We start from the raw sequence: 288,358 nt of genomic DNA, 5'->3' as shown, positions 1-288,358 counted from the left end.
CTGTTACTGTGGTTCATGCTCCTAAGAGCTGGCTGTCTATGTTATAGCCCCATTATCCCCCGTGAGTTAGACCACGCACTGCTGGGAGGGCGATTACAGTGTGGCCGTTGGATCTTTCTGATATCTGTTTCTTTTCTTATACCTCGAAGCTTTGGACTTTCTCTACCCTTTCGTGTCTCTCTAAACAGCTACGACAGGGCATTCTTTTAGAATGCAAAAATTTCCACTTACAACCAAATTCTTAAAACCTTTTCCTTCTTTTCTTATCTTTCCCTCACATTAACCTGGCGCGGCAGTATATGCATATGTAGGTATATAAATTGTGTGAGCAGTGGTGGAGGTTGCATAATGGTGGTGGGGGATGTGGTATTGCAAGGGGTGTGTGTGTGTGTGTGGCGGACCCCACGCAGGAAGTCACAGTTACCATTATTACTACTATTCCTCATAGGTTAATGGGAGTAGTGCTTTCCCCTGGGGCACCACCTCCGCCTCCTCCTCCTGCCACAGCTTATAAAGCTACCCCGGGTGTGTGTGTGTGTGTGTGTGTGAGTGTGTGTGATTAATGCACTCCTCACAGTTAGGCCAAACAGTAAAGATATTGATGAATTGTGTTTACAATATATATATATATATATATATATATATATATATATATATATATATATATATATATATATATATATATATATATACATATATATATATATATATACCCTGAACGGCGCAGTGGCATTGTTTTGTGGTATAAACACTCACTCCTGCTATTTTCCTCTTCATAACTCCCATGTTGCTGGTATAACCTTCCCGCTCAACTATATAATGATATGATATTTTCCCTAAGAATACGTCACTCCAGCAATTTCTATCCTGCCAAGGAAATGGATAAATTATTGGCAACTGAGCATTGATGTTAGTAGTCTTACGTCCGGCAACTCCCTCGGCGTATGGCGTATCTACAGACTGGGGGACGGACAGCAGATATATATATATATATATATATATATATATATATATATATATATATATATATATATATATATATATATATATATATATATATATATAATGTTTAGTGTGGACATCATCTTGAAATTTCACATCCAAATCATCAAATCATTGCAAGTTTATATATATTCTTTTATATTATTATTATACTTTGACACTGTGTCCTGCTTTAGCGAGTTAGCGCAAGAAAACAGACGAAAAAATGGCACAACCTACCCACATACATATGCATATACATAAACGCCCACACACGCACATATACATACCTATACATTCAACGTATACATACATATACATACACAGACATATACATATATATACATGTACATATTCATACATGCTGCCTTCATCCATTCTCGCCGCCACCCCGCCACACATGAAATGAAAAGATTTTATATATATATACATATATATATATAAAAGTTTTTATCGAGGATGTAAGGCATGTGTACGTGTAGGAAGAGAGGAAAGTGATTGGTTCTCAGTGAATGTAGGTTTGCGGCAGGGGTGTGTGATGTCTCCATGGTTGTTTAATTTGTTTATGGATGGGGTTGTTAGGGAGGTAAATGCAAGAGTTTTGGAAAGAGGGGCAAGTATGAAGTCTGTTGGGGATGAGAGAGCTTCGGAAGTGAGTCAGTTGTTGTTCGCTGATGATACAGCGCTGGTGGCTGATTCATGTGAGAAACTGCAGAAGCTGGTGACTGAGTTTGGTAAAGTGTGTGGAAGAAGAAAGTTAAGAGTAAATGTGAATAAGAGCAAGGTTATTAGGTACAGTAGGGTTGAGGGTCAAGTCAGTTGGGAGGTGAGTTTGAATGGAGAAAAACTGGAGGAAGTGAAGTGTTTTAGATACCTGGGAGTGGATCTGGCAGCGGATGGAACCATGGAAGCGGAAGTGGATCATAGGGTGGGGGAGGGGGCGAAAATTCTGGGGGCCTTGAAGAATGTGTGGAAGTCGAGAACATTATCTCGGAAAGCAAAAATGGGTATGTTTGAAGGAATAGTGGTTCCAACAATGTTGTATGGTTGCGAGGCGTGGGCTATGGATAGAGTTGTGCGCAGGAGGATGGATGTGCTGGAAATGAGATGTTTGAGAACAATGTGTGGTGTGAGGTGGTTTGATCGAGTGAGTAACGTAAGGGTAAGAGAGATGTGTGGAAATAAAAAGAGCGTGGTTGAGAGAGCAGAAGAGGGTGTTTTGAAGTGGTTTGGGTACATGGAGAGAATGAGTGAGGAAAGATTGACCAAGAGGATATATGTGTCGGAGGTGGAGGGAACGAGGAGAAGAGGGAGACCAAATTGGAGGTGGAAAGATGGAGTGAAAAAGATTTTGTGTGATCGGGGCCTGAACATGCAGGAGGGTGAAAGGAGGGCAAGGAATAGAGTGAATTGGAGCGATGTGGTATACCGGGGTTGACGTGCTGTCAGTGGATTGAATCAAGGCATGTGAAGCGTCTGGGGTAAACCATGGAAAGCTGTGTAGGTATGTATATTTGCGTGTGTGGACGTATGTATATACATGTGTATGGGGGGGGGGGGTTGGGCCATTTCTTTCGTCTGTTTCCTTGCGCTACCTCGCAAACGCGGGAGACAGCGACAAAGTATAATAAAAAAAGAAATAAAAATAATATATATATATATATATATATATATATATATATATATATATATATATATATATATATATATATATATATATTGTAATAGACGATACTTCTGAGTAAACGCCAGGTAGTCATAACAGGTTCCTTGTAAACAAAGTGTGAGATCCTGTGGTTACATCTGGAGACAAGTGACACGTCCGCTTGTAAACACCAGGTTGGGCGCCTTCACTTTGGCAGTAGAGATCCCGTGATGAGGGTTATTTCCTTGGGAAATTCGCGCCCGATTCACTTTAGGCTTCCTGTGGTACCTGCCTCGTCACGTGTCCCCCGTCACCGCTATCACTGTCATCGGGGAAGTGTCCGTCCTCATCCTGGAACCCATGTTGAGGAGCGAAACGTTTCTTGACCACGACATGCGCCTGCGTATGTCCAAGAGATAGCGTATCTTGAAGACAGAGAAATCTAAAGTGTCTTTCGAAAGAACGGAATGAAATTCATGACAAGAGATTGCGTATGTTGAAGACAGAGAAATCTAAAGTGTCTTTCGAAAGAACGGAATGAAATTCATGACAAGAGATTGCGTATGTTGAAGACAGAGAAATCTAAAGTGTCTTTCGAAAGAACGGAATGAAATTCATGACAAGAGATTGCGTATGTTGAAGACAGAGAAATCTAAAGTGTCTTTCGAAAGAACGGAATGAAATTCATGACAAGAGATAGCGTATGTTGAAGACAGAGAAATCTAAAGTGTCTTTCGAATGAACGGCTTGAAATTCATGACTTTATCCGAAGCACTGTAACCCGGACGTTAACTTAGATTGTTATACGATATTGAATGAGGAGCCCATTGAGTTATCCTCGAGTGTTTCATGAGGTATCCCTCATTGCCTTGTGTGGTGTTTTGGAGTAGGACTTGCAGTGGCGCTGTGAAATTAACCAGGCGGATGGTCACGCTGTGTACATGTATGTGCAATCCCTGTCCATTCGTATACTCCCTCACACCAGTCTATATAGTGACCGTCTATCAGCGCGCCCCCCTCCCACATGTTTATACAGTCACAGTCTATCAATACGCTCCCTCACACATGTCTGTACAGTCACCCCTCTATTAGCACGCTCCCTTACACATGTCTATTCAGTCACCGTCTACCAATACGCCCACTCATACATGTCTGTACAGTCACAATCTATCATTGCACCTCTTCACACATATCTATGCAGTCGCCATATATATATATATATATATATATATATATATATATATATATATATATATATATATATATATATATATATATATATTCGGTATTGGTGATTTTTGAACGTTTATAGTGGTGATAACCAAGGGTAAGAAATGGCCGGTGTTGCGTGGCAGGATTCCTGGTGTGAGTTGTATCTTCGTGCCAGGTTGACATGTGTCAGGAGAAGTAAGTTCACCTCGTATAAGCTGCATGAGCAGGAAGCGATGGCAAGGGTTGCGTCTTCTTCTACAAGTTTAGACGATGCCACACCGGCTGTACTCTAGCCACACTCCCTCAAGATTATTAACGGTACAGATGCCAGTAACTGAACGTCTTCGTTCTTCTGCACTGTACCAAGCACCCCTACTGATTCAGAGCCACTGTTTCCCTCCGTCAGACTTATCATCTATCGTCGAGCATGCTAATGTTCCCTTCTGATGGTGGGTGTTCGCTAGAGGTCCTCTCAGCGGATCTGACATTCATTATAACTGTTGCTTTTAAAGCTTGGGAGCACGCACTTTAGCTCCAAGTGTAGTGGGGTCGGGAGGAAGTTGAAGCTTTAGTCTTCGGCTCTAAGGACTGGGGTTAGGAGGATGTCGAAGCCTCGCAATTCATCTCCATGGGTTGGGTTTGGAGAACATCGAAGCTTCACACTTCAGCTTCAAGGGTTAAGGGAGACGTCGAGGCCTCACGCTTCAGCTTCAAATTCATGGGGACATCGAAGCCTCACGCTTCAGCTTCAAGGGTTCAGGGGGACATCGAAGCTTCACGCTTCAGCTTCAAGGGTTGAGGGGGACGTCGAAGCTTCACGCTTCAACCACAGGGGTTGAGGTTGAGGGGAGGATGTCGAAGCTTTGTGTCTCTGCTCCTCAATTAAGATTTTACTGGTCACCAGGTATTGTCACGGAGACACGGTCGCTGATTGCACCCCCCTCACAAAAAGTGGCTTGCATGTCAATAATGGGCGAAATGTGTGCGGCCTGAGTGAGGTCTTTTAAAAGTTCATTACTGGGTATTACGGTGGTGGTGGGGAGAGCGCCGGGAAAGTTCATACGCATGAAGACAGTATGGCCAGACTGAGAATTGTGGGGTAGATGAAACTGTATTCATTGGGACAATAGACATGAATACATGAAAGACAAGAAACTGGGACAAACTATGCATCATAGCTCTTTTTTTTTGGGGGGGGGGGGGGACTCGAACAATTTGTCAATATCAAGACAGCAGATGATTTCAGAAAAAAAGGAAAACAAAATGTGAAATGAAATACGATAAAATCTGAACATATCTGTGAATTTTCATATCCATTCAAACTGTGGCTAGATCTCCGTCAGTCTTATGTCTCCTTATTATTCTACACACAGCACCACTGAATGGCTTGTTGCTGCTCCACTTAAACTGGGATGCACACGACTAGAGGCATTTTGGCATGATTATGGCTGATGGTTCACACTCTCTTGTCACACACACATTTATCAAGGGTAATGCATGAAGTGTGGCCCCCAAACCCCTTGGTTACCACGACCAGTGTGCATATATATATATATATATATATATATATATATATATATATATATATATATATATATATATATATATATATATATATATATCACTTACATTAAGTGCAGGACCATTGTGTGTGTGTGTGTCTCACTTATATCAGATGTGTTACCTGCATTTGTCTCAGTTATGCTAGATAGATGACTTCTGTCTGTCTCAGTTATACTAGGTGCTAAATGATCAGTGATTGTCTCATTTGCACAGGGTACTGGACGACTAGTGTTCGTACGACCAGTGTTCGTCTCAGTTACACTAGGTACTGGACGACCAGTGTTTGTCTCACGCTAGGTACTGGACGACCAGTGTTTGCCTCAGTTACACTAGGTACTGGACGACCAGTGTTTGCCTCAGTTACACTAGGTACTGGACGACCAGTGTTCGTCTTGGTTACATTAGGTTCCCAAACAGTGTTCGTCTCGGTTACACTAGGTGTTGGAAGACCACTCATTGTCTCACGCAAGGTACACACTGCAGAGGAAGCTGCCAGTTTCTTCTTCATTCCCACATTTAGACGGGAATGACTCGCACATTCTCCTCCTCATTTTGGCCACGGGAGTTTCTGTCGCGTGGGTGGGTGGCGGATATATTTATCACGTGATACTCCCGCCACTTACTGCCACTAACTTCCAACGCTTCCCATGGTCACTGCACAAGCACATGAGCCAGCAAGGAGTGAAGAACTCCCTTTCAGTGTTTTCCCGTCAGGCTACAGTTTGCTCAGCACACCACACACACACACACACACACACACACACACACACACACACACACACACACACCACTCGCCTCCTCTCCTCTCTCTCTTCTCCGAACGTGCTCGCGCTCACCACACATATTGAGGGTCTGCCGAAGGAATGATATTACACGCGTCATCACTTCTCCGTAAACACTGCTGGGAAATGTGGTTCGACGAGGCAGACTAAGCCGATACCTTGTGATACATTTCCTTCTTGTGGTGGATTGGATCTTCACATCAAAATGCCAACGAAGCTATGGGGAAAAATCCATCTGGCTGGGTATATTGTAGGACAGGCACAAGAGACAAATAGTGAGGAACACTTCGGAAAGATTTCGTCTCCTCTAACGAGATGAGTAGCCGCGAGAAGACTTGATCTTAGGGCGAGGCAGAAAAAGGGCCGCGAAGTTGAAGTAAGATGTCCTCAAGTACTTGATGGATGCGTTGTTGTTGTGGAACGCTGAGACTAACGTGATGGTACATTTTACCCCGCTCCCTCCGCAACCACCGCACTACCATCCCACCACACTAGCCAAACTCGCCCTTCTCGAAAGCCAATTAAAACCATGAAGCTACCACGGTACTAGGTAGCTACGAGGTCGAGGGAGATTTTTTTTCTTTTTTTGTGCCAGTTATCGTGACACTGGCATTTCTGTGCAAACGCTTGGCCAAGAACAGAGCAAATATTAGCATGAATATGACCTAAAAAGCCACCTTGATAAGTCCGGATTGTACGTCCCATGGCGAACTTTACCTACAACTACTTTAGGCGTGATAAACAGTAGATACGAATAGTGTTAGTTCATCTTTTCCTCTACAGATTCTTAGATTGCTGTCGCTCCATGATCTAACGAGACTATATGAGCAGAAAATAGCTGCTGTGATAAATTCCCATCGTGATACATTAGCATTACTCGAAGATCTCAACTACTATTTCTGGCGGAGCGACACTCATTTCTGGGCCGAAGATTCCATACAGTCGCCCCTGCAGTGTTATAGTCACGTCGTATGAGGCTTCACTGTGTCCCAGTTACGTAAGCAAATCAACAGGCGCCAGACCGACTCACAGAACGAAATCGAGCCAGCACGAAGCTCTTCCCAGTTGCTCTGTCTGGAAGGGAACACCTTCTTGGAGCCGGAAGGACGATGCATGTGCCCTTTCCCTTACTTACTCCTACGTTAACCTCCTCCTATGTGCGTGTGTGTTGAAAGGCGTACAGTCCTTACTGTCCTTACTATCTACCGCTGACGAGGCTGGTGTGTGCTGGTGTGGAGGAGTCAGCATCTGCCGCAGATTATGCTGGTGTGGACTGGAGATTGTAGCATCTCCTACTGACTATGCTGGTGTGGACTGGAGATTGTAGCATCTCCTACTGACTATGCTAGTATATGTAGGATGTCGGCATATACCACCGAATATGCTGGTGTATGTAGGGTGCCAGTATATACCATTGAATATGCTAGCATGTGTAGGGTGTCAGCATATACCACCAAATATGCTGGTGTATGTAGGGTGCCAGTATATACCACTGAATATGCTAGCGTGTGTAGGGTGTCAGCATATACCACCAAATATGCTAGTGTATGTGGGGTTCAGCATATACCTCTGACTATGCTAGTATATGTAGGGTGCCAGGATATACGACTGAATATGCTGATGTATGTGGGGTGTCAGCATATACCGCTGACTATGCTAGTGTTTGTGGAGTGTCAACATTTACCACCGACCAACCTAATCATACTAAATCACATATCATTTACAATCTCACGACATCAACTGTCGAAGACATTAACGCAAAACACCTACAAAGTACTGGTTAATTCGATTTATGACATCCTATTTTCAAAACTCGGATACATGTCTTTTCCCTTACTAGTCAGACGTATTTTGTATGTTTTTTCCAAGCCCCAAATATCACTTTAGGAGAACAGTAGATCACAGAACTTATACAATACTGTTCTGCTTGAAATTACTGAGAGCAAACTCACCTCTACACCCTTCTCCTCTTCTACGGCTGCGGGGAAAAGCCAGTTCTCCTTCCTACAACCTTCCGAGACGTCGCCGCCACAATCCGGGTTGTGGAACACATAAGGAGTGAGTTACCACTAGTGCCCCTCCGAGCGCCAGCAGCCGTCACCTCTGCTTGCCTCCCACTATGGAGATCTTCATTGTTTCCAGACATGATGAACACCATCGTTTAATGCTCCGCGTGGGGCATATGGTCCCGGGAAGCCGACGTGACGTGTCTTTACCTCTGCCACATGGGAGGGGCACCGCAAAGACTCACCGAGGAGCCACCCCTATACCTTTGCCGCCCTCCAGATCACATCTTATTTCCAATTACGTTCCCTACCCCTCCCCCAAAGATCGTAAATCTCGTTAGGACCGTAATGATCAAGACGAAGCTTTTTAATAATGGTTTCATTAGACCCCTGCTTCGCTCCATTACCACATACGTCCAAAGGAGACAGACAGACAGACACAGACACACACATACACAAAAAAAGGTGACCTATTTCTCCTTGCGCGGAACCGAGACTATGAATCCCAGACTTATGGTAAAAGCAGAGGGATGTGTTGGTGGTGTACCAGGGTCGGAAACAGATGCGCCATCATGCACGAAGTTGACGGGCATGAAAAGAATGGTATGTCAGGGGATCTTAATATCCACCTGCTCCATATGGTAGACGGTGGGACTGTATTAACACAGTCACATTTCCATTTCTATCCAGGAAGGTCCATTCTGTTGAAAGTTGGTGGAACATTGGCTACCCTAGGATATCACGAGGGAAGATACTAATGAAAGAGTCTGAACTGATGAGAGCATTACGGAAAGAAAGAAGAAATAAGAGGGATGTTAAAACGTGTGAAGATAACGTCCATTTGACCGATATAGTCTCTCCCGTTACGTATCATAACACGGAGAGAAAGGGATATAGGTCTTACGCCCGCTCAGGTGGGGGTGGGTGAACGACGAAGGCACATTGGTGGGAAGACATTATATGATTTACTTGCCCAACATTGTAAATCGTAAGGATAATCCCCTTAAGAAGAAACTGCTGTACCATAAGGGTGGTTGCAGCGTGAGGGGATGATGTGGGGTAGATGGTTGATGCAGAGAGTCTTATATCCGGGAGACGGCGGGGTGAGGTTTAAAAGAAGTACGGCAGAGACATGATATGCGGTGAATGTTGCTCTCTCTCTCTCTCTCTCTCTCTCTCTCTCTCTCTCTCTCTCTCTCTCTCTCTCTCTCTCTCTCTCTGGCCGCGCGCGGGAGGGGGTTGTGAGAAGCACCACGCATGATCGGGCAGCGATGGACCACTGGTCATACCTACCCACGGTCAACAGCCAGACGTGACAAAAGTCTGAGCTGGCGGTATTGACTCGGCAGATGAGATCTGGACTTGCATTTCCTTCGGCGTCTGTGGCCCCTGCGCGCTCTCTTGTCTCCCTCCCTCCCTCCACCACACCCTCCCCAACACCCTCCCTCCAACACACCTTCCCCCACACCCTCCCTCCCAGCCTCGCAGGTGCAGTGAGGGAGGCGGGAGCGGGGAGAGAGCAGGGCCTCCGTTGAGGGAATGCTGAGGAATGTTTACATGATGGTAGAATAAACATGTAATGGAGAAAATGGCGCCTCGAGCCTCTTTCCAGTTTGATATTCGGGATGAAAGGCTTTGTCTTCTATTTTTTTTTTTTTCCTTAACACATAGTAAGTATATAACAAGTCCCACGGTATTTGATTTTCATTTCAAATAAGGAAAAAATGATGGACTGTCCAGAGGAGGAGGGAGGGAGGATGTGTGTGTGTGTGTGTGTGTGTGTGTGTGTGTGTGTGTGTGTGTGTGTGTGTCTGTGTTTGTTTGGGTGAGCAAACACGAATCTTGGGAGCCCGTGTTGGAGAGGTGGCAGGAGGCTGCTTCTTCCACCACCTTCCTCTCCTCCTGGCACCTCACTCATGTGTCTGTATCCCCCGTGCGATGTCGTATGCCATCTACAGTTCGGGTAACTGAAACCTTTATCATAAGAGCAGTATTGCTGTAAGACGGTGACAGATTACTTTCCTCTGTTGCTGAAGTCTGGAAGCTGCTATCGAGATAAACATTCTCTCTCAGGGCATGATAATTCTATGCGTCACTCCTCCTCACAGTCCACAGCGCTTGACGCTGGCTGGCTGGAGAACGGGACCCACCTCGGATGTGTAAGGCCTGGCACTTATACATGCAAAAAGATCATCATCATCTAGTTATTACTGACGCGGTACAAGAGTTTGGATTCCGGAAGGACGTCTTGATGCCTTCTCAAATCGTCTCTCCACTTTCCACCTCCGTCTTTTGTTTCCCGCGTCTCCTACCAGTGTTGACTATCGCAATCAGTCAACAGAACGTTTCTGAATATCTTTGCGGCAGTGATCTTGACCACACTCCTGGAATGGACACATCCAGAGCCCTGTCTGTCTTCCAGCTATCGCACTGATAGTGTTGCTACTCTGGAAAGGGAGGGAGATCACCCTTGTCTGGAGTCCCAAACTGGAATGACCCCGGCCTTCTTCGTCTTCCTGACGTCAAATCCAGTCATTCATGTGAGCCTGGATTCTGAAGACTTCAGACTTGTAAGACAGGACAAACAACCTGGAAGTTCTTGATCTGGCATATATGGAGCATCCTTCCCATGTCTTCCACAGCAGGTACTGAGCCATCTGAACCATGCTGCCTTGTGCATGATGTATAGCCGACTTAAACACACACACACACACACACACACACACACACACACACACACACACGGGAAGACTATGTCAAAAAAAAACACATGTTGAAAATTGAATAAACATTGGTCGACAGTTCAGTGTGTGGCTTTCTGGTCCCTCACTCCCCGTCGAGCAAATACTAGCTTCAATGAAACTTCATGAAGTGATATATATATATATATATATATATATATATATATATATATATATATATATATATATATATATATATAGCGACAGAAATGAATATGCACATGTGTATGTATGAAATGTCAGCGTATGTGCGTGTATATATATATATATATATATATATATATATATATATATATATATATATATATATGCGTATGTGGGCGTTTATGTGCATATATATGTGTAGATGAGTGGATGGGCCTTTCTTCGTCTGTTTCCTAGGGCTACCTCGCTGACGCGGGAAACAGTGATTATGTGAAATAAATATATAATAGGTATACATTAAGCATAGTCCTAAGTTGCTATCAACAACGAACACGAGCCTAGGAAATAAGAATGATGGGAGTGCAGCACGTGTTTTGGACTGCCAGAGGCCATATGACGCTCTTACTCACGAAAGAAAGACTGGTAGAAAGACATGAGCGTAGGAGGTCTACCCCAGGCTCAGGTCGAAGGTGCCCTCCCCATATGCACGTAAGGGAAAAGAAGTGGCGTTCCGAAGGACATGGACTTGGGAGGACTCTCTCTCTCTCTCTCTCTCTCTCTCTCTCTCTCTCTCTCTCTCTCTCTCTCTCTCTCTCTCTCTCTCTCTCTCTCTCTCTCTCTCTCTCTCTCTCCCCTGTGATATCTCTGTGTCTGACTTGCCAGAATGACTCAAGACACGTCTAGATGTTTGAGAGAAACGTTAAGAAACACTCAGGATTTCATCAGTCGTCAAGGAGACTTAAAAAGGCTCCATTCTTCATCAGTTACGTGGTGGACGTAACTCAGCAGCAATGATTTATCTTGCAAGGAGACAAATTGCAGCAATTTACCGGCAAGTGGGGGGTTAGAGGTTGCAATAACACCTAGTCTGTCACCAGAAAACCCACGCCAGGGAGATCATAAAGGAGGGCAAACACTATACTTGCAAATGCTAAAATTGCTCGAAAGTAAATGGAAAAAAAAGAGGTGCTGCAGAATGTATATAGAATTCGTATCACATCCTGGATAGAGTTGACATCCCCGTTTGGTCGTCCCGACATCATCGGGCATACGTATGTGTTGAAGCATTATAGGCTTGATAGAACCACAGACAGGCGAGTCCTGGTTCCATTCCTAAAGATGATTAGCGTTAAGATCACTGGTTAGAAAAAGGTTCTGATCCTAAGAATACAAATAGTTATGACACTTGATGCAATATTTATGGACTCTTGAATCCCCCCAGGATGTTTATTGTTGTTGTTTTAGTTTCAAGTTTTATAAATCTTCACTTGAGTGAGATGTTCGCTAAGGATCTCGAGATTAATGAAGCCAACGCCGAGGATCATCATTAATCCTAGTAAAACCGGTGATCTATTAATCAAGGAGGATTGCAAATGATGGTGATTCATCCATCTTTCTGCCTGTCCGCAACAGCGCCTTCAGAAGCTATATCATCACCAACACCTTCTCCCATGCTGAGGGAATCCTGCTGTCACATCTTAGGACGAAAAGTTCCTCACATGAGCGTACGAGGTCTACCCCAGGCTCAGGTCGGAGGTGCCCTCCCCATATGCACGTAAGGGAAAAGAAGTGGCGTTCCGAAGGACATGGACTCGGGAGGACACTCTCTCTCTCTCTCTCTCTCTCTCTCTCTCTCTCTCTCTCTCTCTCTCTCTCTCTCTCTCTCTCTCTCTCTCTCTCTCTCTCTCTCCTCTCCTCAACCTTCACCACTTCAGCCTAAGAACGGGAGGTAGTTCACCTCGATCATTTTTTTCTTTTCTTTTTTTTTTTCCACGCTTGTCATTAAGCTCACGCTAGACCGAAGGTATCTGGGAGCTTGAGGATCTCTTAGACATATTAGTCTTCTGTACATATATCACCAGGGTACATGATGATAGATGCCCTTACTGTCACATACATATATCACCAGGGTACATGATGATAGATGCCCTTACTGTCACTTACATATATCACCAGGGTACATGATGATAGATGCCCTTACTGTCACATACATATATCACCAGGGTACATGATGATAGATGCCCTTACTGTCACATACATATATCACCAGGGTACATGATGATAGATGCCCTTACTGTCACATACATCATGAACCGGATCCACCCACACATTCGCCTGCTGATATAGTAAATGAGTTAATTAGGGGTCGTCATTGCCAAGATAGGCTTTCATTAAGTTAAAATCCTACAGCAGAATTGTTATGATTAATCGGTTCCTCTTTTTACTGAGGTTTCCTGGTCATCGTTAGCCAATGGGTGAGCTGGAAGGCGTTTGTTTTTATGTACGGATAAATGAATGAATTAATGACAGTTTATTGAATTTAAGTTGCCATTCGGCGGAAAATCCAAAGTTGAGATGTTACAGAACTGGGTGGTCATAGAAGTAACTATTGAAGTAAATATTAAAGAGCTTAAGATGTAAGCTGTGTGTGTGTGTGTGTGTGTGTGTGTGTGTGTGTGTGTGTGGAAGTGGGTGGTGATCCCCTGTTTCCCGTCAGTGTGCTGTGTTACCACTTTAACAGATTTCATATACTAGCAGTCGACACGGTCTCATCACCCAAGTGTACATGGCCTCCCATATATGTCGGCGCGGGCCGCAGGCGCGGAAAGTAGTACTATTAAGCCTTTTAGACACCAGGTGGATTCGGAGTGATGGGTCCTTTACCCCTAAAACGATGAGGGGGATCTTTACGTCATCTTTTATCACGTTTTCCTGAAAGTCTTCCACTACGTTGTCGCCTCTTCAGCCATCAGAAGCAGCGCGTCGTTTGTTGTCGACGCTTTGTCATTTCCTCTCTTTCCAGAGAGCCTCTCCACCCTCGCCTCCAGCAGGTAACAATCATCAACATCCGACCACCTTCGCATCCGCATATTTCACCCGAAAAGTGAATTCGAGGCACGCCGGGGTGGCGCCCAGTGAGGCAGAAGCAATCAGGGATAAAACCAGTCATCAGTTATCATCGACAGCTCTCCCGGTCATCATTTACCATCGAGAGCTCTTAGCTGCACGCAGGCACGAGCGGTGAACTGCATTTTAACAATAGGGGTTTGGCTATCAGTTGGTGCGAAGCAGCCCGTCGGTATATCATGGTTGCTGGGAATGACGGACCATGACTATGGCCCTTAGGAACACTCATTTTTTTCTTCTTCCTATTGTTTATAGCATAACTACAGCTGCTGTGAGTGGATGTTATGGGTAGCTCAAGGTATGGTGTTGGCTGGTATTACAGGCGCTTCACACCGAGGAGGGAAGGATGATATCATCCACCTGCAGCGTTGGATGACGTCCTCCAGAGCAAGACGCTGTGGCGAGTTCGATGTGGAATCCTTTTGAGTCTCGACTTTGTGAGCATCATCATCATCGTCCATAGGGAGGGAGGGAGGGAAAGTTCGATGACGTTGGTCTGTTGATATTGGTCACTGAAGTCATTCTTGGGCTAGATCAGCGTGGTCATTCGATGACGATAGCTCTGTTGTCCCGCTTTCAAATGCTCCGGCTATAGACTCAAGGGAGAAGATCGGTACGTGAAGAAAAGGTTCCTGACGAAGAAGTGATGATGGCCGCCACGATGCTTTACGTTGGGTTGGATAAGAAATTATCAGATTGATCAACTAATGCTCTTGGGAGGTTCTTCGCATCGTAACTCGGGCGATTACTCTGCTTGATGTATGTTAACCAAATTCGAGAGAATCAGTACGGAACAAAGACACGTAAATACAGACAGGGCAACACGAGTGTAAAACTCTCTCCCTGCAACACGAAAATAGTAATCTCACGTACACACACACACACACACACACACACACACACACACAAGGGGAGAGAGAGAGAGAGAGAGAGAGAGAGAGAGAGAGAGAGAGAGAGAGAGAGAGAGAGAGAAAGAGAGAGAGAGAGATTTAATAGTATATTTCATGTCAAATGCAAAATAGTTTTGGGATATATAGAGGGTATACTGTGTGTGTGTGTGTGTGTGTGTATATATATATATATATATATATATATATATATATATATATATATATATATATATATATAGGCAGCAAAACAGTCGGCAAGCAATTCTAAAATCATGATAGAGGAAGAGATGTGTGCAGGAAGATAAAGAATGGAGAACAGAGCCACTTTGAAACGATGTAATTTAGACAAGGCAGAAATGTGATCCAAAGCCTTTTTCATAAATTCCTCAGGAGTGAAACTGTCAGTAAGAGAGCAGCGAGTCAGTGTTAAGGGATTCAGTGGGCAGAGTCGTAGAGGACGATGCAACACTTTGCGCGGAAGTGAATGACATAGTGTTCTTTAATCCGCAAGAACATCATAGCCTCAACGCCAGCCAGCGTAATGAAATGGCCAGATCTTGGGAAGCACTGACATTCCTGAAGGAAGACCTAAGTGGACAACTCAAGGGCCTTGATCCACGTAAGGCTCACGGTCTCTGGTGAATTTTCGCCACATGCGCCGAAGATGTGCGCAGATGCACTTGGCTCAAAAATAGCTTCACAGGCGTCGAGAGTCACATGAGTGCAGGCAGCCTAAGAGTCATTGAGTCTCATGTGAGTGCAGATATAGTCTCACAGTCATCGAACGTCTTACGAGTGCAGATAGCCTACGAAGAGTCATTGAGAGTTACATGAGTGCAGGCAGCCTAAGAGTCATCGAGTCTCACGTGAGTGCAGATAGCCTAAGAGTCATCGAGTCTCACATGAGTGCAGGCAGCCTAAGAGTCATCGAGTCTCACGTGAGTGCAGGCAGCCTAAGAGTCATCAAGTCTCACGTGAGTGCAGATAACCTAAGAGTCATCGAGTCTCACGTGAGTGCAGATAATCTAAGAGTCATCAAGTCTCACGTGAGTGCAGATAGCCTAAGAGGCATCGAGTCTCACGTGAGTGCAGATAACCTAAGAGTCATCGAGTCTCACGTGAGTGCAGATTGCCCTAAGAGTCATCGAGTCTCACGTGAGTGCAGGCAGCCTAAGAGTCATCAAGTCTCACGTGAGTGCAGATAACCTAAGAGTCATCGAGTCTCACGTGAGTGCAGATAACCTAAGAGTCACTGAGTCTCACGTGAGTGCAGATAGCCTAAGAGTCATCGAGTCTCACGTGAGTGCAGATAACCTAAGAGTCATCGAGTCTCACGTGAGTGCAGATAGCCTAAGAGTCACTGAGTCTCACGTGAGTGCAGATAGCCCTAAGAGTCATCGAGTCTCACGTGAGTGCAGATAACCTAAGAGTCATCGAGTCTCACGTGAGTGCAGATAGCCTAAGAGTCACTGAGTCTCACATCCAATCATCGAGACACCGATGAACAAGGACCAGTCATGTTCGTGTGTACTTAGTCGAGCACCAGTGCCTGCTGGATGACTGATAATGGGTGCCGTTGACTACCTCAGCATTCTCTCTCTCTCTCTCTCTCTTTCTCTCTCTCTCTCTCTCTCTCTCTCTCTCTCTCTCTCTCTCTCTCTCTCTCTCTCTCTCTCTCTCTCTCTCTGCCGGAATCATCAGCTGTTGCCCAAAATCGCCGGAAGTTGTCAAATTTACTTTTAGATCTCGCATCGAACCATCGCTCGTCCGAGACTCGCAGCCATTCCTGATGCAGTCGATTAAATGCTACGACTGAAGGCTCAAATACGCAGGAAGAAGAGTATATATATATATATATATATATATATATATATATATATATATATATATATATATAGATAGATAGATAGATAGATAGATAGATAGATAGATAGATAGATAGATAGATAGACAGCTAGATAGATAGATAGATAGTTAGATAGATAAATAAATAGATAGATAGATGTGCATTACACATGACAGCGAGAGAATAGTTGTGAGCGGATGGGGCCTTTCTTCGTCTGATCCTGGCGCTACCTCGCTAACACGGGAAATGGCGATCAAGTCATGAAGGGATAGGGGGGGAAGGGGGGGATACAAAGAGCCCCTGAGGCAAAACTTGCAAGGTAAACATGCAAGGCGGAGACGAGAAACACTTGGGTGCGTTCGGCGAAAGTGGACTGTACCTTGGCTGCTGCAGCAACACCCTCACACGGGCCACACACGACATATAATTGCATGCCTGAGATCGAGACTCATTATCATCAGCTATAAACCCTGATGATCCCCCTCCGATGGACGCTGGGGCTCATCCTGGGGCTGCAGGAGCTGTGGTGTTACGACGGTTCCCTCAAGACGTAAATTTAAGATAACCTTACGCCATAACCCGAGAGTGAATCCGTGACACATTACCTGAGAGAAATTAATTATCGTACCAGATTTATTCTTCCGACCTAGGTGGTCCCCCTCCCCCCATGGGTAAGTCCTGCAGAAGTGAGGCAGTTAGCAACGCATCTCTCTGGCGATCTCAGTCATCAAACGCATCTTTCTGGCGATCGCAGTCATCAAACGCATCTCTCTGGCGATCTCAGTCACCAAACGCATCTTTCTGGTGATCTCAGTCATCAAACGCATCTCTCTGGCGATCTCAGTTAGCAAACGCATCTTTCTGGCGATCGCAGTCATCAAACGCATCTCTCTGGCGATCTCAGTCACCAAACGCATCTTTCTGACGATCTCAGTCATCAAACGCATCTCTCTGGCGATCTGAGTTGGCAAATGCATCTCTGGCGTTCTTTACTCACAGCGACCCACATTCGGGAGAGCTGTATATAATGTCCATTCTCATGTGACGGTGTAGCCTCTTTTCTTTTCTTTCTTTCTTATTAACCCAGTCGTTGATTCTCTCCCACCTGCCAAATCCATATGGAGAGCAGCCTGGATGTAAAGGGAGTTCCAGGCTTATCCACAAGGAGGGTGGACAACGCTCTGCCCTGGGTCGGGGGTACGTAATCCAACCCACCAACTTTCATTGCACCGTCAGTAGCATGGGTGGGCCACACACACCTACGGAGGTTGTATCCATGGAAGAAACAATGGCTGTCCCACCAGCCCAGGTCTCCTTATCATTCACTTATTTATAATACTCTGCCTAACGTATGTAGTGTGAAGTATAAACGCAAGTCGACTCTTCCCTCCACATTCTCTTTCTCCCTCCGTTTCTCAAGGTCAATCCATCAAGGTTTCCTTGTGGCTCATAATTGTCTTTACTAAACCAAAACTAACTGGTATAATCTTCGTGAAATAAGATTACCTGTTATTACTTCCTTAGTGTAATTCTTAGTAGTGGTTGGTGGGTGGGAGGGTGTTTACCACGCCCGCATCCAACACTACCAACCACTACCTCTGCCACACTAACACGCACCACCACACTATCATTACAACCATCATCACCACCACTACCACACTGTTAACACCGTCTCGACCATTATACCAATCAACCAACCACTACCACTACCATAACCAGCAACGTCTCTACCACCAACACCTCACCATCGCCACCACCAGGGGTGGAGGTGGAGGTGTGGAGGGAAGGACTGAATTGACAAAATGAAAACAATAGATAAAAAGATACTTAGTGGTTGTCCCTGTTTCTCCCTGGCCCGACCCTGTCTTACCTGTGCCGACACAAACACCCCTGCCAACCGGCCCGACCCTGTTTCGTGTGTGCCAACACCATCATCCCTTCCAAATGGCCCGACCCTCACCAATCCCTCTCTACTGAGAGACCCAACACACACACATACATACACAGCCGGATATCTGGGGATGCTACTTCGATGTATGTTTACCAATCATCTCACTACATCTAGCATGGAATGCCGTTATGTAGCGTTGACATCGCTACCTCGAGCACAGTATGCTATTATGTGCCAGTGAGAGACAGAAGAGAGAGAGAAAGTAGAGACCAGAGAGAGAAAGAGAGAGAGAGAGAGAGAGAAATATAGATAAAGGTAAATAGGTGCATGATCACTTAATAGTTCTTGTAGATATTTCTCAAGAAATAAGCAGGTTTATATAAATACTGACACAAATATACAGTTAGAGCTGTTCAGAGAGTAAATTGGAGCACACACACACAAACACACACACAGAATTATGTTCACTTGTGAGTCACCATCAAACTCACCTTCACTACACCCTCGATAACCCTGAAATTACTTAATCCTGAATAATAAAGAGATCTACTCTCTTATTAAGTCAGTCTTCATATTGCCCTCGTCTTCACTACATCTGTATTTTCACAACGAATCTATTCTCCCAGAACCATCTTCAGCAGTCTCTTATCTTTCCTACACTTTCATCTTCACTAATTCCACATCTCCACTAATCCCTCATCTTTGCTACACCCTCATCTTTACTACAGCCTTGACAACACCCTCATCTTTGTCTTGCTCTCATCTTCACTACAACCTCATCCTCACTATAGTCTCATCTTCACTACAGCCTCTTCAAGGACAAGTCAAACACATCATTGCGGGAAGGATAATATACAGGAAACAGCAAACAAAAGTCATCTATTTTCTTAAGATTTAGTGAAGATGGTGATGACTAGGCACACACACACGCAGAAACACACACACACACACACACACACACACATACACAAACACACATACACAATTACATCACAGTTGCAGGTCTTACTTGATCCCAAGCCACCTTGGCTTACCAAGTTGGGAATGTTCAAGAGACAATTAAGAACTATTAAGGCATTCCAAAACCATTCTTCCCCCTTACACTTGAGCTTTGTTTCACCTAAAACTAGAACATCCAGGTTACGTACCTCAAACATACTGCCTATATCTCCCTCTTCTCATCTTGCCTACATCCACACACGTTCAGACACCTTAGCCTTACCGCTTGAGGAAGATGGTCATGTTGACGGTGCATTTTATGTTACGACAGGAGGTCATAGGTCATGTTAATGGTGCGTTTCTAGTTGCGACAGAAGATCAAAAGGTCACATTGATAAGATGTAAAGACATTTCAATCAACTTTCATTCATCCTCATGTATCTCAGCTAGTCATAATGATCTCCTCCAGCTCACTCCTGAAGATGGGCAAAGAGCAATTGCCTTCACCTCCTCCTCCGCCACCACCCTACAGACCCTACAGGTCACATTGATAAGATGTAAAGACATTTCAATCAACTTTCATTCATCCTCATGTATCTCAGTTAGTCATAATGATCTCCTCCAGCTCACTCCTGAAGATGGGCAAAGAGCAATTGCCTTCACCTCCTCCTCCGCCACCACCCTACAGACCAAATTTCTGGCCCGTCTGCAACCCACTCTTTCCTTCCGAACCTTTTAGTTTTTCTCCCTCTTATTGGAATGATATATTTAATTATAATTGAAAATGTAGATTATTAAAAGATATTGTTGTGTAGTAGCTTTGTGCCTCGTACTGCTCCTGACAGGGTTCGGGATCCTCATCAGCGCCCTCCTGAGGAAGGAGGCACAGCTTCTCTTCACCCTGGAGGAGAGACACATCCAGGCGCACACCCTCCACCTCCCTGTCTTCGGACTGGTGCAGGTGCAGGCCTTCACCCCACCGGTGGAGGCGGCGGCAAACATGCCTGTGACCGACATATGGAGGTTTATCTTCCTTGTCAAGAACTTGCTAACTCTTGGGGAGCTCGTGGCCCAGCCTGTGGAGAAGGTGACATACCTCAGCCTCCTCCAGGCCTTCTACATGTAACTCACTTGCGTGGTCCTAGTGACCGTGGTGGTTATCTGTTTAATAGGTAAGATAGTGCGGCGTGTTCATGCTAGTCGGGCAACTGCACCTCCACCCCTTGTAGCTAGGGAGGGTATAGCCAAGAAGAAGAAAGAGAGACAAATAAAGGCTGACCGGCCAGCCCAGGTGCCTACGGAGGCTGTATCCATGGAAGAAAGAAAGGTTGTCCCACCAGCCCAGGTGGCTAAGGATGGTGTAGCCAAGGAGAAGAAAAAGAAGCAACCGAAGGGTGACCGGCTAGCCCAAGTGGCTACGGAGGTTGTACCCATCGAAACGAAGGCTACTCCACCAGCCCAGGTTGTATCCATGGAAGAAACAATGGCCGTCCCACCAGCCCAGGTGGCTACGGATGGTGTAGCCAAGAAGAAGAAAAAGAAGCGATCGAAGGCTGACCGGCTAGCCCAAGTGGCTACCGAGGTTGTATCCATCGAAACGAAGGCTACTCCACCAGACCAGGTTGTGTCCATGGAAGAAACAATGGCTGTCCCACCAGCCCAGGTGGCTAAGGATGGTGTAGCCAAGAAGAAGAAAAAGAAGAAGCAACCGAAGGCTGACCGGCCAGCCCAACAGGCTACGGAGTTTGTATCCATGGAAACGAAGGCTGACCCACCAGCCCAGGTGGCTACAGAGGTTGTATCCATGAACGAAACGGACCCACCAGCAGACCAATTCGGTTGGCAGGTTGTGTCCAAGAAGAGAAAAAAGAATGCTGCCCTACCAGCCCAGGTGTCTAGGAAGGATATAGCAAAGAAACCAAAGAAGGCTGCCCAACCAACCTTTGTGGTAGTAAGGAAGGCTGCTCCACAACCCCGGGTCGTTAGGCAGGCTGTAGCCATGGAAGAAACGAAGGCTGCTCCACCACCAGCCCAGGTACCGAGGTAGAGTGTAGCTATGCTGGCTGACCCACCAGCCCAGGTAGTTAGCTACGCCCATATGGCTATGTCGGGTGCAGCAAAGAAACAAACCCCACAACTAGTCCACGAGGTTTGGAAGCCTGCACCCAAGAAGGTGAAGAAAAATAAGAAGGCTGCCACACTACCCAATGTACCACCACATGTCCAGAGAGGAAAAAGATGGACAGAATGGCTGGAGGTGCCACTCAAACAACAAAATCACCTTAGGAGCCAAGTTTCATCCATACAGAGCGAATTCAGTGTCAATATTACGTACCCCAGTGACAAGTATATCGTCATAACAGGGGACCGTGAAAAGGTCACTCTCGCCTGTTTCAAAATACAGACAGTGGTCGACCTATCTCAAGTCACTGATGTGGACCTTGTCTCGCTCTCCTCCAAGGTCAACCACAAGGATCGTCCCTCTAGATTATGGTCATCTGGACATGTACTGGATAGGGTGTACGTGGACACAAGTTTGCACGGCAAAATTATTGGTCAGGCAGGAGACACAGTTGACGGTATAAGAAAGAAATATGGTGTCACCATCCACATCCCTCACAAAACCGAAGAGTATAAGGTTATAGACGTTCTTGGACACCAACGAGACGTCAAGAGGGCTGTGGATCATATACAGCAGCTCGTTAGACCCAGATCATATCCTCCCCCCACTGACACCCGCCGATATAGTAACGCACAACGACCAGCTAACATCCCCGGATTAAATCTTCCCCCCAAATCAAACCTTCCCCCTAGATCAAACCGCCCCCCCAGATCAAATCGTACCCCGAACATTAACCGATACAGCAACGTACAATGAGCAGCTAACATCCCTACACCAGCATGAACATGATGACTGAGGTCTGAGGCTGATTCTGGTGACCCCTGCCACCAATGAGGGTAGCGTTTTTCTCCTTATCATTCACTTATTTATAATACTCTGCCTAACGTATATAGTGTGAAGTATAAACGCAAGTCGACTCTTCCCTCCACATTCTCTTTCTCCCTCCGTTTCTCAAGGTCAATCCATCAAGGGTTCCTTGTGGCTCATAATTGTCTTTACTAAACCAAAGCTAACTGGTATAATCTTCGTGAAATAAGATTACCTGTTATTACTTCCTTAGTGTAATTCTTAGTAGTGGTTGGTGGGTGGGAGGGTGTTTACCACGCCCGCATCCAACACTACCAACCACTACCTCTACCACACTAACACGCACCACCACACTATCATTACAACCATCATCACCACCACTACCACACTGTTATCACCGTCTCGACCGTCAATACCAATCAACCAACCACTACCACTACCATAACTAGCAACGTCTCTACCACCAACACCTCACCATCGCCACCACCAGGGGTGGAGGTGGAGGTGTGGAGGGAAGGACTGAATTGACAAAATGAAAACAATAGATAAAAAGATACTTAGTGGTTGTCCCTGTTTCTCCCTGGCCCGACCCTATCTTACCTGTGCCGACACAAACACCCCTGCCAACCGGCCCGACCCTGTTTCGTGTGTGCCAACACCATCATCCCTACCAAATGGCCCGACCCTCACCAATCCCTCTCTACTGAGAGACCCAACACACACACATACATACACAGCCGGATATCTGGGGATGCTACTTCGATGTATGTTTACCAATCATCTCACTACATCTAGCATGGAATGCCGTTATGTAGCGTTGACATCGCTACCTCGAGCACAGTATGCTGTTATGTGCCAGTGAGAGACAGAAGAGAGAGAGAAAGTAGAGACCAGAGAGAGAAAGAGAGAGAGAGAGAGAAATATAGATAAAGGTAAATAGGTGCATGATCACTTAATGGTTCTTGTAGATATTTCACAAGAAATAAGCAGGTTTATATAAATACTGACACAAATATACAGTTAGAATTGTTCAGAGAGTAAATTGGAGCACACACACACACAAACACACACACAGAATTATGTTCACTTGTGAGTCACCATCAAACTCACCTTCACTACACCCTCGACAACCCTGAATTACTTAATCCTGAATAATAAAGAGATCTACTCTCTTATTAAGTCAGTCTTCATATTGCCCTCGTCTTCACTACATCTGTATTTTCACAACGAATCTATTCTCCCAGAACCATCTTCAGCAGTCTCTTATCTTTCCTACACTTTCATCTTCACTAATTCCACATCTCCACTAATCCCTCATCTTTGCTACACCCTCATCTTTACTACAGCCTTGACAACACCCTCATCTTTGTCTTGCTCTCATCTTCACTACAACCTCATCCTCACTATAGTCTCATCTTCACTACAGCCTCTTCAAGGACAAGTCAAACACATCATTGCGGGAAGGATAATATACAGGAAACAGTAAACAAAAGTCATCTATTTTCTTAAGATTTAGTGAAGATGGTGATGACTAGGCACACACACACGCAGAAACACACACACACACACACATACACAAACACACATACACAATTACATCACAGTTGCAGGTCTTACTTGATCCCAAGCCACCTTGGCTTACCAAGTTGGGAATGTTCAAGAGACAATTAAGAACTATTAAGGCATTCCAAAACCATTCTTCCCCCTTACACTTGAGCTTTGTTTCACCTAAAACTAGAACATCCAGGTTACGTACCTCAAACATACTGCCTATATCTCCCTCTTCTCATCTTGCCTACATCCACACACGTTCAGACACCTTAGCCTTACCGCTTGAGGAAGATGGTCATGTTGACGGTGCATTTTATGTTACGACAGGAGGTCATAGGTCATGTTAATGGTGCGTTTCTAGTTGCGACAGAAGATCAAAAGGTCACATTGATAAGATGTAAAGACATTTCAATCGACTTTCATTCATCCTCATGTATCTCAGCTAGTCATAATGATCTCCTCCAGCTCACTCCTGAAGATGGGCAAAGAGCAATTGCCTTCACCTCCTCCTCCGCCACCACCCTACAGACCAAATTTCTGGCCCGTCTGCAACCCACTCTTTCCTTCCGAACCTTTTAGTTTTTCTCCCTCTTATTGGAATGATATATTTAATTATAATTGAAAATGTAGATTATTAAAAGATATTGTTGTGTAGTAGCTTTGTGCCTCGTACTGCTCCTGACAGGGTTCGGGATCCTCATCAGCGCCCTCCTGAGGAAGGAGGCATAGCTTCTCTTCACCCTGGAGGAGAGACACATCCAGGCGCACACCCTCCACCTCCCTGTCTTCGGACTGGTGCAGGTGCAGGCCTTCACCCCACCGGTGGAGGCGGCGGCAAACATGCCTGTGACCGACATATGGAGGTTTATCTTCCTTGTCAAGAACTTGCTAACTCTTGGGGAGCTCGTGGCCCAGCCTGTGGAGAAGGTGACATACCTCAGCCTCCTCCAGGCCTTCTACATGTAACTCACTTGCGTGGTCCTAGTGACCGTGGTGGTTATCTGTTTAATAGGTAAGATAGTGCGGCGTGTTCATGCTAGTCGGGCAACTGCACCTCCACCCCTTGTAGCTAGGGAGGGTATAGCCAAGAAGAAGAAAGAGAGACAAATAAAGGCTGACCGGCCAGCCCAGGTGCCTACGGAGGCTGTATCCATGGAAGAAAGAAAGGTTGTCCCACCAGCCCAGGTGGCTAAGGATGGTGTAGCCAAGGAGAAGAAAAAGAAGCAACCGAAGGGTGACCGGCTAGCCCAAGTGGCTACGGAGGTTGTACCCATCGAAACGAAGGCTACTCCACCAGCCCAGGTTGTATCCATGGAAGAAACAATGGCCGTCCCACCAGCCCAGGTGGCTACGGATGGTGTAGCCAAGAAGAAGAAAAAGAAGCGATCGAAGGCTGACCGGCTAGCCCAAGTGGCTACCGAGGTTGTATCCATCGAAACGAAGGCTACTCCACCAGACCAGGTTGTGTCCATGGAAGAAACAATGGCTGTCCCACCAGCCCAGGTGGCTAAGGATGGTGTAGCCAAGAAGAAGAAAAAGAAGAAGCAACCGAAGGCTGACCCACCAGCCCAGGTGGCTACAGAGGTTGTATCCATGAACGAAACGGACCCACCAGCAGACCAATTCGGTTGGCAGGTTGTGTCCAAGAAGAGAAAAAAGAATGCTGCCCTACCAGCCCAGGTGTCTAGGAAGGATATAGCAAAGAAACCAAAGAAGGCTGCCCAACCAACCTTTGTGGTAGTAAGGAAGGCTGCTCCACAACCCCGGATCGTTAGGCAGGCTGTAGCCATGGAAGAAACGAAGGCTGCTCCACCACCAGCCCAGGTACCGAGGTAGAGTGTAGCTATGCTGGCTGACCCACCAGCCCAGGTAGTTAGCTACGCCCATATGGCTATGTCGGGTGCAGCAAAGAAACAAACCCCACAACTAGTCCACGAGGTTTGGAAGCCTGCACCCAAGAAGGTGAAGAAAAATAAGAAGGCTGCCACACTACCCAATGTACCACCACATGTCCAGAGAGGAAAAAGATGGACAGAATGGCTGGAGGTGCCACTCAAACAACAAAATCACCTTAGGAGCCAAGTTTCATCCATACAGAGCGAATTCAGTGTCAATATTACGTACCCCAGTGACAAGTATATCGTCATAACAGGGGACCGTGAAAAGGTCACTCTCGCCTGTTTCAAAATACAGACAGTGGTCGACCTATCTCAAGTCACTGATGTGGACCTTGTCTCGCTCTCCTCCAAGGTCAACCACAAGGATCGTCCCTCTAGATTATGGTCATCTGGACATGTACTGGATAGGGTGTACGTGGACACAAGTTTGCACGGCAAAGTTATTGGTCAGGCAGGAGACACAGTTGACGGTATAAGAAAGAAGTATGGTGTCGCCATCCACATCCCTCACAAAACCGAAGAATATAAGGTTATAGACGTTCTTGGACACCAACGAGACGTCAAGAGGGCTGTGGATCATATACAGCAGCTCGTTAGACCCAGATCATATCCTCCCCCCACTGACACCCGCCGATATAGTAACGCACAACGACCAGCTAACATCCCCGGATTAAATCTTCCCCCCAAATCAAACCTTCCCCCTAGATCAAACCGCCCCCCCAGATCAAATCGTACCCCGAACATTAACCGATACAGCAACGTACAGTGAGCAGCTAACATCCCTACACCAGCATGAACATGATGACTGAGGTCTGAGGCTGATTCTGGTGACCCCTGCCACCAATGAGGGTAGCGTTTTTCTACTTATCATTCACTTATTTATAATACTCTGCCTAACGTATGTAGTGTGAAGTATAAACGCAAGTCGACTCTTCCCTCCACATTCTCTTTCTCCCTCCGTTCCTCAAGGTCAATCCATCAAGGGTTCCTTGTGGCTCATAATTGTCTTTACTAAACCAAAGCTAACTGGTATAATCTTCGTGAAATAAGATTACCTGTTATTACTTCCTTAGTGTAATTCTTAGTAGTGGTTGGTGGGTGGGAGGGTGTTTACCACGCCCGCATCCAACACTACCAACCACTACCTCTGCCACACTAACACGCACCACCACACTATCATTACAACCATCATCACCACCACTACCACACTGTTATCACCGTCTCGACCGTTTATACCAATCAACCAACCACTACCACTACCATAACCAGCAACGTCTCTACCACCAACACCTCACCATCGCCACCACCAGGGGTGGAGGTGGAGGTGTGGAGGGAAGGACTGAATTGACAAAATGAAAACAATAGATAAAAAGATACTTAGTGGTTGTCCCTGTTTCTCCCTGGCCCGACCCTGTCTTACCTGTGCCGACACAAACACCCCTGCCAACCGGCCCGACCCTGTTTCGTGTGTGCCAACACCATCATCCCTGCCAAATGGCCCGACCCTCACCAATCCCTCTCTACTGAGAGACCCAACACACACACATACATACACAGTCGGATATCTGGGGATGCTACTTCGATGTATGTTTACCAATCATCTCACTACATCTAGCATAGAATGCCGTTATGTAGCGTTGACATCGCTACCTCGAGCACAGTATGCCTTTATGTGCCAGTGAGAGAGAGAGAGAGAGAGAGTAGAGACCAGAGAGAGAGAAAGAAATATAGATAAAGGTAAATAGGTGCATGACCAGTTAATGGTTCTTAGAGATATTTCACAAGAAATAAGCAGGTTTATACAAAATACTGACACTAATATACAGTTAGAGTTGTTCAGAGAGTAAATTGGAGCACACACACACACAAACACACACACAGAATTATGTTCACTTGTGAGTCACCATCAAACTCACCTTCACTACACCCTCGATAACCCTGAATTTACTTAATCCTGAAAAATAAAGTGATCTACTCTCTTAAGTCAGTTTTCATATTGCCCTCATCATCACTACATTTGTATTTTCACAACGAATCTATGTACCCAGAACCATCTTTAGCAGTCTCTTATCTTTCCTACACTTTCATCTTCACTAATTCCACATCTCCACTAATCCCTCATCTTTGCTACACCCTCATCTTTACTACAGCCTTGACAACACCCTCATCTTTGTCTTGCTCTCATCTTCACTACAACCTCATCCTCACTATATTCTCATCTTCACTACAGCCTCTTCAAGGACAAGTCAAACACATCATTGCGGGAAGGATAATATACAAGAAACAGCAAACAAAAGTCATCTATTTTCTTAAGATTTAGTGAAGATGGTGATGACTAGGCACACACACACACACACACACACACACACACAAACACACATACACAATTACATCACAGTTGCAAGTCTTACTTGATCCCCAACCACCTGGTGGGGGGAGGATTCATCTGACCGAGAGAGACCATGTGGCATTATGATCTTGAGGAGCCGAGCACATCTCTGATGGAGGGGAGTGCTCCTCCTGAAAGACCAACTCATGCTCTGGTCATCACCAGTACTGACGGAGGGGAGTGCTCCTCCTGAAGGACCAGCTCATGCTCGGGTCATCACCAGTGCTGACTGAGGGGAGTGCTCCTCCTGAAGGACCAGCTCATGCTCGGGTCATCACCAGTGCTGACGGAGGGGAGTGCTCCTCCTGAAGGACCAGCTCATGCTAGGGTCATCACCAGTACTGACGGAGGGGAGTGCTCCTCCTGAAGGACCAGCACATGCTCGGGTCATCACCAGTACTGACGGAGGGGAGTGCTCCTCCTGAAGGACCAGCTCATGCTCGGGTCATCACCAGTACTGAGGGAGGGGAGTGCTCCTCCTGAAGGACCAGCTCTTGCTCGGGTCATCACCAGTACTGACGGAGGGGAGTGCTCCTCCTGAAGGACCAGCTCTTGCTCGGGTCATCACCAGTACTGACGGAGGGGAGTGCTCCTCCTGAAGGACTAGCTCGGGTCATCACCAGTAAAGCCGCGGACCAAGAATGTTAGGGATAGTCAGATCGTATATGGGGTCAAAGCCAAAATAGCCTTGAACCAAGAAGACCACGGACGGTCCGGTCACACCTGAAGTGAAAACCAGAAAGGCCACGGACCAAGAAGACCACGGACGATCAGATCACATTTGAATCAGCACCGAAAAACCCCGTGGACCAGGAAGACCACAGATGGTCTGATCTCACCTTGGGTCAGCACCAGAAAAAGCCACAGACCAAGAAGACCACGGACGATCCGGTCACACCTAAGACCGAAAAAAATAGCCACGGACCCAAGAAAACCACGGACGATCTGGATCCTCATGGTGAGAGGCAACGCCAGCAGAAACACTGCTGACCGGAACTCAAACTGTATTTACATATCCAGTTAATGATTTGCAAATAGAATCCTATGATATATGCTCAGTTGCCTTTGGAAAAAAAAAAATGCTAACACAAAAAATTGGACGCAGAGAAAAAAAAGTACTTAAACAGTCCTCTCTTTAGCAGCGTGTTTACGAGGAGGTAATTTGAAGAGGAAGCGGCAGACGGAGGAGATGGTTGCTCGCTAAGAATATTGCTTTATGACGCATTTTTTGGGGGGGCAATGAGATGGAGATATGTTTATGTACCGAAACGATGACTATATTCATAGTACTACCGGACTCCATCTGCATGTTGTTAAGCCGCAGGCGAAGATACATTCTTCGATGAGGTTGTACCACCGAAGGACCATCTCGGCCTTCCAAAGGAGTCCATGCTTTCGCCGCAGCTTGACTTTATGAAGAAGCCGTCAAGCCGCAGGCGCCACCACCGGGAGAAGGGGGGATCCTGGAGTGCAATATATCAAGATAATGGATGCTCATCAGCCAGATAGGGTGTGCGACTGGGGGCGCTGTTGTGAAGTCATCACCGCTCGTGTGCGTGTGTGTGCAGACTGCTCTGAGGCGCATGGGTTAAGTATATGGGCAAGTGCTTGTATACCAGATGAGTTTTGTTTCAATGACTCAAATGGAAGATCGGTACAAGGGCGGAGTGTGTGTTTAACTCATTTTTGGGCGATTTTCCTCCACCTAAGAGGGGAAAATGTCACAAGGAGAGAGCTCATGGATGTAGTTTTTCCCCATTATAAATGGTTGAAAGAGGAAGAAGAGGAATTACCTTCTCTCGACTTCGTGTATATGGAGCACCATCTCCCCCGGGTTCCACAGAGCCAGGATCCCCGCCCATATCGCTGCCGACCGCGTTGCGCGGCTGCGCGTCGCCCATTCGGGAAAATTAAGCAATTAGGTTTAAATTTCACTGTGGGGGTCATCCAAAGCAAATGGACTCAGCCATGCTGATGCGAGTATCTTCAGGGCTTTATTACCTGCATGACAAGCATGCAATTACGACAGTCATGCACGAGAGTTATGGAGACAATAAAACGACAATTATCTTTAATGGTTCCTATGTGAACCACCTTAGCATGAGGTTTGCTGCTACACACACACACACACACACCGGATGGTTAACTGGCCGCTCTAATTGTGAGTCGCTGAAAATAAACGCACGCTAGCATACACACGCACGCTAATACGCAACATATGCACATAAGGGCAAACACATGCACTAACGAACACACACACGCACACACACACACACACACACATATATATATATATATATATATATATATATATATATATATTTTTTTTTTTTTTTCATACGATTCGCCATTTCCCGCGTTAGCGAGGTAGCGTTAAGAACAGAGGACTGGGCCTTAGAGGGAAAATCCTAACCTGGCCCCCTTCTCTGTTCCTTCTTTTGGAAAATTAAAAAAAAAACAAAAAAAAAAACGAGAGGGGAGGATTTCCAGCCACCCGCTCCCTCCCCTTTTAGTCGCCTTCTACGACACGCAGGGAATACGTGGGAAGTATTCTTTCTCCCCTATCCCCAGGGATATATATATATATATATATATATATATATATATATATATATATATATATATATATATATATATATACATAACCCGAGAGTGAATCCGTGACACATTACCTGAGAGAAATTAATTATCGTACCAGATTTATTCTTCCGACGTAGGTGGTCCCCCTCCCCCCATGGGTAAGTCCTGCAGAAGTGAGGCAGTTAGCAACGCATCTCTCTGGCGATCTCAGTCATCAAACGCATCTTTCTGGCGATCGCAGTCATCAAACGCATCTCTCTGGCGATCTCAGTCACCAAACGCATCTTTCTGGCGATCGCAGTTATCAAACGCATCTCTCTGGCGATCTCAGTCACCAAACGCATCTTTCTGACGATCTCAGTCATCAAATGCATCTCTCTGGCGATCTGAGTTGGCAAATGCATCTCTGGCGTTCTTTACTCACAGCGACCCACATTCGGGAGAGCTGTATATAATGTCCATTCTCATGTGACGGTGTAGCCTCTTTTCTTTTCTTTCTTTCTTATTAACCCAGTCGTTGATTCTCTCCCACCTGCCAAATCCATATGGAGAGCAGCCTGGATGTAAAGGGAGTTCCAGGCTTATCCACAAGGAGGGTGGACAACGCTCTGCCCTGGGTCGGGGGTACGTAATCCAACCCACCAACTTTCATTGCACCGTCAGTAGCATGGGTGGGCCACACACACCTACGGAGGTTGTATCCATGGAAGAAACAATGGCTGTCCCACCAGCCCAGGTCTCCTTATCATTCACTTATTTATAATACTCTGCCTAACGTATGTAGTGTGAAGTATAAACGCAAGTCGACTCTTCCCTCCACATTCTCTTTCTCCCTCCGTTTCTCAAGGTCAATCCATCAAGGTTTCCTTGTGGCTCATAATTGTCTTTACTAAACCAAAACTAACTGGTATAATCTTCGTGAAATAAAATTACCTGTTATTACTTCCTTAGTGTAATTCTTAGTAGTGGTTGGTGGGTTGGAGGGTGTTTACCACGCCCGCATCCAACACTACCAACCACTACCTCTGCCACACTAACACGCACCACCACACTATCATTACAACCATCATCACCACCACTACCACACTGTTATCACCGTCTCGACCGTTTATACCAATCAACCAACCACTACCACTACCATAACTAGCAACGTCTCTACCACCAACACCTCACCATCGCCACCACCAGGGGTGGAGGTGGAGGTGTGGAGGGAAGGACTGAATTGACAAAATGAAAACAATAGATAAAAAGATACTTAGTGGTTGTCCCTGTTTCTCCCTGGCCCGACCCTATCTTACCTGTGCCGACACAAACACCCCTGCCAACCGGCCCGACCCTGTTTCGTGTGTGCCAACACCATCATCCCTACCAAATGGCCCGACCCTCACCAATCCCTCTCTACTGAGAGACCCAACACAAACACATACATACACAGCCGGATATCTGGGGATGCTACTTCGATGTATGTTTACCAATCATCTCACTACATCTAGCATGGAATGCCGTTATGTAGCGTTGACATCGCTACCTCGAGCACAGTATGCTGTTATGTGCCAGTGAGAGACAGAAGAGAGAGAGAAAGTAGAGACCAGAGAGAGAAAGAGAGAGAGAGAGAGAAATATAGATAAAGGTAAATAGGTGCATGATCACTTAATGGTTCTTGTAGATATTTCACAAGAAATAAGCAGGTTTATATAAATACTGACACAAATATACAGTTAGAATTGTTCAGAGAGTAAATTGGAGCACACACACACACAAACACACACACAGAATTATGTTCACTTGTGAGTCACCATCAAACTCACCTTCACTACACCCTCGACAACCCTGAATTACTTAATCCTGAATAATAAAGAGATCTACTCTCTTATTAAGTCAGTCTTCATATTGCCCTCGTCTTCACTACATCTGTATTTTCACAACGAATCTATTCTCCCAGAACCATCTTCAGCAGTCTCTTATCTTTCCTACACTTTCATCTTCACTAATTCCACATCTCCACTAATCCCTCATCTTTGCTACACCCTCATCTTTACTACAGCCTTGACAACACCCTCATCTTTGTCTTGCTCTCATCTTCACTACAACCTCATCCTCACTATAGTCTCATCTTCACTACAGCCTCTTCAAGAACAAGTCAAACACATCATTGCGGGAAGGATAATATACAGGAAACAGTAAACAAAAGTCATCTATTTTCTTAAGATTTAGTGAAGATGGTGATGACTAGGCACACACACACGCAGAAACACACACACACACACACATACACAAACACACATACACAATTACATCACAGTTGCAGGTCTTACTTGATCCCAAGCCACCTTGGCTTACCAAGTTGGGAATGTTCAAGAGACAATTAAGAACTATTAAGGCATTCCAAAACCATTCTTCCCCCTTACACTTGAGCTTTGTTTCACCTAAAACTAGAACATCCAGGTTACGTACCTCAAACATACTGCCTATATCTCCCTCTTCTCATCTTGCCTACATCCACACACGTTCAGACACCTTAGCCTTACCGCTTGAGGAAGATGGTCATGTTGACGGTGCATTTTATGTTACGACAGGAGGTCATAGGTCATGTTAATGGTGCGTTTCTAGTTGCGACAGAAGATCAAAAGGTCACATTGATAAGATGTAAAGACATTTCAATCGACTTTCATTCATCCTCATGTATCTCAGCTAGTCATAATGATCTCCTCCAGCTCACTCCTGAAGATGGGCAAAGAGCAATTGCCTTCACCTCCTCCTCCGCCACCACCCTACAGACCAAATTTCTGGCCCGTCTGCAACCCACTCTTTCCTTCCGAACCTTTTAGTTTTTCTCCCTCTTATTGGAATGATATATTTAATTATAATTGAAAATGTAGATTATTAAAAGATATTGTTGTGTAGTAGCTTTGTGCCTCGTACTGCTCCTGACAGGGTTCGGGATCCTCATCAGCGCCCTCCTGAGGAAGGAGGCACAGCTTCTCTTCACCCTGGAGGAGAGACACATCCAGGCGCACACCCTCCACCTCCCTGTCTTCGGACTGGTGCAGGTGCAGGCCTTCACCCCACCGGTGGAGGCGGCGGCAAACATGCCTGTGACCGACATATGGAGGTTTATCTTCCTTGTCAAGAACTTGCTAACTCTTGGGGAGCTCGTGGCCCAGCCTGTGGAGAAGGTGACATACCTCAGCCTCCTCCAGGCCTTCTACATGTAACTCACTTGCGTGGTCCTAGTGACCGTGGTGGTTATCTGTTTAATAGGTAAGATAGTGCGGCGTGTTCATGCTAGTCGGGCAACTGCACCTCCACCCCTTGTAGCTAGGGAGGGTATAGCCAAGAAGAAGAAAGAGAGACAAATAAAGGCTGACCGGCCAGCCCAGGTGCCTACGGAGGCTGTATCCATGGAAGAAAGAAAGGTTGTCCCACCAGCCCAGGTGGCTAAGGATGGTGTAGCCAAGGAGAAGAAAAAGAAGCAACCGAAGGGTGACCGGCTAGCCCAAGTGGCTACGGAGGTTGTACCCATCGAAACGAAGGCTACTCCACCAGCCCAGGTTGTATCCATGGAAGAAACAATGGCCGTCCCACCAGCCCAGGTGGCTACGGATGGTGTAGCCAAGAAGAAGAAAAAGAAGCGATCGAAGGCTGACCGGCTAGCCCAAGTGGCTACCGAGGTTGTATCCATCGAAACGAAGGCTACTCCACCAGACCAGGTTGTGTCCATGGAAGAAACAATGGCTGTCCCACCAGCCCAGGTGGCTAAGGATGGTGTAGCCAAGAAGAAGAAAAAGAAGAAGCAACCGAAGGCTGACCGGCCAGCCCAACAGGCTACGGAGTTTGTATCCATGGAAACGAAGGCTGACCCACCAGCCCAGGTGGCTACAGAGGTTGTATCCATGAACGAAACGGACCCACCAGCAGACCAATTCGGTTGGCAGGTTGTGTCCAAGAAGAGAAAAAAGAATGCTGCCCTACCAGCCCAGGTGTCTAGGAAGGATATAGCAAAGAAACCAAAGAAGGCTGCCCAACCAACCTTTGTGGTAGTAAGGAAGGCTGCTCCACAACCCCGGGTCGTTAGGCAGGCTGTAGCCATGGAAGAAACGAAGGCTGCTCCACCACCAGCCCAGGTACCGAGGTAGAGTGTAGCTATGCTGGCTGACCCACCAGCCCAGGTAGTTAGCTACGCCCATATGGCTATGTCGGGTGCAGCAAAGAAACAAACCCCACAACTAGTCCACGAGGTTTGGAAGCCTGCACCCAAGAAGGTGAAGAAAAATAAGAAGGCTGCCACACTACCCAATGTACCACCACATGTCCAGAGAGGAAAAAGATGGACAGAATGGCTGGAGGTGCCACTCAAACAACAAAATCACCTTAGGAGCCAAGTTTCATCCATACAGAGCGAATTCAGTGTCAGTATTACGTACCCCAGTGACAAGTATATCGTCATAACAGGGGACCGTGAAAAGGTCACTCTCGCCTGTTTCAAAATACAGACAGTGGTCGACCTATCTCAAGTCACTGATGTGGACCTTGTCTCGCTCTCCTCCAAGGTCAACCACAAGGATCGTCCCTCTAGATTATGGTCATCTGGACATGTACTGGATAGGGTGTACGTGGACACAAGTTTGCACGGCAAAGTTATTGGTCAGGCAGGAGACACAGTTGACGGTATAAGAAAGAAGTATGGTGTCGCCATCCACATCCCTCACAAAACCGAAGAATATAAGGTTATAGACGTTCTTGGACACCAACGAGACGTCAAGAGGGCTGTGGATCATATACAGCAGCTCGTTAGACCCAGATCATATCCTCCCCCCACTGACACCCGCCGATATAGTAACGCACAACGACCAGCTAACATCCCCGGATTAAATCTTCCCCCCAAATCAAACCTTCCCCCTAGATCAAACCGCCCCCCCAGATCAAATCGTACCCCGAACATTAACCGATACAGCAACGTACAGTGAGCAGCTAACATCCCTACACCAGCATGAACATGATGACTGAGGTCTGAGGCTGATTCTGGTGACCCCTGCCACCAATGAGGGTAGCGTTTTTCTACTTATCATTCACTTATTTATAATACTCTGCCTAACGTATGTAGTGTGAAGTATAAACGCAAGTCGACTCTTCCCTCCACATTCTCTTTCTCCCTCCGTTTCTCAAGGTCAATCCATCAAGGGTTCCTTGTGGCTCATAATTGTCTTTACTAAACCAAAGCTAACTGGTATAATCTTCGTGAAATAAGATTACCTGTTATTACTTCCTTAGTGTAATTCTTAGTAGTGGTTGGTGGGTGGGAGGGTGTTTACCACGCCCGCATCCAACACTACCAACCACTACCTCTGCCACACTAACACGCACCACCACACTATCATTACAACCATCATCACCACCACTACCACACTGTTATCACCGTCTCGACCGTTTATACCAATCAACCAACCACTACCACTACCATAACCAGCAACGTCTCTACCACCAACACCTCACCATCGCCACCACCAGGGGTGGTGGTGGAGGTGTGGAGGGAAGGACTGAATTGACAAAATGAAAACAATAGATAAAAAGATACTTAGTGGTTGTCCCTGTTTCTCCCTGGCCCGACCCTGTCTTACCTGTGCCGACACAAACACCCCTGCCAACCGGCCCGACCCTGTTTCGTGTGTGCCAACACCATCATCCCTACCAAATGGCCCGACCCTCACCAATCCCTCTCTACTGAGAGACCCAACACACACACATACATACACAGCCGGATATCTGGGGATGCTACTTCGATGTATGTTTACCAATCATCTCACTACATCTAGCATAGAATGCCGTTATGTAGCGTTGACATCGCTACCTCGAGCACAGTATGCTATTATGTGCCAGTGAGAGAGAGAGAGAGAGAGTAGAGACCAGAGAGAGAGAAAGAAATATAGATAAAGGTAAATAGGTGCATGATCAGTTAATGGTTCTTAGAGATATTTCACAAGGAATAAGCAGGTTTATACAAAATACTGACACTAATATACAGTTAGAGTTGTTCAGAGAGTAAATTGGAGCACACACACACACAAACACACACACAGAATTATGTTCACTTGTGAGTCACCATCAAACTCACCTTCACTACACCCTCGATAACCCTGAATTTACTTAATCCTGAAAAATAAAATGATCTACTCTCTTAAGTCAGTTTTCATATTGCCCTCATCATCACTACATTTGTATTTTCACAACGAATCTATGTACCCAGAACCATCTTCAGCAGTCTCTTATCTTTCCTACACTTTCATCTTCACTAATTCCACATCTCCACTAATCCCTCATCTTTGCTACACCCTCATCTTTGCTACAGCCTTGACAACACCCTCATCTTTGTCTTGCTCTCATCTTCACTACAACCTCATCCTCACTATATTCTCATCTTCACTACAGCCTCTTCAAGGACAAGTCAAACACATCATTGCGGGAAGGATAATATACAAGAAACAGCAAAGAAAAGTCATCTATTTTCTTAAGATTTAGTGAAGATGGTGATGACTAGGCACACGCACACACACACATACACACACACACACACAAACACACATACACAATTACATCACAGTTGCAAGTCTTACTTGATCCCCAACCACCTGGTGGGGGGAGGATTCATCTGACCGAGAGAGACCATGTGGCATTATGATCTTGAGGAGCCGAGCACATCTCTGATGGAGGGGAGTGCTCCTCCTGAAAGACCAACTCATGCTCTGGTCATCACCAGTACTGACGGAGGGGAGTGCTCCTCCTGAAGGACCAGCTCATGCTCGGGTCATCACCAGTGCTGACTGAGGGGAGTGCTCCTCCTGAAGGACCAGCTCATGCTCGGGTCATCACCAGTGCTGACGGAGGGGAGTGCTCCTCCTGAAGGACCAGCTCAAGCTAGGGTCATCACCAGTACTGACGGAGGGGAGTGCTCCTCCTGAAGGACCAGCTCATGCTCGGGTCATCACCAGTACTGACGGAGGGGAGTGCTCCTCCTGAAGGACCAGCTCTTGCTCGGGTCATCACCAGTACTGACGGAGGGGAGTGCTCCTCCTGAAGGACTAGCTCGGGTCATCACCAGTAAAGCCGCGGACCAAGAATGTTAGGGATAGTCAGATCGTATATGGGGTCAAAGCCAAAATAGCCTTGAACCAAGAAGACCACGGACGGTCCGGTCACACCTGAAGTGAAAACCAGAAAGGCCACGGACCAAGAAGACCACGGACGATCAGATCACATTTGAATCAGCACCGAAAAACCCCGTGGACCAGGAAGACCACAGATGGTCTGATCTCACCTTGGGTCAGCACCAGAAAAAGCCACAGACCAAGAAGACCACGGACGATCCGTTCACACCTAAGACCGAAAAAAATAGCCACGGACCCAAGAAAACCACGGACGATCTGGTTCCTCATGGTGAGAGGCAACGCCAGCAGAAACATTGCTGACCGGAACTCAAACTGTATTTACATATCCAGTTAATGATTTGCAAATAGAATCCTATGATATATGCTCAGTTGCCTTTGGAAAAAAAAAAAATGCTAACACAAAAAATTGGACGCAGAGAAAAAAAAGTACTTAAACAGTCCTCTCTTTAGCAGCGTGTTTACGAGGAGGTAATTTGAAGAGGAAGCGGCAGACGGAGGAGATGGTTGCTCGCTAAGAATATTGCTTTATGACGCATTTTTTGGGGGGGCAATGAGATGGAGATATGTTTATGTACCGAAACGATGACTATATTCATAGTACTTACCGGACTCCATCTGCATGTTGTTAAGCCGCAGGTGAAGATACATTCTTCGATGAGGTTGTACCACCGAAGGACCATCTCGGCCTTCCAAAGGAGTCCATGCTTTCGCCGCAGCTTGACTTTATGAAGAAGCCGTCAAGCCGCAGGCGCCACCACCGGGAGAAGGGGGGATCCTGGAGTGCAATATATCAAGATAATGGATGCTCATCAGCCAGATAGGGTGTGCGACTGGGGGCGCTGTTGTGAAGTCATCACCGCTCGTGTGCGTGTGTGTGCAGACTGCTCTGAGGCGCATGGGTTAAGTGTATGGGCAAGTGCTTGTATACCAGATGAGTTTTGTTTCAATGACAAATGGAAGATCGGTACAAGGGCGGAGTGTGTGTTTAACTCATTTTTGGGCGATTTTCCTCCACCTAAGAGGGGAAAATGTCACAAGGAGAGAGCTCATGGATGTAGTTTTTCCCCATTATAAATGGTTGAAAGAGGAAGAGGAGGAATTACCTTCTCTCGACTTCGTGTATATGGAGCACCATCTCCCCCGGGTTCCACATAGCCAGGATCCCCGCCCATATCGCTGCCGACCGCGTTGCGCGGCTGCGCGTCGCCCATTCGGGAAAATTAAGCAATTAGGTTTAAATTTCACTGTGGGGGTCATCCAAAGCAAATGGACTCAGCCATGCTGATGCGAGTATCTTCAGGGCTTTATTACCTGCATGACAAGCATGCAATTACGACAGTCATGCACGAGAGTTATGGAGACAATAAAACGACAATTATCTTTAATGGTTCCTATGTGAACCACCTTAGCATGAGGTTTGCTGCTACACACACACACACACACACACCGGATGGTTAACTGGCCGCTCTAATTGTGAGTCGCTGAAAATAAACGCACGCTAGCATACACACGCACGCTAATACGCAACATATGCACATAAGGGCAAACACATGCACTAACGAACACACACACGCACACACACACACACACACACACACACACACATATATATATATATATATATATATATATATATATATATATATATATATATATATATATATATTATCCCTGGGGATAGGGGATTAAGAATACTTCCCACGTATTCCCTGCGTGTCGTAGAAGGCGACTAAAAGGGGAGGGAGCGGGGGGCTGGAAATCCTCCCCTCTCGTTTTTTTTTTTTTTTTTTTTTTTTAATTTTCCAAAAGAAGGAACAGAGGGGGCCAGTTGAGGATATTCCAAAAAAGGCCCAGTCCTCTGTTCTTAGCGCTACCTCGCTAACGCGGGAAATGGCGAATAGTTTAAAAGAAAGAAAGAAAGATATATATATATATATATATATATATATATATATATATATATATATATATATATATATATATATATATACATATATCCTAATCTGAGCCATATACCTGTTTTATCAACTAACCCTTAAGGGTGGATGAACAGCTGGGTTGACTGTGGACAGACTGCCACAACCAGGATTCGAACTTGTGCGCTCGACCCTGTGCACAAAGCCCAAGGCTTCTAGAGACCTTAAGAGCATGGCTTGCATTAATCACATCAGGTAATTATCCGCCTATCCACCAGTGGATGATGCCCGTCAAGCATGTTTTTTCCTAAGCGCAGAGATGTTACCTTTTCGAAGAGGTATTAGATGGCGAAGAATATCACGGCGGAGGATGAGACAGCAGGAGGACGTTCGACTTGTGAGCATTGTTTTGTGTTGCCATAAAAGAACAGCAGGTTGACTGTCGCGGCCCCTGGTGTATGAGGAACGCGCCCTCGTCATAGGACTCGCCATGGTCGTCGAGGCACACGTCCTTGTCAAGGGACACATATCCTCGTCGAGAGACGCGACCCTGTCGAGGGGCACGTCCTTGCTGTGGGACGCGTCCACGTACGCGCCATGGTCGTCGAGGCACACGTCCTTGTCAAGGGACACATATCCTCGTCGAGAGACGCGACCCTGTCGAGGGGCACGTCCTTGCTGTGGAACGCGTCCACGTCGAGGGTCACCCTATTGCCGAAGTCGCCCCAGTTGACGGCCTCTCCACAACTGAAGGTTCAGCCACATACACCTTCGATATACAGCACTGCTAATATATCGTCCGGCAATTGACGCTAACGGGAGTCACTCGCACCGTGGAATTCGTTGGCCTGGAAACACTTACGTCAAAGTTAATTGATTTATGATGCACAGCAGGGAGAAGCAACGCTCGGGGCCACAGTCATAAATCTGAGGCAATTTTCTGAGCCACAGAAGTTTACAGAGAAAGGTTTGTTAATATCCTCTCACACTGTATTTCTCTTCCCTACTTTCTATTTCGTGAAGAAAAAAAAAAAGAGAATGCGTGTCGTGCGAGACGAATGGGTAACGAAGAGTCATCTGTGGTGGATGTGCTCCTTTGGCAAACTCAGAGATACCGTACTAACATCCCTTACCACCAGAGACTCCGATGGAGTTAGGATTAAACAGAACTTATGACCACAATCCACTTGGAATATTCCGTGAAGGTGCAATGGCCGTCAGCACTCTCGAGAAGCCGGGCTGAGAGCGGGTAGTCGGCACCGAACGCGGCGCTGCCATCACCAACAAATTATAGATTTCCGCCCAGAAGGCCCATGTGTTTTGGGAGATTATAGACAGTTATAGGGTATATATGACACTATCGTGCTCCTAGAAGACGGCGAGCCGAGGGGAGCGATACGTTCCTGCAGCATTGAAGGGAAGCCGGTGTCTCTGTACCCATCAGTCATAGTCATACACGAACAGGGGGGTGGATATCAACACCACAGGTATGTTAACTGGTGTACCCAGAATATATATATATATATATATATATATATATATATTTTGCTTTGTCGCTGTCTCCCGCGTTTGCGAGGTAGCGCAAGGAAACAGACGAAAGAAATGGCCCAACCCACCCCCATACACATGTATATACATACACGTCCACACACGCAAATATACATACCTATACATCTCATGTACACATATATATACACACACAGACACATACATATATACACATGTACATAATTCATACTGTCTGCCTTTATTCATTCCCATCGCCACCTCGCCACACATGAAATGACAACCCCCTCGCCCCTCATGTGTGCGAGGTAGCGCTAGGAAAAGACAACAAAGGCCACATTCGTTCACACTCAGTATCTAGCTGTCATGTATTAATGCACTGAAACCACAGCTCCCTTTCCACATCCAGGCCCCACAGAACTTTCCGTGGTTTACCCCAGACGCTTCACATGCCCTGCTTCAATCCATTGACAGCATGTCGATCCCGGTATACCACATCGTTCCAATTCACACTATTCCTTGCACGCCTTTCACCCTCCTGCATGTTCAGGCCCCGATCACTCAAAATCTTTTTCACTCCATCTTTCCACCTCCAATTTGGTCTCCCACTTCTCGTTCCCTCCACCTCTGACACATATATCCTCTTGGTCAATCTTTCGTCACTCATTCTCTCCATGTGACCAAACCATTTCAAAACACCCTCTTCTGCTCTCTCAACCACACTCTTTTTATCACCACACATCTCTCTTACCCTATCATTACTTACTCGATCAAACCACCTCACACCACATATTGTCCTCAAACATCTCATTTCCAGCTCATCCACCCTCCTCCACACAACTCTATCCATAGCCCACGCCTCGCAACCATATAACATTGTTGGAACCACTATTCCTTCAAACATACCTATTTTTGCTTTCCGTGATAATGTTCTCCACTTCCATACATTCTTCAAGGCTCCCAGGATTTTCGCCCCCTCCTCCACCCTATGATTCCATGGTTCCATCCGCTGCCAAATCCACTCCCAGATATCTAAAACACTTCACTTCCTCCAGTTTTTCTCCATCTAAACTTACCTCTCAATTAACTTGACCCTCAACCCTACTGTACCTAATAACCTTGCTCTTATTCACATTTACTCTCAATTTCTTCTCTCACACACTTTACCAAACTCAGTCATCAGCTTCTGCAGTTTCTCACATGAATCAGCCACCAGTGCTGTATTATCAGCGAACAACAACTGACTCACTTCCCACGCTCTCTCATCCTCAACAGACTGCATACTTCCCCTCTTTCCAAAACTCTTGCGTTCACCTCCCTAACATCCCCATCCATAAACAAATTAAACAACCATGGAGACATCACACACCCTTGCCGCAAATCTACATTCACTGAGAACCAATCACTTTCCTCTCTTCCTACACGTACACATGCCTTACATCCTCGATAAAAACTTTTCACTGCTTCTAACAACTTGCTTCCCACACCATATATTCTTAATACCTTCCACAGAGCATCTCTATCAACTCTATCATATGCCTTCTCCAGATCCATAGATGCTACATACAAATCCATTTGCTTTTCTAAGTATTTCTCACATACATTCTTCAAAGCAAACACTTGATCCACACATCCTCTACCACTTCTGAAACCACACTGCTCTTCCCCAATCTGATGCTCTGTGCATGCCTTCACCCTCTCAATCAATACCCTCCCATATGATTTACGAGGAATACTCAACAAACTTATACCTCTGTAATTTGAGCACTCACTCTTATCCCCTTTGCCTTTGTACAATGGCACTATGCAAGCATTCCGCCAATCCTCAGGCACCTCACCATGAATTATACATACATTAAATAACCTTACCAACCAGTCAACAATACAGTCACCCCCTTTTTTTTATAAATTCCACTGCAATACCATCCAAACCTGCTGCCTTGCCGGCTTTCATCTTCCGCAAAGCTTTTACTACCTCTTCTCTGTTTATCAAATCATTTTCCCTAACCCTCTCACTTTGCACACCACCTCGACCAAAACACCCTATATCTGCCACTCTATCATCAAACACATTCAACAAACCTTCAAAATACTCACTCCATCTCCTTCTCACATCACCACTGCTTGTTATCACCTCCCCATTAGCCCCCTTCATTGAAGTTCCCATTTATTCCTTTGTCTTACGCACTTTATTTACCTCCTTCCAAAAAATCTTTTTATTCTCCCTAAAATTTAATGATACTCTCTCACCCCAACTCTCATTTGCCCTCTTTTTCACCTCTTGCAACTTTCTCTTGAACTCCTGTCTCTTTCTTTTATACATCTCCCACTCATTTGCATTATTTCCCTCTAAAAATCGTCCACATGCCTCTCTCTTCTCTTTCACTAATAATCTTACTTCTTCATCCCACCAGACCACACAGAGTTACACAGAGTTACACAGACCACACAGACCACACAGACTCAAGGTCCTAGCGAAGGTACCATTCATTGATACTAACAGTGAAGTACTTTGTATACTTAATACAAATGTGCAAAAATAATCGACCAAATTATAGAAATCTTCCGATTCGCGTGAGTCGGCGCGTCGTAATTATTGCTCCTCTGGGCTAAATCACACATATTCGGCGGAGACAGACCGGGAAAAAGGTAGATAACGAAAAAAAAGAAAATGAGAACGAACCAACATCAAAACACACAAGTCAGTAATGACAAAGAGAGTGCTGTTACCATCGTCGTAACGGGACTCCTCTGGCAGTGCCTGGGTGGCGCGCAGCGCGAAATCCTCCCTCCTCCCGGAGGCTGCCAGGTAACAAGACACATCTCGAGGACGTCCGTTGTTGGCGGGAGTACTGGACGCCAGCCGCCCTTCCCAGCGTTCAACCTTACCAACCAACCAGCCAACCAACGCGTTCTCCAATCTTTCTCTTTTCACTCCACGAACTTAAGAGTCTCCTGTTTATCCACGTATACTTCTAACTCACCGTAAAGGATGCCTGACGTCAACTTGGAGAAGATATCTTGAAAAGCTCAGCCATCTGCATTACACGGCGTAGTCCCTAAGCATAACACTGGTCACAGGTAAAGCTGTGTTGAGAGGAGAATACGTTCTTTCTGTAAGCAGATGCCAGATGGTATAGTAGTCATAAGGGCCATTTCATTTCTAAAGATACGAGAAATTCGACTCTTTTTTTTCCTCTCAAAGTGAATGATTGAAGCACTGATGTGATATGAAGTGATATGCTCATTCCCTTTAGATAGTGTTAGGGTGTCCATAAACTGACATACGTGACTAGTGACAACAGAGCCTCTTCAGAAAGTCGATGGCGCCAGAGGAGGAACAGAAGCGACCAGGAAACAGTAAACGGTGAATGAACGGTTGAAGTTATGATGACTGACTCTCTCTCTCTCTCTCTCTCTCTCTCTCTCTCTCTCTCTCTCTCTCTCTCTCTCTCTCTCTCTCTCTCTCTCTCTCTCTCTCTCTCTCTCGTCGTAACTAGCTACCCGAGGCATGACAGCAGCGAAATGCTGAAGGCCAAGACAAAGACGCCACCTGCCGCATGCGAGGCCCCTTGTGACCTACGGTAGTAATTAACTCTCACCTGGAGAGTCCAGGTGGTGCTGGATGCTGCCAGGTAGGTAGCAGGGATATCTGGGGAGGCAGATGGTGGCGAGGGCAGGGAGTGTGTGACGGGCGTGTGGTCTCTGGTGGACGTCAGAACCCTTCGCCTCCAAGTCAACGTCAGCTTGTGGTAAAGTCCATGACTTCTACTAGTCATTGCTCAGAGTGTTCATTGGAGTTCAGGTTTCTCTCTCTCTCTCTCTCTCTCTCTCTCTCTCTCTCTCTCTCTCTCTCTCTCTCTCTCTCTCTCTCTCTCTCTCTCTCTCTCTCTCTCTCTCTCTCTCTCTCCCCGTCATCTGTGCAAAGTTCTTCTGCACCCCCATGATGACAACATGAGGGAATGTCTGTTTCTAACTTCGGAAGATTATTCCCGATGACATTTAGATAAAAAAGAGATCGACTGCAATATTTGGAGTTTCACTGCAACACTAGAAAATGGTCCAGTGCCTTAGTGTAATTACACTGTATTACCATCACCCCGAAGAGAATGACTCATTAGAAAACAACTACGTCAGATAGTCATATACATTCAGATAATATTTCCGTTTCTCTTACTCAATTCATCTAAATCTTGCCTTATTGGTTTCTGTTGATAAGAGACTCTTTAGATTGTCTTATAGAAAGACTATATCCTTAAGGTTTAATATGGATAAAGGGGGAAAGAGATGCTGAGAAGTTTTATGGAATCACTGGTTTAGAATATAAAACACTTAGCGACACGTTAGTGTAAGGAAGCAGTGTGCGTGTGTATGTGAGGAATGGTCACCTACACAGTTGCTAGAACTTCTTAGCATTTTCCTAGCTACTTACAAGCCACCAAGTCGCCCACACTGATGCTAGGACTCCTCAGCATTCTCCTGGCTGCTCACAAGCCACCCAGAAGACGCAAGAGAATCACATTATGCCCAATTATAAAGTAACTATTTTTGGTGGTCTCTGTGAGGGAGGTGACATTTGCCATGTTTTGTTCTGCTACGCTATCACAGCCCATTCGACGCTCGCACGCTGCTCTGGATTAAGAATTATGAACCTCTTAGCTGTCGATAACCATATGTAATTCGGGGAAGTCAGGCAACCGCACGAGCGCAACTACGACGGATTAATTGCTCAAAGTAGAGCCTGTGGCCTCTTTATCCACCCATCACCGTGGCTCGTTAGCAAACTGGCTTCCAGCCTCACCGAGAGAGGAGGAAGTTCCAGGGTCTGTTCTCGGGCCACAGTTTCATCCAGGAAGGCAAGGCCGGAAGTCCCTAACGGGAGGATGTCACTCGCGTCTTCCAAAGACCAAAAAATGGAGCCACTGTCCTATCTTACACAGCCAAGATCAGATTGGAGAACAGCTAAACCTGACAGGTGAAACTTACTTCTAAAAGGGTATATTGCGGTGGAATCTACGTCATATATCGTATAAGCACACACTGCAACACTACTCTAAGAACGCTTTAGTACCCCAGGTCTCGTGTCTTATAAGTTTTCAAAGTGCTTATTGACACTGAAGTACTTAGAAATCCTCTACTCCTTAAACCTAAAAATTTGCAAGCTCGTGATCCTTATGGATGTGATTAATGAAATAAGCTGTTCCTGTAATACTTTGTAGCCTGCCATGTGTACAGCCTCCTGTATTACATCCATATACCCTGCACTGTCAGCTGCTACGTGTACAGCCTCCTGTATTGTATTCATGTACCCTGCGCTGGAGTAGTGGGGCCTCAAGACCATATATGCTCATCAAATCATCTGTGTTACTGATTACAAAGGGGGCCCCTCATCCCATCCCTGACACAAGGCCCAAACTCACATGTTGCTCTACTGTCTACCGACCTACCCTGTATCGTGTGTACCTGTATCCACGGACTAGATACATGAAACCTTGAGCCCACCTTTGTAACTTGACGTGTATATCATTCCGCTGATCATACATGTACAAATTCAGTCAGTGATTCATGTGTGTGCGTACTGATTACAGAGGGACCCAAAGACCGCCCTTATGACTTGCCTGATACTTATCCCTTGTTATGTAACTTTATACCAATGGTTCCTAACGTGTTTTGACCCCGTCTCCAACCTTGGGGAACCTTCAAGATATGGATCTCCACTTATCTTGCTGTGGGAGTCCTTGGGAGTCCTTTGGCTCCACGTTGGGAACTATAATGTATACTCAAGCTTCTTGAGTGCTGTAAAGTAGGGTAGTCACTATCAGATTAGATGAAAATATACCTACTGTCCAGGATCTCTCTCTCTCTCTCTCTCTCTCTCTCTCTCTCTCTCTCTCTCTCTCTCTCTCTCTCTCTCTCTCTCTCTCTCTCTCTCTCTCTGGCTCACTATATTGGCGCTTCACAGGCTCACTGTCCAGGTTCAGTGGCCAGGCTTCACGTCCTGGGTCAACGTCAAACCTCCGTGCCTGAGGTCTGTGTCCAGGCGCAAGCCTCCACGATCAGTACCAGCCAGCCTCACCTTGAGTCTGTCGTCCTCTTCACCACCCGCAGCCTGATATGCGATTTTCCTTTTTCTTTTGTCGTTGGCGGCAGCCAGTGCATTGAGGTAATGCACGAGATGACGCGCGATTTTTCAACATGCACGTGGATTAAAACACGGGAGGTTGTTACCTCCACGGCGTACACGGGGAAATAACGGGGGGAGGTGGACGAGTCATTCCCTCCGTGTGGCCCCCAAAGGTGCAGATGATAAAGGAGATGATACAGTAGTTGCCAGGCGCACACCTGCAGATGACGCAAGGAGCGTCGAGTCAGTCCCCCTGGTGCACACACACCTGCAAATGACACGAGTCAGTTCTCTGGTGCAAATACACCTGCAGATGACACAAGGAGCGACGAGTCAGTTCCCTGATGCACACACGCCTGCAGATAACACAAGGAGCGACGAGTCAGTCCCCCTGGTACACACACCTGCAAATGACACAAGGAGCGTCGAGTCAGTCCCCTGGTGCACACACCTGCAAATGACACGAGTCAGTTCTCTGGTGCAAACACCTGCAGATGACACAAGGAGCGACGAGTCAGCTCCCTGGTGCACACACACACCTGCAGATGACACAAGGAGCGACGAGTCAGTTCCCTGGTGCACACACACACCTGCAGATGACACAAGGAGCGACGAGTCAGTTCCCTGGTGCACACACACACACCTGCAGATGACACAAGGAGCGACGAGTCAGCTCCCCTGGTGCACACACACCTGCAGATGACACAAGGAGCGACGAGTCAGCTCCCCTGGTGCACACACACACCTGCAGATGACACAAGGAGCGACGAGTCAGCTCCCCTGGTGCACACACACACACACACACACACACACACACACACACACACACCTGCAGATAACACAAGGATGATGAGTGTTTTCCCCCGACTGTGGCCAGAGTGGGGGCAGCAGCACTTACCTGGCTCAGCCGACCGTGCACCTCAGACACGGCCTGAACGAAACCTTCACACACACACACACACACACACACAAAACAAACTCATAAATTATGGTGACGATTGCGAAATCTATCGTTCCTCTAATCAATACCCCACAAAGAAATTACATATGTTGTACATAGGTTATGCACAGTGTGTATGTACATATATAATTCATGGGTTATGCACAGTGTGTATGTACATATATCCCACATGGGTTATGCACTGTGTGTATGTACATATATTCTGCATAGGTTATGCACAGTGTGTATGTACATATGCATATACATATACATATGTATTCTACGTGGGTTATACACAGTGTTTATGTACATATATTCTACATGGGTTATTCACAGTTTGCATGTATATATATTCCATAAGGGTTATGTACAGTGTGTATGAATATATATTTTACGTGGGTTATGCACAGTGTGTATGTGAATATATTCTACATGGGTTATGCACAGTGTGTATGTACATATATCCTACATGGGTTATGCACAGTGTGTATGTACATATATCATCTACATGGGTTATGCACAGTGTGTATGTACATATATTCTACATGGGTTATGCACAGTGGGTATGTATATGAGAATAGACATCATTACTAGTGACTCCCACTGTCAGTGTCTGAAGCCATATTTTTCTCTAAATACGACTTTGTTTGCACGAGTGACCAAGTGTTTGTTTGTCAAGGAATTTCTTTGTCCGCTGGCAGTGTACGCGTGTGTGCTTAAGTAAATCTGCTGGCTCTTAGAGTGTTATCTTTACCTAATGGTGCGTACATGTGTGTGTGTGTGTGTGTGTGTGTGTGTGTGTGTGTGTGTGTGTGTGTGTGTGTGTGTGTGTTTACCTACTTGTACATACGGGAACAAGTTCTACAATGGCAGAGCCCCATCTCTTACAATCCCTTTTCTATCATTCAGTCTTTAAACATCCTTAACATTCACTGCATTCAATTTCTTTACACCTTCTTCCACCCATTTCACCACCCTCTTCACTGAGAAGCATTCCTTCGTACCATCTTCGGACCTCTCTGTTGCTTAAGTTCTCTTCAGACCTTGGAGGTGATTGATTCAAACATTTTCTTCATCAATAGCTGAGGAACTTGCAAAGGTACAATCCACCCATCTCTTTTCCTTCTTTCTTCTCATATAGATAAATTTGTGACTGCTCTCCTCTCTCCAAGCAACTTCAGCTCCCTTACTTTGAGTACAGTTCGTCCTGTACGTTGCTGAAAGCTTGCTTGTGTCTTCACTGGCATACCAGTTTTGAACGGTAAGGTCGACCCCCCTCCACGTTCTCTTCAGTAAGATCATCCGCTCCGCCCTAAAACACGCTTCACCTGCTTGGCCGTCCACCCATTCAATAGCAAAATGATTCTGTAATCTCAGATTTAGGCTGCGCATCTCTGTAATCTCAGATTTAGGCTTAGCATCTCTGTAATCTCAGATTTAGGCTTAGCATCTCTGTAATCTCAGATTTAGGCTGAGCATCTCTGTAATCTCAGATTTAGGCTGAGCATCTCGGTAATCTCAGATTTAGGCTGAGCATCTCTGTAATCTCAGATTTAGGCTTAGCATCTCGGTAATCTCAGATTTAGGCTGAGCATCTCGGTAATCTCAGATTTAGGCTGAGCATCTCTGTAATCTCAGATTTAGGCTGAGCATCTCTGTAATCTCAGATTTAGGATGAGAATCTCTGTAATCTTAGATTTAGGCTTAGCATCTCTGTAATCTCAGATTTAGACTTAGCATCTCTGTAATCTCAGATTTAGGCTTAGCATCTCGGTAATCTCAGATTTAGGCTGAGCATCTCTGTAATCTCAGATTTAGGCTGAGCATATTCTGTAAGTATGTTCTTGAGCATCTCCTTATCCATGTACACTGAAGCAGTTCAGGCGATGAACAGTTCCCAATTCATTTCTTTGATCATTCTCACATCACAGTTTTATAGTAACCTCTCATAGAAATATATTATGCACTATACCTACACACACACACACACACACACACACACACACACACACACACACACACACACACACACACACACACACACCTCCCCCCAGCATGACAGAAATCATACCTGGGTCCATTTATCAGTATCCAGTTTCAATTTGCATTTGGTCGAGTTTTAATTTAGGTGTGCTTGAATCTAACCAAAAGCTGGGGCTAAGTCTATTCTCTTCATAGGTAGTCGCAGTCATGAATAATGTTCACATTTCTCGTGAGTTTAGCATCATCCAAGAGATATACGCGGGTACGATACTACTACTACTTCAGGTAAATCATTGACAGGCATGGGAAATAACAGTGGCCAGAAGACTTAGCCCTTGCGTGACCGCAGGTACAGTGTGCAGTCTGGAAAAAGCCTCTCTCTCCTGTGCGAGTGTGCCTGTCTTTCTAGTTTCCTCTTCAGTCTCTCTCTCCCTCCACGAACCTCTCATGCCCAAGATGTAACGTCTCCAGACCCAAGACTCTGACTACTTTCTCCAACAATCGCCCTGCACTCGCCTCACAAAGACGTAACCGCAATACCACCATGATTCTCGGCGGTGTTATCCCGTCCGATGAACGTGGCTGGTTTCCCAATGACAACGGGGAGTCCAGGAGAAGGGGGATCCTGTGTGCACGTCGGTAAGGCGAGGTAGGATCCTCCTGAGCAAGCAAGAAGACTCTCGACGATGCTCTTCGCTTTTCTGACCACGAAAATTGATAATTCATGGCTTTAATCAAGTCCATCTCATTAACCCTCTCTCTCTCTCTCTCTCTCTCTCTCTCTCTATATATATATATATATATATATATATATATATATATATATATATATATATATATATATATATATATATATATATATACATATATATATATATTTATATATATATACCTTGGCTTGAGCCGAGCCAGGTGCCCTTTTTATCGACCACCCCTTGGGGGTGGACGAACAGTTGGGCTGACTATGGACCGGCTGCCGCGACTAGGAGTCGAACCTATGTGCTAGCGACCCTGGACGGCCCGTGAATGCGTAAAAACGTCATGCTTGGTTTGTATCCTCGCACGTACGACATGAGCGTGCCACGTGGCACAGACAGCGCCAGTGCGGGGCCACGAGCGCACGACCAGTCTCCGTGTGTTCCAGAGCTACGTGGATCCTGCGACGGTATTGGAGAGGACAACAGCAACAACATTGACGTCGATCGCTTGGTACGTGGCAAGGACTGTGGTGGCTTGAGTCTAACGGTGTGGTGAGCAAGACCCCAAGAGTGTGGTACATCCGCTGGCTGACCAGCACCATGACGGACAGAGTCCACCACTGAAGGCTACTGGGTCCGCTGTTAAGGCCAGTAATCTCAAGCAAGAGACACGCACGCCCACGTGTGTCTGCCTCCGGTGCGCCGCTGCGTACGATGTCTCTCTCTCTCTCTCTCTCTCTCTCTCTCTCTCTCTCTCTCTCTCTCTCTCTCTCTCTCTCTCTCTCTCTCTCTCTCTCTCTGTATATATTTCTGATTCTTTTTCTGGTTCATGCCCTTGAGATCTTTGAATTCGCGATCCTTCTACGCTTGATTCTCTATCCTCTTCACTTTCCTTTTTCTTTTTTTCTTTTCGTGAACCTTGAGTAGCCTTTCACTCTCCGTCACTCTCTCCACCCTTAGAATAAGTCTCAATTCCCCCTCATCTTTAGTCACATTCTCTCTCTCTCTCTCTCTCTCTCTCTCTCTCTCTCTCTCTCTCTCTCTCTCTCTCTCTCTCTCTCTCTCTCTCTCTCTCTCTCTCTCTCAGCGTCTTTTTCTTCTTTGCGTTGCATGCGATCTCTTTCTTGCCTTTGGAGATATTTTTCCCAACGCATCTTTTCAGAAATGAGGTTTTGAAGTCAATTTCGGCTGAATATTGAGACGCGGGGATGCAGGAATCATTCCGTTGAACTGCTGGTGGTTGAATTGACGGCAGATCGTAAACAAATTGATGGAATCTTATTTTCAAATTGGTCAAATTGGGTAGACAGAGTAATTTGACAATTTGTGGACGGAAATAGGTTGTTTTAAATCATATCTCGCTGTGTTCACCACAGACTTCTGTTGAATATTTTTCTGGAAAAAAAAAAAATACGTTTCTGGGCCAAAATTTTCTAAAAGACTGAACTGAGCATCAGCTTCAGACTCTTAAGAGGGATATAACATGTTAGTAAAAGAACCAAATCTAACTTCCTTTGCGACACAATGAACGTTTTTTGTTTTTTTGTTTTTTGACGAATTTCCTGAATGTCCCACAATTGGAGTTGCCTCCATCAGAGGACAAAATTCACGTCTGCCACGCATTGTCTTTTCCACTGAGAGAGAGAGAGAGAGAGAGAGAGAGAGAGAGAGAGAGAGAGAGAGAGAGAGAGAGAGAGAGAGATAGGGGGGAGGGTTGGAGTGGGGGGGTTGATTTGAAGGCGACGATCACGCCATTTGCTGAGAGCATCGGATCTCCCTCATTACGTCAAACACTGAATGTTGAGATGTTCGACCCATGGAGAGAGAGACATTAGTGGCCACTTGGGACATTCGTAGACGACGTCGCCTCCTCCTTCCCACTACCCTCGGCCCCACACCGCCCAGGAAGTCGTTACCCAACAATATCCTCGGCTATAAACTGCCGCAAGAGTCTCCTCCTCCTCCTCCTCCTCCTCCGTCGTCAGTAACGGGAATGAAAAATACGACCAGAAAATTGCCCGGTTGGCAAGTACCTTCTGGAGCCTAACTCAGCCAAGTTCATATCACACCCTCCTCCATCTTCTTCATCGTGATTTATTCTTCACGAGTGAAAACTGGAGACTCGATATATTCTTTATCCTTTGTTTATCAACGTTTTCTCTTTTTTTTTCCCCCGTTCTAAGTATTAACAATGGATATGCGCGGCAATCTTCTCCTCCTCCTCCACCCTGCATCATTTTGGCTTGTGTTCTTGTGTGTGTGTGTGTGTGTGTGTGTGTGTGGGAGGGGGGTTGTTATAACACGTTGCACAACAGCTTATGACGTTCAGTGAATGATCACTGGCGAGTTTTTCTATCAGACGATCAAGTTATCAGAGAGAACGTTGACGAGGAGTGAGTAAACGCCGAAACAAAAGAGGAGTTCGAAGAGCCAAGTGACACTCTTTGCTCTTTAGCTGTCGTCAACGTGTCTTCTTCCTTCGTTATTTTTGGACTATTCCCCACAAAGGCCGCCTCACGCTCCACACCCCTCATCCCTCCCGGCCAACGGGTTCACCCCACTCCCGCAAGGGAAGGCGCCACACACTTTGGAAACCACTGGCTAAGGGTATGGATTAGTCCACCACAGTGGACTGGTGTTTCCGGATTCTTCCACTCCTATTCACTGGTTAAGGGTATGCATTAGTGCATTACAGTGATCATCTGGTGTATCTGGATTCCTCCAGTCCAGCAGAAGTTAGAAAGTTCGTCTTTCGGATATGATATTCCAGCGTACATCACTGCTACTGGACTCGGTAAGCACTGGGAGGGATCTTCGATGGCGCAGTAGGCAGCGCGCGGCGGCGCACAAATCAACTCCCTGAAGCAGGTCAGGTCGAACTCGACCTTGTTGTCTCGTAAAATCGCCTCCTTTCGCTGATGGGGAAAACTTACTCCCTTCGCCATCTGGGGACGTGTTTGGTACACATATCCAGACGTCGATTTCCAGTTTGATAGTTGTAGCATCAGTCCTTGGCCTTTGTGGAGGTTGCTGGTCCCCGGTCGCTCTGGTCATAGAACCGTCTTCAGCTAAGTAGTCGGTGTCTTCAACCTCCGTCCAGACTGGAGAAACATGAAACCAGGCATACCAGCAAACCTGATCATACCAGACGTAACCTGGTATACCACATCAGGTATACCGTGTCACCTGGCGCAACATCCAGCCACACCTAGTAACCATCATCAGGCGTACCTAGTAACCTAGTACCCTAACCAGGTATGCCGTTTTAACTGGCACCACAATCGGGCAAAACTGGTAACCTGGTATACCAACTTCAAGCATACCAAGTTACCTGGTATCCCCATCAGTTAAACCTGTAATTTTCTTGCTCGTGTGATATTCATACGCTTAGCAAGACTCACAGAGTATTCACATTTATATACACATGTATGCAGTGTGCATATATCCAAAGCATTGAAAGACATGGTACATTTATATGGTACACGTAGGCAAGGTAAGGAGACCGGGCAACACGAGTGTAAAACTGTCTCCCCGTAACACACGAATGGTAATCACACACACACACACACACACACACACACACACACACACACACACACACACATCCGTACTCGCTATTGTAAGACAATTACCTGCAGTTCTCATATGTTCAAGCACTGGTGCAAAAAGAAGGTGTAAGCAAAAACGCAACGAATTTGTGTGGAAACCTAAAATCTCTTAAGAAACTGCATACGACCAAAAACTAATTTCCAAAGATATTAGAAATATGAAATGTTTTCTCTCTCTCTAAATACGACCATTAAAAAGACTTTAGCAGTAAATTGTCTTGTAAGTAATATTATTATTTTTTATTACCCATCATCTTCACTCACGGATCACCACTAGGATGAACTCAACCGGCCCCAGAATTCACGTAGTAGTATTAGTGGTGGTAGTAATAGCAGTAACAGTAGTAGTAGTAGTAGTAGTAGTAGTAGTAGTGGTAGTAGTAGTGGTAGCGGTGCGGTATAGGGAAACAGAGATCAGGCCCCACAAGAATTAAAGAAGTAACAAGTCAGACATTGGAGCAGCCTAGAGGGTCAGGAATATCAGGATTTTCATCAGAAAAGCGTCGCACCAAGAGCGAAACCAGAGCCTCACCGTGTGTATGGTAACTACACAGTGTTGTGTCGCAGGACGGTTCAGTGTATAGCACCTCCACAGTGTTGTGAGGCAGGACGGTTGAGTGTGGCACCTCCACAGTGTTGTGAGGCAGGACGGTCCAGTGTACAGCACCTCCACAGTGTTGTTATGCAGGACGGTCCAGTGTATAGCACCTCCACAGTGTTGTGAGGCAGGACGGTCGAATGTGGTACCTCCACAGTGTTGTGAGGCAGGACGGTCGAGTGTGGTACCTCCACAGTGTTGTGAGGCAGGACGGTCCAGTGTACAGCACCTCTACAGTGTTATGATGCAGGACGGTCCAGTGTATAGCACCTCCACAGTGTTGTGAGGCAGGACGGTCGAGTGTGGCACCTCCACAGTGTTGTGAGGCAGGACGGTCCAGTGTATAGCACCTCCACAATGTTGTGAGGCAGGACGGTCCAGTGTACAGCACCTCCACAGTGTTGTTATGATGCAGGACGGTCCAGTGTATAGCACCTCCACAATGTTGTGAGGCAGGACGGTCGAATATGGCACCTCCACAGTGTTGTGAGGCAGGACGATCCGGCGTCTAGCACCTCCACAGTGTTGTGAGGCAGGCCTACCGCTGGCGTCGGCCAGGATGAGCGTCCCATTGGGTCCCCGTTCCTTCATCCTTTACTGAGGTCATTCCCCTACGGCAGTAGTTCCGGCAATAGACAACATACTCAAAGACTCTCGATATCTGAGGCAGCTCCTGACTGAATCGTGCCAGCATGTCGTCTTCCTTCTTGATAATCCAGTTAAGGTTCCCCAGCAGGATGCGCCCTCCAGGCTCACAAGAGAAGGTCTTCGGTGAATGATAAAAAGAAATTAGATTCCAGGTGTCGCATTCTGGAACGCAACAGGTTTAAGAGTAATGGAAAAGAAATTGGATGATCTATTTTGGAAGAAGAACCACTTGGCAAGATTTGCTTTTTTTTCCATTCTATTCGTGCTAGCGTTGAGGTTAATCATATTCTTAATATTCTTCATTTTTTCTTGGACCAAAGTAAGTGGAAGGAAGAAAATCCTATTTGCAGTTGTTCCCTCGAAGGGGCCGCCATACATGACGTTCCAGGGAGGGTCTCCAAAGCCACTTGCAATCGCACTTACGAAGGAAAGACATGAAGAGGCAGATGAGGAGGAGGAGGAGGAGGAGGAGGAGGAGAAGGAGGATAGTGCTGATGATGATAGTGGTGGATGCGTCATACTCAGTCGCTCAGTCATACTGAGGAGATATGGGAGAGAAAAGATGTGCTAAACATAGACGTATATTGATAGATAAATAGATAGATAGATGGATAGATAGACAGATGCATACATATATACTTACATATATACATACATACATGTATACCAGCATGGAAAATTTTTCACCAGCACCCGGACGCACGGAAGACTTTCAAGCAGTCTTAGATATCAGTGGTTGCCGTGCATAAGATGGCCGCATATAAAGCTACGAAGGATAACAGAAGCTTACATGCTCAATGATCTTCTGAGGCCGTGGAATCACGCGTCCTGCATTTCTCCATCCCACATTACCACAACCTGGCAGTAACCGACCGCACCACACGCTCCTGAAGACGTTCTTACCCATCATCACCGACTGATGAAGACTGTCTTCACTCAACGTTACCGTACCGTAAAGAACCCGACATTAATGATGCCTGCAGTTTGCGGCGCGCGAGACAAGAGTGGATCTGTCCTGTAGGCGGGTGAGACCGAGCGTGACAGACGGCGCTGTTCGTGGTACCGGCGGTGGTGACTTGTGGTGAGGATGAGAAAGTGGTCCGGGTGCGTGAACTAGTCTCATCACCAGCTCTCCTTCATCTCCCCATCAACTGCTTCTGTCTCCACACGCTCACCCACACGTAATGGGTCTTGATTCTCCCCGATATCTGTGCAGCTCCACTACAGGAACGCCTCTCATGGTCGATGTGGTCTGTCTAAACGCCCCCCTTGAGAAAGACAAAGGCTTTAATTCCTCCCTGAAGGATCTCTCGTTGCTGTCTGTCGGTGGACGCGTTACCTTCACCGCTGAGGAATTTGATTTTCACTCGTGTGTTCCTCGTCTGCTTTCACTCCCTCGCTGGGATGACCATGAATGCTTTCTCTATTTCAGTGTATGTGGTGCTTTTCCTGCTGTCCAGCAAATCATAGGCTTATCTTTTCTCAAAATCTAACAAACTTATGAAACTACCAAATTTGGAATTTTTCATCCTGGGTGAAGGTGGAGAGTCAGCAGCTGCTGAACTGGGGTGAAGGTGGAGTCAGCAGCTGCTGAGCTGGGGTGAAGGTGGAGTCAATAGCAGCTGAGCTGGGGTGAAGGTGGAGAGTCAGCAGCAGCTGAGCTAGGGTGAAGGTGGAGTCAGCAGCTGCTGAGCTAGGGTGAAGGTGGAGTCAGCAGCTGCTGAGCTAGGGTGAAGGTGGAGTCCGCAGCTGCTGAGCTGGGGTGAAGGTGGAGAGTCAGCAGCAGCTGAGCTGGGGTGAAGGTGGAGAGTCAGCAGCAGCTGAGCTGGGGTGAAGGTGGAGAGTCAGCAGCAGCTGAGCTGGGGTGAAGGTGGAGTCAGCAGCTGCTGAGCTGAGGTGAAGGTGAAGTCAGTAGCTGCTGAGCTAGGATGAAGGTGGAGTCAGCAGCTGCTGAGCTGATTTTCATACCAAATTGTTACTTGAAAGTCGAAATCTTTTGGTGAGAAATTTGATCAGTTCTCTTCTCTCTTCTGTGGCCGTAGTGTGTCAGTGGCCACTTATGTGAGTCATAAAACGGCCACAGCACCGAAGCAAATTAACGTCGGCGTCTCATTATAATACCGTCTCCTTTGACACGCTCTGGCAAGAAGGTGTGAGGCACAAACTAAGTACACAACTTGAGCTTCCTCATCCTTCCTCTCTCACCTAAAAGAAAAATCCTAGTTAAGTAAACGAACGATGCGAATCAAATACAAAAGTTCTTATTCAAACTGCCGAAATTATTCTGTTAGAGATGTTAAGTCCGACCGCTTTTGACTCAACTCTCTCAAGTAAGGATGCAGAACTAAAACCACTCCAGATGTGAGAGCAGCACTACATTACAAGAACGGATCAATCTTTTGTATAAACGGAGCGACAGTTCGGAGGAAAAGAAATTTCGACATCTTAACAGGACTCTCGGTTTCTTAGAGGCAGATTTAGCTGTGGAGGAATGTAGTGTATGAGTGCATTTGGTTACTTGCAAAAGAAAGGAAATTGTTGATGAAAATGAGGGGACTGGACAGAACCTTGAGGGACATTGCTTTTATTGGAGAATGGGGAAGAGGTTGATCTATCATCAACCACGGAGAAAGATCAACCTGAGAGAAAGCTATGCAAGGGGTAACTAAGTGAGGGACGGAAGCCAGAAGATGGGAGCTTAGAGATGAGAGCCCGTTGCCACACCCTGTCAGAAGCTTTAGATGTATCAAGGGCACCTACATAGAAGCCATATTAAAGATTGGAGAGAAGAGTGTGAGATTCAATGACGATTTGGGAATTGAGGAGGGATTCAAAGACTTTGGAAATGTGGAAGTCAAAGCAACAGGACGATAGAGAATTGTGACTCGCCATTCTCAGGGATGCGATGTACCAACCCAAGTTTCCAAAAAGGGAAAGTTCTGTTTTTTAAAGAAAAAGGAAACAGATGAGCGAGCACAGGTGCAACTTCAGAGGCACACTCTTTCAGAACACGGAATGGATACCATCAGGACCATAAACCTTTGCTAGTGTCCAGAGAGAGAAGCGCTTTTCGGACACTTCGAGAAAGATTACAGGAAGGGGCATGGGATTGGTAAGAGGAGCGTCAAAGGATGAAGGAATGTTAGAGTCATCCAGGGGTAGAGTGAGAGGAGAAGCGAAAACCAAAAAGAGACGGCTATAGTACCTTCAGAGCGGAAAAGTGAAGGATAGGCAAAGCGACAGTAGTTAGAGATGCCCTTAGATAAAGACCAGAAAGACTTATCAGTGGAAGACGAGGACAGGTCATCACACTTCTTTGGAATAAAGGAACGCTTTGCCTCACGGATAACGTACTTGCAGCGATTACGGGCAGTGATAGATGCTTGGACTGGAAGAAGAGGTCGTCTTGGGGGAAGAAGGGATAAATGCTCCCATTCCCGCTACAGTAACCTCTGCTTTCGTCTGACGGACACGGAAGCATCACCAAATAAGAGACAATGAATTACCCAGAGAAAGACAAGAAAGTTTGATCATAAGTTGTTCCAGTCAGCTTTGTTAAGGTGCCAATATTTACGTTTAGAAGTGGGTGCTGGATAGGACGGTGCCGTTAAAGTAGATACATTTGTGAGAGTGTGATCAAAATAACCAATTGGGGGCGAGTTTGTGTAGCGACAGCGCGAGGGATCAGAGGGGGGAAAATAGATCCAGAGTATTAGGAGAATGGTTACAGCAATCAGGAATATGAGTGGGCTACGAGATGATTTGCTCTAGATCATTGAGACTGGAGAACGTGAGGGCTTGCTTCACTCCGCTCGCCGTCTATATAGGAGGAATTCAACCATTCCATGTGGTGAACGTTGAAATCCCCTAGGTAGAGGATATCGGCTTGCGGGTGAGAGAATGACGAGGCCTCATGACAGTCTACATAGCCGAAAAAAGATATAAGATTTGTAGAATTAGGAAAGGCGGTAGGCGAAACAGAGTAAAAAAAAAAGTGGTAGTTGGGAAGATAGACCTTGAGCCAAGTAGAATCAAAGTTTGGGGACTCATGGTCCTCGAAGCGTGCAAGCAGGTGCGATGATGTGAATAAGCACAGACGCCATCCTCGAACTGGAATCGTGAATGGACTTTATAGTCGGATGTGAGGAAGGAACTATTGAGAGCATCGGAATGAACCTGATCGAACCAGATTAATCCAGAAGAAACCAAGTCAAACTAACTAGATTTAATCTGGCTTAATCGGATTCAACTCCCTTCACTTTCACGAGAGCAGTCACTTGGAACCTCCCACAAGGCATTTAGACTATGACCAAGCAATCTATCCGCTTGCAACGGAACACCACCGCTACCAGTCTCCAGTGCTTGTGGGAAGAACTTTTCGTCAGACATGACGCCAGAGCTGATGTACCGATAACCACAGTGTGTTCGTGGCCGACGACAACTGTGAATACCTGACCATTGAGGAATTACGTGAGGTGACACCCAGTCATTTTGAAAGGGTCGTTCGTGAATTACCTGAGTGACCCCAATCTGAAGTGGCGTTGGAATTACGTGAGGTGACACCCAGTCATTTTGAAAGGGTCGTTCGTGAATTACGTGAGGTGACATCCAATCATTTTGAAAGTGGTCGTTCGTGAATTACGTGAGATGACACCCAGTCATTTTGAAAGGGCCGTTCGTGAATTACTTGAGGTGACATCCAATCATTTTGAAAGTGGTCGTTCGTGAATTACGTGAGATGACACCCAGTCATTTTGAAAGGGCCGTTCGTGAATTACTTGAGGTGACATCCAATCATATTCTGAAAGTGGTCGTTCGTGAATTACGTGAGGTGACACCCAGTCATTTTGAAAGAGTCGTTCGTGTTGTATGGCAGGAAGATCTTAACGATACCATCAGAGGTGGAGGAAAGCCGTGAACTATTCATTCCCTTCTTATCCACCAGGCGCGGTGTCTTCACCCAGTGGGTGCATCAACTATCGCCTCGAGAGGCAAGGGATCACGGGAGATAGTATCACATCATTAGACATACCACTCCAACATCCTACACCCGTGACTTGTGCTAACCATGCCCAAATATAAGTGTCATAATGTGGTAAGTTCACGTGTGATCCAAAACGCATGGCACTAGCTCTCTCCCTTTCTGAGAAGGATGGGAACCAACCCGGATATCACCGCTGTATGTTTTGCAAAGCTTTTGCTAAAGGAACTCGAAAGTGACATAGACTTATGGATAACGAACTATAGACAGACCCATCATGTACGGAAGCATGGAAGAGGCCATTGACAACACATCAATAAAGCAGGTCCTCCAGCGGGCAATAAGATAACTTCCCTCTTCATTAGACGGATCATCGGTTAATGATATCCCTCTCTGTGAAGTTCTCTATAAGTATGTATAACAGCTTTCATCTTCTATAGGAAATGTGAGGAGTAAGAAGGTTGGATGGGAGGACCTTAAGACCACTGGTTCATGTTAGCACTACTTCCCTAACTACTACTGTTTCCTCACTCACTCCCTTAGCTTCATTCTGCTACCCAGTCCTGATCCACTCCCTTGGTCTCATTTAGTCTCACAACATTTTGCCGCTCTGCACTGAATCTCTCATGTTATCTCTTTACACAACTCTCTTTTTCCGAGCTCACCCACTTTCACCAAACCTCTTCTCACCTCTTCCCACCCATATCATTTCCTCTTCTCCGAAAACCTTTCATAACCCTTCACCATAGACTCTGCTGAGTAATGATCCAACATCTCACCAGCTGCCCCTCTCAGCACACCACAGCACAGTCAGCGTAGTATATATATATATATATATATATATATATATATATATATATATATATATATATATATATATATATATACATATAATCCAGTAAGGTCCGCTTGCCACCTACCCTACTCACCCACCTATACTTAAGAATGTCCTTTATTTTTGAAGCCAGGTATTCCCAATCACTAGTCCTTTCTAGCACACGACTCCACAAACAGTTTACCACCTTCATCCATATCAGTGGGTACCACACGTTCCCCAGTTATAACCTCAGCTCGCACCACGATCGTCATCATCATCATCTCTCCTACCTCCACAATCACCATCACATCACCATCCCCCCTACTCGCCTCACCCTCATCGTAAATCCCTACTCGAACCGCCATCACCATTACTCATCTGTACTTCCGCCACCGTCATCACCATTCCCCTATTCTCGCACCACCATCATCACCATCCCTAGCGGCACCAACACCATCATTGTCGACGGTAATTAGGCGCGTCAGAATGACACACAGGCCCCTTGCGTCAGCCCTACGTCCACACTGAACAGTTTCCTGAGATGGATGACTTTTCCTTCGCATCTGGGGCGACCCCTGGCGCTCGGGATGACGAGATCTCTTCTCACTGACGTGGGGAGTTATGGAGTTGTCTTCTCCTCTGATGTGTTATTTTCGCCAGCGGCACCGGTGTACACCGCAACCAGCCAGCCAGCCAGCCAGAGTCGATAAACAAAAGGAATGAGATGTCAAAGTTCTGCGATCATCGTATCCGTAAACTCTGATCTCTCTCTCTCTCTCTCTCTCTCTCTCTCTCTCTCTCTCTCTCTCTCTCTCTCTCTCTCTCTCTCTCTCTCTCTCTCGATATTGTTCTTAAAGACGCAACTCTTATGAGAATGAAACGTGTTAGATCGCTGCTCAGTGCCCCTGTGCTGTGTGTGTGTGTGTGTGTGTGTGTGTGTGTTCTTTCGTTGTGTCAGTAAGGTCTTGGACTGATCTATGACTGAGTCCCATTCCACTAGGAGGTGCTAGCGGTACTACATGAGCAGCAATCGAGACGAAACGTTGCTTTACTCAGGCTCAACAGCGGCTCTCGCCAGCCAGCTACCCACCTCCACCTCCTGGCGAACGACGCTCAGGGGTCTAAGGTTAGCACAGGTGGAGGAGGAGGAGAAAAAAAAATAGCCATCATCATCACTGCAGTTGGCAAAGACATGATGCGTGATTTAAATCATACTTGTTGTCTAGTTACAACGGGATTACATCCGCTCGAACGGTCGTCTTCGAAGATCTTATTGTTCATAAATCTCACCTCCTGGGTAAATATTTCCTCGTATCCATGACGCTACAGTTTTGATCCCTGATGGGAAGACGACGCCAGAGCTTAAAACGACCAACTCAGAAGAGTCTCACAGTTCCGTTCCGTGCCGCGTCTCACCTCTGCTTGCCCTCCAGTTTCTTTGGACTCGTCCCGTTCTCTGTGAGAGGATTAATCTCTTTTTACCTACCCTCTTGCCGCTTAGAACCGTTGGTATTCGGACGGGTATACTAATCTTTCTGGTTCCTTCTTCGTCTCTGAAGCAATGTATTCTTTATCTTTCTCGCAGGTCTGTGACATCTAGCACAAAGATTTTATATTTTTCCTCCCTTTTTCAGTGTTCCCTTTTTTCAGTATTTTCCTTCTGAATTTGATTGCTTATGGCTGTTCATCCACTTTCACTCCGTTTTCCTTTTTCCTCTGCAGCTTCCACCATCTTTTCTATTGACTCCCGAGCGGGTGATGCATAACTCATTTACATTTAATGTCCGAGCTTCTGTTTGCCTCACTCATCACCTGGGTTAGTGTATCTCCCCCACTGTTTGGTGATCGTAATGATGGGGACTCGATCGCGGGGATCTTTATTGGATGTGGGAGAGGGGGAGAGATGATCAACGCTTCTAGCTGGTGTCTAGCCCGTCAGTCCGTGTCTCCTTCCTAACTCAACCATCCACCAACATCCACCTGTGACTGTGAGGCGATTCCTTCTACCCTCAGCAATTTGCGATCCTCTCTACAGGCAGCCTACGTTCGAGAAGACTTTGGTAACCATGTCCAGTTACAGAAAAGGGATTTAGTTAAGTTGGAGTTAAGTATACTTAGATAAGGTACACTTATGTTGATTTTGGATGAAGTATCGTGCATAGAGATGAGATGTTATTTGATATTGACGTAGTACATTGTACACAAGGGATGTCACTTATTGGGCAAGACCAGGAAATCTTTCTCGAATGGACCTAGACAGCAAGGTGATCCTACAACCAAAACAAGGAAGATTTTTGAGGAGAATGTCCATGAAGACATAAATGAGGATACGGGTGAATAATGAATGATGATCTGATAAATGAAATGACCGATCGACTTTTTTTTTTTATATTGAAATGTCTGATGCAAGTGACGAATTAACGGAAATGTCAGTGAACTGTGTCTCGCTTTACAACTCAATTGGAATGATATGTGTACCTGTCCATGTGTCTATAATCATATATTCCATTCCAGATTCCATGGGAATATACACAGCCCTGTGGCTTAAAGTGGAACATGAACTCCCACACTTATAGAAGTTTCACTTTTTTGTTTTGTTTTACTTTTTACTTCACACAGAGGTTCGTTCACACTACCTCTCTACACTAAATACTTCAGTCGATCCTAAGAAAGATTCCATTGGCATCCATCATCTGCAATATCCCAAGCCTTCTTCATCGACTCTCGATTCCGCTGTACATAATCCCCTTCACATTCATGTCTGAAACTGTGCCAGACCCAAATGAGACACAACAGAGTCATCTATGTTTGAGATCTCCAACTACATTCCTCATCTCCCATATGTGACTACACGAGTGAGTGTGAATGCATATGACAACGTATCCTGTGTAATATTTCCTCGGCTCATGCTATTATAACGGGTAGGGACACCCAGTTTATGGAGGTAGATTGGACACCCTGTTAGCCCCGGGATGAAGCGTCAACTGAATATGATAGAAATGACCAAAAGGGCAATGAGGAGGTGTGGCTATAGAGATGGAAGACATGATTGTGGTCATGACATAAGGGACCAGCGATGGAGGTGATGACGGACCCGTGGGTTTTGCAGGTGAGGGAGATGTGATGATGGTGCCGGAGGAGCTACGATTTTAGAAATGATGAGGGAAGATGATACGATGTTGACGTTTGGCCAGCTGAGGTGGTGGTGACCGTAAGTGAGAATGGAGGAGACGCACTGTGTTCGCTGTGAAACTTGTGTTCAGGACGTGGTCGCATGATGGAATTTTGTTTCACCCTCTTAATTGAGCTGTTAGGGTGGGAAGGGGAAGGGGAAGGGGTTGGAAATGGGGAAGGTGTAGTTGAGAAATGGAGCATAGTTATAGGGGGGGTACAGAAGAATGATGTAGGGTTTTTTGTTTTTTATTTGAGGCTTGTGTGGTTTGCTGGATACGTGTTTTCTGTGCCTGACCAGCACCCATCCCTCGAGAGCGAAGCGGTCGCCGTGAGTTCAGTGTTTACTAAGAGTCATGAATGGTTCCCAGCTCTTACAGAAATCCTTGGTGAAATAAGGTCCTCATTTTCTGTCCAAAATGCGATAATGCGTGTGAAAGCCGCGGGTGAGGGTGGAGTCGCAGTGTTAGCTTTTCAAAGAGTAATTGGCAGTATTGGTATAGGAAGTGGGTGACCAGTTAATGGCCTCGTCCCTCTGTGGTGTTCATATCAGGACCTCTGTATCAGCGGGTATTCGGCATACGTAACTGTGTTGGCCATGCAGGAGTGGATAGTGAGGCTGGCGCCCTTGGGTACGAGGGGCACTTCGCAGGAAGAGCTCTGGCCCTTCAGGAGGTAGCAAAGTGTATTTCTTCCATGTCTGGAGCGAGAGCGTAAGCGGTCGTGGAATTATCTCCGACACTCAAGACGTGTTCGAGACCCTAATGGCTCTAGCACTCGGTAGGCCTAAGGCCCAAATACGTAACGAACCAACCATCATATTTCACCTTAATGTTGGTCCTCAGTGCAGATACTAATCTCCTCTGAATGATCACCCGGATGAAGGGAAAAGAAATAGTTACTCTTGTTAACTCCTTCAGTAAACAGAGCGCCCTCAGGCTCTGGCAGTCCAACACTAGCAATTTACTGGACGCTACGGGAAGGTACTCCGAACCCCTATCATTGCACCTACTTCGAGCGGGCGCACTGAGGCCTTAGTCTGGTGCCGGTGTGGGAAGCGGCCCGGCGACGCCCAACTGGGTTAGTCTTACCAGTACTACCAAGTTGACTTGAAGACTTCCGCTTCCCCCAACGCCACCCTCAGCAAGAGGCAAGTGCTGTCCTCACGCAGTGGGCTACAGCAGCTGCCCACAGCCTCGAGTTTTTCCAAATTCAAATACAAGTGTAAGTGTCATCTACATATGAAGCCAAACCACTTCAATGTAAACCGAAAGCGGGAGGTTGTTGCCTCACGAGCCAATTCACAGGTCTGTGGACTGGGGTGCCATAAAGAGATGCTCCTACACTCTCTCCCTCTCCACTTCATCGTCACACTCTGCCACCAGATGGACATACTAGTCGTGTATGTATGTATGCGACAGCTTGGGGATCATTCTGAGCTAGACGACGTCTCTTGCCCTTGCAGAATCAGCCAAACGCTCTGTCGTCAGCCTCTTTCTGTGTTTTCCGTCCACACTCGTTCCTCTTAGAAACAGCATTATGGCATGAGTAGGACCAGCTTCTAGGACTACAACCAAGTCCCCAGAACGCTACAAGAGGATATAGGACGTCAGTACGAAGACAACGGCCCATGCTAGGGCACAAGAGCTGACGAGTCTAACAGAACACCAACATGGTGTGAATCGGTCCCATACAGTAGTGTGTTCTATAGCACAGACTTCCCAAGGCCTGCGCCAGTGATCGTGCACATTCATACTGAAGTATGAAAAAAGAATCAGTCAAACGATTCACATCACATCAGTATTTCTATCATCTAAGTCTTGCACATATGCTAGACTTAGCAGACTTTCCCTACTCTTTCTCACCACATTCCCGCTCACTACACACAGCCAGCCATTTCCTATCGTATTTCACCTTCATACCTCTAATTCATCCATTTTGCTTTTCCCCTCTTCCCTCTTCCCATCTTCATAATTGCCTTCTTTGTCCTTCCTCTACCCCCAGGTTCATGAGAAGGGTAAGCTGGGAAGAAGTGGAGGCATAGGGTGTGTGTGTGTGTGTGTGTGTGTGTGTGTGGGGGGGGGGGGGGGGTTTCCTCATGGCAGTATGTGAGTGTTATAGATGACTCAAACTTTCCTCACAACCACTCACAGTTTACTTCTTCGTGTGACGTCATTGATCTCAAACCTGTTCTCGTCTGAAGTGCTCCGGTTCACATAACTCTCATGACACAGGCTGTTCATGTTCATTTTGACGATGCTCTGAAATTTTAAGTATTGTTCATTCATACCACCAGATTTTAAGGCTCACATCCAAGAAATCAGAATTTTTCCCTTGCGTTTACAGTCTTCCATTAATATATATACAAGTCCTTAACGTGTTCAGTCTCGTGGACAAGATGGAACAGATGAAAAACACATGACGTCACTCTCCTTATCTCGCTGTAATCTCCTTTGAGATGTTCTGACAAGATGATCCTCTCGAGGAATGTACCGTCATCGCCCACGGGGCGTATCAGCCCTAAATGACCCTTTAATTCCTCGTTCTGTTTGGCCCTGTGTCTCACACCCACACCCGCCCTACCTCGTTACGCTGGTGGCATTTGTATCACACTCCAATGCCTCTCCCTTCCTCGTCCTGTTGGTCCTGGTGTCGCGCACCTACACTCACACGTCCTCGTTTTTCCGCAGGCGCTGTGTCGCACACCTACACTCACACTTCCTCGTCCTGTCGCACACCTACACTCACACGTCCTCGTTTTTCCGCAGGCGCTGTGTCGCACACCTACACTCACACTTCCTCGTCCTGTCGCACACCTACACTCACACGTCCTCGTTCCGCAGGCGCTGTGTCGCACACCTACACTCACACTTCCTCGTCCTGTCGCACACCTACACTCACACGTCCTCGTTTTTCCGCAGGCGCTGTGTCGCACACCTGCACTCACACTTCCTCGTCCTGTCGCACACCCACACTCACACGTCCTCGTCCTGTCGCACACCTGCACTCACACTTCCTCGTCCTGTCGCACACCCACACTCACACGTCCTCGTCCTGTCGCACACCTACATCCCTCACCTCCTCTTTCTATTCGCCTCAGATCTTTACAGGGAACAGTGGGTGAAGGAGAGAGGAAAATGAAATGCAAAATCAGTTCCTGGACGCGAGCCGACGGGGTTGTTTGTTATCAGAGGCTCGGAGGGCAGAGCCCACAGCTTGACAAGTGTGGTGACAAAGTCACAGCTTAGGGGTCAGCTGCCACCCTGGGCTATAATCACCATCACCGCCATATGTTGCCACTGCTCAGTACTTTGTGTTTTTGAAGTGCACCTCTAGACTCGTTAGGGAGAGATCTTGTACCACACACACACACACACACACACACACACACACACACACACACACACACACACGCTGTCGGTAGGGAGGGAGAATAGAAGAAATTTATCGGGCTGTTCAATAGACTCAGCGCATATACTTATCAACATATACATATATACGTACACATACACAAACATATACATATATACATATGTACGTATTCATACTTGCTTGCCTTCATCCATTTCTGACGCCACCTCGCCCCATAGGAAACAGCATCGCGCGCTATCCCCTGGCTCCGCGAGGTAGCGCCAGGAAAACAGACCAAAAGAAAAGGGCCACATTCGTTCACACTCATACTCTAGCTATCATGTGTAATGCACCGAAACCACAGCTCCCTATCCACATCCAGGCCCGACAGACCTTTCCATGGTTTACCCCAGACGTATATATCTATATATACTATCAGACTTGATCGCCGTTTCTCGCATTAGCGAGGTAGCACCCGGAACCAACGAAAAAAAAAAGACTACATCTGTCTGTCATGTTTACAAGACTTGAGACCCCAAAACAAATACTTTCCTCAGGAGTTAACAGTGAATCGACAAACGTTAACTTCACCTGGCACGTTGAGTCTGGCCCTGACTCAGCACATCCCTCACTCCCGCGTATGAGGAAAGATGTTGTACTCCTCCTATCACTGCCAGGGAGCCAGGCCATTAGCTGCTGCTGCTGCCGCAAAGCGCGAGATCATAACAGTAAGCAGTGGTGATCGGTCAGAAGGTGCTGTCTTAAAGCTCTCGACCTACTCCTCCTCCTCCTCCTCCTCCTCTCCAGCCCTGTCTGCTCTGTTCTGTAGCCGGGTTGGGCAGTGTATGTGCTATTCTTGTCGCTGGGGCTATCATTCACGCTCACCATTCTCTCTCTCTCTCTCTCTCTCTCTCTCTCTCTCTCTCTCTCTCTCTCTCTCTCTCTCTCTCTCTCTCTCTCTCTCTCTCTCCCCGCCGTGACTTACAGCAATGATCTGACAACCCAAATGACCGATTATATATATATATATATGTCTGTGTGTGTGTGTGTGTGTGTGTGTGTGTGTGTGTGTGTGTGTGTGTGTGTGCCAACAAGGAAACATAGCAGGCCCAGTTTATGATTCAGGTTTCAGCTGGGAGTGACCTGCAGCGATGACTCAGTACTGCTCTCAAGGTGGACGACGTCTGACTGTGTTTTGTCCCCAGTTAAGTGGCTTAATTCGCAGAGCAGAAGAAGCCTTTGTGGTGGGCCCCCCTAATGATTGGTAACGGCTTTAGATCATTCTCTGCGGGTAATTGGTCCAACCGAATTACATTTTAGAGCACTAGATTGATTTACGCTGAATGTGCAGTGTCTGCCGTGAGAGAACGCTTTGGTCGATCTCAACTTCCCCGCTAGCGATGCGCGGTTCTACGGGAGTGTGTGTGGTTCTACGGGAGTGTGTGTGTGTGTGTGTGAAAGGCGATTCCGGGGCACAACACTTATGCGTCGTCGGCGTAGGTTGTGTCAGGCGCTCTAAGCCTAGTAAGACGGATGGGGTTTTTACCCCCCCAGCTCTGTAACCCAACACCCCGATCTATCTCTCACCATCTTTCGTCATTACTACATTTATCATTGTCTCTTTTGGTGCGGTCGTGTGATCTGTGGTCTTAATTCTTCATACGATGATTCGTGAATGAAGAGTCTGAGGTAGGAGGGAGTGTTAAGCGGAGGGAGTGAGGGTGTTTGACACTGATCCTGACCCACCAAGACACGACAAGGAACATGTCCTCTGCAAACTCACTGTTTCTCTAGCCAACGTCCGTATGTTTGCTTGATCTTGATCCAGGTTTGTATCTCTTTGAGAGAAGAAATTATATATACACACACATATGTTTACCAAATGGCCTCCTAGCTTCGTCTTTTCGTTGTAAATCAACCAACTGTTATATTTCTCTCTTGTGTCTCCCCTGATGATGTGATTATTACACGAAAGTGCACTTGGGAACCTATCGTGTTTCATTTTCCCCGTGGACTCTTAGGGGTATATATATATATATATATATATATATATATATATATATATATATATATATATATATATATATATATATATATATATCCCTCAAAAGGAAGACTAAGATGTTTATCTAACTATGGGGACATCAGATTCACTGTCACAGCAGCTCTGGATATTAAGATATCTCGCTGATACCCCCAGCAGCGGTGATGTGAGTGCTGCCGCTCTGCCAGCAGTGTGACATTTTGCGCAGGGAGCTGCTTCTGCTGCTGTTATTGCCCAAGCTAACAGCATGTGTAGCTGTTTCTGCTTCCCCAAGCAATGACGAAGTGAGACTTACTCCCTAATGTGACGGCGTGAGTGAGTGCATTCGACCTCCCATTAGCGGCAATGCGAAGAAGCGGCGCTTCTCTTAACAGTGAGAGTCTGAGGGACTGCAACAGTTCCAGTGGACACTGTGTGAGGGGAGGGAATGCGACCGGTGTTACAGCAGAGGGACCTCATCAAGGACTGTCTGTCGTTGCTCTTACTCCCTTACTCTCTTACATTGTGAGGCGCGGCTGTTGCTGTGTAGAGTAGCGGTGTGAGGGGGGGGACACCGTTGGTATTGCCCTGATGGCACAATTTAACAGGCACTGTTGCTGCTCCCTCAGCATCAGTGATGTAAAGGACTACCCCTGTTGTGCCAACAGAGACTGTTGTTGCTCAACAGTAACGGGATAAGGGACTATCGTCCCTGTCCCAACAGTAATAACCGTTGTTTCTCATTCCTGAAAAAGAAGAAAAGATATGACAGTGTAATTGACCGTTGCTGTGAGTTACCTCAGCAGTGATGGTAACGGGTGATGAGGTATTTGCTAGTGGTAATGGCCAGCTGTTGGTGTGGTGGGGATGTGGTTCATGGTGTGGTTGGTAGTGTCGTGTCGCGGTTGACACTCTGATCATTTCCAATGTTTATATTCGTATTCATTTATTTCGACATAGCGTGCTGGAGGATCATGTCGGTGGTTATTGAAGGGACACTACTGAGTACGGCCGCACTGTATCTGTATGGCCTTTTCAGCCTTATAGCCGCCCCCATCTCTCTCTCTCTCTCTCTCTCTCTCTCTCTCTCTCTCTCTCTCTCTCTCTCTCTCTCTCTCTCTCTCTCTCTCTCTCTCTCTCACACACACACACACACACACTGCCTTTCTATACCCTCACACCCAAAGCGGTGGCATATTCACCTGACCTGTGAACAATAAATGAGTGACCAGGAATTGTGAATAACGAGAAAAGAAAACGTGTCTCTTGCGATTCTTCCACAGCGAGGCCGAGTGGTTAGAGAAGCGACTATTTGATCCGAAGCCCTCGGACTCGAGCCCCGTCATCATGGTATCCACACACAGACTACAAGCCAGGTGGATTATACCGAGTATACAGCAAGCGAGGAGTGAGGGATGAACCGCTGGGTTTGGCCGGACCCCATCCAGTGTTAGCCCCAGAGACAGAGAGATGAACTAGCCGCCTACATGCCAGGGCATATGGCCTTTAGCAGTATTGTTTGCCTTCTTTCCTCTTTATTACGAAGCTAAGCGTTGCCCTGGGGTTAACACCAACACCTTCCCTCCTCCCCAGGCCACTTGGCTACCGTCTGGGTCCGGCATGAGGGATGATGGCTCCGTTAAGCCTCCGTAATGGACAAATCATTCCATTGTGTTCCATACACGCCTCAGGACAAGTACCCAGACCACCACACGGCCAGGCCGTGTTCAAGGAAGTCCTATGTCCAGGTCCTGCTGGGTCCCCAATACGCCTCTGGCAGCCCCTGGTGATATATATGAATATATATATATATATATATATATATATATATATATATATATATAGAGAGAGAGAGAGAGAGAGAGAGAGAGAGAGAGAGAGAGAGAGAGAGAGAGCTCTTGACTCTTAGAGGCGATAAGACTCTTATACGGGGCACGTTTTATAGACTTATAGAGCTTAGCTCTTCAAGGGAGCGAGGTTTATAGAGCTTACCTCTTAAAGGTGGCAAGGTTTACAGAACATGGTTCTTAAAGTTGGCAAGGTTTATAAAGCCTAACTCTTAAAGGGAACAAGGTTTATAGAGTTTGGCTCTTAAGTATGAATGGCTATGGGAATAAGGAAGAAGGGAAAAGAAAAGAAGGAAGAGAATTCCACAGCTTCGCTTTTGAAGAATAGAAAATAGGTCTCATAACGGTCAATGCTCATGTGACTGGTCTCCCCGTAGAAACTATGGGAAGCAGCAACCAGTCATATGATGCGAGTCCAGGCCTGAGTTGCGAGAAGAAACACAGACAGGTCACGCGAGCGGCAGCAAGAAGCAATACCCGTAGAAGAGAGAGAGGGATGGCTATCTATGTTATATCTGTGACTTAACATCATCACTAATCTTGTAACTTATACCATCCTCACCTTACTCTCTTTATAACTGTCATCATCATCACCACCGTCATCATTATCCCTCACGTGGATGAAAAGTCCTACGATGGGGTCGTCGTGTTTATGGGGAGATGTGAGTCACAGTGACACTTGCTGGTCTTCCATGGCACGTTTACCCACACCAAAGGACCTCCGCCACTCCCATCAAACACCATAACACTGTGGTGTCTACTGGACAACGTTTGACAGAGAATCGTGTTTCTGGGAGACTTGAGAGCCTGTGTGGCACACGACACCAGCCGACAAGATGCCATCTCATTTGCTAGGAGGCGGGTGACAGCAGGTTTTATTGCTCAGGAGGATCTGATGAGGGGGATATGTGACAATTTGACCGATTCCACTGCAGATACAGATGGTTTCTATTCCACTGATTTCTCGAGTCTGGTCTGTTGACTATACTGAAAATGGCGAAACGTGCCTTTCTTTTGCATGTGCCAAGTTTATTGAACTCCCAAATTTGCTGTGAATTTACTTATGATAATTCGATAAATCATGGAAATCTGACGAGGTTCCAACGTGCATCTCAAAGATAAGAAGAATGTAGTGTTCGCTTCTCACGTCTGTATGAACAGCATTCCAAAGCAGTTTCTGTGACTTGTGCTCGCACTGGGTTTCTTGCGTCTGGAAGAACGAAGACTTGAAGAAATCAAAGACAAATGGAGAGCTTCTGGAACGTCCCAGTAAAGTCAGGTGATAAAGACACTTGTGGTTGGTGAAGAGTCACCTCGAACCTGTGAAGTGTTGTAGAATTTAACAGTTTTGCCTTCAGGGTCATCCCGCATTTCCAAAGTCATTCGGTTCATTCCAGGATGTAACAAGCGTGGAACCAGATTCAGCGAAATTGCCCTTAGGAACGCCAGTCAGCCTTTGTGCAGAGTTGGGCTTTGTTGCAATGTTCGAAGACTTCCTTATTCCGAAGGTCACAGCTTTCGCCTCTGGTCCCAGAGCAATCAACCTAAACCCTTTGCAAGGCGACGGTCGAGTTGGTGAACTGTGGTGCTGGCTCATTCCGGGAGACAGGTGGAGCACCACCCTCTGAACAGGAGAGTCATATAGCACAGAAACGTATTGTGATGTGCGCTCTTGAATATCCTTTAGCGACAGAGACCCTACGGTACACGCTAGAGTCATGGGGGCGTTCCAGTGTCCTCAGAATGCCGGGGTCTAAACACGTCTTGCCCAGCTCCGGGTTATCCTTGAGTGATGAGTGTCACTGGTAGTACCCTTACACCAAGCTAGCATAACAGTCTGTGTGTGTGTGTGTGTGTGTGTGTGTGTGTGTGTGCGTGTGTGTGTGTTAATGACCTTGAAATTCACCACGAGTCATCCTCCCTGTGCAGGGGAAGAGCCTCATCACCAAACAGCACTTGGCTGTCGGCTGGAGTGGCGGCTGTCAGTATGACGCGTGCCCACTCCTAAGGTGGCGTCCACTTCACCTGCCTCCAGATATTGTATCTTGAAAGACAGTTCTTTTATTTCGTATCACAATATCTGAATTACGTTTCCTTTGCTTCATCTTTGAGGGGAAAAGTTCTTTCTTTGGGAACCTCATCTCATATCTCAACGATGCATTTATTTCTCTCTCTCTCTCTCCGAACACTCCGGTGAATCTTATCCGTTACAGGCTTAGGATATTCCTGACTTCTACGAGAAGTGGTTCCGTGTGTAGAGACCTCGATTATGTAATGGGGTGTTCTTCAGAACAGCCTCGTTACTGGAGGCAGTTTAGTTTCGGTGGTCATTAGCCGCAGACAACTCATTATGAAGTGCTTTGAGAGAATGAGGCACTTTAGATGACATCCAGTGAAGGGACCAAATCAGAGTGCTTGTCGTCCTGAAGGTGCTTGACTTTACGAAGAGCAGTTTACGGTGATCCTGACCAGAGATCACGGTAGAATGAGATTCATGAGAAGGGAAGAGTCTCGTGGCCCCCTACCTTCTGTCCCTAATAGGGCAGGCATCAGAGCAAGAGCTATGAAAGGATAATTATAGGGATAAAGATCATTAAGAAAAAAAAATACTGAGCTTCTTTACAGCCAAGATGACCTCCGGTACATGGTCAGCACAGCTGGATTTATCCTGCCTGGGAAGGCAGTGCTGGTTTCATGGAAAGTCGCTATGAAAGATGCACAGGGAAGACTTCTGAGTCATCCAAAGGTGTGAAAGTCTACGTTTTGAGAAGGGAGTAGCGAGTGGTTTCCCCCAACTGGAGGCGGAGGAGATAAGGGTGTGACCGAAAGATACTGCATCAACAGTGAGATGATTCACAATGAAAATTAAGTCAATCATATTGGAAGATAGGTCGTGGCGTTAAGGAGGTCATGTTGAATTTTTAATTACTTGTTCCGCATTGAAAAGGGGAGGAAAAAGGACGGCCCTCAACTCCACTGGGATCGTCCATTTTAAAGCCAATTCAATATTTGTGATTTACAGTTAAATTCTCTCTATAGAGGATTTCATAGTGTGTGTGAAAAGAGCAGAGCCTCGTGTTAGGAGATCAAGTAATTTAAGGGCTATATATAGTTACGGGAAAATACACTAAACATAAGAACAAAGTTATAGAGCGTAAAAAAGCAAGTTTCGAGTCAGATGGCCTCAGAGCTTAGAGACTGAAGATCCTTGAGGAGGAGCAATAGGTGTTTTTGGAATACACTTAGCACAAACACTGCCCTGGGAGTGGAAACAACGATACAAATTATAGTTAGAGAATTGACGGTGAAGAGGAGCGGCAACCTTGAATGCGTGGGTTTTTAAGAAAAGAGCAAGTGAGGAAGAAGACGGATGGTATTAGAGGGGAGGCTGGTTTTGAGACCGTGAACGATTTCAGGAATGGACAGAGAGATAGCCAAGTGGATGAGGTGTGTCGGTAGATGGGCTCCCACTCAGCCTAGGGGGCTCTGGGAACAGTGCAGTCCGCCTCGACCGATGACGCCTTTCCAAGTCAGTGAGAACAGAGGGACATTATACCGCTGTACTGTAGTATCCTATGCGAAGCTTAGGCCAAGAACCTTTTTGAATAACGCGTCGTGTGAGTTATATGTCATCCAGTGTCATTGCTGATCTAGAGAGAAAGAGTGCGTGAGTGTGTTTGTGGATCGCATTTCAGCAACCTACGTTTAGTCGAGGCTTGAAGAAAAGTGAGCGACTTGGGCCAAGGAGGAGAGCTTGAAAGCCATTCCAGTGCTAGGTCACTCCGCCGCCGTCATTAACGCTCCCAACACCCTGGCGGTTGTAGTGCCCTGGTTACCTGCCACCTACCGTACTACCTGCCTTCGAATAAGCCATTCATATCACAGCAATGATCCAGTTTCAGCTGACTGCCAGTGAAAACTTTGGCCATTATGACAGGTTAATCCAAGCGTCTGTTGGTCACAGATTATAGACCCAAAATGATATTCGATTCATGTAAAAGACATGGAGTGGGTTGTTCTGCAGTCGGCCCTCATGTCCTGGACATACCCGTTGCCAAATGTGGAGAAGGTATGTCAGAATACCGCTACACCTGGCACTTACCTTTGTGTACACCCTCTAGCCTCAGATATCAACTCTCACATCCTTCAGAAATCCTCTTCCCTTTTGAAGAGATGGAATGCCACTGCATCAACTGATGTCTCGAGAGGTCAAGGCGCAGCTGCATGAATGGAAGGCATGCCACTGGGGAAGGGGGCAGCAGTCAGGCCACAAGTCCTGATGGTCGAGTGTGTTTGCTAGGCACTCTTGCTCGACACGAACACCAGCTTCAGGAGTGTGAAGCAAGGCCGACGAATGGTCACCGCAGTCATACGCCTTTACTTACAGTACCGTTGCTGTCGTCCAGGTAGTAATCTTCTGAAACATAAGAGCGTGTATCATGATCTACCTCAACTACAAGAGAAGATCGGGGAAGCTAGTACAACGGACGCCACAACGCGCGGTTCAGCTGCAACTAGAAATCGATTGATCAGAGAACCATATCACAATGTCCAAAAATAGATGCTGAACACCGATGGTCAGACAGAATGAGACAGAGAAGATGTGTGCAAGCGAGCTCAGTTCTGGGTGCTGGGAAAGGAGTAGGAGGGAGTGGGTGTAAGGAATAGAAGGTTGGGTATGGGTTAGGGAATAATGCCTTGGGGTAGATGGTTGAGAATGCAGGGTAGAAATCCTTTGTTAAGTAGTAATAAGGGATAGAGGGTAGTTGGCGGACGGAAGTAATCCACAGTGGATGGGGATAGGGGCGTGTGGCAGTGCATGGGGAGGTGGAAGTCCTTGCGTAAGGAGGTTTTAGGCAATGGACAAGAGTCCTAAAACAGAGAAAGATATGGTATTAATGATATGGGGTACAAGTTATACGTACTTATGTGTTTGTGGCGAGAGATGAAGCTGTTAAGCATAGGTAGGATGCAGTGCAAAAGACATTGCTGTACGTAATGTCTAGCTGTAGAGTTATGACAGTGTGTGAGGGCTGGAGTAATGAGTGAACCTGTGAAAACGCGGGTCTAAGAGTAGTTGGTTGACTGGGACGGGGAGAGGCACCAAGCGACAAGTACAGATTACTGGGTGAGTGTGTGGTAGGTAAGTGCGTGGGACACTGTGGAATGGACTGGGACAGCAACTGGGAGCGCGGGACAGTACACGCGAGTTGTGTGGCAAAGAAGGGGTATATGTGTGTGTGTGTGTGTGAGAGAGAGAGAGAGAGCTAGTGTCCATGAGAATGAGGAGAGGCGAGCGGAAGAATGAGTCGTGGATGGTGATGAGTGAGGCGAGATGGATGGGGGGTGGAGGAACGGCAGGGTGTGTGATCCTGGGCGGCGGCCAGTGTGGGCCTCCAGCCGCAAATAACAGTCACGTCGCCTGGAGCCACCTACCGGAGAGGTCATTCATTAGACTCAGAGCGTCACATTACACGTTAATTGATACTCTGGACCTACAAGGGGGAGAACTTGGCCGCCGCCCATGTAACGATCCTTCTCACTGTGCCGATGGCGTCTGTCGTGTCATCAGTGCAACATTGGATTTAAAGGATATCATCCCAGGTATTAGGGTTATCGCATACTTAAAACCCTCACCAGCACGGGTTACCACAAGGTAGACGTTTCTCTCGGAAAGCTCAGCGTTAGATGGCGTCGTGCATTTCTGTTCAAAACGCCTCAGCCCAAACTGTCATATAACCATTGCTGGGTCGAAGGCAACAGTACATGCTTCCGTCATATGACCTATCAGGTAAAAACCTTGACCAACTTTCCTCATACGTCATTCGCTCAGTCATATTATTATTCTCATCAGAAATGTATGTCTCACTCCTCTTTAACCCAGGGGTCCGCAACTTACATGAACTAGTCGTTTTCTTTACTAGCAAGTAATCACTGATCAGCCTCAACTGCTTCATGTGGTAATCACGCCATCAGAAACTACTTCGCTGGAATAAAACATGAAATGAACACTTAGAAACGCAGAACTATGTGGCCACCGTAAAACCGCAATGCGAGTCTTCCAAGACCACTCGCCCATAGGCTCTTTTCTTCCCTGTGCTACGGGTCGCCTTCGGGTGTGTACGTGGCCACCACGACCATGAGTCGTCCCAGACCCCTGGAGAGTAGTGTCTGTCGCCAGCAGTACTAACACAGTAACTCTCTATGTCCAGGCACGTACCACTAAAAACTCCCTCATGGTCAGCCTACTGCCACTATAACTTATCAAAGTGAATTACATCCTATTTACGAAATAGATTAAACAGTTCTTCTCAAGGTTACGGTACAGTGACTTCGCTGTCAGTAGATTTCCCAACAATAGATATACACCTGTCACAGGGGCTTCTCATCTCCTCACAAGCATAGGAAGTGTTCGCCGCCGAAAGCTCTCCATGTTGCGAGAGTTCAGGTGGTCTCGTTGTGAAAACCCCTGAGGTGTGGTGTTGCACGGCTCGGTGTTGGTGATATTCGGAGAGATGGAAAGATATGATCCCTCAACTTCCATTCTCTACAGGGATACAGACCTGATAGAAGCAGTTGTGAGGCCTTAGAGAGACCCCCAACCACCAAGGGTGGTTTATCAACGTATATGTTACTCATGAAGGCAAAACCCATATAACTGATCGAATGTACGTAAGAAAGATCCTGAGGGCCTCTATATTTATGATAGTCTGTTCCAGGCTTTGACAACTGGTGGATCTATACTTAGGATGTTTCTCGAAACGATAACCAAACAGAAATATAGTACTTATTGTCCTTAAGTTACGTAAAATATGTGAGAATTTACGAGGTCTGTGTGATAGTCATTTGTATAACAGAAGACCTGTTCTGATAATCTTTGTATATACTGTCGTAGACTCTGCCTGGCCGCTCCACCTCTACGTTGCTTTCTTAAATGCATTGCGGATAACGGAGCTCGTATTTTCAAAGGTGTGTGTGATTCTCTCTTATGACAAAGGGATAAGACACGAGGGTTAAGTGAATTATCATCTCCATGATCCACCAACTCTCTCATCTGGACACATGATCAGATCTCCAGCGGCGACTGGGGAATCCACGCATCATCATGAAGAAGTGGACGACCTTTTGTTCTTTATCTCTTTTGTCCTTCAACAGTGGTGGAGACTCTTCAGCAATGGCGATCACCCTCGGGTTTTTTTTTCTAAGATAAGGATCCGTTAATGGTTCCTCATCACAGACTAGTACAGTGGCGGGCTACTACCCCCTCACTCCTGAGGATCGTAAATAAACATGACAGTATAAAGTTGCGATCATCATGAGAGGAAGATTTAGAGACGTTGCCAAGACATTCTTTGTTATCCCTACCAGGTGTGGGCGGGACGTGGTCGTGTCCTTATACGGGTGATGGGACTGACATGTGTCAGACTAGACGAGAGCCCAAGGTGGAAACAGACTCAGAGTACAGGACAGAGCTCCAAGGGCCTCCACAATACTTCATCCACGACCACATCATATGACCGAAATCTTAAACATGAATTAGCCTGAATGTGTGGCTTATCTATGGTGTGGCAAGCTCCCATATCTTGTACCAAATTTGATTTGATTGTTATTCATTATTCAGTTTACAGCGCAAACTAAAAGATGAATAGATATATATATATATATATATATATATATATATATATATATATATATATATATATATATATATATATATATATATATATATATATATATATATACATATATATATATTTATATATATATTTAATTTTCCAAAAGAAGGAACAGAGAAGGGGGCCAGGTGAGAATATTCCCTCAAAGGCCCAGTCCTCTGTTCTTAACGCTACCTCGCTAATGAAGGAAATGGCGAATAGTATGAAAGAGAAAAGATATATATATATATATATATATATATATATATATATATATATATATATATATATATATATATATATATATATATATATATATATATTGGCCAAGGCAGAATCTAAATGAACACACAGACACCAGCTGGAAAGTGACTAGATCAGATGAAGTGTTGAGCCGACGGAAGTAATATTTTTCATGGGTTGTTGCCATTACGATATCATACATGGACATAGAGAGAAAGATAAGAACATTCCAGTGCAGAAAACACGTCAGAAATATGAGTAAACAGGATACAAGAGAAGTGTTGGAGAATAGAGATGATGCGGTATCTAAATTGGTGCACAAAATGGGTTTTGGTTGTAAAGTGCAAGGGTACCAGAGGAGGAGAGACTGCCTTTTTTGTACTAAGATAAGGGTGGTATGGATGAGCATAAAAAAGATATAGAGGAATCAGTTTAGTTAAAACATAGTAGGGAAGGCGTACGGAAGAACTGCTATTGAAAGTGTGAGGGAGGCAACAGAGTGCAGGGTGCATGAAGACTTAGAGGGAAGAAGAATTTTAGGGGATGGTAACAGAGATAATATTATAGGAGGTACAAGTGACAGTCGATTGGGTGTTGCTGGTGGAGAGTGAAAAGAGTATACAGTGGGTGATGAATGATAAATACCAGAAAGAAGAAGATGGATTGGTTTCTGAAAGGAGGGACGAGTGAAATGGTTGACGTTGTAGTGACGCACGGAATTAATGAAGACAGTGAACCTAGATGACAAGTTTAAGGAAGGTGAATGAACTGGTGGAAGAAGTGAAGGAACTCAGTTGTCGGGATTCAGCATGTGCGAACATGATACTTTGGAAGATTAGATGATTGCGACATGAAGGAGAAATGAATAAAGGATCTGCTCTAAAGAGAAGGATGTGATTTGATCCTTGGAAGGACCAAGTGACAGAGAAGATGGTTCTACCATCCCCCCCTGACCCAGAGGCGTATAACATGGACAGAGAATGGATTTAGGCTGGTACCACGAACAACTTCGAGAATGCCTTCTATGTCAGCAGATGGAATAGAGCCAGTGAATTGTGGATGTGTGGGATGTCAAGGAAGGGAAAAAGGCATAGGATTCAGCGTCAAAGGGTGGAATTCCTTTGTCTGGTTATGGCAAAAGGATGCGTGACTGTCAATTGGTAGAGATGATATATATATATATATATATATATATATATATATATATATATATATATATATATATATATATATATATATATATATATATATATACATATATATATATTATATATATATATTTTATCCCTGGGGATAGGGGAGAAAGAATACTTCCCACGTATTCCCTGCGTGTCGTAGAAGGCGACTAAAAGGGAAGGGAGCGGGGGGCTGGAAATCCTCCCCTCTCAATTTTTTTTTTTTTTAATTTTCCAAAAGAAGGAACAGAGAAGGGGGCCAGGTGAGGATATTCCCTCAATGGCCCAGTTCTCTGTTCTTAACGCTACCTCGCTAACGCGGGAAATGGCGAATAGTTTGAAAAAAAAAAAAAAAAAAATATATATATATATATATATATATATATATATATATATATATATATATATATATATATATATATATATATATATATATAAAGAACGAGGTAGAAGGACGAAGAGTGAGAGGAAGACTGCATAAAGGCCTGGGAGGGGAAGTGAGTGCGGGGTTGTTATTAAGGAAGAGGACCCTGGAAGGTATGAGGAGACTGGACGATGCTAGGGTGTGTCGATATGGATAGAGCAGTCTGGAGACTTATCGTAGCCTCCTCCTCCTTCTGAGGGGCAGAAGACGAAACGGCAGAAATAGAAAGAGTTCCCGGAGGAGACGAATGGTCAGAGATATAGAATGAGTTCCCGGGGTAGGACGAGGCGTCAGGAATACAGAAGGAGTTCCCGGGGTAGGACGAGTTGTCAGAGATACAGAAGGAGTTCCCGGGGTAGGACGAAGTGTCAGAGAAATAGATGGAGTTCCCTGCAAGGACAAGGTGTCAGAATCTTGTGGGTCACTGGAAATTTCTCGAAGGAAAGAATATGAAGTCAGAATCTTGTGGGGTCAGTAGAAATTTCTCGAAGGGAAGGATACGAAGTCAAATTCAGTAATGCCAACAGAGGCAAAGGGAATGGTGTGTGAGACGCTCCGCCATAACGGGACTCGATGGGTCTCAACGTGATGGTGAAAACTTTACAATATGTAGCAAACTTATGGCTATTAGTAACTGTTATGACGGATATTGAAGTTTTTCCAGTAAGTCTGTACAGAAGAACATGGTTCATTCTGAAGTAACTTCGTCCAGACTAATATAATGTGCATTGTAATAGTGAGGTGAATTTTCAATGGAGTTCTACCTTTATCTTCATTTTCTGTGAGTAGTTATGTCCTCGTTTTCTATAGCCTTAATCATGATTCGCACGACAACTGTTATATTTTCTTGCTGTGGCTACGCCGCACAGTATCGGCAAGCCTCAAAGACGATGCTGCTTCATCAGCGTGTCAAAGCTTCAGAGACAATGACCCAGATGTATCTGCTGTGTTGCCTCTAGTGATAATGAAGTAGCGGTGAGGTAATGAGTGTGCTTCGGTGGAGGTGTTCTTCTCTGCTCTGCCGTCTACACTTTAAAATTTTCGAATCAGAAAGCATCATTTTCCTATTCGTCTGGAGATTAACGTAAGATCAAAATATAAATACGTCAGACAGAAAGTGAACCATAAAATCTGACTTACAATGTTATTTTCTTATCGATACTCATTATTCAATTTAGTCTTTGATCTCTGTATGTGATTATCATTCTTTTCTTTTGTGGACACAAAGAGGAATTCGCAGATTGCTTTCTCCTCATCTTGCATTCATCTCTCTACATTTATTCATATATTCCTATGAGTCCACAGGGAAATGAAACACGATAAGTTCCTAGGTGCACTTTCGTGTAGTAATCACATCACCAGGGGAGATACAAGAAAGAGATGTAACAGTCAGTTGATATACAACGAAGAGACGTAGCTAGGACACCATTTGGTAAACAAGTGACTACCCGAATTCAAATATGTATGCAGTCATTATATATATATGTGTGTGTGTATATATATATATATATATATATATATATATATATATATATATATATATATATATATTGCAGAGCGCTCACATCAAGTGACCACGATCTTAGTGTGTTGTGAAAAAATATAATCTTTGAGAGAGAGAGAGAGAGAGAGGATGGGTGTAACGCAGCGTTGCTATACGATAAGATGAACGCCTTCGCTGGCTGGATGGGATGTCCGGTGTGGGGCTGGCCTGATGCTGCCACCTTGGCCGGTCCTCCTCTATCGTGCATACAGGCTCGGCTTGCTGCCTCCCATCCACCATGACTCTGGTGACAACTGGTGTGAAATATTTCTCTCGTACGACCACGGTCACACTGGTCCATCCCTCTTGTGATCGCTCTTCTATGGTAGACACACTCTTTGACTTACGTTGTCCTCTGGTGGCTCCCGTTGTGCTGCTCTGGTGTGTCGAGTCTTTCAGTGCCACTCCCTATGTGACGGATATGGTGTAGGAGTCAATGACACCTCTCTTGTCACAGCTGCGGTGTGATGAAGCTTCTGGTGTCACTGTTCTGCCGCGACTTCCAGCAAAGCTCCACCACAGTGTCTACAAGAAGCTGATTCTCATCACGAAGTTCCTCTGCTGACAAGACAATTCCGAATGCTTGTTTACAAATCGCAAACGTAGGAAAGATCATATATATATATATATATATATATATATATATATATATATATATATATACATATACGAACAAAGTGCATATGAACGCACACCTCCATAGAACGTACAAAGCTCCAACAGCCAGGATCAAACCCGGGACCCTTGTGCAACAGGTGGGAGCGCTACCCCTAGGCTATGATTGCCCCTAATAGGTAAATGACTATTCGAATACTATGTACTCGAATACTCTTCGTCTCACGTTGGTGAGCAACGGGGTGTACACCGGTCATTTCCCATCAGACTCACACAGCCAGCAGACAGCATTCTACCGAACCTAACTGTACAACGCGGTGGTATATGAATACGAACAGAGTGCATATGAACGCGCACCTTCATAGAACATACAAACCTCCAACAGCCAGGATCAAACCCGGGACCCTTGTGCAACAGGTGGGAGCGCTACCCCTAGGCTATGATCGCCCCTGATAGGTAAATGACTATTCGAATACTATGTACTCGAATACCCTTCGTCTCACGTTGGTGAGAAACGGGGTCTACATAGAATTCGTATAATCATTTCCCTATTAGAGGCGATCATAGCCTAGGGGTAGCGCTCCCACCTGTTGCACAGGGGTCCCGGATTCGATCCTGGCTGTTGGAGGTTTGTATGTTCTATGAAGGTGCGCGTTCATATGCACTTTGTTCGTATTCATATACCACCGCGTTGTACAGTTAGGTTCGGTAGAATGCTATCTGCTGGCTGTGTGAGTCTGATGGGAAATGACCGGTGTACACCCCGTTGCTCACCAACGTGAGACGAAGAGTATTCGAGTACATAGTATTCGAACAGTCATTTACCTATTAGGGGCAATCATAGGCTAGCGGTAACGCTCCCACCTGTTGCACAAGGGTCCCGTGTTCGATTCTGGCTGTTGGAAGTTTGTATGATATATATGTATATATAATTAATTGCATCTTTTAAGACACTTGCTTAGCCGGGTACGTTAATGATGGTTAATTTGTAATCATAATGGCTCCATTTTTTTTCCTGAACATTATTGATTGAATATACCAGACTGACCCCATCATTTCAAGAGGAGATTACCAGTTTTTTTTTTTTTTTTTCGACGAAGCTTTACTGCCACAGAAGATATACGAACTATGTCATCCTTATCCAAAGGGGAGCCAGTGAGGGGCATCTCCTTGCGCACAGGTCTTCTTCCTCCGCCACTTGCTTGATGGAAGGAAGGTAAGCCAGCGTAAGACTTCCCTCCTTGATTGTTCAGCTAGTCGGTAACAGTCAGCTCCCCCAGTCACGTAGTGCTGTTGAAAACAGCGGAGAACTATTGCCAGAGGACTGTCTGCTAAGCTTAAACCTCGACGTTATAGAGACACGATTGTGAAATGCGAGATCTATCCTAGTCCCTCGATGTGTGCAAGATCTATCGTAGTCCCTCGATGTATGCGAGATGTATCGTAGTCCCTCGATGTGTGCGAGATCTATCCTCGTCTTTCAATGGGTCAAGCGAAATTCAAACTCACCCTGACTTACATCAAACTCTGTAATCCAGAGATGGTAGTTAAGTCGGGGTTCATCTCTCTCTCTCTCTCTCTCTCTCTCTCTCTCTCTCTCTCTCTCTCTCTCTCTCTCTCTCTCTCTCTCTCTCTCTCTCTCTCTCCAAACCCAGGCTGACGGCAGCGTTGTTATCTCCATGATTGCTTCCTGTCCATGTATTCCGAATGTCTCAGGTATTTAGAATTACTAACAATATTTCTCCCGGGAAGACGGTGCAAAACGCTTCAACTCCCGTTTGGGATTCGTGGAGGAGGAGTATGCGGGATGTTCGGCCATTTGCTTCATGCTTGGTGCAGGCCTGTAGCACGCGTCTCTCTGTCGTATCCCTGAAGAGATGATGGCATCCTTGGTGGTCACGTCATGATAACCAAAGTCTATGTGTATATATATGTTCGTCCGATGAGCGGCGCGGTCAGACGCATCATTGCTGCCCCTCGCCGTGGTGTTCTGTCTCCGACGTAGACCATCTCTCGCTCCCTGTAAAAGGACGGTCTGTGGCTCTCATCCACCTCCTGCAAGTGGATAACGTTGGTTGGTCCTGTTACCCCCACCGTGTTGACGAGGATGACTGCTGGGGTGAAGATGGCACTGCAGGTGGCGGCCTTGGCCGTCGCCCTGACGCTGGTCACGCCTGCTCTCTGGTATGAAGAAGTTACTGACCCTGGTGAGAATAATCCCGCGCACCTACCTACCTACCTACCTATCTATCTATCTATGTATGTATGTATGATTTTACCTATCTATCTATCTATTTGTGTGTGTGTGTGTGTGTGAGAGAGAGAGAGAGAGAGAGAGAGAGAGAGAGAGAGAGAGAGAGAGAGAGAGAGAGAGAGAGAGAGAGAGGCCCCTCCCATTATCACAGTAAGTCTTGTAATCCGTCAGTGTTTCTCCCATTTACTCTCCTCCTCGCTTGCCTTGGCATGTGCCCATTACTCTGTTGTTGAATCAGTGGTTCCTCAAGTCCCTCTTGACAGTGGTCTTGCTTCAGCTTCTCAAATAATTTCTCTCAACATGTTTTCTCTATCGCTTCATCCACAACGCTTCCCACACAGTTTCCCCAGTGATAAGTCCGGAATGTGGGACTCCATGAAAGCATAAGCCTTATGACCACCCCGCTTACCTCCCCATGTATGATGATTATCACAGTCCTGTCTGTATAAATCCTTTTCCCTTGCTCATGACTTTTATGGGGAAAAAAAAAGAGAATCACATTCTACATTTCCTAGGATTGAATCTCATTGCTGGACCACTTAAAACTCTGCACGGTCCTCGTTGCTTCGCCATCACCAGCAGCAAACCTATTGGCCAGGTCTGATTAACATTGTTTGGGAGAGTATTACTCATGATCACAAATCTCAGCCTCTCTAGCACTGAGCCATGTGGGATACACACACACACACACACACACACACACACACACACACACACACACACACACACACTCACACACACACACACACACACACACACTTCTTGCCCACCATGTCACTCTTAACCAGCTCGAAAACTTTTACGTTGGTCTGGTGTCCTCTGCTCTATGATCAGTCTTCTGTGGGACGCAGAACCTCAGGCCTTCTGCCCTGCAGTCGAAGAACACACCAGTCCACTGTCATTCTATCCCATCTGTTCACCACTCGTAGACTACAGAAGTACTTTCCTTTCAGCTTTTTGACAAGTTTCTCTGCTTGATTTCTGGTGATTCTGTCCTCTATTTGTTCCGTCCATACATCTCTCGAAGAGCTGCTCACCGTTGTCTACATCATTAGTCTGTTATAAACCTTAAAGATTGTATATATATATATATATATATATATATATATATATATATATATATATATATATATATATATATATATATATATATATGTGTGTGTGTGTGTGTGTGTGTGTGTGTGTGTGTTCTACCTTAAGTATTGTACAAAAGCTACTAATGAGCTTGTTGGCTCCGGTTATCGTAGTGCCTAACGGAGTCCTGCTCTCCTACCAGAGCATCCGGGAACGTGCTGGGTGCGGGCTTTGAGTGTCAGGGTGTCAGACGGTGCCACTCTGGACCTGCCGGAGTGTATCGGTGTCAGCTGCTACAGAAGTGGTGACAAAATGTTTCTCGAGTACTACTCGTAAGTAACTCTCCTGGGCAAGCTTCCGTTGTGCTATTCTGGAATGGTTAGTTAACGCACAGGTAAGTCTTACGAGCATCGCTGGTGTAAGACGAAGGCCCTCCGCAACGCAGAAGGGGGCCCAGGAGGCGTGGCACATGGCCTGCCATAAGTGATATGGTAGACCACAGGTGAGGAGGTAGTTCAACTGGTAAACAAGCAGACAACAGAATAGGCAGTAGACAAATGAGGCCAAAGGCATGTAAAACACCAGACTCCAGCGTGGGCAAGTTATAAGTGATGCTTGAGACAAGTGGAGCTACAGAAGACAGGTAAGAGACTACAGATGCTCCATATAAAGAACAGGAAACAGGTGTAACAAGTAATGCTAAGTGTGGTAGCGGAGGTTTAGGTAGCCACGGGCAACAACGGAGCAGCAGACATCAGGAGGACTGCATACGCGAGTTGGCAGACTGGGTACCAGACCGAGGGCGAGACAACAGCTAACGAAAAGGACAACAGATAATGACGAATGCGGCAGTAGGGTCACGCAGGTGGCATATCGGGTGGTAGTGTGGCAAAAGATAACAGAGGGAGTGAATAACGGGATGAGGAGGAGGAGGAGGAGGAGGGCTGGAAGGACACAACAGGCGGAAGGGAGTGGGTCATAATGTAACAGTGGTGAAGTCGACTTCGTTTCATGTGTTTCTCCTCTGCAGGTGTGCCATTGTGAATGCCGGCCCTGAATGTACCATTCAAATGGACATGACAAAGCCCAATCCAGACTGTTGCCCGAAGCCGGTATGTCCCTCTCCAACCAACCAGTAACCACCAGTCTATCTCGTGCTGCCAGGAAGCATTCTCCCTCAGGCTAAGAGTGCTTGATCTGTCCTTACCAAGCAATGATCGATCTGTCTTGTAGCAGATGTCTATGTCGTCCAGTCTCATCAAAGAGACCAGATCTTGGTTCGTCTTGAGTAACCTGCCTCCAGTCTGTTTAGCCTGTGTGGTATACAGTACTGAGCTTATACCAGCTGCTGGTGAGTCTGTGTTTACCGTTACTCATCCTGTCCATGGAAATGATACCCAGCCTACTAGTTAGGGAGACACACACACACACACACACACACACACACACGGACTTCCGTGGTATAGTGGTTGGCGTCTATGACCGTGATTCACGCACGGACCTAGGGCCTAGGTTCGAATCCTGAGCGCGGCCGTCGACCTTCAGCCAGTCCCCGCTGTTCGTTCTCCCCCCAGTGAATGGGTACCTGACATAGGCTGGTGGCAATTACTGGTCAAAGTCTTGTAATTGTTGAAATAAATAAGAGCATATCGTGCAATTTGTGGTTGTTGTATCCTATCGTGACCATAAGCTTTGTGGTTCTCATATCGGTGGAGGTTGTGACACCGGGAGTTCTTAACTGCATGTTGGGCAGATGTGAAAGAGGCACAAATGAATGAATACTATGTCTGCCATCCTTGTCTAACACGTTAGACACATCCGATGGACTCTGGCAAAGAAGAAGAAGAAGAAGAAGAAGAAGAAGAAGAAGAAGAAGAAGAAGAAGGAAAATAAAGAAGGAGACAAATTTCATTATCCTAGAACTGCCATGACCTGTCAAGGATGGAGTGGCATCACCTCTCTCTCTCTCTCTCTCTCTCTCTCTCTCTCTCTCTCTCTCTCTCTCTCTCTCTCTCTCTCTCTCTCTCTCTCTCTCTCTCTCCCTAAATGTTTGGATCAGTGGCACGCGTTTTTGCTTCCCTCAGCTTGTGTGTGTGGAGAACGGCCACTCGAGGACTGGCTGTTATGATACCTCCTCCTCCTCCTCTTTCTATTGTGTTTCCCTTTTCATGTAATCCTTCTTCCCTTTCTCTCTTTTTTCTCTCTCTCTCTTTCACCCTTGATTGGCTTTGATTAGGGCATATATATGCCCGTGCTATTTCCTTCTCTGAATAAGAAATCATTCACGTGCAGTTTTAGGGCAGTAGGTAGCCCCCTGACTCCTGTACACAACACACCATCTTAGCAAGTCGTCTCCGCTGAACACTTAGCCAAAGACTATCACCAAGTTCAGTATGCACCTCCGTGGTGTACTGGTTATTGCAGAAGCTTGGCACGTAGTGTGATACCACCATTGTTAGGATATCTGTTTTTGGTTCATATTGATTACATAATTCACAAGATGCTCTCGCAGGTCCTCGAGAGTCAACTGAAACTTAACACTGGGGGTTTTATCTATCAATAATCATGGTGAATGAAGTTCCAAAACACTGTACAAGGTAGGTAAGGGAAGTCTAAAAGGCACCACTAAGCGCTTCCGAAAAGACAACACTCACAGTCCAAGTTGGGTTGGACGATTTAGCGAAGGCAAGTCAGAGGGAATGATCGGCACGCATGACTTTAGAGGAGGGGAGTCGGAGATGGCTAATCGTATCGAGATTAACGACTTGAGGTACCAAGCTGACTCCTGGCGTCTTCTGTGGAATACTGGGTGTCATGGTAGTCGAGTTTGAAGCCTCGGTTGTAGAAAGAAGAATGGCTTTCTCTTAGGCAGCTGAGGCCACTTCAGCTGGCTCTCTCATAGACCACTGAGGCCACTTCAGCTGGCTCTCTCATAGACCACTGAGGCCACTTCAGCTGGCTCTCTCATAGACCACTGAGGCCACTTTAGCTGGCTCTCTCATAGACCACTGAGGCCACTTTAGCTGGCTCTCTCATAGACCACTGAAGCCACTTCAGCTGGCTCTCTCATAGACCACTGAGGCCACTTCAGCTGGCTCTCTCATAGATCACTGAGGCCACTTCGGCTGACTCTCTCATAGATCACTGAGGCCACTTCACCTGGCTCTCTCATAGACCACTGAGGCCACTTCAGCTGGCTCTCTCATAGACCACTGAGGCCACTTCAGCTGGCTCTCTCATAGACCACTGAGGCCACTTCAGCTGGCTCTCTCATAGACCACTGAGGCCACTTCAGCTGGCTGTCTCATAGATCACTGAGGCCACTTCAGCTGGCTCTCTCATAGACCACTGAGGCCACTTCAGCTGGCTCTCTCATAGACCACTGAGGCCACTTCAGCTGGCTCTCTCATAAACCACTGAGGCCACTTCAGCTGGCTCGGCCCTTTGCATTGTCCTAATCTAATCCCGTCTAATATACAAATGTAGTTAAGATACGATCAGGCAGATAATCCTGGCGCAGGTTAAGTGGCTGTGGACTCGTTATTATATTACCCCTGTCTACGCATTCTTCAGCCCCACAACACTTACCACCCAGGTTAAAAAGAATATCACCTCAATATCCTTCGTCACACAAGTCACATCTTCCATCACTGTGAGGTTCATTGTGAAGCCATATTTTCAGTTAAGGTATAGAAACTGATAACTGTATATAATGCTCTTAAAGTTTATTTCAACAGATACAAGATGTATGTATCTTTGGTTGGCTTTTATTATCAATACCAGGAAACAATTCACAAAATCTAAGAACTCATAATGCTAGATACTATTAATTGAAGATCCTAAATCTGATTCTAATAATTGATTCTTAATTATTTTTTTTTTCTTTTGCGCTCACGTAGGCATTCCTCAGCTCAACAAGCAGGAAGGATTACGTGTTTGTGGACTGTTATTAGACACACGCTTGTAAGATGTGCACACTAGATAGAATCAACTATTGTGTGTTACGGGGAGAGTTTTCCACTGGTATTGGCCCGTCTCTTAACCTTGTATATATGGACGATGTCTTTACTCTTACGTATACACACACACACACACACACACACACACACACACACACACACACACACACTCACACTAGCATGTGTGTGTGTGTGTGTGTGTGTGTGTGTGTGTGTCTCCCTAACTAGTAGGCTGGGTATCATTTCCATGGACAGGATGGGTAACGGTAAACACAGACTCACCAGCAGCTGGTATAAGCTGAGTGCTGGATACCACACAGGCTAAACAGACTGGAGGCAAGTTACTCAAGACGAACCAAGATCTGGTCTCTTTGATGAGACTGAATGACATAGACATCTGCTACAAGATAGATCGATCATTGCTTGGTAGGAACAGACCAAGCACTGTTTGCCTGAGGGAGAATGCTTCTTGATAGCCCGAGGTAGACTAGTTACTGGTTGGCTGAGGGCAGAATGGGTACTTGATGCTTGAGGTACCACTCGTACTAGTAGCTTGGGGTTAGCTGGTTACTGGTTGGTTGGGAGTTAGAAAGGCTTCTTGATGCTTGAGGATGAAATCTTATTGGTATCCTCTGTCAGACTGGCTACTGGTTGGCTGAGGGCATACCGGAGTTAGACAACACTCGGGGAAGCACAGTGACGGATCCTTGGCGAGTGGGACACTCAGCGCCATCTACAAATGCATTACCACCGCCACACCTGCACGGGAGGAACACATGAAGTGGAGTCGACCTCACACTGGTTAGATTATGACCCACTCCCTTCCCTCTGTTGCCTCCTTCCAGCACTTCCTCCCCACCCCGTGGTTTCTTCCTTATGTGGCACACTCATCCATCCACCGTAGATCAGCCAAGTTGCTTGTGGCTCTATACGCGTTGGTCGCTGCTGCATTTGTTATAGTCTGTTGTTTTTCTTCTCGTTATCTGTTGTCAATCTCATGGTCTATTATCCAGTCTTCTGTCAGCTATCCTCGTGTGGGTAAACCCTCCTGATGTCTGCTGCTCCGCTTGCTGCCTGTGGCTACCCCATTCTCTGTTACCACACTTATCATAACCTGTTACACCTGTTTCCTGTTTCTCATCTTGAGCGTCTGTAGTCTCTTACCCACTTGTTGTCTGTAGCTCCACTTGTAACGAGCATCACTTAGAACTTGCCCACATGACGTTGGCCTCGTGAATCTACTGCCTCCTCTGCTGTCTATTTATTTATCAGTTGAACTGCCTCCTCATATGTTGTCTATCATATCACGTATGGCAGGTCATGTGCCACGCCTCCTGGCCCCCCATATGTGTTGAGGGAAGTCTCCGTTTCATTACAAGCGATGCTCGCAAGACACCTTTATAGGTCCTGCGTGTTACCCAACTGTCTAGTTTAGTATGCCGCAAGCTCCCCTTCTATCGTTGCTTACGAGTAATATATATATGTAAAAGATTCATCCCTATGCGTCCAAGGATTCGAACTCGGGTCAAATACTCGATGATAGGGGAGTGTAACCACTCGTGCGTGAATAGCTCGAAAGTTTCCCATATCAGACCGTGTTCTATGGTCCAAAAGAGACCTTTCCGCATCCAGTGACCGAATGTGCTTGGGGTGACCCCACTGTACTTGGCTCGGATTCGAATCTTGGGGTGAATGGTTTACGTCGATTTCGTGTGAAAGTCCATGGTAAAATATATATATATATATATATATATATATATATATATATATATATATATATATATACTATCCCTGGGGATAGGGGAGAAAGAATACTTCCCACGTATTCCCTGCGTGTTGTAGAAGGCGACTAAAAGGGGAGGGAGCGGGGGGCTGGAAATCCTCCCCTCTCGTTTTTTTTTAATTTTCCAAAAGAAGGAACAGAGAATTGAGCCAGGTGAGGGTATTCCCTCAAAGGCCCAGTCCTCTGTTCTTAACGCTACCTCGCTAATGCGGGAAATGGCGAATAGTTTGAAAGAAAAGAAAGATATATATATATATATATATATATATATATATATATATATATATATATATATATATATATATATATATATATATATATTCTTTTTTTTTCTTTTCTTTTTCCAGGAAGGGAGCGGAGGGGGGGGGGGGGGGTTGAGAATGTTCCCTCGGGGACCCAGCCCTCTGTTCTTGGCGCTGCCTCGCTAGCGCGGGAAACGGCGAATGGTATGAAATATATATTCTTGTCGAGGCATTAATGGCTCGTTAGATCAATTACACTAGTTCCCTGTGAAGTAACTTGAGCAAGTTATCTGTGAAGTGGTTCCTGCTGTTGAACCATGCCGAAGACGGCTCGCTGAAGTATATATAACACCAGGTGATCAGGCCAGTAACTCCTGGTGGCCAATAACCACTCATCAAGGGACCACAGGGTGTTTGACGTATGGCAGGGACTCTGCTTGATTGGTCATCTGACCATCGGCAACCAAATATACCGACCCATAAACAACATGACCTGTGTGAGGGCTGAGCCTAGGCATAGCCAAGAAGTTTGTTGTTTCACCATCTTGTGTGACGTCGCGTTTCAGATTTGGGTCTTCGCCTTCCGCCCTGGTAGATCTGAGCATCTGGGTTATGGTAAAATGGTCGATGGTGTTTTGCTTAACACCCTGCAACGTGACGGGAAGTATAGGCTCATAAAACTAACCAAATCTAACCCTGATTTATCTGCATTTTCCTCAACATTATAATATTCTGTCTTAGTTAAGGTATTTGAAATCATAAAGCAAAGAAATTTCACCATTTCTTCTTTGTAAAGGAACAGAGAATTGGGCCAGGTGAGGGTATTCCCTCAAAGACCCAGTCCTCTGTTCTTAACGCTACCTCGCTAATGCGGGAAATGGCGAACAGTTTGAAAGAAAAAGAAAAAAAAAGAAAAAAAAAAAAAATATATATATATATATATATATATATATATATATATATATATATATATATATATACACACACACGTGTTTATGCCTATTTGAGTGTGGGATACACAAAGACTATACTATTTTGCTGTATGGCAAGATTTATTCAGATAACTGATTTACTCTTAGAGTGGAACAGATGATGGTAACACAGGTAATCAAACGCTACAAAAGAATACCAAAAGATCTAAAAGATTAATAATTAGAGAGAACCAAATGCTCTTAACTGGAACCACACCTAATTCTCTTCAGGCGAGATTTGGGGGGTGAAAAAAAAAAGAAAAAGCTTTTAGCATGGAATGGTTAACTTGAATATATATATACACACAGATATCGTTCTTGATCCCTTTGGTCCTTGTTTATTATGTCCCTAATACAACACGTCACCACAGAGGGTACAAAGCAGTTACCTTCCTTTATGAGCCATTGCGAAATGATGATACACCAGCATACATTTCGAGGCTCAGGCATCAGTATAGTCAAAGTTACTCTCGAGGCATCTCCCCCTTCGAGAAGCCAGAGACTCCCAGCTCCTCACTATGAACCCCTTGGGTTAATCTTACGAATAACTGAAAGTGTTGAGCTCGCATAACTAGATTTAAGATCTGTTTCCGTAGCGTGAGACAAGGAGGAGGGAGAAAAGAAGAAAGAGAATCTTTAATCCTCTGATCACTCCTGACGATCTTCCCACATAGGTGAAACGCTGCATAGGGCCAGAGGAAACACATTAAGAGAATGTCCTTTTCAGAGCCTTCGACTCTGGTCAGGAATCAGATTCAATCAGCAAACTATACAGGATGTTTTCCAAGGCCGAAGATCCATCTGCGCTATGCACGAGATGTCTCCAGGACCTTGGAATGTGTCGACATCGGAAGAAACCATCCTGAGAGAAGTGGAACAAACAGGGAGGAACTATGTCTAGGATCATTATATGCAGGTACATTATGTTTAGGACAAGGGAACAGGTACGTGGGAACCATCTTCAGCAGTGTGGAACACGTAGGCAGACATCTTCAGCACAGCGGAACAAGTAGACAAAGGCCATCTTCAGCACGGTGGAACAGTTAGACAGAGGCCATCTTCAGCGCTGTGGAACAATTAGAGGCCATCCTCAGCACTGTGGAACAAGAAGACAGAGGCCGTCTTTAGCACTCTGGAACAAGAAGACAGAGGCCATCTTCAGCACTGTGGAACAAGAAGACAGAGGCCATCTTCAGCACTCTGGAATAATTAGACAGGGGCCATCTTCAGCACTCTGGAACAATTAGACAGAGGCCATCTTCAGCACTCTGGAACAATTAGACAGAGGCTATCTTCAGCACTCTAGAACAATGAGAGGCCATTTTCAGCACCGTGGAACAATTAGACAGAGGCCATCTTCAGCACTGTGGAACTAGAAGACAGAGGCCATCTTCAGCATTGTGGAACAAGAAAACAGAGGCCATCTTCAGCACTGTGGAACAATTAGACAGAGGCCATCTTCAGCACTGTGGAACTAGAAGACAGAGGTCATCTTCAGCACTGTGGAACAATTAGACAGAGGCCATCTTCAGCACTGTGGAACAAGTAGACAGAAACCAGGACAGAAACTAGGACGAAAGACACGTAAACAGGAAACATGTTAAGGATGGTGAGCCAGGCGGATTCTGACCATCTTCAGGACCCCAGGAGAATGTAAGCAAGACCCAGCCTGAGGAATGGAGATCAGGCAGAAGAAAGGCATTTTCAGGGATGTAAAAGACGATGCGGAGGAACCGTCTTCAGGGTAACAGTTGAATAAGGCGTCCAACATTCATCTCCAGAACCACTGGACACTGCTGGCAGAGACCATGTTCAAAGCAGCGACGAAAGACGGACAGGAACTCTGTGTGTTTGTATATGTGTGTGTTTGTGTGTGTAGACATCACTCATTCATGTCTTGCTGGTGCCTCCTTCCTGAAAGTCGATTGTAACCTTTAGACGCATCGAAATAATGAAAAAAAAATACACTTCCTAGTTGTAATAACTCAAGAAATAACAGCACATAAATGTTCTCTTAAAAAAAAAAAGTGGTCAAATATTTAAGAAAAAAAAGTGCATCTTTCTCTCCGTTAACACTTTCATATCAAGAATTTTCATATATACGGTTCTGTTTGCCTGTGCTTTTCAATATTCGTTCAGCTCGTGTTGTTGACTGTGGTCGGAGCTTCGGCTGGTGTCGGGATGTTGGCTGTAGTCTGGCTGTTGGCTGAGGTAGAGATGCAAGCTGAGGACGGGCTGGTTAGGGCGACAGAGGGCGAAGCATTAGGCTGTAGGACTAGGTCAAACACCTCCTGCTTCCTCTTGTTGTACTCTGCCAGCCGCAAAAAGCCGTACCTGGTGGTAGTGAACTCGCTAAGTTGACTGTCTCCAGTAGAATAAAGTCTCTCTCTCTCTCTCTCTCTCTCTCTCTCTCTCTCTCTCTCTCTCTCTCTCTCTCTCTCTCTCTCTCTCTCTCTCTCTCTCTCGTCTATCTATCTTTCTATCTATCTATCTTTTTTTTTCGTGAGCCTGGAGTAGCCTTTCACTCTCCGTCACTCTCTCCACCCTTAGAATAAGTCTCAGTTCCCCCTCATCTTTAGTCACACACTCTCTCTCTCTCTCTCTCTCTCTCTCTCTCTCTCTCTCTCTCTCTCTCTCTCTCTCTCTCTCTCTCTCTCTCTCTCTCTCGTCTATCTATCTTTCTACCTATATATCTGTCTATCTCAGCTAAAGCAGGATGACATTATCACCTGCTTCATGACGAAACAACACGCTAGAGCTTCATTCTCTCGTCTATAGCGCTATAACCCTCTTATGTAGAACTCTCTCTTCCCATGTGTCTTTCGAATGCTTTCTGCTCTACATATCCTCCTCACATCAATCCTCCTTCATTCTACCTATTGCTAACCCTCCCTATACAACGGAGGTCATCCATCTCTCCTTCCCTCACGCCCCGCCTACAACCCATTAAATGAATTAGCAAGACAAATGTCGCCAATACATGCGTGTATCTCAATTACTCCGAGCCGTCTGTGCTCTTAAATCTCTTTGTATACCCTTCATAACCCCGTGGCTCCCTTCCGTACCGCTGACTTACTCGAAATAGTCGAAGTCTATGGATGAGTGACAGGCTTGGAGGAAGGCCCACACGCCCCAGAAGAGGTGTGAGGCCAGGGTGAACTTGGTGACCCAGCCGCGCCAGAGCTCCACCTCCTCAGTCGACACCTTCTCCTCAGGCAGGCCGCAGTAATGTGCCAGGTAGCTCCGCAGCCACGCCCTCTGCATCCCTGGACTCGGGTACAGGCTGAAGTCCAACTCCTCCATGCCTGCAGGGCAGTCCAAGATCTTTGTAAGGTATGGCCAACCCCCTTAGAATTAGTCGACAAGATGGTCAAAATCGTACGTTTGACGAATCTATGACCGGGTCGACATCACTCAAGACTTCATCATAGAAAATGTTGCACTAGTAATCATACGGTATAGAAGAGTTGCCTAGTGCTAAAGGACTATATCTGCTTGAACCTAAAGGACCAATAATGTCTGATCCTGCACTATCAGCTTCTGATGCTACAAGAACCACTGCTTCGTGGTGTCCAGTTCACTCTGTGACTCGACACTACACTACCCTACAGCATGACTCTTGAGCTACAGGAGGAGATCCACAGGACTGGAAGTGTGCCAATGCAACACAGATATTCAGAAAAAGGCTATAGATCTCAGCCCCGAAATTATCGACCGATTATATCGACGTCTTTCGTTGGCAAATCTAAGGAAACCGTTGTTCAAGACGAGATCATGAATCGTAATTGATCGAAATTTGATTTGCATCATAATTTTGCACAGAATCGTTCTTTTCTGACAAATCCGCCTTTATCACTCTGTGATATCAACATACACTTTGGAAGCATAGGTTAATGTCATTCCTTTAGATTATGAGAAAGTACTGAATGGAGTTCCACACCAAAGATTATGAGAAATATTAAGTTATATAGATATATAGGTATAGTTATATAGGTATAGATAGCGTTGTAGTTCGGTGGTAAGAGAAATTGAGTGAAAAAAGGGGGTTGTGATTGTTTTGTCTAACTTCCTCAGCCCTAAGGAATCTATTTTATTCTTCTGTCACAAACAGTCTCGAAAAGTACTCATTTATCCGTAGCTTTTAGGCTGCTTTGGTATTTCTCCGTACGGTCATTGTTAACTCACCCGAATATTCATTAAAATGGTTGGCAATGTCGAAGGGTTGGAAGTTAGGAGCGGCGTACTCGTAGTCTATGAAGGAGGCGGAGATGGTGTCTGGGTCCCACACGATGTTCCTCATGACCAGGTCGTTGTGGCAAAAGACGACGGGGCAGCCCAGAGGCACAAGGTGGCTCTCCAGCTCGTCTGTCAGGCGAACCAGCTGCTGCTTGGTGCATCCCCGAGCCTCAACCCTGGTCACATACCCACAACTATATCAAATCTAATTCTTATGATGCAGAATGGTGCATTATGCTGGCTCTTTGTGTTCATGGTGAGTGTTTATCAGTAGCAAAGCTGAATTAATGCAAGATTAATGAAGATGTTATTAACTATGTACACACTATATATATATATATATATATATATATATATATATATATATATATATATATATATAGGAACATATGGCAAGGCATACCTCCGTTGCTTCTTCGAGTCCGTGCAGGAGTCAGGAAGCAGGGAGAGGAACTGCCTCAGCTTCGGGAACAACATGGGCTTCTGCCTGTCGCCAGCCTACGGGAAACACACACTGCCTTACTCCCTCTTCGAACCAGTACACTTCCGTCCGGCTTCACTTGCAATTAGTTAGTGCAGACATGACTGTACTTCTGAGAGGCTTCACTGGTAGTTAGCATAGAAAATGACTGTCCCCCTGTCAGGCTTAACCAGTGGTTCATATAGAAATGACTGTTCCTTTAATCGTGCTTGACTGGTAGTTAGATATATGATATTACTATACCTCTGACTGACTTCACTAATAGTAAGTTAGTATGGACAATATCGTAACACTAATTGACTCCACCAATGGTGTTTTCGTGGTAGTTACTACAAGTTACTACACGAGTGTTCCTCTGACTGGCCTCAATAGTTAGTTTGTTCGGCCGTAACTACAACCTCAGGATGGTTCGCTTCCTCACTTACCATTTGCCATGGTCACCATCAAAACATAATGGCAAAAGACGTGTCCCTGGGCAAGTGACTTAAGTGCCATGCGCTTCCTGAAAAGCACAATTGTCCAACCTTTGAAAGGAGGAAGATAAAGAAAACAGATTGGTCAAGAAACTGATGTGGGGAAGTTACATTTTCTTTTCCTCTGTAACTTGTGGAACCTGGCAACTTCCTCACCTGTCTGTATCTTGTGGAACTTAGCAGCTTCCTCACCTGTATCTTGAGGAACCTGGCGGCCGCCTCACCTGTATCTTGTGGAACCTGGCGGCCTCCTCACCTGTATCTTGAGGAACCTGGTGGCCTCCTCATCTGTATCTTGTGGAACCTGGCGACCTCCTCACCTGTATCTTGTGGAACCTGTCGGCCTCATCACCTGTATCTTGTGGAACCTGGCGACCTCCTCACCTGTATCTTGTGGAACCTGGCGGCCTCCTCACCTGTATCTTGTGGAACCTGGCGGCCTCCCCAACAGTATCTTGTGGAACCTGGCAACTTCCTCACCTGTATCTTGTAGAACCTGGCGGCCTCCTTACCTGTATCTTGTAGAACCTGGCGGCCTCCTTACCTGTATCTTGTAGAACCTGGCAGCTTCGTCACCTGTATCTTGTGGAACCTGGCGGCCTCATCACCTGAATCTTGTGGAACCTGGCGGCCTCATCACCTGTATCTTGTGGAACCTGGCGGCCTCCTCACCTGTATCTTGTGGAACCTGGCGACCTCCTCACCTGTATCTTGTGGAACCTGGCGACCTCCTCACCTGTATCTTGTGGAACCTGGCGACCTCCTCACCTGTATCTTGTGGAACCTGGCGGCTTCCTCGCCTGTATCTTGTGGAACCTGGCAACTTCCTCACCTGTCTGTATCTTGTGGAACCTGGCGGCCTCCTCACCTGTATCTTGTGGAACCTGGCTGCCTCCTCACCTGTATTTTGTGGAACCTGGCGGCCTCCTCACCTGTATCTTGTGGAACCTGGCGGCCTTCCTGGTGACTGCGCGCCAGACAGGCTCCTTCGTGACGTCCCTGAAGGTGAGCGGAACACCCGAGGTGAAGGCGTAACAGAGGCCGTTGGTAAAGGCAGCGAAGACCTCCGGACCGCAGCCCGCTTCGTGTACCACCTGCGTCAGGAGCAACACCACATTCGTTAGCTCTTTCGCCCCGACTCGCTAACACATTGTTAAGAGCAGAGTGCTGCGCTGTGTTGTGTTGCGACAGCGTTGGTGTCACGAAGCAGCTTCGTTTTGAGGTATGTGGTCAACATAGTGTTGTGATCGTCAGGTAAAATGAGATTGAAGCTGTGTACTCATTATGCACATCTACTAACAAGTTGACAAGAAATGGCTCATGCGGTCGTTATCGCACACCTCGTCAGCCTATCAAAGGGAACGCATTGTCTCAGAAGGGGGAGGTGGGTTTACCTGACCCGCGTTACCTAGTGTGCCACAGACAAACAGTGGAAAGTTGGCCATGATATGTGAGTTGCTTGTGTGGAGGTTTACCTTCATTGTGTTGATCTCCTGCTGTCTGTCGATGAAGAGGTGAGTGTTGTTGCCATAGACCCTGACGAGGACCTGTTCGCTCTGCCCACCGCACCACACACCCACCAGGGTGTTCGTCACGCCCTCCGTGTACGTCTGTCCACAAAGAGAAAAAAAAAACACGGTCACCCGACCACTCGTACGCATATAAGCAGTCTCACTCACACGCGCACTCAGAATCACGTAAAGAATCAGAATTGAAAATTCAATCCTAAGTTGGGGTTTTACATATGTCGAACTCTGTATCTATACATAACTTCTCCGTCGTCACTTTATGGATGTATATCAAAGAGCTAGATCAGGTTAGATCATGTTAGGTTAGGTTAGGTTAGGTCGGGTTAGGTCTGGTTAGGTCAGGTTAGGTTAGGTCACGTTAGGTTAGGTTAGGTCACGTTAGGTTAGATTAGGTCAGGTCAGGTTAGGTTAGGTCACTTTAGGTTAGGTTAGGTCAGATCAGGTTAGGTAAGGTCACGCTAGGTTAGGTCAGGTCAGGTTAGGTTAGGTCATGGCTGGGTTAGGTCAGGTTAGGTTAGGTCAGGCTGGGTCAGGTTAGGTCTGGTCAGGTCAGGTTAGGTTAGGCTAGGTCAGATCAGGTTAGGTTTAGGTTCATGTTAGGTTCGGTCAGGTTAGGTCTGGTCAAGTCAGGTTCAGGTTCGGTTGGACAATGTCTTACGTACGGTCGAGGCCAGAAGTACTCACCTTGAAGTGCAGGTTGTGGTGCTGCCACTGTGGACGGATGTGGGCGAGGACCTGCTTGGCCCCAGCCCGCAGTCCCGCCTCCGTCGTCCCATCCACCACCACCGCCAGCGTCCTCACCATCTGCGGCAGAACCGCCGTCTTAACAATCACTTTTTGTCTCCGTTTCACACTAACGTAGCGCCACCAAACATCTCATGACTACCCAGGTTTACCTCGCTGCTATTACCAGGTTTACCCCGTTACTATTCAGGTTTACCTCAGTACCACCAGATTTACCTCACTACTACCCAGGTTTACCTCATTACTATCCAGGTTTACCCCCCTACTACCAGGTTTTTCCCTCACCAGTAAGTGTTACCCCATCACTATGGCTACTCCACAACCCGATTTACCTCACCCGGGGTATCTCATCATTCCTAGGGTTACCTCACCACCATGGAAGCTTACAATGAGTGATACCTCACTATCAGTTTTGCCTCACCGTCAGAAAAGTCACGAGACTACTCAGTTTACCTCACAACCATGTTTACCTCATTACCAGGGTCACGTACACACTTGCTCTACGAGAGCCGCTCCTTCAGACGCAGGGACAAGTTGATCTGTCATTGGAGTTGCATTGCCACCGTTCTTAATGATGTGTGTTACAGGGAGAGAGTTTTACAGTCTTGTTGCCTTGTTTCTTAACCTTGTAGAAGCCCCACGTCTTGACTCACACACACACACACACACACACACACACACACACACACACACACACACACCAACCTAAGCCAGATACCCATTTATCAACCAACCCCGAGAAGGTAGGACAAACAACTGAGTTGGGTGTGGGCCGACTACCGCTCCTTGGATTCGAACTAGTGTCGACCCGAAAATGAATTGTGTATGTGTGTGTGTGTGTGTGTGTGTGTGTGTGTGTGTGTGTGTGTGTGTGTGTTCACTATTTGCATGTTACGGGGAAAATGTTTGACACTCGTTTTCCGCTTCTCTTAACTTTGCATACATGTACCATACATGTACTCTTATGTTCGTAAATAAACACATACGCGCGCGCCAACCTAAGCCAGGTACCCATTTATCGACCGGCCCTTCAGGTAGCGGCAACAGCTAGGTTGGCTGTGGGCTGACTACCCCGGCCAGGATTTGAACCCATGCTGGCCCGCCCATGCTGACTCATGGTCAACAACGTTAACAAATACTCCACGTGTGTGTGTGTGTGTGGGTGTGCGTGTGTGTGGGTGGGTGAGTGTGCGTGCAAGACTTAGAGGATCCATAAGACCTTGGAAGAATGGCTGTGTATGGTGGAGAGTTTAGATGGCAATAGAACATGCAGCCATGTAAGTATGACTGGAGGTTCCGAAGACGTGATTCACTGGAGGAGTTGGTGATACGGTCCTTCGAAGTTCAAGAAGAAGGTGTGAAGAGGCGGTGACACGAGTGACGAAGATACACGAATGTGATCATGAGGGTATTATGAAGTAAGGACGATGGTACAGTTACTTAAGGGTTGCGGGGAAACACAGACCACGCAGACCCAAGGTCTGCCCTAAACCCTGAGAGAGAGAGAGAGAGAGAGAGAGAGAGAGAGAGAGAGAGAGAGAGAGAGAGAGAGAGAGAGAGAGAGAGAAATGGATATGCGAAGGAAATGAGAGTTGTTCATGGATGCTTCCTGTGTGAGACACGGTGCTCATCTTGCTGAAGCGAGGCTGTGCGCTGCCCCTAACAGGAAAGACCAGTAGGTCGGCCTTGCCACACAGGATGGCAACAATTGCTCGCCTCCTACAGTGTTACTGACGCCCTACCAGGTAACTTTACAGAGATAGGTAAGAAGAAGAAGCTCCTCTCAGGATCCCAGTAAACCCCCTGGGGAAAGGGTCGTGTGCGTAGGTGACACAAGACGTCCAGGACTGAAAAAGCGCCTTAAGGTGAGGCTGTGGTGTGGTGGCGTTGGCGGCCCACCCGCGGGCCGGGGCACAGCAGGGGTGAGGCGGGCACGCTTCCTGTCGTCAAATAGAAGAGCTCTGGTGGACCTGTTACATCAAGAGGGAGAACCCCACTCACGGACCCGACTGCCTCCATGCGTCGCTCCCACACTTAACTTTAACCGACTTCCGTCAATATCCTCAACCTGGCCCGCTGGCTAGGGGACCTATGAGGATCCTCCCACATCCTTACAGGCGACGCACATAGCTGGAGGTGCTGGAATCCACATCAGGACGAAGCAGTCCGAACGGTAGCGACGTTTTGTCTCGTCGTGGTGCAGGAAGCGACGCCTACCTGGGAGACGAATCGTAACTTTCGAAGGAACGGTTGAAATCAACGTGAAGCAGTGAGGGGGGGAAGAAAGAAAAAGAGAGTTGGGTCGAGATGAACTGACGTCAGGTTTCCTCGAAATTCCTGTAGAAATATAAACGGTTATGACCATTAGGAATTTCCTTGCCTTCCTGCATTTACGTTTTCCGGCCTCCGTCCCTAACCCTGCTGCTCGCCATTCTCGTCTCGCAGGATATCAAACATTAACCGGGTCCAGATTATCCTCTCCTATACAGATCCCAAACACTCTCTCTCTCTCTCTCTCTCTCTCTCTCTCTCTCTCTCTCTCTCTCTCTCTCTCTCTCTCTCTCTCTCTCTCTCTCTCTCTGATCTGAAGAGAACTCACCGATGGGTGTTTAAAAATAAAGATCTGCCGGTAACCCAGATTAAGGATATCGGAGGACTGCCTAACGAGTCAAAAGGATTTGTCAGAGGCAAACGGACGCTATCGAAGACGAATGCAGGGTATCGTATTTTGCTGTTAAAAGTGTTAATCATGATTATGACACGATATATATTCCATGTGTGGCGAGGTGGCGATGGGAATGAATAAAGGCAGACAGTGTGAATTGTGTGCATGGGTATATATGTATGTGTCTGTGTGTGTATATATATGTGTATATTGAGATGTATAGGTATGTATATTTGCGTGTGTGGAAGTGTATGTATATACATGTGTATGGGGGTGGGTTGGGCCATTTCTTTCGTCTGTTTCCTTGCGCTACCTCGCAAACGCGGGAGACAGCGACAAAGCAAAATAGAATAAATAATAAAGTATACATACATATATATATATATATATATATATATATATATATATATATATAGAGAGAGAGAGAGAGAGAGAGAGAGAGAGAGAGAGAGAGAGAGAGAGAGAGAGACAGACAGACAGAGAGGTGGATGAACAGCCGGGTGTATTGACTGTGGACCCACTGCCGCAACCGATTCGAACCTATGCGCTTGACCCTGGGCGGCCCGTGAATGCGTCACGGTCAGCAGTGTTCAACGCAACACCACAGCAGATTTTCTCACAAGCCATACGCTCGTAGCACTTTTCACAAGGCTTTTTTTTTTTTTTTCGTCATACTCTATCATACGCTTTCTCCTGGCCAACCACTGATGTCACCTACCAATCCCTTTCTGGCAACAAGTAGTTTCCATGCAATGTTTTCCAACCATTTCTGAAACTGGTTTTCTGTGCATGCCCCCATCTCAGTCACTACCATCCTACATACCTTGACCAGATATGCTCAGTAGATTTATATCTCAGATTTTCGAGAATCCACTTTTGTTTCCTCTTGCCCTAATATAACAACGATATAGGGGCATTCTGTCAGCACTCAGGCACCTCACCTTGGGCAAATACATACTTGGAAGAGCCTGAATAACAAATGAACAACATTGTCATCCCTTTTCTTCAGAAACTCATCTGCAGATCCACTCACTCCTGCTACTTTGCCGCACTTCATCTTATGCAGGTTTTTCACCATCTTCTTTCTTTTCACTAAACCATATGCCATGACTCTATTGCTCCGCACACCACCTCGTCCCAAACACAACCAGTCCGCCAGCCCGTCATCTAAGACATTCCAAAGTCCTTCAGATTATTAGCTCAATCTCTTTTTCACCTTTTTTTTTTTTTTTTTGCCTCTTACCACTTCTCAGTCACAACGAGTCTCCCATTTGTATTCTCGATCTCTTCACACTATGCGCCCCCTTCTAAAGGATAATCTTGCTCTCCTTGAAGTTAACCTATTTCCCTAAGCCCCATACCTTATTTGCTGTCTTTTTCAGCCTCTACGCCCTTCTCTTGACCTCCTATCGGCGTCTTATGTGCAACTCCCAATCACACGCACTCCCTTCTTGTACATGTCGTACATACCCTTCTCTTCTGTCTTTCATAAGCAACTTACCTTCCTCATCCCACTACTCACTACCCTTTCTCATATGCCCACATCCTACTTTCTGCGTACCATACACTTCGCTTGCATATGTAACCACTGCTTTCTTAAATACCTTTCACTCTTCACCCACTCCCGATTAGTTCATTTACTCTCACCCGATGCCATTCTTCACTCAGTCTTTCTTGGTAACTCTGCATACAAGCCGTTTTTCCAAGCTCATTTACTTTCACCACTTTTTTTCCCCACCTATGTCATTTCCTCTCTTCCCTAAAGCCACTCCAGTCGTGCACGCTCCTCTCCACTTTAAGAATGATACAGACATTCGACATCCCACCTGCTGCCTTTTTAAACGTATAAGAAGCTCTCCTTTGCACCTCTGTCATTCAGCACATAACTAGAAACATCAACCACAGAAAGATTGATACAGCACTCCTTCACTATAAGTTCCGTGGTCAGACTTCATTTGGTATACTCTGTTCAGTACTGATCACGAAACCTCTTCAAGGAAAACTAAAACGATTCCAAAGAAGAGCAGCAAAACTAAATCCAGACCTCAGAAATCAGCCTTACGCAGAAAGACTCAAGAAACCAAAAATTATTCCGTTTATTGCTGATTTCCAAGATATCGTACGGAAGTTTTGAAAACACTATATTGTCGTGACAACATAACATTGAAAAAGTATATATATATTCATATTAGATAGAGATCCAGCGTTCAGAGTTAACAGTATGAAATGACAAGAAAAGTGTAACAGCAACGTAGGCAAAAATCTTTTTTTATTTTTCATTTAATCACCGGAAGATATTGTCTGTGTGAAAACGATCGGCACCTTCACACCATGGCTAGTCAAATACATCAGCCACGTCTGTTCTCGGTAAATAGACTCGTTTCAATCACGAAAAACAAAAAAAAAAAAAAAACAGATTTCAGACGGATTTAAAAGTTCGAATATTGTATTCTTGTGTCACACATCTGGAGAAGCTCTTTGCTGTCTAATGGACATTTCCCGTTCGCACTTTCCCATTAGAATTTCCACATTAACAAACCTGCTTATCCGTGCATGACATGGTGTTCCTCCTCCTTTGTTTTTTCTTTGTGTCGTCTGTTGTGTGTCTGATGATATGGTGTAGGGAGGAATGCGTGCCTTCTGTTTTACTATCCCGTCTCTAATGATATCTCCTGCTGGCTATTGTGCCAGAGGGACGGAAAGGGAGGGGAAGGCGTTTCTGCTTCACTATCCTCTCTCTTTAACGGCAAGATTCTGACCCCCCGGTGCACTACTACTGCTGTCCTCCAGCAGATAGCCTTCTCAAGGACCTTCAACTCTCCTGTTGTCAGTCCTTCTCTCATACATTTCTCTCTCTCTCTCTCTCTCTCTCTCTCTCTCTCTCTCTCTCTCTCTCTCTCTCTCTCTCTCTCTCTCTCTCTCTCTCTCTCTCTCCTCAAGTAGTGAGCTGCGTGATGAGAACTTTCACTGCAAGAGACGGAAGACTGCTGATGAGAATGTTGAAAGCAAGCGTGCGTGCGTGAGAAGTGAAAAATCCGTTTCAGTAGACTCACACCAGTTAGCGAATATTCGGAAGCACTTCACAGGCAAAATGGAGGGGGAGTCGAAACATAGGAACAGTCGTGAGGATGAGAACTCGAACTTTACAGCTTAGAAAGAAGATCAGATATACGTGATAATCCTACCTAACAAAGCGAAGGGATAAAAGACAAAATGAGATGACAGACGCTCGACACGAAAGAAAAAGAGTTGGTAATCTGCAAGAATACTATGGAATGTACCTAAAAGATATCAGAAATGTACGAAAGCCTCGCAGGAAAGACAGATGGACTATCCAGAGTACCACCAGGAGAAATAACAAGCAAGTGTGGAGCAGCTGAAGAGAAAATCTAAAAGAAAACCTGATAGATGGTTGAAGTCAGTCCCAGATGAACCCAGGATGGGCAGTTCTGTAACTGGCACAGCGGCAGAGAGAGAGAGACAGTATTGTTCGTCAGGTAGTATGAGCGGTGAGCGGCACGCGTTAGACCTGCCCCCTGGGGCGTCACCCATGGCCATTCTTCTTTCCCTGTGTGTCACCCATGGACGTCCTAATTCCCTGGGATGTCACCAGTGACACATTTTGCTTCTTCTAGGATGTCACCCATGACCATTCTGCTTCCACCGAGGGCGTCAACCATGGTCGTCCCATTTCCCCTGGGGTGTCACCCATGGATAGTCTTACTTCCCACTGAGCCTTACCCATGGCCCCTCATCCATGCGGGGCGTCACCCATGGCCATCCTGCACACACCTAACATTCTCCTTTCACTGAACTTTAGACTTATTCGAGCGCTTCGTTCCAAGCGTGAACTGCTGGACTGTACAGTAAGCTGATGGTTCAGTACCGCTGTCGTTGGCTGCCTCTGTTGTCAATCCAGAACGAGACTCCTGCATTTGCCACGTTCCCTCATGCGAGACTTTCCATTCTTCACCTGAGACACACTTCTCATACTCGTTCTTCTAAGGTACTCGCTTTTTTAATGTGAGGCACTGTATACTGTTCATACAAGACTCCTCCTCCTTCCCTTACAGGGTATTTGATTCGAGAGGCACAATCCTGCTCGTGTATGGCACCGATTTGTTCATCTGAAGCTTTGGATTCATCATATATAAGGAACTCAACTCATGTGAGGCACTGTTGTGTTGGACACACTCCTCACCTTCTTTGAGGCATTCTAGCTATGGGAGACTTTTGTGAGACGGCTATCCAGAAGATAGATCGCATCCCCTGGGTAAGACGCTGTTCATGTGAGATTCTGCTCGTGTGAGACATCAATCTGAAGTGAGACACTGTTATTGGGAGACTGCGCTGAAGCGTGACCCTGTTCATATGAGAGGGCACTGACGTGAGACTGCGCTGAAGTGAGACACTGTTCATGAGAGACTGCTCTTGACGTGAGACGCTGTTCATGAGAGACTGCTCTTGACGTGAGACACTGTTCATGAGAGACTGCTCTTGACGTGAGACACTGTTCATGAGAGACTGCTCTTGACGTGAGACACTGTTCATGAGAGACTGCTCTTGACGTGAGACGCTGTTCATGAGAGACTGCTCTTGACGTGAGACACTGTTCATGAGAGACTGCTCTTGACGTGAGACACTGTTCATGAGAGACTGCCCTTGACGTGAGACACTGTTCATGAGAGACTGCTCTTGACGTGAGACACTGTTCATGAGAGACTGCTCTTGACGTGAGACACTTTTCATGAGAGACTGCTCTTGACGTGAGACACTGTTCATGAGAGACTGCTCTTGACGTGAGACACTGTTCATCACATTTCACTGCTCATTACATCAGACATCATTACCCTTTGGCCAAGACACTGCTGGTATGTGCCATCATGGGAAACCACCGACCCTCGCTTGAGGAACTTCTCGTCGTCGTTTAGATCGTCAGTAGGGAGAGGCCGGAGCCAGGACGTGATGGTGACAGAGGATGCAGGGCATGACGAGGTAGCACACGTGCCCGGGGGGTGGATGGTGGTGATGGTGGGGCGGGCCAGCGGACGTGGAGGGGTGGCGGTGGCCTGTGGAGTAGCCGAGCCGAGCAGGAAGACCACCGAGATGGACAACCGACCACCCCCTGGGGCGCTGGAGCCGGCCAGTGGAATGGCCAGAAATCATGTGAGGCATCACCACCGTTCGTGTCTACTGACGGAGGAGTGAGAGAGATGGGATAATAGAACGGTGGGGTGGGTGTTGTTATGGAGTGAGAGACGAAGACGTAGAAGAGGACGAGGAGAGAGTAACGAATGAAGGATGTAATGAAAGGTGAGTGGAGGGAATTCCCAGCGTGTCTTAGAAGGCGACTAAAAGGGTTGGGAGTGGAGTGGGGGGAGGCTGGAAATCCTCTCTTCCTGTTTTACTTTTCCAAAAGATGGAATAGAGAAGGGGACCATGTGAGGATTTTATCCTCTAAGACTCAAGTCATCTGCTCTTTACGCTAACGCGGAATATGATGATTATGTATAAAAAATCATATATATATATATATATATATATATATATATATATATATATATATATATATATATATATATATATATATACACACACACACATAGATAGATAAGATATGCAAGACTGGTCAAATAAGATAGCATTTGATAAGAACAGGGTTAAGAGCGTGCAAAGACTACAAGATTTTGTATATTTGATAAAGATAGGATGAAGAGTGTCACAATAGGGTTATGAGATTTTGCAGGAGGTACGGGCCTGCAGGAGGATGCCATGAGTGTCTGCAAGGGTTACGACTGATGGCATCAGGGGTGTCGGGTTGGAGTCTAGGGAGAAGTGGTGGTGGGTGGGTGTCATTTAACAACGCCATGGTCTACTATTGACATCACGCCAAGTGTGTGATACACTGGGAAAAGATGAAAAGTGGATGTTAGACATTTGTTGATGGAGCTTAGAAATCGAGAGTCAACTTATTTCATCTTAATCGAGGTGTTTTTTCCACTCTGAATTGGTGAATATTGGCCTTACAGACCTCAGAGGGATAATGTATAATAATGCTATTCCCCCTTAAAAAAATCCACCGTCGTACAAAGGAAAGAGAGAGAGAGAGAGAGAGAGAGAGAGAGAGAGAGAGAGAGAGAGAGAGAGAGAGAGAGAGAGAGAGAGAGAAGAAACTAGGAGAGATGGATTGCGTTCATGTTGCCGGAGAGAAAGTCCATCTCGAGCAGGCAGAATCTGTCCTCTGCGTCATCAACACCTCACCATCCAGTTCCAGTGGCCGCACAAGCAAATAGCCCATTGAGTCTCGTCGCCCTTCTGAATGCATTTTTGTCCTTGGGTCGGACGTCATTCGTTATGTATAATAATCACATTATTACGACTTCAAGATCTGATCGTGTAATGAATTTCATCTTGACATCACGTCAGGTCAGTTATGTAGAAGTTAAAAGTAGATATCCCCCGTTGTATTTAGAAGTTTAAAGTAGATATCTCCCGTTGTATTTAGAAGTTTAAAGTAGATATCTCCCGTTGTATTTAGAAGTTTAAAGTAGATATCTCCCGTTGTATTTAGAAATTTAAAGAAGATATCTCCCGTTGTATTTAGAAGTTTAAAGTAGATATCTCCCGTTGTATTTAGAAGTTTAAAGTAGATATCTCCCGTTGGATTTCTTATAACAGAGGACTCTTGACGTTAAAGATAGTCAGTGCTTTTAGCTAAAGCCAGGATTCTGTATGCCATAGAAGGTGGGAAAGTTCCATGACTCCGTTGTTGAGCTAAGGACTAGAAACTGACCTATTGAAGACACCATTGCTGGAGATTGTGCCACCAAGTCTTAAAGGAGCGCGCGTTGCAGATGTGCGGAGGGGGAAGCCAGATTTAAAGTCGTTTTGCCACTTTAGGGAATTATCTAACTGCGGCTAACGAGACGTTTTGCTCAACGACGTGCCCGTTGCTGAAACCAAGGCCCGTGTGTGTGTGTGTGTGTGTGTGTGTGTGTGTGTGTGTGGTATTCATCAGAAAGATTCCATAAAGAAGTTACGAAAGAATGCGCACAGCAACAGACGACTGGTGACCTTTCGAAACCTAAGTCGTCACAGGGAGAGTCGCATATGCTCAGTATATAACGTAGACCACAAAAGCAAATAGACGGCTTAAAAGGAAGGAATGTTACTGTAAATGACATGACCTGCGGAGGCGCAAATAACAGCAGTTGTGGTGAGTTGGAGCGAAGCATTTTGTCAAGCCTATTTCTGAGCGCGTTCAAGATCTTCCTCACCACCACCCTTGATGGTAAGTCATTCCAATACGTCAACATCCTATTACAGTAAAGAGTGGGGAGGAAAAAAAATAATGTTCACTTTGCTTCGTTCGAAATAGAACGCCTTGCCTGTGACCTATGACCTCATACAGATTAGATTGTATATATGTATAGGGTCGGAATGAGAATGATTTCATGAACTGAAATAATCGCATTGAATTGTCTCGTAGTAAACCACAACCTCTTCTCTAGGGTGAGTTAGCGTCATCGAGAGACGGTTCTCATAGGATTTGTTTTCTATGTCCAAGAATCCTTTTGGTAGCTTGGTGATTTACCCTGTCTCTCTCTCTCTCTCTCTCTCTCTCTCTCTCTCTCTCTATATATATATATATATATATATATATATATATATATATATATATATATATATATATATATATATATACATATATATATATATATATATATATATATATATGTGTGTGTGTGTGTGTGTGTGTGTGTGTGTGTGAGAGAGAGAGAAACTGCAGAAGCTGGTGACTGAGTTTGGTAAAGTGTGTGAAAGAAGTAAGTTAAGAGTAAATGTGAATAAGAGCAAGGTTATTAGGTACAGTATGGTTGAGGGTCAAGTCATTTGGGAGGTAAGTTTGAATGGAGAAAAACTGGAGGAAGTAAAGTGTTTTAGATATCTGGGAGTGGATCTGGCAGGGGATGGAACCATGGAAGCGGAAGTGAATCATAGGGTGGGGGAGGGGGGCGAAAATCCTGGGAGCCTTGAAGAATGTGTGGAAGTCGAGAACATTATCTCGGAAAGCAAAAATGGGTATGTTTAAAGGAATAGTGGTTCCAACAATGTTGTATGGTTGCGAGGCGTGGGCTATGGATAGAGTTGTGCGCAGGAGGGTGGATGTGCTGGAAATGAGATGTTTGAGGACAATATGTGGTGTGAGGTGCTTTGATCGAGTAAGTAATGTAAGGGTAAGAGAGATGTGTGGTAATAAAAAGAGCGTGGTTGAGAGAGCAGAAGAGGGTGTTTTGAAATGGTTTAGGCACATGGAGAGAATGAGTGAGGAAAGATTGACCAAGAGGATATATGTGTCGGAGGTGGAGGGAACGAGGAGAAGTGGGAGACCAAATTGGAGGTGGAAAGATGGAGTGAAAAAGATTTTGAGTGATCGGGGCCTGAACATGCAGGAGGGTGAAAGGCGGGCAAGGAATAGAGTGAATTGGATCGATGTGGTATACCGGGGTCGACGTGCTGTCAATGGATTGAATCAGGGCATGTGAAGCGTCTGGGGTAAACCATGGAAAGTTCTGTGGGGCCTGGATGTGGAAAGGGAGCTGTGGTTTTGGGCATTATTACATGACAGCTAGAGACTGAGTGTGAACGAATGGGGCCTTTGTTGTCTTTTTCTAGCGCTACCTCGCACACATGAGGGGGGAGGGGATGTTATTCCATGTGTGGCGAGGTGGCGATGGGAATAAATAAAGGCAGACAGTATGAATTATGTACATGTGTATATATGTATATGTCTGTGTGTGTATATATATGTGTACATTGAGATGTATGGGTATGTATATTTGCGTGTGTGGACGTGTATGTATATACATGTGTATGGGGGTGGGTTGGGCCATTTCTTTCGTCTGTTTCCTTGCGCTACTACGCAAACGCGGGAGACAACGACAAAGCAAAATAGAATAATATATATATATATATATATATATATATATATATATATATATATATATATATATATCATGCTGCAGTATGTCCTTTCATTTTTCACTCGCTCCCGATTCGTAAAAGTTCGAAATTGTTTCAAAATTCATTTGTATATATGCGAACTCATTGTCAGATTTTTTTTGTCATCTTGCAGCTGCATACGCTCAAATGCTGTCATAACTTTATGTAAACTCGCAGGTGCACACGTTCAAACGCTGTTGTAACGAAGTTAGCTGGCAGTTACACACGTTCAAACGCTATTTCAACTATGTTAGATTACAGTTGAACACATTCAAATGCTGTTCCCATAACTTTGTGTGTGAGGTTGAGTGTCGTGTGTGAATTGTAATATCTTTTTCAACGTACCTCATCGAGGATTTCACTGGCTTATCCATGCGTATTTTTTTTTTTATATTTAACGCATCTGAGGCTTGTCTGAGTAATCACTGTAGATGAAGATATTGGACTTGCTGGATACCAGTTGTCTTATCCTATAGCAAAAGATTGATGTCAGAGGAAGGATTCAGAGGTTCCCAGTACACCTGAACATATAGAGCAATTGAAGTTTGTTGTCATGAAAGGAACTTTTCAAGAGAATCAGCTGTCAGTTAAAGTCTTCGAGAGAAGGATCTGTCGGTGGGATTCTTTGAAATAAGGATCGGTTGGTGAAACTCTCAGAGAAAAGGATCCAATGGTGGAACTTTTTGAGAGGAGAATGTATCGGTGAAAAAAATTTTTGAGGAAAGAGGCTATTGATCAAGGTTTTTGAGAGAAGAATCTATTGGTTAAACTTGAAAAAAAAAAACAATAAAAGAAAACAGTAGAAGTGTAAAGGGGGGTTGAAGGGGTTAGAATAAAGTCTATGGAAGTGAAGGATCCTATTTATATGGAGAGAATAGGTGTGAGGATATCATTGTGGCTTGATTGGAACTAAAGATACAAATCATAAAATAAAGATGACGATAAAGAGGTATGTAATATGTGCCTTACGGAAGACAAAGCCTTGCATTAAAAAATGTTAGCATACTATGTGGGCTCAGAATAAAAGATCATATGGTTGGTAATGTTGTTAGATTTTTAATCCGTATTAATTTGGTTGCTAAACTTCAGTGATGTTGTTGATGATGGAGTCCAGGTGATGTTGTTGATGAAGGAGTCCAGGTGATGCTATTGATGTGGGAGGTTAAGTGATGTTAATGCGGGAGGCCAGGTGATGTTGCTGTGTGAGGACGCCAGGTCATGTTGATGTGAGAGGTCATGTGATGTTGATGCGGGAGGCCAGGTGATGTTGCTGTGTGAGGACACCAAGTCATGTTGATGTGGGAGGTCATGTGATGTTGATGCGGGAGGCCAGGTGATGTTGCTGTGGGAGGTCAAGTGACGTTGATGCGGGAGGCCAAGTGATGTTTCTGATGTGAGAGGACGTCAGTTGATGTTGATGCGGGAGGTCAAGTGATGTTGTTGATGTGGGAAGACGTCAGATGATGTTGATGTAAGAGGACGTCAGGTGATGTTGCTGATGCGAGTGAACCTACATATCCACACTTGGGGGAGAAAAGTAGAAACACAAAACAATATCTGTGAACGTCCGTCAGAACCTATTAAGACTAAGCCTGGAAATTGTTGTGCAAAAAATGGAGAGAGAGAGAGAGAGAGAGAGAGAGAGAGAGAGAGAGAGAGAGAGAGAGAGAGAGAGAGAGAGAGAAGACTTACGCTACTCTCCCCTGGAAGTGAAGAATGGATGATGATAAGGATATGATCATTCATGCTCAGTAACTTGGTATATACGCAGGTCCCACACAGCAGGGGAGAAAACATCATCGAAACTGAAAGAAATCACAAGCAAAAGTGTAGAAGGTGCTGTACACAAGCGACAGACTAACACCCATCTGGGATAAGCCTAAAGGTGAGGAGGAAAACGTGCTAAGCAATGAAAGATTGGGAGAAGCTGTGATATATACGTGTGAAGATAACATATCCTCAAGTCCTATCAGTAAAGAAATCCCCTACCATTACGTACGCATCCGTCATCACAAACCCATCATGACATATACACATGCACGCAAGTTCAATACACACATAAGCAAAAATACAAATAGACATACTTGCACTACTTCTAAACACACACACACATACAAATACTCACCCCTATCATGACCTGTAGTAAGAAAGTTTATGATGAGAATACGTCAACTTGAGGGTACACTGAAGAAATTGATGTACCTCACTAGGGAACAAGAAATGTAGCATAAAATGTTCAATCAAGCGATCAAAACTGGACATGTCTATGGTGGGGCGTATTCTTATCTGCCAGTAAAGGTATCTGAAGGGTGCACCGAACATGGGTACACGTAAGGGCAGATGATACATCAAGGAAAGTTGTCTGGCCCAAGAGCAATACACGCAATGAAGGACGGACGAGATCCCTGAGGTCATTTCTGGGACTTGAGGAGGGAAGCCACAAAGCAGTGGTGACTGAAGTGTAGCAGAGGTCTGGGAATTGTGACATTTGACAGATGGAAGGAAATATCGAACGAACCCACAGAGTACTCAAGTGTACTGAGTGTACGCCTTGTGCTCAGGACAATCAGGATAGCGAGTGGAACATTGGATTGAAGATTTAAGTGAACACAGATCGTTTCTGGGATCGAATATGCAACAATGAAAATGCATCTTTAAACAAGAAGATAAGGAGGAGGACATGGAGCGATTACAGGAGACAACAGACAGATGAACCGCAGTTACACTGAGAGACGCTTTGCCGAGTGAATTCATCAGGTGCAACTAAGCGATGATCCTATGGCTAGAACAATATCTCCAGGACAAGAGGAAAAGGAGGTCTTGGGAAGAAAGGGCTACTGGATATGATTGACTTCCTAAACGCAATTCTAGAAATAAACAGAAATAGGAATATCGATACACACACGAAAGATATATCAAATGACAGGCAGTGAGGTTTACTTCTGATACGGAGATGTGTAGCTAAGAGAAGCATGCGCAACTAATAGACTCGTCAGAATGGAGGATTTCAAAGGAGTATTTGCCTGGAGAGGTAGGCCAAAAGAAGATAAGCAAATAGACAGACGGGCAGAGTCCACACAAAAGGCAGAAAACGAGAGGAATCGGATGAGGCCAGAAGGAGAAACAACAATCAGTCCCACTTCTAACTCAGGATGGCCGAGAATGACAAGTGATACGTGCGTTACGCTGAAGGCGAGGTAAACACACTAACTCGGACTAGTGGATGGTAAGACGCGAATGTTTTAAGACCAGGTCAGGGGAAGCAAGCCTGACATTTATGGAGTACTGAAGACAAAACTCACAAAGGAGTTCAAGTCTGGTCGAATCTGCCCAGAGGGGTACACAATAGCAAGGAGGGACGGAGAAGATGAAGGAGCTTGAGGGATTTAAGGGATATTTCAGTTATAAAGAAATAGACTGGGAAGACTTAGAACCTCACTGAGATAAAGAAGTTCTTAAAATGGGCACGAGAAACAGGTGCTAGATTTTGTCGTCATGAATAGTGGTATGAGAATTAAGCATATCAGTTGTGATGCATCAGCTGGAAACGGTGATCATGTATTGCTAGACTATGACCATGGGTTTAGGAGAGGAAGTAGGGCAATCAAATGGGAGACAGGACTCAAAGGAGAGATATAATCATGGCATTTACTTAGAGCTGAGCAAGTGCTTCGGGAATATGAAATGGGAATGGGAGCTCTATAGCCGAAGTATCGAGGAAAGCTATGGAGAGTTCTGTGAGATCAGCAATAAAGGCTGGGCCGCTTGAGGTGCTGTTCAAGATTTTCGCTGGAGAAGCGTAGCGCCAAGGGAATGGAAGAGGCCAAATGTCACGCCTGTCTTCAGAAAGTGCACTGAACTACGGACTAGCCTCCAGAACAAATCCGTTAAACACTGGAAAAGATAATCAGAAAACATTCTGGACAACTACTTGCAAAGGAGAAACTACTTAACTTGGTGAAAAAATGGATTCAGAGAAAGGGGCGGGTGGAGGTTGTCATGCGTTACAAATCTCCAAGACTTGTATGACGGAGTGCGCTCCATCTCAAATCAGTGAAATGAAAAGAAAGCATTTGACGCTGTGCCCTATCTAGAGGCTGATTAAGGTGACCTACAAGCAGGAATAAGGGGAAGCCTTCTTCAGTAGACAGAAAGATACCGTGGTGGAAAGGAGCACAGGACATAAGTTAGAGGTATATTCATTTTTTGATATGGGCTGCTGTCACCAGTGGTGAACCAAAGGTCTCAAGCACAATCAATCTTATTGGTATGTGTAAATGTCTTTCATATGGGCTGGACTCTTACCTAAATATATTTGCGGATGATGTCAAGGTCGTGAGGGAAGGGAAAATAATGATGATTGTATCAGCGCCAACAAGGGACCATGAACAAACGTCAGAGATGGTTGGATGATGAAATTGAAATCCGAGTAAGTGTAAGATTATGAGGATGGGACACAGTAAAGAATGGCCTGGGCTCGATTGATTAGCTACAACGGAACAAACTTCAGCAACCCGTCGCCAGAGCTCCACGTCCAAGAAGTTGTTAAAGAGGCGAAGTGTCCATCACAAAATAGTAACGTCAAAGGATTATGGATAAGAGATTGTTTAATAAGCTTTTCTCAGCATCTTAGACCAAAAGTGGATTATGCTTTTCATGCCCGGTCATCGCACCAGAGGAAGTAAAAAAGACTGAACTGAGAGCGTCAGGAGGAGGAAGGACAACTAAGATGGTACCAGAACAGAGCTGCAGTGAGGGGCTGAGAGCCACAAACCTCTCCACCTCAGAAGAGAGAAGAGATAAGGGTGACTTGATTACAGTCGTCAAGTTTTCAAATCAGTTGGACGAAGTCGACAGTGAAAATTTCTTCAGAAGATCCAATGACAGAATAGCCGGTCATAACTTGAGGCGAAACAAGATGCTTGTTAGAGACGGTATGAAGTGGTGTAGTTTAAGTTTAAGGCTGGCTGATGAGTGGAACAGACAAAGTAATGAGATTATAAATGCCGCCAGTATTCTATTGTCTGGAAATGTTTGTGGTAAAGAAAGTGCAAGAGACGGAGGGACCTCGAGAGTATAGAGCTCTCTCTCTCTCTCTCTCTCTCTCTCTCTCTCTCTCTCTCTCTCTCTGCACAAAGAGGTAATTACACGTTACATCCGCCCAAAGCTGCAATACTCGCATCAGTCTTATATTTTCGTTTGTTGTGCAACAAGAAGCCTACGAGATCTGAGCAGAATGAGTTACGAAGAGAGGTGGGACGCCCTTGTGCTGCCTACATTGGGAGAAAGACGAATAAAGAGCAGACAGGAAAACTATAGTTAAGTTCCTAAGAGGTCAAGACGGCGTTAACATAAAACATGTCTTCGAAGCTAGTCGGGAATGTGACTACCAACTAGTAAATTTAAAAGTTTATATGACATCGAAAGTGGATAAGCGGTGGAGCTCCGAGACTTAAAACGTATCTATTCATATGCCCAAATACGAGGTAACTGAGAGATGATAACACATGCACTTTCGATTATACATGCTCCTTCCCCAAGCTATTATACCGTGCAAGTATTAATGGAAAGAATATACAATACATGAATATATGGTAATTGAAAACCTGAGCGATGTTGTTGAGGTGGTTGGTGGACGAGAAGAGGCCGTGCGGGTTGAGTGTGTGCTGTTGGTGGGACGACCCCGGCACTACTAGTGTCTTCTTCCTCCGCGGCCTGGCATCCCGACCCACACACTGGTGCCAGCTTGTCATTCGTGCTGTCATGGCCCCCTAAAGTTCCAGAACAACTTCTGAGCTACGCCCATAAGAAATAAGAGATCCCAGCTGCTACCCGTTTGGTAGTAATCAGTGGTAGTAAAGGTATCAAAAGAGATTTGTAAAATGAAAAAAAAAAAAAGGCATTTTACGATAGCTCTCGCTCTGCATCCGATGTTTTCCACTTCTTACTAATTGGTTCACAGGTGAATCATCACCCAATGCCCTGCTTCGTTCAGGCGAACCATGGACGGTTAAACGAAAGACGTAGACTCATTTCCTTCACCACACTTGTAGGTTAAGGGCTGAAGATGCCGATCATCCTGTAATCTGAATGCGTCTTTCCCAGGAAGTCAGATAGCATCGGTGGGATTCAACATAATCGAGTTGTTCTGCATAGAAAATTACTGGGGTTAGTTTCCAGTAAGAACGCTTTAACGCATTTGCAAATGTGGTGTCTCACAAGGTTTGCCTTGAAGCCTAGACGACTACCAGCAGTGTCTTGGAGGAGGGGACATGTGTGTGTGTGTGTGTGTGTGTGTGTGTGTGTGTGTGTGTGTGTGTGTGTGTCCCACAAAAGTCCTGGTCATACTTTCTCACATGTTCTTGGTCCTTCTTTAGTCTTTTCCACGGTAGGAAAGATGGTCTCCCTACCATGAAGGAACATAAGGACTCATGTATGCTGTCGGTTTGTTATTTCATATGAGTGGATAAAATCAGAACTTGTATATATGATCACATCCAGTGCCAGTAATGACCCTGTATTGTTGTATCTCTTCGACTATATGTTCCACCTCTCCGGCGACTTAGGAAAAACATATATTCCGTCCTCGGTGCCTTACCAATTCAGGAACATCAGTAAAGGCATTAAGCTCCAGCTGCGCTGAAGTCTTACACTTTGTCCCCCAGTCTGAATGAGATTATTATCTATCACCCGTCAGAAGTATGACCAGGGTGAAAAGCTTTACCATTCTGGGAGACACCAGGGATAGAAGCTATTCCACGCTGGGAGAAACCAGGGATTAGAAGCTATCCCACGCTGGGAGAAACCAGGGATTAGAAGCTATCCCACATTGGGAGAAACCAGGGATAGAAGCTACACCACTGGGAGAAACCAGGAATAGAAGCTATTCCTTGGTGGGGGAGACCAGGGATAGAAGCATCACCACTCTGGGAGAAACAAGGGATTAGAAGCTATCCCACATTGGGAGAAACCAGGGATAGAAGCTAAACCACTGGGAGAAACCAGGAATAGAAGCTATTCCTTGGTGGGAGAGACCAGGGATAGAAGCAACACCACTCTGGGAGAGACCAGAGAGAAAAGTTAATCCACTCTGAGAGAGGCATAATACAATGCTTTACGTGACAGTGCACGATGGGTTCCACGTCCTTTAATGCTCAGGCACCAATCTACGTGTTCGGGAAAAGAGATGCCTGATTATCCCTTCTCGAGACAAATTACCTTAATTCTAGCCTTCTGGGTAATGTGTCAGCATCATACGATGCTCCCTGCAGTTCAACTATTGGAGTCCGGGGCTATACTAGCATCGAGGCATGAGAATTCTTAAGGACTAGCCATCTACACACCATATGTATTGTGGCAGCCACCCTCGAGTCGCCACAGCTCATAAGCCCGCAGTATCAGTGGTTATGGTCCAAACTCTGAGCTTTGGGGACCACATTGTGAGGAGTACCACAGGAATTTTTGCTGATTTGAGATCAAATCTTCCTACAGCTCAGGAGTTGGTGGCCCTATGCTCTAGGGCGGCTCGCCGGTGGCGAGGGACCTATACACTGGGCCTAGGGAGCTGGGGCATGTTATCCCACCCGGTCCCTCTGGAATTTTTGCATCCGTGAGAATCACGAAAATAATGTGATCCACTGGCGTAGATTGCTTGATGTAGCAGTACAATGCGATTAGGTTAGTGCAATTTCTGGAATGACCTGAAAATACTGAAGATTAAAAATATAACATTTCTGTAAAAGTGCGTTGTATAACGCCAATGTAGCATAGTATTTTGACCACATTTATGATATATTCGAATATTGTCGGGTCGTGCTTGTATTTAGAAGGCCATGGATGACGTCGTCAGCAACATCATAAACAAAACGTTGCCAGTTAGTGGGTATCTAGGAAGCCGACGGTGAGCAAGGGAAGATGGCAGCTTTACTAAGCAGAGCTCCCAAGAATCTGGGCAAAATTGTCCCCCAGAACACATGCTTACTCCTCTGTGATATGCAAGAGAAATTTAGGAATAATATTCAGTATTTCCCACAGATAGTTGATGTCGCGAATAGGCTTCTGAGAGCTTTTAAACTCTTAGATTTACCAGTAGTATGCACGGAACAGTACCCTAAAGGTAGGTGATTTCTTATCTATATGCAGGTATTGGAGGTTTTTAGTATTTTCGTTTTTGATGTATATGAAAGAAATGCTCTGTGAGATTATCAAGTTCAGTAATAAATGTCATGTAAAAATTATGTACTGGGGAATATTCGAGCACTTCTTGTTTAAGCTGTAGATAATGACGTTTGCAAGCAGAGTTGTTGCCATGGGACTCTCAAGAGCCGGTAGGTATAGTGCATGTTATTTGGGTTATTTGAGAAAAGCTTTAGTTATAGAGTGATTTTGTGCTACATTGCTGATGTAGTGTTTAATGAATAACAGGTGGAGCACAACTATAAACATTATATTTTGTTGAACGTTATTAGATATGGAGTTTGTAGCGAGGGTTTTGTAAATCAGAAAGATAAAGATGGGGTTATCTGATACTGGAGTAGGTAAGACAAAAGTAGGAAAATTGGTAAATTCAGTTTTGGACAGACACCTGGGAACCAGGGTTTTGGGTGGGGGAAGTCACGAAAAGTAGTGATTTGAGATAGAAATGCAGGTTAGAATTGTTCTATAGACATCAATTTTTAAAAAACAATTTCAGCCAAAGCAAATCTAACCTAACAAAATAACTAAAAATTCGCGGGTTTTTGGGAGCGGTAATAATACCGAAAAATCAACAGAACCTTTGAAAAAATCACACCTTGTTGCCATAATGATTGTAGAAGATTGTAGAATTGTACCAACATAAAACTTATCAGCTGCTGGGATCATATTGCCACTCAGTCTCATCTATGACATCCAGCACCATATGTAAGGCATTCACTTGGGATGACTTTTATATTTCAACTAGAATTTTAAAGATAAAGATGACAGGGTGGAAGATGTGAGGTTTTCATTGGATCTCTTGATTTTTTCACTATGTTGAACAATTTTACAATAACTGCACATTTTCTCTGATACTACATACAAATAATGCCTTAGTTTTTATCATTCAGTGAAGTATAATTCTCAGACTTATTCTGTCCAGTTGGTTTTGTTTTCTGAAACACCATACTAACACTGTAGAAAAAATCACCCAATTTACACTGCTAGTAGCAATGCGAAATTTAAAAAGAAAACGTTTATTACAGTGTCTCAACCTAGAATCTCATGAAATATCTTGGGTACCATCATTCTGGTTTTAGGATCTTGATATTTCAGTTATAAATCCTTGTTTTGTACAGAATTTGGGAGTTGAAAGTTGTCTTTCATTAGCACAATAATTTCTTATCTTTTCATAATAGATAATCTAATAGAGAGGAGGGTTTTAAAGGAAAGGGAGAAATGTGGGTTTTAGATGTTGAATAAGTAATGTAAAGTATATTAGATATTTCAAAAACCAGGAAAGTATCATTGCCCTCATTGCCCTAGTAATGTAAAGTATGCTGAATATTTCAAAAACCAGGAAAGTATTCTAGTAGCACATTAACCATATATTTTGAAGGGGGGAAAAGTATGGATCTAGTGTAGACACTATATCAGTTAGTGGCTAATTAGCAGTAGTCTTTAGGTGTTGGTAATGACTTTGTGAATGTTGAACTATTGGCACTTGGAAAAGTTCTTTGAACATCAGTAATACACTGGTGGTGACACTGGAGATGTGGGAGTCAATAGCCCAGTTATACGCCAAGCTCATGCAGTGCACCAAATTTGAATATTTGTAAAGCAAATGTGGATGATTTATCAAGATTTTCCCTTTTTCTGCATGTCTTCTTGATATTTCAAATTAATTCTGAATTATGCATGTAACCCTTTTCCTGGGGATCTCCCTTAAATTCCCAGGAATGGCCCTTTAAGGGTCGAGCAGGACTTCTTCTATCTATGTCAGAAAAGAAAATATTTTGAGCTAGTGGTGTTAGATTCTGTATGAAAGGTAAAAAAAATGCATTTATAAATATTTGTAAACACATCAACTCCTCTTATGTATTTAGAAAACTCTGGTTTTGTTATCTATCCACTTGTTTATCTTCCAAACCTTATTATGGTTGAATCATCCACTGGATGGACACCCAGACAAAGATGCATATCCTTTGTAGCATGGGAAATTAACGAGTATTAGACAGCAAATTTCTTCTTAGCAGTCTGAAATGGAAATTACCAGTAAGCTGATTTTTATACATTCTAACTTGTTATTTGTGGGTCACCTCTTCCAACAGCTTGTTCAATCAAATCAAACCAGCATCCTGGGCTCAGCCCAAGCTTTGGAGGTAGAAGACCCCTGAAGCCTACTTCAGATACACTTATTTATTGTTTAGTCCCAAATTATACCTCTTCTTCATAACCCTCCTTACTCTTAGGTTATTTATTATCAGAAATATAATAGTGCGAATGAAAAATGCAAACTTTTGATGCAAAACACATATTTCATAACAACTGAACCAAGATTTTAAAGTTAGAAATGATAAAATACCATGATTTAGTGTGAAATTGACTGAGATCAGGGGAGAGTTATGGATTTTTTTCATCTCAAGATAAAGTCAGTACCAGAGTGGCAGTGGCTCTGTCAATGTGGAGTTAGGGTAAATGCATGTGAAGCTTGTATAAATCAACAATTCATAAAAACCTCATCTAAACTATCTTGGGAACTGAAATATTCCTTCTTTTGAGTGTTATATGAAGGATATGTGATTGTTTTAGTTGTTTACATTACTTTGCTAGGAGGTTTATTTGCTTTGTTCTCTGGAAATGTTTGTTTCTGGGAGGAAGTAAACACATTACATGAATGAATGTCACAGCAACTGAATATAATCTTAGCAATCACACATTCTTTTTAGATAACACCAAAATTAAGTTAGATTTTGGTTTTAAGGGGAACTGTTAATCTTTTCAGGTGATTTACTTTTTACAATGATTTGAATTTTTTTTTTTTCTTTTTTTCTCTCCAAAAGAAGGAACAGAGAAGGGGGCCAGGTGAGGATATTCCCTCAGAGGCCCAGTCCTCTGTTCTTAACGCTACCTTGCTAATGCGGGAAATGGCGAATAGTTTGAAAGAAAAAGAAAAGAAAGAAATATATATATATATATATATATATATATATATATATATATATATATATATATATATATATATATATATATATGTTATCCCTGGGGATGGGAGAAAGAATACTTCCCACATATTCCCTGCGTGTCGTAGAAGGCGACTAAAAGGGGAGGGAGCGGGGGGCTGGAAATCCTCCCCTCTCATTATTTTTTTTTAATTTTCCAAAAGAAGGAACAGAGAAGGGGGCCAGGTGAGGATATTCCTCAAAGGCCCAGTTCTCTGTTCTTAACGCTACCTCGCTAATGGGGGAAATGGCGAATAGTTTGAAAAAAAAGAAAAAGAAAGAAAATTTTAATTAAATTTTGCATTTACCAAAGTAAATGTATAATTTAGCTCAGCGGCACTATCAACTATGGAAATTGGGTGATTTTCTTCTGCAGTGGTATTGTAGTATTTCAAGTATATGTTAACAGTTGCTGAGGATAATTGGGATCATTACCATAAATTTTATTGAACAGTATTGAGCATGGTGAAAGGTGACTGATCATGTTAAAAGAGAGAAATAGAATTACAGAAGTCATTGAATATGTGTGTGTTTAGTACCCAAAAGATTTGTAAGTAAAAGAATTTAAACAGTACACATTCTTTCCACTACATCCTATTATTACTGTGTTGTCGTTGTCACCTTAAGGGTGGACTTTTATTATATTTGTTTAAGTAAAACACTCAACATTGGAACTCTTTTAGATTTTCCTAACAGCTATGGCCTCTTCATTTTTAAAAAAGCTGTTTTCCACTTCCTCAAAAACTTGGATTATTCTTTTCTCTACATTTTCATCTTATTAGCTCCTTTTTTAGTATTTCATTTGAGATATGGCCTCAGTGAAGATTATTGTCTGTGGCTTAAGCCTTCATGCTAAAAAATTTACCTTTTCTGTTCTGAATTTGAGCTTGAGTAACTTCATGTATTTTGTATTATTTTGGGTTTATTTCAGTTCTCATGCATAGTTCTTGAGATGTGTACTGAAATTATTTAGCCCAAATCAAGTTGGTAATAATATTTTAGTACATAAATTTCTTTACCAGACATCTGTGAATATACTCTGAATTAGAAAAATCAAAAGGAAAAATCTCTACATGAAAGTGTCTCATCCTCCAACTATGGAGCAGAGGACAAGGGTTTACAGAAAAATTGTATTTGAAGGAGCACATGGGCACTACAAATAGTATTGAAATTGAACATGGTTTCAGAGTATGATAGGTCAGGCCGTACATAATCAAAGTAAACCTGAATTTGAATTAGTTTCTTTTCATTGTATTTTTTTTCCCCTTAATCAAACTTGTCATCACTGTTCAAACCTAAAACATCTAATATGGCCCTTGAGACCAGTCCATAATTCTAGAACATAAAACTACTATAGAAATGTGATTTATTTTTTTTTTAAGGTCTTGGGAAAACTGTGGAAGAATTAGGTGTTGTGGAACATAATGTGCCTGTATTTGACAAGACAAAGTTCTCAATGTGTGTGCCACCTGTCCAGGAAATTCTTAAGGAGAAAGAGGTAGTATATTTATTGTTATTGATATGAGTACAGTATATCCTCCCAAACCTGGCCACTGAATATTGGCTACTTTTTTTAGAGTACTAGGAGGCAGGGAAAATGATGCCATTCTGGGTTTTGGACATTTTGCCTCAATGCATGCATGCATACTTGGGTAATATTAACGTCTTATGGTCAAAATGAAATACTACTGGTAAGATACTTTCTTATGAAGAACATGTTCTCAGTTCATCCCAACTGAAAAGTACATGATTTTTTCCAACCAGAGGAGGTCTCAACACCCTTGCTTGTCAGCTAGTTCAAGTTTGTGAGGATGTACTGTATATATTGCACATTTATATTTCTGGATTTCATGAAAGTATGTATGCTTTAATTTCCTTATGCAAACATTTCACACTAAAGCAACTTAGTTGAATCCTCATTTGACTCAAGATTACATTTCAGCTTTACAAAATCCAGTGCCAGAAACTCTACAGCAGTGTTCAGGACTTTTTCCAAAGCATCTTTTAATTTGGTAACACTCAGTTGCTGAAGAGTTCTTTTCTGTTTCCATAGCAGGCAGTGAATGTAGGAGATAAAGTACTTCCCAGATGACCATTGTAGGTGAACATATAACTGAAAAGCATGAAGTTTAATGGAAATAGTGATATGATTATAATGAGCGGCAAACTACAAGGTAGAACTGTACTCTCATTATACAAGGCATTTTCCTGTACACATGTAGGTGTGAAGGTCCATTTGGATTCCCCAGATGAATGTGATTGGCCATACATGGGACATAGTTCATGCTTACTGCATATTGATTTGTAGCTGCCTCCGTTTTTGGTTGGAAAACAGCTCTTGAGCTTTCATGGCAAATACCATGATCCATGATTGGTAGAGCATCTCCTTCCACAGTTTTTGGGAGTGGGTAATGGCTTTATTCTGCAAACAGTGCCATCACATTGTGGGATATATGCATAAATTAGAGTATATCCACTCAGTTACATTTTTGGTAGCTGAATTCTGAGTTAGTGCCTGACTGTATCTGCATATTGGCTTAACATTTGAGAATGTCCTATTTACAACATCCATGGCTTGTTCATTAGCAAATTTTCATTAGTAGACCTAAATTCAGTATTGAAAAACCTGAAGTAGTGTATGTAAGACTGTTGAGATTACCACACTATATTTCTTTTTGTCAAATGGATTTCTTAGACCTTTTTGTTTGTAGTAGAAATGTTCTATCACAGTTGTCATATGCAAGCTGTTACAGTTTCTATGGACATACATACCTACTCAGTGTTTATTCATTATCACCAATATCCATAGAGGAAGATATCCATCAAATTTTGCTTCAAGCTTCCTTGTGTAAGTGTCCTATACACATTTGAAAAAGTACACATTTAAATTTTCAAGCTCTTAAATACAGGCATTGAATCAGTCATGATGAAGGTGTTAATGTCATATCTCTATTATTATTTGCTTTCAGAGTAGGTATGGCCACCTAGCCATTAAGTAACAATCATATACAAAAACTTGAACATTTTCATTACTTAGGTAGCATTTTAACTGCAAACTTTACCATTAGGTCAGAAATATAACTTAGTAGTTCCAAATTCAGTCAGATGTGGATATATTATACCTATTGCAATGAGATGAAAATATTCCTCAAAAAGTTAAATTGGCTAAATACATAAAACTATTTTGAAACCAGATCTAATGTATGGAAGTGAGACTTGGCTGTTAACAAGAAAAATTGAAAGGAAGATAAAAGCAGCAGAGTTGAGGATACCCTAAATAATATTAAGGGTAACAATAAGACAAGAAGTTATATAACATTATAAGAGAGAGACTGAATATGGCTTCATTTGCATTAGATGCAGAGAGAAGTCAGCTGAGGACATTGTTATTTTATTTAAGAAGAATGCCCCAAGAATCCCCAAAGAAAATTTTTATTGGATACTTAAGAGCAGAAGACCTGTTTTGGCTTCTGTTGTTTCCAAAGTATTCAGAATTTTTCCATAACTCCCATTTCCTTGAGCATCGTAAATCATGTTCATTTCTTTGGTCAGTACTATGTCTTTCATGAAGCAAGATTCACTGGTGATATCCTTTTCTATTTTTCTATCATTTGGTCATTTTTCTGAGAAACATGGGGAATCCTGTGCCATATCCATAATGGGGTTTAACAATATGGCCTCATCTTAAAGTTCTGTTTTAGCTTTCCTCCCATACTTTCCTCTCTCAGTCTATATGTCTAATTGTTGATGGATCAACTTCTGAGTTCCCTCCTTTTGGTTTTCCTCCCTCACTTTGTTCCCTAATATCTAGCTTCCTCTATGGCTAATCTGTCTTCATAATTGCCAATAGATCAACCTTTTTTTTTACTTCATCAACAGTGGTATCCCTTAGGGTTCTATATTGTTTCCTACACTCTTCCTCAATTTTTTTTATCAGTGAGTTCTTTTCTTAAACAGATTACTAGATGCACAAGTGCATTCATCCACTTCCTTCTAAACTGATCCATCCTATCTTGCTTGATTTGCATCTTATCATATTACAACTACCTCTTTCAGCACAGACTTGGACAGGATCTCCCTGTGGGACAGATGTAACCTGGTTAAGTTTAATGCCTCCCAAATCTGATTTATCCACATTTCTCTTTCTACAACCCCCTCCCCACCCATCCACACACACTAGATCTGTTATTCCACCTCTCAGCACAATAGATATACTTGTTAATAACATCTGACCTGTCATGAAAACCATTCATTAGACGAATAGCTGTCTTTATCTGAAGAAACTGGGAGTCCTGTTCAGATGCTGTAAGTTCTTTTCTTCTGAACAGCTACTGAAGTTATACAGAAGATTGAGCCATCCTTGTATGGAGTACTACTCTTGCATTTGGAAAAGTTCTTGCTCTACTTACTTACTATACAGAGTCAAATCCAAAGCATTCTGACATCCCAGTCTGACCTCAAATTTTGGTTCACTTTCCCTTTTTCAGGTCCCAAGGGCTGACTGCATATGTTTCCCCCATCACCAACTGTAATGCATAAATTCAGGGAGCTACTGCATCACATGATTACTATGTAGGCTTTGGCAACTCAAGGGTGGGCTGATGATATCTGTTTCTTTCTCCACTCTGCAAAGATCTGGAACCCTGTATCCCTTCATGACCTGACATTTTTAGAAGGCAGAAATTTCCACTTCCTCCAAAACTTTTCAGATACTTTTCCTCTTCACTTCTTATTTTTTTCTCACCTTAATCCTCTTCACATTTCAGTTAAGGCCTATCCTCGATGTAAATTTTTTTCCATTATTGGAGCCTCTAGTGTAAAAATCAAAGTAATTGATTAGTGTGTCTGCTTTTCCTTAGATCTAGCACCTTCAGCTATAAGTTTTCCACACATATAAGGTGCTAATTTTACAACAATAACTATATATGAAGTGTAGTCAAAATTTTTGTTGTAGATGAACTTTAACTGCTCTTTCCTTGTTATCAGCACATCGTAACACTCATGTAACCTCTTTGTATTTTGCATGACTCCAAGAATTTTTTGTTACCTGATCTTATGTAATTCACCTCTACATTTCTGTTATTTATCCATTTTTATAGTTGTTTCTGAGTGTATATCATACACATATTCATATGTATGTTTCATATGATACAGGATAGTATAGTAAGCAAACTGTGAAGTCATGCAAGGAATGAACTTTTCAACATCACCAGAGTGGAGTTAAAATCTCTCAATAGCTTTAATTGCAATTCTTTTGGTAGGAGTAATTTCTGCTTCTTTGGCAGGAAGGTCAGATATCAGGGACTCGACCTCATGAAATGAAGAAAGGAGTCATAGAGCTAGAGTACAGAATTGTTTGGTCCTATCTCCCTCACTTCGATGACATCATTTCTTATTATTGTAACATCATTTTTCTGTCTCTGTAATTATTAACTCCAATCTCAGGTTCATGGAGTATATCAGTTACTCTCTAATTATTAACTTCAGTCTCAGTTCCATGGAGTATATCAGTTATATGCAGTCTCAGATTATTTATACATATCCTCGACCAGTGTATGAAAGTGAAACGTGAACTTCCAAACTTTAATAATTGCTTCTAACTTTTTCACTTATCATGTCATCAAGTATAACCATCATCTCGACTTTCACCACCTCTATGCATTCACATCCATTAAGGCTCTGCCATTAATGTTGGATATCCAGCTGTCTCTTAAAAGATTATTTATGTTCATAATTCTTTTCGGTCGAGTGAGCTCTTGAAATATACATTGGGGGGTGTTTTTCCAGAAAAAGACTGAATGAAGGTAAAGTTTATTAGTATTAAGCTTCATCTCATAAATATGTAGTTTGATCTTTAAGTAGCATATTATTGCCTGCTGGAGGGTATCTTTATTCTCTTCAAAGTCTTATTGTTTTATTTCTTATTGTGTTAGACCAGAAGGCAGAATTTTATATATTTTCATTTCTGCTGATGAGTTTCTGGCCCAAAGATATGATGCTTAGTACCATAAATGTTTGCTGAGGGATTTGTCTTTGCTATTGAATTATATAATACATGCAGGGTACACTTTTGTTTATGTTGGAGGCTCCAGCCTTGGAAAAAAGTTCACATCAAGGCTGGGACTTAATTGAAATACAGAGAGGTCAGTGAAAGGGGGGATAAAAACATAGGAAAATATTAAAGAATTTTGGAGGAAGTGAAAAACCTGCCCTTTAAAATGTGCTAGGTCATAGTTATTGGAAAAGACATTAGAGGGTAGAGAGCTCCAAAGCTTGGAAGTGTAGGGAATGAAATGGATATCAAAATGGCCCACCCTCAAGGTGCCAATGGCCACACAATAACCATTTCATGCAGCAGCTTTTTTAGTGTTGTGTAGTGTAGCTAGTGGTGGGGGCATACAAGCACCCAGGTTTTGGGAGTAATACCTGTAGAAGAGGGATAGCTTAAATGAAAGCCATTAAGGATATTGACAAAAGTTTTTGTATTATGTACAAGTGTAGGTACAAGCATGACTCAAGCTGACATATAAAGGAATGATATTGAATACACAGAAATTTTCAAAAGCAAAAAAAATTTACTATAAATCTTTTGTTACAGATCAAATCAATAGTGCTTTGTGGCATTGAAGCTCACGTATGTGTTCAACAAACAACGCTAGACCTTCTAGAGAGTGGTTTAGATGTACATGTGGTGGTTGATGCTTGCTCTTCACGTTCTATGATTGACAGGTTTGGATAAATTATTAGCTACTGTACAAGTACTCAAATTATTATTATATTGTACTTTTCTTTTGACTCTAACATATTGTATTCATGTTACATCATTAACCCTTTTGGTGTGCAATTAATTCCCCCTCCCAGTGTGCAAAAACTTTTTTTTTTTTTCAGAGGTACAGAAAAATATTTTTTTCTTTAAGAATCATCCTATCATCAAACACTCAACAGCCTTTCATAGTACTTGCTCCATCACTTCTCCACCTCATCAGTTGCTCTTACCACTTCCCCATGTGCACCCTTCACCAAGGTTCCCCATTTGTTCTTTTTCTCCCAGTATTAACCTCTTTCCAAATTATTTTCTTATGCTCCCTGAAGTTTGCTATTTAATACTTGCTTACCCCACCTTTCACTTGCCTGCTTTTTTAGTCCATACACCTTCCTCTTGACATCCTGCCACTTATGTCTCCAAATCACTCGCACTCTTTCACTGTAAGTACTTCCCCAACACCTCTCTTTCACTGGCAACTTTATTTTGTCATCCCACCACTGACTACCCTTTCTTACCTGCCCTTCTCCCACCTTCTGCATACCACACACTTCTCTTACAAATGCCAGCACCACTTCCCTAAATATCTCCCATTCCTCATTCACTCCCCTGGCTTCATTTTCTCCCACCTTTTGTTATTCAACACTCAAATCTCCTGGTATCCCTTTCTTCAAGGCTCACTCACTTCACTTTCCTCTTCTCACTCATATCATTTCCTCTTTTGCAAAACCCCTACGCCTCCACCCAGTAATGATCAGACATCCCATCAGCTGCCCCTCTCAGCACGTTCACATCCAAGTAATTCATCGCAGTTTCCCACATTATCGAGGTAGCACCAGGAACAGACAAAGAAAGGTTGAATCCACTTGCATCCATTCTCTAGTTGTCATTTGTAATTCACCGAAACCACAGCTCCCTGTTTAAAAGCAGATCCCACAGGCCTTTCCATTGTTTACCCCAGACACATCACATGACATGGTCCAGTCCACTGACAGCACATTGACCCCATTATACCACATCATTCCAATTCACTCTGTCCCATATCCACCTTTCTCCTTCCTACATGTTCAAGGTCCCGATTGCTCAAAATCTTTTTCACTCCAGCCTTCCATCTCCAATTTAGTCTCCTTGTTCCCTCCACTCCTGACTCTTATATCCTCTTTGTTAGCCTTTCTTCACACATTCTCCGTATATCCAAATAATTTCAGCACAACTACTTCTGCTCTCTCAACCACACACTTTTTATTACTGCATCTTTTTCTTACCTTTTCAGTACTTTCTCAATCAAACCTCCCACACCACATATTGTCCTTAAACATTTTATTTCCAGAAGTGGAGGGAACAAGGAGAATGGATAGACCAAATTGGATATGGAAGGATGGAGTGAAAAAAATTTTGAGTAATCGGGGCCTGGACATGCAGGAGGGTGAAAGGCATGCTCAGGATAGTTATGGAATAATGTGGAATAAAAGGGTTGACATGCTGTCACTGGAGTGAAACAGCATGTGAAGTGTCCAGGGTAAACCATGTAAGGGTTTGTGATTGTAGATAGGGAGCTGTGGTTTCAGTACATTACACATGGCAGCTTGGAAATGGATGAGAGTGGATGCCGACTTTCTTTGTATGTTATGCTAGATGAATTATCCCTGTGGATAGGGGAGGAGGAATACTGCCCACATACCTCCTGCATGTCATAAACGGTGACTGAGAGTAGTGGAAAATACTCCATGTCTGAAGGACTTTATAAGAGAAGGAACAGAGGAAGATCTTAGCCAAGTAAGGATTTTTTTCTAAGGCTTGATCATCTGTTCTGGATGTTATCTTGCTCTTACAGAAAACAGCAAATATATATGAAAGAAGATAGATGAATAGGTGTAAAATGCAAAATAACTTTTGCATCCTTCTACAGGATGTATTCCTTTGAAAGGGTTCGGGATAGTGGAGCTTTTCTGACAACAAGTGAATCTGTCATCCTTGGTTTAGCTGGAGGCTCTTCACACCCAATGTTCAAACAACTTCAGAAAATAATCTGGGAATCAGCACCTGACACTGGACTTTTAGCTGCTCGCCAGCAACCCCTTGTTTCTGCTTTGACCAACTGTGTCAAAGATGCTAAGCTGTAATTCATATATAGTTTAAACCATGTTATTTTATATTTTGCTGTTTAAAGCCATTACAGTTTAGCTTTAGAAAATGTTACCTACTCTTAACATTGTGTTATAATTAATGGCATTTGCATGCATGTATGTGTATAAGATATATTTTCTTAATTGTATGTTTGAAAAAGCAAGATTTCAATTCATACTTTATCCAACTTGGTGGTCCGCCTGCTGTTCACTTCATGCATATTTGATTTCTGTAGTATCTCTGACTTCTATTTACTCCATGTGTTCCAACATATCTAATCTGATGTAATTATGGAAGATCTTTTGGTACATAAATAAAATGTGATATTTACTGCCTCATGATCAAGGTAAATGTTATATTCAACATATTTGTATGCCCTTCAATAATTGTGAAGGACATTGGTGAGGAAGAGATCATATGAAGCATATTATATGAGAGATGAAGCATAATATACTACACACTAATAACAGTGCTTCTGAAAAGCATCTATATAGTATAGTACAAAGTTTGATAATTTCAAGTAGTCACTATAAGATTTTCTCTACATTACATCAACTTTTTTTTCTCAGAAGCAGTGGATCATTATTGATTTTAAGTATCGTACAGGGGTATTTGACTTAATGGCTGATGTGTAGCATTTTTGTCTTTTTTTAAGGTGTTTTGGAATGTATTTAGAGGATCTGGACATTCCTGTAAGCTCATAATTGATTGAATATGTTGGAAGTACATCACCATAAGGTGTGAAAGCGCTCTTGTCAGACATGCATAATTGGCACTTGCAAATACTGAGTCAGAACCTATTTTGACAACTGACTTCAATTACTTCCATATCTGAGCAGAGGTGGCAATAGAAATAGGGTAAACTAGGCAGCTACCTATGACCCAACAAAGCTACGGGATGTCATTCAAGAGACTAAATTACTTCTTGGCTCCATAATTTTAGCAAGAAACATAAACATTTTGATACACCAAACTTTGATCTAATTAGACTCTTTAAAAACTAATCTAGAATCTAAACTATGACAGTTTGTTTATTCATTATATTGGTAATATTTACTAAACCACCCAGGATTAGTTAACTTTATTAGCTCATAACCCAGAATTATCACCAGTGTGCCTCAGAGTCATTTGATACCCATGAAGATAACATATGCAGCTTCTAATTACAATTATTTATCTTTATTTTCAAAACCAACTAAACAAAGATTGCATACTAGATATAGCAGACACTTTATAAGATACACCAGTGAAACAGGTTATATAGAATGTGTGTGAAAGAAGAGAACTTGGAGGAAGTGGAGTTATATTGATACAAGGGAGTGGATAAATCAACAAATGGAAGCAGAAGTGGACCACTAGGATGGGATGAGTGAAAGAGGAAACAGTCTTCAAGGGTAAAGATCGGTATCTTTGATGGTGTGGTGATCCCATCAATGTTGTACTGACGCAAGACCTGGACCCTATATAAATTATTGTATCATGAATCACAGGGATCATGTACTTTCATACAAAAGATATAAATACAAGAATGATGCAAGTATTAATATAATCATCTATATTTCCTGGTATATTCTTATGAGCTGAGAGGTAGATGCTGGGTATCCCATTACAGGGCACTTTTCTTCACGCCTCACATATGGTAAGATGCAGCTGTAGCAGAACACATACCTGTAAAGATGAAATTACAAACTCTGTAACTAAATCATGCATGAAAATTACTCTGTCATCTTTAACTCTATTTACCTGTTGTGTACCAAGTGCCTTCAGAGTCTCAGTTCACTACTACATCACCCTCTGTCAACTGTGATACAACAAGCTTTCACATTTATAATGTTAACTACACCTTAATTTTTCACTTTGGACTATGGTGATATGTTAAGTGACACTGCTTTCTTCATTCATATTCTCACTCTTGGACCAAAAAATAATTACTACACAATATGAAAAAAAATTATTCCTTTGATATATCTATCTGAAACACCTCTTGCTCTAAACACTTCCACACTACATCTCACCAGTTCTTTCAAAATCTACGTAACTACCTTCACCTCTTCACCAACATATCACCTTTCCTGCATTCTACACAGTCATAATATGTTATCATCCAGGCATAGGTTCTTCCAGTTCCTTTATATCCCAGTCTAAAGCCTTTGTTTTCTTTCTAATTCCAGTTCCAACTACTTGGCATAATTTTTTAACTTCTTTTGTTCTTACTTTTGACCTATACCGATTATAATATTATGTCCTATCGATACATTAGAGCTGGAACTCAATTATGGATGCTTCTCAAATACACTAAAATTCTTCATATTGATGAGAGTTCTAGGTGCACCTACATTTATTCTCCTTTGTTATGCTTTTTCTCAACTTCAGCTTTCCCTTGACTAATCATCCCTCCCATGCACCTATAATTGTTTGAAAGTTTCTAATTCTTTTCAAGTTACACAGAATTACAATGTGACAATCTATCTCTTACAACCAACACCCTTATTTAAATCTGGTCAGTGTTACCCTACAAATTCTGAATTATCATAGAGAGAACACAAGTTCATATGGAATTTGATCCCCGAACTAGGGTGTATACACCAAGATTTTATCCTTTAACCATTACAGTTTCTAAGACACTGGCTTGTTCACAGAGACCCATAAACTACACATTAACTCACCCAGATTTAACGTGTCACTTATGCAGAATGCACATGGTGCCTTCCAACTAAGAACATGAATCACCCACTGGAGCTTAGGCCTCAGGCCTGTTACTGTCAAGACTCAAGAGTGGTTCTTCAATAAGGAAAGACAGAAATAAAGCAATGTAAAAATAATTTATGCTCACACAGCTCTGTCTCCATTACAGACACAGCTTCTCATGGCAACACTTGCCATATTTAAACTAAGCACTATGAGCATAAGTGAGCATACTTATATGAAAAAATCTTACACTTAATGACAGAATGGCATCTGAAGGTGATGTACCCATGACTACATGGGATAGGATGAGCAGATCTAAGCAGAAGTATTGTCCAATAAAAGTGTTTGACAAAAGCCGTAAGACTTCTCTTCCTGATTTATCTAATGAGTGATTCTTTAAGAAAGTCATAGTATAAGCAACTTTCCCTATATGATGGATTTATACAGTTGGCCCAAATTATTAACAGGGTAACAACATCTTGATTCAACATGAAATGTTTCCTCATTGAAAAAGGCATCAAGAGACATGGAAGATCAAGCATATGTTCACCAATGTAATCCTCCATAAGCCTAATGAAATTCTGCATTATCTTTGGATGCAGAGAATATAGTCCCAAAGGGAATTATTTCCAAAACTGTATCATAACAGGATTATCATTAACCAAATTTCAACAAAAGGTTTTTCATCTATAAATTGCATGAAAATGTTTGGCTCTTTCCTGAGTACAATGCTTTAATAAAACAAACATATTGGAAATGATAAGGGACTTTTTAAAACTCCCACCTACGCTGAAACAAAGCCATAGGTTGCCTTAGAAAATAGGATCACAATAGTCTACTTCAAATGGGCTAGAAACATTACCTACAAATCCCACACAAAATAACTCTAGCAGGCATTGAGACTAATGTCTTGCTGGCTTTATTCTTGTCATGAAAAGGGCTGAAAAAAATCCCCAAATACAGTGAGTCAGTTATTAATAGTAATTCTGATTCAAAACAACAAAATTTTGGTCTTCCTTACAGACTTATCTCTATGTGGAAGCATCGACAAACGAAAAAGATCATCACAAAACATTCTCCATGCTTTCTTCTAAACACTTGTTTGAGAAAATCCAAACATAAAGACTGCAAAATAAAGATTTGATTATGAATCTTTTCTTGGCAGTGGCACAGCATAAGACAACAAGGAAACTCTTGGAAGGAATGGTATACTCATATACCATGGAGTTATTACATTCAGATGAAAAAACTTCACTTTCCTGAGGAATGCCTTTTTACCTTTTGAAACAAGTTATTCAAGGCATAACACCAACCTGCGTTTACCAGAACTTGAATGTAATACTAGTTATACCCACAGATCTTTACTGATAATAAAACTTTTGTTGGTAGACATCAAAATGGAAGTAGGAAGGTTTTCATCAACACCTGTCCAGTGAGGCATTTTGAGTTAACAAAAGACTAACAAGGGAGCACACTCAGTATCACCTAGCACTTCACCAGTGGGTACAAAGAATGTAACAGGAAGAGTTAAGAAAATGATATTACACAGCCTACTTCAGTTGTGAAAACCCACAATGTAAGAAAGCCTGAGATACTCCTCCTCAGAATACACAGAAATTAAAGACCTATGGAGTTCAGTACCCATCTTTGTCAGACATGAGAGACATACCGAGTGTGGCAAGTGGTTGCTTTGGGCCATTATACATCAACTTCAGCCTCCTGAATGGCAAGTGGATGCTTTAGACAATGCTACATCAGCTTCAGCCTCTTAAATGAAAAATAAGAGAATCCCTCCTCCTATGAAGTTATGTTCTCATTAACTGTGGTAATAAGATGTATCCTGCCAGAAACAGAGTTTTGAAGAATGAAAAAATTTCTTCTCTGCAAAGGAGGCTTGCAAGCAATCCATCAGATTTACAACCAGCTTACCTAACCCTTTGCTTTCTCTATTTTCTCTTCCTTTTCTTTGTCGATTGGAGTGGATCCAAATGACAACTCACACATTCAGTTGTGCCTTAAGAACCCTACTTAGTCCTGAGAAAATGGAGGTGCTCACTTTACATTGGCCTATCATGTGATGAAAGGAGGGTCTAAGGTCTTCAGAGTGGAGGCAAAAAGACCATATTACCCAAGTCAGGGGAGTCAGAACTCTGATGTGTTCATAAATCAAATATAAATGCTTTCATTTTTCAAAAGGTTCTTTATAGAAAAAGTAGATAAAAACACATAGTAAGATATCTAATAGTAAATGGAATAATGAGAAATGTCTGGGGTAAACGATGGAAAGGTCTGTGGGGCAAGGATGAGGATAGGGGGTTGTGGTTTCAGTGCATTACACATGACAGCTCATGTATGGATGTAAGTGGATGTGGCCTTTCTTTGTCTATTTTCTGCTGGTATCTTGCTGATGGAGGGGATGACTATTGGATACAGGGGAGAAGAGAATGTATATGTTATCTTTTTTCTTTTCTTACATGCATTTGTGATGTTTCCTGTGGAGCAGGGTGGTGTCGGGAATGGATAAAGGCAAACAAGTATGAATATGTACATGTACATATTTGTATGTATATATATGTATATGTGCGTATCTGTATATATATGTGTATTATATGTTTATTTCTTTGCCTGTTTCCTGGCACTACCTCAATACTGCAGGACACAGCGATCAAGTATGAAAAAAATAATGCTTATATTCACAGTGCTAATATAAGAGTCCTGCTATGTCAAATTCATCTTTCATAAGCCGGGGCAAAAATCAACATACATACGAATGATGGAAAACTCAGTGTATCCACTGGATCCATTAACTTACCCTGAAACAGACAGCACTGTATCTTGTTTTCTAGTTTTGAAGCATATTGGACAGTCTTCAGTCTTCAGCCCACTTACTCTCTGTATCCCTGCAATCTGAAATAATTTGTGTAATATCTACTACACAGGCTTATAAATTAAAAATAGAAAATTCCACCAAAAGAAAAACAGTATAAATATAACTGCTGTAGGTATGTATGTGCAAACATATGTGTTCACTAGCATATCCCTGGGTAACTTACTCAGGCATGAAGTGTATGTATGCATCACATTACTGCCAGAAACCTTTTTGGTCTTCAAAAATACTAGAAATAGGTTATTTCTGTTATGGCAAAAATGCATACATATATATGCCAGAATATATATGCTAATGCGGGAGACAACAACAAAGCAAAATAAAGAAATATAAATAAGATCTACATATGAATAAATAAAAGCAAAATGAAAAAAAAAAAAATAAATTTATATTATATTTTGTCACTGTCTCCCGCGTTAGCAAGGTAGTGCAAGGAAACAGACGAAAGAATGACCCAACCCACCCACATACACATATATATATACATACACGTCCACACACACACACATACATACCTATACATCTCAACGTATACATATATACACACACACACAGACATATACATATATACACACGTACATAATTCATACTGTCTGTCCTTATTCATTCCCGTCGCCACCCCACCACACATGAAATGACAACCCCCTACCCCGCATGTGCGCGAGGTAGCGCTAGGAAAAGACAACAAAGGCCACATTCATTCACACTCAGTCTCTAGCTGTCATGTATAATGCACCGAAACCACAGCTCCCTCTCCACATCCAGGCCCTGCAAAACTTTCCGTGGTTTACCTGACGCTTAACATGCCCTGGTTCAATCCATTAACAGCACGTTGACCCTGGTATACCACATCGTTCCAATTCACTCTATTCCTTGCACGCCTTTCACTCTCCTGCATGTTCAGGCCCCAATCACTCAAAATCTTTTTCACTCCATCTTTCCACCTCCAATTTGGTCTTCAACTTCTCCTCGTTCCCTCCACTTCTGACACATATATCCTCTTTGTCAACCTTTCCTCACTCATTCTCTCCATGTGACCAAACCATTTCAAAACACCCTCCTCTGCTTTCTCAACCACACTTTTTATTACCACACTTCTCTCTTACCCTATTATTTATTACTCGATCAAATCACCTCACACCACATATTGTCCTCAAATATCTCATTTCCAGCACATCCACCCTCCTCCACACAACTCTATCTGTAGCCCACGCCTTGCAATCATATTGTTGGAACCACTAATCCTTCAAACATACCCATTTTTGCTATCCAAGATAACTTTCTTGACTTCCATTCATTTTTCAACGCTCCCAGAACTTTCGCCCCCTCCCCCACCCTGTGATTCACTTCCGCTTCCATGGTTCCATCCACTGCCAAATCCACTCCCAGATATCTAAAACACTTCACTTCCTCCAGTTTTTCTCCAAACTTACCTCCCAATTGACTTGTCCCTCAACCCTACTGTACCTGATAACCTTGCTCTTATTTACATTTACTCTCATCTTTCTTCTCTGACACACTTTACCAAATCAGTCACAAGCTTCTGCAGTTTCTCACCCAAATCAGCCACCAGCGCTGTATCATCAGCGAACAACAACTGACTCACTTCCCAAGCTCTCTCATACACAACAGACTGCATACTTGCTACTCTTTCCAAAACTTTTGCATTCACCTCCCTAGACAAACAGATGGGGTATATATTTTCCACACTCGTTTGCTGTTTCATACTTTAGCAAGATAGCATCAGGAACAGACAAATGAGCTTTAGAGGAAAAATCCATACTCAGTTTTCTCGTATGTTCCTCCCTTGGGAAATGAAAAATATTGAAGGGGAGGATGTCGCCATTCACTACCTTCCCTCTCTTAGTAACCTTCTACAATGTGCAGAAGATACATATTTAGTAGTCTTTCTTCCCTATACCCTGAAATAAAAAAAAAAGGAAACTATCGAGTTGTATTGTTTCTTTATTACTTACCACATACCATCGACAAACTTGATAGCTTGGCAAAGTTGCCTCTGCAGTATTTCCTTCTTAGATCCTGTGCCCACTTTTATCCCTCTTGCATCCTCTTCTACCACAGTTAAAATCAGAGACTACATGATCACTTTTTCATATAATTTTTCATGTTCTGTTTCCACATATACAAGTTGGGATGTGAGTATAAATGGAGAAAACTTGGAAAAAGTGAATTGTTTTAGATACCTGAGAGTGGACAGGGCAATGAATGGAACCATGGAAATGGAAGTGAGTCATAGGGTGGGTAAGGGAGGCAAAAAATCTGTAAGTACTGAAAAATGTGTGGAAAGAGAGACCATTATATGGGAGGGCAAAAATGTGTATGTCTGAAGGTATAGTGGTCCCAAAAATATTTTACGGATGCAAGGCACTGGCTATATATAAGGCTGTGTAGAGGAAGGTAGACATATTGGAAACGAAATGTTTGAGGACAATATGTGGTGTGAGGTGGTTTGATTAAGTAATGAAAGGGTAAGAGAGAGATATGGTTATAAAAAGTGTGGTTGTGAGAGCTGAAGAGGTTGTGCTAAAATGGTTTGGACATATGAAGAGAATGAGTGAGGAATGTTTGACAAAGAGGATGTATGTGCCAGAAGTGGAGGAAACAAGAACACAGAGACCGAACTGGTGATGGCAGGATAGAGTTTAAAAGATTTTGAGTGATTGGGGCCTGAACATGCAGGAAGAAGAAAGGAATGCATGGGTTAGAGTGAACTGGAACAATGTGATACATTGGAGTTGACTTGCTGTCACTGGACTGAACCAGGGCATATGAAGTGTCTGAGCTAAACCATGAAAGGTCTGTGGGGCTTGGTGTAGATAGGTATCTGTGGTTTTGGTGCATTACACATGACAGCTAGAGAATGGATGAATGGATGCGGTCTTTCATCGTCTGTTCCTGGTGGTCAAGTATGAAAGTAAAAAAAAAAGTTATATATGCCTATATACATACGTAAACTGGAAATACTAAATACATGTAATTTACAACAAGGAAGTACAGAGTTCAACCTGTGGTGGTGGAGGAATGGGCTGAGTGATGATGGATCTTGGAGTGTTACCACTTGAGTAAAACCAATCAAGAAATTGAAGGAAGAAAGCTCCTACTTCCAAAGAGTTCATCAAGGATGAACCAACTCTCTCCATCACCCACTGTCCAAGCTCCTGGAGGCTCCTGCAAACAATATATATTAAGAATACAGTATAGTTATATTACAAAAAGGTACTGATTTTTCATCTTTTCTTTTCTTTTAAACTATTCGCCATTTCCCACGTTAGCGAGGTAGCGTTAAGAAGAGAGGACTGAGCCTTTGTGAAATATCCTCACCTGGCCCCACTCTGTTCCTTCTTTTGGAAAATTAAAAAAAAACGAGAGGGGAGGATTTCCAGCCCCCCACTCCCTCCCCTTTTAGTCGCCTTCTACAACACGCAGGGAATACGTGGGAAGTATTCTTCATCCCCAATCCCCAGGGATATTATTTTTCATATAATACATATATCCGTTTTTGTTAGTCATATTGACAATTCCCAAACTAACCCCAGTATCCCTTTAAACAATCTTCTCCATTTGTAATGATTTTTTTCTTTTAATTTTCAAAGACATTATGTTGATACATTTTTATTGCATCAATCAGTTGACAAAAGCAATGACAGTCTTGTCAAGGAACTTTTCACTCTAAAGGTGTCCATCATTTCTTCGCTTCAGATTGCTGCACAGCCTCAAAGCTGCAGAAGCCCCATAAAAGGGGTTCTGGAATTACATAAGTATTGTTTTTCTTTTCTTTCATATTTGATCGCCATTTTCCATGTTAGCAAGATAGCACTGGGAAGCAGATGAAGAAAGGCCACATCTGCTCACGTCCATTCTTGAACTGTCATGTGTATTGCACTAAAACCACAGCTCCCTATTCACATTCAGGCCCCACAGACCTTTCCATGGTTTACCCAAGACGTTTTACATGCCTGGCTCATTCCATTAACAGCACATCAACCCAATGCATGTCATTCACCTTCTTGCATGTTCATGCCCTGACTGCTCAGAATCTTTTTCACTCCATCCTTCCATCTCCAATTTGGTCTCCCTGTTCTCCTTGTTCCCTCCACTTCTGATTCATATATCCTCTTGGTCAACCTTTCCTCACTCATTCTCTCCATATGTCCAAAAAATTAAAATTTCAGCACATCCTTTCTTGGTCTCTCAGCCAAACTCTTTTTATTATCATACGTCTTGACGTACTGTCAATGGACTGAGCCAGGGCATGTGAAACATCTGGAGTAAATCGAGGAAAGGTCTGTGGCGCCTGGATGTGAACAGGGAGCTGTGGTTTTGGTGCATTACACATGACAGCCAGAGCTGAGTGGGAATGAATGTGGCCTTTTTTGTCTGTTCTCCTGGCGCTACCTCGCTGAAGCAGGGGGTAGTGACGCTGTTTCCTGTGGGACAGGGTAGCACAAGGAATGGATGAAGGCAAGCAAGTATGAATAGGCACATGTGTATATATGTATATGTCTTTGTATGTGTATGTAAATGTATGTACATGCGTATATGTTGATATGTATGTGTGTGTATGGGCATTTATGTATATATATGTGTATATGAAAGGATAGGCCATTCTTCATCTGGGGTTGACATGAGTTTTAAGATATGAAAAACTCTCTTCTTGGCAGTATCCAACAAGTTACAAAAGAGATCTCAAACCTATGGGGATTAGAAACCTGTAAACCCTCAGCTTATTGGTGAAGCACAAACTTTTATCCTTCACCTCATGTGTCCATTACGTCTAATTTTTCAGCTATACCAACCAGGCTCAAGCAAAGACAAGTCAGCAATGCATGTCCTACTCAGTAGGTCAGAAGGTACCTCGTGCAGGCAAATACAGTTTCAGTGTGGGTTATGCTACTTTGACATGTCAAATAAAAAAACTGTCCAGAGGCCATATCAGCATGTATTTTGCTTGATGTATTACAGAAGAATACTTCATACAAACAAAGAATCATTTGCATATGATGAACAGCTTCATGCAACGGGAAAGGCCATTGACTGCAGAAGCGAAGTATGTTAGCATGCACAGTGCTACTCAATATGTAGAGGAAACCTTACAGATAAAGCCACATTAGCAAATACCATGTTGCTCGATGTGTTAGTAAAGACTTTGTATGGACATACACATAAACATGTACTGTGCTGCTTGACACATAACAGGATGAGACACTGTACAATTAAAGGCACAGTAGCATGTGCTTTGCTCTTAATGCATTAGATGTCTCTCTATTCCCTTACTTCTCCCTATGGACAGGTAAATGTCTAACCGAGGCTTTTGTTTTTCATTCCAATAAAACACAAAACATATGACTGATAAACCATGTTTCCTTAAAGGCTATTGTTACTGATCAGCAAGTATAAAACACACTACACAAGGCAAGTCTAATGCTGACATTAGTACTTTCCAATTTGTACTGTATCCTTAATACATATTGTATTATGCATTTAAACATATAAGATAAATGAGGGACAAGCCAAATTTCCTTGTAAGTTATTACCACTGACCTAAAAAAAAAGCATCTAATGATCTAACTCTGTGTATCATATAAAACAGTATAAACCCTGAAGGAAAATTGACTTTCAAAAGAATGAAAAATCAAATAAAGGGGAGGCCTAGCTTAAAATATTCACATATAAGCTTTGTCTTGACCTGGCCACAGCCTGCCCCTCTGATCCAATGACACTGAAAGACTAAATAATGGAGCAGTTGTGCAGTAGACCCAAAGCACCATGTCATTGGAGGGAGAGAAGGTAGGACAATGACTTGGCAATTGATTACAGCAGTATTCTAAGAACTTTTCTCACACCTCCAAAACATATATATATAGTTACATTTTTTACATTCATTCAAATAACTGGCATTACTACTTGTGTGTTCACATACAGTGCCAACTATATTACACAGCTTTGAGGGATAGATGGCAGATGAGAAGGCTGGCTCAAAATGTGGATTTTTCATACTATATTGTAATGTTCTAACACCTCTGAGTTTAGGCCAAGAATGGAACATTCCAGCATATAAACCACACAACATTCTAAACTTCAACTGAGAGGGTCAAAGACAGAAAAGGGCATTAGAGAAGGTTAGAAAAAGCTGTGGGAGCAACTATGATGAGTAATGGTGTGAAAGGCACTTTAAATGAAGATGTAAAGAATGTTCTGATACTTCAACAAGTTCAATTTGTACAAAAACTGAATCTTTTACCTGACATTTCTAAAAGATAAAAGCCTCTCTGCTCTCGTTTCAATTATTTCATAATCATCCTTGTTCAGGTTAGCAAGACGAACTCCGCACAGCAACAACAGGGGACTGTGAAATCTACTCTTTCCTATCACATACCTGTAGAGAAGGAAACTTACATTCATTTGTTGAAAAAATCTCATGATGCATGTTTTACCAATATTCCTGAAGGATAACACACTCTCTGCTCTCATTCCAATTATTTCATTATCATCTATATTACGATTTGCAAAACAAATGCAACACAGCAATAACAGAGGATTCTAAAGTCTCATTTTCTCATTACATATCTGTAAAGGGAGGGAAACCAACACTCTTTTGTTACTAATGAAATCTCAGATCTGGTTTTCTCATTTCGCTTGGGTGAATGATATATTACAAACATTACTTTCGCATCTAATGCAATGACTGACAAAGTTGAGATGGAAAATTCTCATTACTAAATGATTCCTAAATAATCATATAACTGTTGATAAAGTTCCTCATTAAACAGGGTTGTCTCCATTCAGAACAAAAGGGTTAGGGAAATCTAATATTTAAATGTGTGAGGTGGGTAGATGAGAAAGGGTAGTTAGTGGTTGGATGATGAAGTTAAGATGCTAGTAAAAGAAAAGATAAGTGTATGGGTGTATATGGAAAGGAAAGCAAGTGATTAGGAAAAGTACAAGAGCAAGTGGCAAGAAGTAAAGAGGAAGGTTCAGGAGCTGAAAAGGAGGGCAAATGAGAGCTGGGTGAGCAAGTATAGCAGAAATTAAAGGAGAAAAAGAACATGTTTTCGAAGGAGGTTACTGTTGTGAAAAAAGCAACTGAACAAATGGGAACACTGCTGAAGGGCACAAATGAGTAAGAGGTAACAGGCAGAGGTGAAGAGGAGATACTGAGTGAGTACTCTGAAGGACAGTTGAATGTTTTTGATGATAGGGTAGCAGATGAAGGATGTTTGGGTCAAGGAGGTACACAAAGTAAAACAGCCTTGGCAAGTGGTTTCATAAAAAGATAAAAAAAGAGGTGATGAAAGCCATGCACATGATGAAATGCAGCATGGTCTCTGAAGTGGATGGCAATTCGGTTCAATTTCTTAAGAAAGGAGATAACTGTGTTGTTTCTTGGTTAGTTAGGATTTTCAATGTATGTATGAATCATGGTGAGGTGCCTAAGGATTAGCTGAATTCAAGTGCCACAGTATAAAGGCAAAGGTGACTCTTTGAATTGTAGAGGCATAAGTCTGATCAATGTACCTGGTAATTTGTATGGAGAAGTGGTGATTGCGAGATTGATGGCATGCTCACAGCGTTAGACGGGATGATCTATGTGGTTTCATGAGTGGTAAAGATGAGTGGATCAGGTGTTTGCTTTGAAGATATGTGTGTGAGAAATACTTAGTTTAGTGAAACAGAGGAATTTGTATGTGACATTTATGGATCTGGAGAAAGTATATGGCAGAGTTGATGGAGAAGCTTTGTGGAAGGAAAACTATTAAAGCAGGAGTTTTAGCATGAGAGTAAGGCACATGTGCAAGTTGGTAGAGAGGATGATGAGCAGTTCCATGAGTGTGTGTGTGGCAGGGGTGTGTGATGCCAACATGACTGTTTAATCTGTTTGTGGATAGGGTCTTGGAGAGATGGGTAGGTATACAGTCTGTTGGGGGTGGGGTGACCTGGGACATAATTCCAGTGTTGTTTGCTGATGAGACAGTAATGGTGGCAGATTCAAGTCAGAAACCACGGAAGTTGGTGTCTGAGTTTGGAAGGGCATGTGAAAGGAAAAAATTGAGAGTAAATATGAATAAAAGAAAGGTTATTAGGTTCAGCACTGCAATGAGGCAGCTTATTTGGGGTGTGAAGCTGAAAACTTGGAGGAAGTGAAGTGTTTTAAGTACCTAAGAGTGGACAATGGCAGTGAACGGAACCATGTGAGTTAAGATGAGTCATAAGATGGATGAAGGGGCAAAGGACCTGGGAGCAATGAGGAATGTGTGAAAAGAAAGATTATTATTAGGGATGAAAGGGGTTAATTCCTTACAAAAAACGTTTTTGGCACAAGACGATCCACAGATAAACATGGATGAGAAATGATGGTAGAGGAGAACAAAAGGCTTTGATTGATTATGTGGCAGTGAATGAAATATTGAGAAAGGCCATGCTAGTTGCTAGAGTTGAGAGAAGATTCCTTAGAGACTGATCATTTTGCTGTTCTTATGGAGATGAGGATCAGGGAAAAAGCAGAGGTATGGCATAAGGAAGAATGGAGAGGTAAAAGTGTTGGCAAGCTAGATGAATCAGAAAAAATGCACAGAGTATGAAAGAAAGGTAACTGAAAGCTTAGACAGAAGTGCAATGAATGTAAGGAGGGATGCAGTCATGTGTGAAAGAGGTGTTTAAAATGCTTAGAGAAGGTAGTGACACGAGTTTAAAAGAGTGTGCAAAAGGAGGAAGTTGAGAATAAATGTGAATAAAAGGTTTAGCAGGGATGAGGGGCAGGTTAGTTGGGGTGTAGTTTGAATGGAAAAACTTGAAGTGAAGTGTTTAAGGTACTTGGAAGTGGACATGGCAATAAATGGAACCAAGCAGAAGTGAGTTAAAGGATGGATGAGGAGGGCAAAGGTTCTAGGAGTGCAGAAGAATGTGTGGAAAGAGAGAATGTTATCTGGGAGGGCAAAACAGGTTATTTTTGAAGGTATAATAGTCAAAAAAAAAAAAAAAAAAAAAAAAAGATATGAATGCAAGGATTGGGCTATAAACAAGGTTGTGCAGAGGAGGATGTTTGTGTTGGAAATTGGAAATGAAATGTTTGAGGACAATATCTGATGTAAGGTGGTTTGATTAAGTAAGGAGTGAAAGGGTAAGAGAGAGGTGTGGTAATAAAAGAAAGGTCTGTGAGGTCTGGTTGTGGATAGGGAGCTATGGTTTGGGTGTATTATACACAACAGCTAAAGAATGGATGTGAACATATGCAGTCCTTCTTCATTTGTTCCTGGCACCACCTCACTAAACATAAGAAACGGGGACCAAGTATATAAAAAAATTGTATATAAACTCCATAATTTTTCGTGTTTTTACCCAATCTTGCTTATATTCTTTTTTTTTTTTTTTTGAAACAGCAACTCTTTATTACAGCCTTACTTAAAGTAAAAACTGACCTGACATAGAAAACAAGTGTAAGGAACTCCCAGGAGAAATGCAATACAGGCCATAACTTCAGAAACAGCTTCTGCATCTTGTTACTCCATCTCTGAAACAAAGTAGTAATTCCTGTATTGTTAATTAAGTAATGAGATACATAGTAAAAGATTTAAAGACATGGTAAGCACAACACTGTATGGTTTCTTATGAAAAAATGGAAGTGCTGGGTGGGATAAATGCACAAAATTTTTATTGCTAAGAGATAGCAAGATAATTGGAAAGAAAGAGCTGTATGAGATAAAAAAATTAGTAGTTATGTTATTTTGAAATATGGAATCAAGCTGCTTTCCTAATCTTAAGATGTAGTGTCAGGAAAAACAAATAATAACCTCAACTATACACATCCAATTTTTAGTTATCATGTCACAATGTACAAAAACCAGTGCCTCGGATTAATCCAAGGATTACAGTCACTCTTCTTATGTCTTAGTTCAGCCCAGTGACAGAAAACTGATCCATTTCAAACACATCTCTCTAATTCATTCCACCCAATTTACATCTCTTACCCTTCTGAATGTTTTGACCCTAATACTATAAAGCCCCCTTTATCTCATCCTTCCATCTCCTTGGTCTCCCCTCCCCAATGCTCTCCCCACTTTCAACACAGATCCTCACAGTTAATCTCTATTCACTTACCCTTTCCACATACCTAAGCTATTTTACTATACCATGTTTGGCCCTCTTAGTCAGATTGTACTGACTACCAAAACTCTCTTTGACACTATCATATCTCTACGATGTGCGAAATACCACAGATGAAGCTGATGCATTTACACCTGCTTTTGCTCATGGTCATATTAAAGCAGTGTATGTGAATATGTCAGATACCTTGACTAAGGTAAAAATGCTACTCCTGAGGGTAAATAAGGTAAGACCTAAAATGAAAAGAAAAGTAGGGTAATGCAAGAAAGAAGAGGGATACATAGTAAGATATGAATTAACATAAAAGGGGTAAACACATAAAGAAGAGCAGATAATCTCATAAAACATTTTCCTTCTATATTCAACCCATAAAGTATAGGGCAGTAACATCCCCAAACAACATAGCTTCATTGTTGAAGGAAAGAAGGAAGTATCATTGCATTCAATCAACTGAAAAGTAGGAGCAGCTCACTGGGTCAACTGGAGAGAGTGGCCAGAACACAATAAAAAATGATGCTATGTCTAGTCACCATCAGCCAAACTTGAACTCACTTGTTGGCATCAGGAAAATCACCTTGGCAACCCAAAGTGTTGCTGACAGGCTCTAAAGGTTCCTGGCACAAGGCATGCTCACATATTGGAGCATGCACTGGTCGCAGCAATGAATTAATACCTCTGCCCATAGACAGAGGGTACAGGTGTCATCTCTCTTGACTGGTCAAAATTCAACTTTCCCTAAAGTTCAGAAAGCCTACTTCTCTCCAGATTGTAGAAAATAGCAAAAGGAGAAAGTGGGCTGTGAGATAAATATTTTCAACAGTGTTTGCTGCTTAAAAGATACCAGACAAATGCTAAATAAATATAGATCCTTTTTTTTTCTTCAGTTCTTTGTCCACAGTAGATGCACATCCACTGAATATCATTACTTTTATATTAATAACAAAACATAAAGTGAAGCATATTTGCCTTATTCCTTGCACTATCAGTTTTACTAACATCTTTTCAGGTAACACTTCATAAACAAACTATTCATGATCTCACCTCATCTGAGAGTCTATCATCTGCATCCTTGTCCCGAACATCTTGAAAAACATTGTCCATCAAATTACGAAAGTATGGAAAAGCCACAAGTGCCAATACTGACTTCATGTATGCTTCATGATTCAAAGTCAGTGGTTTTAAGTTTTTCTCTTTCTTCAGATGAACTCTCTTGAGGTCATAGAAATTTTCAGCAAAAGATGCACCTGCAGAACTGGCATACTAAGTGAATAAGAATCTTAACAAAAAAATTACAAAAATAAGGTCAAGCATAAAACTATACATGTATAAAACATGAATGTTAAGCCCTACACAAATATGTAGGTTTTGAAATCTGGAAAAAGAATTCTCAACACAAAGACCTGGAAGCATGAGAGACATCCTATTGAATATCTGGAGAATAATCAGGGTAAGAACCTTCCAACATTCAGTATTTCCAGCAAGGAAGCAGCAGCCTTCATTTCCTTCTACTAACCACTCACACTTGGTAGTGGAAGCTCACTCATTTTGGGCCCTCACTTAGCCACCCAGAGCCTGCCACAGGGATGACAATGATCCACTTGGTCACTGCTGTTAGCAACTAACACATTTTGCAGGTCAAAGTCAACAACCCAAAACTGGTCAAAATTATGTGAGAAAGTTTTTTTGAAAGAATTAAAGGTGAAGGCAGAGCCAGGTAAGAAAACCAGGAAAAGATGTAGAGGACACTATCTTGAAAAGAAAACCATTTTTTACTTTCAAAACCTGCATTTCTCTCCTCTGCAGTCAGTCCAATATTTCTTACCCAGTCAACTCTCCCTAAACATATAATTTCCAACATCTTCCCCCTCCTCTGTAGTTTCCTTATGCTTTGCATCCATACAGCATTGCTGTAGATTCCTTATGCATTGCATCCATACAGCACTGCTGGGTCTAAAGTACCTTTAAACACACATTTTTGCTCTCCCAGATAGTGACCTCTCTTTTCACACATTCCTCACTGCACCCAGCATCCTCATCAACCCTATGACTCTCTTCAGCTCCCATAGTTCCTTCCATTCCCAAACAAATCACTCCGAGGTATCTAAAACACTTTACTTCCTCCAAACCTTCTCCATTCCAACTCATACCCCAGGTAACCCATCTACTCACATTTACTCTCAACTTTCTCCTTTTATACACTCCCCAAAACTCAGAAACCACTTACGTAGTTCCTCACTTAAATGTACCACCAGCACTATCCCAACAGTGATCAGCAACCCACTCACGTCTCAAGCTTCCCCCACCACAGACAGCCAGCAGACGTGCTTCCCTCCCCGAAATCCTTGTATTCACTTCCCTCACCATTCCATCCATCAACAAATTAGACAGCCACAGTGACATCACACACCCTTGTCACGCACTCATCTTCATCTAAAACCACTCATCCTACTTGCATACACACCTTACTCTTAATAAAAACTCTTCACTGATTCTAGTAGCTTTCTTTCCACCTTCCACAAAGAATCTCTATTAACCCTATCATATGCTTTTTATGAATGCATATATGCTACATACAAATCCTTCTGTTTCTCTAATTCTAACAAACTCTTCAAAGCAAACACATGATCCAAACATCCTCTACCACTCCAAAAACCACATTATTCCTCCCATATCTGATGCTCTATACTGTCACCACTCTCTCATACAACTTACCAGGTATAATCCACAAACTTATACCTCTTTTACTTACCTTCGAATTAAGCTCTTTTTTTTATTTTTAGAGATCCTTTAACATCACTTTGTTCTGCCTGTTAAGAGGAAACCCCCTCACTAAGTCAACCTCATTTCTTATAATAAGACCCATTTCTCCATAAAACAAACCCCATTATAAATGCTTATAAATGCTTTTTCCACAAGATTCTCAGCCTGTAGTCATAATTTTACAGATAAAACCTTGTTATTGATGGTGAAGTGCATAATTTTAGTTGCTGAGTCAACATTATTCCTTTTCTACCAGAACTCTTGTAACATCACATATTGGAAGGAATTAGTTTTAGTTAGAAAACTTGCAATAATCATTCAATGAAAACCAATGATTTGCAGGAAAAAAAAATCTGGTTTCAACTCCAATGATGCATATGCAATTGTTGTTAAGCTGAAAGTTAAGGAAATGAGTGATGCATAACAGAAAATGATATATTATGTGTGCCTTAGTAAAAAAAAGATGAAGACAGAACACAGGAGGAAACGCAAAGATTCAAAAATAAAAGAAAATTATATGATGAGAAACAGTAAAAAGAGAGTGAATGAGAAACTCAGAATGAAGTTCAACCGGAACTGTAGTTCATTACAATTATATGGATATTTCAGAAAAGACTTAGAAATTAAGGAAAAATTGTATTTCTGATGAAAATATCAAATGACAGTATCATCTGAATTAAATGAAACAAAGATAAAAGTAATAATCTGAGGATATCATGGTAGAGCTAATGTAGTGCGTCAAGTTTATGGCATCACCTTCATTCCTGACTTTGAATTTATATGCCACTGATAAGCAATCATTTTCCTATGCTAATTAATACATAAGTACTTAACAGTAAAAATAAGAAATAACAGTAATATCAGTAATGATTTTCCACTTGTAACACCATGTTGCCAATCAAAAAGTTTAAGATTCTGGAGTATTTCCGATTTTGGATTTTTTGATTAGGGATGCTCAACTTGTAGCAACATTAACTTATTGTAAATCAGTGTGAAACTGTTTGTTTGCAGACAGAGCATTGTATGTCTGTCAGACAGAGAAAAAATGTACCTAGGTGATGCACAATAGGCACTTGCATGTTTTAAAGCACAACATCCCAAACTGAGGTCAGAAATTAACAGATCATTCCATTACATCCCAAACACAGTCTGACAGATCCTTGTCTTACTGGACTATATTTGCAATGTAACAAACTTTTATGGAACTTTCCATCAGATCCTGAACTTGGTCCAAAGAGCCTGTTAGAAGCCAAATTCTGAAACATTGAAGCCTGTCAGAACGGGTTTCCATTAATGCAAATACAGTTGATTACATGAAGATGTACTATATAACTATCATATCATGCAAGAAATCTTTTTGCATGGCCCCTGCTTTCAATGTGGCAAATGGAAAGGATAGGCATAATAATATACTCACCATAATTTGATAAATAGTGCTGCTGTATAATGAGATTAAACAGCACAAATATTTCACCATTGTACTTTAAGCACCATCCATATTTCTCAGGATTACTTTCTGCTATCACCTGAAACAAAATAATTAAAAAATAACCAAGGTCCTTTTCCAATCTAAAGACATTTTTTACAAAACTTACATGTAATTTAGCAATTATTAAACATTCTTAATTCTACATGTCCTTAAACTTTTCAGTTCTAATCATATAAAAAAAATTGTCTCCATTTGCTTCATGAATCTAAGCAAAACCTGAATAACAAAATTTTACATTGCCTTGTAAGCAATCAGAGCCAATTAATGCCAGTGAATTATAGACATTTAAACCTTAGCAGAATGCAAAGCATTTAAATACTGGTGCTAGTGCCATTTAAAGCCATGACATACCCAATGACTCACTACATCATCCTTCAATTTCATTCTCCTCTGCTCTGCTTAGAAGGTATCTTCCTCAAATACTATAACTATTAACACTACTTTGGGTCTCCTGATATGTCCGAATATGATATCAAAGTTGGCTGTTGTTAGCATCTGAACCTCACAAAAGCTCACATATTTACAATATATATCAGGCTGGGTGGCAAGTCTGAGGGAGCATATAACATCATCCATCAGGGTTCTCTCTAGGCAACAGTGTCTTTCTTGTGGATGTTTTCTATGGGCTATTAAGGATTGCAAGTAATGTATGGGATCTATATATGCTTCTATCAAATGCAGGTAGAAAAATTCAGAGCATACAGTATCCATAGTTGGGACTCCCAAAAATAGTATGCTGGAGCAATTAGGACTGAAAGGGACACATGGCTCAATTTCATTTTCATAATATCAACATACTGAAAAACGTGAATTTAAAGGCCTGATGGCTTAATCCCTTCTGACCTCATATGAATTTTAAAAAATAATAGTTTTATGTTATCTAGCAAATCTACAGCTATGGCAACCTCAAAATTACTGAAAGTTCTAAAACTAATAATTCAACTTAACATCTTGATTCAAACCCTAATCATTTAACTGCATACCCACTTGGAAATTCCATAAGGGATGACTGCATAAATATATCTAAATATATGATACTTTTCACAAAAATTCAATGTGATTTTGGCTAAGTGTGGGGAGGATATGTAAGGATATATTTTCATTAGACTGAAAACTGTATTCTTAAATATATATACACATATATATATTTCATACAGAAGCACACAGCTATTTGACCGACACAATGGCAACAGTGGGTCACGTAGAAGTGAGTCAATATCATTTTCTAAGCCATTTTAATATTGCGCAAACAACTTTTCCTTAAAAGGCAAGTTTTTAAAAATATCTATTCACATACATGGATCCAAAAGATGAAAATATGAATTTCAATCTAACTAAATCCACTGAAAGTCATAAGTTTTATAAATCATCATTTTGAAGCACAGGAAATATATCAACATTTCCTATATTTCCAACCGCGGGACTCTTACGTCCTCCTGTTCTTAGTCTATATTTATTTAATCTAAAGCTGATCTAAGACTCGAGAGTACTGAACAAGGAGGCAACAAAATCAGTAAAACCAATGTCAGCATAATACCGCTTTAGCCAACGTGTACTGTTATAGTGGCACATATGTTGACAAGGTCACGACTTCAAACAAAAATTTCAAAACTAATTTTGACAGCGACACTTATGTTGGCAAGGTTATGACTTCAAACAAGAATTGCAAAGTTAATTTTGATACCACTTTTCAGCACTGTGGATTGTGATTCTGCTCTCATTTTTCGAAGTTACCTTCATGATATGCTTTACTGCTGGCTGTAATGTTGACATAAGACCATCTTGAGCTACAACATCGAATATAGACGGACGATCCCGTGCCGTTATTGTGATGTGAGCACCGTATTCTGCCATTGTTTACATTATTGAAGAGAATGTGTTCGTGTTGACAAAAACGTGATATGGCTGTGGCTTTGGTACAATTCCAATTTGTTCGTACTCTAAAAATATACAAATTTAAGATATTTGAACATTTGAAAAAAAAGATGGAATATATGTATATATGTTTGAAAGATTTACGTTTAACAAAAACAAGACGCTGATGTAATAATTTTTCTGTTCGGATCAAGGTTCTCTTATAACAAGAATTCTCACGATAATGAACGCGACGTTTTGACCAGGTTACTTTTTCTAATGTCGCTGTGGTTTAAGCTTTGTATCTATTTTGCTGAAACCTTGTCTATCATCATACTATTGCATGACACGACCCATCCATACTCCCCAGAGTAATAGAAAAATTTAAAGAGAAAAATCTTCCCGTTTACTATTTTCTTCTAAACCTCATGTACCGGTGGAGATTTTGAAAAGATACTCAAGAGGTTAGGAATATGACGTTTTTCTGTGCTACGAAAATTTATTTTACCCCGCCCTACCGTTATGATCAGCAATATTTTTGTCTTCCAAATAATAAAGCGTCTAAAAGTTAGGCCTTGTTCAAATATTAAGCCTATTGACAACATGTTGGTTTCGTTTTATTGATAATATTTCCTTAAAATGGATAACCATTTTTACGTCTTTTTTATTAGGATAGCGTAAATAAGTGTTCAGCTCACAGCAAATAGGTACAATATTGACTTTGATTGCTAATTCATATGATGCACTTTCCCCATCACACACAACCTTCTTCCATAGTGCGCGCCAAACGTCGTGTCGCGACTTCACCTCAGGAATTACACTCGTGTGGCTCAAGATATCTCCTGTGACCACAAATAAGCTCTCCAACATGGCTGAATTAACCAGAGGAGCAATAGCAGTAAGAAACTAATTCTTTTGTATGATGATAAAGTAAACTTTTTATACAGTATATTGTTTTGTGGCCGCGAATACTCGATTGGATTGTTTATTTGAAGCTGTTCTTACGTGACAGCTCTTGAAAGTCATGAATGAGGTCTTCTTTAACAAGTAGATAACTAATCTTTAGTACGAGTATTTCATGAAAGCTGAGATGGCTGAGGCTCTCTAGAAACCAGTAACACTTGCCTTATTATCCATAAAAAGATAATGGTTATTGTTTGTTTCTTTGAATACTTCCCTGCCATCAGCATTTTTAGGAATTTTGTTGAGTGTTTGATGGTTATCCTAATATTGTCATTATTGGTCACATCTGTGCAACATCCTAATATTGTCAGTATGGTAACATCTGAATGTTGTACATGGATGATAACATTTTCAGGAACGCGTGAAACATCTTGGCATTCCTTTGCTGGAAAGTATAATCCCCGACTGCTTTCACATGGCGTATTTATTATTGTGTTACAGTTCAGGGAGCGAAATCTTCACATGCGAGGCTCCACCTCTTGAATTTTCGAGACCATTAAGCAGCCTTTTTTTTATTTACATCTTTAAACTGCCTGCATCTCCTGCACAACCATTCACTGTCAGCATTGTCTCGACTTGGTTTTGAAAGGCCTCTCATTGCTGTTCAGTTTTCAATTCATCCAAAATTTTGGTTGATCTACTCTGGAGCCTCTCAATCATATATTTGTTTTTTTCAGTTTGCTGACCAGACTGGAGAGGCATAGCTTACCATACATTTCCTTTTCTGTAATATTTGCCGTATTTCAGTGTCTTTTTATTTTTACCCTGCATTTACATGGAGTGAATTACAGCTGTTTGAGACCAACTTTGTATTTGTCCACGTGTGAGCTGATGCATTTGTTGTTATTCCGTATTTCCATCATGATCTAGGGATTATCTGCAGACATATTTTAAGAGTCCTTTTTGTCTGGCAAGTCATTTACACCCACTAAGAATAAAAATGGGCCCTATACAGAACTCTTTGACACACCATATGTGACCCCAGCCCATTTTGTGTGTATACTTCTTGTTGCACTGTGTAAGGAAGATGATGATTTTTTTCATTATTTTGAATTTGGTATGGAAAATCAAGGTAAATATGTATTACATTATATTAGATCATTATAATAGATTAGGAGGTAGAGTAGAAGACAGAAAGAGTGAGGGTATGTTCTTGGAAGGGAAGCAGTCATAGAAAGTGTTAGGAAGTGCTTTACCCATAGTTAAGTGTGTAATTTCAAACCTAGAATGTTTCAACTAGGTTTGAGACTTGTCTCAGGCTTTTGGGAAGAAAATCACTCGACATTTTATTTTTTAAGCTCCAACATTGACAAACTTCCAAAACATCATAGGATACATTGTAGCTATGTGGGGGAGGGGAATTATACTTGATTTTAGTTACAAAATTTGGATCTCTAATATATATATATTTTTTACAGAAAATTATTGAGGGTTCTCACCCTGAAAATCCAGTTCTTCAAATCATAGTGAGTATTTCTGAGTTAATCTTATGATCAGACTCTCTTGCCATCTTAAAATTTTTCTCTGCATTTATTTTGCACCTTAAAGAAAAGTTGCCTGAAATTTTTTACTTTAGAAACATTTAAGGAATTGTTGTATAAATGGAGATATGTATTTTGTATTCAGGCACATGTTAGGTATTAACTTGTAACTTATGTAATTGAATGTCTAGATGTAAGCAAAGCAAAACAGTCAGGGTATGCTGATATGATTTTGTTAACTGCTTTGTTTTTAATTAATGATAATATCACACAGTCAATGAAACGCATACCGAGTGGTACACAAGAACGGTTTCGTCTTCTGGTGTCCGATGGCCAGTGGTCAAGCAGCTTTGCAATGCTTGCCACACAGCTAAATCCTAAAGTTGACAGTGGAGAAGTTTCCAATTTCTGCGTAATGCGAATGAATCGTTATGTTTGTAATACAGTTCAGGAGAATAAGAAGGTGAGGAAACTGCTATTCTTAATCACGCTTAATGTTATATCTTCTTTACTTGCAGGAATAAGCACTTTTTTTGTAGGTGAGAGGTTCAGTTGGCCATGAGTTAAAATTTGATCCTAAGACTGAATTGTGGTAATTAGGGAAAGACCAAAAAATGGGAGTTTTTTTCAGTCACAACTTGGGGTTGTTTGTTATCCATTTTGAAATAGATATAAAAACTAAATTTTAGTGACAAAGAATTTAGAGATATTCTTTATAGTAAAACAATTCAATCTAGTTGAATTGAGACGGCCTGCTTTCTTTTTCTTTAAGAATACGTTGCTTGATTAATTGGTAAGATTGCCAAAGCACTGCACCAGATTTTCACAAATATTCTAATGCTTCTGTTAGGTTTTCTGCTCAGAAGATGGAATGGCAGGCAACCAGAAAAAGAGAGATTTTGTATGTGCCACCTTCTTAATGATTTTGGAGTTGAAGTTTGAGTCATAAGAGGTGATGGAATTAAATTAAGTATTACAGCTTGTTATCTTAGTAGTGTAATCCCTTAGGTAATTCATTTCTACCTCAGTTTTTGCAGCCTCCTGCCATTTGAGTGAATGATTATTTTTAGGTTCATATCTTTTTTTTTTTTATTTTCAAATTGTTCTAGATTTTATACCAATAATTCTCAAACACATACTAGTGCAACCACTTACACTCTACACTGCTGACTGGCAGGGCAGGTTGTTTTATGATTGTTTTATGATTCCTGGGTATCGTTAAAGGGTACTTACTGGATGTATAGATGTAATTGTGGTTGAAGAGGGTAAAATCCTGATGAATACACCATTTTAAGGGATGGAATAGTGATTTGATCTCTGATGCTCATTGAGCTATGCTTCCAGTTAAGATTTTTTATTACCTGGTTTTTATAAGCATACTCTTTCCATAACTATTTCAAAAATCTTGCTAAAATTCAGACAGAGTTTGAAAATGTTTATTTAATCAGTTTATTGAAAAAAGGGGTGACTGTATTGTGACTGGTTGGTAAGGTTATTTGATGTATGTATGACTCATGGTGAGGTGCCTGAGGACTGGTGGAATGCTTGCATAGTGCCATTGTACAAAGGCAAAGGGGATAAGAGTGAGTGCTCAAATTACAGAGGTATAAGTTTGTTGAGTATTCCTGGGAAATTATATGGGTGGGTTTTGATTGAGAGGGTGAAGGCATGCACAGAGCATCAGATTGGGGAAGAGCAGTGTGGTTTCAGAAGTGGTAGAGGATGTGTGGATCAGGTGTTTGCTTTGAAAAATGTATATGAGAAATACATAGAAAAGCAAATGGATTTGTATGTAGCATTTATGGATCTGGAGAAGGCATAAGATAAGAGTTGATAGAGATGCTCTGTGGAAGGTATTAAGAATATATGGTGTGGGAGGCAAGTTGTTAGAAGCAGTGAAAAGTTTTTATCGAGGATGTAAGGCATGTGTATGTGTAGGAAGAGAGGAAAGTGATTGGTTCTCAGTGAATGTTGGTTTGCGGCAGGGTTGTGTGATGTCTCCATGGATGTTTATGGATGGGGTTGTTAGGGAGGTGAATGCAGGAGTTTTGGTAGGAGGGGCAGGTATGCAGTCTGTTGTGGATGAGAGAACTTGGGAAGTGAGTCAGTTGTTGTTCGCTGATGATACAGCGCTGGTGGCTGATTCGTGTGGGATACTGCAGAAGCTGGTAACTGAGTTTGATAAAGTGTGTGAAAGAAGAAAGCTGAGAGTAAATGTGAATAAGAGCAAGGTTATTAGGTACAGTAGGGTTGAGGGACAAGTCAGTTGGGAGGTAAGTTTGAATGGAGAAAAACTGGAGGAAGTGAAGTGTTTTAGATATCTGGGAGTGGATTTGGCAGCGGATGGAACCATGGAAGCGGAAGTGAATCATAGGGTGGGGGAGGGGGCGAAATTTCTGGGAGCATTGAAAAATGTGTGGAAGTCGAGAACGTAATCTTGGAAAGCAATAATGGGTATGTTTGAAGGAATAGTGGTTCCAACAATGTTATATGGTTGCGAGGTGTGGGCTATAGATAGAGTTGTGCGCAGGAGGGTGGATGTGCTGGAAATGAGATGTTTGAGGACAATATGTGGTGTGAGGTCATTTGATCGAGTAAGTAATGAAAGGGTAAGAGAGATGTGTGGTAATAAAAAGAGTGTGGTTGAGTGAGCAGAAGAGGGTGTTTTGAAATGGTTTGGTCACATTGAGAGAATGAGTAAGGAAAGATTGACCAAGAGGATATACGTGTCAGAGGTGGAGGGAATGAGGAGAAGTGAGAGACCAAATTGGAGGTGGAAAGATGGAGTGAAAAAGATTTTGAGTGATCGGGGCCTGAACATGCAGGAGGGTGAAAGGCGTGGAAGGAATAGTGTGAATTGGAACGATGTGGTATACCTGGGGTCAATGTGCTGTCAATGGATTGAACCAGGGCATGCAAAGCGTTTGGGGTAAATCATGGAAAGTTTTGTGGGGCCTGGATGTGGAAAGGGAACTGTGGTTTCGGTGCATTATACATGACAGCTAGAAAGTGAGTGTGAACAAATGTGGCCTTGAGTGTGAACGAATGTGGCCTTTGTTGTCTTTTCCTAGTGCTACCTCGTGCACATGCGGGGGGAGGGGGGTTGTTCATTTCATGTGTGGCAGGATGGCGATGGGAATGAATAAGGGCAGACAGTATAAATTACGTACATGTGTATATATGTACCTGTCTGTGTGTGTATATATATGTATACGCTGAGATGTATAGGTATGTATATGTGTGTGTGTGGACATGTATGTATGTACATGTGTGTGTTGGTGGGTTGGGCCATTCTTTTGTCTTGTTTCCTTACGTTACCTCGCTAACATAGGAGACAGTGTCAAAGTATAAAAGGAAAGAAAAAGTTTTGCAAGTTGAGCGTCTCTCATTATTTTATTGTCATGTTAATGATATTTATTTTCTTTGGAGGTCCTGATCATTCTTGATCTAACTGTGGAAAAGCGTGGAGAAGAAGTCGGTATCAAACTGGGAGACCCTGTGAACTATGACCCCAATAAGAATAAAGCACAACAACAACAGCCACAGCAACATCTACCACCTTCTCGACCCACATCTGCCGTGGCTTCACCTGGTATTGGTTTCTGTGTGTTCTGCATATAAATAAATGACATGTAGCTTTTCTCAATTATGACATGCTAAACATAATTATGTTTTTGTTTTTTCTCTAATATAGGTGTGATGAAAACAGCTGTCATGTGAGGCAAGTCAGTAGGTGGTTAATATTTCTGGCATTCATCATAGAGTCACTGTAATCTATGTGATCCATGCATACATTGAACATCCTTACCAACCAATCAGCAACACAGTTATCCCCTTTCGTGATGAATTAAACTGCATTACCACACACTCCAGCTCCCTTGCCGCAATTCATCTTATGCAAGGCTTTCACCACATCTTCCTTCACCAAACCACTCCATGACTTTCTCACTTTGCATACAACCCTACCCAAGCTTTGTACATCTGCCACTCTGTCAACAAACGTATTTAACAGGCCTTCAAAATATTCACTCCATCTCCTCCTCATCTCATCATTACCTGTTATCACTTCCCCTTTTACCCCCTTGACAGATGTTCCCATTTGTTCTTTTGTCTTTTGCACATTATTTACCTCCTTTCAAAACATCTTTTATCCTCTGTAAAGTTTAATGATACTCTCACCCCATTTCTCGTTTGCCCTCTTTTTCAGCCGTTGCATCCTCCTCTTGAACTGCCACTTTCATTTATACATCTCCCAATCCTTTGCACTCCTTCCCTGTATGAACAAGCCAAATGCCTCTCTTTTCTCTCTTACTAGCAACTGTACTTCTTCATTCCACCACTTGCTGCCCTTTCTAATCTCCCCACCTCCCACCTTTCCCATGCATATGCATCTCTTGCACATGTCAACACTGCTTCTGTAAATACCTCCCATTTCTTACCCACTCCTTTCACTTCATTTACTCTCACCTTTTGCCATTCTATGTTCAATCTCTGTTGGTATTTCTTCATGCAAGTCTCCTTTCCAAGCACAATTTCTCCCACCACTCTCTTCTCCCCAAAGCTGTTAACTCTTTTTCAAGAAGCTCCACAAATCTTCACCCTCGCCTCCACAAGGTAGTGATCAGATGTTCCACCAGCTGCCCTTCTCAGCACATTTATCTCCAGAAGTCTCTTTTACAAGCCCATGATTAACATATTATCTAACAATGCCCTTTGGCCATCTCTCCTACTTACATACATTTACTTGTGTTAATCCTTATTTTTAAACCAGGTATTCCTAGTCACCATTCTTCTTTCAGCACACAACTCCTCAAGCTCTTCACCATTTCCATTAATAGCACTGAATACCTCATACACCCCATTTATACCCTCAACTACCACATGCTGTCTTCACATTTAAATCACCCATCAGTAGTACCTGGTCTCTTGCATCAAAACTGCTGACACACTCGCTCAGCTGTTCCCAATACACCAGCCTCCCCTGATCTTTTTTCTCTTGGCCAGGTGCTGTCTACTCTCAGTTTTACCCACATCAGTCTAGAATTTACTTCCTTATACTCTTATCACACACTCACTCCCACAACTGCTTCAGAAGTAGTGCTACTCCTTCCTTAGGTTTTCCTCTCACGAACAAGAGACTTTACTCATAAGACATTTTCAAACCATTTTTCCCCTTTACCTTTGAGATTCATTTTTCTCTGAACCAGAATATCCAGATTTCTTTCCTCAAACAAACTACCTGTCTCACTTTTCTTCTCATTATGGCTACATCCACACACATCCAGATGCCCCAATCTGAGCCTTCAAGAAGGATGAGCACTCCCTGCCTGGCTCTTTCATGTTTCATCTTAGAAATTGAATACAAGAAGGGAAGGGTTTCCAGCCCTCTGCTCCTCCCCCATCAGTTGCCTTCTATGACATGCAGGAAATACAGAGATAGAATTCTTTCTCTCCTTGGCAGAGAATGGAACCATGGAAGCAGAAGTGAGTTATAGGGTAGGGGAGTGGGTGAAGGTCCTGATAGTGATGAAGAACGTGTGGAAAGAGAGAATGTTATCTCGGAGAGCAAAAATGGGTATGTTTGAAGGAATAGGAGTTCCAGCAATATTATATGGTTGTGAGGCATGGGCTTTAGATAGGGTTGTAAGGTGGAGAGTGCATATATGGGAAATGAAATGTTTGAGGACAATGTGTGGTGTTAAGTGGTTTGATTAAGTAATGAAAGGGTAAGAGAGATGTGTAGTAATAAAAAGTGTTGTTGAGAGAGCAGAATAGGATGTGTTGAAATGGTTTGGATATATGGAGAGAATGAGTGAGGAAAGTTTTACAAAGGAAATATGTGTCAGAAGTGAAGGGAACAAGGAGAAACGAGACCAAAGTGGAGGTGGAAGGGAATATGTGGGAAGTATTCTCTCTCTCCTATCCCCAGGGATAGGGGAGAATCAGCAAGGAATTTTCATGTAATTGTCTCATACATCCTTAAAACCTTTTCCTTTGAATAAGGAACAAAAAGAGCTTTCACCTAATCCTCATGCACACCCTTCTGCTTCCATGCTATATTACATATAAAATGCATCCACTTTCACACTTTCTCCTCCATACTTGATAATTTCAGCTGTAATCCCGTCCACTCCGTTTGTCTTTCCTACTATCCTCATTACTGCCCTTCAACCTCCCTTCTTGCTATAGGCCCCTGCACTTTTACCCTTTTCCTTCCATCCTCCATACCCATGCATCTAACAACTGCTGCCTCACCTCCCATGTATTTCAGATCAACAAAATTCTCTTTCCATCTTTCTTTCACTTCCTCCTTTTGATTCAGCAACTCCCTTGCCCTACTTCTCACATTATCATATCCTTCTTAAATCCCCCTCTTTCCTTTTTCACTTTCCATCACAGTTTCTTATTTTCCTTGAAACTTTTTAGTCAACTTTCTTCCAAAATATTCATCTACTCTTTCTTTGCTTTTCTTTATCAGTTTCTTAACATTCCAGTTACACATATTTTTTGCTTCTCTTATGCTGGACTTTCACTGATACATTCTTTTCAAACAATCTTTTTTATGTTTTTGTCTTCCACAGCATTTCTAATCTCATCCTCCCACCATGCATTTCCATTTTATTCTTATATATCACAACTTTGTATCTTACTGATTCTACAAACGTTACTAGTCTTTCACTTTTTTCTTCAATAATGAAATAATCAAAGGTTATTTGTTCATGATAATTTAAAAATGAAGGCATAGAAAAACAATATAAGATTCATACTCCATGTGCAGGTACTCACAAACACTTTTTTCAGTTCTTCATTTTGGTAAAGGTTGCCTTGTTATATTTATGATGAAGTAGATTTATCCATTTTTGGTAGGAGATATTGGTATTGACCAGAATGCTAGTATTTGAGAATGTGCAAAAACTTTGTGTTTCTCACAAGGTAACATGTAGCAGCTGGAATGTGATTCCAGATGACTTTGCCTTAGTTTTTGCCTTCAAATTCACTCACTGAATTGGTTCATTACTGAGCATTCTTTTTCTTTAATGATAAAGATGCTGTACCTTATTTTGAGTTTTGGCAAAGTTCTAGTTTAGGGGCATGACAGAAATAGATACTGGTAATGATTTATTTTTCATGTAACATCATAGATATGGTAGCTTTAGGTTTCAAGAGAACTTTGGTAAGATTTTCAAAGGATCTGGTGACTTGTAGGATTTCCCTCACTTTTATGGTATGATACATTTTCACAGGTCTGCAGAGCCCTCCCCACTCTCGTTTAAGTAAGGTTTGCATAGATTTTTTTACTTTTTTTGTAATACCTCACATTTTTCCAGATCAACATAGCTTCCTCTCCCCTTATTAGATGAATTTTTTTTGAAGGTTTTGTTGAATTTTGAGTTTCCCATGCTTTTATGGTAACCTACATCTCAGATCAGCATATCCCTCCCCACTATCACTTTAGGCAGATTTTGGTCAACATAGCCCATCTTACAAAATTGGTTTTAGTGTTTCATTATACAAAGTCCCCTGTTACATATTTACACTGCTGCAGGAACCCCCTCATTGGAGTTCCTGTAGTGCAGTGGAAATTGGCCATGTCCTCTAGGTGGGACCACTGGTGAAGGAGTTTAGTGATATGTGTTTGTCTTAGATGAATGCAGGACAGTTTAAGAGTGGGTGTATGGTGTGTTTAGTATGAAAGTTAAATCTTGGGCATGATGGGTCCTTTGATATGTTAAGTCTGAGTTTGCTGTGTTGCAGAAATGGATGCTATCCCAAACATAGATGAGAATGTGTTGCTCTTATGTGCCTAGGGAGTGTATGTCTGATGAAGAAGAATTTAAGACTGGGTTGGGAGGGTGCTTGTTTAGTGCTTAAGTCATGGCTGTGTATGTGCGTAGTCATTGTCATACATGTTCGAGTAGAGGGGGTAGTCCTGTTAAGACAGACTGCTAAAGTGTGAAACTGGGGTAAGTTTTTTGTTTTTATCGGGGAGCTTATGGTTGGTTATGATATGATTTGGAGGGGAGGGTTTTGCAAAGAACTGAGTGTTGGGCATATAGAAGGGAGATTTATTGGAATCATTCTTGTTTCATTGTGTTGGAGTTGAGTGTTTGTGGTGCTTGGTAGCCAGTCATTATTGTAAGGGTGGAGTGGATGACTTGTTTTGTCAAGAGTAGTAAAAATTATTTTCCTTGTCCAAAACTGGTTCTGGTGTGTGGAAGTGTGAATTTGTGTATTATATGTGATGCCCAGCTTGTTTGGCATTGGTGAGTGGAATTGGCTGGCTTCAGGGTTATGGGAGAATGCAGGTTGGAATAATGTTTAGCTGGGTTATTAAGGTGATGGTGAATTTCTTAGTATCCCTTCTTTCTTTTTTACTGAGGCAGTTTTCTAATTGCATGATAAGATACTCATCTTTTGTTATTGCTTGAGTGGATTGATATATGAATGCATATAGGGAATAAATTTTGACCTCCAGAACATATTTGTTACATTTTGAAAAAAAATGGTGTTACTTTTTATAATAGAATCTGATGTGGACACATTTACAGATGGGATCCAACAACGTACTCCTCTAGCACAGCGCGGTGCACCAAATTTAGGAATTTCCCCTTCCCGAACACCAGCAGGTGCCAACGTTCTCCCAATTGCTTCTCTCACTCCATACCAGAATAGGTGAGATAGATAAGTCAGTTATATTAAAAAGTTTGGTGGTGTTTTGGTTATGTTTATTTATTGATTATAAGGAATTGATATTTTCTTATATTATCAGAGTTGTAATTCTGTCACCCCATATTTTTCCCAGGGTAGTTAAATCTGAATTCTTTGATCATCTTCAATTCCTGTGCTTGCTTGAATGCATTTCACTGTAATACCTGTTACATTAATTTTTGGTGTATTTAATGGGAAGACCAGATTAGGTACAGGATATTCCAATTTTAGTAATCTTGGTAAGTATTGATATTTTTTATTAATTTCTCATCTGTACTAAGAATCCTGGTGATGGACCTTACGGATGATAAGTGAAATATAATAGGGCAGGTTTTGTAGGGGAGTCCATTGTAAAAGTGAAGTAGGCGAAGTATGCAGAAAGATGTTTTGTTTGTACACTCTTTTGCAAGTCAGATAATTTTATGTGTGTGTCTGTCTGTGCCTTGTGTGGTTTGGATTGCAGGCGGAAGGATTTAGAAAGTTTCTGATTCATGCATATGAAACATAAAATCCAAGAAGTGCTATCCATTTTTAACATATATAGTATTTTGAAATACTGCTTTGAATGCAAAATATTCGGTGCACTGGTCTCTCCAACCAAGAGTATTTTGAATGAACATAAATAAGAACCAGTCCTTTTGCTTCATTTTGCAACTTTTAAAGTGGACAGCACAAATCTAGGTGCAGATATATAGATACGATAGTTTTTTAATGTAGTACACAGGAGTTCCATTCATATGCCAGACTTCTAAAGGATTTTGCCTAACAACATGGCCATGGACCACATATAGTTAAGGGGCCACGCTTAAGGAACGCCTTATGTTGATTGTAAATGTTCAAGTAAAGTCCACCACAGAATACTGGGCGTCCCTGCCCTTTGTCGAGCTTCAGATTAGTGCTGTTGATAATGAGTGGTACATAATCCAGTAATGTCCTGGTCCTATCTTCCTCACTCACCCATGCATACTATGAATTTACCTCTTTTTAAAGCAGGCATTCACAAACCCAAGTCCTGTATCAGCACAGCTCCACCATCTGCTCACTCTTTTCATTCATACTGGGTAACCCATGCCCCACAGTCATTCCTCAACTGTTGCATCACCCACTTTTATTCAGATCACATATTAACACTTTATCTAATCCTGACACATTCATATAGCTTGTCCCAAAGCACTTGCCTCACTTCATCCTCACTCCTCTCATTATTAGATTTGTGAGCCCCTTAATGATAGAAGGGATTCTTAAGGGAGGAAGTGAGGAAGATTTAACAGTCACATGCCTCAAATAATCCTCTACAGTTTTTAGCCACATCAGCCTGGGGTTCACGTCCACAACTCCTCTATCAACAGAAGTGCCACTCACCCTTAACAGGTCACTGGTAGAAAGCAACTCCAGTGCAGTGTTTGCAGAGGCTCCTGCCTAATGTTCTGGCTGACTACTACCTAATTTTCCTACCTAAAGTGCTATTACCTATGGTCCTGGCAAAATGTTCCTACCTGCTACTTCTATCCACTTCTGTTGTAGTTGTTATATCTCTTTATGGAATGGATGGTGAGGGAGTTGAATGGAAGAGTCTATGAGCATTGAGTGGATGGTGATGGAGTTGAATGGAAGACTCTTTGAGCAAGGGTAAGGTGTTTTGTATGCTGAAATTGGAGGGGACATTGGAGTCGAATCAGTTACTGGTCTAGATAATATTTCTATGGTGGCAGCCTTGTGAGAGAAACTTCAGAAGCTGGTGATTGAAGTTGGGAGAGTGTGAAAGGAGAATGCTGTATGTAAATATGTACAAAAAAGGTAATGAGTTGTAGCAGATGGGATTGAGACAGGATGGTTTGAATGGGAATGAATAGGGAGAATGCAGATGAATTTGGGTGCTTTAGGTACCTGGTTACATTTGTGGCAGTGAATGGAAATGACCTGGCCAAAGTCAGTCATGAGTAGAAGAGGGGATGCATTAAAGATTAAGTGGAAGCTGAGGTCATTGTTTGTTTGAGCAAAGATAAGCATGTTCAAAGGCAGAATAACCCCCTCATTGGTGTATGAATGTGTTTTGGGTCTTTGCTGTGAAAGAAAGGTAGAGGGTGGATGTGTTAGAAATGATATGTCTGAGGATGGTTTGTAACGGAAATGTAAAAGAGAGATATGTTAGTAAATGGGGTATGATTGAAAGGGCTGACCAGGTTGTGTGGGAATGTTTTGGACATATAGAGAGGATGTGTGAAGAAAGACTGACCCAAAAGATCTGTGTTAGAAATAAAGTGTGGGAGGGGGAGGGGGTAGATGAAGAAAATGATGGAAGGATGGAGTTAAGGAGACTTTGGGTTACCAGGGCCTGAAAGTTTAGGAGGATGCAATAGAATGAAGAGGATTGATATGTTTTATTGGGAACAGCATGCTATCTTTAGGTAAAAGAAGGTTATAGGAGACAGTTGAAGTAAGCAACGCAATAGTCTGAGGGGTTTGGATGTGGTTTATAGGCTCTGGTTTTGGTTTGCTACACATGACATCCAGAGTGGATGTTTGCCAATGATTTTTTAAGGCACTCACCTGCTAAAGTTTGAGAGACAATTATAGAGGAAAAATTTCAATTATTGATTTCCCTGTTTGTCAGATGGACTGTCTGTGCTCGTGTTAGCAACAAGTCAGATATTCGAACTTGGTCCAACTCTAGGGGAGAGGGCAAGCTCTTCTCAATGGACCTTCTTGACGAATCTGGGGAGATACGTGCCACAGCCTTTAATGAGCAAGTGGATAAATTTCATGATATGATTGAGGTAAGTTCAGCATTATTTTAAGCTCCAGCTCCTTAAACCTGCACATAGCAATTTTTGCTATCTGTAGTGCTGTATCTGTATTTAAAACAAGATGATGGTTGTTTAAGCTTTCCTCATTTCTGTTTTTATACACCTTCAAGAGTCAGAATACCCACAGCAACTTGTCTAAAGAAATTGCCTGTTGATTTGGCCATCACCCATTAATGGTATCTGTTTGATTGCAGTGTAAAATTGTGAGAGAAGGAGGTTTGCTGTACAGGTAATGGAAGTGCAAACAAGTATTAGTACCAAACCATGGCATTAACATGCCATCCTGGAGAGGAATTCAACAAATTAGATCTAGTTAGGTTGAAAGAGTTACAATGAGCTGCCTGTCTTACAGTGGGAATATCTTATAATTGGTACAACTTAAGAGGAGTTTGTGAAATTATTGATTGTAGGAGCACCTCAAATTTGCACTAGGCACAATAGTGAGAAATTATCTACAGACCTGATAAAGCCACATCTATCTTGCTCAGTAAAGGAAGGCAAAGCTTATGCAATAATGGTATTAAACTCAAAATATATGAGACAGTAAAAGGATAAGGAGCCTTTAGCAAGATATAGAAAAAACAAAATATTATTTGGAGCAAGGGGTGAGTATATTTGATGTTGGTAAACTAATAGCTGTTTCTGGATGATATGTCTCTGTTGGTAGATTTTAATGATTATCTCTGGACTTGATAGAGCTAGGGGGAGAATGTAAAACCAGAGTTGAAAGCTAATTACAATAATTGTTATTGTTACTTATGTACATATATATGTATATGAGTGGTTGGGCCATTCTTCATCTGTTTCCTTGCGCTACCTCGCTGACGCGGGAAACAGCGATTAAGTATAATGATGATGATAATGATCATAATAGTCATAGTAATAAATTTCTTGGGATAGCAGAGAATGAACATCATCCATCTCAGAATGTCATACAAGATAAGTGGGAGGAATAGGAGTTGGGGCTGGAAACCTATCCATCATGTATCATAACTTTTTAAAGTAGGAGTAGAGGAAGGAACTAAGAAAGAATTTTTCCTTATAGGCTCTGTCTCTTGTTTTTGGTGCTGCCTCATTAACATGAGAAATGTTAAACAGGTACACTAATCCCTTTCTTTATGCGGGCTCACCACATGTGATTTTGCTGTTTTGGGAGAAACCTACTTCAACCAGTCCCTCCTTTTAATGCATTCAGAATTTGTTACTCAATGGGTTTTTGCAATAGAAAGTGTGCCAAAACTTCATGAAGAGTTTATGGGTGACATAAACTTGGGTCTTGGGTTTATTGGTTCACTGTATGGAATTTTCCTTTGTGCAAGGTTTTCTCAGAATTCACCCCCTACCTAAAGTGAGAGATGGGTGCATGAGATAAAATATGACAGTTTTAAAACTTGGAAAATTTTTGGACATTTTTCTTGTTATAGTCAATTTTTTGGCCATCTGAGGTACTGTAGACCTTTTAAGTATATTCTTAAAGCATTGTATATATTACCGTAAACCTAGTTACGCGTGATGTCATTCCTTTTTAATTTATAAGTTTCTAAAACAAAGGATTCCTTCCACATATTTTGCAAAGGCAGACATTTGATATTGATTTAGAATGATAATGAAATTTGTTATGAACATATGGAATGAAAAAATTAAAGCATTTTATTATGCTGGGAAAGAGCAAATCTTTATAAAACTATTTTTCTCTGAATTAGTTGCAACAGTGGTTGCAGGAAAAGTACCAATGAACTCTAAGAGATAAATGTCAGCTGACAATATTTTTTCTCTTGTAAAATTCATTATTTTTAAACCTAATTATACTTTATGTAGATATTTCATTTCAGATTAACAAGGTATATTACATCAGTGGTGCCAATCTTAAAACTGCCAATAAGCAGTATTCCACTCTCAACAATGATTATGAAATGTCCTTCAATAAAATGACTGAGGTGAGTGTTAATGTGTGTTGGTTTTTCTTTATTTCTGTCTCTTTGTTGACGTCCAGAAGGTTAGAATTAAATGCATTGTACCAGTAGGCATGGTAGAGTTTCTTATTTCTAAATATCTTGTTTATATATGTATGATTGGCCCATGACCACTTTCTCAGGAAGGGTCTTGGGTTTTACCCAGGACCCCTTTCCAAAAGCTTCTGCAGCTCCAAGGCTGTGTTACTTCTGGTAGCAGGAAGATGATGGACTTCTTTGAATAGATTCTACTCCCAATGTTACAGCTTTACCAAAGATGGCTTTTCACTCGTAGTGTAGTGTCATGTAGGCATAATCTGGTAACACCTATATCTCAATATGTAGGCTTCAGCAGATTTTTGCAAGATTCATATACTGTACATTCCAGTCCCTTTCATTATTTGTAATAAATCCATTTTGTGCATAATTGTTGTGTGATTTTGAACTATTATCAGAAAACGGTATCTCTTTCACTCTCACCCATTAGCTCACTACAGTACTATCATGCTATACTCTCATCATTAACTCTGTTCCTAGTTCCATTGAATGAAGTAGGTAAGCATAGCCTTTGAGATGTTCCTAGTTCCATTGAATGAAGTAGGTAAACATAGCCTATGAAATCTCTCAATCATCCTCAGTCCATGTCCGGTATGTTAAAGTGAATTAGGGAGTTCTTCATATACGAGAATATTTCATCCTTTTGCATTTTATTGAATGAGACTGGTGTTTCCATTCACACAGGAATGATATATGGAACTGATTCAAGGATTGAGAATGATACTTTTTCTTTACTGTGCAGAAAATTTAATGAACTAAACTGGAATTCTGTTAAATATAGTAATAGATTAGATTAATATGATACATGAATGAGATTCTTAATAGCAGAAAATCTATAGTTGCAAATGGAGCTATGTCTGATAAAAGTGTTCATGAGGTGTGCCACAACAGTAATAGCTTCAGTATTGTATTGATAACATACAGTAGACAGACAGAGAAGTAAAAGAAGGGAAGGTTGGGGTTTGCAGACAGGCAAAATAAGTAAGGGTCATAGTTAACTTTAAGGCATGAGGGGGTGTGCCATCTGGCTCATCATATGATTTGTCCACTCATAGTTCGGTGAGTACTCAGGAATCGGTGAAAGGAAAATACAGGAGAGTTCATAGGTTTACTAGAAGAAGGTGATGTGGTAGCATTAGAAGCAGAATCTCCCGGTGTAGTAAAGAAAGGTTGACTTACAGAACTTTTTTGAGATGCTTTTGGGTAATGACCTGAAAGTTATATTTATCAGCTTTTTTTGTTATTAGGAAAGCATGCTTTAGTTGAATAACAGCTTTGCAGAAATGAAGGTTGAAAGATTAACCCATCACACTCTGATCTTGGTGCTACAAGCATCAGAACAAGAGCATTCAAACCTTAGTTAAGAGGTAAAGCTTTTAATATAAGGATTGTGGAATTCAGTCCCAACCACAATGTACTGCACTTATTATCACAGTAGGAGGTATTCCAGCTGGTAAAGCATTACTCTTTCTTGGGAATTGGTGTTAAAGCTGCAAAAAGGAGATGAATAAGCTCTAGGATGCTACATTACATACTTCGAGAGGAGATGGGGGTAGATGTATCCAGTTTGGAAGGAGAGAAATAAGATTAACTGGAAGACCCTATGGGTCAGAAATATAAGTTACAAAATTGCCTCTATAGTAGCATTTTATGTAAGATATTTCTTTATATTTCAGGTAACACCATGCCATGAACTCACATCCATACCAACTATGCAGTTCAACTTCATTCCTCTAGATCAACTTGAGAATGTGAAGAAAGATTCAGTTGTAGGTGAGAACTTTTGATTTGGGTGATAGTGTATATTCCTTAACTTTTTATACTGGTAACTGACTCCAGTCTAGTGATTGTGATGTACCATGTCATTCATAGTATATTAAGCTTTTGTTAGTTATTACAATGTATACTGAATGTGAAGACCTGGGGATATTGATTGATTTTTTTTACCTCAAAAGAATTGTATATTTTACTAAGCCTGATTTTTTTGGTATCTCTTTAAGGAAAGGCTGTCTTATTTGAAGCAAGCACATTGTGAAGATACTGTTTCCAAACTAAGTGGCATTTTGAAGCAACCTTGCATCTGATGGTTAACATGTATTTCGTTATAAATCATGACTTACTGGTTTGAATATCTCTTCACCAAATACCATTTGACTCTTCTCTGCACATTATGGTTTGCTCTTGCATTTTTATTTTATCTCATTCTGTCATTATTTTGCTTACTCTTATAAATCTGTGAAGCTTCATCTTACACTTCTATGTCTTAGGCTGTCAGATATCATTATTATGAAGGGTATTAAGGCTAATGATTTGTGTTAAGGAACTTGTACAATGTCTTTTTTATCAGACTTCCATTTACCGTTACCTTGAATTTTGTTTTTGGTACAGTTTGCATAGTGTTTTTTTTTTTCTGTTTATCCTTTATGCTCTGTTGAACTACTTTTCCAGGTGAATTCTATTGTTCACTTTGTCAGGTGCATTAGCAAAGTTTCATGTATGCTTTTGTGGTGCATTAGCAGCTGCATTTGTATGGCACAAATCCCTGTTTATCCTCATTACCATTGTTTTTATTAATTAGGTGTTTATCATTCTCTCAAAAACATGTCACATGCAAAATCAGATTCACAAGTCTGTTCTGTTCATTGGAAGATTAAATTTTTCCAAAAATGTCTGTGACATGTGCCAGTTTGTATATCTCAACTATAGCACCATCCTTTAGGCTTATCTTTATTAGTGGTGTCACTGTTTTGCTTTCAATACACTAGAGATGCGGTAATGAGAGAGCTGATTAGGATGTGATGAAATACTTTATAGACACAAGTAGAGGATAATTGTAGAAAGTCTGTCTAAGATGATAAGAGGGTGGAGTGAAAAGGCTTTGGGGTATCAGAGCCTGAACATTCAGGAGTGTGAGAGGCTACCCCTGGATGGAATTAGATAGATTGATTTGTTGTATGGGTGTCGGGGTTGGTGTGCTGTCACTGGGATGAACCAGGGCATCTGTAAAAAAATGGATTTATGTGCATTAGGTCATTTGTTCATTTGTTGTTGATGTTGCCACAGAGTTAGAAGCCATTAGGTATGAAAGAATGAAAATTAATATTTATGTAACTTCTTGAGGATTTATTGTATTTAATATTTTGATTTGTAACATATTTATCTTTCGTCTGTTTCCTTGCGTTACCTCGCTAACGCAGGAGACAGCGACAAAGTATAATAATAATAATATAATAATTTATCTATGTAATTTTTTTCAGCCAGTTTTTCTTACTTTATGCTGCCTCTATTATTCCATGTATTCCACCTTTGAGATGCTTAATCTTTATGTGATAACCTTCCTAGTATTATTTGTTTACGCAAGGACCAATTTCTGTTGAATATACCGTGTTACCCATGACCTTTCTAAGGCTCCTGCAGCTCAAGGCTGCACTTATCCCTGTTGTAAGAAGATTAATCTGCTTTTGGAGTGAGAAATTCTTTGACTGAACTGTTATTCGTAATGATAAAACCTTGCCAAAGGTAACTCTTCATTTGTGATGTAACCTTAAGTTGGTGGGGGTCCAATAATACCTTCCTAGTTTGACTGATTAAACATATTTTGTTTTGTTTAATCCGTGCTGTATAATCATAATCATGTCATAACTACTAATTTTTCTGCATTGTGATCTGACTATTATGAGACATTAATTTCCAGATGTTATTGGAGTATGTAAGGAGACCATGGACATGAGTACTGTGACGCAAAGATCAACTGGCCGTGAACTGAAGAAGAGAGAGGTGCAGATTGTTGATGATACAAATAGAGAAGTATGACTTCACTTATTTCATGTACTATGAATTGTTGATTGTGTTAAATTTTAGCATTTCTATCTGGTTGCAGTCAAATTTCACAAATTTGAATGTCAGTGGTGGCATTATTACTACTACTCCCCCCTGTCACGGACAAAAGTACACATCAAGGCTGGTTCTCAATTAAAGCATAGAGAGAATTATGAAACAGAAAAAGGAAAGACAGGGGAAAGTATTTATGAATTAGTGTACCTCTGCGTAATATTGAAGAGATGCAGCTGCAGTACAGAGCAGCCAGAAACTGATGGATTGAAAGTTGTGTTGCACTAAATTTTACACTTGGTATAGATACTTAACTAAAGTATTTAATTACATTGCATTGAACATTTCCACCATTTTACAATTCTATAAGATGGGGGACAGCAGTCATCAGTATATGACGATGTACCTTTTCCAGTTGTTTAGATATCCACCAGACGTAATGTACTATTAGTGTGCTATAGAGGTTTCTTCTGTTGCCAGTCAGGTTCATAGAAATATTCCTTTTTCTTCAGAAACTCTTTAGGTACTCTTCATGGCCAGCATGTTGTCCTTGCAAGGTGACCCCATAGGAAATTCATTGGTCATAGGATAGGAAAAGTAAGGAAGATGGGAATAAATAAAGGCAGACTATGAATTATGTACATGTGTATATATGCATATGTCTGTATGTGTATATATATGTGTACATTGAGATGTATAGGTATGTATATTTGCATTGGTGGACGTGTATGTATATACATGTGTATGTAGGTGGGTTGGGCCATTCTTTCGTCTGTTTCCTTGCACTAATGTGGGAGACAGCGACAAAGTAAAATAAATGAATAGATAAATAAAAAGATCAGTTATTGAAGAAGGGGAGAATAATGAGAAATTTTGTGAAATAAGTGATCGTAGAGTGATTTTAGTTAGCACCTGTATCCCAACCAGCCTTATGCTTGGCCTTTATTAACATAGAAGATATCACAGAACAGTTGTGCCTAACTTTTTCTGTATGCAGTAGTGGGATGATGGAATGCTGGTAACTGTTGATCGAAAAAACTGGAATATTTCCAAAGAAAAACATCAATATGTTCTCCTCATAAGCCAGCCACACTCGCTCCTATTACTATTTTTTAGTGTAAGTTGGGTAATATTTCTTAATATAGTTATGTTAATGGATGATTGCTAGTGAAAGATTGGTTAACATCATTTCACTTAAAGTTAAGAGTTTTCGGAAAGAGAACCACGGCATTAAGGAAGGAGGGTGTGTATGGCATCACCTTGGTGCCCAGCCACCGGCATGCTCACATATGTATTGGTTGTCATTTTATAATGATTACTCACTTCACACTTTTGGAGACTGTAACATGATACTCGATGAATGATAGATAATGATTACATAGAATATTTCACTATGCACAGTAGGATCTTGTGGAGACTCTTTGTAACATGATACTTGATGAATGATAGATAATGATTACATAGAATGTTTCACTATGTACCAGAGAGTTTTTACATGCGATTCATTTATGTACTTTTCTGATATATCTCTTAGTCATTATGTTTTATTTATGTATCAAAGATGGGGCTTCCATTCCTCAGAGAATTGCATAGATATGGGCTCTCGAAGGGAGGTTAAACAGTTCTGTTACATTATCCTAAAGCTGTTGGTCACATAGTTTTTCATCTCCCAGCATGTTCTGACTTTTAACGGTGGAAAGTTATTTTTGGTAGTGTGGCTCTATGCTTCCTAATTAAGCAAAGTCTCTTGCACAACTGCATCTCAAAAGAGTTAATGGAAAAATTGTTTGCTTGGACTGTCTGAATGCCTTTTTCTTCAAGTCTCTTATCTATAAAGAGTATACATTGTCTGGGTTGATGTCCTCTCCTTGCATCTCTGAAAGTTATTGGAAGAAGTTATCTGCCAGGGTAGGTCCAAAGGAATTTTTCTCCTTGCCTCACATCATTAGGGAATACGCAGTGACTGGGGAGATACTCCATCAAGATTAGAGTGTTGACAGAAATGTCAGTAGAAAAGGAGGCTTTTATTTGGATCCTTTTTCCAGGAGTGTTACTCCAAGTGGATCCCTTTGCTGCCAAAACCATTACATTACTTCTGACTTGGATTTCTCCTGTTTTAGACATGGACAGGTTCAACATACGCTCAGAATTGGATGGGATTTTAGCTCCTCTACCTCATGATTTTTTTTTTTTTTTTTTTTTTTTTTTTTTAATCCCTGGGCTTTAGGAGGAGAGTTAGTTAATTTCATGCTATGATCGGACACTAGAATGCCTTTGTCTTTGATGACAGTCTCTTATGGTCAAGATAATTACATGCCAGACTTTAAGCTAAGAATGAAACTGTTATATCTCAAAGTAGCTATATTGTCATCCTATACTGGAAGACTATCAAGAGAGTTTCATGTCTTATGGCCAGCTACTTCTCTTGAGAGACCTTTTGGACTTAATCAGATATTGTAGAGGGGAATCTTGAAACTTCTCTTAGACTTTGGTGCTTTTCCTCCATCTTCATAAGACTCATCCTTAGTTTACATGTTTGTATCAACCCAGCAGTGCTCTGGATTCCTTCATCGGGGGTATCAGATTCCAGATAAACCAAGAATAGATAATTGTTGTAATGCAGGTAGTGGCTGAGAAGAATAGTCTTATTCATCAAGCAAGACATATGCCAAGCACTTTGTGCTGGCCTTGCCATTAAGGCTTAATCTTGTCATAGGTATTTAGGCACATGGACACACACACACGCACACACACATATCGCTTTTCCATTATGGTTAAATCTTATCATAGGTGCTCATAGGTATTTAGGCACACACATGCACTGATAAACGTTTTTTGCACCTAGTGTGACCACTTTTGGGTTGACAGTTATGATCTGGGAATTGTGAGCTTTAGTAGTCTGGTTGCATATAAGTTGGTAATGTCAACCTGGCAGCAGACAATGATTGGCCAAGGATGGGTCCAGAACAAGGAAGCAGCCATGATCCTGCATAGGTGGTTTGCAAAGGGTTGATGAAGATTGGCACTTCCTCACGAAAGTCATGAGTGCATGGGAGGTCCTGGTGCAGATATTCTCAGGGAAATATCCCATGCATGTGGGACACCACTGTGGAGAGAAAGGGGTTTTCATTTTTCTAAAAAAAAGATTTACAGGTGTATAGTTATTTCTCTAACATATTTATTTAGATATATAAAACACATACTGTGGCCTGTGTAGCCATATTGTACAATGGTGTGCTGTATTTAGGATTTTTTTTTACCCTAGCCATTTCTACTAATCTTTGCCCTTACCCAGAGTAGCAGCACTTCATTGTAGTAAGTTGCCACCTATGTGATTTCTAACAATGTTGCATGTCATAATGATCTTTTCAGTATCAAGAATTGACTGCTTTGAAAACTGTGTTGTCAGAAATTTGGATTAAACAGTGAAGGTATTATCTGAATAATGAACTTTTATTATTTGGCAGCGAAAAAAAAAAAATCATATGTATCATCAAACTGTTTTGTTGGCCATTGAAGGTCAGCTTCACCTGAATTGTTGCTGAGCAAGTGGCATAATTTTTTTTAGGTGAAAATCATGGTTTGTAACATTAATTGCACAGGTACGATTGACACTCTGGGGAACTGGGGCAGAAAATTTTGATGGATCACAACAACCTGTCCTTGCTGTAAAGGGTGCAAGATTGTCAGACTTCAATGGATGTTCTTTGTCACTCCTCTCCTCATCATGCCTTCAGGTAAGTGATGATTGTAATATTTGAATCCTGTTGCATGATGCCACAAAGAGTGACATCTGATTTTGTTTTAAAAGGGTGGGTTCCTATGCTTACATCTTTTTGGATCTTTACGATAAACTCCTGGAACATCTGTAATTCAACCACACCTCCTCTCCTGTCACCTAATCAGTCTTTTGCTAATTCTCCAACTGATAAAGCTGCTTTTTTTATATCTCGTTTTCCTTAACCTCAATCTTAGATGATTATTGTTCTCTGTCCCCATCTGTCACTGAACCTTCCCCTTCCCCTTGGGTCTTTCAAGTACACTTCCAGCTCCAGGTAGACAAGGCAGATGTCGTTTTAGATATCTTGGAGTGGACTTAGCAGCAAATAGAACCATGGACTGGAAGTGAGTCACGGGGTGGGGAGTGGGTGAAGGTTCTGAAAATGATAAAGAATGTGTGGAAGGAGAGATCATTATCTCGGAGAAAAAAAATTTATGTTTGAAGGAATAGTAGTTCCAACATTGTTATATGGTTGTGAGGCATGGGATATAGATAGGGTTGTTTGGAGGAGGGTGGATGTGTGAGAAATGAAATGTTTGAGGACTGTATGTGGTGTAAGGCGGTTTGATCAAGTAAGTAATGAAAGGGTAAGAGAGATGTGTAAAAAGAGTGTAGTTGAGAGAGCAGAAGAGGGTATGTTGAAATGGTTTGGGCATATGGAGAGAATGAGTAAGGAAAGATTGGCAAAGACAATATATTTGTCAGAGGTGAAGGGAACAAGGAGAAGCTGGAGACCAAATTGGAGGTGGAAGGGTGGAGTGAAAAAGATTTTGAGCGATCAGGGACTGAACATACAGGAGGGTGAGAGGCATGTAAGGAATAGATTGAATTGGAATGATTTGGTATGCAGGGATTGACATGCTGTCAGTGGACTGAACCAGGGCATGTGAAACGTCTGGGTTACACCATGGAAAGGTCTTCGGGGTCTGGAAGTGGATAGGGAGCTGTGGTTTCGATGCTTTACACATGACAGCTAGAGACTGAGTGTGAACGAATGTGGCCTTTTCTTTGTTGGTTTTCCTGGCGCTACCTCGTTGAGACATGGGGTAGCGATGCTGTTTCCTTTGGGGCGGGGTGGCGCCAGGAATGAGTGAAGGCAAGTAAGTATGAATGTGTACATATGTATATATATACTTATATATATGTTTGTATTTGCACATTTATGGTTGTTTATGTATGTATATATGTATATGAATGGATGGGCCATTTTATGTATATGTTTGTATATGCACATTTTTGGTTGTTTATGTATGTATATATGTATATGAATGGATGGGCCATTTTTCGTGTTTCCTGGCCATACCTCACTGATGCAGGAAATGGCGATCAAGTATGATAAGTGAATATAAGATAATATTATGCTCTCAACATTCCTCTTATTCCACCCTTCCATAAAAACTTGCATCCTTTATAAAAGTGGTTGTAAGCGCATCACTTTAGTCAAAGGCCACATACACATTTTATGGGAATATTTTCAGAGCTGAGGTCCCCATCCCCAACTCAGAAGGTTAGGAAAAAGGGCAAGGACTACCACCTCTGAGAGATAGACTTACCACCATTGCTAATAATGATTATCCCTATTGTATTACAGATTAACCCTGACATTCGAGAGGCCCACAAACTGAAAGGATGGTTTGATAATGGGGGGAATGTTGCAGATACTGTAAACCTTTCAAGTCAGAGAGGTGCAGGTGGTGGAGGTAATAATGTGTTGATTGTTATTACTTATTCATTCAATTATTTTTAGAACCGAACTCCATGATTTTAAATAAATTTTGAAAACTATTAGTTCCGGAAACAACAGTAAATGAATATTAGCAAAAATTTTATTTTGATATTAACCTCAAGATTTATTTTCAGAATGTATTGAAACCATAGGCAGAAAAGGTTGTCTAAAGATCCTTACAATTTTGAACTATAAGGGGTGGGGTTGTGAATCATATTTGCTGAAGATTCAAATTAAAGGAGGGGATATTACACAGGGCAGTATTTTGCTATTTTCTGATACAGTACATTGTTTATAGGTGATTATTGGTATTAACCCATGCATAGCTGCTACCACAAATGTTATATGAATGCTGAGAAATAATGCAATATATGTGCTGGTTAACATTATTTAGATCTGATGATCTTAAAGTGTATTCACTTCTTCAATTTTTAGATTGCTTTCAGTTTTCTTGCAGATTTAAACTATGGTATTTTCCTTTTGTATACTAATCTAGCCTTCTTGTCTCTTCTGCTGTTGAGAGTATTTTTGCACAAAAACAGAAAGTTCAGAAGAAGCTGTAATGCCATGTAGACCATGGCTCTATACAAAAGCTTGGCTGGGACTGAGAATTAGGGTCAGATTTTAGCTGCTTCACACGGGCATGGGTGAACATTTCATATCAGATTTGCAATATCTTTCACTTATCCTAATTTGACAAAAGGTCAGTCACAATCAGTTTATCAGGGGGTTGATCTGTGTTTTGATTGTCATAAATTTGTCCAGAATATATGAAGTTCCAATTTATAAAGTTCTGAGATAGTGAAATTTTAATATCTATATATTAGCAACAGTCTTTCTTTGTCTATGGAAAAGTTAACATTTGACTGTAACTGTTATGGTTAGGTCAGTGGTATTGTGGTAAGATTGATGAAGGTCTTAGTTGTAAAGTATTGGAATAGAGTATATGGCTGAGAAAATACCCATCCCTCACTTGGTACAGGAGTTATGTTTTGTGAAATTCTCACACAAAAAGAGATCACATAATAACAAATCAGTTAACATGCATAGAAAACTGGGATGTGTGTAACATTGTATGATGTGATGTCACAAGTATGTTTTAACTAGATTTTAATCATATTAGGACATTAGGAATTACCACAAAGATTAGTAGAAATTTCATTTACTAAATCTGGGACATTATATCTGCGAAGAGTAAATCCATGCTCACCAAAATAGAGAGGTTCTCTTCCATTTATCTGCTGATTCTGGGGTAGAAGATGCTGCTTGATGTTTGGATGCCATTTTAACAAACAACACAGTGGGCTGCAGGCAATCACAATTGCAGGTATATTCAAATGCATAAGTAGCACAGATTCACACACAACTGTGGTAACTGTGAGACTAACCAGCTGGCCGGAACTTAGCACTCCACACGGACCCACACATACTCCCCCCCAACCAACCCTTGCAAAATTTTTGGCTCACTTCTACCACATACCACTGCATAGTAGCAAATGTTGAATGCATAAAACGAGGGACTGGTAGGAGTAGGTTCCTCACAGAATAGCAAAATCACATTTAGTGATCCTGCATAAAGCAAGGGATGGGTGTATTTTACAAGTTGTTCACATCCTACATGAGGCCAGAAGTAGAATGTTTCTTTTGGTCCTCAGACCTAAGGAAGCACAAAGAGCTTGTAGAGGAGATTCAGAGGAGGGGGGGTAACAAAGATGGTACCAGAATTAAGAAACATGACTTAACAGAAAAGGCAAGAAGCTTTGAATTCGTCCATCATGGAAGAGTGAGGGGTGACCAGATTGAATGATGTAAGGATTAAACAACCAGAGGATGTAACATGAATTTAAACAGGAAGAATGTTGAAAAGATGTAAAGATGTACTTTTATAGTATGAGCAATTGATGAATAGATTAGTCTGAATAAGGAAGTAATGAATGTAAACAAAGTTGTATGATAGTAAAGAAGGTTCAAGAGATAGTGCCCCATGAGTGTAAGACTCCTTCTGCAGTTGTAGAAATAGGAGCTTACCTCTGGTTCCATTTAACAGTAGTGAAGCTAGGTGGAGCTTTGACAATCTGTGTGCAGGTGGGAGGGAGAAGAGTTAGCTTTAGGACCCTAGTAAGTATTAAATCTTAGTATAATAGTATCAGGAATTCAGACACAGGAGTCTTTTTTGAGTGAGTACAGAAGAGTGACTAGTTGTTTGCCTGGTGAAAGGTGTTAAGCATGAAGCATGATTCAGTTTTTTTCTAGGAAGAAATTCTTACAAGTTAAAGATAATACCAGAGTTTGAGAAATATATAGCATGGAGGAGCAAACAATGATATAGTATCAAAGAGTATGATGCTCTTTGCTGTAAGTAGGCTATCAAAGGGTTTGATGCTCTTTGCTGTAAGTAGGCCACTATGTCATCTTGAGTGACTGATAGTCATGTGATGGATACCAGTAGAGTAATACTAATTATTTTTCGTTTTACCATTACCATAAAACCACTGCATGGCCTTGGCTAAACCACGCTTGACCAGAAATGGATTGGGGAATATTTGGACGATTGTGGAGCTGGCCAGCTTTTAGACACTTCAGAATTAAGGGGAATTGAATATGGTAGGATTTTGTATGCCAAAACCAGACTGAGAGTGATTGAAACAAATCAAAGTAAAGAAGAATGAACAAATCATCTAGCAAGATGAAAAGTGGTATGAGGGTTTTTAGGTTTGTGAACCACAAATCAATGTTGGACCAATCGTTGTAGTGTTATTGGTTGTAAAAGTTTTTAATAATGAAAGCACTGGATCAGAATGCATCTGAAAGAGCAAATAAAGAAACTGCAAAGTGATCATATACTGGATCTGTAAATTTGCAGTGGATAAAGAAAAAATGCCTTTTATGGTTAGCATTCTTTCAACCCTACTCCAAGGGATAAAAAGTTTTAGATTTGTTGTGAGATTTGGATTATAGTCACTTCTAGAGGCATTAGACATGGGAGAATGAGTAAACGAGGTTAAAAAGTAAAAGGATTGTAAAACTATCATTGGGACTGATAGACTGTAAAGTGTGCTTTCATTATGGAAATGTATTTGCCAGATGGTACTAAAACAAGTCAAGAAACTTGTATCTTATGAGGGTTTATCTATCTGTCTATATCTCTGATGCCAATTCCATCTGGGAAGTCCCATCACTTATCCTTTTTCTCACATGCCTCCCTCACATACACCATTACCCCATTCCAAACATTCTTCCCTCATTTCTTCCCCACCAGTACTCTTCCTCTCATATAACTCCCTTAATCATTCTGTCATACACTCTCCTTGTAAACTCCCCATCTTGCATTCTTTTCACATACCCAAACCACCTCAAAGAATTACATTCAGAATTCATTCCCGTTGCATTCCTTGCTATACCAAATCTCTCGTACACTCCCACATTACTTTCTTCATTCCATTTAGTCATATCACATGTTCATGAGGGTATGTATTCATGAGGAAAGACAGATCAGGGATTGAGAAGGAAAAGAATAAATCCATCAAAGAGGAAAAAAAGGAATGCTGAAAGAGACTGAGTAGACTATCTTAACATGCAAAAAGAAGCCAGGTATATCAAGTAGCTATCCTATTCATATCCTGAACATCATTTCCAGAATGCTGAATTGAAAAAGAAAATGTTTCATGTTCTGAGAGTTGATACTGAATAGTTACTTTATCCTCTAACTTAAGTTTTCAAGTGTTACAGAATTATTAATGAACATTGATTTTCTCAGGCTCCGGGGGTAACTTCATGACATTTGTGGAAGCTAAAGCTGCAAACCTAGGAGGTGGAGACCAAGCTGATTATTATACAAACAAAGCATCCATTGTATTGATGCGCAAGGAAAATTCTCTCTACCCTGCTTGCCCATCTGATAGTTGCAACAAGAAGGTTATTGACATGAACAATGGCCTCTACAGGTGTGAAAAGTGCAACCGCGAGTATGACACATTTAATTGGAGACTTATGTTATCAGTAAGTTATTTTCTTTTATTTTAGTATTATTGTTATACTTAATCGCTCTTTCCCGCATCAGCATGGTAGCTTCAGAAAACAGATGAAGAATGGCCCATCCACTCATGTACGCCTTTATATAAATAAAACACCCATACACGCACATATATATATATATATATATATTTGGTAAACAGAGAAGAGGTAGTGAAAGCTTTGCGGAAGATGAAAGCCGGCAAGGCAGCAGGTTTGGATGGTATTGCAGTGGAATTTATTAAAAAAGGGGGTGACTGTATTGTTGACTGGTTGGTAAGGTCATTTAATGTATGTATGGCTCATGGTGAGGTGCCTGAGGATTGGAGGAATGGTGCATAGTGCCATTGTACAAAGGAAAAGGGGATAAGAGTGAGTGCTCAAATTACAGAGGTATAAGTTTGTTGAGTATTCCTGGTAAATTGTATGGGAGGGTATTGATTGAGAGGGTGAAGGCATGTACAGAGCATCAGATTGGGGAAGAGCAGTGTGGTTTCAGAAGTGGTAGAGGATGTGTGGATCAGGTGTTTGCTTTGAAGAATGTATGTGAGAAATACTTAGAAAAGCAAATGGATTTGTATGTAGCATTTATGGATCTGGAGAAGGCATATGATAGAGTTGATAGAGATGCTCTGTGGAAGGTATTAAGAATATATGGTGTGGGAGGCAAGTTGTTAGAAGCAGTGAAAAGTTTTTATCGAGGATGTAAGGCATGTGTACGTGTAGGAAGAGAGGAAAGTGATTGGTTCTCAGTGAATGTAGGTTTGCGGCAGGGGTGTGTGATGTCTCCATGGTTGTTTAATTTGTTTATGGATGGGGTTGTTAGGGAGGTGAATGCAAGAGTTTTGGAAAGAGGGGCAAGGATGAAGTCTGTTGGGGATGAGAGAGCTTGGGAAGTGAGTCAGTTGTTGTTCGCTGATGATACAGCGCTGGTGGCTGATTCATGTGAGAAACTGCAGAAGCTGGTGACTGAGTTTGGTAAAGTGTGTGAAAGAAGAAAGTTAAGAGTAAATGTGAATAAGAGCAAGGTTATTAGGTACAGTAGGGTTGAGGCTCAAGTCAATTGGGAGGTGAGTTTGAATGGAGAAAAACTGGAGGAAGTGAAGTGTTTTAGATATCTGGGAGTGGATCTGGCAGCGGATGGAAACATGGAAGCGGAAGTGGATCATAGGGTGGGGGAGGGGGCGAAAATTCTGGGAGCCTTGAAGAATGTGTGGAAGTCGAGAACATTATCTCGGAAAGCAAAAATGGGTATGTTTGAAGGAATAGTGGTTCCAACAATGTTGTATGGTTGCGAGGCGTGGACTATGGATAGAGTTGTGCGCAGTAGGATGGATGTGCTGGAAATGAGATGTTTGAGGACAATGTGTGGTGTGAGGTGGTTTGATCGAGTAAGTAACGTAAGGGTAAGAGAGATGTGTGGAAATAAAAAGAGCATGGTTGAGAGAGCAGAAGAGGGTGTTTTGAAATGGTTTGGGCACATGGAGAGAATGAGTGAGGAAAGATTGACCAAGAGGATATATGTGTCGGAGGTGGAGGGAACGAGGAGAAGAGGGAGACCAAATTGGAGGTGGAAAGATGGAGTGAAAAAGATTTTGTGTGATCGGGGCCTGAACATGCAGGAGGGTGAAAGGAGGGCAAGGAATAGAGTGAATTGGAGCGATGTGGTATACCGGGGTTGACGTGCTGTCAGTGGATTGAATCAGGGCATGTGAAGCGTCTGGGGTAAACCATGGAAAGCTGTGTAGGTATGTATATTTGCGTGTGTGGACGTATGTATATACATGTGTATGGGGGTGGGTTGGGCCATTTCTTTCGTCTGTTTCCTTGCGCTACCTCGCAAACACGGGAGACAGCGACAAAGCAAAAAAAAAAAAAAAAAAAAAAATATATATGCATGCACACATTCATACTTCCTTGCCTTTATCCATTCCTGTCACTACTGCACCCCACAGGAAGCAGCATTGTCCCCCCCCCCTTCTCCTTTTAAGTGAGGTAGCGCCAAGAAAAAAAAAAAAGGCCACATTTGATCACACCCATTCTCTAGCTGTCATGCGTAATGCTCCAAATCACAGCTCCCTATCACACATCCAGGCCCCACAGACCTTTCCATGGTTTACCCCAGATGCTTCACATGCCCTGGTTCAGTCCATTGACAGCACATCGACCCCAGTATACCACATCGTTCCAATTCACTCTTTTCCTTGCACGCCTTTCACCTTTGTCTATGTTCAGGCCCCCATTGCTCAAACTCTTATTCACTCCCACTTCCCCTTGTTCCCTTGCTCATTCTCTCCATATGTCCAAACCGTTTCAGTACCCTCTTCTGCTGTCTCAACTGCACTCTTTTTATCACTACACATCTCTCTTACCCTTTCATTACTTTTTTGATCAAACCACCTCACACCACATATTGTCCTCAAACATTTAATTTCTAACACATTCACCCTCCTTTGTACAACCCTATCTATAGACCATGCCTCACAACCATATTACATTGTTAGAACTACTGTTCCTTCAAACATACCCATTTTTGCTCTCCGAGATAACGTTCTCTCTTTCCACACATTCTTCAATGATCCCAGAACCTTCATCCCCTCCCCCACCCTGTGACTCACTTCTGCTTCCATGGTCCATCCACTGCTATGCCCACTCTGTTATCTAAAACACTTCACTTCTTCCAATTTTCTCCATTCAAACTCACAGCTCAGCTAATTTGTCCCTTAACCCTACTCGCTGTTATTCACATTTACTCTCATCTTTCCCCTTTCACATCAGTCTCTAACTTCGCAGATTTTCACACAAATCAGCCACTAGTACTGTATCATCGTCGCACAACAAGTAATCCACTTCCCAGGCCCTCTCATCCCCAACAGACTGCATACTCACTCCTCTCTCCAAAACTCTTGCATATACCTCCCTAACCACCCCATCCATAAAGAAGTTTAATAACCATGGGGACATCAGACACCCTTGCCGTAGACCGACCTTAGCTGGGAACCAATCACTCCTCTTCTTACCCCACAATGATAGGGAAGTTGAAAGAAAGTGTGTGAACTTAACTGTGGCATAGAAATAAGTCATATTTGATTTAATGGACTTTCAGCATTAATGGACTCCCCTTCCCCCATTAGTCTATTAAATCGAGGGTTTATTGTATTCCCTGCGTGTCATAGAATGTGGCTAAAAGGGGTGGGAGTGGGATGCTGGAAATCCTCCCCTCAAGGTTTACTTATCCAAAAGGATGAACAGAGGTGGGGCCAGTCATCTGTTCTTGAACGCTACCTCACTAACGTGGGAAATAGCAAGTATGGAAAAAGTGAATAAATGTATGTATATATGTACGTGTGTGTTAACTAATCGCTGGTGATAGGGGAGAAACAATACTGCCCATGTATTCCCTTCATGTCATAGTAGGTGGCTAAGAGGGGCAGGATTAGATGGCTGAAAACTTCCCTTCCTGTATTACTTTGTAAAAGAATGGACAGAGAAAGGAGCCAAGTGAGTATTTTTCCCTCAAAGGCTTTGTTATCTGTTCTTGATGCTCACATGGAGAATTATGAGCATGTATAAAAAAAAATGTTAACCATAATGATTGTTCTCTTTTGACAGGCCAATATTGCAGACTTTACAGACAATTTGTGGATAACAGCATTTCAAGATCAAGCTGAGGTTATGCTTGGAATTACTGCACAAGAACTTGGTACCATGAGAGAAAGTAACCCTGAAGCATTCCAGAGCATCTTCACAGCTGCAGCATTCCAAACTTTTACTTTCAAACTACGTGTCAAAATGGAGACATATAATGTAATTCTGATAATCTTTTAACTACGTGCTTGTCACTTCTGTGTCTGTCTGTCATCATCATTTTTTTCTGTCTATTAGCATGGATCACACTTATAAAAGCATATCTTAAGTTTTCACTTTGCATATTAAGATAACTTGTCTGTTAAAACTGAGGTCTCCATTATTTTTTTATATTTTTTTTATTATACTTTGTCGCTGTCTCCCGCGTTTGCGAGGTAGCGCAAGGAAACAGACGAAAGAAATGGCCCAACCCCCCCCAATACACATGTATATACATACGTCCACACACTCAAATATACATACCTACACAGCTTTCCATGGTTTACCCCAGACGCTTCACATGCCTTGATTCAATCCACTGACAGTACGTCAACCCCGGTATACCACATCGCTCCAATTCACTCTATTCCTTGCCCTCCTTTCACCCTCCTACATGTTCAGGCCCCGATCACACAAAATCTTTTTCACTCCATCTTTCCACCTCCAATTTGGTCTCCCTCTTCTCCTCGTTCCCTCCACCTCCGACACATATATCCTCTTGGTCAATCTTTCCTCACTCATTCTCTCCATGTGCCCAAACCACTTCAAAACACCCTCTTCTGCTCTCTCAACCACGCTCTTTTTATTTCCACACATCTCTCTTACCCTTACGTTACTCACTCGATCAAACCACCTCACACCACACATTGTCCTCAAACATCTCATTTCCAGCACATCCATCCTCCTGCGCACAACTCTATCCATAGCCCACGCCTCGCAACCATACAACATTGTTGGAACCACTATTCCTTCAAACATACCCATTTTTGCTTTCCGAGATAATGTTCTCGACTTCCACACATTCTTCAAGGCCCCCAGAATTTTCGCCCCCTCCCCCACCCTATGATCCGCTTCCGCTTCCATGGTTCCATCCGCTGCCAGATCCACTCCCAGATATCTAAAACACTTCACTTCCTCCAGTTTTTCTCCATTCAAACTCACCTCCCAATTGACTTGACCCTCAACCCTACTGTACCTAATAACCTTGCTCTTATTCACATTTACTCTTAACTTTCTTCTTCCACACACTTTACCAAACTCAGTCACCAGCTTCTGCAGTTTCTCACATGAATCAGCCACCAGCGCTGTATCATCAGCGAACAACAACTGACTCACTTCCCAAGCTCTCTCATCCCCAACAGACTTCATACTTGCCCCTCTTTCCAAAACTCTTGCATTTATCTCCCTAACAACCCCATCCATAAACAAATTAAACAACCATGGAGACATCACACACCCCTGCCGCAAACCTACATTCACTGAGAACCAATCACTTTCCTCTCTTCCTACACGTACACATGCCTTACATCCTCGATAAAAACTTTTCACTGCTTCTAACAACTTTCCTCCCACACCATATATTCTTAATACCTTCCACAGAGCATCTCTATCAACTCTATCATATGCCTTCTCCAGATCCATAAATGCTACATACAAATCCATTTGCTTTTCTAAGTATTTCTCACATACATTCTTCAAAGCAAACACCTGATCCACACATCCTCTACCACTTCTGAAACCACACTGCTCTTCCCCAATCTGATGCTCTGTACATGCCTTCACCCTCTCAATCAATACCCTCCCATATAATTTACCAGGAATACTCAACAAACTTTTTTTTTTTTTTTTTTTTTTTTTTTTTTTTATACTTTGTCGCTGTCTCCCGCGTTTGCGAGGTAGCGCAAGGAAACAGACGAAAGAAATGGCCCAACCCCCCCCCCCCCCATACACATGTACATACACACGTCCACACACGCAAATATACATACCTACACAGCTTTCCATGGTTTACCCCAGACGCTTCACATGCCTTGCTTCAATCCACTGACAGCACGTCAACCCCTGTATACCACATGACTCCAATTCACTCTATTTCTTGCCCTCCTTTCACCCTCCTGCATGTTCAGGCCCCGATCACACAAAATCTTTTTCACTCCATCTTTCCACCTCCAATTTGGTCTCCCTCTTCTCCTCGTTCCCTCCACCTCCGACACATATATCCTCTTGGTCAATCTCTCCTCACTCATTCTCTCCATGTGCCCAAACCATTTCAAAACACCCTCTTCTGCTCTCTCAACCACGCTCTTTTTATTTCCACACATCTCTCTTACCCTTACGTTACTTACTCGATCAAACCACCTCACACCACACATTGTCCTCAAACATCTCATTTCCAGCACATCCATCCTCCTGCGCACATCTCTATCCATAGCCCACGCCTCGCAACCATACAGCATTGTTGGAACCACTATTCCCTCAAACATACCCATTTTTGCTTTCCGAGATAATGTTCTCGACTTCCACACATTTTTCAAGGCTCCCAAAATTTTCGCCCCCTCCCCCACCCTATGATCCACTTCCGCTTCCATGGTTCCATCCGCTGACAGATCCACTCCCAGATATCTAAAGCACTTCACTTCCTCCAGTTTTTCTCCATTCAAACTCACCTCCCAATTGACTTGACCCTCACCCCTACTGTACCTAATAACCTTGCTCTTATTCACATTTACTCTCAACTTTCTTCTTCCACACACTTTACCAAACTCAGTCACCAGCTTCTGCAGTTTCTCACATGAATCAGCCACCAGCGCTGTATCATCAGCGAACAACAATTGACTCACTTCCCAAGCTCTCTCATCCCCAACAGACTTCATACTTGCCCCTCTTTCCAGGACTCTTGCATTTACCTCCTTTACAACCCCATCCATAAACAAATTAAACAACCATGGAGACATCACACACCCCTGCCGCAAACCTACATTCACTGAGAACCAATCACTTTCCTCTCTTCCTACACGTACACATGCCTTACATCCTCGATAAAAACTTTTCACTGCTTCTAACAACTTGCCTCCCACACCATATATTCTTAATACCTTCCACAGAGCATCTCTATCAACTCTATCATATGCCTTCTCCAGATCCATAAATGCTACATACAAATCCATTTGCTTTTCTAAGTATTTCTCACATACATTCTTCAAAGCAAACACCTGATCCACACATCCTCTACCACTTCTGAAACCGCACTGCTCTTCCCCAATCTTATACCTCTGTAATTTGAGCACTCACTCTTATCCCCTTTGCCTTTGTACAATGGCACTATGCACGCATTCCGCCAATCCTCAGGCACCTCACCATGAGTCATACATACATTAAATAACCTTACCAACCAGTCAACAATACAGTCACCCCCTTTTTTAATAAATTCCACTGCAATACCATCCATGTATACTACTTTTGTACAAAAAATGCTTCCATTGTGTACAATCCTCAGTAATTCTTCTAACTTCATCTGAATTATCCCAAACCCTAATCAGATTTATCACTACATCTGTTCTTTTCTGTGGTCTACCTCTCCTCCTACCTGCCATGTATTGTACATGGCCATTCCTTGGTGAAGACTTTTATTTTTGCACATTTTGTGACTTCTTAGTGCCTTTTAACCTCGTATCTTCATCTTTTTCTGTCATTCTGATTCCAGCTATGCTAAGTAGAATATACATATCTGCTACTCATATTTTTTTTTATATCATGGGTTTGACATTCACATATCGGGACTGAGAGTCATACTCCTTAAAGCAAGCTAATTGCACTCATAATGCTCTTTTTTTCCCATTCAATAGCACATTCATAGCACACCCAGGTGTGCATGGCTGCTTTTAGCTTTCACACCACCATCCTTACTTAATTTCTCTCCCAGATATTTAAGCCTCCCATGTATTTCTATTGAAAATGAATAAGAGGGGTGGAAGGCAGGGGCTGGAAACTTTCCCCTTCTTGTATTTCAGCTTCTAAAGACTCAGGTTGATGTCTGAATGTTTATGTAACCAAGATGAGAAGAAGGGAGAGATAAGTGGTATGTTTAAGGAAAGGTCCCTGAATGTTCTAACTCTGAGAGAGAAAGCTCAGGGGTAAGGGGGAAGAATAGTTTAGAAGTGTTGTAAAGCTTAAAGTCAGGGTTAGTGTAAGGTAAGAGCTTAGTAAGGACTAGCACTTCTGGTGAGGGAGAAGAAGTAGGAATATATGAAGGAGTGTCATGAAGCAAGCACTAGACTGTTTTAGGTGAAAATGAAAGTGGGTTACTAGAGTTGGGTGATTTTTAGTGTTTAAACACCTGGCAGCAAGAAGACAGACAGAGGCAAGTGACTGTGTCTGCAGTTTTGGTGCAAGAGATCAGGTATTAGTGATGGAAGGTTTCGATTAAAAAAGGGTAATGTGGTAGTTGAAGATATTCAGTCTTGAGGTATTCAGTAAGGTAAGTTAGAAATGGTGAACATGGTGCTGAGTTGGATGCAAGGGTCTTAGAGGTAGGGGGCAGGTCTGCAGTCCTGTTAGGGGTTCAAGGGGTCAGATAAGTGAGTCAGTTGCTGCTTGCTGATGACACAGCACTGGTGGTGTGTGAAAGGAGAAAGTGTAGAGTAACTTTGAATAAATGCAAGGTTGTTAGGTTTAGCAGGGAAAAGAGACAGGTTACTCTGTGTGTCATTTCGATAGGGGAGAAAACCTCAAGGAACTTGGGTGCTTCAGATACCATGGAATGGACATGATTACAGTTGGAACCATGGATTGGAGAGAACCTCTAGCATGTGGGGTGTTTTAGATACTGTGGAATGATTACAGTTGGAAGTTGAAGTGAGCCATATGGTAGATGAAGGGACTTAGGTCTTGGGTGCATTGAGGAGTGTGTGGAGAGAGAGGGCATTCTTAATGAGGGCAAAGGCAGACATTTTTGAGTTATAGTAGTACCAAAAGGTCCTGGGTGCATTGAGGAGTGTGGAGAGAGAGGTCATTCTTAGTGAGGGCAAATGCAGGCATTTTTGAAGCATGGTAGTACCATATGAGCAAGGGCTCTAGATGAGAATGTAGTGTGAGTGTTGATAGCTAACTGATAAGAAATAAAGTGGCACAAACATGAACAAAAATAAGACTAATTTTTTATTCACTGCTGCTGCTGTATCTTGCTCATGTAGGTGGATCTCCTTCTTCATAAATGGAAATGAAATTATGGGTGATAGATGAGGTAGAATTAGTTATGAAAAAGATTGATAGACTCTATTCTTTGTATATATCTAAAATTTTCTAGAACTAACAGTGACTTATGTGTATATAACATAATCGTTCCTCTTTTTCCAGGATGAGACCCGATTGAAGAGCACAGTTGTAAGCTGTAACCCAGTGGACCCTAAGGAATATAATCGCCGTCTGATTTCTGAAATAAAGCAAATGTCTGGCCAAACATAAAGTGAGCTTCCATGTGTGTAGCTATCTTGACACAACTGTGTTTAGAAAACTTGTGGTTATATGATTTTTGATAAATTTGTAGTGTGTTGAACCTTATTTTTTTCCCTACAGTATGCTATATTTTATTGTCTTGAAGGTGACTGATAAAAATCGTTTTACATTTAATGGTATAACCTGCTATAAATGATTTGTTTGTATGTCTTATTTTTTGTGAAATGATATGTAACTTTCATTGGTGTGTAAATTTTGGCCAATACTTAGATACACATTTGATTAGTGGAGAAATATTTAGATTGTATCCCCTTCGAGGTCAAGTGAAGATTGAAATGCATGTTTACCACACAGTTAGTCTTTTCTTTCATGCTTGTATGCTGTTTCCTGCATTATTGAGATAGCACAAGGAACAGATGAAGATAGGCTGCATTCATACATCCATTCTATTGTTTTGTGCAGTGCACCTAAACTTTATCCTTCTATCCCAACCATGCTCCACAGATCATTCCATGGTTTCCCATACCTGCTTCACATGCCCTGGCTCAGTCTCGTGACATTACATTGACCCCTGCATACACAATCCTTCCAATTCACTCCTTTTCCCCTTCACTTCTGATGCATGTATCCTCTTTGACAACCTCTCACTCATTTTCTCCATATGTCCAAACCATTTTAGCACCTTTTCCAGCTTTCTCAACCACACTCTGTTACACCTCTCATTTACCCTTTATTTCTTTCTTGATCAGATCACCTCACTCCACATATTGTTCTCAAACATTTCATTTCCAATGCCACCTTCCTCCACACATCCTTATATTGAATCCATAACTCACATCCATATGACACTGCAGGGGGTGCTATACCCTCCCAGATAAGGACCCTTTTTTCCACATATTCCCCCATGTTCCAAGAATCTTCTACTCCTCACCCAACTTATGACCCACTTCTGCTTTCATGGTTCCATTCACTGCCAAGTCCATTCCCAGATATCTAGAGCTCTTCACTTCCTCCAAATTTTCTCAATTTATGCTCACACATCAACTGACTTGTTCCTCTGCCCTACTAAGCCTAATAACCATGCTTTTATCCACATTTACTTTCAACATCCTCCTTTCACACACTTTGAAACTCAGTCACTGACTTTTCCAGTTTCTCACTCAAATCTGCCACCAGATCTGTGTCATCAACAAATAACTAACACTTCCCAGACCTCCAACATACTGTATACTTACCCCTTTCTCTCCTTAAATTTATCTCTCTTAGCAACCCATCCATCACACACCCCTACTGCAATCAACAAACAAACCAAAGAATTGTATGACATCTATCAAGATGTTTCAGTTAAAGGTGTCCTTGTAACCAGATATCTTGATCATTCAAATGGAATTATCTCCTACAAACTACAAAGTGAAGACGAGAAAAATCTCAGATTTATATCCAAATATCATCAATGGTAAAAGAATGACATAGAAAGTTGACAGCAAAAGAATGAATACAAACATGAAGATTATGATATTCAATAACCCAGAAATCCTTTACAGGGTAAATATTAGCTAAAGATGCATCATCATGACAGAAATGGATGTGTTCGAATGAGGCCATTTCTTCTCCTGTTATGGCTAATGTAGGAAATGGGGGAACATGGAAAAAATGGATAATGATGTCAAACTATACACCAGTCTACACAAAAGACAACTGCAGGAGTAATTATAGAAATTCTACCCATACAAAATTAACTCATAATTATGGAGATAAGAACACTGATAATGGTTGCGATAAATTTAGCAGAAAATATATGAAAAAACAGGCTTTACTGAAGGAATGTAAACAGAATCTTCCTCGAGATGTTTCACTGAGACACTAAAGAGCTTCGGCTTTTAATGAATGCTTGCCAGCTCAGCAGTTACAAGCTATTCCTTTACATAAGGGAAAAAAAACAGAATGCATTACTGCCCACTGACATTCCTGAAACTTTATTACCTGTATGATGATGGAGGATCAAGTGCTTCATCTGATGTGTTTAAGAGCATCATTCTGGTGTTCTCTTGAAGGAGCATCATTTGCATGCTTCATCTGAGAGGAAACATCACCTGGATGCATCTGTGGGGCTCCTTCCTGGGATTATTCTTTGAATGCTCCTTTTAGGAAGAATCCTTTGGACACAAACTTGAATGAACACAGATGGTGCTTCAAAGAATCAAAAATCAAGAAAGTGTGAAAATGCTCAAACTGAAACCAGCTGGTTTTGAGTGAAGTAGTGAGAATGAGTCCTTAGATGAGGTCATGGTAGATCCAACCCTGTTACCTGGCTAAGGCAAACCCAACAGCTTAAGGAACTCCTCACCATAATTTTTTTCACGTTTTTAAGATTTTGCTTTTTAGTGGTTAATATTTGACACTGGAAGTGTTGAACGTGGTACCATTTCGGTGATAATGTCTTACTGAATGAAGCCTCTCGTTAAGATAATTTTCTTGCAAGAAACCAAGCTTAGAAATGAGTGATATCCCTTGGATATGATTTGAATTCTATAGACCTAATCTTCCAGCTGGTAATAGAGCTGAAGGTGGAGCTAATATTTTTGTAAACTCGAAAATCAATTGTAGTGTAGTTCCTTTGAGACCTACATGACAATTGACAGCATTTGGAGGATATTTGAAACAAGAAATAATTACCTGCTTAATATAACTCGCTCAAGAAGAAAAAAACCATGCAAATTGATATTGAAAATGTTCTTAATAGTGTGAATGGGTAAAAAGTAGCAACTAAAGCTTGAAAGCAAGAGCCATGAATATATTCTTAACTAGTTTCGACATTATCACCTGCAAGGTAACTTTGTTGCCCACACTCATTTATGGGACTTTTTTTTATGCGTAATTTCCGTTAATTGAAGATTGATATGAGTGACGATGTTGCTAAAAGTTTTGAAGTTGATATTACGTCTCTATCCCTCAGGAGAAGGTAAGTAAGTAATGGTGAGCTTGTATTACTCATAATGTACATAGAAACGACAAAGATTCGAGATATGTTCGGCTGCCACCGACTTTTTTCTGAAAATGGTTAACGTTGTCTATTATCTTGGTAATGGAATATGCGCAGCAGCATTCACATTCTCTAAAGTTGAAAGCCTTTAGGCAGTCGCTGGTGAGCTCCATGTGAAACATAATTATAACGAGTTTCTGAGGAAAAAGATGTCGAGAAAAAAATCTTGTAATTGTCAAAGACAAATGAACGGAATATCATACTTTAGAATCAAGTTATTAAAGGTATAAAATACTTTTGCGTTAATGTAATGTTCAAGAAATGTAGTGTATCCTCTCAATTAAATCATTTGAATTTCCCGGCAGAAATTTCGTGCACCATCCTCGCCATCTGGTAGGTGGACATCTGCATCCGAAAGGAAAAAATGTACGTAATGAATTTTAACTATGCTTTTGCTTTTATGCATCATATTTGGATTAATGATATAAAACCAATATCATAAAATTAGACCCCATATTTTATTAGGGTTTTTCCTCTCTGATTTATAAAATGAGTGTAAAGAGAAAAATATGACTATTTCGTAAACGTCAGACATAGCTGAAAACAACAAGTCTAGCACAAGCCGATAGTTTCATAGGATATGAGGAGATTTCTCTTATATTTTCATCAATAAGGTAAGTGGTGGAGCAATATTATCACGAAGCTGGTGCGTTTTCGGTGATTTATGATACTTATTTTTGAATTGTATTGGGCATCGAGTCTTTTCATGTGGATCCATCGGCTGAGTCAGCGTACCATAGCAGCTCAGATCCACGTTTTCATCAAAATATTGAAGTGGAGTATGTGGAATGCCTCTTATCTTATATTCAGCCAATAATTAAACATTGAGTGCCACTTTCTTCACCTAAGAGTCAGACTTTTTGGATTTTTGCGGAGCAAGTGTCCTCATATAGAATACTTAGGCAGGAATGTATATTAGTCAATGGAGTAACAGCTAAACATGCATTTCTGTTGACAGGTGAATGAGGCCGTATTAAAACCTAAACAAGACATTGTAAACCTTTTAATTAAAGCGTAAGAAAAGTGATTAAGTCAAGGCAGTTAATAGGATGGTAATTTACTCGCACTGGAAGCCTAATCCTAACCAGGCATGTTTTTGTTTCCCCGAGTACTATTTAACGAGGATGCTTCCTTGCTGGATTTCTCATAGTTTTATTTGGAAATTGTTAAACAATTCGTTAAATGAGAAAGTTATGGAGACAACGTCAAAATTGGAGTATCAAATCCCGGTCAGGGATAAGAAGAGCTGGATGTATTTCTGGTGACTCGTAGAGAATAAGCTGAGGGTAATATCTTTTTATTTATTTCCTTTGGCTAAGTAATTAGAATATAATAGATAATCCTATGCATTGCTTTGGAGTAGTATGGTGGGGGAACTGGTTCATATATTAAGCAACGCTAGTAAGTTGATAGTAGGGAGGGCCCTGAACATCAGGTAAATTTTGATGCATAAATGGTTAAATTACGTTTACGGGCAAATGGAAATCAATAAAATTGATGTCATAGGAATTCCATAGAGTAGATTAATGGAACCGTTGATCGTATATAGCAATTTGGACGCAATTAGGGTAGCTTCATACAGAGAATGTTTGGGCTCTGAACCTCATAGAAAAAAAATGTCTAGTTGAGAGCCTCGTTTAAACCAACTTGGGAGTAAATTGCTATTTAAATGCTAAAGAGCTGTACGAAGTGCGTTGGGATTACGGAAATATCTGAAACATCATTTGGATCTTTATGCTATATTGCATGATGTACATAAGGTTATATGTCAGTGAAGCTTGGAGAGGGGTGGGGGATCATGAAATGAAAGGTGTAAAACACTTGCAAAATATCAAAAGAACCTATAAAAAGCTCCCACAGCAGTCGAAATTGCAGCATAGATTTACTAAATTCGTGTGTTAAGGATACTGCTGTGGTGTGTGTGTGTTTACATTCCCACACCCGTGTTGTGGGTGCATTTTTTCGAGTGTTGTAGGTATATTTTGCCACTATTATTGAAAGTACAGATAACTTTTGACTTCTGTGGGGAGATTAACCAGTTAACTAGTTTAACTGTTACCTATACTTTCATAGATTTATACTGTTCATCAAAATCATGTTCCGCAGGTTCTGTAATCACAACAAAACATATAGGGCACGTTTAACATAAGTAGACAATTTTTCAGAGCTAGGTTTGATATAAATCTAAAGAAGCTAAATGGATTTTAAGGAAAGTCTGTCTTAGGAGCATAAAATACAGTGTTGTTGCCTAATATCCCAGGTACTTTTAGTCTCATTTTGAGTCAACCTATAAACCTTACATTGTTCATACTATTTTTTTTCACCAGAAAAATTTTGATGCTTGTCTACTTTGTCTTTTCTCTCCATGTCACCACAGGTATTTGTGGACTTCTGTGGTTTGAAAATGTATTTTCAATACCTTTGCCTTCAGATTTTACATATTCTCTGTATTTTTCATCACTTTTTTAAGCTGGGACATCATACCCTTAACTCCTGCCCACCACATGGATATACTTCCTCAATAGTTTTTTCCCGATTTTACTCAGAAAGGATCCATAACATCCTTTTATCAAAATGTTTTAATGTTTTTTTCAGAATGGAGGATGCAGATGTGAAGCAGCTTATATCTCTAATTGAGTCAGCTCAGTTGCAATATGAAGTGGATGAGGCTGGCACAGTGTCCATCGTGTGTGACCCAGTTCAGGTAATTACTGTAATGATTTTAATAGTGGATGTTACACCATAAGTGCTATATAGTTATACTGTGTGACACTGTTTACTGCTTATGTATCCATTTTATCCTTAAGACAAGCAGCAGATAAAAAGAAAACTTAGTTTGTCATTCTTTCATATGGTGACTTGATTAACTAGGTACTATCCCATGTGGAGATCCATATATTAAAAACAAGCATTTGCAGCAACCTTGTGGACTGACATATACATTCCATATATTCTCTTACAGTTCGTCTTTATGACCTGGGATCTCACACCTTTTTGTCACTCCTATTGGAGATTGAGAGAAATGCTGTGAATGCCTTTGAGTGGCTGTTCAGACATCCCCTCTGGAGCTGTTTGCTGTCTAACACAGGACACATAAAAATCACTCGTCCTCCTCATCTCAGTGAGGTGGTGGCCCCAGATGATGACACAAAAGCAAAGGGTCCATCCATGAATTATGTTTATATGTTCCTGGTGTGACTGCTTGACTTGTTCCTACTCCTGACCCATTCCAATGAAATGCCTTCTTCTAAAGATCACACAAACATACTCAAGATCAGCTTATAACCCTGTGTCATTGGTAGGGAAGCAAAAACAAACCCCAAGGTCTACCCAAGGTCTAAGGTCTCATGCCTCATCTACTGTACTGATGATATATCTAGGGAACCAAATTAGAGCATGATTACCAAGAGAGTGTCCAGTAATATGTCATGGGCTTCCTCTTATGGAAGCTCATCAGAGCTTTGTCTTCATTGCAGAGAATGCTGATTTTGCTGGTATTTTACTCGACTTTATTTGAGATCCTTTCAGGAACCATTGTTAGTGGCAAGGGAGGCTAAGATAGATCCTGTGGCCTAAGGTTCCCATGTCCTTTTTAATGAATTGCTGATTAAAAACTGAACTGAGTTTGAGGGTATCTGATAAGGGAGAATCTTTAAGATTCCTTATGTGACTGTTTCTTATAGACCCTGAATAGATATTTGGTTGTATAGTGAAGTGCTTGGAAAAAATCAGGTAACACAAGAGTTGATGGTCTATGAAGAGGTTATTTACAAGGGGACATTATATTACAATGTCCTAAATTTATGATTTTACCAGATGTCAACTGGTAATGAAAACAGAGCTACTTCTAATGGCTCCTTGTTTGTTATTCAAAGTCAATGAAGTTTTGAGTCCTGCTTAGGCCAAGAAATAGAAATTTAGTTTGTGTTTTAGGCTAGAAACCAAAAGAGGCTGGAGATGATTTTTTGTCCAGCCCAGTTTTGTGGCTGGCTTTATGGGGATTACCGTAACTGACTTACCATATTATTATATACTTCCCATGGCAGGTACAGTTGTCTTGAACAGCTCTCCAACATGAAGGATGTTTTGCTTTCCATTAGTGGCTTGACATCCCTCAAGTCCACGAGTACATTGTTTGAATATCATCCTTTACCAGAATTTGCACTTGTGAATAAATAGGGCAGGTCTTCTCAGGTTTGTCAATACTAGATATGAAAATAGGATAGGAAGATGAATTTTTTTTCATGGATTGACATTGACATTGACTGATGTAAGAATCTTTGTGTAGGGGGAAGGTCATATCATCAAGATAATATCCTCTACAAAAGAAGACTTGGAATCTCTTGAAACTAAGTACAAAGGTACATTTTCAAATATACATATCAATATGATAATGAGCATCTGTCTGGCTGAACCTTAAGATATGTGATATCTCATCACCAGTTAGAATGCCTCCTAAATCAAATTTATTTAGATGAAAGAAAGAGAAGCACTTGATTCATCTTTATAAAGAGCTTTGTGAAGTTTTGGAATGGCAGTCCAAGAAATAAAATCTAGACACCCCATGGCTTAGAGAACCCATGTGGGCCAAATGATGGTTTTTATACACGTATACAGGTGCATTAGGCTTTACATGAAGTTACCAATTTCATAAGGACCACATAGAGAGGGAAGAGTGAGGGTTGGCTTGATTACAACCTTTTTAGTTCTTAAACAAGCTTGATGATGTAGATTAAAGGAAAGTCTTTATAAAGACAGGAATAGTACAGCCAGAGGCCATAACACGAGATTAAGGAAGAAACTTGTTAGACAAGATGTAAAAAGTAGTTCTATGGTATGATAGTAGTGACTAAATGGAGTAGACTGAGTTGAGAGGCAGCAACTGTGGACAGCATACAGAAGTTAAGAAGTTGTGATAGGAAAGAAATCTCCCTTATGTACACCACAAATAAATAATTGCAAAAGGGTAATTTCAGAAGCATAGGTATGGACAGAGGCTCAGAGTTGCTTGCATATAAACAGGACAGTCAATTTTTAATGGACAATATGTATGTGCAGTGTTTAGTGAAAAAAATCCATGTTATATTCATCCTCTTTGGGAAATTGTGGTACATTTTCTGCCCTAGCAGAGGTTGTGGTATTTGTGTTGATGCCTTATCAAGGTCAAGGACTATTTTGTCCCTAAGTATACTAAGATCAGCAGCTTCCCAGGATCCCATAATTAGGAGTGAATCCTCGGATTTCCCTCTTTGCAAACACTTTGATTTTTTTTTCATACTGTTTTGTCATATCCTGCATTGCAAAAGAATGGCAGGAAAAGGTGAACAACCTCATTTGTTTACATCCACTCTCTAGCTGTCATATATAATGCAGTAAAACCAGAGCACCTCTATCCACAGCTAGGCCCCCCAGATCTCTCCATGGTTTCATATGCTGTGTGTGTGTGTGTGAGTGGATGGGTCTTTCTTCATGTTTCCTGGAGCTACTTTGCTGATGTGGGAAACGGCGATCAAATGTAATAATATTAAGATTGATAGACACTCGTGTTTGAAGATGGCTGGTCCAATCAGGTGTGATCCAAGTATCAAGCTGAGAGCTGGGGGGTTTAGGAAGAAAGACTTCAGGTTAACATGATGACCTGTATGCAACCTGAGAGCACCATTGACATGTCCTGCCCTATCAAGGGTTGGACAAGATGGTTAGTGTCCCTGATTTGGGAAGGTAACCTCTGCCTTGGCCTTTCTGAGGAACTTTTTCATGGAAGAGATCAGCATTAGAAGTCTTTAACACTTCAAACATGTCTGTTAATGATGCCTAATCAAGATGTTGAGGATCAACCATGTGTTGTCTAAGGATTTCTGCCTTTGAGACAGACAAACTCTTGTGTGCCACAATGTTTGTTGCCATACTGTGGCCTCTTTTTGAGATTTGTTTTTTTCCACTTCTCATCCTCTTCCATGTTGGTAGACTCAAGAGACTTACAAGATGAGCTGACTCTTGAAGTTTAAAAATTTGCTCTTCACTTGAATGCAGTCCTGCAAGCATTTTTCTCAGATTGCTGATTCCCTCCTTAACATCCCTTCTTATTTAAAATCTTTCTTTCATCTGAGGTTGACCATCATCGGGTTTGTATCAGTGCTCAAGAATTGAGGCATGTTGTTACAAGTTTCCAAAACTTAAATATCTTCTTTGTTTTTAGCCAGACTGGCTTTAGATAAGGAATATTTGTAATGCAGAGCTGGTTTAAGTTTCACTAAAAGCATAGAGTAAATTATAGCAAAGGAATAGAATAGCCAGAGGCCATAAAATAAGATTAAGGAAGAAATGACCTCAAGAGATAAAGTTGATTATGCTCTCTTAAGGAAGTGTCTGTAAACAGACCATGAATCGATATATAAGTGAAACTGATATGAATAGTTTTGATATTTTTGAAATCTCATTATTTTCAGCTTGTGGGATCATCTGAGGAGATTGATGGCACTGTTTTAGCAGCAAATGAAGATAACAATGCTGCAAGCATTCTTAATCAGAATTTAGAAGATACCCTAGTCACTGAGGAAGGTATTGGCTTGCTTGTATATCTTGATGCATGACTGCTAGATTTTAGGGAATGGCTTATAAAGTAAAATATTTGTCATATGATTGGGTAACTTGCACTAATATGTGATTAGTTTATAATTACCCCAAGACAAGTTTTTATGAAAGAGTCCATGTTATGCAGGACCGTTCTAAAGGCTCCTGCATCCCAAGGCTGTGTTTCTTCCAGTAACAGGAAAGTGTAGATTCCTTTGGATTAAAACATTCTTCGATGAGACTGTACAGCCTCGTCAAAGATGACTTTTTACTCACAGTTTAATCTGAAGCAAGGAATAGAGTGAATTGAAATGATGTGGTATACCAGTGGTTGACATGCTGTTAATGGACTGAACCAGGGCATGTGAAGCATCTTGGGTAAGTCATGGAAAGGTCTGTCAGGCCTGGATGTGGATAGGGAGCATTACACATGGCAGCTAGAGACTGAGTGTGAATGAAAGTGGCCTTTTTTGTCTGTTTTCCTGGCGCTACCTCGCTGAGGCGAGAGGTAGTGATAGTATTTTCTGTGGTGCGGGGTAGTGACAGGAATGGATGAAGGCAAGCAAGTATGAATGTATGCATGTTTATATATGTCTGTGTATGTATATGTTGATATGTATATGTGCATGTATGGGCGTTTATGTTTACAAATGTGTATATGAGTGGATAGGCCTTTCTTCTTATGTTTCCTGGCACTACCTTGCTGACACGGGAAACAGCAGTTAAGTATAATAAAAAACAGACAAAGAATGGCCCATCCGCTCATATACACGTATACATAAACACCCATACTTACACATATACATATCAACATATACATACTTATACATATACAGACATATACATATATACACATGTACATATTCATACCTATACTTATGTATAGGTATGTATATGTGCGTATGTGGGCGTGTATGTATATACATGTGTATGTGGGTGGGTTGGGCCATTCTTTCGTCTGTTTCCTTGCACTACCTCGCTGACGCGGGAGACAGCGACAAAGTTTAATTAATAAAAAAAAACATTCATACTTGCTTGCCTTTATCCATTCCTGTCGCTGTCCTGCCACACAGATGAGTAAAAGATGCAAGTGTAGAAGTTTATCCTACTATAATGTTAGGAGCAATGCAATTTGCATTACAGAGGATGCAACATCTTCCATTTAAAGGGATGCAACATCTTCTATTTAAAGCTCACATGAAAGGAGCATATAAAGTGACTGAAGATCAAGTAAACCAACAGAATCTTACCAGAACGCAAGAACTTTGTATTCCTAGATTGCCAGAAAGCCTTTGATACTGTCCCAAAACAATTAAACTTCCTTGATTCTTTAGAGCCAGTGGGATTAGGGAACCCAATTCTGCAAAGATTTAATTTGTACCAAAGTTGCTTGCCTGTATGCACTTGATCCACCCCATTGTTTTGGGACTGAAGTTGATAAGAATAACATAATCAGTTTTTAAGAAAGCAGCAGAGGCGAGCTACCTAAGTACGCCACTAATCTAACTATCTCATAAAGAAAAGTGGATGAAATATGTTAGGGGAGCAAGCTGGGAATGGGTAAAGAATGGGATCACTAGAGTTCCATATTGGAAACACCACTGTTTCTGGTCTTTGCAAATGTCTTGCCATATGAAGTAAAATTGTAGCCAAGTATGTCTTCTAGCAGTTCCAATTTATGAATGAAGGATGCATTGAGATATGTAGTATGTTGCAGAGGTACCTAACAAAATGCAGTATTGATCAGATAGCTGATTGATAAAAGATTGGGATGGGTATAATCAAACCAGATGATTTACAGTATTCGAGGAAAGGGAGCTTGACTAATGTATGTAGTTTGTTGCAAACTAGTTACTTAAGTTCTTTCCCTATCCTGTGGCATTTGCAACCTGTAACTGGCTTTGGGTAAGGAAGGAACATACCAGTTTTCGGTGTTATTTTTAGTATTATGATACTATCAGTATCATAGAATTAATGTATATAATTGCAAGCTTAGAAAAATGCTAAACTGATTTTATTTTGCTCTCCATATCCCGTACTTGTTACTTTAGCTAACTGCACAATAGACTAGAAATGGGTAATGTCACTAGAACCCTTTTGATTATATTTCTTCTACATTTTTTTTCACTTATGATAAGCTAGACAACTGGATATATGAATTCTGTGCATAATCTCTAAGGCATGTGCTATCAATATGGTTTCAGATGATGGAAAGGAGGTTCCAGGCATCATGGCCATTACTCCTAGGGAGCAGGAGAGTGAGGAGAATTTGGAGGTAAATAAAGACTTACCAGAAGACAATGAGGATAAAAGTAGACATGAGGATAATGACCAGAAAGCTTGTCAGGAGGAAGGTAGCCAGCAAGAGTCAGGACCTCAGTTGCAGTTATCACCATCTGGACACTATTTCTTCCAGACCCCAGATGGTCAGATCATGCAGGTAATAGTACTGTTTACGAACTACTGTATTGTATTTTCTAACTTTTGCTGTGAATTTTAGTTATAGTAGACAAATAAGTTAATGGTTTAGAATGATCAGTAAAGGAATCCAGTTAGTATTTCCATCCATAAGTCTGTATCACCTCCCATTTTTGTTACTAACAACAAACAGCAAAAGCTACCTTGAACCCATATAGTAAACTCACCCATAAGGTTAATTTCATTCACTGTCTGTCAGTGCACAGTGAGAGGGCCATCCCTGGAGTAGATATTGGACTTTTTTCCTAAGGGCCTTTAGAGTATGGAGTCTAGATTTCCTGAAGGATGGATGTGAACACATGGTAAAAATCATTGATGAAATTTTGTTACTGCAAGGAACTGAAAGGGAAGGCACTGAGGATAAAGGATAAGAGATCTAGCAACAACTCTGGAAGTAACAGTGGGAGAAAATGATGCTTGGTGGTACCTAACTCATGGCAAGCCACATATTTTAAAAGAAAATTTCCTGTTGACACCTGTGGTTGTAGTGACTATATAAGGAAAAAGATGGGAGACATCTGAAGGGCAAAAAAAAGACACATAGCAACAAAACTATTATAGTGCACAAAGTTATATGCAATGGATGCGCGTGAAGAAATGATATAACGAGACTGGGTGGGTCCTACATGTGAGAGTACAGGAACACAGCTAATGTCAGATGCCACTGCACCACCAGTGCTAATGGTGCTTTTGGTTGAGAAAGGACACTTACCAAGGTGAGGAAAGTCAAAGATTGTACTATAGAAAGTAGAGAAGTGGATGAAGAGACCAGTTGAAGCAGCCTATATTGCCATTAAAAGAAACAGTAGCACTGAACCAGGTAGCCCACTTATGCATGAGGAGAAACAAATGGTGCTCTGTGACTGTCCAGTTTGCAGCTGGTGAACATGAGTACTGTACTGGTCAGGCAGTAACTCTTCTCAGTGTCCAGTTCCTTCATCCACCAGTTTTGGATGTAAGCATGTGTATCTTGGAATGTATCATCTGGTCAGATAAAAGATCAAGACTAACATAGCTTTTGCTTTCAGTTTTCATTGCTTTCTTTTATCAAAACCCTATTAATTTGGAAGCCAAAACGATTTGAGAGTAATCACCGTCTCACCTGCCAGACAGCCACACAAATCTCTTGCAGATGCCAGCACTACTTTCCTAAATACCTCCCATTCCCTACCTACTGCCTAAGTTTGCTTACTCTCATCTTTTGCCTTTCTACACTCAGTCTCTCCTGATATTTCTTTGTATGGGTCAACTAACTTACTTTCACCACTCTCATTGCATTTATGTTTCCTTTTTTCCCAAAAACTTCTAAAAATGCTCACCCTAACCTCCTTGAGCTGCTCCACTCAGCCATTCACACATGCAAAAGTTTCTTTTTTGTATGCCTGTTAATCTGTCAGTAATCTGTTGATGATTGCTGACCATCTTTTCTGCTCACATACGTATACTTGTGTATGTCTCTCTTTTTAAGCCAGATATTCCCAATCACCAGTCCTTTTTCTACACACAACTCCACAGGCTGTTCATCATTTCCATTCATAATACTGAATGCAGCATCCCCCACCCCCCATTTATACCCTCAGCTACCACATTACTTACCTTCGCACTCAGATCATCCATCACTAATACCTGATCTCTTGCATCATGACTGCTGACACTCTGCTGCTTCCAAAACACTTGCCCCGTATGATTTTTTTCTCATGGCCAGGGGTATAAGCACTATCTTTCCCAATCCATTTTCATGTTTACCCACATTAATCTAGAGCTCACTTCCTTACACTCTGTTGCACACTCCAACCATTCCTGCTTCAACAGCAGTGCTGCTCCATCCTTATCTCTTGCCATCTCACCAACCCCTGACTTTACTCTTAAGACATTTTCAAATAATTTTCCTTCTTTACCCATGAGATTTTTTTCATTCAGAGCCAGATCATCAAGGTTTCTTTTGTCAGACTCACTACCCATCTCTCCTTTCCTCTTGGTTGATTCACATACATTTAGACATCATAGCCTGAGCTTTCAAGGTGGATTAGCACCCCATGCTTGGCTCCTTATGTTCCATTGTTTAGAAACTGAAATACAAGAAGTAGGGTTTCCAGCCTACCATTCCTGCCCCCTTTAGTTGCCTTCTATGACTGCTAGAGAATACATAGGTAGAATGCTTACTTTTAGATTCCAGTCTGTCATTTCATTAAGGAAATTTTTTTCCTATTTTTTGATGTACATATCAAGATGGCCAATGCACCAACATATTATTATTGATTTTATGATAAGTTTGTTTACTTAAAATGTTTGTCTGTTAAAGTGTTATCAATCAAACATCAGGGCATATGAAAATCTATGTCTTTGATACCTATATCCTATAGGAACTCCCATCAAAAGGGTGGTCATGACAACCAAGTCATTACTTATCCATATCCTTACTTGCATCCCTCACAAATGCCATTCCATGCATTCTCTCCCTATTTCTCTCCCTCCAGTACTCTTCCACTCTATTTCCCGACATCAAAATCTGTTAATATGGAAAGACTTCATTTGCTCTATGTGTCACAAAACACATGAAAAGGCTTTCCATATTTATAGGTTTTGAATTAATGCGAATTTGAATTAATGGGACAACTGAGTATATGATGTATTCCCATGCTATCTAATTTAGCCTAGGATTTTTATTATCCAAAACAGTAGTAAACCACTTAGTTGTGGTACATGGTCTATTTTGCAGGCAGTAAAAGGAAATAGGGAAATGCTGATAAGGGCATCATTCTGAGTTGCTTGATTTTCTCTCCAGGTCTTGGGATCCTTAGATGAAGATGTCAATGAGGGTTCAATACTAGAAGAAGCTCAGGCTTTAGTTGTTGGTAACAAAAGTAATGGCCAGTGTGAAGGAGCTGATGCAGGAGTGCAAATCTTTGTTGTTGGCAACAACAGTGGTGAAGATGTTTTCCTTATCAATGCTCCTGATAGAGACATAGAAGATGAGTCTCGGTGAGTAAATCTTATGTCAAAATTTTTGTCTTTCTTCTCTAGAACTTTCCTGGATTTTTTTGCAACTGAATTTATTGTAAATGATCAGATTGTAGCGATATGATCTCACAAATGCATCACTCATATTGCAGCTCATCTGTTAAGGTATGTTTATTGTTATCATCTTGTTTCATAATTTGTATTAGCTTATACCATGCAGAATGCAGGATGTGAATCAGATGAGAATTTTGTACACCAGATCTTAATCAACCATTTGCAATGTATCATCTTTCATATGTAATAATGAATTGGCATTGAATATGGAGGTGACAATATTGAGTATTAATTTCTTCGTGCAGGACTGTCATTTCTGCCTACCATTTGCATGAGGAAAGGACTGTTTGACATTGTTCACAGATGTTTGAGTCTAGAGAAAGGGGACACAACCACCCAGCATGATTACTAGTAGGTTAATGAGGCCTCTAGGTAACTCCAGTAACTCATGCTATTTTGGTTGCCATCACTGGCCAGCCAACAGTGCTTATAGAAATCAATTTGTAACAAGAAAGCACTAGCCTCAGTCAAGGATGTTAGTACCCTGTCATGTTTGTCTCATTCAAGGATAGTAGCACTGAAAGGGTTGATGATGGAAAGATTATAGGAAGAGGGAAAGATTAAATTTGGAAGAGAATTCCACACTTTTGCTGTATAAGGAAAGAAAGGCGTATCATAGGCAACACCTTGTGTGACTGGTGTTCTCATGGAAAGTATGGGGTTAACAGCAAGTTGTGTTATAGAGGTCCTTGTCAAAGGCTAAGAGACATGTAGACAGCTTGTGAGAGCATTGGCTGAAATAATACTTATAGAAGAGAGAATGATGAATCATCTTAGTGGATGGAAAGGTACAACAGTGATGGAGTTAATAAGGCAGAAGGCTTCTTGTTCCACTGTGGTTAAGAGAGAGGTAGAAGAAAACTCGCATCAGATATTTGAGCAATACTCTGTACTAGGGTAGATGAAGCCCATATAGATATGGGATAACTGCTTACAAGAAAAATAATTGCCGCACCTGCATATCACCCCCATCCAGCTTTTTTGGAAGCAGTTTTTGCATTGTTGCATTGTTCATTATATGGTGTTTCCATTTATAGAATAGAGGGTAGATGAAGGCCATATAGATATTGGATAACTGCTTTCATGAAAAATGATTGCAGCACCTGCATATCCCCCATCCATCTTTTGTGGAAGCAGCATTTGCATTGTTCGTTATATGGGAACAATCATATTCTTCTGTTGGTCAAGTTGCTTGTTATATTCAGTCTTACCCTGACCCTAAAACTAATCACATGGCTTTGAAACACACCAGTTTACTTTAGTGCATGTTCTACAATCTGTGTGTAAGGACAAATGCTTGGCATCCCAGAAGGCAGACCACAAGAACAAGAATATCATATGTATATTTTCTTATTAATTACATCTTTGTGTGCCATTTCCTGTTGAGTGAGTTAGCACCAGGAAGAGATGAATAGCCTTATTCCCTCATGTCCTGTCTTTAGCTGGCCTATATGATGCAATGAAACCAGATCCCCCTATCATCAGCCATAGCCCACAGATCTTTCACTGGTTTTTCCTGACCACTTCATATGCTCATTGACAGCATGTCTTCCCCTGTATATCACATCACACCAGCTCAGTCACCCAAAGTGCCAAAATTGGCATATCAAGGGAGGGTGAGAGGGTGGATATGCCAAATTAGAAGAGATAGAAATAAGATTGTGGTCAGAGGACCACAAGGGGCTGTTGCTAATCCCTGCTGAACTTACCTGAAGCAGTTTAGACTTCATGCCATTGCAGACAGAACTGTAATTACTTTGTGGTCAGTGTTATTTTGGTGACGTGATGAAAAGATCTGGTGGGTGATTCTCTGTGGAACCCATCTGTGGCTTCTGGTTTCTGCACCAAAGGAGAACTGCACAGTAGAAAATTTCTACCTAAACCTCCTGGTAATTTAGAAAATTACTGCTGGTTTAGTGTAATCAGGAAAACATTCTGTTGTGGTAAATTTGAGTGTTAATATGTAAGCCTGGTTTTGAGTATGCTTGTGATAGGATGGTTTCATGAATCCTTCATTCACATATGCCTATACTTTCTTTATTATTTTTCTATGCAAGTTGACTTTCATTTACTGTTGCTGTGTCTAGTGTACTTGATAATAGATTGTGTAAGTACATTTAATACTCTTCTTCACTGAGGATTACCTTCTGCCAAAAGCCAGAATGTACAGGCACTGTATTATCTGTATTGAGATCATTCATTTTACTAGCTGTCTACTTACACTGTAGGCAGGAACAGTTTGGTCTACCTTTGGTGGGTAGTTGAGCCTGAGTCTTATATTCTTGTGGGATGGAGGGAGCATAACTGCATTTTGTGGATCATAATTTTTCAAGGACTGGTCATCTCAACACCCTCATACATCCTTTTTACACACAGAATTCAGCAGGCCTATATGATGTGCTGGGGACTCGAAGCTTTCAAACATAGACTAAACTCCAGTCTCATTTTTTGGCCTTCCTGATTTTGACATTGAAGACCCTTTCATCCCCCCCCCCCAGTAGATGTGAATTACATGAGGCATTTCTTGGCATTGCCGACACCTTTGATCTAAATGTGAAGTGTTCTCACTCCCAGAAGGATTCAAATGTAATTAAACAGGCTTCATATCATTAATTTATCCATGATTCAAAGCACACACAGCATTCTTTATCTCTTGCTCATAAACCTATCCACTTCTTTATTGATATGATTTTCGCTCAAGGACTTAGTGATTATGACTTCGTTAGTTTTACACAAACACATGTAGGTGTGTGACCATTTGCTGAATGTACATTCTTTAGATTACTTGATTTAAACTACTTTTATACATGTCTTCCATTTCCAGCACTAGTGAGTTAGCACCAGGAACAGACTAAGAAATGGCCTCATTCACTCCCATCCACTCTCTAGTTATCATGAATAATGCACCAAAACCAGAGCCCCTTACGTTTAGCCAGACCCCAAAGACCTTTCCGTGGTTTCCCCCAACTGATTCACATGCCCTGGTTCAGCCCATTATCATTATACATATCAATATTAGAGAGTAATATATTATGAATATAATAGTGTTCTTCAATACATACATGATAGGAAAAGAAGTTTTATTTGTGCTGAATTCAGTTTGTAAGTTTTCTAATTCCTATGTTTGACATGAAAAAGTGATCAAGTGTATGCAAAACGTGAATTTCACTGTACATCTTCCCAGCTCTGTTATTTAAACTCATGATACTTTTTTGGTATTGTATTTGCTTATAGAATCTTAATTCATTAACTGCAGTTTTTTAACCCCCATTTTATCTCTCTACTACCTGCATAAGAGAACATGTCTATTTTCTCATTTGTTTTCCATGTTGTATATCATATGATTTCCAGAAACTGTATCTCATTTTTTTATATAATTGGTTGTTTTAGGAGTCCATTCTCAGTATCATCAGTGATGCTCAAGAATGATAATATGACAGAAGTTGACCAGGAAGCTACACTGGTAAATGGACAAACACAAGCTGTTCACACACTGACATCCAAAAATGTCATGAATAGTACCCCAGAGTTGGATGCTGTACCAATATATCATCAAGAAGATAAAAACAGCCAGGGAATATTTTTGAAGGATTCTACTAAAATTGCTGGCTTGGAGACATTGAAAAGTTTGACAAAAAATACAAGTGGAGATACATCTATTCAGATGTCTTGTGCACCGTCAGTATCTACTAAAGATCCTTTACTTTGTACTTTGCCCAGGAATAAACATTACATACGATTAAATTCCAAGACAAAGCCAAAACTGCCACTTAAAGGTAAGTTTTCCAATAAGTTTATTCTGCAATGTGGTTTCTTAAACAGAAAACATGATTCAAGCTGATTCTGCTCAAAACATTAGGGTCTCTATATCTTTTTGCTTTTTTAGCTGCAACGACGCATTCATTGCCAATTTTCATTATGTTCACTTCTACTAGTTGTTAGTCTCCACAAAAAAAATCTGATGATTGCCATTTATATAAAGGCTTTCATATATCATATTTTTGGAACGAAACCTTTAACTCACACATGATAGGGATATCAAGCCTTACTTACCTCAAGCAGCAGGGTACTGTACAGTCTTAGAAGTCAGTTGTCATGATTTAACTCCCCATTCACCTTATGATAACTGAAGGGTGCAACTTTTTCTTGTCTTTAGTGAGATCTTTGCTACATTTGTTCCAGGTTGTTTTTTTCTAAAGTGATTAACCATGCATCCTGAAATGTTGTCTAAGTAAGAAAAGACACTTTTTCTTGCTTAAAAGCAAAAAATGTGTCTGTAAGCAAGATTTCAAGACATACTGGCAAAGCCAAATTCACCATCCAGACACTTTTTTTCTTCCTTCTGATTTCATCCTTCCCCAGAAAGGTGGATCTGGTCTATCCAGGTAAACCAGTAAGCCAACTGATAACCAGATGAAGTATGAGTGCTGAAAATCCCATCCCTATCAGATTATCCATTGCTTTGTTGATCTTCGTAGGTCAACCAGACCCAGCTTTTCAAGAGGGATGATATTACAAGGAAGAAAAAAAGTGTCAGAATGATGAACTCAGTTCTCAACAAAGATTGTCACCGACAAAGATTACATATGAAGAATAAGAGCTGAGCTACAGTTGCAAGAAAAATGTTATGGAATTACCCTTGTCAGAAGAGATAGACAAGGGGATACATAATCATAACCTTATGCTTTCTGAATTAATATAATGATGTTCATAATCATCAGCTTTTTAAAGTAATTAGTAATAGATTCACTGAAGCAGTGGATCTTAATTAGTGGTACACATAGCACTGCTGGTATGCATGGGTTGTATACTTAATTTTAAAAGTACCTTTTTTGAGTAAAAAGGAAGATGAATATGATTTGCAACAAATTTTCAAGTGCTCTACAGTCACATGATTCTCTCTTGAAGCCATACAAACCACATAATGTAGATGACATCATTGAGACAGACAGACACAACAAAACAGACCACAGTTGTACTTAATGCACACAAAATTGTAGCCATATAGTGTCCTGAAGGGCAGTGTCACAAGACTGCTCAGTAACATTGTTGTGATCACTTGCTAAACCTGTACCTTACTTTCTGTATCCATATCATCATGCTTCTAAATTTTCTCCCTGACTTCGCAGTCAGTCTTATCATCATCAAGTCAGTAACGATACAGTTTGCTCCAGTCAAGGTTAAAATTTTTTTGTGAATAGTTTGCTTTTTCTGTCATTTATCTTACTTTTATACTTTTATCTTAAAGACCAATATTCTTTCTGTGTTCATATTGCTTATTTCTAGTGTATGATTTTGATATGGTACATTTGCTTGCCAGCAAGCTAATATCATTGGTAGACATGTCATGAAGATGCTTTGATTTGATTTCTTTTTTCTGTTATGTGATAACATCTTATGAGAAAACATGCTTTGTTAATCTTTCATTATAACTGTTGTAGTTTGGTATCTATGTATGTTTTTGTAAATGTATATACATTATTATGTGGTGTGAGGTGGTTTGATCGAGTAAGTAATGTAAGGGTAAGAGAGATGTGTGGAAATAAAAAGAGCGTGGTTGAGAGAGCAGAAGAGGGTGTTTTGAAATGGTTTGGGCACATGGAGAGAATGAGTGAGGAAAGATTGACCAAGAGGATATATGTGTCGGAGGTGGAGGGAACGAGGAGAAGTGGGAGACCAAATTGGAGGTGGAAAGATGGAGTGAAAAAGATTTTGAGTGATTGGGGCCTGAACATGCAGGAGGGTGAAAGGCGGGCAAGGAATAGAGTGAATTGGATCAATGTGGTATACTGGGGTCGACGTGCTGTCAATGGATTGAATCAGGGCATGTGAAGCGTCTGGGGTAAACCATGGAAAGTTCTGTGGGGCCTGGATGTGGAAAGGGAGCTGTGGTTTCGGGCATTATTGCATGACAGCTAGAGACTGAGTGTGAACAAATGGGGCCTTTGTTGTCTTTTCCTAGCGCCACCTTGCACACATGAGGGGGGAGGGGGATGTATTCCATGTGTGGCGAGGTGGCGATGGGAATGAATAAAGGCAGGCAGTGTGAATTGTGTGCATGTGTATACATGTATGTGTCTGTGTGTGTATATATATGTGTACATTGAGATGTATGGGTATGTATATTTACGTGTGTGGACGTGTATGTATGTACATGTGTATGGGGGTGGGTTGGGCCATTTCTTTCGTCTGTTTCCTTGCGCTACCTCGCAAACGCGGGAGACAGCGACAAAGCAAAATAAATATAAATAATCTCTTTTTAAGCCAGGTATTCCCAATCACCGGTCCTTTTTCAGCACATAAATCTACAAGCTCTTCACCATTTCCATTTACAACACTGAACATCCCATGTACACCAACTATTCCCTCAACTGCCACATTACTCACCTTTGCATTCAAATCACCCATCACTATAACCCAGTCTTGTGCATCAAAACTACTAACACACTCACTCAACTGCTCCCAAAACACTTGCCTCTCATGATCTTTCTTCTCATGCCCAGGTGCATATGCACCAATTATCACCCATCTCTCTCCATCCACTTTTAATTTTACCCATATCAGTCTAGAGTTTACTTTCTTACACTCTATCACATACTCCCACCACTCCTGTTTCAGGAGTAGTGCTACTCCTTTCCTTGCTCTTGTCCTCTCACTAACCCCTGACTTTACTTCCAAGACATTCCCAAATCACTCTTCCCCTTTACCCTTGAGCTTCTTTCACTCAGAGCCAAAACATCCAGGTTCCTTTCCTCAAACATACTACCTATCTCTCCTTTTTTCTCATCTTGGTTACATCCACACACATTTAGACTCCCCAATCTGAGCCTTTGAGGAGGATGAGCACTCCCTGCATGACTCCTTCTTCTGTTTCCCCTTTTAGAAAGTTAAAATATGTATGATAGCTAGAGAGTGAATGAGCAAATGAGGCTATTCTTCATCTCTTCCTGACAATACCTCGCCATCTCAGGAAACAACAAACATATATGTTAGAAAAAATTGTATATATAAGGGTGATTGGGGTAAGGGGTCAATTGGCATTATTTGGTCACGTGATATAAGAGTTAGGCTAGCAAACTTGTTGGATGTGAATGTGCTGAGAGAACCAGTTTTTTTCCCTACATTTGGGGGCTCTAGTCATAGACAAAAGTACACATTATGGATGGACCTTGATTGAAATATAGACAGTTTAATGAAAGGTAAAGTTGAAGTATATAGAGACTTTAATGCAGGGGAAAATTTAGAGTTTAATGAAGGGGAAAAAGAAGAGAGAAGGGAGAGCATTTATGAATTTTGGAGGAAGTGAAAGACATGTCTTTTAAAAGTGCAAAATCAAAGTTGATAGGAAGGACATGAGAGGTTAGAGTTCCAAAACTTAAGGTGTAGGGAAAGAAACAGTTATCAGAATGACCCACCTTTGATTTGCCAACACCCACACAGTAATCATAGGATGCAGCGGCTTGCTAGGCATTGCATGGTTTAGCTAGTGGTGAGACCACACAACCAGCCCTCTCCTGGGAGCAAAAACTATAGTAATACCTATAGAAAAAGGAAAGTGAACCATCATTGCAGTGTAGGGCAAGTGGGTCAAGTTTTGAATTTAGCCTGAGAGTTAGTAACTGGGACTGCTTTCGACCATGTCAAGTAAGGATGCAGAACTAGAAACATTCCAGATGTGAGAGTAGTACTCCTTACAAGGACAGATAAATTCTTTGTTTAAATGGAGCAATAGTTTGGAAGAAAAGAAACTTCACACCTAAACAGGACTCCCAGTTTATTTGAAGCATACTTACTTATATCCATAATGTGGGGATTCCAAGATAGAGTGGATGTGACTGTAGGATCAAGTATGATCATTGAATCAAGAGGTGGAATTACAAAACCATCAAAGGAGAGAGGAAGTTGTGAGGAATTTTTGACAGAGAGATGGGTAGAAACCACATCTTGGAGGCATTACACTTAACCAGATTACATCTACCCCACTGGGTTATCCTGTCCAATCTGAGTTTATTGAGGAAGTTGTGTTGAGATGAGTTGCGATTAGAGTGAGAGAAGGGGGAGCAGAATTGAAGGATATGCAGGATGTTAGTTGTCAGCATATAAATGCATTTGGATATTTGTAGAAGAAAGGAAACTGTTGATGTAAAGGAGAAGGGCAGAGAAAGTTCTTAGGAAAGTAGCACTTACATGTGTAGGTGAATTGTTGAGTATGTGGAAGTCATGATGTGACCACATGAGAAAGAGTAGTGAGTGGATGGATAAGGAAGTTAGACTGCCAGTGAAAGTGATAGGGAGAAAATTAATGCAATTTTGTGTAGGGCCTGGTTGTGGATAGGGGGCTGTGGTTTTGGTGCATTATATATGACAGTTAGAGAATGGATAGGGCAAATAAGGCCTTTTTTCATCAGTTTATGGTGCTACCCTGATAATGCAGGAAATGGTAGTCAATCATAAAAAAAACAGTTTGACTAGTGGAAATACGTAGAGGAAAATCAAAAGTAGAGGAATGGGATGAGGAATTACATGTATTTCAGTAGATTGCTTTGTGGTGGAAGGCAGTATGTCTAGTATTTAAAGTTGGTAGATAATGAAAAAATATATATCATGAATGAAAATAGGAAAGGGAAAGTTTGAAGCAGTGAAGGGCAGCAGTACTGGATTAACCACAGTGCAAGAGATTGCGGCATAGCAATCAATGGTGAATGATGTGAGTTTGAAAACGTTTATCAAACGAATTTGAGGTGCAGTATGATAGTGAATGATTAGAAGATTCATCTTTTGGGAAAAATATTTTTCTCTTTTACTGTTTCATTTCCATGCATAAGTGGGATAAGTTACTTTTTCTCTTGGGTTGGATATATTCATACAGAGAATGCATATATCACTGTTTTCTTATAAACCATAATAGAGGATTATATGATTTTTCTGTATTTTTTCTCAATCCAGCAGTGCAGATATCTTCTAATACTCTTGGAGAGGGAACAGTTGTACATACGGACAGAGGAGAGATGATTGCCCACAACTTATCATCTGTTGCAGAGTTCAGACAGACAGGACCAAATGGCCAGAAGACCACATTACAGAATATTGCATCTGCATGTGGGTCTATGGTATGTATGCAAAAGATAAAATGATTTATTGATGACACTTTTTCGATAACTCAATTTTAGAATTATCCTATTCTGTTTTTGATACTTCAGTGTGCTTGATTACTTTTACTTTTTTTTTTGAAAAATGGGTATTATTAGCTTAAAAGTTGTTTATTAACAATGTAATGGTTAAATAAGTCAGAGATCATGAAACATATGAAGATTCATTAAGAACAGATATGTTTCAGAGATTTTTTTTTTTTTTTTTTTTTTTTTTTTTTTTCCCAAAAGAAGGAACAGAGAAGGGGGCCAGGTGAGGATATTCCCTCAAAGGCCCAGTCCTCTGCTCTTAACGCTACCTCGCTATCGCGGGAAATGGCGAATAGTATGAAAAAAAAAAAAAAAAAAAATGTTTCAGAGATGAATTTTGAGAAAATATATTGGAGAGAAAATTTAAAGAACAGTGGGAATTAAAAACAAAATTAGAATTGGCAAATGTATTCTGTTTTGACATGGTGGGAGGTAGGAAAGACAATGTGAGTGAAGAACCTTTTCTCTATGAGATGGTTTCCCAAGAGCATGAGAAATTCCCTGGGAATACTCAGGTCAGGATTCAGCCTGCATCTTCATAATTCAGTGAGAAGGCAATAGCTTTCTTTTTGTGAATGACCAAGGTGTTGGCAGCTATTGCTTATAGAATGGGGCTGGTCTTGCCCCATCAACAACCACCATTGGCCTGTTGTCATTGACCTTCCCCCCAACAGCTACCAGAAGCTCACATTTTATGGGTTACAGGCATCTCAAAAAATGAGGGGAAGGCAGAACAGGATATGACAAAGAAGATTCATATATAATGATGCAATATAAGAGATGAAGGCCATTTGATATGGCAGGACTTAATGTGGATGAAAATGACAAAGTATGCAGGTTTTGAAATTCTAAAAACATTCTATCTTGAAGGTGGTGTCCCATGAGCATGAGAAATTCCCAAGGAATACTCAGATCAGGATTTAGCTTGCACTCTCATTGATTGGTGAATGAATAACCAAGTTAACTTCAGCCAATGCTCATATGTTGGGGCCACACATGTCCAGTATGCAACCACCACTGGACTGATGTCATCAGCCTACCCACCAACAACCACCATGAGCTTATATTTTGCAGATGACAGGTGCTAACCAAAGCTGGCCACCAAGGTCAGGAGAAAGCATTTTTGGAAAAAGACGGGAAAGGCAGAGCAGGATGCAAATACTAGGAAATATTGCTCTCGGTACAATGTCTCAGAGGGAAGTGGTTTTTCACTTCTAAAAACTTTCATTTCTCTCTGCACAGTTTATTCCTTTAGCATGCCTACATGAAGGAGAAGAGTAAAAGAAAATCTTTTAGATATGAAATAACCCCAAAACAACAATACCCTTAATGTCTATGTGAAGGAACTCTGGAACTGTTTTCTTGAAAGGGGAATCTCAGAACTACACAGGGTAGCATTGCCATGTCTAAACTAAGGTACTTTGGTGAAGGTGGAAGAAGAGTGCTAAAGATCTCTTCATTAGATTTCCTCCAATAATAGCCCCTGAGAAAGCAAAGGAATAGGCTCTTTAAAGAAACTTCCAAGAAGGGATGAAAAAGACTACTTCTAAACTTGACATATTCTCCAGCAAAACTGTGGTTTTGCCTGTTCTAAACCCATCAATGGATGGTAAAAGACCAGACCTAGTGTTTGGAAACAGTGAAAAATTTTCTAATTTTTCTCTGAAAGCCCAAAGGTTATAATGACATGAGTCGAAACAAGATTCTGCGTAAGACGAGAACAAATTGAAACATCGGTGAAGGGGGCAAGTTGGGAAGTGATAGCAAGTAGTGAAAAAGTGAGAAGTAGATGGAGTGAGTATTTTGAAGGTTTGTTGAATGTGTTTGATGATAGAGTGGCAGATATAGGGTTCTTTGGTCGGGGTGGTGTGCGAAGTGAGAGGGTCAGGGAGAATGGTTTGGTTAAGAGAGAAGAGGTAGTGAAAGCTTTCTGGAAGATCAAATCTGGCAAGTTTGGATGTTATTGCAGTGGAATTTATTATAAAAGGGGGTGCTGTGTTGTTGATTGGTTGGTAAGGATATTCAATGTATGTATGGACTATGGTGAAGTGCCAGAGGATTGGCGGAATGCATGCATAGTGCCATTGTACAAAGGCAAAGGGGATAAAGGTGAGTGTTCAAACTATAGAGGCATAAGTTTGTTGAGTATTCCTGGAAAATTGTATGGGAGGGTATTGATTGAAAGGGTGAGGGCATGTACGAAGCATCAGATTTGGGAAGAGCAGTGTGGTTTCAGAAGTGGTAGAGGATGTGTGGATTAGGAGTTTGCTTTGAAGAATGTATGTGAGAAATACTTAGAAAACAGATGGATTAATGGATCTTGAGCAGGCATATGATAGGGTTGATAGAGATGCTTTGTGGAAGGTCTTAAGAGTATATGCTGTGGGAGGTAAGTTGCTAGAAGCAGTGAAAACTTTTAACCAAGGATGTGAGGCATGTGCACGAGTAGGAAGAGAGGAGAGTGATTGGTTCCCAGTAAATGTCAGTCTGTGGCAGGGATGTGTGATGTCCCCATGGTTGTTCAGTTTGTTTATGGATGGGATGGTTTGGGAGGTAAATGCAAGAATTTTGGAGAGAGGGGTGAGTATGCAGTCTTTTGGGAATAAGAGGGCTTGGGAAGTGTCAGTTGTTGTTTGCTGATGATACAGCTCTAGTGGCTGAATCAAGTGAGAAACTGCAGATGTTGGTGACTGACTTTGGAAAAGTGTGTGAAAGGAAAAAGTTGAGAGTAAATGTGAATAAGAGCAAGGTTATTAGGTTCATTAGGGTGGAGGGACAAGTTCACTAGGATGTAAGTTTGAATGGAGAAAAATTGGAGGAAGTGAAGTGCTTTAGATAATTGGGAGTGGACTTAACGGTGGATGGAACGATGGAAGCAGAAATGAGTCACAGGGTGGGGAAGGGGGCGAAGGTTCTGGGACCAATGAAGAATGTATGGAAGGAGAGAACGTTATCTCGGAGAGCAAAAATGGGTATGTTTGAAGAAATTGTAGTTCCATCAGTGTTGTATGGTTATGAGGCATGGGCCACAGACAGGGTTGTACAGAGGAGGGTGGATGTGTTGGAAGTGAAATGTTTAAGGACAGTATGTGGTGTGAGGTGGTTTGATTATGTATGTGATGAAAGGGCAAGAGAGATGTGTGGAAATAAAAAGAGTGTGGTTGAGAGAGCAGAAGAGGGCGTGTTAAAATGGTTTGGACATATAGAGAGAATGAGTGAGGAAAGATTGACAAAGTGGATATATGTGTCAGAGGTGGAGGGAACAAGGAGAAGCAGGAGACCAAATTGGAGGAGGAAGGATGGGGTAAAAAATATTTTGAGTGAATGAGGCCTGAACATACAGGAGGGTGAGAGGCGTGCAAGGAATAGAGTGAATTGGAATGGTGTGGTATACCAGGGTTGATGTGTTGTCAATGGACTGAACCAGGGCATGTGAAGTGTCTGGGGTGAACCATGGAAAGGTCTGGGGGCCTGGATATGGATAGGAGCTGTGGTTTCAGTGCATTGCACATGACATTTAGATACTGAGTGTGAACGAATGTGGCCTTTTCTTTGTTTGTTTTCCTGGCGCTACCTCGCTGAAGCATGGGGTAACGAAGCTGCTTCAAGTGGGTTGGGGTGACGACAGGAATGGGTGAAGGCAAGCAGGTTTGAATATGTACATGTGTATATATGTCTGTGTACATGTATGTATATGTTGATATATATATGTATGTATATGTTGATATGTATATGTATGTATATGTTGATATGCATATGTGCGTGTATGGGTGTTATGTGTGTGTATATATATATATATATATATGTGTGTGTGTAATACCATGTTTTTTCACATTGTGTAGTTGTTCTGAATTTCCTTTCAATTAATTTTACTCAACTCATGGGGAACATGTATTTGATATCTGTTTTGTGTGTATCATGTTATGCATTTCTTACCCTGAATATAATCTTTACTACTTTTTCAGGTGAAAGTCCTACGGCCAGTAGATACAAAAAAAGAACATGAAGTAAATAAAGTTAACAAAAGGTATGTGCATTGCTTTTGCAGCTATATTTAGCTTTAAGAATTATTTGTATATTATTATGACTACAGTATATTGTATATTCTGTCATCCATACTCACAATATTAACATATCAAAAATCTGTTATAAAGTTATATTTTCCTTGTGGGTCTCTAGTTTAAAGTTTGAATGCCAGTGTTTGAAACATTCTCCCATAATTTTGTCCATTGATTTGATTATCTGAATATGATGCACTTCCATTTTCTCACCTATGCAGAGGGCTTTTGCCAATGGGATTAAAATACCATCTCTATAGATTCACTTTTCTCTCCAGGCATTAAGGGAATTTCTAAGATCTCTAGGTTTAAATGCATCTAACCTCTTATCAGCCTCTTGCTCAGTAATTATGGCCAACATCTCGGTCCACATATGCCCTTCTAGTCAGTACCCTCTCCCTCCTTTGGCATTAAGGTCATCATCCCACAGCCTCATATGCCAGTTACCCAGGTTACCTCAGTTCTTAGGATCCCTAACATTATGGACGTTTAGTTCTAGCCCTACTTTAAGTACGTATCCCCTTCTGACTTCCTTAGACTTAAGTGTGTACATTTACGGCTAATTATTTTGATATTTTGTGCTTTTGTTAGATTACTACATATTTAGATTGTTACCATTTTCTGTTATGTATGGTCACATTTATCCTACCCCTTCCCCTTTTACTTCTCTTTGGAACTTTGATGGTTTGCCTTTTCTGTTCTCTTGGATGCTTTTCGTGTATAGGTCTCTTACAGGGTATATGTACACTGGTAAGAATTGGAGTGGTGTTGTCCCAGAGTGGCTACACTAATTCGTACCCCGGTGTTGTACCAACTGGGGTTGAACTTTGATAAGTTAAGCCTCATCTGATTTGGTTCTGCCTTGTTGAACTTGACTAACGTTTTTGTAGATCAGAGGCCCCCATTGCTAGATCCTCGGATAAGGGTGTTTTTCTATTAAAAAACAAAAAAAGCCTATCTCACATGGTTAGGCGCACTGAGAGCTACTTGTAGATGAGCAATGCTTCATTCATGATGGGCAATTTTGCCCACTAAGCTGACAGTCTCACACTTGACCATTATTGTGTCATGAAACATTAGTGGACCAAGGTGCCCAAAGTATGGAAATACAGGTAACTCCTTTCAGGACCAAGTTTTTCATATAGAAAAGTATTTATGTAGAAAAACTTGCTTTCTGGGGCACCTTCTGTCAAATTTCTGTACCTTTCCTGGATTATTTGTGTCTCTTGAGATCACCTTGTTTCTGCCTTGTTTTCCCTTAATGATCATGGAATTCTCAAGATGGATCCAAGTCAAAAGATTTGTAGGCCCAGCTGGCATATAGCTCAATTTTTTTTTCTGACATTGTTTCACCTCAGGAGTATTTGATCACTTCTAAGGTTTTTGCTCTTGAACTACTACCTCTCAGATAGCCCATGGTGTACATAACTAGTCGTTCATGCTCCTAGTGTACTGTAAGCATTTTGTTAAACAAGATTCTCACTTCTTAGGTTATTTTTGAGGGATACAAGGTGATAATTAGTCATCGTGATTTCTAAAGAGTCTCTTTGCCCTGGCATGCTTACCATTGATGATATAATGGTTGACATTTTTGGTGATAGTGGGCCAGTCTAAGCAAGATTGAGGGGTCCCAAAAATCAGGATTCTATCATAATGCTGGTGAAGTGGTTGCCACCAACACTTATAAATGACAGTGCATGATAGGATCTTGTCGTTTATAAAAGTGTAGGATCTTGTCCTTTATAAAAGTGTTGGGTGAGAGAAATTTGTATCCCTGAGGATAAGCCAGAGTTTCTACAGTACCATTACCTGACTAGCCTCCCGGTGATATGTTAAGCTATGTATGCAAGTTACATTCAGGTACATTTAATAACTCTTTTTATTCATATGATTTGGTGTAGAAAAACTATCAAAACCATCATTTTCTTTTCCTAAGAACTAAGACTTAGCATTTGTTGTTTAGAAAAACATTATTTACCAGATGGCTAGTTCTAAGCAAGGATGGCATTAGTGCACCATGCTGTGGGTGCTATGGGTAGTAATAGATGGTGGGTGCCACAAATATTGTGAGGCTCTTTAAAAGGGCCATTGTACTAACAAGCAGATTACAGAGACCTTCAGGCACTACCATTGACTCATGCTTTGTTTGGGTTGCCATCTATAGCCAATGTACAGTACATGCAGAATTCACCTAGTGGCTAGAAAGCACATGCCATATTTGAGGACAGTAGCATACTAACGGTTACTGCAATGGAATAACTGAAAAAGATTGCATTAGAGAAAAAAAGGTGGGAAAGTTAAAGGTAGGAAATTTAGTGAGCAAAGATTTGTGCCACACTCTTTCAAATGCTTTTGAGGTGCTGGGTCATGACAAAAGATCCTATTAAGAAAAGTTTTTATCTAACATTAACACTTTGTTGATTTGGATGCATGTTTCATCAAACCAAATCACAACTGTTCTCTCATATTGCAAATGTGTCATCACATTCAAATATTCACGAAAAACTGGCTCGTCAGCATATTGATGTGAGATTTGGATTATTGGTGCTCCAAGGCCTCTTATGTCATAGCATAGGCAGAGCTGTCCTCTAGTTCCCCAATGGCTTCCCAGTAGACTGAGGTACCACAAGCATGGTAACACAGTTCAACTTATGTTCTGTAAATGGTAATGTAAATTGTATTTCTTGTGTATCTTTTCTTCACAGTTCTCCTCAGCAGGTTGTATTGAGTCTTGAAATAATGATTGAAATAATGATTATTTAGATATTCTCTAAAATTTCTAGAAAAATGAGTTGTAGAGATGGAACAGCAAATGAACATGGTAAGTTATTAGCTAGCAATCATGGAAACTTATTCTATGATTTATTTCAACAAGTAACATAGTAGATTATATTTTTTTCTACGCAGTATTTTTGATAGGCTGTTCCTTACTCATGAACTAATGATTATTAGGATATTCACAAATACAGCAGAGGAAGTGTGTGGTACATATGGAATATCTAGTAATTGCTGGTAGATATGGAACAGTTAGTGTGTGTGTGAACTTATTACTCATCTTATACTCAGCAAATGATATGGTATATTGTACACAGTTTACTTTGGTAGATAGTTATGTAACTCATGAACTGTCAATAACTGAAAAATATTACAAAATTAACTATTGGGTTTTACTCCTCAATATATCTTGAACTGGAAATGTGATTAGTTCACATTTCTCCTCTCTTATCACAATGGATGTGCTTCTTATGATATTTTGTGTTTGTGAAATACTTACTTAAAACTTTGTTTTTGCAGATTCTCTCTGTTAACTTGTGAGGATTGTGGTGCTACTTTACATTCAGAAAGATCCCTTCAAATCCACCGGCACCGTTATCACAAGGAATGGGACGATGAGTGTTTCATATGTGGAAAGAAATTCTTGAATATGCAGTATGTACGTTCTCATATACAAGAGGTTCACAGCATGGAGGAATCATTTGAATGCCGCTTGTGCTCATATAAATGCACTGTTTTAAAGGAAATTCTGAGACACCGTAAAATTCATGAAAAGTCACAGGTTTGTGATAAATGTGGAAAAAAATATATCACACCAAAGATTTACAGAGAACATGTGTTAAATTGCAAAGTGAAAGGGAAAATTGATTCAAAGAGAAAATCAGTTTGTCTTGAAAATTCAGTGAATGAGAGAGAAAGCAAGAAAGAAAAAGAATATGAAGGATCAAATTTAGGGGATGATTTTGATATGGAACACACAGAACAAGGTAAAAAAGTTATGAAAGATACTATCAATAGTGTTATAGCTGAGAAAGTGGATGAGAATAATGCTGCATTAAATACACTTCATACCAGAAAAAAGTCTGCAAAGAATTCTTCAGATTTAGAAAACATAAAGAATGATGTTGAGTTTAAAGTTAAATCCAAGCATTATCATCAGCAAATAAAAAGAATGACAATAGAACAAAAATATCAAAGAACTAATAGAGCTGGTAGAGATAGAACTCATCGTTGCTACTTGTGTTTTAAATTATTCCCTTCGGTGACAGACCTTGATGCCCATAAGGAGAGTTATCATTTAGCCAAATCTGACCGACCTGTGAGGGTGAAAACTGACACAACACTGGATGAAAAAGAAGAAGACCTAGTTGAATCATCTACATCATTTTTTGATGAAACAGCAGAAGAAGTTCAGGTGAAAGTAGAACCTGTGGATATGTTGGAAGAGTTTGAAAATGTCACAATAATTTTAGATGAATCCATGAAATCAACACAGGTGATAAAACCACAGTGTATAGCATGTGGAGTCTATACTAATATAGACTTCCGAAAATTTTCTAAGTGGTTTAATAAGATCCCTCATGGAGATCAGTCAGATGCCTTGAAAAAATTTCAACAGTTTTTTCCATGTGTAATTGATGCTCAGTCATTAGTAGAGCCTTGGGTATTATGTAAGAAGTGTGTGCACCTCATTGACAGAATTTCAGATATTGAAGATAAGTTAAATTCTGTCAAGTGTGACTTGATATCAAGGCTTAGAAGTAGAGTTGAAGATCAGCATGTTATAGACAAGAATTCTATTCCATCTGAAAAGTATCCTAATCAAGTTACTTTGAGTGGAGAAATTGGTAGTGAAACACATGACACAAACATAGCAAAACATAACATGATTGAAGGTATTGGAAAAAGTCTGGCAGATATAGAAGCTTATATGAAAGATACTTGTGAGATAATGGAAATCACAAAGCCACGGAAGAGACCTGGGAGACCAAGAAAACAAGAAAAGGAAAAATGGACCCCAGTTCTTGTCAGTGATGAAGTGGAAAGGGCATGTATGAAAGGTATGGTTAAATTCATCACAAAGGATATTGTAAAAAAGGAAAAAGAAAATATGATTGATGTTAGTGTTAAGAATGGAACATGTTCAAAAGAAGCAAAATGTCATGAAAAACAAATAACTAGAACACCAGCTAAATTAATGGAACAGGTACAGATAAAAGAGGAACCTACGCAAAATGATATTGACAGTATGATACCTAACTCTGAATCAGCCTCATGGACTGAGGTGACAGGTAATTCTCCCAGTTCATTAACTGCTTTACAAGAAGAACAGTTCTATGTAGAAAACTCAGATTTAAGTAAAAAAGATCAGTCAAATTCAGAATCATGTTTAGAAGACATATTAATGAAAAGGGTTGAAGGAAAAATTAAAGATTCTCATGTTGGACCTGAAGAAGAATGTCAGATGCAATGTGAGGATGAGTCTAACCTTAACTCAGAGAACAGTTGCGAGATCAATAACTCTGTATCTTCTAAACACTTAACTTTGTCTTCTAATAGTGCAGTGAGAGAATTAGATACTGGAGATGATGATGATTTGCAATGCCATTCAACTTCCAAGAGAAGAAAGCCCGATATGCCTTTACTTAAAACTGAAGATGGAAGTACAGATGATAATAGCTCGATTGAAAGTCAGGGAGACAAAGATAAGCAGAGGGATTTGACAAAGTTCATGGGTGGTTTGGAAGAATTTTGTGCAGATGGTGAAGAACAGCATTCTTCCACTGCACCTCCTGGAGAAGATGGAAATACAAATAAGAACAAACTCTTCGCACCAAAAAGCAGAGTTCTGGTGAGTTTTGTAAGAAACATTTTATTCACGATAGAATAATTATGAGGAAATATGAATTCTTTTAGTAAATAGAAAGGGCATCTTAATTAAGGTAAAATGTCACGCATTTACAGTCTATGACTACTTTACTCTCAGGTTGAGATAAGGTGTATAGGGATTGTACTTTCTATTATGGTCAGTTTGATTCTAGTTCAAAGGATAGTTGGCCACTCAAACTCTTCACTTCTAAAATCGGTAAGTTATATATAGTGGGGTTTCCCCAGGAGCTGTTATTTCTCCTACCCTTTTCAGTCTCTTCCTGTGTGACATCCTATTACTTCTTGCTGATCTGCACAAAACCTGTCACAACATAACATCATGACACCACAGAGGCAACAATTAACATGCAAGATAAGATTACACAGTTGGAACATTGACCTACCTAGACCAGAATGTCTACCTCACAGAAGCCCTCAGCCACCCTTTTGACTCCAGACAGACATGAATCCAATCTGCACCCTCCTGCCACCTTCAGTGGCCTATTGCTCCCAATCTGCAAAACACAAACTGTTCTGGGTATCAGATGTAATACACACACAAGCCATTCATTCTCCCTCATAGTTCATATAACTATTTAAGTTTTGTTCATAGTTTTAATGATAAGTTATCAGAATTTTTGTTTAAAAGTTTCATTCCATTTATTTCCTTTGTTGCTTTACAGGGCAGGAAACGTGCCCAGATACATGAAGAACGAAAGAAAATGTGTTACCGTGTTGAAGGAGCTTCAACCAAACCTTGGATATGTAGTGAGTGTCATAAAGGCTTTTCTTCCCAGCGAGGTGCTTGTGATCATTTTGCTGCATCACACAAAGGACAGAATTTTGCATGTGAATATTGCAGTGCTTCATATGTACGGAAAAGAGACCTCATTGGCCATTATAATAAGGTATGTATTAGAGCTTGTGTGCCTTAATTTTGTTATATTCACACAGAAATACACAAGAGAGAAACTAAGCAGACTTTGAAATATATAACTATTTTTCATTGAATTAATTGGCATCTTTCCAGGTGAGACCCTCTGGAGGATAATTTTATTATTTAGGAGTGTTATGGCTGTGTACGAGGTTAAATAAGTATCTGATTTCTCTGTTAGAAAGTGTTCTGTGTTGATTCTTTCATAATGATTCCTGTTAGAATTAATTTGATGTCATTACTGTCCATATATTTTAAAGAGTTATTTTGTTATTTTATGTCTGTTATTTTATGATACAGCACTGGTGGCTGATTCATGTGAGAAACTGCAGAAGCTGGTGACTGAGTTTGGTAAAATGTGTGAAAGAAGAGAGTTGAGAGTAAATGTGAATAAGAGCAAGGTTATTAGGTACAGTAGGGTTGAGGGTCAAGTCAATTGGGAGGTAAGTTTGAATGGAGAAAAACTGGAGGAAGTAAAGTGTTTTAGATATCTGGGAGTGGATCTGGCAGCGGATGGAACCATGGAAGTGGAAGTGAATCATAGGGTGGGGGAGGGGGCGAAAATTCTGGGAGCCTTGAAGAATGTGTGGAAGTCGAGAACATTATCTCGGAAAGCAAAAATGGGTATGTTTGAAGGAATAGTGGTTCCAACAATGTTGTATGGTTGTGAGGCGTGGGCTATGGATAGAGTTGTGCGCAGGAGGGTGGATGTGCTGGAAATGAGATGTTTGAGGACAATATGTGGTGTGAGGTGGTTTGATCGAGTGAGTAATGTAAGGGTAAGAGAGATGTGTGGAAATAAAAAGAGTGTGGTTGAGAGAGCAGAAGAGGGTGTTTTGAAATGGTTTGGTCACATGGAGAGAATGAGTGAGGAAAGATTGACCAAGAGGTTATATATGTCAGAGGTGGAGGGAACGAGGAGAAGTGGGCAACCAAATTGGAGGTGGAAAGATGGGAGTGAAAAAGATTTTGAGTGATCGGGGCCTGAACATGCAGGAGGGTGAAAGGCGTGCAAGGAATAGAGTGAATTGGAACGATGTGGTATACCAGGGTCGACATGCTGTCAGTGGATTGAAGCAGGGCATGTGAAGCGTCTGGGATAAACCATGGAAAGTTCTGTGGGACCTGGATGTGGAAAGGGAGCTGTGGTTTCGGTGCATTATTACATGACAGCTAGAGACTGAGTGTGAATGAATGGGGCCTTTGTTATCTTTTTCTAGCGCTACCTCGCACACATGAGGGGGGAAGGGGTTGTTATTCCATGTGTGGCGAGGTGGCAATGGGAATAAATAAAGGCAGACAGTATGAATTATGTACATGTGTATATATGTATATGTCTGTGTGTGTATATATATGTATACATTGAGATGTATAGGTATGTATATTTGCGTGTGTGGACATGTATGTATATACATGTGTATGTGGGTGGGTTGGGCCATTCTTTCGTCTGTTTCCTTGCACTACCTCGCAGGAGACAGCGACAAAGCAAATTTTTTTTTTTTTTTTTTTTTTTTTTTTTTTTTTTTTTTTTATACTTTGTCGCTGTCTCCCGCGTTTGCGAGGTAGCGCAAGGAAACAGACGAAAGAAATGGCCCAACCCCCCCCCATACACATGTACATACACACGTCCACACACGCAAATATACATACCTACACAGCTTTCCATGGTTTACCCCGGACGCTTCACATGCCTTGATTCAATCCACTGACAGCACGTCAACCCCTGTATACCACATCGCTCCAATTCACTCTATTTCTTGCCCTCCTTTCACCCTCCTGCATGTTCAGGCCCCGATCACACAAAATCCTTTTCACTCCATCTTTCCACCTCCAATTTGGTCTCCCTCTTCTCCTCGTTCCCTCCCAAAATAAATGAAATAAATAAATGTGTCTGAATTACTACATACATACAGTAGATCATTAGAGTACACTTCAAAGGAAGCAAGTTTACACTTGTACTTATATGAAATGTTTATGAAGATTGTCAGTGTCATACACTAAACAACACTCGGCTCTTGACTTCAACAACAGTTGTATACAAGTATTTAACAATTTGTGATTATGTTAGCATTGATTTAGAATTTTTACCCTATCCCCTGGAGTTAGGGGAGAAAGAGTTCTATCCACATGTTCCCTTTGTCACATGGAAGATATTTAAGTTCCTGAAAGATTAATGTTGTATACCGGAGCCGACATGCTGTCAATGGATTGAACCAGGGCATGTGAAGCATTTGGGGTAAACCATGGAAAGTTTTGTGGGGCCTGGATGAGGAAAGGGAGCTATGGTTTCAGTGAATTATACATGACAGCTACGAATGTAGCCTTTGTTGACTTTTCCTAGCACTACATTGTGCGCATGTGGGGGAGGGAGTTGTCATTTCATGCATGGCAGGGTGGCAACGGGAATGAATAAAGGCAGCAATTATGAAGTATGTACATGTGTATGTATGTATATGTCTGTGTATGTATATATATATGTATACGTTGAAATGTATAGGTATGTATATGTGCTTGTGTGGACGTGTATGTACATACATGTGTATGTGGGTGGGTTGGGCCATTCTTTCGTCTGTTTTCTTGCGCTACCTCGATAACGCGGGAGACGGTGACAAAGTATAATAAGTAAATATAGATAAAAGACAAATCAGGAGTTAAGAAAGGAATGTTTATCCTCCATGAAGGCTCAGGCCAGGGAGTCTGAATGTGCATAGATGTAACTAGGATGAGAAGGAGATGAATAGTATATTTGGGGAGAGGAACCTGCATGTTTTGACTCTAGTGAAACAAACCTCAATGGAAAGAAGGAAGAGTGGATTGGGAATGCCCTAGGGTGAAGTCTGAGGTTAGTGTAAGGGCAGTGGCAAAGGAGGGGATGAAATGTCTGCTGGAGGAGAAATTTAGGGAATACTTGAAAGAGTGTAAGGGACCTCTAGATTGAAGTGTGTGAAAAGGAAGTGGATTATGAGATATGAATTATTGTTGATGTTTACACCTCTGGTAGCAAGAGGAGTGGGAAAGAAACGCAAGTGTTTTGAGAGGAACTGCAGGAGTGTTTCAGGAATTCTGATGTGAGGGATCAAGGAAATGTGATTGGTGATTTGAATGCTAGAATTGATGAAGTGGCAGTTGAGGATATGATTATGAGGCATGGGATACCCATTATGAATGAAAGTGGCAAGAAGCTTGTATATTTATGTGCTGAAAAAGGACTCTTAGTGGTTGGGAATACCTGGTTTAAGAACAGGGATATACACAAATGTACATGGGAGAGTGGGACTGATGATCAGCAAGCGATACTGGATTATGTCATGATTGAGAGGTATGCCAGAGGGATCTTTTGGATGTATGTGCTGAGAGGAACAGCTGGTGGGATGCCTGATCACTTCTTGATGGAGATAAGGATGAAAGTTTATAGGAGCTTTAGGGAGAAAGGAAATTATATGGGTGAGAAAAGGATGATTAAAGTGAGTCAGCTTGGAAAAAGGAAAAAAGGCTTATGTTAGGAAATGCCAGGAGAGATTGAGCAAAGAATGGGGAAAGGAGCGAGTAAATGAAATTAAGGAAAAGGGCATGGAATTGGATTTATTAAAGGAATCAGTGGTTAAATGTGAGAAGTGTGTGGCATGTGGAAAGTGGAATGTGGGCTTGTGAGAAAGGGTACTGAGTGATGGAACGATAAAGTTAAGTTATCGAGAGAGGAAAGAGAGGTATGTGGACATTACGAGTAGGGAAGGAGGGCAGATGATTGGGAGATGTACAGTAGGATGCATCGAGAGGTCAAGGGAAAGGTGCAGGGGCTGAAAAAAATAAAAGGACAAATGAGAGTTGGGGGTCAGAGTATTTGCAGCTCTCGGGAGAATAACAAAATGTTTTGGAATGAGGTGAATAGTGTGAGGAGAACAAAAAATGACTGGAAGAAATATTGAAGGAAGCCAATGGGATTGTGGTAACAAGCAAACGAGAGGTGAAGAGGAGATGGAGTGAGTATTTTGAAGTACTGTTCATTGTGTTAGGTGAGAGGATGGTAGTCTTGGGTGACTATGACATACAAAGTGAGAGAATCATGGCAAGTGATATGATGAAAAGACAAGGGATGGTGAGTGTTGTGCATAAGGTGAAGGGTAGCAATGCCGGTGGAATGGATGGAAGTACAGTTGAATTTCTCAAGAAAAGAGTGAACATTTTTTTATTCCTTAGTTCAGATTTTTAGTGTCTGTATGGCTCTAGAAGAGGTAACATAGGATTGGCAGGATTTTTGTATTGTACCCTCTTTTAAAGGCACGGGGGGGCAAAGGTGAATTTTCAAGTGATAGAGGTATAAGTCTGTTGATTATGCCTGGTAAGCTGTGTGGGAAAATGGTGATTGAGAGGGCTGTGGCATGTACAGAGCATAAGATTGGAAAGGAATAATGTAGCTTCAGGAGTGGTAGAGGATGTGGTGATCAGGTGTTTGCTTTAAGGAATTTTTTTTTAGAAATTCGCTTAGAAAGATTTGTATGGGGTATTTATGAATCTGGAGACTGATGTAGATACTTTGTGTAAGATGTAATGAATGCATAGTGTGGAAGAAAAGCTGATGTTGAATTTTTCTTTTCAGATCTTACAAACTTTGTCATTCATTTACATTAATTTCAGGTTCACTTAAACATCAAGCCCTATAAATGCAAAGTCTCAGAATGTACAGAAACATTTAGCTCTCATGGTCAACTCTATCGTCACTTGCAGTCTGCACATAGCATTCAGAAGGCAGAAACCAGCTTTACTTGTCATCTTTGTTTTGGCACTTTTGCTGAGAAGCGTTACCGAGATGCACACATTCCAGTTTGTGCCAGTAAAGGCAGTGACAGTGTACCACATAAATGTCCACTGTGTGAGAAGGCATTCAAGGTAAGCTCCTACTTTCATCTTGATATTACTCCTTTCCTAATACTTTCATGAAAAATGCAGACAGAGCAAAAGAGTTTCTTATTATCAAAACCCACACTTGAAGGCAAGTTGTGTAATTCACAGATCTACTTTTACTTCACATTTTACTGCATGCAGTTATTGCCAATGGGGCAATTATTGTATTTTTCCTTTTCCTCCTTCAGAAAAAACTTTTGGACATTCTTCCACGAGTCAAGAATCTCTTCTATGTTCTAGCAAGCCACAGGTCCCTTCCCCCTGCTTTTAGTTGGAGAACCCTGATTCTGTAGCTTAATATAATATGGTAGCATCAGCAGAATCTGGTTTGGAGACCAGTATATCTTCAAGAAGAATTATATCTCCATTCTTAATAATTGGATGGTCAATCTTTGCTTCATTTCCACAAAGGACATGTGCTGCTTAATTGTTCTTTTAAGTTAGACATCCATTCACTGGGAGCTTGGTTTCAGATTACCGCACCCTTCTCCTTGAAAGAAAACGTTCAGATTACCACACCCATTTCCTTGAAAGAAAACCCTTTTGATGATAAGTAAGCCATCACAGAAATTTTGTAGCTAGTTTTAACATTCCTTTTGAAAATCTAAATTCTCTTTATTCAATATTTTTTTTTCAACAATATTTAATGCCAGATATGCAGATTTTATGGTCATTTCGAATTGGAAATATATAATAAAGATCAGATTGACTCATTATTTCTTGGAGAATTGACAAGTTTTGGGATTGTAACATTAATCTGATGACACACCAATACTGTATACTGTATATTGTTAAGTTACTTTACATTAGGAATTGTTCCATTAGTCTGATGACACACCAGTATTGCACGCTATTTTATTATGTTGAAGGCTCTAGTCACATACAAAGTTCACATCAAGGCCAGACCTTAATTGAATTATAGAGAGAATTATGAAACAGAGGAAGTGAAAGACCTATCTTTTGAAATCTGTCAAGTCATAGTTATCGGGAAAGACATGAGAAGGTAGAGTTCCAAAGTTTCAATGTGTAGGGAAAGCAGCAGGTATCAAAATTGGCCTCCCTGAATTTTTGTTTGTCAGCCTTATTTTTTTCTTTAATTTTCTACATTTCTTTCAGTTACCAAGATATCTACAGCTACACATGCGAACTGTGCATTGCTGGAAAAATGAACAGTTTTTATGTGAGATTTGTAATAAGGTGCTCACTGATAAAAGGAACCTTGTTATACATATGAAAAGTCACATGGGAGAAACAAAAACGACTTGTGAAATTTGTGGTAAGCAGTTCAATCGTAAGTCTTACCTTTGGACTCACATGCGTGTACACACAAATCAACGACCATATGGATGTAATTATTGCTCAAAATGGTTTAAGCAGTATAGTACATGGAAAAATCATGAAAGAACTCATACAGGAGAGAAGCCCTATAAGTGCTTTATATGTGAGGCAAATTTTTCAACAAGTTCCTCTGTTACAAAGCACGTGCAGTATGCTCATTGTAACATAAGGGAATATTCTTGTGAAATATGCAAGAAAACATTCATCACTAAGCCAAAATTGGATGAACACATGAAAGTACATACAGGTGAGAAGCCATACAAATGCCCCATATGTAATCGAGCATTCAACAAGAAGAATAACCTACATACCCACATGTATGTTCATTCTACAAACAAGCGATACAAATGTGAGGTAAGTTGAAGATTAAAGCTATTGTTATGTGAATATCTGCAATGTTATAGTATTTCATTACACAAAAATTTGGAAATATTTTTGTTATTATTTTATTATACTTAGTCGCTGTCTCTCATGTTAGTGAGGAAGCCTTAGGAAACAGACGAAAGAAAGGCCCAACCCACCTACTTACACGTATATACATAAACGCCCACACACACACATATACGTAACTATACATTTCAACATTATTTTATTGTACTTTGTTGCTGTCTCCCGCGTTAGCGAGGTAGCGCAAGGAAACAGACGAAAGAATGGCCCAGCCCACCCGCATACACATGTATATACATACACGTCCACACACGCACATATACATACCTATACATCTCAATGTATACATATATATACACACACAGACATATACATATATACACATGTACATAATTCATACTGTCTGCCCTTATCCATTTCCGTCACCACCCCGCCACACATGAAATGACAACCCCCACCCCTCGCATGTGCGCGAGGTAGCCCTAGGAAAAGACAACAAAGGCCACATTTGTTCACACTCAGTCTCTAGCTGTCATGTATAATGCACCGAAACCACAGCTCCCTTTCCAGATCCAGGCCCCACAAAACTTTACATGGTTTACCCCAGATGCTTCACATGCCCTGGTTCAATCCATTGACAGCATGTCGACCCTGGTATACCACATCTTTCCAATTCACTCTGTTCCTTGCACGCCTTTCACCCTCCTGCATGTTCAGGCCCCGATCACTCAAAATCTTTTTCACTCCATCTTTCCACTTCCAGTTTGTTCTTCCACTTCTCCTCGTTCCCTCCACCTCTGACACATATATCCTCTTTGTCAATCTTTCCTCACTTATTCTCTCCATGTGACCAAACCATTTCAAAATACCCTTTTCTGCTCTCTCAACCACATTCTTTTTATTACCACATATCTCTCTTACCTTTTCGTTACTTACTCGATCAAACCACCTCACACCATATATTTCTCAAACATCTCATTTCCAGCATATCCACCCTCCTCTGCACAACTCTATGTATAGCCCACGCCTCGCACCCATATAGATAAATGTTTTTATTATCAGTTTATTTATACTATCATGATCAATGACCTATTTACAATACTAGTGCCTTAATTTTTCATTGCATGTTACAGGCAGTAAGAAAAACTGTCTGATTTAGTAAAGAGATGTTAATCTCTAATACCCTGCCATATATTTTTTCTTGTGGACAGTTATGTGGTGAAGGTTTTATGAGACGAACAGCCATTGAAAATCATATTCTTGATCAGCATAAAGTGGATTGTAGATTAGGCTCGACCAATACAAGAACAAATACAGAAATAGAAGGTGGGATTGTGGTGAGTTCTACAGTGAGACGAACAGCCATTGATAATCACATTCTTGACCAGCATAAATTGGACCTTATACTGGATGCTAACAATGTAAATCCAAATGTAGAAAAAGAGGGAGGAACTGTGGTGAGTTCTACAGCACCATTCATATCAGTAGTAGGTGCAGAAGATTTAAATACAGAAGACAGTTATATTGTTATATATGCAGATGAAGAAGAGGAACGTGATAGCTCAAAAGAAATGCAAGTCACCATACTTGCTGAAAATGAGTCTAGCCAGGTAAGTTTATAAGTGTGTTCATTGTGCATTGCATTGTTTCTATAGCTGACATTCAATTACTGTTCATTGATTAAATGCATCTTCATAAGCTGAATGTGAATTTTGTTTAATACAATCATTTTAGAAAAATAGCAATTCTAAAGGAGAGGAAACCTCAGGATATTTCACATGGCATGCTTTTTACTGGTGTTTCTTATACTTTTTATGCAGTCCTTCTTTATCTCCTGCAAGAAAACTATGCCTTTATGTAGTTATGAATGACATGAGTCTGGTCCGAAACTTCTTTTGTGCATTATTATCATAATACGCATGAATTAGAAAGAGGTGCATATGGCATGAAAAGGATGGGATGTGGGCAAATTAGAAAGGGTAGTAAGTGGTGGGATGAAAAAGTAAAGTTGGTAGTGAAAGAGAAAAGAGACATTTGGATGGTACTTACAAAGGAGTGCAAATGACTGGATAATATATATAAGAGAAAGTGGGAGGAAGTCAAGAGGAAGGTGCAAGGGTTGAAAAAGAGGGCAGATGAGAGTTAGGATGAGAGAGTATCATTAAACTTTAGGGAGAATAAAAAGATGTTTCGAAAGGAGGTAAGTAATATGTAAAAAGATAAGAGAACAAATGGGAACATCAGTGAAAAGAGCATTGGGGAAAGTAATGACAGGAAGTGATGGGGTGAGGAAGAGGTGGATTGAGCATTTTGAAGGATTGTTAAAGGTGTTTTATGATAGAATGGCAGATGTAGGGTGTTTTAGTCAGGGTGGTGTGCAAAGTGAGAGAGCCAGAAAGAGTGGTTTGGTGGAGAAAAGAGCAGTTGAAAGCCTTATGGAAGATGAAATTCGGCAAGGCGGCAGGAGTAGATAGTATTGCAGTTGAATTTATTAAGAAAGGGGTTAATTTTTTTTGATTGGTTGTTAAAGATATTCATTGTATGTATGGCTCATGGTAAAGTACCTGAGGATTGGTGGAATGTTTGTATAGTGCCATTGTGCAAAGGCAATGAGGATAAAAGACTTTTTCATAGATATTGGTCTTGCAATAATTATGTATAAATGAAATAGAGAATTAAGGAGATGACCTTGATTTGGCCATTCATTTACCCATGCCTTCTCAGCTGATGTACTTTTATACATAAATAACAAAGTGTGGGAAAAAGAATCTCTTCCCAGAATTAGCTTGTTTTTTAGGTATGTTAGCAAGCCACATTGTTATGATTTAATTTAATGCAGTAATTACAATCCTAACCATTAAGAAATAGTAATTTGTGGCTGGAAAAAGTGTCATGGATGCCATGACATGCAGTAGCAAAGTTTGCTTCTTGGATATCAACCTACATTGGCCTAGCAATCTGCCATAGCAAGACATGATAAAAGCTATTAATTTAAAATGTAATGAAGCCCATTGCTTATTCAGGTAAATATGATTTGGATCAATCAAATATGCTTTGAAAAGCATTCATATTCATAAAATTTCCTTCTGTGATGACTATTTATCAATAATCATTTTGTCATGATACAGACTTGTGGCTGAGTGGAACAGGTAATGTACCCCTGAGTACCTCTTAACCCCACAAGAGCATTTCTTATGGAAATGTTTCATGGTGGGGTTATCAATTTATCTGGTTTTATTACCAAAAATATTTAATGTATTAGGAAAGGGCATCCTTGTAGCTCTTTCCTCTGTTCCTTCTTATGGAAGGTAATACAGGATGGGAAGATTTCCAATCACCTACTGCTACTATGTGAAATATTTTTGACTATTCCAGCTACAAGTGCATCTGTAGATTACAGCTTTTTGGCATTGAAAGGTATAAAAACTTATGTTGTTAATTCTAAATTATGAATGAATCTTTGAAGCAGGCCTGATTTTTTTTATACCAGAGTAACTGATTCATTCAAAAGCCAAAAAGAACCCCATCAAACTACATTTGAAATTTTGTTCAATAGCATTTAATTTCTTTCTGTATTTGTGAAATGAATGTATGAGAAAAATATATGGTGTTTACTTATTTTTATTCATGCTACAGTTCTAGGAGACAAGTGAGCTAGACCACATAGCTTACTATTGAAATTTTTGCGTGACACACTACTGCAAGGTGCATGGGAGAATGGTGATTGAGAGGGTGGTGTCAAGCATAGAGCAGCTGACTGCATAGGAGAAATGTTTGCTTCGCAGAATGTTCAAAAAAATACCTGGTGAAAGAGTGAGACTTGTGCATGGCTTCAATTGGTGTGAAGAAAGAATGAAATAATGCAAGAAGGTTTGGTGTCAAGGATTGCTGGCCCAAGAATTCAAGAATTTTTCATTTTACATTTAAATTCATTGTCATTTTAGTGTACATAACAAGTTGGCTTAGTGTGAGGAGCAAAAATTTATCATTAAAGCACACTGGAAACAAGTTGAGGATACATAAAAGTGACTTCAGCAGCTGTATGCATTTGATCTGCCTCATGTAAGAGGAAACTCTGAGGGTTCAAGATAATATATAGATAGAATATGAAAGCTCTTGTCTTACTTGAAATATCAGCTTGGTGTGGAAAAACAAAAAGCATGAAGGAACATGGAGGTCAATGTTTCACTTCATAATGCTGAACATAGCTTGAGGATGTGTATGAGTGACCTGAGTTGTATACACTTGATCTACCATAGATAATTTGAATGCAAAGGTAATGGTACTTGATAGACTTGATATCAGTTGTTTATTATGTACACTTAATCCACCACAGAGAATTGCTTGCAAAGTTAATTTTAATGGATAGATTTAATATCAGTTGTTTAAATGATATTTGTACTTTATTCCAGGTTCAAATGCCAAGCAAACAGGTACCTCTGTCTAGTGGTTTTAATGAAGTTAATAGCTCAGTAAAGCCAACTTCAAGTGTTTTGTCAGAGGTGATCCCTGAAGAGGACCCATCCGTTAAAAGGGCAGAGACCATCACAGCTCTGATTCCAGATGTTTCTCCGATCTCAATGCAAGAATGTAATGACTCCAATATTACCCAAGTAATGGAAATAGACCCAGCTCATTTCAGATTAGTTACCTCAGAAGACAGTAATGTGCCAATGTTTTCAGGATAATATTTATATTGTTAGTTTTGTTTTGACTGATATTGTGTAGACATCAAAACTTTGTAATATTGTCAGTAAAGAAATACTAAGTACATTCTAGAAGAGTAACTGTTTTATAAATTAACCATGATTATATTTTTATAATCCATGAACATGAATAATACTGTAGACTGTTTTTATCTTCACGTTTCTGGGTGTAGACATCCTAGGTCTTAATTTCATCTTTGTTTTTATAATATATCATTACTTTCTCATTTTAGAGTCATACCAGTGAAAGCATAGTTTGTCATTTTTTCATGTACAGTACATGTATAAATAATATATTTTTTGTATATGAATTTTTTTGAGGGGAATCAAGTAAGGAAATGAGAGACTAGAAAAAATAAATGATAGGAATGTGAGAGTTTTTATGAGATCCTAATGAAATAGGGAAAAGATGAAAATATTCTTAGGATTTATTAGTTGATGAAGCAACTTGAGGAAAAGTAAGCTCTGCAAATATACCCACTGCTCCCTTCTAGATTGTTAGGTATACAAAACAAAGCACCAGTAGCAAGGGGTTTCATTCAACATTTTTGAAGAAGCAAACATATTAAAGACTGTAAAGGCCAGAGGGCATTGCAGTGTTCAAGGCACAAAGCACTAAGGGTGGTAGGGGTATATTTTAAAATTAAGGTGACGTAGAAACCTTTGGTCATTATGAGTTTACATGTTAAATATAATCAATTTTCCTTTGTCTGATATAGTTTCTTGTCTTTTTTATTGCAGTTTGAAAATATAGCCTACACAACAATTGCTCAAGGTGGTGAAATGTACTGGGTGCAAGCTGATAATGAATCTTCTTGCAGGTGAATTGCATTGAAGTACTAAAGCAACACTCTTATTGGTAGAGTCAAGCACACCTTCATAAAAAAAGTAAGTGTGCTACTTTGACTCACCATAAAATATAGTAACTTCAAGGGGTATGAAAGTTTTCATTTTGAAATTTATATATTATTTGAAAAATTGCGTTTTTGTTCATTCTCGTAACAGAATTATGGAAATGTGTATATTTTTTAAAATTTCCTGCACACTTGAGTGTACAAAATTATTTAGAAATGCCAAAGTAGAAGAGTTAAACAAAATTTGTTAGTGGAGAATGAGAGTTGCCTGAGTATGTATACAGAAGTGGAGGGAATTGAGAAAAGGGAATCAAAAACAAGTAAAGAACATTGTGGAGTCTAGGAATATGTGGTGCTGCAGTAAAGATATAGTTAGAGAAGAAGGTATGAGCAAGCCATAAATATCTTCCATAGCAGTGCTATCCCTGGGATAGGGGAGAAAGAATACTTCCCATGTGTTCCCTGCGTGTCATAGAAGGCGACTAAAAGGGGAGGGAGCGTGGGGCTGGAAATCCTCCCCTCTCGGGTTTTTTTTTTAATTTTCCAAAAGAAGGAACAGAGAAGGGGGCCAGGTGAGGATATTCCCTCAAAGGCCCAGTCCTCTGTTCTTAACGCTACCTCGCTAACGCGGGAAATGGCAAACAGTTTGAAAGAAAAAAAAGAAAAAGCAGTACTTCAATGACTAAGACCAACCACTTTATTACTTTGCAACAATGTCAATTGTAATGATGCCTTGACTTATTCCCTGAAAGAGCAGTCGTATAACGAGCTGATGAATTATGGTAGGGTTCCTGTCTTTGGGCTGAGATCTTGATAAATTTGAGCCATATGAATCCCAGTCCTCTGTTCTTAACACTACCTCGCTAACGCGGGAAATGGCTAATAGTTTAAAAGAAAAGAAAAGAAAGAAAGAATCCTTCCACATCTTATAAAAGTCATTCTATTGTCAGTGGGGAGTCTCATACAAAGATAAAGAGCACATTGACCATGAGGAAAAGCTATAATACAAAAATGCAATCAACACTTTAGGTTGTTGGACTGGAATAATGTGAAAATGCACTTTGCCTTCTCAATATGTATCCTAGATTGATTGGGTTAGTTGAATTTGTAGTGCAGTAGAACCCAATGGTTATTTAGTGCTTTTTAGCATGAAACAGATATCTAGGTAATAACAAGTAATGGTGATGTGAGAAGGAGATGGAGTGAGTATTTTGAAGGTTTGTTGAATGTGTTAGATGATAGAGTGGCAGATATAGGGTGTTTTGGTCGAGGTGGTGTGTGAAATGAGAGGGTTAGGGAGAATGATTTGGTAAACAGACAAGAGGTAGTAAAAGCTTTGTGGGAGATGAAAACTGGCAAGGCACCGGGTTGGGATGGTATTGCAGTGGAATTTATTAAAAAAAAAAGGGGGTGACTGTGTTGTTGATTGGTTGGTAAGAATATTTTATGTCTGTAAAACTCATGGTGATGTGCCTGAGGATTGGCAGAATGCATGCATAGTGCCATTGTACAAAGGCAAAGGGGATTAAGCTGAGTGCTCAAATTACAGAGGTATAAGTTTGTTGAGTATTCCTGGGAAATTACATGGGAGGATATTGATTGAGAGGGTGAAAGGATGTACAGAGCCTCAGACTGGGGAAGAGCAGTGTGGTTTCAGAAGTGGTTGAGGATGTGTGGATCAGGTGTTTGCTTTGAAGAATGTATGTGAGAAATACTTAGAATAGCAAATGGATTTGTATGTAGCATTTATGGATCTTGAGAAGGCATATGATAGAGTTGATGGAGATGGTATGTGGAAGGTATTAAGAATATAAAGAATATATGGTGTGGGAGGCAAGTTGCTAGAAGGAGTGAAAAGTTTTTATCAGGATGTAAGGCATGTGTACGAGTAGGAAGAGAGGAAAGTGATTGGTTCTCAGTGAATGTCGGTTTGCGGTAGGGGTGCGTAATGTCTACATGGTTGTTTAATTTGTTTATAGATGGGGTTGTTAGGGAGGTGAATGCAAGAATTTTGGAGAGAGGGGCAAGTATACAGTCTGTTGTGGATGAGAGGGCTTGGGAAGTGAGTCAGTTGTTGTTCGCTGATGTTACAACGCTGGTGACTGATTCGGCTGAGAAACTGCAGAAGCTGGTGACTGAGTTTGGTAAAGTGTGTGAAAGAAGAAAGCTGAGGGTAATTGTGATTAAGAGCAAGGTTATTAGGTACAGTAGGGTTGAGGGACAAGTCAATTGGGAGGTAAGTTTGAATGGAGAAAAACTGGAGGAAGTGAAGTGTTTTAGATATCTGGGAGTGGATTTGGCAGCGGATGGAACAATGGAAGCGGAAGTGAGTCACAGGGTGGGGGAGGGGGCAAAAGTCCTGAGAGCATTGAAAAATGTGTGGAAAGCGAGAACATCTCAGAAAGCAAAAATGGGTATCTTTGAAGGAATAGTGGTTCCAACAATGTTGTATGGTTGCTAGGCATGGGCTGTAGATAGAGTTGTGTGGAGGAGGGTGGATGTGTTGGAAATGAGATGTTTGAGGACAATATGTGGTGTGAGGTGGTTTGATCGAGTAAGTAATGAAAGGGTAAGAGAGATGTGTGGTTATAAAGAGTGTGGTTGAGAGAGCAGAAGAGGGTGTTTTGAAATGGTTTGGTCACATGGAGAGAATGAGTGAGGATAGATTGACAAAGAGGATATATGTGTCAGAGGTGGAGGGAACGAGGAGAAGTGGGAGGCCAAATTGAAGGTGGAAGGATGGAGAGAGAAAAAGATTTTGAGCGATCAGGGCCTGAACATGCAGAAGGGTGAAAGACATGCAAGGAATAGAGTGAATTGGAACGATTTGGTATACTGGGGTCGACGTGCTGTCAGTTGATTGAACCAGGGCATGTAAAGCGTCTAGGGTGAACCATGGAAAGTTTTGTAGGGCCCGGATGTGGAAAGGGAGCTGTGGTTTTAGTGCATTATACATGACAGATAGAGACTAAGTGTGGACTAATGTGGCCTTTGTTGTCTTTTCCTAGCGCTACCTTGCGTGCATGCGGGGGGAGGAGGTTGTCATTTCATGTGTGGCGGGGTGGCAACGGGAATGAATGGGAGCAGCAAGTATGAATTATGTACATGTGTATATATGTATATGTCTGTGTATGTATATATATGTATACCTCACTAATATTTTGCGCTACCTTGCTAACACGGGAGACAGCGACAAAGCAAAATAAATAAATAAATATGAAATGTATAGATATGTATGTGTGCATGTGTATATGGGTGGGTTGGGCCATTTTTTCATCTGTTTCCTTGCGCTACCTCGCTAACACGGGAGACAACGACAAAGTATGATAAAAAATAATAATAATCTAAAGATGTGTCGTGCCCATTGGATGGTAGTGAATATTTTAGCAGTGTTTCTTCTCAGAATGCTGGAAATGCCATAGTGGATGCACATTATTGAGAAAGGAATGAAGAAATAAAACCATATTACATAGAATACGTTTTACCAAAGATGTAAGGCATGTGTACGAGTAGAAAGAGAGGAAAGTGATTGGTTCCCAGTGAATATCGGTTTGCGGCAGGGGTGCATGATGTCTCCATGGTTGTTTAATTTGTTTATGGATGGGGTGGTTAGGGAGGTGAATGCAAGATTTTTGAAGAGAGGGCAAGTATGCAGTCTGTTGTAGATGAGGGGGTTTGGGAAATGAGTCAGTTGTTGTTCGCTGATGATACAGCGCTTGTGGCTGATTCAGGTGAGAAACTGCAGGAGTTGGTGACTGAGTTTGGTAAAGTGTGTGAAAGAAGAAAGTTAAGAGTAAATGTTAATAAGAGCAAGGTTATTAGATGCAGTAGGGTTAAGGGACAAGTTAATTGGGAGGTAAGTTTGACTGAAGAAAAAATGGAGGAAATGAAGTGTTTTAGATATCTGGGAGTGGACTTAGCAGCAGATAGAACCATGTAAGCAGAAGTGAGTCACAGGGTTAGGGATGGAGCAAAGGTTCTGGGAGCATTGAAGAATGTGGCCTTTTTTGTTTGTTCCTGGTGCTACCTCGCTAGAGGGGGATGTTTCATGTGTGGCGGGGTGGCAACGGGAATAAATGAAGGCGGCAAGTATGGATATGTCCATGTGTATGTATATATATGCGTGTGTGGGCATTTATGTATATACATGTGTATGTGGTTGGGTTGGGCCATTCCTCGTCTGTTTTCTTGCACTACCATACTGACATGGGAGACAGCGGTTAAGTATTATAGAAATGAATAATAAAATACAATAGTAAAATTCAGAGAAAAAATGCATCAACATGCATGAATCGAAATATTCTGAACTGTGAATATGGCATACTAGATGTAAACCAGACAAATGAGGTGAGAGAAATTAAAAAGGCCCAGTCCTCTGTTCTTAACGCTACCTCACTAACGCGGGAAATGGTGGATAGTTTGAAAAAAAGAAAAGACATTAAATGCATTATTCAAAATTTTTAATACTATCATCCATAATTTTCTTATAAGAAACTTTTATTGAAAAATTCTTTTAAATGGATAAAACAACTTTAAGACTGAAATACCTCAGTATGGTTTATAAAGTAAGAAAAAAGAAATCAGCAGTGAGCTATGAAAAAAGAAGGAAAGTTTTCACTACCCAATTTGGTATTTTGAGACATGAAAAATTATACATCCCATGGTACCTCAAGTAAAAATATTTTTCAACTGTATACTGTCCAGTGCATATTTGATTATCCAACTATGATTGGACCTACAGCAAGTTAGAAAACTGGAAAAGCCAGCTTTTTTTTTCTGGATATTGGAGGTTCCAGTCACAGACAAAAAAGCACACTGAGGCTGGGCCTTAGTTGAAATATAGAGAGGTTAAAGAAAGGGAAAAGAAAAGACAAAGAAAAGGCTTTACAAATTTTGGAGGGAGTGAAAAACCTGTCTTTTAAAAAGTACTATGTCTTGATTATTGGTAAAGGAATGAGAGGAATGAGTTCTAAAACTGCATGGTGGAGGAAAAGTTATCAAAACAGCCCACCCTTGAGTTGCCAACAGCCATACAGTAATTATGTGACACACCAGCTTGCCAAGTATTGCGTAGTCTAGTTAATGGTTGGGCCACACAAGCAACGAGTTTTTGGGAGCAAAAACCAAAGTCATCCCTTAAGAAGAGGGAAAATGAACCAACATTACAGTGTAAGGCAAATGATTCAAGTTGTGAAATTAACCTGGGAGAGTTTATAAGGAGACAGCTCTCAGTTTATTTCTGTCAAGTAAGGATGCAGAGCTAGAACCACACCAGATGTGAGAGTACTCCATACAAGGATGGATCAATCCTTTGTATAAACAGAGCAACTTTTCAGAAGAAAAGAAAGTCCAATAGAACTCCTAGTTCTTAGAAGCAGACTCAGCTATTTCCATAATGTGGACTTCCCAAGATAGTGTAGATATCATCAGGTATGTTCATCGAGTCAATATGTGGAAATACAGAACTGTTGAAGGAGAGAGGAAAGTTGTGAGGAATCTTAAATAGAGAGATGGGCTGAAACTGTGTCTTGGAGGCATTAAACTTAACCATATTTCACCAACCCCATTGAAAAATCCTGTCCAAGTGCGAGTTGATGGAAGAAGTTGTGATGCAGATAGAGTGAGAGAAGAGTAGAACTGAAGGATGTGGAGTCATCTGCATACAAGTTAATAAAAACTGTAGGGGACAGAGCAGAACCTTGAGGGACACTGCAGTTGACAGAGGAAGGGGGAGAGGCTGATCCATCAACAAACACAGACACAGATCAGCCAGAGAGGAAGCTGGATACGAGGGAGCAAAGTGAGGGAGGTAAACCAAAAGAGGAGAGTTTAAACATGAGACCCCAGTGCCATGCCCTGTCAAAAGTTTTGGATATATCAAGGGCACCTACATAGGATTCCCCAAAATCTTTCAGGGATGATGACCAGACATTAGTAAGAAAGGATATCACTAAGGGATCAGAGAGATGACTATGAGATTCAAGATGTTTGAAGTTACAGGAGTCGAGAAGGGTCACTTTCAGTAATGTGGTGCTGCAGTAAAGAAGTACTATTGAAGTAAAACTAAAAATATTGGCATTAATCAGTGAAGCAATGCTGTACTCACCAACATAGATTATGATGTGTGCCTTATGGTCTTGTAACACAGGTGAAAATGAAGTGAAGCCTCCACTATAACTTTATCTCTGTCATAGTCACAGTGTTGTCTAATTCTAGGTCCATCTATAATATTAATTTTCTGCTGACTACTTACTTCATGCAGTTCTTTGTACTGCTTCCTAATATATTTCTCAATGCTCTTGGATTTTTTTTCATAAAAGATTACATTATCTTTCCTGATAAAGTCCTGCACCTGAAAAAAGGAAGAAGCATGGGACTTCAATAGTGTAACCAAAAGTGATTATAGATGCTTGAAGATCACCAGCTTTAGTCACCAACTCTTTCAGACTTTTGAAAGATTATCTTTGGCTGAATCCTGATGTAAAGTTGGAGTAATTGGATACCTGGGAGTTTAATATAATCAGACTTTTTCTGTATATGAAATATTCCCTCCTACTAAATAATGAATGATCCTATGTGTAAATAAACATGGACAGCAAAATATCACATGAACAGAGTAAAGACAATGAAAGACCTGCAGACTGATACAATTTTTATTCAAAAGATGAAATATTTCTTATTGTATAAAAAAAATGAAAGTCCTCATAGGAATTAATACGGTCAAAATTCAGGGTAATGCCTTCCTCTGATGTTCATTGACTGTGCTGAGTAAAAATGGCTCTCTTTGTTATTACAGTTTTATCTAGGAATAATTATAGGACAGAATAGAATATTTCCAAAAGTTGACAGTTAGTAAGGCAAAACATTAAAACTCCACCTCCTCATACCATCCTCTGAGAAAGGACATTCTTGCATATGGACCAGAAGCATTTCAGGTTTTCAAAAGATCAGTTCTTCACATACAGTTTTATCTAGGAATAATTATAGGATAGAATAGAAATTTCCAACAGTTGACAGTTAGTAAGGCATAACATTAAAACTCCACCTCATACCATCCTCTAAGAAAGGACATTCTTGCATATGAACCAGAAGCATTTCAGGTTTTCAAAAGATCAGTTCTTCACATACCGAAGTCAGAGTGAATCTTTTATAACTATGCCACTCTTTATGTATAAGGGCATTATAAAACTTATAATGAATTGCAAATATTATGACCATGTGAACCTTAACACTAATTGTGGAGATGTCATTGTTTTCTTGTGTTAAACATCAAAACTTAAATGTGAACAACTCTGTGTTTATGTAAATACTCATGAAAATTAGTCATGAAAGAGCAAATCAGACTTGAATCATAAAGGAAAAATCTCAGTCATCCAGACAGTGCCATTCCCAAGGAAACTATTTAGTGCCAGTTGTGAGATGATTTGGGGAACAAATTAAAAGTTTTTGGTGCCTCAGATTTTAGACTTGATTCTAGGTATATTCAGGCCACTGAATATAACCATTTCCTTCTAGCAGCTCTAGTTCTACTATACACATTCATCGAATGGGGAAATTCTATTTCTGATTTTGTAAAAAGGGCATACTTAAGCTATTTTAAAATACAATTAGGTGACCAAGACAAGACATGGGCTCCACACATTACTTGTAAAACTTGTGTTGAGCACCTGTGGCTGTGGACTAATGGCAAGAGGAAATGTCTTAAGTGTGGCATACCAGTGGTCTGGAGAGAACAGAGGAACCACTGAGATGACTGTTACTTCTGTTTGGTTAACATAAAGGGTATTAATGGACGTAATCGGAGTGAATGGACGTATCCTGACCTAGAGATGGCAAAATGACCTGTTGCACACTCAGATGAAATACCTGTCCCATCATTCACTCATCTGGAAGAGCTCCCTAAAGATGAATCCTCTACTTCTGCTGTAGACAGTACTTGTCGGGAAAGTGACTGATTTTGAAGGGACCTCATCAGTAGCAGAAGATTTTGGTCAACCAGAGCTCAATGACCTCATTAGGGAGCTAAATCTCTTGAAGAAATCAGCAAAATTGTTGGCATCCAGGCTAGCAGAAAAGAACTTAAAGCAACTGGGAACCAAAATCACATATGTACTGTCATAATAGAAAAATGGATTTACTGCCCTTCTCGAAGGAAAATGATTTCGTTTTTTGCAACGATGTTCAAGGCTTGCTGATGAAAATGGGTATATCAAAATATGTACCAAGTGAATGGCAGTTATTCATAAATAGTTCTAAGCAGAGCTTAAAATGTGTTTCTACACAATGGCAACAAATATGGATCAATCCCAATTGGTCACTCAACTAAGATGACTGAACAGCAGGAAACAATTGCCCTGGTCTTACATTAGATATTATACCACGATCATCAATGGCTAATTTGTGTGGATCTTAAGATGGTGACTTTTCTCCTGGGTCAGCAGAGTAGATACACCAAGTATCCCTGCTTTATCTGTCTCTGGGATAGTGAAGCTAGGGATGAGCACTGGATGAGAAAACATGGTGATTGGAGAAAAGAAAGTAATCGCAGAACCCCTGGTTGACGGAGATAAGATCATTTTACCACCACTGCACATCAGACTAGGTCTAATGAAACAGTTCTCAAATCTTGGTGGAATCGTTCACCCCATCCCTCACTTAGGTCACCAAGGTTGTCTGGGAAATGATCCAAGTAGCACTTTGATGCTCATTTTACAGCCAAGTTGACAGAAAGAAGAGAGCATGTTCTCCACTAGTTCAAAGTAGTTATCTGCTTTATGGTTCCCAAGAAAATTCCTTACAACCAGAGTTGAACGAAAACCATGCATCTGCCTCAGCATTGTTCAAATGAATCTTGGAAACGTGGGTATTTCGTGATTTCCTGATATGCAGCCCATTAAAAAATACCTGCCTTCTTTCTCCATGCTCAATGCTGGAAATTTTCTGCATATTTAGTCAAAGCAGTCCCCCTCTTTGGGGGACTGCTTTGACTACATATGCAGAAAGGCAGATATTTTTGATGGGCTGCATGTCAGGATGGAAAGAAGGATGTGCAATTGTGTTTTCACTAAGATTATGGGAGGGTGTTGCAAAGCATGGAAGGAATCGATCAAGAACAGTGTGGCTGAAAGGAAAGATTGTCATGAGTATGTATGGGTATGTGTATTTACACCTGTGAATATGAAGACTGTGCACGGTGAGGATGAAATGAAGCACTTCTGGATAAATTTCAGCAACTGTATAAATGATTTTGAGTAGGAGAGAAAGGTAGATGAAATTGGTGATATTTATTGTAAATGTGAAAGTGAGATATGATAAAATTGGTGAGACAGTTGGTAAATGGGGAGTGCATGCAGTAAATGACGATGGAAGTTACCTTTTGGATGTCTGGGCTGAGAAGGGTTTATCCCTTGCAAACACCTTTTTTCAGCATGAAATGATCTACAGGTATACATGGATAAGAAATGATGGAAGAGAACAACAAAAGGGGTTTGATTGGCCATGTGGATGAACAGTTGAGAAAGGCTGTGTAGGATGCAAGAGTTATGAGAAGATTCTTTTGAGACTGACCATTTTGCAGTAATTGTGGGAGTGAGGAAGTGAAAGTGGATGTATGGTGTAAGGAAGAATGGAGAGATAAAAGTTTGGAAAGCAAGATGAATCAGAAAGAAAACAAGAAGGCATATGAATGAAAGAAGGGTGACTGAAAGTGTAGTAAATGTAGGAATGCAGTCATGTGTGAATGACGTACTTAAAATGTTTAGAGAAAGACTTAAAGATTGTGGAATTAGTATTAGGTTGTGAAATATATGAATAAAAAGGGAAATGCATGGTGGACAGATGAGATTAGAAATGGTGTGGAGGAGAAGAAAAAGACATATGTTAGATTGCTTGAAAGGAATGTACCAGTGGAAGTTCAGAAAAGGAGGGAAAAATACAAGATATGTAAGTTTAATGTTAAGAAAGCAATAGAGGTAAGCAAAGAAAGAGTAGATAAAGAATTTGGAAGAAAGATGACTAAAAAGTTTAGAGAAAATATGAAATTATACTGGAAAGTGAAAAAGGAAAGAGGTGGATGCACATGCATGAGTGGAAATGTTGATGTGAGAAGTAAGGTAGGGGAGTTGCTGAATCAAAAGGAGGACATGAAAAGAAGATGGAAAGATGAGTGTGGGAGAAGGTGAGGAAGCAGGGTATGATGGAAGTGAATGATACAAGTGGAGGGGCCTGTAGCAATTAGGTAGGTAAAAAGGACAATAATGAGGTTGAAGGTAGGAAAGACACTTGAGGTAGATGGGATTATGTCTGAAATGTTGAAGGAGAAAGTGTGATAAGAGTGGATACATTTGGTATGTAATTTAGCTAGCAAGCAGATGGTTATGCCTGGGGATTGGGTGAAAGCTAATAATATTCCTTTTTTCATAGGAAAAGGTACTAGGATGTATGTAGCATTTATAGGGGAATACATCTGTTAAGTACACCATGAAAAGCGTATGCAAGAGTGTTGATTGACAGAGCAATGGAAGTGAGTGAAAACCGAATAAGTGTGGAGCATGGTGGAAAGATAGGGGATGTGCGGATCAGATTTTTGAGGTGAAAATGACCGTGGAAGAGTATTTAGCGAAAGGTAAGAAACTATTTGCAGCTTTTATGAATCTGGAGAAAGTGTACAAGTCATGTGGAGTGCTTTATGGGATGAATTAAGATTATATGGGGTGGGGCACAACTGTTGGATGGTGTGAAAGCCTTCTATAGAATCATAAATGCATGCGTAAGAGTAGAAGAATTGAGTGAAAATGTTGGTATACACTACATGCGGATGTAAGGCAGGGCTGTACGATGTCACCATGGCTTTAGAACATATGTATGGATGGAGTCATACGAGAAGTGAAGGTAGAACTAAGGAAAGTGGGTGCAGAGATAGATTGTGGCAGTGATGTATTGTAGCTAGTGACAAGCCTGTTTGTGGATGATACTGAGTTTGCTGAGAGTGGATTTGCAAAAGGTTGTGTGTTTTCTGATGTGTGTAAGTGTAGATGATTGAAGGTAAATATGAGTAAAAGTAAAGTAATGATGCTTGAAAGGAAACAGAGCAAAAGTATAGATTTTGTAAAACCCTAAAGAGTGAAAGAAGACAGTGTACTAAACTGCTATAGATATGGGGGGGGGGGGGGGGAGAAACACTGGAAGATGTGGAAGAATTTAAGTATTTAGGAGCTATCTTGGATAAGTTGAGAGAGAGAGAGAGAGAGAGAGAGAGAGAGAGAGAGAGAGAGAGAGAGAGAGAGAGAGAGAGAGAGAGAAGTGAAGTGAAGTGAAGAAAGGATTAAGGGACAGATTAGTCCTTCCAACCCTGACCTATGCTGCCATTAACATGGACAAGGAAAGAGTCAGAGAGGTCAAGAATCCAGGCTGTGAAAACGAGCTATTTGAGAGGAGCATGTGGTTTGACTAGATGGAATGAAGAAAGAAATGAGGAGGTGTATGAGATATTTGGTATAGCAGGAATGCAAAGGGAATGAATAGTAGTGAGAGAGCAGGCAAAACATAATACTTTGAGGTAGTTTGGGTATGTGGAAATAATGCACTATAGGTAGTTTACAAAGAAAATGTATGATAGTACCATTAAAGGGGTTGGTGTGAGAGGAAGACCACCTGTAACATGGGGAAATAGAAGAAGACCACCTGTAACATGGGGAAATAGAGTGGAAGAGTACTGGAGGGAGTGAATGGGGAAATAGAATGGAAGAGTACTGGAGGGAATGAAACGGTGAGAATTCGTGGAAAGGTGTATGCAAGGGAGGTATGGAAGGACAGGGATAAGGGGAGACTCTTCGCTGTAGCCATCCTCTTGAAGGGAACAGGCATTAGAGAAATAGACAGAAAAAAGGAAGCCAAGAAACTGAATAAGGTTTCAAGGATAGGCAGGTTGCTAATATTCTGAGGAAAGTGAATGGATAAAGTATAAAAACAGTGTTTTGAAACAATACTTTTTGCAAGAATACATGATTTAGTGTATTCTAATGCTTGAAAAATGGGTAAACTGGCAGAATAGCACTGAAACTATTCAAGATTTGAATGTGGAATCAGGAGAAAGGATAGAGGTAGAAATCCGGATATCAGATATGTAATACAATTATTTGACTGGTGTATAAAGTAAATATGAAATTCTACATAGTTATTTTACAAGCAAGTTGAAAGGATGAATGTGGAATTGCATATGAAGAAATGAATGAATATGAAATGGCAGGAAGAAGTCAACTTGGAGACAGTTAAAATGATTTATGTGAAAATGTGGATAAGCGAGACATTAGTATGAAAGAGTCTGTGAGATGTTCAAAGAAATTCAACTAAGCCCAGTCTTCTGGGTAGTGGAAAAGAGCACAGTGAATCATAATTAAAATACATTTTGCATGGATTTATTAGTGGGACAAGAAATGCTTTGAGACATGTATGGGGACACAATTCCACAGAAAACTACAGCATAGTTCATAATTTCAAGGCCCTGACTGGGTGGTCACTTCAGATGCTGTTGGTTATGGCCCTTGCTGTAACAGATTCCTTACTTATATCTGTACACCACCATTTTTCCTTAATAGCTTGGGATCTTGTCTTTTCCTTCATAATTGTTTGCTGTTTCCTTTGGTAATGAGGTAGCACCAGTAATAGATGAAGAAAAGGCTTCACTCAATCACATCCATCCCCTATCGGTCACGTGTAATGCACTAACTACAGCCACTTATCCACAGCCAGGTCCCACAGACCTTCCCATGGTTTACTGCAACTGCTTCATATACATTAAACTTTGAATCACAAGCTGTTATTTTATTCAACTTACAGTTCATGTGGGTGTGGTCTTTACACATGAAGGTTGATTGTTTATTCATTACAGTTCATTGGTTATCATAATGGCATGTAAACAACAAATGAGTTATTTGCATAGTTGAAGTCCAGATGAAGGCTTGGTATTTATGTATATCGTACCATTGAAGAGGGAGTTAATAAATATTTCCTCCTTCTATACAAGTTTCAGTACAATGGAATGGGACAGGATAGACATGATGACAATTAATTAAATTCTGTGAGGTAGGTTGATTTCATAAGGAATAAAGTAAGAGAGAGATGTTGCAGTAGGTACAGTTTGAAAGAGATGATCTGAATGTGTTCAAATGGTTCACACATGGAGAGGATAAGCAAAGACTGATTAAGATGATCTGTGTGAGGAGGGGAGACCACAAAAGGTTGGAGTAAAAGAGGCTCTGGGGTACCAGAGTCTGAACATTAAGGAGGGTGAGAGGTATACCTGGAACTGAATTGATTGATGTGGCATAACAGGGTAATGAGCTGAACCATGGCATATGTAGATGGTATTCTCTGTTCCTGAAGCTACTTTGCCAAAACAAGAGAAGCAGATGTGTATAAAATATATAACATTCAATTTTCAAGGCTTTACTGAAACACAATAATTAATTTAGCTTACAACTTGAAGGGAAATTTAGGACAACTCAAATGGCAAAAATAAAACTGCCAATTGGATCACATTCACTCTTGGGTAAAAACCTCTTTTTTCAGTGACAATACCCTTTTTCAAGCACTAAAGATATGTGATTTTACTGGCCACAGCATAAAAAGTTTGTCAGTTTACCATCAGAGGTCATAAGACAGCTAACCCCTTAGGAATCACTGCTCATAAATTCAGTTTGAAATAGAAAAAATTTACAAGTTTTATTTATACTTGTATTTGCTTCAAGGAATTCTTTTTATAAACTACATGTGAAGTTGCAAATAATTTTCTTCCATGACTGAGTATTAGTAATGGCAGGGTCTTGGCCAATTACTTGCTCTGACTGCTTGGAACCCATTGTTGGATACAACTTCCTGTTATCTGACTCCACACTATGATGTCTAACAACAATCTAAATCTAAAAGAATGGACAATAAAAAAACTACCAACATCAGAATATGCCATGCAACTGTGTAAAGAATGTTAAAAAACATGAAAAATGGAGCATCAAGATAAAATTCATATATGGACTTGAAGTTTAACTGAAAAGCTTCTTCAAGGAAATAAAAATGTGATAATGATCCTGTGGCATTAACGTTACAAAGGAATTCAGACAGCAACAGATGTTTGTGATAGTGGAAGATAACAGAAACTGACAGATCTATGGTGAAAGGTAAAAGGCATACAGATAATTCAAAAAGTTGCCTATAAACTGTTAGTAATACTAAGGATGTGCAAATAATGTAAATCATGGACTTGAAGCAAAATATTTATCATTTCCTAAATATAGCACTGCTTTTCAACCACTTTTATTGGTAAATAATTCCATTTGTTAACAATTGTTTAAAAAAAAGTACTTTGACTCCTCATTTGGGGTAAAACATTTTCCTATGAGTTTGTGACCATTACTACAAGTAAAATCAGATGAATCAAGTCTTAAGCAGCTTGTCAGCTTAAAATTATCAAAGCTTTGATAGTACTGAGTACTTCTATTAGATCATGCCTTAACCTTCTTTTTTCTAAGCAAATTAGATTTAAGTCATTTAGTCATCTCTCATAGGATTTGTTTCTCAGCCCAGGCATCATCTTAATAGCTCTACACTGCACTTTTCCTCTTTTTTTATCTTTTTTATTTTTAGGTAGGGTGACCAAACTGAACACAATATTCTAAGGTGGGGACAAACAAACTGTAAAGAGAATGCATGATTTCCTTAAATTCGAAAGGCCCTACCTATGAATCCAAGAATTCAGTTTGCTCTTTTCACTGCCTCTGTGTACTGCTTACTCATTTTATAATGCCCCAAGAGTTTTGCTTCATTTACCTTTTGCAGTCCTACAGAATTTATACTGTAGCTTGCCTACAAGGGAGCAGAAGATAGGAAATTTCTGTATGTTGTTAGTAAACTCATCAAAAATTCACTAAGACATAATTATAAGGCCATGTATCTGGTTTAATATAAGCCACCCTTTGTCCAAAGATACAGGGTGAGATTTGGACATATTTCATGCAAAAAAAAGCTTGGACCTCTATATACACAACACCCCCAAAGTAGATCCTCTACTTTGAAAAACAGGCAGGGGAAAGTATGGATGAGCCATGTTGCTTGTTGATGTTTTATCTGGATGCATGTCAGAATATATGTAACACATATGACGTACACGGATACTGACATACATAAGGTAGCTTATACCCATCACATCATTTCTCACACCTTCATCAAAAGGCAGCTTTCTAAGAGAGAGGTTAGCTTAGTCCAGTTCCTGACATAACTGAATAATCATCCTGTAGATGAAGGTAGTAAATGACAACCTGCTACTAATGCTCCAGCACTGAACCAAAGGTTTATGGACTAAGAGTGAAGGGCATACTGCTGTGCCAAGAATCCCCTTGAATTACAAAAAAATATGTACATATTCTCCAACCATCTACTCCCTAAAATTATGAAAATATAGGAAGAACACTCCATACACTTCATTCAATAATGCACTATATATGACAGAAAAAGATACATACAATGTGTTATAAATTTCATTTTGATTTTTTCTACATGATCTGATGGCCAAGACTCACCAACAATACAACATATCCAAAAACTTTTACAGCATGATTAAATCCACATTTTGTTAACAATATTAATGAAACTCCTATGACAATTTATGGATATTCAGAAATAGCAAACACCCATACATTAAAAAAGGTTAATTCCTTCACACATTATCTTTGATAATTCTAGTTCAAATGTTTACAACTCATGTTTTGGAATAATATATGTTGATTCTCTCTGAAATTATTTCAGTTTTCTTGAGCCATGGCAGAACCTCCATAATACGAAATTAATCCAAGGAAATAATTTCTAAGTTGGGACAAAGAATAAAAAACAAGTCATACTACCGTATGGATGAAATTCATACAAAATTTTCACCAAGATTTTTTTACATAATAAATAAAATGAAATGGCATATAAGGAAAATGTTAACATATGCAAAACTTGGCACAGCAATTCAATAAATTGAAAAGCTTTATGAACCCCTCCTTGAATACATAACTGGAGGAAGGTTGCTTTAAGTGGCTTTTAGTTGATATCTGTCTCATAATATCCACGAATTTATAAACAGAATTCATGAAATAAAAAAAAATTAAAATTTCTTTACAATAGAGCATGTGGAAGGAATCTATGAAAACCAAACATTAATTCAAAAGACTGTTTCACAAGTTCACAATAATCTAAATTTAAAAGTTCTTTACTTAAAAAGGACACAATACCAATCATTATCCACAATCACAACTCTTCCAAAGTTCCTTGAACTAAGTGTTCTGATGGACTGCAAGTTCCATAACTTTCTTACTTTTCTTACTTACTACTTAATACTTACTACTTACTTACTTTTCTTACTTACTAGCCACTGTATACTTTAGCTCTACAGTATAGACTGTTTGTGACATGCATGAAAAAAGTGGTTGAAGTGGCCAGCTGGTGAGTGAGATGGGCATGTAATAGGTGACAAAGTCTGTGCAGAGTTGCTAAGTGTGCATTTTGATTACAGGGCCTATTGTTGTTTTGTTAAAATGGATATGTTTACAGTTACGATCATTGAATTATATTATGAATACATTCACATATAAGCTAACAGATTTCAAGCTCAGTTAGTAATGCATTGAGAGCAGCTATTTGGAGGATGAGGGTATATGATGACTAAAAACTCGAAGCTAGGTTGCTAAATGCTCATGGAGTTATTTGTATTCCTTCTAAAAAGTAATAAAGTTTTATAGAAAACAAAAATAATAATGCATGTATACAAATAATAGAAATGGCAAATTTTCATAATCTTTTTGATTTTTCAAGTTCAAAGTAAAAAAAAAAAAAAAATTCATTCTCCCACTCTGGCGCCATTACGACATGTCTTTCTAAAAGTAATTATTCAACTCAAGGACCTGTTTTATGGGATTCCTACAAGTTCAATGTTGCACTTCTCTCAAGGACAAGAAGTTTGACAAAAATTGTACTCCTTTTCATCCAATGAAAATGATACAGCCTTAACAAAGGTAACTTTCCCTTGCAATGTCACTGCAAAATGTAATGTGCTAAGTTTACTACAGCTCATTCTGTCTAACTTTTATTATATAAAGTGTTACTAAACATTAGTTTGAAGAACATGGTGTAATCCCAAAAATCACCCTGAGAAAGTGAATCTGATTTCATGACAAAGACAGTGTCATGGTGTAGTGAATCTATCTTCCATTTGAATTTGTAATGTATCCCCAAAGAATGATCTAGAGGGAGGAAAATGTAAACTGTGTACAAGGAAATGGAATGTAATACAATTTGTTACTCATTCTATGTACAAAAAATCACTTGTGCCATGCTTAGCAATAACCACTCATAGCAATGAGCAACATAAATCAAAACTATGATTATCTTTATTATTTTTTTTTCTTATACTTTGTCGCTGTCTCCCGTGTTAGCGAGGTAGCGCACGGGAACAGATGAAAGAATGGCCTAACCCACCCACATACACATGTATATACATACAAGTCCACACATGCACATATACATACCTATACATTTCAACGTATACATCAATATACATACACAGACATATACATATATACACACGTACATAATTCATACTTGCTGCCTTTATTCATTCCCGTCGCCACCCCGCCACACGTGAAATGACAACCCCCGCACGTGCACAAGGTAGCACTAGAAAAAAACAACAAAGGTCACATTCATTCACTCTCAGTCTCTAGCTGTCATGTATGCTGCACCAAAACCACAGCTCCCTTTCCTCATCCAGGCCCCACAAAACTTTCCATGGTTTACCCCAGATGCTTCACATGCCCTGGTTCAATCCATTGACAGCACGTCGACCGCGGTATGCCACATCGTTCCAATTCACTCTCTTCCTTACAGCCTTTCACCCTCCTGCATGTTCAGGCCCTGATCACTCAAAATCTTTTTCACTCCATCTTTCCACCTCCAATTTGGTCTCCCACTTCTCATTCCCTCCACCTCTGACACATATATCCTCTTTGTCAATCTTTCCTCACTCATTCTTTACATGTGACCAAACCATTTAAATACATCCTGTTCTGCTTTCTCAACCACACTCTTTTTATTACCACACATCCCTCTTTCCCTTTCATTACTTTCTCGATCAAACCACCTCACACCACATATTGTCCTCAAACCTCTCATTTCCAACACATCCACCCTCCTCCACATAACCCTATCTATAGCCCATGCCTCGCAACCATATAACATTGTTGGAACCCCTATTCCCTCATACATACCCATTTTTGCTTTCCGAGATAGTTTTCACCTTCCATACATTTTTCAATGCTCCCAGAACTTTTGCCCCCTCCCCCACCCTGTGACTCACTTCCACTTCCATGGTTCCATCTGCTGCCAAATCCACTCCCAGATATCTAAAACACTTCACCTCCTCCACTTTATCTATATCTCTGAAGCCTGTTTCCAACTGGAACTACCTCAAGGGGTTGGTCATGGCAATAGTCTCTCCATAACTAGCAAAACTCCAGTACAACTTCTTATCCTTTATTGCCTTACCCTTAACAGGCCACTTGCAAAGGGTAACTCTAATGCAATGATTGCAGAGGCTTCTACCTAATTTTCCTTGTGACTACTTCTATGCTCCTACCTATGCTCCTGCTTAATGCTCCTACCTACTACCTCTACCTAATGCTCCTGCCTAAATGCTCCTACCAACTACTTCTATCTATTGCTCCTACCATTTTGCCAAAAGGCAGGGCTAGTGCATAGTGCTCACTGCAGGAAAATCTACTTACAAAGAATGAGCTGTGTGAGTTAAGTGTTGTCAAGTGTTATGTATGACAAGGCATAATTGTATGCTTGTGGACAGAATGCCAGTAGTCCATGTGGTGAGGCAGAAAGAAAAGACAGCTAACTGGGTCAGGTACACGGGTATAATACAGATAATATCAATGCTGCAGCATTAATGTATTAGCAAGATGCCTTCTAAAGAAAAAAGAATCATGTCATGACATTTACATGTAGATTATTGAAAGTCTATACAGTATTTCTTAAACACATTAACTTGGAAAATTTTTGTCTATTGCATTCAAAATTACCACCAACTTTGAGAATGAGATTCCAAAATTGGCAGCTTTGTTTACCCTATGCTGCAAAAGCATACACCAGTTATCATCACCTAAACATGTGGTAGTAATGCTACATACCTTTTCTCAATTCTCTGTGAGCTATTTTCTTAGATTCTACCCTTACATTGGCATAGAGAAGGCATGTGGGTGTAATGTTGTGGAATTGAAGCATACTGCATTTGCCTTCGTGTAGAAAATGAAAATCTTCGAGGAAGTAGATAAGGGTGAATCAGTACATATTCCTAGCACTTGGTGAGTGTGACTAGGCCTAGTAGATTTTAATTCAATCTGCACTGTTGGAAGGAGGTGGAAGACATATCATTGCAATAAAGCCAGTGACTTGAAATTTTTTTTCATAATGGGAATATCCTTGTAACATTACTGAAAGGTTTTTGTTCTTTATACATATGATATCAATTAATACTACTCTGTATGTAGGTAGTGAATTTGCTTCCGCTTGACACTGAGGAAAAATATAAGTTAAATTCAAGTCTCTAGCCAAAGGAGAAAGCACTGTATTTGTAGCAAATTTTGATACAGATAAATGTTCCAATAATATTACTGTGGTTTATTTCAAAATTTGATACTACATTTTCACTGTTGAAGAGGAGACTTTTTTGGTATCATATATGGTGGTAGTAGTAGCAGTAGTATAAGTAAGTGTTAAGCAGAAACCAACCAAAGGGGTACTACAGCCTGGGTTAGGTGGAGTATTGGCAGTAGTGCAGTGACCCTAACCACAGTGGGTGTCATATTTCCATACTCTAGCTTAGTGTCACCGTTTTCCTTTTGTCGTATGGATAGCTAAAACTCAATCCATAAACACAAACCTCCTTTCTATTTTTCACTTAACACAACAAAATATAACTCACACATTTCTTTTATCTTAAATCAAAAGTTTCCGTTATCCCTGTAGATAGGGAAGTAAAAAAACTATGCATGTATCTTCTGTATGCCACAAGAGACAGCCAAAAAGGCCAGAAACTCACCTTGAAGGTTCAGGGTATGGTGTCTGAATGTGCATGGATGTGACCAATATGACAAGAAAGAAAAGAGTTTGAAGATAAGTACCAGAATGTTCTTGTTCCAAGTGAGACTACACTCAAGGGGAAAGACGAAGAATGGTTTCAGAATGTTTGAGGAGTAAAGACTGCTGGTAATATTTGGGCGAGAGCAAAGGAGTAGAGGGCAATTTGATGATGTAAGAGTTATGGGATGCATTAAAGAATGTAAGAAAATGAGTTCTAGACTGACGTGGGTGAGAATGAAAGCAGATTACAAGAAATCGACAAATGGAGTGAAGAAAAGAGGAGTCTTCAGCAATTTTCATGCAATGGATCAAGTCATAATGGTTGGAGATTTAAGAGCAAAGATGGGTTATATGGTAGTGGCACGTTAGGAGTACCTGGTGTACATGAAAATGATTACTAGCGAGATGAGTTGTGTGCTGAAATAGGATTGGTGATTGGGAATACCGAGTTTGCAAACTGGTCATTACACAAATATATATCCCGTAGAACAGGGAAGAAAGAAAGCAACTCCTACATGTAGTAAAAGTAGACTTAAAGGGGTGGGAGCATGGGGAATGGAAGTCCTTTCCCCTTATTTATTTCCAAATGAAGGAAGGGGCCAATGGAGGAATTTTACTCTACAGCTTGGTCATCTGTTCCTGACACTGTCTTGCTTGTGTGGGATATGGCGAACATGCATGAAAAAGAAAGAATTATAAGTACATGTGGGTGAATAAGGATGAAGTCAAAGAGCAACAATGGATTATGAATTAAATGACAGGAGTGCAAAGGAGAGATTGTAGGATATGAATGTGCTGAGAAGGGCAGCTGGTTGGTTGTCTGATTATTTCTCATTGGAAGTGAATGTCAACATTTTATTGGTTTTAGGAGACGATGAAATGTCATTATTGGGAAGATGATGGTGAAAGTGAGTGTGCTTGGAAAAGATATTTGAACACAGAAAATCCTAAAGACTAGTAAAATTTGATATAAGTTGACAGCAAATGAAACAAGGGGACCTAGTAGTAGAAGGTTTTTAGGGAAATGGTGCATGTGTGTGTAGTATGCAGAAGGTGGGCATAAAAGAAAATGTGAGTGGTGGGATAAGGAAGTTTAAGTTGTTAGTTAAAGAAAAAGAAATGGAGATGCTGTCCATGCAGGCCACCCACCTTCTTACATAATCCCACTAAAATCACTTGTCACTTATTTCTTCACATTTCTCATTTTACTTTTCTTCACTTATCTCACAAACTGATACATAAAGAGTTCTTTCTCATCACTTAGGTCAACAGATAATCTACTTATCTTCTGCAGGACCACAGCTCTACAATTATAATGTTGGTTTTAGGGGAACAGTGGAGAGAATTTTTATCATACCTTTATGGCAATGGAGAAGACCTTTATAGGCTACTAATAGTATAAGTCAGCTGAATATCTAAATAGAGGTAGAAAAACTTAACACATAACTGAATGTGGGCTGTCATTCTCAAATAGCACATCAAATGATGTGGACATCCACTTAAGGGTGAATCTGGTCTTTCATTTGGTAAAGAAGGTGCATTTTTCATTTTGTCAATATAGAGAATAACCTTAATACAGCAGTTAAAGGGTTAATTCAACAATATTAAAGTCTAAATATTCTCTTTTTTCAAGCAAATTTGGAGTCTATTAAAATAACCTCCATGTATCATTTACGTTACATTACAGGAAATTATATTTCGTAATGAAACGATTACTATGTCATTTAACTTAAAGAAAGTAGTGTAAGCACTACAAGCAATGATGATCACGTGGGAAATTAAGGAAGGCTTTACAGTATGATGATTGAAGGAAATAACCTTTTCAAGCTTATTACAGTACATTGATTCTAAACATTTATTGTTACCTCTTGGATTAAGGGTTAAAGGCAGAAAAAAATGCCAATTAAACTAAATGCTCCACTCAATATAACTACACTATTCAAAATTATATATGGTTAAGTATGTAAAGTGTGTATTTTGTAAGTACATAATAAAGCAATTCTATGTTAAATTATTGTATATAAAGATGCTAAAATTCAGCAAACTGACTAAAATGTTAAAAACATGCAATTTTGACATTTTATATTAAAAAGGTGGATAAAATTCGACTTAGCATACATATGGCCTTTACAGTTGCATAAAGTGGCTTCTAGTTCGAGTAACATCCAGTCCTGTTGCTAAACACAAATTACTCTGTTGATGTCACTATGAACCTGAGACTAGCAAGTACTTGTCACTCAACAGCATGTCAACTCACCTACTTAAGGGAAACAAAACAGACAAGGAAAAAAAATACTTTCAGAAAACAATACAGTTTGAGTTGAATGCATAATGAAAAAAGTAAACCAAATTAAAGCTTTTAGCACTGATTGCATCAGTTCTACAATTACAGCCTTACTCAGTGAAAATTATCTTCTGACATACTCAATATCAATGTGATAATTTTATTGTCTATTTTTTCTAAGTCGTATCTCCACATTATCATACACAAAACTGATATAAGCAATATGATTTCACAGTACAAGATATGAGTGGATTTTAAAATCATGGTTAAAAACAATGGTGAGTTATTGACATTATGAAATCCCAATGATAATTTTTCTGAGAAAGTATGATTTAATGCTAACATCTGTATGCTCCAAAATTAAATACCTATAAGACTCACCTAGTAGTGTATTGGAAGTAAGCCTTGATCATTAGGTTACTGGTAATGACATTATAATAATTTTCACAATCTGTATTTAACCAGCTGTAACCTGGAAAAAACAAACAAAAAAACTGCCACTTACCTAAATTCACAAAACAGAAAAAGAGTATACTGCTCCTTCCTAGCACTCTTTTTATCACAGAAATCATTCTTAACTTGAATGCCTGCAAAGTCTGATTTTCAAGACATTAGTGAGGTATTTGATTTCAGTTAAAAAAAAAAAAAAAAATGTATTAATCTATCACTGTAATTATATGTTCTTGTCTTCCCTATACTTATGAAAAAAGTAAACTGAAAATATATATACAAGATATTTTTAAACAATTTTGTTAGCAATAATATGCATATGAATCTCACCTGAGTATTCAAGCATAATTCAATATGATTAATGGAGTGATTTACTCTAAACCTTCAAATGACAGTAAAAAACTTTTGAACTACATATCTAAATTTCTTCAGCTCTTAAGTCAATTTAGTGATGAAAATCAGGCATTCACAAGAATTTATGTAGATTACATGACAAAGATGTAATATTACACAATCAGCTTAAAAGCTAATAATAATTTTGTCTTTATAAAACTAAAAGAATATGTTTCTATATTTGAGTATACAATTCCCATTTAATATCTCAAACTTCAAATACTGTAGTGACATAAAAGTCTATCAGTAAATTGTTTCATCATGGAAATAAATGAAATATTAATCACTAAACCTAACTTCATAAAACCTAATAATTTTCTCATTACAGTAAAAGTTATTTAGAAAAATAAACAGCAGTTATATCAGTCTGTCTTGAAGTCTTCAAGCAGATTCTAATCACAAACATAGCTACAAGAAACAACTGGACAGGATCATACCTCAACAACCGGTATCTTATTATATGCTAGAACAATACTATTAACCAACCACATACAGTGAAACCTTATCTAACTTATAAACCTTCTACGCATACAAAAGATAAATATCTAATACAATGATCACTTTTAATGACTTACAATGATACCAGTAGTAGACAATGGTAAAATTCACCATCATCTGTGTGTTTAGAACTATGGAGCAATATTTATAGGGTAAAAGTTTTCTATGTGAGCACAAATAAGCCTACAATGTACCATATTCATGAATTTATGAGCATCATACCACTTATCTGTGATTTTTCGCCTTCATAAGCATGATGGGTTTGATGTGCTGCAAAAAAGAAAGATATTCATAAACAATGAGTAAACTACAGCATTTTCATAACCAATAAAAATACCCAATCCTATGCAAAATAATGTGAAATATAACATATATACATTTTACCATACCAGTCAAATACTAAGTATCACACAGGCATTCTAAAACTTTGTGCTGTTCAATTTGCCCGTTTAGAATAAAACCCATCACTAGTGCCCAAAGCACAGTTGCTGGAAGCCATGTTATAATGATGATAGAAATGCTGTGATAATGAGTGATAATATATATAATCCAGGATACCTCAATAAAGACCATTTTAACTTAGCAACCAATAATTATTGGAAACATCAGTACATACTGCAAGCAAACACTTATTTTTCTATTCTTGATGGCATTGTAAAACATCTCAGGCAATTAGTGAGTGGCAAGTTTCACAAAAATACCAACAGTAGGTATATACCAAACAATTCAAATCACAATTGTTTTTCCTTAAATTTAAAGCAGAAAAGCATTTGTAGCATTCTTAAAGTTGATAAATTCTTGAGACATTCGTACAAAAAAAGCTGATACACTTTCAAGACATCTACACAAAAAAATTAATGCAAAGCAAAACACACACACACACTAACACACACACACAAAGAATACAACCAGGTGGCAAAAAACAGGAATCATCAAATGAGGCAAGAGAATGGACCATCCCTGCCTGTAAGACTCATGCACACTTACCATTAACTTTTCATTAGCTATTTGATATTGTTATTTTACTGTGTTACGTACAGTTAGATGCATCACACAGAATGTTCCCATGGGCTCACTATTCCCACGGGCCACTGTTAATCAGGATGTTTGAAGACGTAAGAGCTGATTTGTTGTTTGAACACACAAGAGCTGATCTGTTGCTTGAGCATGTTGTTGAATGGGTATAGACACACTCCAATATAACCCCTGCCAGTGTTACCTGAGGGAACACACTGGCCAGCCTCGTTACACTGTTCACTAGGGTGTGTCATAGTGTGTCAAAAGACTATAGCCCAGAGTACTACAGATGTACATACATATTTTTTCTAATAAATCTACAAAGGCTGCCTGATCTTCATTGAGTACCACAAACAGAGAAGACCTGATCTCCTACCTATCAACTCAACCTTACATGCCAACACTACAATGAGGCCAAGAATATTAGGTACTGGTTATGTCAAACTGAAAATAATGTATACAAATGCCCATGGATTAGTAGTGAATGGTCAAGATTTGGAATTCAAGGATCATCAAAGAGAAAGTGAACCTGATACGATCTCACTTTTTCTGTCCAGAGGAGTAAATGACAGTATCAGAGCTGCCAACCTTGTCAAAAAAAAGGCAAAAATAAGGAATCTTGCAAATCGAAACTTACAAGCACGCAGAATACACGCTGCACTTTCAACGCAGGAAATTGTGATGTCCAGAGCTCAAGCTATTATCTCCAATTTGTTTATCTGCATGTAGAGAGTCCACAATTGTTCAATTTGTAACTGAAAATTCTCTCATCTTCAGTACTACTGTCAGCAAGTGACAGGATACCACACATGATTCTGTGAAGATGTACATACTTTTCCTTATAAGAAGGCTTGTCTCTTAGTTGTGAATTAGCCACCCACAACTCATCAGCTCTTTGGTCAAGGTATACACCTTCAAGTTGATCTACCTAGTAATGAAGAAATTCAAGTTCATCTATTTGCTCTTCCATGAAGTGGAATTTCTTCACAACGTAGAGCAGTGACGCAAACTTTGCATCCATTCTCTTCCTTGGGTCAGCAACACCTGCATTCTGAATTAGCTCATTCTTCAGGGGATACTTCTTGAGCACAGTCACATATACAAACAAAATATTTCCAGACTGATATGAGGAATTCTTCCTCCTGTTTTGATGAGAATGCTTTTGTACAAGAAAGTTTGTACATCACTCCCCAAGATGAGATCCTCATCTGGTCACAGATTGCACTTTTCCCTATAACTGCACTGTTTAGGTGATGGAGAACTTGCAATGACTGAGCCTATAACTGATTTGATGATGTACCTTACGTGCTAAGGATTTGATTTTTCTAGCAAAATTTTCAGTTACTCTTCATTTGTCACTGTGAGAAAATTTACTATAGTAAATTAAATTTTACTACTTTGAAGAACAGCAATAGATGGGAGGGGGGGGACTAGTAATTTCTTATCCACTCTATACATGATAATTTTGTGCAACTTTTTGAAGCCTCAGGAAGGCCTGGATTAAGAGCAGGACTAGCCTAGTTACACAAGCTGAAGATATGATCGGACAATAAGACCAATCATGCAACAATTTGTGCAATCACTTCTGCCACAAAACAGCAGAAAATTGACCACTGTCCCATTGATGTTTTTTACACTGCATTAGTACTTGCATACACAAGTATACACTATATACTGAACAGTGCACCTCTGTGAACTTCCCATACATTACATACACAACACATGTACAATACAGGAACATATGATTAGAATGTCAAAAAGACGTATTTTACTAATAAAATTTGTAAAGCCATACTTGGTTGCTCTGCAGTATATATATATGGAAAGAGAAGGCAAAGAAAGATTAGCCCTCCTAATAAGTAAACTTTGAATTTCAGGATATAGTAGAATATGGTATACTCAAATAATTCATAATGAGAAGAGTAACTGTGGTTGAGAAGTGCATGGTCGTGCTGATATTGTATAATCCTCAGAATTTTAATTATTCAGAACAAATGTACAATGGTAGCATTGAAGAAACAATCAGGATGGTACATAGAAGTAGAAAACATGCTTTTCACTGATAAGGGCCAGTACAGATAATGGGGAATTTCAATTATAAAGAGAGTGATGGAGGAAAGATTTCATTCTCATGGTGACAGGGAATCATGGAAACACACATTCCTAGAGTGTGCAAGAAAATTTCCATTACCATGTCAGTGATCACTCTAGAATGAAATAGACTGATAAATTATTACTAGATTGTATCTTCACACGCAATAACATGGACATTGGGAATATCATATACAACACATCAACTGGAAAATGTGATCATGTCATGTTTAAGTTTGATTAAGTGGAAATGAGAAACTTTAAAGAGGAGAAATAATCAGGGATACAACACAATTGGGAAATGAAATTCATTAGCCAGGAACATAGACATTGTGGTGGAAAGTTTTGTGTAATTTACAAAAGAGAACTAGGAATCATGGTACTTATAGCCTCAATGACTGTGGGAAAGTTAAAAAGGAGGAAAGAATGGGAAATTATATGGGAGGCTATTGGTTGAGAGGGTGAAGGCAGGTACTGAGCATCAGACTGGGGGAAGAGCTGTGTGGTTTCAGAAGTGGTAGAGGATGTGTGGATCAGGTGTCTGCTTTGAAGAATGTATGTGAGAAATACTTAGAAAAGCAGATGGATTTGTATGTAGCATTTATGGATTTGGAAAAGGCATTCGACAGGGTTGGTAGAGATGCTCTGTGGAAGGCTTTAAGAGTATATGGTGTGGGAGGTAAGTTGCTAGAAGCAGTGAAAAGTTTTTACCAAGGAGGTAAGGCATGTGTACGAGTAGGAAGGGAGGAGAGTGATTGGTTCCCAGTAAATGCTGGTTTGCAGCAGGGGTGTGTAATGTCCACATGGGTGTTTGATTTCTGTATGGATGCGGTGGTTAGAGAGGTAAAAGCAAGAGTTTTAGAGAGATAGGGGAGTATGCAGTCTGTTGTGGATGAGGGGCCCTTGTGAGTCAGTTGTTGTTCACCAATGATATAGTTCTGGTGGCTGACGCTGGTGAGAAACTGTAAAGGTTGGTGGCTGTGTTTGGAGAAGTTCTCTTCACCTCTGACACATATATCCTCTTTGTCAATCTTTCTTCTCTCATTCTCTCCATATGACCAAACCATTTCAATACACTCTCTTTTGCTCTCTCAACCACTCTTTTTATTACCACACATCTCTCTTACCCTTTCATTACTTACTCGATCAAACCACCTCACACCGCATATTGTCCTCAAACATTTCATTTCGAACACATCCATCCTCCTCCACACAACCCTATGTATAACCCACACCTCGCAGCCATATAACATTGTTGGAACCACTATTCCTTCAAACACAAACACACACACACATATATATCTATTTATTTATTTATATTTTATTTTGCTTTGCCGCTGTCTCCCGCGTTAGCGAGGTAGTGCAAGGAAACAGACGAAAGAATGGCCCAACCCACCCACATACACATGTATATACATACATGTCCACACACGCAAATATACATACCTATACATCTCAATGTATACATATATATACACACACAGACATATACATATATACACATGTACATAATTCATACTGTCTACCTTTATTCATTCCCATCGCCACCTCGCCACACATGAAATAACAACCTCCTACCCCCTCATGTGTGTGTGTGTGTGTGTGTGTGTATGAGTGGATGGGCCATTCCTTGTGTTTTCTGGCGCTACCTTACTGACGTGGGAAACAGCGATTAAGTATAATAAATAAATAAATAAAAAAGGAACATCAAGAGGCTACAGGTGGTCCACTTACTGGCACTCGTAGTACAAATGTTAGTAGGGTGAAAGAATGCAATCAATTAAATTCTCTTAAAAATTCTGTACTCACGTTTATAAAATTCAGCACTGAAAACAACATCAGGGACCAAACTGTGAACTTTCTTCATTACTGTGGCTTGGTTAGTGAGGGTGCTATCATAATTCCAGATCTGCAGTAAATCATCTCGCTCCCTGACTGAAACTGTGATGCCACATACTTCATCCCCTGGAGCAAGATGGCCTTCAAACTGTTCTCCAATAGCTGCTAACAGAAGTTCCTTCCATACGCGTGACTATAAATGTAACAAGAATAAAGTGAGGTTGAATTTGAGTCTTTTAAGGAAAATATACAATAGATTTAGCAGAAATTTTATAAAGTACAGACAAAAGATTCATATTTACCGTATCTCTTTTGGATACTTTAATTCTCCATGTACCCCCATTTTGATTACCCTCATCTTCCCACATAGGGCGTCGGTCTCCACGCATCAGGTGATAAGAATAACGAAGTGACAGCTCTGCAACATCTGGTATGTGATTATACACAGACCAGAAACTTTGTACAGTTGATACGCTATATATTTTCTTCATGTTAGCTTCATATTCTGCTGCTGTGGCTCCTCTTGTAGCTCTGCAGTAAAAACAAAGCAATCATGATGCAAGAGACTACTTTTTTCATATGAAAGGCAACTTGCATGCTACATAATGAAAATTACAAGCTAGAAAATAAAGATTTATTAGAGGAATGGCTAATAAGAAGCAGAATTCAACATTCATTATTATCATTATCACTCAGCAATTGTTGATTTTTATATCTGATATTATCATCTATCTTTCAATCCATTCTCATTTCCACAATCCTCTTTGAATGATGTCTGGTGTACAAGCTAGAAAATAAATGTTTATAAGTAGAATGGTTCACAAGAAGCAGAATTTGACATTCATTATTAACATCATCATCATTATTATTATTATTAATACGATGCAGCTTCTGTTGTTTTATATGATACTAAATCATCTTTCAATCCATTCTCATTCACAAAATCACAAGAACATGAGCTTTCCACTCTTATAAAAGCACTTCTTAATTTTTCAAGTTGAATACCAATTCACACCTCTAACCTCAAAAACAAAATGTCTCTGGAGCATATGATCAAAAATTATTCCTCTACCATCCTCATCTAAAATATCTCAAGCCATACAAAACCTATTCTCTACAACTATCCATCTCTCTCTGCCTTCTATCTCCTCTCCTTCTACACTACCTATATGACATACATCTTCACCAACCTTGTATTTTCCCTCAGTTTCAGAGGATTGCCCTTGTTTGTTAATTTCTCCATCACTGCATCACAAGATACTGATGTCAAATTAAGACATGTGACAAGCTGTTATTACAAGAGCAAAAATCCAGGTGGTTGCCATTTCATGTGTGGCGGGGTGGCGATGGGAATCGATGGGGGCAGCAAGTATGAGTGTGCACATGTATATATGTTTATGTGTCTGTGTATGTATATGCATGTATACGTTGATATGTATAGGTATGTATTTGTGCATGTGTGGGTGTTTATGTACATACATGTGTATGTGGGTGGGTTGGGCCACTCTTTCATCTGTTTCCTTGCGCTACCTCGCGAATGCAGGAGACAGCGAATAAGTATAAGTTCATAGTTCATACTTGCTACCTTTATTCATTCCTGTCACCACCCTGCCACATGAAATGACAACCCCTTCCCTCTGCATGTGCACGAGGTAGCGCTAGGAAAAGACAACAGAGGCCACATTCATTCACACTCAGTCTCTAGCTGTCATGTATAATGCACCAAAACCACAGCTCCCTTTCCACATCCAGGCCCCACAAAACTTTTCATAGTTTACCCCAAGCTCTTCACATGCCCTGGTTCAATCCAACGACAGCAGGTTGACCCCGGTATACCACATTATTCCAATTCACTCTATTCCTTGCACGCCTTTCACCCTCCTGTATGTTCAGGTCCCAATCACCCAAAATCTTTTTCACTCCATCCTTCCACCTCCAATTTGGTCTCCCACTTCTCATTCTCTCCACCTCTGACACATATATCAACCACACATCTCTCTTACCCTTTCATTACTTACTTGATCAAACCACCTCACACCACATATATGTCCTCAAACATTTCATTTCCAACACATCCACCCTCCTCTGCAAAACCCTATCTATAGCCCATGCCTTGCAACCATATAACATTGTTGGAATTACTATTCCTTCAAACATACCCATTTTTGCTCTCCGAGATAACATTCTCGCCTACTTCACATTCATTCTTCAACGCTCCCAGAACCTTTGCCCCTTCCCCCTCCCCGTGATTCGCTTCCACTTCCATGGTTCCATCCACTTCTAAATTCACTCCCAGATATCTAAAACACTTCACTTCCTCCAGTTTTTCTCCATTCAAACTTACCTCCCAATTAGCCTGTCTCTCAACCCTATTGAACCCAATTACCGACTGCCGCAACCAGGATTCGAACCTATGCACTTGACCCTGGGCAACCCGTGAATGAGTCACATGGAGATGATACAAACCGTGTCGATGTCATCACATCACATTTTCACTGGTTTTGCTAAATATATCATTATACTTTAAATTTCACTGATAAAGTACTCTATATGTATGATTTATATTGATTATGATACATAGATATAACTAAGAGATAGAAATATAGCACGTTAAATTCTGTTTGATGGCAAGACTTCCATTAGTCAATATCACTGATGGTGCAGAGATTTGTCTGAGGATATAATAAGGTTAAATTTCCTTATGTATTGTTTATTTGTCATTCTGTATGAGCAAATATGTTATAAAAAGGTTGAAGTAAATTGGGTTGTACAGCAATAAAAAACAAATCGGTGAATGTCAAGAGGTTCATTTTTTAGTTTCATTTGAAATAATGTTATTTGATGTGTCCTACCTCATGAAGTGCAGGATGTATATTCAAAATGATCTTTGTGTCATCAAAAACCCCAAAATAATCCTTTCATTCAATTTTTTGCAGGTAAGTTTTGAAATTGCAGAGAAATGACGTATGTTAATGATCTTTCGGACGATAGATATGAACAGTTTCCTCCAAATGTATATCACATCCAGCAGCCAGAGGTAAGCTCAAGACTAATAATGGCATATTTTTCAAACAAGATAATGAAAAAGGTAAATATATGAAAGTATGGAAAGTTAGATAAAGCTTTCAATGGCTCTGGTGATTTTCTGATACCTTCCCTTACCTCTATAACCTCTCACCCCCATATTTTCCCTGATTTTCATTTCACAGCCCTCCCAATACCAAGTTATTCATTGTCATGGCATTGCTATAACAATAATAGTAAAACCTACCCCCTCCAGATCTTGTTCTGCTCTCATTAAAGTACTTTAAGATTACAAAACAGTACAATAACATTCCATAGTCTCAATAACTCTATCCCTAATCTCAGTAACTGCACTACTCCATCTTTTTTTCCCCATACAATGTATTCCCACTGTGAGAGGTTATTATATTCCAATGTTATATTTGTGGCAGTGTTAAATTAAAATTTTACCAATATGGAGGAAAACAAATAAAAAGAATTATGTTCAAGTTTTATCCTGCCACTTTACTAATGGTGGAAACTTAACAGAATTTCGTACTGAATGAATGGATTCATGATGAAGAAAGAATTAAGACCTGGAGTGTGACTGAGATCAAAATTATTTTTAAATAATAAGTTAATAATCAGAAGGACTATGAGTGAAGACGTGATTTTTGTCATCTCCGGCATATCATAATGGAAGAAGGTGAAGGCTGCGATTGTAGTTCTGATCCATGGTGCCTATTTAAGCACAAAGATATGTTTCCTTTCTTGAGGCACATGAGTTAACTGTTAACAAAGTACCCCACTGTAGTGCTATGGTGATTTTTTAAAGACAAAAATGCTGCTTTACTGCTATGGCAAGACATGCGATGACTGAGGCAACACATAGCATAGATTCAAGTGAAGCGTATTATGTACGTAATTTGAATTTTTTTTTACTCTATAAATTTAAAATGATCTATAAGCAAGTGCCAGGTGAAGGTATGCCTTCAGCTGCCTACAGTCATTTGAAAAAGTCCATGCACTGTGTGTGAAGGCACTCACTAATTACTTTTAGTTGATAAATTTTGAACAAAGTGGTACCAATTCATTCATTACACTGAACATATTATACAGTGCTTTTAACCCACAACTTTCCTCTAATTCAAAACCCTGCCAAGTTTGTGAGAACTTAAAATTGTGGGATTAAGGAAGTGTTACATATAAAATCCGACCCACTATATCAACTCTAGACTTTATGTAATTCACTGATACCACTTTCTTCAGTATCTACTAACCAGACAACGCACATTCTGTTTTTCGCTAAGTGATAAGTGACAGACTTTCATCTAGGTATCAGTTATCAACCATGAAGATCTTCCATGAGAAATCAGTTATAACTTCCTTACGGTAATTGCATTTCAAAATTACCACATAGCACTAGAGAAGGGGCCAGCCCAGGTCATATGACCTTGACGACTCACTTATCAATCCAAAAGGTCCAGTGGGTGTCGAGGGGCACCCCATTCGTCTCGTCTTGCCCTAGGGTAGCATAGGCGTCTGGGTGTAAGGCAGGCGAAGAGGCTACGTCCTCAACACTCCCATTTTTCACCTCACCACCTGGGATAGGGATGGATGCCATTATATTATACCACCCCCACGATAGGAGACGGCGAATGACCTTTCACAAAAAAAAACTGGGTGAAGACACACCCAGCAACGCCGTTAGGTTATGCCTGACTTGAACAGAACACAACACACCAGCAAACGTCAACTTCTGTTGCGGACGCACTCTTAAATATTCCGTTCTAATTTTGTGTCATAGCGTATCAAACCTTTCTATTTAATTATAACAGTAAAGAAATCTTATATAAAGTTCCTAACGAGCTCATTACAGAAGGCTTATCAATACAGATAGCAAGAAGTTATCCGGAAAAAAACTTTGAACTGAGGAAATCAGCTGGTTCATGACGTCATTATATTGAGTACAGTTTTCATAACGTCATGCGGCGGCTGGTTTGAATTCGCCCACACTGAACGCTGCGGTAATCTCATCTTTTCCTACATAGAACTCCACCTGAACGAGGAATCTAAATTGTTAGATAGTTAAAGTTGACATTTTGGGCTTGTCGTACATGTATGTAACAAGGTTGAACAAAAAGGTACACGAGATTTTGTGTTAAGAGCTTAGAACATGAATGTCTGCTTATCAGTTTCTCTGACGCCCATCAGGGAGGTGGCCTCGGCCAAAGTCCCAGTTTATCCCTGTCCGTCCGTGTCTCCTTTGCATACGCCAATCCACGCATTCTGTCCGCATTTCTCTCCCTTCTATGTCATATTTAAAGGTTCGATATGTCAACATTGATTCCTCTATTAGTTATGTTTACAACCATGAGTTTTTTTTTGTTTTGCTTTGGTAGGGGTTAGAAAAGGATGAAAATAAGTTGAGAATACAGAGTTTGAGACGATATATCGATACTAAATCCCAGCGACAACCCTAAATAAAGCATTTTTATTTAGACTTTTAAATCTGTTAGACGTCAAGGACACGAGGGACGCAGAGGTAATCCTTTTGCAGTGAGTACATAGAAGGTATAGTGAGAAGTCAGTGCATTCAGAAGCCGAGGACAAAGTTAATGAGGGATCGCTTGATGGAAGTGGACGAAGCATAGATATTTCATATTTTGTGCAATGACGTGGTAATGCGGGTATGACAGTGCATCCATGGTGACGGCATGGGGTTGATGAAATAAAGAACCAAATGGCTATTACTTTAGAGAGTTATATGATTAACTTGGTAAAGAATTGCGTAGACTATACTACTAAGTACAACGTTGATGCTTGACGCGGTACGAGCGCTAGTGACTTGGGCGACAAAACTGCCACATTGTTCGCTCTTGTTGGGGCTTTTATGCAGGTAAAGTTAAATCGTCTTTCATCAGCTTTTTCTGGATTGTTTCCCTGAATCAGGTTATAGGAAGGTTGAGCACAGTTAGTACTAGAGTCAGTCTTACACCTGATGCCGTGTTGCGGGTGTCAGAGGTAGTGTTAGCATTGTAGACTACTGTACAGTAATTCATTGATTTGCCACCGAGAAAACTTTTTTTTTTTTATTATTGTTCTTGGTGTGAAGAGGAGCCGGTGAGTGATTTCCCAGCTGAACTATGATTGTACATACATACTACTTTTCGTTCATCTGATAAAGCTCACTGTTGCTATACAGCCGTGTATGACAGCATCAGACTGTTCTCATCGACGTACACCCAGTTCTGATTTAGCAATAAAAACCCATGTCCCAAGGTGGAAAAAATAAGAAGAAAGTAACAACTGATGTCAGGCGTATGGGATTAATAGAATGATAGAATCCAAAATACGTGAAACCCAAGGGACACGTACTAGGAGCATGGGTCAGGGAAAGATTCTATCCTAGCTCCAACTAGCGACAACAGCAAATGTCAAACTTGCCTAGCAGCAATAGTATATGTGGTACCATGGCCCAGCAACAACAGCAGATGTGCGGTAACCTGAGCCAGCAATTGCAGCAGATTCCTGACAACCTGAATCCAACAACATTACCTGTGCCCAGCAGAGAGCAGCATTCAGCAACTCTACGCAAAGCGAGGGACCTGTGTAAGCTGAGAAAATATAGTTACTTTAAAGCAGAAGTTACAAGTTACAGCTAGATGAACGGGAGGAATGGATAGGCAGGAACAGACAGCGGTGACTCGACCAAGAAGTGGAGCACGTAGACTAAGAGGAGCATTTGTCTGTTGTATCGAATTCAGGAGGTGTCTCTTACGGACCATTGCCATACCGACGATTCGCCTCGGAATCTTATTTTCATTGACTAGACCGTCACGGAGAGGGGAGGGATAGACCAATAAGATGCAGCGTTTAATGTGAAAGGTAAGGTGCAGCAGATACAGCTGTGTGAAAGGTAAGATGCAGCAGATACAGCGGATTTGTTAGCGTATGCACTGCTAGTTGCTGGGACGGCTGCCGTAATTCAAATCTATGATGGAAGCCGTAGGGGAAGTTTGGACAACGATAACCAGCTACGAGTACGATACGTATGGGACTTTAAGTACGCGGAACCCAGCAGCTAGTCTTGTGAAGGGAGGGGAGTAGAGACACCTGAATCCGTGCACGCTCACAGTTTCACCGAGAACCAGCCATACTTGGAACTGCAGGGAGGACCTTTTATGCCAGAAGCTACCACAGTCAGGATGAAACACTTTCGTGGGAGACGTATTTGGCCCACCTCGAACTGCAGGCAGACACGAACGACTGGACACAGGAGGGATGCCGTTTGCTATAACTATGACCTGGCACATTTTAAAAGACAGGTTTTTCACTTAATCCAAAATTCGTAATTACTATGCCTTGTATTTTCTTTTTTTTCCCTTTCAGAATTCACTCTATATCTGAATTAAGGCCCGGCCTTAATGTGGACTTCTGTCTGTGAGTGGAGCCTTCAGCATATAAAAATGAATGGCCACAACTTTGAAGCTGCTTACGCTAGAGATCCTGAGGCATTTATACCTGTGTGAGCGACACTATCACCAAACCTTGTTGGGTATGCTGCAGTGATGTGAAGACACTTCCCATTAGAATGACGTCTTCCAGTCTGAGTTCAGAACCAGGGTCAGGAGTTGAAGGAGGTCTGCTGTTTGCAAAAGAATTGGAGAGGCTGATATATGTATAGGGCGTACCCCATTTTGCAGCCAGAACTGTTTGCTGTACTCACGTTTAAGAATTTTATTAATGCTTTGGACTGTGCGTTTATGGGTGAAAGTCAAGTAGGTTAGACCAACCAACCAACTTGACCCAGAGCGTAGAGCGCTTGAGGTAGAGTCCATAATGCGGCCCAGCTAAGATGAGAGAACCACTTTAAGTAAGAGGGGCTCTTGGTCAAGGAAGACTGATATTCAGGACATGGAGGAGATGACTAATGACAGCATATAGCTGCACCAGTGTAAGAAAGGGCAGCCCTCCTCCAGGTCTGAGGGTAAGAAGCAGCAACTTGGGTCCGAGAGCACATGCTGGGTCTGGATCAAAGAAGACCACTGAAGGCACGATACTAAGGCCGCGAAAGGCAAAATGTCTGTACAGTAGGGTAAGGCACAACCCGGCAGTGCCAGGCTGCATAACGTGGACGCCTGCGGGCTGAGCGCAGGCAGGTGACCAAAGGACTCCAGCGGCTGGAAGACGCTAGTGAAGGCGGGTCAGGTGGAACGGTGAACGGCTGTATCCAGAAAAGCCTTAGCCACTTGCTAGAAGGCGTCAGTGAGCAGGGTTCACGTTATGGTTGAGATCATCGGTGACTGGAGCCCAATAGTGGTGAATGTGGCTTCTATACAGACCTTAGTGCGAGATAAGTGAACAAAGGGACAAGTACATGCCGGAATTTGATGATCGGCTGCGTTAAATGGGATCTGCACGTCACTCGATATATGGGTGTTGATTACTGGCACTGATCGACATTCATCCCACGTTCATAGCCGAGACGGAGAATTCATTTGGGACTACTTGATCCCAGGTAGGTGCCATCTGGGCCAAGAGAACACGAAGAATTAGTATCCATGGCTAAGAGGCTGTCCTGGATTATGCTAGGGCATTGATCATGATTTTTTTGTTACGTAGCCTGGAAAAACCTATCGTCATCCCCCAAGTGTCCGAGTAAGTTTTGTACCACAGGGCGGACCCTCATTCACGAGCTATGCTCGCTTGAGCCAAGGAAGAGGGAACGATGAGACCGCCAAGCGAATGATAGACATTAATGGGCACAGAGGCAACGGAGTTTCCTGTCGTGATGGTCAACGTGACACGTCAGCCGGATAGTTAGATTATCTTCTAAGACGGTAGGAGGAGGTCGACCAGCTGGTGTACAGGGAGCGATAGGGAGCCATGTGTGGCCTGCCTAGGAAACCACAACCACCACATCTCGCCGAGCTATACGGGAGGAGCTGTGACCATCTGGCCCTTCCCCGTCTCTTCTGCTGGGAAGCATGACCTGGGATGCAGTACTTTGGCTGAACACCACACCCACACGGGAGACCCTCGGTTTGATCAAGCAGCCACCTAGTAAGATGAGCCTGGTGCTCTGCGAGGGACGTAGTAAAGAAGTTCGTTGGCATTACTGTTGTGGAAATGGTCGGCCACCTTTCTTTGTCAGCAGGAATTCTGGTGAAAGAAAGACAGGTGTCTTAAGATGCTACATAGACCGTAGGGTTTGCGAGCGAGAGTACAAGGAAGGACCCGTATTTGCTGCCCAGGATGGACGATACATTGGGCGCCAGATCGCTCTGCAACCTGGGGTTGCACTCAAGCAAACTGTCACCGTTTTGTCTTAGAGGCTTGAAGAACGCGGAGGGACCGCTATCGCAAAGGCTTGGCAATGTAGACCAGCATGACGGTGACGTCTTATTATTTACCCAGAGTGAGTAGCGAGTAGATGGGAATACGAGTAGTCTCAGATGTCGCTCGAGTGGTTCAGTTTTGAATATATGAATGAGAGAGAGAGAGAGAGAGAGAGAGAGAGAGAGAGAGAGAGAGAGAGAGAGAGAGAGAGAGAGAGAGAGAGAGAGATTGGGGTAGTATATTGCAGGGGCAGAATCAGGACAAGGGGAGGTGAGTATGCGGTCCACCTCACCACATCTCTCAAAACTGCAGACCCTGACAGCTCACGCCTCCCGAAGATCTTCAAGTATTTTCAGATTCGTTTGACATCAATGAGTGTGTATCATTAAAGATGCGTGACCGCTTTGCCTCTCGTGTTTCAGTAAAGGAAATAAAGACGCATCTTTCTCATAAACTTTATTATTTTGAAACACTTTGAGGTAGTACCTACTGTTAATATGTTAGTGGTATACAAATAGCGAGAAATGACCTTTCGTGATGTAATTACAAGGGGGATCGAGTCAAGTACACATGCATGTTCATCGCTCTCTGTAACACACACTGATAACAAAATACTGACATACAAAAGAAGATTGTAACTGTAATGATTAAGTAACCCCATAGAAGTAAGGGCCCAGGGCTTGGCCAAGGATGTTTGGTGAGAGCCCCACCTTTTTCTTTCTTTTCTTGTTCTTACGCTACACGACAGATGGAGAAATTTACAAACACCTGAATTGTATTTGATAAAACTCGATACCCATCGGATTATGTACACACACACACTACTACATCTACGGGAGACAGAGAGAGACATGCAGCAATCCTGGTATGATCCCACACACTCGTAGGAAACCCGTCACTGCAGCACTCTAAGACAGATATTCTTATATATGAAGATTATGAAGCAAAGAGCGTATGGTACGTTCAGTGACTCTGTCTGAAGGCGCCATAGCCTGGATCTTGTGTACATCAGCAATAACAAGTGATATCGAGACATGCTACAAAATGTCTGACAACAATGTATAATCTTATCTAAGGAAAGATAACGTTGAGAGAGAGAGAGAGAGAGAGAGAGAGAGAGAGAGAGAGAGAGAGAGAGAGAGAGAGAGAGAGAGAGAGATGCGTCATCGGAGGAGAACTTGTGTCTTGATGGTGAGAGCTTCCTGCTTACGTATGGTCCCCGGGGGCAGGGAGGGTAAGTCTCCCGTCCCCTGACACATAGTGGTGCGATATCCACTTGCCCTTTGTAGTCAGTGGTACGAGATCCTTCTGGTTGCGGTGGTGGCACGAGATCCCTCTGGCTGCGGTGGTGATATGAGATCCCTCGGCGGTGGTGGTATGAGATCCCTCTGGCTTCGGTGGTGATACGAGATCCCTCTGGCTGCGGTGGTGGTACGAGATCCTTCTGGCTACGGTGGTGGTATGAGATCCCTCTGGCTGCGGTGGTGGTATGAGATCCCTCTGGCTGCGGTGGTGGTACGAGATCCTTCTGGCTGTGGTGGTGATACGAGATCCCTCTGGCTGCGGTGGTGGTACGAGATCCTTCTGGCTGCGGTGGTGGTATGAGATCCCTCTGGCTGCGGTGGTGGTATGAGATCCCTCTGGCTGCGGTGGTGGTATGAGATCCCTCTGGCTGCGGTGGTGGTATGAGATCCCTCTGGCTGCGATGGTGATAACAAAGCCTTCCGGCTGCGATAAGTGGTATATGATCCCTCTTGATGCGGTGTTACTAGTATGCGATCCTTCTAGCTGGACCAGTGGAACGAGATACCCTTTGTCCTCATGCACTGGGTTGTGCTGGGAGACGCGTCTTCGTTTCCACTAGACAGCGCGTGTGGGGGTCCTCTTCCTTCGCATCATCACAGGTGCCAAGCCTCCAGCTCCCAGTGTTGGATTCTCTGGCTTTCGAAAAGAGGTGGTTTCCGAGAAGCTCTGATGATTACTGACAGGCAGATCATGGTTTGTGATTCTTCCGATGCTGACTTTAGAAAAGTGTTGGGTCCCTTAATCGTTGTTTTATACTTTCTGTACTGAAGGTAATTGGAAGGCTGGAAGATGTGATAAGCGAAATATTTTGCAGCTGCACTTTCATATCTACTGTGGTTTTATCTGCATCTGTTGTACCCAAGACTGTGTCTACCCTGTAATATATATATATATATATATATATATATATATATATATATATATATATATATATATATATATATATATATATATATATATATATATATATATATCCCTATGAGTCCACGGGGAAAATGAAACACGATAAGTAAGTGCACTTTCGTGTAATAATCACATCATCAGGGGAGACACAAGTGCACTTGGGAACTTATCGTGTTTCATTTTCCCCACGGACTCATAGGAATATATATATATATATATATATATATATATATATATATATATATATATATATATATATATATATATATATATATATATATATTGCAAAAAAACAAGAGGAAAATTAAACACGGTAAGTTCCCAAGAGCACTTTCGTATAATGATCACATCGTCAGGGGAGATACAAAAATGAGATAGAAGTAGGACATTTGATATATAAAGAAGAGACGTAGCTAAGACGCCACTGGTGAACAATCGTTACCGCTGGTGGTGCTCATGTTGGTGTGTTCGGGTCTGGCAACATGCCCCTCATGAAATTTTTATTATATGGATAAGAGAGGGAACTGTTTACAAATTTTGCGTACATTACAGCTGTCCAACTTGTATTGACCTTCACTAACATTAATGTTAAAATTCTCTGTGTATTCAATGATAGAAGGTTCCCTTTCTTGTCCACATAATAACTTTATGACGGCATGTTGCCAGAAACGAACACATCAACCCAAACACCACAATCTGGTAACGTTTGTTTACCAAAGGCTGTCTTAGGTATGTTTCTTTCTTGTATATCAACTGTATGTTCTACGTCTTTTATATAATTTTTGTATCTTCCCTGATGATGTGATCATTACAAGAAAGAGCACTTGGGAACTTATCGCATTTCATTTTCCTGTTTTTTTTTTTTTGCATTTACTAGATCACGCGCACCACTGCGACCTCTTGCAATATATATATATATATATATATATATATATATATATATATATATATATATATATATATATATATATATATATATACTGTTTACATGAGGAATATGTCCCAAAGTCTCTTAGTGGACAAACGATAATTGTGTCATGTCTGTCAAGACAGTAAAGAATGCTTGCACCCATGATCATTAAAAGAATATCACCATTTAATGACTTTGACCCTAGCGGCACATCAGTCCTACAATGCGGAAAAAAAAGGAAAGAGGACATCGGGCAGGATGTTTATGGGTAACATTATCGATAGATGACGTGTATGGCATATCTCTGAAAATCTCTCTCACATCGTCAGGTTTTTTTGGGTTTCGCCTGAACATTAGTATCTTGTAAGAATATGTTGCATCAAACCGTAAATGTATCTTCGGACCCGCAAACACGGTACAGGAAAAGAGCAAAAGATATAGTGGACAAGGCTTGATGGAGTGAAGGGCTGTGTAAAACTCTCACTTGTTTCCCCAAGGGTCAGGTAATGCCAGCCAGATTTAGTACTAGGAGAGGCACGTCCTCGTATGGAAGTTACCGCACCAGTTAAACACCTTTTCTTATCAATATCCTTTTCTGTGTTTATTTCCTTTACTCGAAAATCCATGTATTGTTGAGAACTTACTAGTATCACCACCGTTGTTATTATATATAAAGTCAGGTTATACAAAGGATTCGGAGGAATGAAATATACACAGAAAATCAGTCTCACTTGCCTCCCAGTTTCTTTTCTTTTTGATGAACAACAAACATTTGTCGGAATACACCATGGTTATCACCTTAAGCTTCTGCATGAGCACCGACTCTTCCTGAGCAGCTCTTCTTTGTTTACTTGAACATGAAAATAATTCAACCACTTGCTCAGTTCGAAGCCAGAAGCCTATCCTATATCAGTCACCAGCGTCCAACTCCCAAAAATGTTGCGGTTCGTATTGTTTAGTTGATATTTTCTTTCCCGTCAAGGTGTGAGAGAGGCAGGCAGGGATGCACAGAGCCATGCGTCTATTGACCCAAGGCGTATTGAGAAGAGAGAGGATATGTATTTTTTCCTCTTCCCATGGGCTGTCGGGAGCAAGAGGTCCTTAGGACCTCCTCAGCTATGAGGGTTATATCCGCTGGGAGGAGAATTCGGAGACCGACCATCAGCCAGACTCAGACAGTGGGAAGACACTTTCATCACCACCTAAAGGAATGCGTTATACGAGACAACACAGATCCCTCCATTGATTCAGGGCTAAGATAGACGATAACGGAAACGCGGTAGGGTTCAGGGCTGTCGTGGACGAGTGGAAATGGAGAGACGATAGGGCTCAGGGGCTGTGTGGTAGACCCGGAGATGAAAGATGGTTCAGGGCCGCGGCAGACAAGATGGCACAGGTCCCGACCATCTGCCACCATCCAAGCAGGTGATGGTTCGCTCGCCGTGAAGGAGGAACTTGGCGCTGCAGGTGTAGATGATGGTGTCGTTGACGGGGTAGTAGAACTTGACGGAGCTCATCGTCCCTGATATGATGATCCCAGGGTAGGTGCACGCCTGGGAGCCTGGTGTAGGGAGGGAAGAGACAACAACAACAGTCGTAACTCAATTTTTTTTATTTGGAAGTTGTCATATAAACATTTATGCCATATATTTCATACAGGGATTCGGAGCTTACGACAGATATCGTTACTTTATCATCACAGTCCCGCAGTAACTGTGGGTCGATATCAAACATCTCAGTTCAAGACAAAAAAGACAAAATTCAAGGGGAAAAAGAAATTCAGTATAGATGGAGCGAGGAAGAATATGAAGCAGTGTAGGGAGTGTGTAGTAGTAGCTGGAGAATCTAGTGGAGCCAGACGACTGAAGAAGCCGAGGCCGTAGTTTTGCATCAGGGCGAGGGATTTGTGGCAAAACATAAACAGTATATCCAGTATGGAATGCGACACGACTTTAGCAGGTCCTGTGGTAGAGACCGAATCCTTCTGTATGTGATGAAAAAGAAAATGTGAATGAATGAACTAGTGGTGTAGATGAGATTTTTTTCTTTCTTTTAGAAGAATTACGCAGTAGAAAACTGAATCTACGTTACCTTGAGTAGCAAGATAGTTTTTGATGTTTTGACGAATAGTGGTGTGTAGGAAAGACTCCTGTGTGGTGTTGACCGAGGAAAATGGTTGAATGTGTATGTGTGTGTGTGTGATGTCATGAGTGGTATGGAACATAGATTGGGAGTGCACATAGACTTAACATAATCATCCTGGTCACTAGGTGTCTGTGTGGACAAGGTATTTTGTGAGACAACACAGATTGGAATCTGTGGCAGCTGCTGTATATGGAAGATGCCACTTTCTTTAGATAGGGGAGAATGGCGACTTGCTTAGGTGGCATTTACACGAGGTGGATGTTAAGAGGGACTGTAGAACAGACGTCAAGTCCTCATGTGTTGAAAGAACGAGGTCGTCCGAGTGTGAAGTCGCACTATAAACATGAGGTTTAGATATTGAAAGGAGGAGGAGGAGGAGAAGGGGTTAGAGTCCTCACACTTGGGGAGGGGAGCGGACCAGGTGCCGTCGTCCTGACACACCAGCTGCTGCTGGCCCACCAGCATGAAGCTGGAGTGGCACTTGACCTCCAGCACATCGCCGGCCTTGAAGGGCGCCACGTTGGTGATCTCACCGTGGTCTGGCGCCGCCGGGGTCTCGCACCTCACCTCTGCCAGGGATGAGGACAACTTGAGATACAGCAGCTCACGGTTCGTGCTCATACAAAAACAGGTGAAAATATGAAAGACTACTCATAGGCAATGGTCTTTGAGAACAGATTGAAATGACCTGTTTGCTGTGGAAGTTACAATGGAAATGCATGCGAAAGCAAGGTTCCCTTCGATGTTTTTTGTGATGGCAGGAAAAATTTAGGATAGTACAGTTGTAAGAGTTAAATAAAAAGAAAACAGTTGACTCATTAAGAACTACGTGCATATACGGAGGCGGAAAATGATATTGGTCGTGGACTTGAGGCCAAGTATATGTCTGGTATCTTCGAAAACCTATCTGTGGTGTTGTTTTCAATTGCTCTTATGAACAAAGCAGTCCATATGGTAACAACCCATCACTGCAAATGGAGTCACACTGATCTAGCTTTAGACAGCCCCTTTGATCACTCTAGTTCGAAGCCTTTGATAATTTTGAATACCTGTATCATATCTACTTAAATTTTCTCATAAGTTTGTTCTAAAACACCTTCCGAGGATTTATTTCTCAGTCTGGGTGTAACTTTGGTGGCTTGCAGCCATATTCTGTTATTTCTTTCAAGGAGAACGACCAAAACTGAACCCAACATTTAACATGGGGACTCTCCAGTAAATTATAAATGAATAAGGACTTGTCTCTTAACGGTGAATTCCAATGCCCTCCTTATGAATTCTGTTCGCATATGTCACTAATTAGTATGTGATCATTTACGCCAAACTCTTCCACCAACCGCGACATCATGAACTAGGTCTGTTTGGGGGTAGAACTATGTCTAACATGTTCACATCTTGAGTAGGTGTCTCAACAAACTGTATCAAGGTACTCTATCGTTAGAATCGGTAGTGTCCACGCTCGGAAGTGCTGAAAACTGACTCTTCCCCTAAGTTGCTATTGGCTCCATACCTTGCTAGCGCTGTTCCAGTAGCCAAACCTCCTACCTAGGTCTCCTAGCTCAGGGAAGCACAAAGATTGATTACTATTATGAGTTGATAGTGACGGTGATTCACAGCTCGAGGGGAAAGCTGCCATGTAGTCCTTGTCTACCGTGACGTAAAATCGTGTGGAGGACGAAGTAGCTGCTACCATGTGTGTCGTCCAGTGACACAGTGTAGCACAGTCTTAGGTGTGTGTTTGTGTGTGTGTGTGTGTGGACTTACTCTCACAGCGAGGCACGGGGGCCGACCAGTTGCCGGAGGGAAGGCATTTGATTTGCCTCTGCCCCACCAGGGTTGCCCCGCGGCCGCAGGAGAAGGTGACGAGAGTGCCGAGAGCGGTGATGGTGGGGGCAAGGCGAGGAAAGGCAGGGCTGGCGCTGGCCTGGGGGTCGTCTGTCGTGTTGAGCGGAGGGCAGTCTACTCCTGCGGGCAGACACACACACACAACCAGTGCTGGAGAACACATCCTCCGTGGCATAGGGCAGGAGAGAAAATGAAACAGTGAGAAAGGGGAAATGAAATGGAAGAAGGCTAGATAGAGGAAATGCCGGGGTGATTGTTAGGGTTAGAATCCACTCACTCCCTTCTTAGACATGGGCACCACCAAGGTGTGCTTCCACGAAAAAGGAAAAGTTAGGGCTTTTAGAAGGACTTTATAGGTGAACTCCGAAGCAAACTCTATGGATATAAGAAGTGCCTGTCAAACTGTATGCCACGCTTACTTGCAGATGGAAGAGCACTCGTAGGATCTTACATGGGGAAAATGTAGATGGCATAGAGACACACACATACACACACACAAAAAAAAAAAAACTGACGTAAACACACACACACGACGACCGTGACAGATAGTGGCACGGCCCTCACCCCTGTCAGCGAGACCTCCTCCCGCCCCAACCTCTACTGACCGACCTCCGTCACCACAGTCGCCATGCACCAACCAGTGCTCGTACAGACTGATACAAGAATAGTCCTATACCTACTGTTGTCAATGCCATATACTAATCCATGAGTATTTGCGCAACTAAGCAAGCAAATAGCTTTGTTTTCTTTTAGCTATGCGTATGTCAACTATTATATAACTGTAACTCAACCAGTGTGAAACTATCATTTAATGCTCACGTCTAAGTACATAGTGTACGTCAACCACAGTATTAGTGTAGTTCAACCAAAGTGTAACTTTCCATCACTTACAGTTCAGCTAATCCCCACTAAATGCATAATGTATAAACCAAAGACTTGGCTCTATGTAAATATATCACATTCATGCGATTCTCCAAAAAGCTAGAAACATCCAGCCCAACCTTGATCTTAACCTCTTTTGTGACTGAGTAACTTGTTACTATAATGACCTTGTCCCCCTACACCAACCCATTTCCAGTTCTGTAGTGTCTCAGTGGCACATTTCCAGCTCAATGGCTGCCTAAATTCAATAAATAGTTCTTTACTAATTCATTTTTATATTCTTATATATTCAGCAGGCCCAGTCTGGTCACCAAGCCTGTCCAGCAGTCCCAACCTGGCTAAGAGTCCCGTCCAGCTGATATAGCCTGACCAGGGGGCCTGCCCAGCCGTCATAACATGGCCAAGAGGCCCATCCAGCCTTCTCAAGAAGTAACAAAAGAAAGAATAAGAAACATTGTTGACATAAGGATGTGCCCGACATGCGCCTCACGTCTAATGTCCAGGGTGACGGTGTGGGTGTGGCCGGTGGGCGTGACGCAGGTGTAGTCGCCAGAGTCGCCCTCGTGAGCCTTGTAGATGGCCAGCCGGAACTCGAGCTGAGGGTTCCTCATGGCGTCCGTCGTCCACCCGGTCCAGTACTTCCTGTTGGATGTGGCACGACGCGTCACTCTTGATCGTGAGGTAAGGGCAGTAGTAGCATAAATACTAGGGATATAGTAGTAGTAGGAGCAACAGTAGTATTCTTGGAAGCAGTAGGAGCTGTAGTTGAAGTAGTAGTAGTAGTAGTCGTAATAGTAGTTATTGTTGTTGTTGTATAGTACTAGAAACAAGCATTTGTATGAAACGACACTGGCAGTATTAGTAAGAAAAGAAGAGATATGCGTAAAGGGAGACCCCCCATCAAATGGAGAAATTGAGAGTAAAAAAGGAAATGAAAAAGATTGTAGAACAGATGGAGAGGGATGTAAGAGGAAGCAGATGGAAAGCAGTGGAATGACACAAGACAGAGTTACTTTAGGAACTATATGGACAAATTCTGAATATAATTCATAGCATTTTTGAAAAAAATATTTTTGAAGTATTTGATCAAACTTTAATATCAAACAGTCATTAAGTGAATCTGAAGCAAAATCAGGTCGTGTGGCAAGTGCTGAGTGCGTCAATGAGGCTTTTGCTTAAGTTGAACACAATCAAATCACATGTAGTTTAGCATAGAATGGACAACGTGAACAATGGGCAACACTGTGGGCTCGAGTAGATGAACAGAATGACTTAAGACACGTCTAACAAGCCAATGAAACAATGGACACTGTGGCAACATAGTGTTACTGAAATAACTGTTGGGGCGTTGGCTCTTAAACGCCCGGGCTAAATAGCGCTTCGCTATCGTCTGCCCCGCCACTAGGTGCCCCCCCCACCCCCCTACCCCCCGTGTCGGATGATCACATCACTGATTTTCTTGCTCTCGGTCCGGGAGACTGAAAGACTCGCTCGCCTCCCTAT

General features: G+C 41.5%; 8 protein-coding genes across 17 annotated transcripts in view; 4 read left to right on the top strand and 4 right to left on the bottom strand.

Moving 5' to 3' along the window:
* The first annotated feature begins 85,876 nt into the window (after positions 1 to 85,876).
* On the top strand, positions 85,877 to 88,908 carry LOC139756807 (uncharacterized). The gene is made up of 3 exons (XM_071676612.1): positions 85,877 to 86,130; positions 87,454 to 87,583; positions 88,282 to 88,908. Exons 1-3 carry the CDS (start codon positions 86,031 to 86,033, stop codon positions 88,388 to 88,390), a joined length of 339 nt encoding a protein of 112 aa, XP_071532713.1. The 5' UTR covers positions 85,877 to 86,030; the 3' UTR covers positions 88,391 to 88,908.
* Positions 88,909 to 94,265: 5,357 nt separating this feature from the next.
* LOC139756804 (ethanolamine kinase 1-like) lies at positions 94,266 to 119,068 on the bottom strand. Its single transcript, XM_071676608.1, has 8 exons — positions 118,944 to 119,068; positions 101,610 to 101,729; positions 100,872 to 101,006; positions 100,329 to 100,490; positions 98,846 to 98,940; positions 98,392 to 98,618; positions 97,283 to 97,511; positions 94,266 to 96,540 (listed from the first exon to the last, which is right to left on the bottom strand). Exons 2-8 carry the CDS (start codon positions 101,727 to 101,729, stop codon positions 96,342 to 96,344), a joined length of 1,167 nt encoding a protein of 388 aa, XP_071532709.1. The 5' UTR covers positions 118,944 to 119,068; the 3' UTR covers positions 94,266 to 96,341.
* Positions 119,069 to 121,201: 2,133 nt separating this feature from the next.
* Positions 121,202 to 133,762, top strand: LOC139756806 (isochorismatase domain-containing protein 2-like). The gene is made up of 4 exons (XM_071676611.1): positions 121,202 to 121,453; positions 125,897 to 126,012; positions 131,113 to 131,243; positions 133,187 to 133,762. The coding sequence occupies exons 1-4, from the start codon at positions 121,252 to 121,254 to the stop codon at positions 133,398 to 133,400; spliced, it is 663 nt and encodes a 220-aa protein (XP_071532712.1). The 5' UTR covers positions 121,202 to 121,251; the 3' UTR covers positions 133,401 to 133,762.
* On the bottom strand, positions 130,978 to 155,240 carry Pex12 (peroxin 12). The gene is made up of 8 exons (XM_071676609.1): positions 155,085 to 155,240; positions 153,279 to 153,387; positions 150,143 to 150,345; positions 148,417 to 148,508; positions 145,242 to 145,376; positions 142,006 to 142,168; positions 138,905 to 138,999; positions 130,978 to 135,072 (listed from the first exon to the last, which is right to left on the bottom strand). The coding sequence occupies exons 1-8, from the start codon at positions 155,202 to 155,204 to the stop codon at positions 134,958 to 134,960; spliced, it is 1,032 nt and encodes a 343-aa protein (XP_071532710.1). The 5' UTR covers positions 155,205 to 155,240; the 3' UTR covers positions 130,978 to 134,957.
* A 741-nt stretch (positions 155,241 to 155,981) lies between these two features.
* Positions 155,982 to 193,956, top strand: RPA1 (replication protein A 70). Of its 2 annotated transcripts, none has more exons than XM_071676607.1 (14): positions 155,982 to 156,102; positions 157,586 to 157,633; positions 157,923 to 158,111; positions 161,078 to 161,240; positions 166,225 to 166,321; positions 168,972 to 169,134; positions 170,997 to 171,101; positions 172,850 to 172,946; positions 174,868 to 174,980; positions 178,607 to 178,741; positions 180,377 to 180,485; positions 184,269 to 184,510; positions 188,135 to 188,329; positions 193,505 to 193,956. In XM_071676607.1, exons 1-14 carry the CDS (start codon positions 156,073 to 156,075, stop codon positions 193,610 to 193,612), a joined length of 1,794 nt encoding a protein of 597 aa, XP_071532708.1. In that variant the 5' UTR covers positions 155,982 to 156,072; the 3' UTR covers positions 193,613 to 193,956. The 2 variants fall into 2 exon arrangements, with proteins under 2 accessions (XP_071532708.1, XP_071532707.1); XM_071676606.1 differs by having other exon boundaries at positions 166,198 to 166,321.
* Positions 193,957 to 197,161: 3,205 nt separating this feature from the next.
* LOC139756800 (uncharacterized) lies at positions 197,162 to 273,030 on the top strand. 8 transcript variants are annotated; one of them, XR_011714445.1, is made up of 16 exons: positions 197,162 to 197,260; positions 199,242 to 199,350; positions 203,096 to 203,207; positions 205,424 to 205,659; positions 208,483 to 208,679; positions 212,163 to 212,548; positions 217,722 to 217,882; positions 221,917 to 221,978; positions 225,304 to 227,635; positions 228,336 to 228,560; positions 233,222 to 233,473; positions 234,605 to 235,180; positions 236,425 to 236,823; positions 239,626 to 239,826; positions 240,661 to 240,807; positions 272,457 to 273,030. XR_011714445.1 is itself a non-coding variant. In XM_071676604.1 (14 exons), exons 2-14 carry the CDS (start codon positions 199,243 to 199,245, stop codon positions 239,899 to 239,901), a joined length of 5,322 nt encoding a protein of 1,773 aa, XP_071532705.1. In that variant the 5' UTR covers positions 197,162 to 197,260; position 199,242; the 3' UTR covers positions 239,902 to 240,293. The 8 variants fall into 8 exon arrangements, 2 of the variants coding, with proteins under 2 accessions (XP_071532705.1, XP_071532704.1); XR_011714440.1 differs by having other exon boundaries at positions 217,719 to 217,882; positions 272,457 to 273,029; XR_011714441.1 differs by lacking the exon at positions 272,457 to 273,030 and adding an exon at positions 269,589 to 269,726 and having other exon boundaries at positions 217,719 to 217,882.
* On the bottom strand, positions 247,413 to 274,413 carry LOC139756801 (eukaryotic translation initiation factor 4E type 3-like). Of its 2 annotated transcripts, XR_011714446.1 has the most exons (5): positions 273,990 to 274,413; positions 269,823 to 270,051; positions 269,491 to 269,713; positions 252,456 to 264,843; positions 252,002 to 252,425 (listed from the first exon to the last, which is right to left on the bottom strand). XR_011714446.1 is itself a non-coding variant. In XM_071676605.1 (4 exons), the coding sequence occupies exons 1-4, from the start codon at positions 274,145 to 274,147 to the stop codon at positions 264,773 to 264,775; spliced, it is 681 nt and encodes a 226-aa protein (XP_071532706.1). In that variant the 5' UTR covers positions 274,148 to 274,413; the 3' UTR covers positions 247,413 to 264,772. The 2 variants fall into 2 exon arrangements, 1 of the variants encoding a protein (XP_071532706.1); XM_071676605.1 differs by having other exon boundaries at positions 247,413 to 264,843.
* Positions 274,414 to 279,952: 5,539 nt separating this feature from the next.
* The window catches only part of LOC139756943 (sushi, von Willebrand factor type A, EGF and pentraxin domain-containing protein 1-like), a 194,148-nt gene continuing 185,742 nt past the window's right edge, over positions 279,953 to 288,358 (bottom strand). Inside the window, exons 22-25 of the mRNA XM_071676887.1 lie at positions 287,346 to 287,497; positions 285,893 to 286,093; positions 284,527 to 284,697; positions 279,953 to 283,544 (exon numbers count right to left, since the gene is read on the bottom strand). Coding sequence (XP_071532988.1) covers positions 283,351 to 283,544; positions 284,527 to 284,697; positions 285,893 to 286,093; positions 287,346 to 287,497 — 718 coding nt within the window. The 3' untranslated portion in view covers positions 279,953 to 283,350. The remainder of the gene's footprint in view (positions 283,545 to 284,526; positions 284,698 to 285,892; positions 286,094 to 287,345; positions 287,498 to 288,358) is intronic.

The sequence above is a fragment of the Panulirus ornatus genome, chromosome 23, assembly GCF_036320965.1.
Source record: "Panulirus ornatus isolate Po-2019 chromosome 23, ASM3632096v1, whole genome shotgun sequence".
Classification (NCBI taxonomy): Eukaryota; Metazoa; Arthropoda; class Malacostraca; order Decapoda; family Palinuridae; genus Panulirus; species Panulirus ornatus.
This window is presented reverse-complemented; position numbering and strand designations above follow the sequence as displayed.

Excerpts from the sequence above, each read along its gene's own strand:
- LOC139756807 (XM_071676612.1), top strand. The coding sequence starts at position 86,031 with ATGACTGCTGGGGTGAAGATGGCACTGCAGGTGGCGGCCTTGGCCGTC. Across the intron at positions 86,131-87,453 it reads TGAAGAAGTTACTGACCCTG|AGCATCCGGGAACGTGCTGG; the intron begins GTGAGAATAATC and ends CTCTCCTACCAG. Across the intron at positions 87,584-88,281 it reads ATGTTTCTCGAGTACTACTC|GTGTGCCATTGTGAATGCCG; the intron begins GTAAGTAACTCT and ends TCTCCTCTGCAG.
- LOC139756804 (XM_071676608.1), bottom strand. The coding sequence starts at position 101,729 with ATGGTGAGGACGCTGGCGGTGGTGGTGGATGGGACGACGGAGGCGGGA. Across the intron at positions 101,007-101,609 it reads ACCACAACCTGCACTTCAAG|ACGTACACGGAGGGCGTGAC; the intron begins GTGAGTACTTCT and ends CTTTGTGGACAG. Across the intron at positions 98,619-98,845 it reads GACTCGAAGAAGCAACGGAG|GGTTGAGGCTCGGGGATGCA; the intron begins GTATGCCTTGCC and ends GTATGTGACCAG.
- LOC139756806 (XM_071676611.1), top strand. The coding sequence starts at position 121,252 with ATGGCAGCTTTACTAAGCAGAGCTCCCAAGAATCTGGGCAAAATTGTC. Across the intron at positions 121,454-125,896 it reads CACGGAACAGTACCCTAAAG|GTCTTGGGAAAACTGTGGAA; the intron begins GTAGGTGATTTC and ends TTTTTTTTTAAG. Across the intron at positions 126,013-131,112 it reads AAATTCTTAAGGAGAAAGAG|ATCAAATCAATAGTGCTTTG; the intron begins GTAGTATATTTA and ends CTTTTGTTACAG.
- Pex12 (XM_071676609.1), bottom strand. The coding sequence starts at position 155,204 with ATGGCAGAATACGGTGCTCACATCACAATAACGGCACGGGATCGTCCG. Across the intron at positions 153,388-155,084 it reads CAGTAAAGCATATCATGAAG|GTGATAGCAGAAAGTAATCC; the intron begins GTAACTTCGAAA and ends ATTTTGTTTCAG. Across the intron at positions 145,377-148,416 it reads ACACTTGTTTTCTATGTCAG|GTATGTGATAGGAAAGAGTA; the intron begins GTCAGTTTTTAC and ends CCTTCTCTACAG.
- RPA1 (XM_071676606.1), top strand. The coding sequence starts at position 156,073 with ATGGCTGAATTAACCAGAGGAGCAATAGCA. Across the intron at positions 172,947-174,867 it reads GAAGAAAGATTCAGTTGTAG|ATGTTATTGGAGTATGTAAG; the intron begins GTGAGAACTTTT and ends ATTAATTTCCAG. Across the intron at positions 188,330-193,504 it reads TCAAAATGGAGACATATAAT|GATGAGACCCGATTGAAGAG; the intron begins GTAATTCTGATA and ends CTCTTTTTCCAG.
- LOC139756800 (XM_071676603.1), top strand. The coding sequence starts at position 199,243 with ATGGAGGATGCAGATGTGAAGCAGCTTATATCTCTAATTGAGTCAGCT. Across the intron at positions 217,883-221,916 it reads CATCTGCATGTGGGTCTATG|GTGAAAGTCCTACGGCCAGT; the intron begins GTATGTATGCAA and ends CTACTTTTTCAG. Across the intron at positions 235,181-236,424 it reads ACAAGCGATACAAATGTGAG|TTATGTGGTGAAGGTTTTAT; the intron begins GTAAGTTGAAGA and ends TCTTGTGGACAG.
- LOC139756801 (XM_071676605.1), bottom strand. The coding sequence starts at position 274,147 with ATGGCATCCATCCCTATCCCAGGTGGTGAGGTGAAAAATGGGAGTGTT. Across the intron at positions 269,714-269,822 it reads AAGTATCCAAAAGAGATACG|TCACGCGTATGGAAGGAACT; the intron begins GTAAATATGAAT and ends TTACATTTATAG. Across the intron at positions 264,844-269,490 it reads CAGTGCTGAATTTTATAAAC|CACATCAAACCCATCATGCT; the intron begins GTGAGTACAGAA and ends TCTTTTTTGCAG.